We start from the raw sequence: 281,888 nt of genomic DNA, 5'->3' as shown, positions 1-281,888 counted from the left end.
TACGTTATTCCCAGTGAGAGTTTCTTTGGTCCTGTCGCTAATAAATAAAAAGAGACAAGCAAAAACCTGAAACCAAGGAACTGCTTGACCTTAAGATGATTGATCTGCCTTGAGCCTCGAGGAATCAATACAAAAATACAGTTCTTACTCAGTACATACCAGAATGTGTCACTGTTGGCATTTTTCATTTAAAAACTCAAAGCACTAGGAATAAATTGTGTATTTGTGACTGGCTGCCAGTAATAAAGTGCCTAGAGATTTAAAATCAATTCTTCTCTTAGCTGTCTGTCATGTATAGACACAACAGTGGTACTCTGAGTTTAAGACCATAGTTATGTTTGATTTATGGAAGAAAACATTCTTCTAAGCAGCTTTAAAAATGAATGATGAAGATGACTTTAAGGGATTACGAAGTCTGGCTGCTTGGAAGCAAAACATAAAGACATAAGGGATGACTCGAGCTTCTCCTTCTGCCCTGTGTGATCATAGAGTAGGTTATTGGTTGTAACTCACTGGGAATGATGTTGACCTTTCAATTCACCAGTTCAGATGAAGTGGAAAATACTGGAACAACAATAAAACTCTACAGGACAATAATTGTTCTCTTAGGGAATAAGAGAGTTTTACATTGATTTTGTGTTATAAACATCAAAAATACTATCAAGTAGGGTGGAAAACATTACTAATCCAATTACAGAGTGATGTTCAGATAGTACGTGACGTGCTGGATAGAGGAATTCACAAAAAGAGTTAAAGGTGCAATTACCCAACACCCGAGAGGAGGCGGCAAAACAGAAAAGTGCTGTAACCCTGAACGAAGGACGAGAAGAAGGAGAAGATACTGTTGATGGACAGAGAGATGATGAGGGACTGCCGACGGCCTATCCGGTCTGCCATGGCCCCCCAGAGGAAAGCCCCAACCATCATCCCAAAGTACACGATGAGGCCTGTCAGGAGAGCAAACGAAACGTTTTAGCTTTCAAGATTTGATGTTTACAGACTTTTTTTCTATCAGCCAATTCTGAGCAAAAAATGCTAATTCACTGTCTTATTAATCTTTGATATTATGTGTTTGATTGCTACCAAGTGTGTTGAGGCAGATTAAATAAGGAAAGTTCTGGATTCTAGCGGTGTGGAGCCATGAGCTAAAGAAGGTCAGATATGGAAAGTGTGAATGAGAACAAAACGTATTTGAAAGTAAGATCTATACGTTGAGTAATGCTAATATGGTTCTGTATATGCACTGTGAAAAAAAAAGGGAAAAAAAAGCTGTGTTTAAAGATCATTTGGGATTTCAACAAATGGGCTAAGATATCCTCTTGATTAGGGTTTCCTAGTACGGCATGCAGTTTCAAATAAAATCCTTTGCTGTGAAGTTATTTGAACCTCTTTCCTCAAGCATCTTACGCCAGCAGTTTGAAGGGATACACCACATTTGAATTTAACAATTGAAATATTTGCCCTTACCAGGTTGTTGTTCTGTATCAATTAAATTGCCATAGCTGGCTTGGTAGGAAAACAATCAGCAACATTTGGGAAAGTCCTGAAAAATATCCTTTAAGTTCCATATAGAAAGTCTTTAACTTCAGGAAAGTAAGTCCCAAGGCAGTTGTAGAAAGTACTCATTTAGTTTCTAGAATGACAATTTCCAAGGTATAAATTCTAGTCAGTTGTCCCGTAAGTTCAGAAAGTAGCCAGTAAAATCCTACAAGTTTCTACTAAGTTTTTGTATTTTATGTAAACTGAATTATGAAGCAGTAAGTCCCACAAAATAACCTCCAGATTTTTGGAAAGTATATTGTGCATTCAGGATTATAACTCGTAAATCATGTCAGCGTTAGATGTCCATGATCCCTCTTTCTGATCAGCTGGTAAAGGTTTTTAGAAAGTACTTTAAAATCAGAGAAATACACAAACATTTCAGACAATTTCTGGGAAAGTATCTTCTGAGTTCCTGAAAGTAACCAGTAAGGTAACTAGCTGGTAAGTTCACTGAACGTTTTGGAAACCAACCTGAAAAACTGCAGACTTTATTCTGTTAAGCCATTAACATTTCCTGCCTTCCTGTGTAACCTTTTCCCTAACAGTCATTGGAAAATTAAACAGAAGAGCTCTTTCTTTGTCAGAATTCAATTTTTTATCTTGTACCTGCTCTAGATTATCTCCCAAAATTTTCATGGAGCATAAACAGAGATGGATCTCCAGGAATCTATTAGCAGCAAAGTGTGCGGCATCATTCCTGAGAACGTAAGTTTCTAAACCATTAATAATAAATAAAATTAAGACCACGGCTGCAGCTAGAGTTGAAAATTCCCCAGAGACTACTGGCATATGTGGAACTGACTCAAAATAATCATCAGTACACGTGTGAACAGCGTGATGAAGGAACATGTCGCCAAGAGCAACAGTGAGTCATTGAAGTGTTTTAAATAGGACTTGAACAAGTACCTTAATCTCTGACACACAGGAGTATGTTCCCTCAGAAATGATCACCAGTGGAGTCTTACCAAGCATGCTTTTGCTGGGTTCAGACAGACACATGTCCTTCTCTGCACTGGGGAGGACAAACCCCACCACGAAGATTTCCACGCCATCGGCCATCAGTGCCAGCCCCAGCACGAAGTACAGGGTCCACTGGAACTTCCCGTGGCCGCATTCCTGTAAAATGGTCTCGTACTGCTGAGCCAGCTCCTCCTGGTCCTTCCGCCTCGCCGCCTCGGATGCCCCAACATCTTTGAACTGCTGAGCCCCGGTTGTTATTGACCCAGGACCTCCGGCCAGGTCGCCTTTCCCAGAATCGGCCCTGGGGATTCCTTGGTACTCCCCCTCGTAGATCTCGTCGTCCTCGTCGTGGCCCTCGGTGGAGTCACTGTGGCCACCCTCGTCGTCGTTGGCGGCCTGGCTGTCGCTGCGGTAGTAGCCTCCTTCTTGGCTCCCCTGCATAGGGTAGTCATCGTCGTCGTCCTCTTCAAAGCGGTTGTAGGACCTCTTGCTGTACTCGTCGCTCATCCGATCCACCGAGCGGCCAACTTTCTTTGAGGCTTGCCGCTTGACTTCTTTTGCAATGTCTTTGGCACCTTTTATGAAAGCAGTCCGGTTTTGATAGCCTTCCTCCATTTTAAAGACAATTTAGAAGAAGCGATAGAGGAGAAAGGTCTTGCTGAGAGGCCTCTGAAGGTGATGGGGGGGTTCCTGTGTTCAGGACAAACCAGTCGACTCCCAGCTCACTTGATATACTCCTGAGGAGACAAAACATATGAAGTGAAAAAAGGTTTTACACCAGTTCTGTCAGGAGGAATGGGCCGAAATTCCAGTAAACTATTGTGAAAAGCTTTTGGAAGGAAACGCAAAAGTCAACCAGCTTAAAGGCAATAACTTCTGATTTGAAAACATAAAGTGAGATCAATCCTTGCCTCCTACAATTTTTTTTTTTACAAATCACATAATTAAACCGTAGAACAATTTGACCTCTGCGTGATTGAGAAGTCCTTCAGATGGCACCAGATTATTAAAACAACATCCCTACAAGTCACCACGTCGTATCTGGATCAGTTCCACGAGCCGTTTGTAATAAAGGGGAAACCAGCTGCTTTAATAAGCGTGATCTGTGTGGCTCGGCTGATTGCCAAGGCTACTCAGTTTAGCTGGGGAAAGAGGTTCAGTATGGCTGTGAGAATCCGGACGAGTTTCCCCAGGACCCAGCTAATTCTGAGCTGAGTTATATCCTGCAGAGATTGGTATCTGAGTACCGAAGAGGTAAATAGCTGGTCAGGTGTTAACCTGCGAAAGAAGGAAGTGAGTTGGGGATGGCTTAACACAAAAGAGGAAAAGTGGTGGCCTCTCAGTGAAGGGAGTCAGAGACATCAATAATCTTTTCATACAGTTGCTTATTCTGTCATCATAAAAATCTTTAAATGGTAGGTTGGCTGAAACATTGACAAAATAAAATACAAAATCTTCTTCTTTTCAAAGCTTTATAGAAGATTACTTGCATGTTTGCTGTGTGTTTGCTGTAAGTCTAAGACTGTTGAGTTTTGCATGGTGCAGCAGTGTGATGAATGTATCTGTACAGTCTGAGCCTGCTGCACCATAAAAATGAAAAAAAGGCTGCGTTGAGTTCTATAGTTGCATTATTTAGTAGTGTTTGTACATTAGGGTATACAAAATAACATAATCTTGCTTACTGAATACAAACAGTTTCTAACGGGTTATCTGCACAAAACAAAATGTGCAAAACTTATGCTCTATTGTTTCAAATTCAAGTGTAGGCTTAGTTTCTACATGCTAAGCCAAACCATATAAAGAGATGTTCAAAGATGAGGTGGATGTTTGCATGCTGACATATCTTTGTTCATCCCCAAGCAAAGCTATAACGTCTGCCCTATCTTAGATTAAACCTGTTGCTTTCTCCCATCCACACAGTGTGTCTTCTGCCAAGTCACTGAAAGGTCTCAGCTGTAATTGCAAGCCAAAGCATCCGGCCTCAAGCAGTACATGGTTTCTGATGGAAATACTGCACATTACTCAACAATTCGAGTAATTCAAACGAAGCAGACTGCGTTGCAACCCTGACCCGTAAAATCTCTAAATCTAGCACTAAAAGACAATTTTCCACACAGTTAGGGAAGAAAACCTTAATAAGTGAGCCAGAATGAGCCAGTGGCTTGGCTTTGTTTCATCGGTTAAATATCATGTTTGACAATATTTAATTAGCAGCACAAACGCAAAGTGATAAATGTGCCAAAGCCGTGTACAACAGCAAATGAGCCCTGAAATTAAGAAGAAGCTGGCAGTCAGACTCCTGATTCCCCCATCTGCTGTGGGATCACGTCTCCAATAAATTTTGCAGCGCAAAGACCTTTTCTTTTTTTAGGGCACCAACTTGTTCTTGCATTTGCTCGATGAGCCCCCACATCAATATGTTTATGTACTAGCACACCAAGCCTCGGGTGACGCTCCAAATGAGATGCGATGTCACTTTGAATTTGTGCTGCAGTGAAGAAGCAGACAGACGATGATGAGATGTCGCTGCGCTTTCACCGGTGCTTCAGAAACAAACCCTGACAGGTAATAACAGTCCTGACAGTGCTTCTCAACAGTAAGCAGGTATACAGAACACAATGAACCAGAGCACACTTTAAAATACTGACAATGTGGGACGGCTCCAGCGACTTGCCATAAAAACACCTGCTGGCCTCCTCTAATCTATGTAATTTCTTCAGTTTATTTAAGTTGCTGGACTCAAATTTGTCTAATATTTTTTACAGTTTCTAGTTGATTCTCATCGGTTGGCTTCTTGGCTTAGATCTGACTTTAGCGCAAAATCCGTAACTGAGCAACAGCGTCAAAATCAGGTCGAGTCTTATACACCTGTTGGAAAATGTCAAAGTTTCTATGAGGTGATGTGAGGTTAAGTTAAGAAATTTGAATGTAGGCCTCATTCTTCATTATTCAACCAATCAGCATAATGCTGCCACCACCATGATTTTTAAGTTGCAACATTTGAAAACCTCATCTTGACATCATAAAGCGGTTGTTGTTACTGAAAATATGTATTTATGACAGGTCCATCATTTAAAAGACCTTAATGTGACTTTGTTGGAATTAGCGTAGTACTACTGCTGACTGATGATAAAAACTTCCAGTTACATCTCATACATTTACTAAAAGAAGAAAGTGTCAAATGTTAGAATAAATCTTCCTTCAGGCCTTTGGGTGAGAAGGATTCTTGCATGTCAATCCAAAATGCATCCCGCTTCAAAAGTAACGTTTCAATGTCAGTCACAAAATCCTGATGAGTATCCTTTCATCACAGGCTGATAGTTTGTGGTGGAAAGTTAGACTCTTCAAAAGCTAAGAACGTTGAAACATGGTGCTGGAAGCATCGGGCCTCAGTAATGGAAACTGGAAAATGTCTCGAATTTATTGCTTTTTTTATATTAACAACTTGGCTGTTGACAATTAAAAAAAAAGAAAATAGACACAACTGAGTGCTGCAGGAGGAATTGCAAACTATTTTTGAAAAGGATGAACTAAGCTTTTAGAAAGGGGTCAATAAAGCCCTGACTTTATTTCCATTAAAGATTTATGACCTGTGGTTAAAAGCCATATCTAACCCAGGGAACCAACCAATTTAAAAAACCATTATCATTTCCTTTTACCAGAATTAAGTCAGAAGTTTAAAAAAAAAAAAAAATGTGATCCAGGTGAAACCTGCAGTACTAAATTCAACCAGACATCAGTGTACACTGATACACTGATCTTCTATGTTTTAAACCCCCATGCATTAAAGAAAATCTGTAATCAGTTGAAATGAATGAACCAAATTGTCAGTTTTAATATTTTGAACATGGTTTTGATTTGGTTTCATCCTAGAAAGAAAAAAAAAACATAAAATGAATCCTTAAAACTAAAATTAATAATAATAATTTGACATTCATATCGATGTTGAGTGCTTCATTCCTTATTTTTTCTCGTATTTATAACAAGTCATACCAACCAGGATGTATCTAGAACTAATTTTACTGTGAAATAAATTACTGCTCTACCTTTATGCGAGCGTCTGCATGTGTGGTGATGTAATTATATTTTATGTTTCATCCTGGGCAGCATTTCCAGCCATGAGGCAGCAGATTTCCCTGTCAGCATGACGAGAACAGATCAAAGGAGCCCAACCAGGCCTGGTCAGCCAGGCTAAACTGTAGGACTCAAACCTAATAATATCCCCAGATGGACGTAATAATGGCACAGCCATTATACCCAGCTCCCGCACCCAAAAAGTGTCTTACTTGAACAATATTGGGAGTGCTTTCCTTTTAGCATGTAGATGATTTTATGTGGTTAGACTGTTTAATCTTAGTTTAAGAGAGAGAATGCTTAAAGCTTCTACTTTCTGATACAAGAATTTGGACATTTTGATGTATTTAAACTTCCGCATAATTTGTGTAGAGATGGCACTTAGCATCTCACTTTAAGTGGCTTCAAATGGGTCAAACGATAAACCTCTTTTACTTATTTGCATAATAGCTCATACTAAAGCCTGTACATAAACAAGAACAGCAAGTAGAGATTTGGTTTCAGTGTTATTTTTTTATTTCTGTACTACTTAATATGGCTCACAAGGAATACTTAGACTTGAGTTTGTATCCCCGTTTTGTTCTCGAATGTTGTTTCTTCCTGCTTGCAGTTCATACCCTTCAACCATCCATTCCTTCGTCATGAACCTATTGACAATCACTTTATTTCTCTTGAGATAAATAACTGAAAATCCTCAATTTTAAAGTATGAATAGTTTTTGCTAGTCTCTTTTTCTAGAGTCAATTCCATCCAACTTCTAGTTGACGTCATGCATCATAACCCATCATCGAATCAAAACACATGTGCTGTTGGAGTCGGTTTAGCCACATTTTTTTCCTGGTGCACTCCGAGTAGAGCGTAGAAAATGACCAAAGTGGGTACAAAATGTCCCCAATACATCTGATTGCAGGTGTGGTGGAAATGTTGTGTGTTTCAGTATGACTGACCTTTCAAATAACTTTTAAGCGAATTGTGATTTCATCAAGGGGATAATGTATGCTGAGAGCATCCAAAGAAGAAGTTGCTAAAGGAATTGTTCAGTTTGAGTTGTCAGACCAGACAGAATTGATTTTAAATCACAGCGTGTTTGCAGAGTGTCTTACGGAATTGTGTCATTTGTACCTGCATTTAGAAAAGTGCTAGAAAAGACAGTTTGAAGCCTGAATGGTTCAGAGCAGTGCTCAGAGTGTGTAGGGATTTGATGTACTGCTCTCCTTGGTGCAGCAAGCAATAATAAAGCTCAGGACTCAGAAGAACTGTCTCAACCATGTTGGGTTTTTCCATTTCAGGTGACGAGAAGAAAGAAATTTACAAAAATAAAAAAAAGACAGAAGAGGTACTGTTTGCAGTTTAGCCACAAGAGAGAGAATACACGTGGAAGAAGGATCCATGATAGATAGACAGACAGACAGACAGACAGACAGACAGACAGACAGACAGACAGACAGACAGACAGACAGACAGACAGACAGACAGACAGACAGACAGACAGACAGACAGACAGACAGACAGACAGACAGACAGACAGACAGACAGACAGATAGATAGATAGATAGATAGATAGATAGATAGATATGTCTCTGTTGAGTTGAGAGCCTCTCCACACAGCCCCAAACACTCAGCTGAGAGAAAAGGAGAAGAGGAAGGCCTGATGAGGAGGAGGAGTAATGATAGCTATATTTTTTTCTTCAGACTGACAGGCCTCCATTAGTTTCCCCGCTCTTGCTTGTCCTGCATTTTAAAAAAATAACAATAAAAAACAATCAATATCAGCTTTATAGTTTCCCTGCAGGGCCAACCAGAACAACCTGTCTTCACATCACCACCTTATTTATAGTACAGAGATTCCCATCCGCTGAGTGTAAATAAATCATCTGGACACCTGATAACATCACAACAACCAAAGAAAGCGCTAAAATATCCCTGAAAGGCACCACTTTGTGCCCTTATATTTTAGTTGAAAACCGCTTTGATGTGCTTATTTGGCTTTAGGAAGCAACAGGATGAAATAAAGAGCAAAATATGTGCAACAAGATTAAAAAAAAAAAAAGGCCGCCATACGTCGCTAACAAGGCCAATTTTACACCGCTTGTACACCAAACGCGACCAAACATTTCCTGACAGATGCGCTCATTCTTAGAAATCACACGGCCGTGCAGCAGCCCGTCACGACTTGGATCAGATTCTCTCGATTCACAAAATCAATCCTAATTTTAGCGTGAAGCGAGCTGCTGGTGAGCACGCCCCATCGCGCTTTTCACATGATGTCTTAAATGCGTAGAGAAAGAAAGCACACACGCAGAGGGGGGGAAATGCCCGCCGCTCCGAGAGACCACGAGCAGCTCCAAGGTTTAATTAGTGTTAAATTAATGCTTACCGTAAATCCCGCAAGCGTCCCTCTCTTCAGCCCGGAGATGGTGAGGAAGAGGATGGAGGAGGAGGATGCTGTTCCTGTGAGCCGAGTGATGATGCTCCGTGTGTGTGCGCTCTGGAGGAGAGAGAAGCCCACGCTGTCCACGCACACTCTGTGATGCACAGGGCTCCCACTTCCACCCCTCCTCCATTAGAAACCCATCACGAGCGCACTTCATATTTAGTGAAAGGTCTTTCGGCGCAGATATGCGCAAGATTGCACCTTTTTTTTCTTTTTAAATAATTCGTCTTGATGCATAAAATGTGTTTATACCCATGTAGGTGTTCGGCGCATTAACACACATCTTTTTTTAATTTTTTTTTTTTTTTGCAAACACCGTTATCTCCAGACATTAACATCATCATTGTAAATGTGTGTGCTCTCGACGCGCACGTGCAAGCGCGCCGGACTGCTGTTACCATGCCAACCACTTCGCTATTCCTCAGTCTGCACAGGGAAGATGCGCCATATGAAAAATGTGAACTCTCCTCTGAGAACAGTCTTATTAATTATTATTATTATTATTATTATTATTATTATTATTATTATTATTATTATTATTATTGTTGTTGTTGTTATTACTACATCACATTTCCATCATGTCGATGGGAACCCTTGAGAACATGGTGGAACCTGCGTCTTACCAAGTTTCAGCAGCATGCGGAGTTCAAATGTTTCAGAAGCTTTTGGGGGGGGGGTTTCCAACATTTGGTTCAATTTCTTGTAAGAAATATTTTTCCTAATTAATGAATTGATTTCACCAAAAAAAACTATTTTACTATTGTGCAAGTTATGGACGATGCCATTAACAGGAATATTTATTGAATTGAGAAGCATGAGCAATTATTTCACTACTTTCATGACCAATGTTGAATAAATATATTAAAAATGTTTTTAGAAATTAATTGAATGCTTTATATGTGCCTCCAGGAGCAATTACCCACAATCCCAGATAGTTGGAGCATAATTCATGACTTATACAGAATATGGAGATTTACAAAATATTCTGTTAATATCTTAGTTGATCAATCCTTTATCTCCTTAAATTAGAGAGTAGAAACTAGGCATCGTTTAGAATTGTATAATTTTGTTGAAAAAAATGTTTGCATGTGACAAATTCTGTAATCAGCACAAATTAAGTGTAGTTTGCAAAGTAACTTCGGACGTTTACTGTTCAGACTTTTAAATGCAGTTTTAACAAATTTATTTACTCCATGTTGAAGAGATCCATCCAAACGTTATATTGCCAAGTTATAGCTTGAAAACAAGGAGGATCTAGAAAAATGTACCATTGGAAATAAGCTGACTTATTTAATAGAAGTCTACTCCAGACATTATAAGCCCAACCGCACTGAATTTTAAATCACTTCCACTCTTAATCATTTGTTCTTTGCTTCACGTCTGGCCTAATGCCCTTTCTGATATAAAACCATAAATTACTGCTTTTATTGTTAACGCCTTTCCTTTCTCTCCATGACCTGGTAAAATGTCACAGCAGGACAAGAGTGAATACAACAAGCTCATTAATTCGGCTCTCAGAACGCCACCATACTGCCAGCAGATTTCTGGAACAAAAGAAGGCCAGAGTCTTTAGTTGCTGAAAAACAAAACGGATCAAAAATTACCATAATTACACAGTGGGGTGTGCAATTAATTAATTTAAACCCTAAATGATTGCAAAACAATAAAATTGACAAAAAGCATTTGCCCACACTTTATATTTAAGAATTTCAAACTTGATGAATCGTCATGCTGAGTAATCCAGTCTTTTAATAAAATAAAGAAACGCAATGATTTTCTTTCTCTGATAGATCAAGAACCATACAAAAACACACAAAACAGAAATTTTAGTAAAAATTTATTTGCCAAGTTGCATTCATCTGTACAATGATCAAAAAATTATGAAAATAAAACAACAAAGAAACACTAAAGCTACAGTTGTAGCCCTAAACATGTTTTTTAAAAAAAAAAGCTAAACAGCAGCTGTTTCATGCCGTCTACCGTGGGTCACGGTGCTCTTAAGGTACCCGAGGAGGGGCGCCTGGGGGCCTGGGTGGCATCGGAGGCGCTCTCTGAAAACCAAAGGGAGGCGGACGAGGAGGACCAGGAGGAGCCGCGCCGTAGCCAGGCGGAGGCATGGGAGGAGGAGGCCCTCTCATACCCGGAGGGACAGGAGGAGCTGAGGGGAAACAAAAAGAGGGGTCACAATATTCAGCATTAAGAGTTACAGCATTTAAACCTCCAACAAGCTGTGGTTCTGATCTGAAGCACATTCAGACTTTTGCATTTAGACTAGGGCTGAAACGATTCCTCGAATGATTCGAGTACCTCGATTACTAAAATTCCTCGAGGAAAATTTACCTGCCTCGAAGCTTCGTTAATTTATGTTTTATTAGTTAGCGCACCGTGTTCCGGCCGGGACTTCATTTGCGTTGCGCGGAGCTCTCACTTCCGCCTCTGAGTTGTTGACAAAAGCTAAGTCTCAGCGGCATAAAGTCCAATCTTCAAGATTGGCCCGTGGGGATTTTATGGATTGATGATAATGCCCGACTTTTTATCGTTTTTGGGGAACCAATAAGCATCCTTAAAATGACTGGGGAATGCCTGGAGTACGGCAGCATTTCTCCTCCGGGGCTGCTCGTTGAAAGCGAACGGCGGGAAGAGCGCTGAGGTGAGCGGATAGACTGAACAGGGCGGGCGGCTGAGTAGCTGATGCTTATCGTGTAAATGTAGCTTTACCGACGAACCGCACAATAAATTTCATATCCCGGTCTGAAGAAACGGGTGGCGGAGCGCATCGTACATGGCTGGTAGATGAGTTTCTGAGTGTGACCAGTGAAGGTGTCGTAAATATCCCGTATTGCTTCCCCCCGTGTTCGTCCCCCGGTCTAACGGTTCGTCAGTCCGCTGGTCTATTTCCTCCCCTCCACCCCATGTTCGTTCATTCGCCCTCTCCTCCCAGTCCAGGCGGCATTTCCCGTATTTTCAAACCCAAAGCGTGACAGGTTAGGTGGCAAGGTGAGTTTAATTAATCTATTAAACTCACTGAAGATGAATACATAAACTAAAAGCTGGATTGTAGACATTTTTTATAAGCATATTTGTGAGCCTGCCTCTTTGTTATTACATTCAATATAATTTCAGATTTTTCTATAACTTTTCTTCTGGTTAACTTAGAAAGTGAGCTATTATTGTTACAGGTTAGTTTTCTAAACTACAAAAAAGCAACTGTTAGGGATGCTCAAATATGAAAAATTGGACTGATATTGATATCTGATCGTAACACCGGTATTATGCCAGATTTACCAATATTTCATTTTATAATTTTTTTTTATCCGATTACTCGATTAATCGTAAGAATAATCGATAGATTACTCGATTACTAAAATATTCGTTTACAACAGCCCTAATTTAGACTTTTAGCATTTTTATGGTCCATCACTCTGGAACAAACCTGCTGAAAACCTGAGATGTGCAGAAACTATTTGCTCTGTTGAATCAGGACCAAAACCTAATCGTCTACTGATGCATTTGATTAAAGCATCTCACTAATGAACTGTTTGCCCGGCGGCTAATGGTGACTGCAGCTTGAGATGGAAGATTAGGTCTGCATTTGTTTCTTATTACACAACGCTTTTTAAAGCTTTAAGATGTTGGTTGGTTGTTCTTTGATTTCCTGTAAATCAAGGCAAGGCAGGCCAAGTTTACTTTTTCTTACATAAATAGGTAATAGATTACCTATTTATTTATTACCTAAATAAATAAGTATTTTATTTATTAAAAATAAAGATTCCTGATGGACGCTGTAGGTTAAGATGTAAGAGCAGCGCTCACCCATGGGGTATGGCGCCCGAGGAGGCATGCCCATTGGTGGTGGTGGCATGTTGGGGGGCAGTGGAGCCCTCTGAGCCGATCCTGGAGGAGCTGGAGGTGGAGGCACCATGCCAGGAGGAGCAGGAGGCGGCATGGGCATCTGAGGCATACCTGTGGAACAGAATGAGAAAATGGTTTTCTTTCGATTTCCTTGACAGGGAACGACAGTTTCAGCTGCATCTGAAAGCCCCAAGTTTTACCTGGAGGCATGCTGCCAGGAGGGAACGGTGGCGGTCCAGGAGGAGGTCCGCCAGCAGACACTGGCGGAACACCTCCTGCTGTTGGAGGCATGCCCATAGAAGGCGGCATTGCTGGGGGCATCGTTCCAGGTGGGGGAACAGGAGGAAAAGCACCAGGAGGCGGGAGACCTGTACAAAAAAAACAAAATAAAAGAAGTCAAACTGAATGTTGAACAAATGTTCAAAAACAATACTGAAAAATGCTTGAACGCGACACAAAAGTCATACCTGGAATGGGCATTGCTGTTCCCATCGCAGTGAGGACTGGTGTCGGTGCAGTCGGCGGGGGCGGAGCATCTGCGAACAGCTGGTGCGGCCTGTCGGCCTGGGAGAGCGGGTTCTGTGCAGCCAGCAGTCGCTCTGCGGCCGAACCGTGGCGTTCCCCTTTGGAATCCTTTTTAAATGCATATGACACCGTGATGGGTCTGTTGCAGAGGTACTGGCCGTTCATGGCCTCGATAGCCGCGTCCGAAGCGTCGAAACTTGCAAAATTGATGAAAGCGTAACCCTTAGAGTTGCCCGTGTCGGGGTCTCGCATGATCTTCGGTGTTTGGAGGATCACACCAAACGCACTGAACGTGTCGTAGAGAAGTTTTTCATCAATCTCCGGGTCCAAATTACCGATGAAGATGTTTGCACCCACGTCCAGGTTTTTGTTGTGTGCTGAGGCCTTATTGACCCTAATTGGTTTGCCGTAGAGTTTTATCATATTCATGATTTTTATGGCATAATCAGCATCCTCCTCACTAAGAAACTCCACGAAGCCATAACCTGAGAAAAATAACAGTTACATTTCTTAATGACAGTGTCATAAAAACACATCGTTCTTATTTCTGACCAATAAAACTAGCTCTGTTCCAAGCTATACATGTTCAAACTTCATCATAGGCAGATTTCAGCTGCGTTCTCATATTTTTTAAAAACGAATTTCTCTACTTCAGACACAGAAAGGACATATGCATCCAAATGAGCTAAAAGTTTGTATGTTTTACTGTCCACTGAGAAAAACAGCCTGCAAGTTGTCGCTGACCTTGATGTTGACCAGTGACCCGGTCTTTGGGCATGTGTGTGTTGACCACAGGACCGGCCTGCAGAAACAGCTCCCACAGCAACGGCTCTGACACCTTCTCATCCAAGCCTCCAACGTACACAGTCGCATCTGAAAATTGACAAGATAAAAATGTAGCAATTTAAACTTTTTACAGAACAACGGTGTTGTGTTACATCTTGGCAGTATATTTATCAGGTTGTACCTCTCACATTTTTAATAAAACTCATCTTTCATCGACATAAACCTTTCTTGCTAGTTTGGTTTTGATAACAGCTTTGAGCTTTAGAACATGGCCAGTTATATATCTCGGGAAACAAATGCCTTGTAGTGCAAATCCAAAAGGATTTGAGAAAAATATTAAATAACAATATTAAATGACTCGTTCTGCAAAAGATTGAAATACCAATAATCATTAGTTAAAAGAAAGAACTAGTTTTCTTAATCACAAAATTACCCGCTGCTACCTTTTTTACAATAACTTCACAATTTTTTATAACAATACTCGCTGTGCAGTCCGCTTAAAACTACTCATTTCTGTTAGGATTGGCACTTTCGAGTCTTTTGCCTGCTATTCAAAATACAATATTTGACTTGCAACTTACTGAAAATATTCCTAACATTCCTAATTACATTATAAGCAGTATATTTTATCCAGCTTGTAAAATAGTGAACAAAAGATCAATACTGTTTACTAAGGTTTATGAGTTGCGCTAAATGCTATGACGTGCCAATTCTCTAAGCTAACTGTATACTTAAAAAGCAGCAGTTTGACATTGTCATAACCCGCATTATAACTTACAGTACCATTGTGCTTCTGTTTGATACGACACGTGAATTACATTTCTTACGAATTAAAAGAAGCTAACTAGCAAAATGCTAAGCTAACAACACTTCAAAGACTTCCATGTGTTGAAGCGGATGTTTTCCACTAAACGATGCTCAAAAACCGCCGAGAAATTATATTACGATTTACTCATAAGCACATGTCAAAACAAGTGAGAGATATTCATCAAAAACATATTTTAAAGGATGAAATTACCTTGATTTCTTTCCGAAATTGGTCCCGCTGCCATGTTGAATGAACCAACGCCGGGGGAGCGTTGAAGACGGAAGTCCCGCCTCTTCCGCTGCTGTGCTTAGAAATTTTTCAAAATAAAATATATTAAAATAAAATTAATAAATCTGTATTAACCTTATAGCATATTATGACAACCATTCATATGTAACAAGGTATTTCCGGTTTGAGATTTAGACACAATTTTATTACTTTAAAATACTAATAGAAATACAACAATTATCCACATTTTACTATGTTTACTCCAGCATATATGGGGATGATAGAACAAAACAAACCAAGCCACCGTTTTATCATTAATTGATTTATTACATATCGATATAAATCTAGTAAACGTATAAACACAGAATACAAAAACTTCATATAAAATACACACAATTAGGCTTCAAAGGGCAATTTATAAATCAACACTGTATATTGAATATGAAACATACAAAAACAAAATCTAAAGCATCATGCATCAAACCCAAGAGATTAAAAAAGGGTTCATTCATTTATAAAATGTGTAACAACTTAATATTAACAAAAAAAATCCTTAAGCATTAAAAAGGAAAATTAAAAGGCCTTTGTACGAAGATATTTTGAACTGGCTTATATATAAAAACAACACTAGATTGGGATTTTTATTATAAAAACCAAAGTGAATAAAAAAAAAAGAAAATCAATATCTCATTCTTTTAAACAACTCCATTAAAATGTTCTTATACTCATCATAAGTCTTTCATTTTTTAATAAATCACTGAAAACCCATACAACATATATTGTTTAAGCAAATATGAAAACTTACATAAACAGAGTTATATTAAAACTGAAACTGTGACATATAAAGGGAATTTGGCATATAGAGGTAAATGTGTTCATTTGATTTTAACTATTAAAAACTTGAAAAAAAGATCCTTTGTAGTCCAGCAGAAGAATGTTCATATTCAAAGAAACAAATGCAAACAGGACCAGTGGTCAGGCCAAAAAATAAAAAATAAAAAAGACTACAGGGAGGTTTCAATTCCAATAAGGAAATTATATTTAAATTATAATTTCAGTTTTGCCTTGGTATGTAAAATAGTATCTACCACATTCTTCCATTTAGTCAAGTATGCTTGCTGGTCTCTGGGATTAGGATGGTGTAATGAATTTAACTAAAACATTTCAGTGTTTTATAAGTTCCAACATAAATGTTTCCAATTTTATAAAAACAACAATCGCAAATGTAAAGGCAAACAAAAATAAAAACTCCCCTGCCTTTTAATGACAGTCAATTGGTCCTTCATGTTTTTAATTTGCCATCTCTAAAAAAACAAATTAAGGCAACATGTTTCAGCTGTTGGGAATTCAACCTTCAGGAGCAGAGAATGTGACTCCCTGCTGTTTAATTTGCTTTTGTGCCACATTTTTCTTAAACTGGAGCCGCAATTTATCCATTAAACACTTTCCTTGTTAGCATGCAGTCTTTGAGAGTTTGGTTAAAACGTCTTGATCCTTCTAGCTTAGAAATATAAAAGTATACAAAGAGTTCAACTTCATTTATCATCTGTTGGCTTCAAATGGTTAAAAAAAAAAAAAAATTCTGCATTGAGTATTTTCAACAAAAACACAAAAACAAAAATATATATTCAGGTCCAAATTGATATTCTGACTTTCCTCATCTGTGTCCAAAACATGGTAAAACAATCCATTTTCACTTTATACCGCCGACCTTTTAACTCTGCATTTACAAAGTCGTGCATGCTGTAAAATGATCCATTATTGTGTAACAGAGTTGGTTTGTCGGTAATAAAGTTGATAGCACGCTATAATATACATTCGACTAGTGTCAGGGTCACAAATCATACAAAAAAACTCTAAAATAACCGCAACCGTTCACATACAGAAACACCAAAACACAACAAACACTTAATTCTCCGAGTGATTTTTTTTTTTTAACTGAACAGTCAAAATCAAAAGTACCCACATATCGTAATTGTAAATTTTCTCAAATGCTAGATATATTTTAACTGTTATTGAGAAAACTGCCTTGACAAAGAGATCCTCTCCATGGTTTTCTTTGTGATACAGATCACATATAACGTATGGAAGAAAACACCCTCTGACCGGATCTGATCGTCATGTATGTTGGAGTTTATGTGTAATTTAAGACCCTGACATTAAATGATCGATGACAAGGTTTCGCTTGAGTAAATGCTACAAACCCGACTCGGTGTCGCCGGTTGAAATGTTGCAAAAGTCCGTATCATTAAGGCTTGTCTGAATGATACCACCCTGAACCTTTACCCCTCAAAACGTAGTTACCCTGAACTCTCGATCTCCATTGGCCTGGTCTTCGCCTGCCTTTGTGTAAAACATGTCGTTGGTGCCAACATGGTCACTCAACCTTGGCAGGACCACTGCAACCACTGTTAGTTACGTATTGCCTGCCAAATCTGTTAACTTCCTGTTGCAACACTCAAACTTCCTTCCACACTGGGAGAGGCTGCTCCAGATTGCAATAGGAAACAGTGAATTCAGGGCATTACTTACAAACTCTATCCCAGTGTTTGTGCTCTAAACGAGAGAAAATGTTCAAACTTGGTGGAAGTTTTCACTGCTTAGTGTGAAAGACAGTAAGATAAGCTCCTTTCTGTAATAATAATAATAATAATAATAATAATAATAAAACATGATCAATAGTACTTTTATAATAGCTACTTTTTTTAAAAATTGCTTTTTTTTCTGAAACAGAATTTTAACACATCCAACTTATGAAATAATACAAGATTAATCAAAAGTTTCTTTCCCAACAGACAATCCAAAGGACAAAAGGGGATTTCAAATTCAACTGAACTGAATTCATTTTCACTATTTCACTAAAAACGTCCATAAAGAAGGTTCAGGGTAATACCACTGATACTTGTGACTTTTTGCATCTCATTTCATCCTCCCCATGCCTTGGTAATATTCCCCCCATCAAATCCAAACCCAGAAACAAATATAACACAACATACAACAACAACAAAAAAAGCCCTGTTCATACTCTGATGCAACGCCAAGTTTTACAGGCAAATAATAAAAAAGAGCATCCTGCGGTTACTAGGCACAACGAGTTCAGTAACAAGTGTTTTCTTTCATAAACAAAGCATGAGCTGAAGCACGATTTCCTGATCCTCGTTACAAAACACATCTTAGAAAGTGATCAACACTGTTACCAGGGATCCTTCGCCGTGGCGAGGGGGGCGGGCAGGAGTTGCGTTTTAGTGCGAGGGCAGAGTGGCGGCGTTGGCGGCGCTGAGCTGACCCACAGCCAACATCAGGATGTCCTTCTTTTCTTTGTAAAACCGCAGTTCTCTGCCCGCCAGCCTGGCGTCCTCCAGCTCCCGCTCCGTCGAGGCCAGCTCCTGAGCGATGGTTCCCGCCACGCTCTGCTCCCGGTTCACCCAGTCCGCCGCCATCTGGGTGCGCATGTCGTCGTCCAGGGCCCGGTGGGAGTAGTGAGCCAGCACCTCCTGCAGGTTCGGGTATCATAAGGAATTTTTGGGGCTTTAAATGATCTACTTGAACTTTTTTTGGAATAGTTGCATAATAATCTACCTTTATTTTTTTTGTTGTTGTTCTTTTATTTGATGAGGGTCCATCTGAAAGCACTGTATGGGTTTGTGGGGTAGGAGTTTGTAAGTTTCTTACTTCTTCCTACTCCTTTTCGAGCAGGTTAAGATTAATGCAGATTATTTTGCATTCCTTGTTCATGTGTGTGATTTTATACTTCCATCATGCTCGAAATAAATAAATATATAAAAATAATTCGTTTCGGTGCAAAAGTCGGCTTTGTAACAGAAAACCAACCGGTTTAAAGGAGCTCCACCATTTCTGATTAAAGGAGTGCTTAAACATTCAGACAAAATTATGCCAGAATATTACTGAGGGCTTCAGAATGTGTGGTTAATCTGGGACACTCCTGCATATGTTTGAGTCCGAATGCAAACATTTAACCCTTTAGTGAAGTAAAAACTATTCTTGTTTTTTTTAAAACATTAAAAATGTTCAATTAATACTATTAATAGACATTGTTTTTGTAGTGTCCTTCACTTCATGTTCACCCTGCTTATACTGTAAGGTTTCTTGTTGCAAACAATTCAAATTCTGCACTCGAGTTTGCTTTACAAAACCCTGCAACCCTGTAAAGTTGTTTACGCTGAACTTTTTCCCTCCAAACCATATAAACTTTCAAAAACCTACGCTTGTCGAGTTCAATTTCATCTCTCCAACAACACAGCTGCTGTCAGTGCTGGGAGAAGTAAACATACCAGGAACGGTCCCTTCGTTTGCACAGTGATTTTATGTATAATTTGTCTTGTGTTAAAAAAAAAAAAAAAAACAAGTTATGTGACAGCTAAAACCCAGCTGTGTGTAATCGATGCCACGTGTGAGACGGGTACCTGTCGGGAACACTGTCGCTCTCTCATGGCTTTGAGGCTCCCGTTCCAGTGCAGCAGCTGGAACACAGTCATCAGCTCCTGCAAACAACCCGGAGTTGGAGGGAAAAACTTGCTCACCAGGCATTTAATGCACTGCACACTGAATTCAGATTCCTGTTTTCAACAAGGTATCCATTTTCCAGCTTCAAAGTTACTTCTTCTACTAAACTAAACTTGCGTAAAAGTGAGGGTGACTGTAGAGCTTCTGCTTACTTTATGGAAAAGTGTCCAGACTTTTCCCAGACTCAACATAACGGGAACAAAAAGGAAGGAACAAAAACAGGACACGAGTAAGGAAGCAACAAATGAACGACAGAATGGAGGAACGAAGAAATGAAGAAACAAAAGGACACGAGAGGTGACACTAATAATTACTTTAGGAAAGAAGCAAGGAAATTACAAAGGGTAGGAGGGAAGAAGGAAAAAAAAAGGAGGGACACATGTTTGACATAAAAATAAGCCCACAAGGAAGAAAGTAAGGAATGGATGGAAAGAATGACGAGGAAAAAAAGAAAGACACAAAGAAAGGAGAGACCAGTGATGGAAGAACTGCTTTCAGGAAGAGCATAAGGAACCAGACGGACAGAAATAAACAAATAAATGAAGGGGAAAAAAATAAAGAAACAAATAAAGAAGATGGAGGAGAAAAAAAATACCATTAACATTTACAGTAGATGATGGAATATGGAATAAAATTTGGAAAAACTGATTTTTCCATTCTCAAAATGTCTTTTTGGATAGTTATGTTGGGAAAAAAACTGAGATCCAATTATGTCCTTTTCCTAAAAGGAACCCTGAATTATACTGACATCTAACATTACCGCGTCATCGCCATCCACGTTTAGCCGATGTGCTTCTCCTACCTGGAACTCCAGCATGGATTTTCCTTTGTTGGACTCCAGCATGAAGCGGAACGCCCCGATCCCAGTGTTGGGATTATCGGCCTCTTCTCGGTTCCCCTGTGAACACACGGGAAAGGTCCAGAATGAATCTACGATGATCCAAACAAAACACAACAAAGACACAAAACATTCAAGAGGAAAACTTAAAAAAAAAAATAAAAAAAATTCTCCTAGGTCAATTTCTCTAAGTCACTATTGAAAATGGGAAAAACAAGAGATCATATCATTTATATAAGACAGGTGTGAGTTGATCTTCAATAAGGAAATGGCTACAAGTAAAACTAGAAACTTTAAAACAGCAGAGCAGCAGGAATGAAAGAATATCCAAATTTGAAAGAGAGAAATTATCTTTTTGAAAATCATTTTTGGAATCAGCAGAAGATTTCTTTTATGTTGTTCACAATGTTTTGGAAATTGTAACATAACGCTCCTGTCATACTGCCCGTTGAGATTTTAATTTGAAATATAAAGGGCATTATAAATAAACAGATTATTATTATTACTATTATTAGCTGGTTTCTTTTAAAAGAGATTATTGTTCCTGGAAAGTGGTAGAAATGGAGTATCAACACAGAACAAAAGGGTGGAATATCTGATCAATAATTCTATATTGGCTCCCTAGTTTTACATTAAAATATGCAACATCTTTTATTTATTTGCAACATCGAGGCAGGAAATTAACTCCATATTTCACCATTTTGAAGGAATCCACACTGCGCTTAATCAGCTCTAGTTCCGAATCTAAAACAAACCGGTCAAGCTTGTACCAGATTTTGATTCTACGCGGTGGATTCTTTGAAACAAGGTTTTTCAATCCTGGTCCTCAAAGCATCCTGCCTTGAAAGCTTTCAGCATCACCTCCTCCCCTGCTTCAGCACACATGATTTCAGTTGATGGCTGATTAACAGGGTTTTGCTGAATTGCAATGAGTTGGGGTGTGTGGAAGCAGGGGAGCATCTAAAACATGCAGGCCAGCGTGTCTTGAGTATCATGTCTGGGAACCACTGCTCTAAAACACAGTAACAAAGCCGTTATTCTATTTGGGAACGAACAAGGGGAATATTTTCCAGGTTTTTTTCCCCCATTGAGAAAACATTAAATTGAGACGGGCATGGCGGCTGCAGTAGATCAGTCAGAACCTGGAGCGAATTATCCCACACAGGTTTCAGATTATTTCCTCCTTCTGCATCTCTCGGTGCAGAAAGAGAGGCTCTCCCAGGGCGGCACTCGCTCACAGACAGCCGCGGCCGAACCGTCGGCGCTACCAGCCGATCTCTCCGTTTTGAACTTACGTTGAAGGAGGCCAGCGCTTCATTCACGCTCTTCTCGATAAAGTCGTCTGTAATCCGGCGGGAGGGGTGCTCGTTAAAGACCGAGTTCATGAGGGCGATCTTGGCGGCGCTGCGCCTCGCCTCCGCCTTGGTTGGACAGAACTGTCAAACAGTGAAAGAAAACACGCGGAGTCAGGGCAATAATGAGAGCCAGAGAGACCGAGGCAGAGAAGAGCAGCACGGAGGAGGTTATCCAAGATGCAGCTCCTTCCCAGATGTCCCCAAGCAAAAAAAAAAAAAAAAAAGAAAAAAAAACATATATATACATATATATATCTTTAAATCTTTTAATATCCGGGGAAACAAAGCGCAGATGTTGCACCTGGAAGCTCCCGAAGCAGCTGCCGCCCGGAAGGCTGACGTAGCAGACGTACGGCGGGCTGTTTGACGGGACCATTTCGTAAACGACCAGAGCTCCGTTCCTCAAGTCGGCCCCCCTGGTCAGCTTCATTTGCCAGAACTCCTGCAGAGCTTCCACCACGTTCACTGAAGGGACAAGGGAGGACGGGAGAGCTTCGTTAAAGCCACTCTGTCCTTGTTTCAACTAAGACACACACACACAAAACAGATGGGGGTGACCTCACGAAGGAAACTTCACATCCTCTCTGCTGAAGGGAAAAATTAGTTCGGCTCAGATTCAGATTTTTCGTGAACTCATACGAAATGTCTGTCTGGAGTTAGGAAAGAACAACCACCAAGGAGCCCAGTAAAATCTGAATTTGAGACTGTTACATGGCGCCTTGTAAAAGTACTTCTTTTCTCGTTTTCTCATGTCACGACCACAAACGTCAAGAGTATTTTAGTCGAGATTTCAAGGTGATACAGCAACACAAAGTAGAGCAGAAGTGTGAAAATGAAGGTAAGTAATGGTAGGGTAGGGGAACCATCATGCTGTGGGGACAGTTTTTGTTTAGCAGCAACAGAGACAGAAGTCAGAGTTGATGTGACGAGGGAAGGAGCTAAAAAACACAAAAACTGTCCTGAATGAAAACTTGAGTCGAAATGGTTTCAATCAAAGCTTTTACAGTAAAGACAGTATTGCAGGTACGACATGACAAAATGTTTTTTTAAAAATTCAGGAATGGGAATACTCTCTTAAGGATCTGTAGTTATAAAAGTTTGTGTCTGCAGAGAGACGTGAGCGCAGGATAATTAAAACTCTCAGCTCGGGGCCGCTCCTGCAACATCAGTGCGTTTTTAGTTCTGCAGCTCAACAGAAATCTCAGCTTTCCCAGTCAGCAAACTACAAAGAAACCCATCGCTCCAGAAAAGTAAATTCCCAAGCTTGCAATCCAAATAATATTTTTTATACTCCCACTGAAGTAGGCTGTAAAACACCCAGCGTACGCTCTCATCTTGTTGTTAGTCGGCCGTAAAATAAAGTTTATGTGCGTTTTGAGATGTTTATAGACTCTCATCCATCCAACAACGCCTTCAGGGAGGAGTCTCCGAATCCTATTGCGGCATGTCCAAACCATGACACCGGGCTTCAAAGGAGGAAACTTCAGGAAAGAGATGGATTCCTGCGACAGATGGTGTAACGCCCCCCTCCTTCCCAACAGACGAGGATCTGAACGTCACGGACCGAGTCTGGGATTACTGAACACGAAGGAAGGAACGACAGAAAGCTTAGACAGACACTTAAGGAGACTGTGCAAATACTTATTTATGAATGGATGGGTGTTTAAATCTCTTCTTAAGGAACTTAAACACTTCCACTTCTGGCTGCAGATGCTTCATTTCAATTTTATGACCTGTTACTCTTTTGGACTTTTATGCAGTTTATTAGCTTGATACATTGTCGTTCCTGTTTTTTATGATAGGACCGTCTTGATTGTTATTAACTGAAGTTTTTTTTTTGTTTGTTTGTTTTGTGCTGCTGTGTCTGTCTGTCTGTCTGTCTGTCTGTCTGTCTGTCTGTCTGGATGGATGGATGGATGGATGGATGGATGGATGGATGGATGGATGGATGGATGGATGGATGGATGGATGGATGGATGGATGGATGGATGGATGGATGGATGGATGGATGGATGGATGGATGGATGGATGGATGGATGGATGGATGGATGGATCTTTAAGAGAAGGAAATAAAGTAAATAAAAATATGGAAATACTTTTTTTTTTCACTGCACCTATCCAGTGCAGGGCTGAACAAATCAAATTACTTTCTGACTTTTCCAGGCTACATAGCAACCCCGATTCTTTAAATCAAACAGGCTCCTATTTATTCAGTCAACATGATGTGACCACAAGCTAGTCGGTGATTTGTTTCTTATTAATGTCTCCAGCAGGTGAAGGTCAAACAAAGCGGAGCAGATGGTGATAAGATGAAGTCCTTTTGTCTGAGCTTTTCCTCAGGAATAAAAGCGGAAACAAACAGGAACTAAAGCGGGAGAGAGCCACAGCGCAACAGCTACTCTGGAATAGCAGAAACACCACAAGGCTAAATGTTATTAGCGCTTTTGTGTTTAAATCAAGCGCTAAAAGATTTTGAACTTAAGGAAATGTCTTGTCTCCCAGCCAATCCTTTCACAACAGCCTCAATATAATGTTGAAGATGTTAAGAAGCCTAAGTGGGATAAAAGGGGGGGGGACAGGTCTGTCAGTGGCGGCACACAGGGGCAATCTTTTGGGATTAAATCCTATTAGAGCAGAGTAGAAAGACTTAGAGTGGCTGCAAATGCCAACACTGATTCAGATTTAAGTCAAGCTTAAGTTTGAAAGAGATCTTAATCAATGTTATTCATGATTTCTGAAGGTTCTTGCCTTGACTTGCAAAAGAGTCCATGAACATTTTCAAAGCAGACATCCAAGGAGACCCGTCAACCTACCTTACTTCTTTTGTGCGGATTGGACACTAATTATCTACACTAAATTAGCACTATCTGCTGAGGAAGTAATTTCTTTAAGCAACAAACATTTTTCCCGTGCTCTATTGTTGTTTTTCAAGATTTTCCCCAGACAGCTGCTGTTGGTGCTGAAATCCAACTTTCTGTCTGCAAACTGTTTGGGTTCAGGAGCCTTTATGTCTGAGTGATTCATCACAGGCCGTATACTTACCGACTTAAACAAGAAAGCACGTCTGGTTCTCCTAACAACCACCAGAAAACCTCAAAAACTACTAATCTAGACCGTTTCAAAAGAGCCCCAAAGAGTTAGTCTCCTTGGAAGCAAAACATCCATCCCTCCTAACTTCACGTCCAGTCGTTGCCTAATACTCCTCCATACTCAGCCAGCCAAAGGGAATGAGTTGGAGCTCTGGTTTTGGACATGTTTGCCGAACATCATCTGCATCTCATCCACATTACAATCGATCTGCTTGTGGTCTGATTTTTATTTTCCACTTCTCAGCCCAAATTGGCCCAAATCTGCACCAACCACAATCCACTAAAACCACTACTGGGTCTGAGCTGGCCCCAGTTATGGTGGGCTGCTGCCAGAATGAGGCAAACTTGTGGAAACAGTTGATTTTTCTACCTGGGGAATGTTATAACAAATGGATTACCGTTTACAGTAGGTCAGCTCTGGGAGTTAACTGGAAGATCACCATAAAACATGTTGGGGTTTATAACAGGAATGCCTGTTTTTTCTTTGTGGTATTCTCGTTCTCCGAACAGATTCAAAACTAACACTCAGTAACACAGACGTGAACAGGCTTTTTTCTCCTACATAACATTACCTCTGCCGTAGCCCTGCGTGTGTTTGGCGAAGCTGCGGACCACCGCCTCCACCGCCTCCTTCAGCACCGCCGGGTTCCCCGGGTTGCAGTGGCCGCCGGCCCCCGGCCCCAGCCCCGCTCCCACTCCTCCGTACAGGCTGTGGAGCTGCAGCGGCGGCGGAGGAGGAGGAGGCCCGGACGAAGCGGACAGCGAGGCCGGGGAGGGGAGTAGCGGCGCGACCGGGACCGTGACTCCGGGTCGGAGAGAGGAGGAGCGGAGGGTCCCCGTCGGTCCCGATCCGAAGCCAATCCCCGGCTGCAGCCTCTGAGGGCGGATACTGTCCGGGATAACGTTGGATTCCATTGTCCCCACGTAACGTCTACTAAAGTCCGGTTCGGGAGGAAGACGGTGCCGATGAAACCCACAGCTGGCACTGAAAATGTGGGACTCGGAGCGTTCAGGGACAAAGTTCGGCGGGGTTTCTCCAGTCTGCCCTGAAATTAGAAGTTAAAGGTCGCTGAATCGACCCAGAGCGCCGCTCCGCATCCTCACTCTCTGGATTAGGCTGCTGGAGTGTCACTCAACGGTGCGTTCACGGACCCCTCCGACTTTCTGCATTCCTCATTTAGATGACTGTAACTTTCTTCTGTTTTGTTCCATGTTAGAAACCAGACTTTTTTTCTTCATTCCCCAAAAGTTTTCTTTTTTTAAAACAAGTATCAAAATGAAATTTCACTGCAAAAACACAAAATCTTACTGAGTTTTTTTGGTCTAGTTTATAATGAAAATATCTTAGTACACTTGAAATAAGACAAAACCAATTTACAAGTAATTTTTCAGCACAACACAGGAGGTTGTTTTGAGTCAATATCCACGAAAAATACTAGTCATAAGTGAAATAATCTACCATTAGAACAAGACATTTGGGAAATGTGATGTATGTTACATCTAATTATGTCTTGTTTCTAGCTGTAAGTGATTATTTCACTTTTAGCTAGTACTTTTCCATCAATACTAAGAAATTACTACAAGTTAGTTTTATTTTATTTTCAGTGCACCAAGATATTTACACAAGAAACAAGACCAAAAATACTTGAGATTTACTTAAAATGTTGTGTTTTTGCAGTGTGAACTCTGCTTCTAATTAATACAATTCAGTTTTGTTTAGGTCACAACAAATATCATCTAGAGACAAACAATTCCAGTTCATGTGCAGTTGTGCATTTCCATGAAAGGTCTAGTTTTTTTTTTGTTTTGTTTTGTTTTGTTTTTTAATTGCTAACACTCCTTTGATCTTCTCCACATACAATAGGGAAGAAAGCAACGAAAGATTTTAATGTCAGGCTTGAGGAGAAACCTCTGCTTTTGTGAATGTCATTCTGATCCAACCGTATTTGGTAATTTCAATGTTTTCTGCGGCCCCTGAACGCAGCACCGGAGAGTCGGAGAAAAATCTCAGGCCAAGAAATCTGAGCCTCCCCTTGTTCTCCTCTGGCAGCAACTGTGAACAACCTACAGTGTGGCTTCGCGGCTCCGCAGCCCGAAGCATGTGATTAAACTTGGAAACAAAGCAACATAGTTTTACTTGCTAAAGGTTAAAAAAAAAGAAAAACAGATTTAATCTTCAAACCGATAAAATATCAAATCTGTCTGAAGCAACTGGAAGTAACTCAGCTAGTGGACCACCTACTTGAAGAGGAAATGGGACCTCCACTTTTGCTTCCTATAAAAAAAGAAAAAAGATTACGACGTTCTGCATCTTGGGTAATTATTCACCCTCTCAGTGGTTTGGGGAGAGGCCCAGAAGAGGAACAAGAGAAGCAACTGATTAAATCTTCTCTAAGATGCTCCAAGATTAAATTAAAGATTTCAACTCATCTCTTTCCACAAAACATCTTATGTTTAAAATAAAGAAGCTATATCTCTGTTCTAACTCGTCCAGAGTTGTAATAGATGCTGTAGTGGTCTGTGTAACAGCAGATCTGGAAAGGCCTCTGACTGAAGTTACTCATAAAGGGGATATTCAGGGTTGTCCATAGTTTAACGTATTCAATGTATTTAATTGAGATTTTATGCGATAAATCCACAGAAAGTCGTGCGTGATTGTGAAAAGAAAAGAGTAGTTTTCAAAAAATATCCTACAAATAAAATATCTTAAACATGGAGTGCAACCTCTTTAAGTTCAGGCAAAATGAATAGTTCTCCGAAGTCAAAGTCCACCTGTGTGCAATTGAATCTCAGTGAAACACACATCACACCTTTCAGATCTTTATCAGAAAAAAATTAGTAAAATTATTTTTATTTATTTATTTATTTTTACAAAAAGTGAAATTAGTTAAGAGTAACGCAGATTTACTTCAGAAGAAAAACAAAGTGTTAGTCAATCTTACAACCTTATAAGAAATAAATCATCCTCCTGTCAACTATGGACAATTACTCACTAAACAATCTGTGGAAAACAGGACAAAGTTTCCATCACAAATGGATGCTAGTCCTTGTTTCTACAGCACTTATCTCAGTGTGATAAACCTTTATGCTCTTTCTGTCACATGTTTGCTATAGCGAGTCTCTCCAGGTCAAAGATAAGTCCACAGAGCTTTGACACAGGACAAACTCAAGGCCTGATTTTAACGTCTTGTCGTGATGACACCAATATCTCAGCTGATATAACTGCATCTTTTTCTTTCTTTCTTTTTTTTTCTGGTCTGACCACCTCTTTTCTGTTCACGCTTTAATCAGGTCAAGGCCGCCTCACATGCCTTGCATTACAAACTGAGGAGATCCTTCTGTCTCCAGAGCTCTTTAGGAGCTAATGTTTTCAAGAGACAAAAAAAAAAAAAAAAAAAAGCCGAAGCCTTTTCCACTTCCAACAACACAGTCAGGCATGCAGGAGCGGTGGTGAGCAGCCCACCTCCCCCCACTACCAAACCCCTGCAGACCCCATGAATAATATCAGGCTGAAAACATGCTCCTCATTCCCACATCTGGTTTCAATCAAAGCAGAAATCAGATTCTTGAAACTTCACCACATGTTTTCTTTTTTTTTTTCCCAACAGAAGAATAGGCGCTCGAGATGGTTGGGGTACTTAGGCAGCTTGTGCTGTATGTGGGCTTTTCTCACATAATTTAATCTGAACACGAGTTGATTTTCTTTTAATCTTGCCATGCGAGTCGAGAACAGCCGACAGCAACTATGATTCAGATGTCGAAGTTTACATCGGAGTCTGCGAGATTACTTTAACTGTAAATAATTTGGGGAAAGCAAGAGGAGGCTGTGGGTTTTGTAAATGTCTGGTAGGTTAATACATAGTATTCGAGTTCAGTGGAAGCATTTATGGCAACGCTTTTCTGCGAGATCATCATGGGAAAATAATCAAAAGCAATCAGCCAAGACACAAAGATGAGGAGTCTGGTTCATCGTTGCGTTCAATTTCCAGATGTCTGAAGGTGTCATGATGATTTGTTTAAGTAACTCTAAACAAGTGTAGACAGCATGGGAATGTCCAGCTATTATGACATTCAGAAGGGAGGCGGCTCCTGTGTCCCAGAGATGAACATTTTTTTGGTGTGAACTTTGAGAATCAACACCCGAATAAATCAGCATCCTGTAAAGATGCTGCCTTAAAGCTGTGTGTGTGGTAGATGAGCTGTTTATATAATTTACTGGTGACCCATATCTCAATTTCCTTACTGAAGCTATGAGTTAATGATACAAAAAAATGAAATCTTCTTCGTGCCAAAAGAAAAAAAGTCTGCAAGCCTAGGCAGTGGTTAAAGTGTAAAATGATCTGCAGCTGTTTACAACTGAATTAGGCTGCTATGACCATAAGCCACCACAAGGGGGCTCTCCATCACCATCTCTAAAGCTTTAAATACTAAAAAGAGTCATTTATCTTTGGAAGAAGGTAAACAAGAGATTTTATCAACATCAGCAAAGCAGTAAAGTGTGAGTTGTTGCATCCAATGATCCAATGAATTAGACATTAATCAGTTGACACTGATAAAACATTTCAGAGCACCATGTTGGTCGAGAACTGATCAACCGATCGATTTTATTCCTTATAAAAGTGACTATTAAGATAAGATTCAGAAGTTTGGGCTCTAATTTCTTATAAAAGTCACACAGGTTAGCATGTGGCTTAGCAGGTTTTATCCAGTTAATGTGAACAACCGAAGACCAGATAAGCCCAGGTCTTGATCAACATGGAGGTGATGTGGGGGAACTTAAAATGGGTCATTCGTGCTAGAAAACCTTCAAGCGTCTCTCAGCTGAAAGTGAGGAGTGGAGCGATCTTTCTTTAGACTGATGTCAAAGACTGGTAAATAAAATAAGTGTCTCACTAATGTGGCTGGGATGTGAGTTGGCCAAAATGTGGAGACCCCAAGTTTGTTGATATTTTTTGTTAAATAGGTAAAAAAAAAAAAAAAAAAGTTCTTGTTTTCTTAACTGCAGCTAAATCCCTTTCTTTTCCAGAGAGGAAAGAAAAGAGGTTAGACATCATTACATGAATATTTTTAAATTAAAACTGAATATTTCATGGAGGTGTCCTAAATTTTTTTTTGACATGACTATGGGAAGATTATTTTTTTCCTCGCAAAAAATAATCTTCAAAATGTTAAATGTACCAAAATGACTAGTTTATTCAGCTTTGGATTAGCATTTTCTCCACAATTAATTCATTTTTACCACATTAATATAAAAAAAATACATAAAAGAGCTTTTACCAGAATTAATTCAAAATTATTTTTTTAACTGAGCCAAGGGAACTTTACAGCCTGACAAAATCAGCACAGCATCACAGAAGCACAAAATAAAAACGAGATATTCTGCCACTTATCAGTGACATCTCCAAATGTCCGAGCGCCGACGTTCTCCCTGATGATTCTGCGTTGAATTTAATCTAATACAAGATAAGACTCATGCAGAATGTTGGTCAGTCAGCACAGGGACTGCTGGACCTCTGGAACACTCTGCAGGAAGAGTCAGAACTGTGAGTACCCGGTTTCCTCTTCATCCGTTTGTGTCATCCAATCAGCTTCACAGGACGAGGGAGACGCAGCAGCACGCCGCGCTATAAGAGGTGTGAGAGTCCGGCACAGAGGCACCATCTGGTCCAAACACCAACAGCCAAAGAACAGGTGAGTCTCACTTATCCTCCTCTAACTTTTTGCTACTAGGACACAATCTTTTTACTTTTTTAAATTTTTACATGTTCAGTTGTTGCAGCAATGAGGATTTAAATTCCCCTCCCAGTCTCAAATATTTCTCTCAGAGCTGACATGGCGGTTTGTAAAGAAGGATATGTTTTCTCTTAAAGGAGCTGTGAATTGAAGCTACAATCCATTTTGTATTTATATATATATAAATTTTAGGATCACACCACCAAACCTCAAACATGATAACCACAAACCTCTGCGAAACTTTTGTTTACACGTTTGAGTAAGATGAGTCTCAAAATATTTCTCTTATAGCTGTGAGGTAGAAACCTGACGGACATTTCCAGGGAGGTTTTGTCAGTGACTCATCTGATTAAGCTACAGGAAGCTTTTCTCAACACAGGCTTGTCTAAAGATAAACAGTTACACGGTGTTGCTTTTAAAATTTAAACTTGGAGGTCTACAGAGAACTTACACAGCATTACAAATACAGCAGAAGATGGTTTCCTTATGCTATATTCAGACTCCCAAGACTTTACAGTTCGACATCAAATCTGACCAATTTATTTCCTTTCAGGTTAGCGAAGATTACTAAAATGATTTAAATGCCAGAGTAATTTGACGTTAGAAGTTGACAAACATGTCCTTAGCATTTGGTAAAAATGGCTTTTAACCTGAACATAAACGCCTTCTCAGGTCTGCTGCCGCCAAATGTTCTATGCACTCGTTTGGTTTTCCAGAATAACTTGAAGGCATCATAAAGAGTGCATATAAACCTATATAAATTTGAAGAATCCAATTAAAAACTTATTATCCTGAAATTAAGCAAAAACAATTCTAGTTCTTACCGACTTAAAACAGGAACATTTTAATCTGATTTAATGTCAATGAAGAATTAAATGTTTTTGTGGTTTCACCCATAGGCGTGTGTAGTTATTTGTTGCCAAAACTGCACACATACTATTCTAAATCATGTTTTTTTTATTCTAGGTCTAATCAAGTCAGCAGCCATGAAACAGTTTCTGATTGCAGTCCTTCTTGCTCTTACTCTGACACACGGTAAGCTTTTCATATTCAGAAATACCTCGCAATCCACATTTATTGGCACTTCTGTTAAAGATGTGGTTAAATCAATGTCAAGAAATAATGAACTAAAGTAGTTCTGTAACATTAGTCTTTTCAAAAACCGAAATAAAATTTGTTTTGTTTTTAACAAAAATGTGTTTTGGGGGAGTGCGAGTAACTGGAGGATGATGCAAAATAAAGAGGGGACATTGATTAAAAAATAAATAAAAATCTTACTTACTGGCTCTCTTCTGCAGGAAGCTTTGCTGAAGATAGAGCCAATCGGGTGAGCCAGTACATCCAGAACATAAAGACTAAAATCAGTCACGACTTTCATGAGTTTGTGAACAAGCCAGAGCTGAAGGAACACGCCGAGTGAGTGAAAACAATCCGACATCACCTCTCAACTACTGAACATGTTGGATTTGCATTTAATCTGTTGAACATCATTAGTCCTTCCTGGACCAAAATGTAAGACGGGTGCAGATCTTCTTTGCCAGTGGTGCAAAGTAATCACTCTAATTTACCCTAGTGAGATTTCGCCATTCGTTGTGCGTCGTTGCGACAATTAAGCTCCAGCAAACCTCAAACCCGGTGTTCCGTTCATTTCTCAGGTCGTTCGTGGAGGACAGACAAATAGAGCTCGAGCCCCTGGCCGTGAAGATCCAGGCTCAGCTGCAGGACATAGAGGAACAGCTCAAACCCCTGACTGAAAGCGTGAAGGAGAACGTGAACCCGTTAATCGCCAGTCTGCAGCAAAAGATGGAGTCCATCCTGCAGATGCTGGAGGAGCACGCCAACCCCAGCGGCAGGTGGACAGACCGGTCTTAAACCGCAACGCCACCTTTCTAGTCGTAGGTGTCGAATTGTATCAGACTCACGTTAGCTTCTCAGACGTATTTATTATCCTATTGACACATTTAAAACGATTAAAAAATATAAAACATTACTTCTATATCTGTATTTTGTGGATTCTATTAACCATTTCTCTCATCGCAAAATGGGGAAGACAAGAGAACATAGCAGATGGATTACTTTAGAACTTTTATTCAAGCAAGCAAAAGGTAAAGGTAACTTTCACAATAACAGGCTTCGGAAGCTCAAACGTTCAAACATTTAAAAGGGATAAAATAGCAGAAAGGAATGCTTCCACTTACATTTCTCGTACATTTCTCCTCTAAAATGTCTCAAACTGATTATTTTTTGTTTTTTTAGGTTTTTTTTCCTCTTTTTTTGCTTTTTTTTAGCTCGGAAAAGCAGACCTTGTATTACAGGACTGGCTGGAGACTTGTTTCCATCGTTTGCCTTTTTTTTTTAACTTTGTATTTAACATCTTTTACTTTGTTTTGCTTATTTTTTAAACATTTTTTTAAACCCTTCTTCTGTGCGTGAAGCTCGTCTCAAGGCTGCCCTCTCCTGTGGAGGAGGGAGATTGCAGTTAGACACATTTGGCTTTTCCATAAAGCTTTCAGCAAAAGAACAACAACAAAAGATCTTAAATGAGTACCTTGGGCTCAAACACTTGGGACAACAACTGAGTTAGTCACAGTCTTCTGAGCGGCCTCCTTGGCCTGGTGGGCCTGCAGCACAGCCACAGCCTCGTCCACCTGCACAGATATTTGTGTTTGACATCAACCCCAGCAGCACAATGCTGTTTTATAGAGTGATTTATATGCAGCAACATACAAACGTAATTATAAACTTTTTCCATTTTTTTTTCCATCATTGTCCTTCATGTTGATACTTTACTAAACCACTGTGTTGGAGCTCTGGCTGGATGTTTAAACTAGTTGAGCTGCTTGGAAGATAAACTCTTCCCCAGTCTTTTCCCGCCTTTTACATGTTTTCTTCCAGGTTGTATTTAGACTTCAAGGAAACAGAAGTCAATAAAAACCATGCATCTTTTGTGTTGCTACGTCAAGTAAAATCTTAATAAAATCCATGAAAATTTGTGCTTTAAATAGGATGCAATTAAAAATTCTTAAAAGGAAATTCATACTTTTGCAACTCTGTCATATTTATGATCCTCCTCATGTTACAGCAGTGAAGTTCTGGGGCAACGTACTGAGACTTCGCAACTACAACCTTGTTTGTATCAGAAAACCTAAGCGGTTACCTTGGAGCGGAGAGACTCTGGGGACTCCAGCATGTGAAGCAGCTCTGAGTTGTCAATCTCCAGCAGCATGCCAGTAATCTTGCCTGCCAGGCTGGGATGCATGTTCTGGATCAGTGGGAACAGACGCTCACCTACGAGAGAGATGGAGAGGATTTAAAATCAAAGGCCATTAGCCCCCGGTGACGCTCTGGGACTCGTTTGACACATAGAAACCACAGCATCCGCTCTGAATGCCGTCAGCAAAGCTCACCCAGCATCTGCTTCTGTTCCTGCGGCGGAGCGGCGGCCAGCATGGAGGCGGTCAGAGGCTCCTGTCCCTGAACGTGGACCGCAGGCTGAGTGGTGGGAGAGGCAGAGTCATTACAGGCACAGCTGTACTCTCCACTGTCGCTACAGAGACGGCAGCAGCCTTACCTGCTGCAGATTGACCTGTGACTGGGAGGTGATGTGCTGCTGAGGGTTGCGGACCCCTGCGGCGTACTTGTACTGAGGAACTCCGCGCACCGGAGCAGTTGTTGCCGTGGCTGCGGCGGGCGGTCGGGGAGCCACGGTCTGAGCGGCTGCAGGAGGAGCCAAACAGAGAGAAGAGAAAATCAGCAAGATACTGAACACAAACAGAACGCGTTACCAAACGGGTTTGTGCCGACTAGACTGACCGACACGCTGGGTGGACATCATGCGAGGGACCTGATTTGCGGGCCGCATGGTGCCGAAGGTCTGAGGGCGTGGAGCTGATGCACGCATGGCACCGGTCATGTTCTGAAAGTCTGAGAGACGCATCAATGATTAACGAGCCGTGAGACGGACAATCGGGTCCCAGGTAAGGTTTTTTCGAGAACGCTCACGTTGAGGTCGGACCCCCTGGGTCGTCCAGCGTGGGGTCGGCCGCAGCTGAGCCATCTGGCCCGCAGCTGGGTAGTAGGCGGCGCGGTTCTGGGCCTGAGGTATGGCAGCCATGAAGTAGCCGGAGGGCGGAGCTGGCTGGTAGGGGTTGATGACGGGATTTGGCACGGCGCGGACGCTGGCCATGCGCTGCATGTACTGGTTGGTCAGGTGGGCTTGGCGCTCCTCTTTCCTCTGAGCCAGAGCCACGTACAGCGGCTTGGTGGCCACGATGCGCCCGTTCATCTCTGTCACTGCTTTGGTCGCCTCCTCCGGGGACGAGAAGCAGACAAAACCGAACCCTTTGCTGCGGCCGCCTTCCATCATGACCTGGTAGAGGAAGAATCAAACCTGAAACTCCAGAAGAGTTCGGCAGCTCATTTCAGTTTTGAGAAGATAAGGTTAAAGGTCGAACCTTGGCACTGGTGATAGTGCCGAACGGGGAGAACTCCTTCCGCAGGCGTTCATCATCAATCCCGTCATCAAGGTTCTTCACATACAAGTTGACACCCTGTCAATACGAACAAATACTTTGAAAACAAAAGCAGCTCAGCAATAATAAACAGCAGGTTAAATGTAAAATTCCTGTCTGCAGCACGTCTTTGTCCCCAACAACCCGAGGTGAAGGGAAGTGGGGCCCATGAGCTGCAGAGTTGCTGTTGCAGCCATTTTGGCCAGTGGACCCTACTGCAGAGGGAGCACTGAATTTGACAAAGCTGCAGTTTTTTTTTCCCGCGAGCAGACGGCGTCTGATCCTGGAAGTATTTAAGCTCACCTGGTAGCGAGTCATACGGTCTTGTTTCATCTGCTCAAATTTGCGCTTCAGCTCCGTCTGTCGTTCCACCTTCTTCTGAGCGCGGCCGACGTAGATGGGCTTCCCGTTCAAGTCCTTTCCGTTCATTTCATCCACTGCCTGAAATTAGAAACAATGTGACAAAAATGACATTTAAAAAAAAGGGAAAAAAAGGGTTCAGCTGTGGATACTAAAAACTAGAGTCGTGTTTATCTCGAGTCAAACCTTCTGCGCGTCTTCGTGTCTTTCAAAGCTGACGAAACCGAAGCCTCTGGACTTTCCGCTGTCATCTGTCATGACCCGGGTACTCAGCGCATTTCCTGAGCAGCAAAACACAACAAGGTTGTCGACCAAAACTCCTATATCCTTAGTAGCGTCGTCGAGGAGCAGTTAGGAAATTGGACTGACCGTATTTACTGAAGAGCTCTCTCAATTTCTCATCGTCCATATCGTCACCAAAGTTTTTAATGTAAACATTAGTAAACTCTTTTGCCCGGGCGCCCAACTCAGCCTCGCGCTCCTTACGAGATTTGAAACGGCCAACGAACCTGTGGGGGGGGGGGGGGGAAAGAAAAAAAAAAAAAAAACTTTTAGAAGAACTAACATCAATAATCTTGGTCTGTTGATGAAATCAAATCATATTTCCAACATGGTAGAATCGAGACAGTTGCCCATCCACCGCCTGCTTTTTGTAGTCGACAAGCTCCTGGCAGAATCCTGGCTGAATATTTACAGGTAGGACTGAAACCAAAGAACACTGTACCAGCTGTGAAGCATGGTAGTGGCAGCAGTATGCTGAGGATCCATGGTTCTGGTGTAAAGAAGAAACTGGTTTGAATAATGAGGACATTATTCAAACCATATTTAAATTTTGCCTTAAAAATGAGCAATCCAAGAAGACGATAATTCAAACATGGATCAAAACTGGTCCAGGAATGGATTAAGGAGACTAAAATTAAGAGAAATAGGAACAAAATCAGTTTAGAGACTTGCAGAAATGCATGAACTAAGAACCACTTTCTCTGAATAATCTAGTGGCTAATTTTTGGGTTAACTGACAACTCAAAATTATTATTTTTCCTCAGAAACACATTATAGGTGTTAAACGTTTATAATAAAACTTTTGTATTTAATCTGTACCACTAAATAAGTGATATAATTAAAACAGGTAGACAAAAATTAATTCGGGCCTCTGCACATCAGCCCACTCAGGCAGCTAGTCAATCAAACGGACTGAGAAAACTGAAAAAGGCAGCAGACGGACAGCAAATTTTATAAATAAATTTATTCTATTTATAAAGTGCCATTTCCAGCATTACAAAACTAAAGCATGTATTATTTATGTATTGACAAACAAAAAGGCAGAGTATTCAGAATATTGAATATGATGATGCTGAACTGGGTGTAAACAGAAACAAGTCTCAGTTCTGTCAAAATAATATATTTTTGTTTTACCTTTCAGTGTTTTAAATACTAATTTTTTTTTATTATGTAATTGTTTTCTTTTTTTTTTTTAAATCCACAGATCTCAGGTCAATTTTGTTTTAAATGAACTTTATGAGTAAAGCTGATATGACTTGCTTTGAGAGTTTGTCGTGCTTCAATGTGTTTCATTTGAAAACTTCTATACCTGAAATTATTTTTGGCTTTTAAACCCAAAAATGATCTAATAAACGTTTAGAACCTGGTTCAATAGTCAAACAGTTTATCCACCACGATTAGTTTGAAAAAGCAGCAGAGACGGAGCAGAGTCTGTTCAGCTCCAGCCAATGACAGGACCTGAACAGACTCCCAGTTCTCCCAATGAGTGCGAGTCACAACCCAGGATTGTGCCAGAAGCTTTTTGACGTCTCCAGAAGTTCAGAGCCACTTAAAAACATCCACTTACACTTTTCTGTCATTGAGCAGCATGCCGTTCATTTTTTCAATGGCTCGTTCTGCAGCTTCCTGAGTCTCAAAATGCACAAAGCCGTAGCCTTTAGAGCCATTCTCATCACAAACCACCTGAGACGGAGACAGAGAGGACATGTGCTGCTTGAAGTCTCTCACACACACACACACACACACACACACACACACACACACACACACACACACACACACACACACACACACACACACATGCTGGAACAAACATGAACCGGTTAAAGCACACCTGGCAACATCGGTCATGGCCATCATGAGCACCAACCTTTTCTCTTTACACCGTTTTACCATATCGAAATAAAAAGCAACGTTCCGATGTGTTAGTGTCATGATTGAGTATTAACTTGAAATCCAGAAAACACTCACATAAAAACAGCTTAATGAGTGAGCATCACCAGCTGCAAATGTAGCATGCTACAACCAGAGAGACACTAAACAAAGAAAGCGACGCTTCACCTTGCAGGACAGGATGTTCCCGAAAGCAGAGAAGGTGTCATAAAGAGCCTTGTTGTCAATCGACTTGTCAAGATTCTTGATGAAGATGTTTCCCACGCCACTTTTTCTCAGAGACGGATCACGCTGCGACCACATGATGCGTACGGGCCGCCCTTTGATCACGTCGAAGTTCATGGTGTCCAGAGCGCGCTCAGCTGAAAGAGAACACAGATATTTTACTCATTTAACACTTAATATACACTATAGGAACTAGTCACAGGTGTAATGCTAAAATTCACGAAGGGAAGCGATTAAAGTGGTAGGGAATGTTTCTACTTCCCAACTAATCTGAAAAGCATCAAGTTTTTAACTTTTATCGTTTTAAAAGACTTAATGACAGAAAACAGGCTTAGCAGTAGGTGTTGCTGCAAGAGCTTAACTAAAACTGAGCAAGCATTACAACACGAAAAAGAGGGAGCGGTAGTTTAAAACTTCTCTGGTCAGACAGCCTTGCTCATCAGGCTGCATTCTGGAAATATTTGCTTACTTGTTTTATTTTACAGCAACAATCATATCACCGCGTTTATTTTGACTTACTTGAAACTTTATTTTCTCATCACAAAATATGACCTAGAGTTGTGATCCCTTACAATTAAGCCCACTGTGAATTCAAGGTTAGAACTCCGATTCGTACATCCACATTGCACTCCTCAGCTGAAACTATTTGCTAACATGTAGCATTAAGAATCAGAAATCCCCTTAAAGTAGACCAGCGGTATAAATCAAATAACTGCAAACAACGGGAGTGCTTAATGCAGAATGCTGATGAGACAAAATAGCCGACTCTCAAATAACATCGACATTCTTTGTTTTGCACAGTTCGACCAGTCCCAGCAGCATCGCATCACGTTACCGCCGACCTCCGGTCCGGCGTCCACAGCGCCCTCTAGCCCCTGGTCTTCAAGGCACACTGCCCCGCATGTATTAGATGTGTCCATGATTCAGCACACCTGATTTTAATTGGGGATTGATGTACAGACTTTTGCTGAACTGCAATCACCTGAATCTTGTGTGTTACAGCGGGGAAACATGAAAACAGGCAACACGGCCAAAATCCGTCAATCTGGACTGTTGTGGATTTCTAAATGAAACTCATGGTACAGTTCTTCAACCACAACATTTGGAAATTATTCTACTTTAAAAATATATAATATTTCAAACATTTATTCAATGTTTGTATGAAGAATAAATGAATGCCAAATTCATGTTTTACAAAATAGCAATGCAATTTTGTCCAATCAAACAGCAGTCGAATTATTAAGCCATTTATTCAGGGAGTTTTAAATGATTTAGGTCAATAAAAATGTTTACAAAACAAACTTTCTGATTTTGTTTTACCTTCATTTCACATAATGAAATGAACTGAGTAATCAGGGTTTTTTTTTCTAAAAAATAAATTTGTCATCATTGTGGACTCATAAGTGTTTTTCATATTTGCCTTTCTAAACAAATCATTTTATATTTTCTTGATCTGAATTTGCTTTTTAGTCCATTCCCAGCTACAAGAACAGGACAAAAATAAATAAATCAACTGTAGACATTTTGGACTCCCCATGCTCTCAACTGCCTGTGGCCATAGACTTAAATAAATTTAAAAATGTTAAAATGTAATGTTTCTCAATACCATTTATACCGAGTCATTCTTACATTAATTTGTCCCTGAAAGAGTTTATTATACACAATTGTTGTTAAAAAAAAAAAACTTAAGAGTCTTCTCATGATACATTACATGGAACCAATGTTCACAGCTCTGTGTAAAAACACACATATGGGAGCAAAAGGGCAAAACAGGCCCACCCTCTTATCACCAGCATGCAGAAAATGCTTGCTAAAGAGCACATATCGAACCTCTGTGGAACAAATGGCTTGTTTTAGTGAAGTAGCAATGACATTTTTACCCTCTTTTCATACAGACAAAAGTCCATTCAACAACTTAAAACTGTTGGCAATCATTTTGTGGGGATTGGAAGGTAAATTTGTCAGCACTACAGTTGGGGTGCTGCCCGGACTGAACAGATAAAGAGCCCTTTTTGGCAGCCAGCAGGGCCCTTTTACTTTGCTGAGGTGGGCAGGGCAGGCAGGATGTGGCGCTGCTCTGCTACGCCAGTGGACCAGACCCCACCGCAGTCACATGTAGTTCACACAGCCTGGCCCCCTCTCTCTGACTGACAGGCTCTTTAAAGCACATGACTGCATTTATTAGACATTTTAACTGAATGGTTTAGTAATATCCGACTTACCGTCCGCCGGCTGTTGGAAGTTGACATAGGCGTATCCGAGGGAACGCCGGGTGATCATGTCCCTACAGACCCGAATCGAGAGGATGGCTCCGGCTGGGCTGAATTTCTCATACAGCATGGCCTCGGTCACATCTGGATGCAGGTCCCCGACATATAGGGAGGCCATGGGATAACTGGGAGCGCTGGGGTTCATCCTTATTTCTCTCCTCCTCGAGACTAGCGGTTATAAACGGACTACGCTTGAGTTTGTCAACGGGAAAGAAGACGGGGGGGGAAAAAAGTTGCTAACGGTCGGTATCGTCGGTAGGACCTTTGATGCCGAATTGTAAACGTTATACAACGGTTGACTTGTCAGTTGGGAGTCAAAACGTCTAATTCGAGTGTTTTAAAACGACACAACGTCGACTTCAGTTCGAGTTAAAAGACCCTTTAAAATTTGACAAACGAAAAAGAGGAGGGGAAAGCTAACGAGTGGAAAAAAAAAAATCCGACACGTTGGGGTACGTTACCGTCAGTCCTCGACCGTCTTTACTCCCTCTTCACTGACTTGTTACAAAAAGAAAGAAAGAAAAAGATTTTTTATATTTTTTATGTTTTGAAATTTTTTTTGTTTTTTTATTTTTTTTATAGAATGTGTGATGAGCGAGCTCAGAGCACACACGCACTCACACAGCACTGACAGCCGGGGTTGAAGGGAAGGAAGCAGAGGGGAGGTTGCTTGACTATATATCGATGTATGCGTCACACAAATGGACCAATCATACTGCAGTATCACTGAGGAGGAAAGGGGCGTTACCCAGGAGGGTAGGCACGATGATGATGATGGTGGAAACCTGAAAAACGTGTTTAAAAGGCGAATACTAACTTATTGTTATGCCAACACTGACCTGGTGTAAAGTGAAACTGAATAAATGATGCAGTTTCACTGAATGATCATTCAGTAGATTCCGTTCTTTGTGAATGGCATCTACTACATAATGTCCCAAATGTTTAAATGACTAAACTATCAATTTATGAAACTCTCATTCTAGTTCGTCATGTTTTTATAAACCAAGACCTAAAACTCTTAATTTCAAATTTGAATAAAAATTGAGTCAACATAAAAATATCAGAGCACCTTGTAAAAGTATTTATTGTCCTAAACTTTACTAATTTTATTCTTGTACAGTAACAAATTTCACTGTATAGCGAATAAATAGTGGAACAGGAGGAAAATGGTAGTGTGACAAGAATGTGCATTGAGCCTCCTTTATTCTAATACCCCAAAATAAAAATGTCATCAAATAATCCCTCAGAAGTCTATAAACAGACACTTAAATTTTAATCTCAAGATGCATACAATTCTGCGAGAAGCTTTTAGAAAATATTAGTGAACAAATAGCATCACGAAGACCAAAGAATGTAGCAGACAGGCCAAGGATAAAGATGTGGATAAGTTTAAAAGATAATTGGGTCATAAAACAACCTTACAAGCTTTGACAAACCAATGGAGAACTGGTGAAACTCAACAACACAGGTGTAATTTCTTGGTAGGTTTGCAGTTATGCAAAGATGTATTGTTACCCTTAAGCTAATCAAGCTTTTTACCTATTTGAAACATGCTTGTTTTTAGTTTAAATAAAGTAAATTGTAACATGCTACAAGGAATTGTTTTATTAAAACATATTTTATGAAGACACTTGAAAACAAATTTAACTTTTTTTTTTTACATGTGAACGGTGAATGTGCATTATTACATGCAAATTGCAACCTAAAACTAAAAGTAATTAAATTAAAATTTTGTTTGTATTCCCCAAAACTCCTTAGAAGGAATCAAAAGTGTTGGAGCTGAATCCTATAGCGTGACAGAAAATTTTAATTCTCTTTCCCTGCCTGCATTTTAGTCCTACTGACATGAGAATTCAATGCACAGATATTTTTAGACAGTATACGATTGTCTTTCCAGTGAATGCATGCAGTATTTTCTCTGGTCCTTCGACATCCACAGCAGTCATCAGCAGAGGGCAGCAATGTTGGTGAAAACCAACCATCTGTCAAACTGAATCTGCCTTCAGCATCACAGGCCTTAAATTGTGTCTTTACTTTGGCAGCGGAGAAGGAAGATGTCTTTGTCACTTATTGTGTTATCTCAGAAATGTCTAAAGCTGTGATTATAACTAAGCTTTGATCTGCTGAGAGTAGCATTGAGCTTTTGATATAGCGAACACTAAGCTGTCGGTTTGCCATAAAACAGAGGATTCTGTGGAACAGCACCTCGTGTTCATTGTCAAGCATAGTGGAGTAAGTGTAATGCTGTGGCTGTACTTTACCTCCAAATGCCCTGAGAATCTTGACAGACTACACAAAACATGCATGATTACTTGAAACTCATGAGCAACTTTTTCAAATCTAAATCTGGTGGACTCGTATCCATATGTAACCGACATTTAGATGCATTTCCTAAAGCATAACTATAAAATGTGTTGAATTGTGGCGGTTTTGGCACTAGATTCAATTATACCATTAAGTCTGTTTAAAACAGTTAATTGCAGCAGGATTTGTTACCCACTGAATAAATGTACAATAAAAAAATCATTTTTGCTGCTGAAGTAAAAGCAATTCATAAAGGCAGTTAGAAATTGTAAATGTAGCTGACAGAAATGTATATGTATATAATGTAGCTGATTCATAAATACAGAAAAAGCACCACAAGACTCAGTTTGAATGCTTTAATTCCACTTACATGAAAGCACATAACCAAATAATCCACTCATTGTGTAACTTGCAAATTCTGTATCCCATCTTCTTTTAAACCAAAATACTGTAATTAGAAGAAACTGGCACTACTTTGTAACTACAAAATGGCTTTTAATGAAGCTTTCTACGACAATTTCTATGCTCACTTTTTACTCCACATCATGATTTACTCCCATAAAAAAAAGTAAATATGTTAAAACACCAGGTTAAAGCTAAATACTAAACTAAAACTGCCAGCTTTGAAACATGCCCAACCCCCCACACCACACTACTGAGAACCACATACATTCTCCAGGAGTCTAAGGGAATAAAATACAGAAAATTAAAATGGAAAAGAACACCTGAATAGAAAAAGAGTAGAAAGCCACATAAAAGCACATGGCGAAAAGTATCCTCTGCACCACTGAAGAGTTAAAATATCAAAAGGTTACAGTATCGAGCCATTTTTAATCAAGTTGTCGTCATCTTCGGCTGTTAACTTTTATGTGGTATGCAAAACTGCAGGAAATCAAAGATTACACATTTCACTGTTGATAATAGGTCGCTTAACAAATGGACCAAAGTGTAAGTGGTCGTCCAAACAGAAAACACTTCCTGAAACATGTACCATCCATTAACACACTACACGGGACACCAACAGGGCGGGATGGATACAAGCACTACGGAGACGGAGCTTCACCTGTAATAGTGTACAATCACTGCTTACTGTCAGATGGAACATTTAGGGACCCTGCCCTCTGTTTACAGTGGTTTCAGAGAAAGTTTAGTGGACCAAAGTGTCACAAAGGTTGTTTAGTTCAAGTAAAAACATAGAAATTGCCCAGAGAGACAGATTAGAGGTCGTCTTGTTTTCCTGCAACAGCAGCAGCTTGCTACACTGATAAATGTTACAGATCACTGGGGCAGTCCTAGAGGAGGGACCTAAAGTCGACAAAACAAAAATACACAGGTTGACGGAATAATAATAATGTTCAAAAGGAAATCAAGTCTATTCCATTCTTTTCTCTGTGGAGGTGCTCATAAAATAACCACACATTCACTCACGCGCGCGCACACATTCGATCACGCACACACACGCCCACACATTCACTTCAATGCATCTGCACACACATCCTGTACTTTTACACACCGTCAGTGGAGTGTAAACATACATCTCTGTGCATGTATGTGCACACACACAACCAAGCACACAACTTAGGCTGGTGAGAGGTAAAAAAATGTGTTTTATTTTTCTCCCGTTGTCTCTCTGTAGTTCAGTTCTCGGCTGCCGGCTCCTGCTCAGTCTCCTTTCCTTCCTCCTCGCCCTCTCCCTGCGCGTCCGACATCCACAGCTGCAACGAGGCGCCGGAGGAATGCAGGGTTGAGCAGTTGATCAAAATCAGCTTTTACAGAGCAAACACACTAACCTTTGTCATATTGTGTGACTTTACAACCACAAGCTTCAATTTAATTGGGAACAGACCAACACAAAGTAGAACACAATTGCAAAGTTAAGAGAATGAGATACTGTTCAGCCCTTCTTACTCTGATATCCCAAAATAAACAACCCAAATCATGAACCACAACTCAGACTGGTCAGGTAGAAAGCAGTGGAGAAGTTTAAAGCAGTTATAATGCAACTTACCAAAACAAATGAGCACTGATCAATCCATCATGCAGTAATACTGCTCTCATAAAAACAAACAATGGAAAATCGTAGCAATCCCAATGATACTTTTAATTATAGGGCTTACCAGATGCAATCATGTAGAGTTTATTGCTAAAATAGCTCAATGTTCTTCTGGTGATTAAATAACAAAAATAGGTACAAACAAATTCTCCAGCCCTTTACCAAGAAAGACCTGGAAAGGATGGCACTAATCGGGTAAGCAGTTAAAAGGCGTACGGCATCTTTGGAGGAGCTGCAGAAAACAACTTATGTAGGAGAATCTGTCAACCACACAGCTAACGTCTGGAAGAGTTGCAAGATAAAAGCCATTGTTGAAGAAAACACTTTATGTCTGGCTTCCACTTAGACACAAGCTATGTGGGCAACACAGCACATATGGAGCTCTGACCAAAAAAAACACCCAAACTGGCCTGCATGCAAAACATTGGCAGAAAACCTCCACAACACGTCTTCCTGGTAATCTAGGGAAAAAAAACTCACTAGAACCGGGCACAATAATCTAACCAAGCAGAATGTTTCAGAGTACAGCATCGGTCATGGATGTATTAGAATGGCCCAGTCAAAGTTCTGATCTAATTCCAATTAAGAATTAATTGTTTCCAGTTTACAATTATACTCTACATTGTGTTGTCCCACCAAATAAAAAAAATACACAGAGGGATTGTGTGTTTTAATGTAGCAAATGTTCAAGGGGTGTGAATACTTTTACATATAGGTCAACATGATGCAGTAACTCACTGTCAGATTGTCACGGAGCAGCTGCATGATCAAGGTGCTGTCTTTGTAGGAGTCGCTGTTGAGAGTGTCCAGCATGGCTATGGCTTCGTCAAACGCCTGCAGGAGACAGGAGGGGCATATTTAAAGTAATGGCTAAATGGGGAAACTATATAAAATTCACAAGTCTCAAATAGGCCTGTCGCGATAAACGATAAATCAATTAATTGCACGATAAATTAAACCTATCGACCTCATTTTAATTATCGGCTTTATTGTCTCTTCCTGCCTTCCCCGTTCGATCGTGCCATGTGGAGTCCAGCCACATGGGCGCAAAATAAGGACTATAATTTTAAAATCAGGCATTAATCAATGCTTTACTAGAATTCACCTGTGATGCATGTCGGTAGAGTCAGCGTAAAGTTCTGACTGAATGAAAATCATTATAGCCTATTTATGTCACGTTAATGAAGAACAGCTGAAAAGTTACCGGGTTTATCAACTGCGGTAGCAATTTGGCTCCAACTCCCCCCCTTGTCATTTCTATATTCTTCCTCGAAATGTTGAATAAATATTAATGTTGTTTCCACATTTCTCCAATGTCAGGTAGTGCCGTGTCAGCTGTTTGGGATTCCCCTCATTATAAGCAGGAGGAGAATCTGATTGGCTACCTGTCACATTCAACAGGCTGCCTAAAGCTCCCAGTCGGAAAACCCCTGATTTAGATCGGAGCCACACTGCAGGATGATCGGTTACGAAATCACCAGCGACAATCTTAGATCGATCAACGATCTAAGATTGTCGTAAGGAGAAAATGTGGGCAAAACATTGTGTAGTGTGAACTATTGCGTCAGGATGTGCCCGTCTTCTCTATTTAAAACTAGTGATTACTGAAGGGCACATACAGACTTCATAATCTGCACTCGTTTGGTTGAATGCTGTATTTATTTCCACTTTAGCTTTATGTTTAGTTTTTATTCAAGTACGTTTTTTGTTAATGGAGACTGAGAATCCATTTTGTTTTTGGTTGTTTTGTTTATTTAGTTTATTAGTTCCAGTGTTATGTGTTCTTTTGAAAATAAAGTGCATCTGTCTATGGCAGGAAATCGCATGCATTATTAGTCATTTCCATTAAATCAGTGTCAGAAGGTCTTGAAACAATATTATTGTTTATCGCAATAATTTTTTAGACAATCGCTCAGCAAAATTTGTTATCGTGACAGGCCTAGTTTCAAATTTTTCAAGACTCCTGGTAGGAGGATTTAAAGTCAACATGCGTAAAACAGAAGACAAACTTTGAGATTTTAGTTTATTGTCCACTCTTCAGACTTTCACATTAAAAGTGAATTCAGTTTGTTGTGATGCTAGTTCATGTTTTCTATTCTTGTTTCAGGATATTTTATGATCAATGGTCCTATCAAAACTACAAAGCTGGAATCACAGAACCTTTATTCACAGTTTCAGCATGTTGTCCACTTCATACTTCCACTTAAGTTTACAGTTTTAATAACTAGATATTTGAGTAAAGTTAGTAGGTTGGTTTTATCATGAAACATGATATTTTAGATTCTGCAGCATCCTAAATGGCTTCTGCACCAACTTATATCAGTTCTATGCTTGATCACCTGTAAATTATTATAGACTAAAGATACAGATTCTTTAAAGCATGGTTTATGATCCATGTTGCCTTTGATAGGTTTGTGAAAATAAAAAAAAAAGGAGAAGTAATGATTTCTTAGGCATCTAAACCACCAGACCCTATTTAAGAGGAGTGGTGATCAAAATCAGTCACTAAGGGCCACCGTCCGGTGTGTTTTAGACATGTTCTCTGGCTCAGCACACCTGAACCGAATGAATGGGTCAATAGGTCCTTCCTGCAGAACCTGATCTCATGTTGAGGAGGTAACCTGGTAACTCTAATCAACCTTGCAGGATTAGGGAAACAACCACAGCAAGCTTATGAAGGAAAATTGCAAAAAAGCAGGAATGTTTTCAGTTTGTAATCTTTAAATAGCTTTAAAAATATTGGAAATTTAAACCTTCATTAGTCAATGTTTGAAATTCCAGTTCCAAATTAAACATGGAGGTACAGTTCCATCAAGCTTGGCTTAAAGTACCGTCTTCCTTACGTTCACTTCCTCTCACTTTAGAAGAAAATGAAGCAAAAGCTCTGTAGCTCCACATCCAGCAAAATTTACTCATTCCCTTTTTTTGCTTGCAATACATTAAAGTAGCTGCAAGTCCATTGCATCAACATCTTTCCAAACAAATGCTTTAAGTGCGAGTCATGTAAGCAGCAGTTCTCAACATTAGCTTTTAAAATCCCAAAGGTTAAGTTGGTTAAATGAAACTAAAACAGGACTGTGGTTGGAGAGGGGATTCCTACCGACTTGGCCAGTTGGCAGGCCTTATCAGGCGAGTTGACGATCTCGTAGTAGAAAACAGAAAAGTTGAGCGCAAGGCCCAGACGGATAGGATGTGTGGGAGGCATTTCTTTGATGCTGATATCCAATGCCTTCTGGTAGGCCTCTTGTGAGTTGTTGATGATGGCTTCATGAAAGAAGATGATTAATCAGGTGAGGATACACATGTTCAAAGGGAGTAAAACATATAAAAGCATATAAAACATCTGGATACCAATATGCATCAGCAAAATTTACATCCATTTAATGATATTAAGTCCAGACACAGCTGTCTAAATTCATTGTAAAAGAAGCTTTCTTAAGAAAAGCCTCATATCCTTCAAACTGATGTATTTTCCCCTGTTATTTGTTTGGGGTTAAGCATTTGTGAATACATAGACTTATTAATTCACTATTGTTTTGCTTTACTACCTGCAACTTATTTTAAAACAGAGGTTTTAAACTAGTCCTTGGGTACTGGAGTCCTGCACCTTTTATAAGAGTTTCTGGTGCAGCACATTTAAATAAAAATCATCAGCAGGACTGAAGGCTTGAATGAAGGCTGAGATTGATTTATGGATGCTGGACCTTGGGTGCTTCTAGATATTCCAGATTGGAGTTTGAGACCTCAAAACTACCCGACACGTCTTGGCTCTTCTGTTATGATAAAAACTGGTAAAATTCTGAAATACAAAGCCCCATTTTAATTGGTAAGTGGAGGAGTTTTCCACCAAACTGGCACTACAGGTTTCCACTGCCTAGTATTGGCTGGGAATGTTGATCTGTTTCCATCAGCACCAAACTGATGCCAGGAGAAAGAACTGGAGGTGAGCTCATGAAAACCAACAGCCAATCAAAATAGGAGTTAAAAATGGGTAAGTTAATGACACTGGGGCATCTATTTTATAGAAGATTTATGTGATTTGTGTTGGTATTCTTCATCTTTGCACTGCAGCTCTCTGGATACCTTTAGAAGCCCTGGAACTGGTTAAGAACTGGCTTAGTTTAGTGGGGAGAAAAGAAAAAAGGCCAGAATCCCCCCCAATGATTAACAACAGGGTTGGAGAAATACAGATCAATGACTGAACAGGGCTTACACCCAACCAAGAGGGATCGTTTTAGATTTACAGAGGTAATAATAATTCATTCCCTTCACACTTTATGGGTGATTTACATAGAAGTTGCTTTCTGAAACGAAAACGGTTCATATTGCGATAGAATATTAGGAATAAATCCTGGCGATTAAAAGCAGCCAACAGCATGGTGCCGCTCTCTTTGCAGCAGCCCATCCCTGCTCTACAGCTGACAGATGTAGATCAAGGACAAAGAGGATGTCAGTATTCTGCCCACAAACACCTGAAACATGCCAAGTCTTCACAATATGGAGGATTTACAAGATCTCTGATCAGAACACATTCATCCCATCAAGCTGATAAATGAGCTACAGACCATTACACAGAAACACACTGCAGATCTAGGTTTTAGCACAAGGATAAATATAAAGCAATGTATGAAGTTGCGTTTTGCTTACTTTCCTTGTCTTCTCCAGTTGCCACCTCAGCCAGGTATCGGTAGTAATCTCCCTTCATCTTTAGGTAGAAGACTTTGCTGTCAGCGGGCGTAGCTTTGGGGATGAGATGTTTGTCGAGTAAATCCTGCAGGATAAAGGGTACAATTTTAAATGCATTTATATAGTAAACCCTAAAATTAAAAATTTTGAAAATATGAATTAAATAAAGCACCATCACCTTTTCGCTGCTTCTTAAAAGCAGATGAGCAATATTAAAAACACACTGGCAAAAAGAGCCTTTTGAGTCATGTGACTCACACAGGTAGGCACAACTTTCCAGTGAAATTAGCATTTTCATAAAATAGAACAATGAAATTAGTCACATGTTCAGCTCCCCTTGAGACGATAGTAGAACCGCCTGCAGCTGCAAGTCTTTTGGGACATGACGCCACCAGCTTTGCAAGTTTAGAGATTAAAAGCCTATTTTTTGCATAATAGCTTAAGCTCAAACTATCCTTGCCATGTTCAAGTATTGTTGCATATCACTCAAATTTTCCTTTAACATCCTGAACGTCCCATGACCTTTATGATCTTGGTCACTAAGATCTATATCAGTTGACAATCTATCCAAGTGGGCGATAATATAATTGGAAAGATGAGCTTTAATGCATGGCAACAAAAACAAGCAGCCCGTCACGATTACTCTTTCCATTCTCCAGAAGATTTTCTTCCAGGATTAAATAGTATTTAGCTTCATTCATCCCCATGAACTCTTACCCATGATGCTGCCACCATAGCAGACGAGGTTTAGTTCATTTTATCAGAGCCCCTACATTCACATGCTTGCTGTGTTCTCTTGTGGCAAACCTCTCTTTTCTTCAAAAGACATTGAATTTATTTAGAGGACTGATCGTTAAAAGAGCTTAAGAATGCAAGTGAAGGTTTTCAGATCAAATGTTAAAATCAGTCCTTTACCTTCCACATCACAAGTATGAAATACTTTGTATTTAAGTATCAAAAAATACAGTAATTTGCAGTTATGCCTTGGGAAAATTTGAAAGAAGTTAAACATGATTGTTACAATGCAATGTAAATGTACACATAGCATCTACATAAAGACTCCATCAAAAATAAAATATTCGATAAAAACAGAAGACATTTATAGCATAAACCCTATTACAATATCCTGGCCGGAATTAAAAATCAGCTGGTCTCCAAAGAAACACTGACCAAAGGAGCATAAAGTATATTCCCGACAGGTTTAGAAGCAAGTATTTAATTTTAAAAGGAACTGTAAAGCCTTGTGAAGCCCTTTTTGGGATAAAACTGCCATGTGAATGACATGCTGGACTTCTCCCTTTATTCTACACTCCTAAATCACCATGTTTAAGTACCACATGCAGCCAGTAGGTGTCACCGCAGCATCCAATGAGGAGCCCCTTCCTGCTACTGCTCTACATGTTAATTGTTGCAATGGCACAAAATAATCTTAAAACGACTGAGTAAGCATAAAAGAAAATTTGTAGCGCTGAGATAATCCTGGTTGCTTCAAGTCTTTGAAAACCTGATAAGTAATATACCAAGTAATCCCAGTGATCTATTCATCTTCAAATTGCATACAAACAAATCTCTGAATCACCAACTTTCCAATAGTTTAATCAGAAACCTGCTTATTTGTTCTTTCCACCACCTGCTTTAACCTTTCCTTACCAAAACTTCCTTGCAGATGTCGTTCAGTTCCTTCTCGATTTTCTCCCTGTACTCCTTTGCCAGTGCAGTCTTAGTGCTGTCTGACTTCTGCTCCATGCTGGAGACCACCCTCCATGAGGACCTCCTGGCTCCCACCACGTTCTTGTAGGCCACCGACAGCAGGTTGCGCTCCTCGTTGTTGAGCTCCGAGCCCTCCTCAGTGACGGCCTTCATGGCTGCGGCCATGTCGTCGTAGCGCTCGGCCTGCTCGGCCAGCTTGGCCTTCTGTACCTGCTCTCCCTTGTCTGCCATGGCTTCTGTGCAGGCAGCGGGAGGAAGGAAGGACAGAGGAGAGGAAGTCGGGGACAAACAGGAACCAGAGGTGAGTGCTGGATCTGATGCATGAACTAACTTTTACATTTAACTACAATAACGTAAACAAATTTTCTTTGTGTAACAAATTATTCATTACCAAAACACTCAAATGATTTAGAAATCTGTCACATCATGCACAACAGCTAAATTTCTCCACACTGACAGAGAGTGAAGGATATTTCTATTCCATCCTTAAGTTAGTTGATATCGGCTCCAATCCCTTCGGTGTTTCACTCTGTGAGTAAATCTGCACACCAGCTTCTCACTTCATTACTGTTATTATTCACACTGAATCACCTGCTTTGTCTTCTCACAGATTGATTTACACAAAGAAGCAGAGAAGCAAGAAGCTGTTTAAAATAGGAAAGTACATTTCTTCATTAAAATAGAGGTAAATTCTGGCTGCTGCTGCTGGTGGTCAATTTTCGGCATCAACCAAGCAGTTTTTGTCACATTATACTTCAATTTCTGAGCGTAGAAAAAAGGACGTCAATTTGTACATACACATTTTCCCTTAGCTGTTAGCCTCTGTCTGTAGTGGAATGTACAGGGTTTGAAGATATTGGCATCTCCAAACATTTAGTAGCCTTCTTTCAGCCAGCTGATTTGCAGTGCTCAGCAACCAGCAGGGAAGGTGCAATGCTTCTTTACTCTATGTATCATACTGCCACAGAATACCCTGATCATCCAAGTGTTTGCTTTGGCATCTCGGTATACAAACTTTAAACTGCAGGAGTGATGTGACGGAAAATCTTAGCGGTTGCCATCTAAAATAGCATGCCTAAAGCCTGCAAACCACCAACACACGCAGACTGCTGTTCAAAGTCAGTAATGCTAACCAAGCTACTCGGCAATATAAGAATAATGACTGCTTTCCTCTTGAATCAAGAAAACCTTGTTTTTACACAAGGCTTCACATCAACAAATATAAATACCTATAGGACTCTCTTAGCAGTAAGATCACAAATAACTTTTTTTTTCTTTACAAAGCAAGTAAAAGCTTTGAAAAAGTAAAAATTGGTCTGAAATCTATTTGGCAGATTTGTTTCTGTCTGATCAGTTATTACAGATAAACAACATGGCAGAGAGAACACTTTCGTCTGAATATATTAGAAAAGTAGCCGGCATATTGTACCAGTGACGATTTAGCTATCCAATATGTGACCAATCGACTTCTTTAGCAAAATTCAATATGAAAAGCATATAGCCCACACCAGTTTATTAACTAGCAACACAAGAATGGAGTGTATGAGTCTCCACAGGGGCTTAGATGGAAGACAAAAAAATTCAATCCAACAACAACAAATGCAGTAACCCAAACGCCATGCAAGTCCTACTGCCCTGGCAACATGGTAACTGACTTATTGCTCTGGGACTTTTATTTTTTTAAAATGTCGCGAGAACTTATGTGGATGACCAGGATGTTTCAGTCAATAAAATTCAGATTCCCTGTGTTACATAAGAGGCTTTAAAGCTATAAGTCATCCCAGCTTTATAAAAAGATGAAATCAAACGACCATTAATGGGGAGAATTCCCAGCACACACCTGCGCCCTTCTGAGGAATGTCGCCCACCCAGTTTTACCTCACTCTCTCTCTCTCTCTCTCTCTCTCTCACACACACACACACACACACACACACACACACACACACACACACACACACACCTGCCCACTGAGGTCAAACCATGTCCGGCTATATAAGTGACGCTTTTCATAAATGAATACAAGTTATATTTTCAGTGCCTAACGATGCCTCGCACAGAGAAAATACGAATAGTTTCACTGAACGAGTTTAATGGTGAGATGATTAAAGGAGCCTAGCTTACTTCAGTTCACAGTGAACGCCCTTTTTCGCCTTCCGGAAAACAACGGAGCTGCTGGCTTTACTCCCATTAATCGTCCGGTTTTAAGTCGCTTCATTCACAAATACGGATTCGACACACCCACAAGCTACCCTCTTAAAAAAAAAAGCCGAATACAAGAATAGACGCGTTAACGAGCAGCAGATTCGCGCTGCTCATTCAGCAGACGCCGAACAAACAATGACTGGGCAGCGGAGCATCAATGACTTCCACCTACACCCCAGACAAAAACGGCGACCAACGTGGGGCCCACAGCGACTCCATGACGTGCAGAGGGAATTCAACGATGTCTCGATAAACGTACAGCGGTTAGTAAAAACGAAAAATAGATGTAGGACTGACCTGTGAATGTCTTTAAACGGTGTCGCTCCTGATGCCACGGCCGCACAGCTGATGTTCTCTCCCGCTCATCCACGGGGTTTCCCTCCAATCAAACGCACAGCAGCAGGGTCGCGCCGGGACGGATGACGTCAGGCCCATGTTGCTAGGTAACCAAATTTACAGGCAAAATTTTTTACCGCCTTTTGACCAATCGGAAATCTTTTTAGCTGAACTTCCTCTTTTTTTTGTCTAAATCTAAAAGAATATTGAAGGGAGATATTACACGCCCATATCTTTACAATACATTTCTAACTAATAAATATTTTACAAAATTTTCATATCCTCCTTTCAATCTTTGTTAGCAAATAATTCCTGTTTTTTTTCCTTTCTCACTCAGCAATTAAAAAAAAACCTGTTTATATATATTTATGAAGACATAACAGGATGAAAGAGACTTTGTGACAGAACCATACTAATAATAATAAATAAAAACTGAATAAAAATTTGAAAATGTTTTAGTTTACACAATAATTACAGTGTAGTAAATGTAAAAAGTATGATTATGATACTTAACATAATGATGTCATATTCTGAGTGTAAATGTAAAATTACATTAGAATAAATTAAATTCTGACTAATTTTCTCTTGCTAGAATTAAAGATTTAGATACATTTAAAGCAAAGAGATAGAACAGAGGACAAAAACTCCAGAGAATGTTAAATGTTTTATAATATTTAAAAATGTACTATTTGTAAAAACTGAAGCCAACCAGAAAAGGATCATGAAAGCTTGATCTCCCTATTATTACTTAGACAGTCTATATTTATTCAGAAGCTGCTTGGAAAAGGCAGTGTTGATTAGAAATGATGGGACAAAATTTAAGAAACACAAAATGTAACCTAAAATACTTTTTGCTCTCCCTATGCATAGAGAGAGGGCCATGGAGAACTATTTCCCCTCTGACATGCCTCTTTTACGTCCTTGGGGTAATGTTTACAACACCCATGTTTTCTTTGTGCTTAATGGCTCTCAATGAGCCATTAAGGTTTGTTGAACTCACAAAGTCCTAAAAATGGTTTTCTGACACTTTCCAGACTGGTTTCTTTCATGTTCTCGAATTTCTACAGAATGGGGCTGCTTGCTTTTTGAGATCTTTTACCCTACTTCTTGTTGTCAGACAAGTTCATTAAATGATTTATTGATTCTTTGTGTTAACCAGCAAAGAGTATGGCTACCAAAACTAAACTGTAAAATATCTGTGTTAATCACAGTTAACTTATAACTGTTGACACAACATTTGCAAAGTGGGTCAAGAAAGACAAAAGAACAATTTCAGAAAAAGATACAAGACAGAAATGCATAGAAAAAATACTCTATTTGATCATGTTCCTCTATGTTCTGCTTTACAATCAAACTTCTACATTCCATTTAAAAGCTTAGAAAGTTAAATCCTATAGTATGTGTGATAATGGTTTTCCCCTTTTAGCCCTATGGGACTCTACTGTTCCTGTTCATCCAGTTCTACTAGTCATGTCTGGGTTTTGAGGGGTAACATAGGTGTAATCACAGACACAGATCCTCTCTGTGAGTGTAATAAAATAGTGAGGAAGTCTCAGAGTCATCAACTGGGCCCCTGACTGGAGCAATGACTGATTTAGCTTCAAGAAGTAAGACTCAACAGTGCAATAATGATTTGTACTTTGGTTTTCCAAAGGGTGTGTCCTGGATTTTGAGGTTTGCTGAGGCAGGCAAGAAGTAGCTGGAAAATGACTAATGCTCCTCTGACATTGAAACAAGGTCATTCAAAAACAACACACAGAGGAATAATGTTGCCAATATGGAGCAGAATGTCTCTACAGATTGAGTTGCTTTTCTCAAAAATTAGCCAGTCCAAATCAAAGCACATTAGCAGATTTTTTTGGTTTCATTACAAGCTCAGACAGAGACCACTGGCTGAAAATAGGTGCTCTATAGCCAGGGAGAATTGCTTCACCTAATTATACCAGCTATTTTAATTTTTTTTACCCACATCGCTCTCCCTCCAAGCCCCACTGACTCCATCCTGCTTGAACACAAACTACCCTCAGTCAGTTTTTTCTCCATGTTTGTATGAATGACCAGGTGTGGCATTCTTTCATTCACAAGTTTATAGACAGGAAGGAAGGAAGTGAATTACCGGTATGCTTGAAGCAATGCAGGCAGTGATTCACAGAGTCGAGTCACTCAAACACTTAAAGCAACAGGCAGCATGACTTACACCCTGTTGATTTGTTTCCTACTGAGTTATCAGAAGGAAGAAGTTTTGAAGCCAAATAATTATTTACAATCCATTGAAACGATAGCTTCCCCTTGATCCCATTCACATTTTATCACTGCAGAGTTAAAATAAAACATTTTTTTAAACAAAAGAAATCTGAAAAGTTTATGGACGTGTTTTAAGAACCCTCCATTTAAAAGATTGTAGAACCACAGTCTGAGTTTGTTTCCTCTAACAACTTTGCACATAGAAACTGATTGTTTTGTTGTTGTTGTTTGGTTCTTATGTTCAAAATAACTCAAGATCTGCCAGATTGGAGGTAGAGGATCTGAGACCATCAATCTTCAAGTCTTGCCACTTATTCTAAATTGGATTAAGGTCTGGACTTTGACTGGGCCATTCTATCAAAATCATTTAATTGTATATGTGGCTGCATGTTACTTTTTATTTTTTTGTCCTGGTTGAAGGTGAATCAGGATCAGTTGTGGCTTCTAACAGACTTTATTGAAGTTTGCCTTGCTCTATCTTCCCATCATCTCTGATCACATGATGACAAGACCATGTTTCACTATAGTATACTTATGGTGATTTGCAATGACAGATTTCTTTTGCAGAGGGATTTGAAAGCAGTTAAAAGAGTTCAATTTTGTTCACATTTGACTAGAAAACTAGAAAGCTGGCAAAAACTAGTTGTTGGCAGCAGGTTGTAAAAAGCTCTGGCAGAGTGGAGCTTTTATTAACAGATTGCTGGTCATGCCAGGCATTCCAGGCTCTTCTAGTCGGCAGCACGCATGTTATTATAATTAAAGATGGGGAGAAATGAACCACATCTTGTACCAGTCACCTTCTCCTGCTACCGTTTCCTCATCCACTACCTTGTCTTTTCTCTAGAACCGCATCTCAAATGTCTACTGTGCCCCCTGCATTAGCCATTAGCCCGTTTAACAGATTACATTCTGCCCCATTACAGTCAATTATTGTCCAATGTCAAGTGCTTAAGTGTTTTGAGACAAAATTTAAACCTTTAATTAGCTGGCCTGATTGATTTGGTGTCACACTGACAGGCGATGAAAAACCTAATGTACAGATTTTAAAATGTCACAGCCTGTTGGAGGGACGTTATTGGGTCCAAGTCAGCTGTCGGTTGAGGCAACTTTTTGCATTTTTCTCTCAGTCAAGATCATGAATGCAGTGCTGGTCATTCTTCCCTGATGAATCTAATAATTAACAAGCAAGGACAAAGATTGTTTGACCTTTTTGCAGCAAGGCAACCGTGCTGCCGACTGAGTCAATGATTCAAGACAGAAGCTTGATGGATGCAAAATGTGTTTGCTAATGGTCATTTAGGCAATACTAAAGGCAGCATAAGTATGCATTTGCATATTATGTTTCCTTGTGTTGGTTGGAGAAACATCCACAGTAATAAGAACTGTATAAATAAATCATTAACAGGCAATTGAGATGATATTTCTGTCAGCGATGAACAAATGCAAACTTTTGACCAGAGCTGTAATAAGAAGAAAAAAAAAAAAAGCAAACAGCAGATATATAACAAAGTGAGTTTTAATAAAATGGTATGATATACATTATTGGAGCATACATTCATTTTACAGGCACATTAATCTTGCCGGCAGTCTCCAATATAATTTCACTTCCTAACAATCTGTGTAGCAGCTTGGGCAGCTGGCAAAGTTTCACATTTTACAACCAAACATGAAATTCTGATTAGCTGAATGAAAGATTGCAGTACAGCAGGGCACACAGAGCTGTTGGAGGAATTACAGTGTGCAGGCCTCCGTTCGAGTAAAACACTCCCAAGTACAATTAAAATAAACTAGGTCACTTTTGACAGCAGCAAAGACAAACATCTGAATTTTCCACCCGAGCCAAATCCATTTTGCTTTGTTGGGATAGTCACTTTATCTCATCTGGGACGCAACGGACAACGATTTATTGATCCTTAAAAGAGACGCATGTACAAAACATGAAGGCAGTGAGTCTGGGCTCATTGATCGTACAGGTCTACATCGGCCCTGAAGTCAAAACCACGGTTGGATTTAGTCGCGCGTGCGTTTAAACGCGAGCACACGCGGGGAACAGTGGACTGCATGAGGCTTTCATGTTGGGTACATTAAATCATTCTTTGCTGTCATGTTCAGAGCTGGATCAGCGCCTTCAGTGTGGTTTATCCAAGTCGCTTATGCTTCCACGCCCTCCAACTCCGGGGGCAGAGGTGATTTGGGGTGCTTGCTCTCGAAGTGCTGCTTGAAGGTTTTTGGGTCGGGCATCTGGGACTGAGGGAAGACGATCAAAAATGAAGATCATATTAAGGAAAAGCTGGGTTATAGCAGGTAAAAAGTACATATTTTAGGTGCTTTTCTTGCATCCAAGACCATTAATGGTCTTAGAACAATGGGTGTATGAGGACCCTCAGGTATTCTGGAAAGGATCTTCAGTTAAGATCTGAAACGAGAGCTACAATTGATGCTTTGTTATGTCTTGGAACAAACAAACAAGGGCAGCTTAGAGTGTTGATGTTCCTAAAACAAACTCACAACTTGGTCGATGTCTTTCACAAGCTATAAAGTCACCAGCAACTTTCTACAAGTGCAACATCACGTAATGAGATGAAGAAAATTATAACATAAATCATCCAATTAGGAAAATTAGCATAATAAAAGCTAAAATATTCTGCTGAAATGAAACAGAAAGCCTGAGAATAGAGACAGTAATCGAACGATCAGCGGTCAGTTCAGCTCTAACATTCAGCACAAAGGCAGGTTGTTCCTCCACTAAGAACAGTCTGTCATCTCGACTTTACAGCTGTAATCTGGGAGTGTCTAATGGCAACTGATTTGTGGACCTTGCAGATCTGAAAAGAGACTAAAGGTTCAAATGTTCAGATAAATATGGTGGCGTCATACCAGTAGGACTCGAAGTGGACCCTAAATGAACAGGAAGACAGTTCAGAAAGGACGTGTGCAGGTCACTTTGCTTTACACCTGTCTGAATTAAACGTAGTCTACGAATAAAATTTGCTTGACTGATTGATTTAAACCCCTCTGGTGCCAGACATACCTTGCAGACGCTGCAGGTGAACACTAGCGCCGCCTTGGCTGCCGTCTTCTGGTCGTGACCCTTGGACTTTTTCATTTCTGCCTGCTTCTTGGCATTTTTCTGCTGCGACTGAATTTTCTGGTGCCCGCGTGCCATGCTAGGGAAAAACACACAGGAAGGAGGAAGAAACGGCTCAAACAAGGGTGGAAAAATCACTAAGAACCAAATACCTGTGCTCAGAGTCAAAGTGGGAAAAGCCTGAGCGAATGAGTAAACATTAGCATGATCCTAATACGTGGCAACGGGTTTATGCCAACAGGCCGGTTTCTGCAACAAATCCGAAAAGTGAAACGTGCCAACACCTCTTCTCTTCTCATTCACAGTTCTGCTAAAGCCGTATGTTTTGATGTAACAGGTGCACAGTGTTGAACAGTTACAAAAACAAAAGATTGATCTTATCATGATGCATCTTGTTTTGGCTTCTGCGCCGTCTGGAACCCACGGTGGCGAACCTGCACCCATGTGGAACCAATATAAATACTACTTTATCAATTCTTTTGCCTTTCGGCACTTCTTAAACTTAACAAGATATTTTTTATTTTTAAACAATAAACAATTGTTTTAAATTGCACAAATGGCAGGAACAGGTTTGTCTGGTTGAACATTTATAAACTACTGAATTTTGTGAATAGGTGATATTCACAGGTGATAGGAACAGGTTCTGGCTTGTCCTGCGAGGCATTACTATGCAGGAATGCTCAGTGAAATCAGATAATCCAGTTATTCCTTTCCGACTTGCTCACAGGGGAGGTAAGTCTGTTAGTTTCTCCCTGGATAACCACTCTCAGGGAGTTGTAGGATGTTGGTCTAAAAAAAAAACAGAAAAAAAAAAAAGAACCAAACCCAGAGTGGACAGTATCAGCTTACACTTACTTAGACTTTAGGATTGAAGGACCATCATCATAGAACATGATTATTTCCTTGAAAAGCCACACTACAATTCTTTAAGTTTCTGTTTCATTATTCTCTCACCACTTAATATTTCTGCAAATGTCCTAAACTGCTGTGGTAATATTTTAAGGTAATCTTCATAGAGATTACTAGTATCCTGTCCAGTCCTTGAACCCAACCATGGCAGCACATTATGCAGTGTGTGTGCTAAATAAATAAAATAAAATAGGACAAGTTATCCCTTTGTGTTTTGGAGCCATTTTTAGTAAGAAGGACTGCACAGTGTGGAAGTTGGTAGCACTGTTGCTTTGCAGCAAGAAGGTCCTGGGCTCAAATCCCATTCTGGCGCCTTGGAGTTTTAATGTTCTCCCTGGGTACTCCGGCTTCCTCCCACAGTCTAAAAATATGCACATTAAGTTAAATGGTCCTTTTAATTGCCTTTCGGTATAAAATCTGTGCATGTCCAGTGATAAGACTGGCAGCCTGGCTCGCCTCATGCCAACTAGACCCTTCTGTATGGGTGGACATTATTTTATTGATCTAACAAATGTTTTACATTAACGTATGACTATTAGTGGCTGAAGCTCCATGTGTGTCTCCAAACAGCAGTATATGCAGGAGATGTGATCGAGGCTGCATGATATTTGTTTTTGTAATTCATTTGAGGGGGGGGGGGGGAAACCTCAGTGACAATCATGAGTTTAATTTTTTTAATTTGAATTCCAAAAGTAAAATTTTATTACACAGAGTGATACAATTTAAGAAAGCCCAAAATGTAGCTTCGCAGAAAATTTCTATATGTACATGTACTGCTCAGCATATGCAGCGTATTCAAACTGGACACCGAGCGAACTGAATTATGTGCCTGCTGCTTCTGCATCACGCTTTACCGAAGTTTTTCCTTTTTATAAACTTTCCATTAAAATACCTGAATACATGTATCTGAGCCTGTCCCTTTAGCAAGAATCTGGTTACTCTGCTGATGGGAGCAGTCAATGTCAGTTCCACGCAAGAGTGTGTAAGCTCTAACATGACATTCCTGTATTAAAAATCCCTTTTAGTCATCCATACACCCACTGTTTATAGTCGTTCACTGTCATTAAGGTGCCTACTCTAGCGGTCATCACATGAGAGGCCGGGTACACACTTCACAGGCTGCTTGACAGGACAAGCAAAACAACAGTGCTACCAACCCTGCAGGTCTTATGTAATATTACAATCAATCAATCAATCAGTCAAATTTTATTTGTATATCACATTTCAGCAGCGAGGCATTTCAAGGTGCTTTACATAATTAAAGAAGAAATAAAAACAGTATGTGACATTAATAAATAGATGAAAAGTAAAGATAAAATCATCAAAAACATCGAAGACATCAAAACCCACACTCTAACCCTAATTTAGCCAGAAGAAGAAGAAAAAAACATCTGATTTAAGCCGAACTGTTTACTTTTCTTTAAATAAAAGAAACAACTTAAAATACAAAATTATGTGTGTGATGAATGTAAATGATGAATAAGTTTCACTAGTTTCTGGACTAAATTTTTCAATTCTGTTCTAATTTCCTGAGATGTATAATAAAAACAAACAGCCTGCATTTATAACCCTCTTTTGAGTCATTCATTATGCAGCTACACCACACCTAGACTGAAAATCCTTTAAAAACAAGGGGACTTCTGCTGGTTTAGTCGGCATGAACATAGATTAACCGGTAAACCAGTCTGCTTCATAACAACTTCTATTATTAGTCTTCTTGGCTGACTTAAGCCCTTGTATATGACCAAAGTTACAAAGTTTGACATTCTATAGCTTATTTAATCAAACACTATAAATACTTCCTCGGTCATATCGGGGTGGTTTCGGTGTCTTATATTTCCAGGAATTAACTATTTAGCATTCTGATGGGGACTTAGCAAGCATTAGCTAAATAATAGTCGTGTTTATATATAAGCAGCCAACAACACGTTTCCAACAACAACACGTTTAGCTTCTGAGAGCTGCTGTGGACCTAAAGTACCACGAAGTTAAAACATTTTATATTTGTGTCGGTGTTGAACCGAGCTGTTAGCAGTGTCAGTTATTAGCTTCATGTGTGAAAATCTGGTTAACCACATGGAGATTTAACCGAACTCAAACCTTCCGTTAGCCATCAGCACACTCATCCTATCACTAAAAGCCGTGATTATTGGTAAAGAAAGAACACCTTACCTCAAAAATATAGACGTACGTGTCGTTTGTAACTCAGAAATGTGACAGCTGCTAATTTCCCAGAGGCAAGAAGTAAACGTCAGTGCTGCGTTTAAAGACTCTCGCAAAACTCAGGAATGTCGACATTCACTCATTCTGCAACTTGTGATAACACGACAGAAATAATAAAAAACCGATTTAATAAAAGCTTTTCTTCTTTCAAAATAATAAAATTGTCGAAATTATTCTAAGTAAAGTATCTTATTAATGTGACTCATAACAGAGATTCGAATATGTTTTTCTTTCTATTTTTTAAAGAGACAGTGAAAGCAGCGGAAAGCCCTCCGATGGAAATCGCCTTCCAGGGAACAGTTACACAGGTGAGGCAATGCTGCCTCCTAGTGGCAGAGTTTGGTTGTTCATACCTTGATTCTGTAGTATGAGTACCTGTAACTATACTTCCCTTCTTTCTGCCCTGTTTCTTTTTTCTTTTCTTTTTCTTTTTTTTCCCTTTTTTTGCGATTTAAAGACGTCTTTTCTCTTGAATGTGTAGCAACAAAACGATTTCCCTCCAAACATTTTTTTCAATAAGTGTATTCTGGATTTCTCTTATTGAAAAATTAAATTAACTTCAAAATCAACATATTTTTGCCAGCGGAGTACAATAAATATTCCAACATATCCATGTTACTGTTTCTGATAAAGAAAACAACACTTATATAAATATTCTGTAGTAATAGAATTTAGTTTATTTGTGCTAATTATTTTTTTTAATTCTCACATTATAAAAAAATCTACACTTTAATTTGTCTTTCACATATATTTTTCTAAATGTAACGATCTATTTTCTACTATGTTACGTTTAAAACTTAGTAGATGCTTTTTAGTGTAGGAGTTATTATATAAAATTTATATACTGTCTCTAATACTTTTTTCACTACAGTTAAAAAGTGTTTTGTGATTTTTTTCACATCACAAAACATATTAATTTCTTTGTCCTTTCACTGTGAATCTTAATGATTAATGTTTGCAAGTTCTGCAAATGCTCATTTACTTTGTTTGGGTGGAATACTCTTGCATTAGAACGGCCTAGTCAAAGTCTAGACTTGATTTCAAGTTAGGATGATTTCCAGCGAGTCTGAGAGAGTGTGGGATATTTTAAAAAGAAGAATCAGGCGCTAGACATGCAAAGATGGTGGAGGTATACCCACCAAAAATACTCGCAGTTCAAATTGCAGCGATATATGGTTCTACAAAGATTGACTCAGGTGAGCTGAATAAAATAGCAACATTACAGTTTCAATGATTTTATTTGCTACAAACCTTTGAATGACTGGGGACGTCTGAGACTGACATATCTGAGCTTCCCAAGAACAACACTAGAGGGCAGCAGTGAAGGTCAACAACTCCATCACACTGATGGCCTGGAAAACCTCATAATAATAATAATAACACAGTCTTGTCCCGGGTAGGACTGGTAGCCTTTTGTTTTGAATTGCAGCAGCACAAACTGAACATAATGCAGCTCAGAGGACTACATTAGATTTTTATCTCATCTCTCTGTGTGACTGTGGTTTTGGCCTGTGAGTGGGAACAGTGGAGCTCTTCATCATCTCCCTTGCATTTGACTAAATTCAGCTAATATGTAAATAAAGCGCAGCTCCGGTTGTCACATGAGTCGAACAGAGGCAACCTGTCTGGATAAACATCAGAAATACTCACTCTGGGTATATTCTTCTTCTTTTTATTTATTTGAGGCCATTTACACGGAGCTTCCTGACAGACAGGTGTCATGACTTCCTTACAGGAGAAATCTTATCATTGTGAGAAAACTCCCTCGCCTGCCTCCATGTTCTCCCCCCCTACCTCCACCTTTCTGCTTTTTCACTCCTTTTGTCAACGTGGGAGGAAAATATCTCTCAGGAGAGAAGGATGTGATTATGCTTTAAAGAACAGAGCCAAAAGTGGGGAAAAAAAAAGAAAGGAGGAAAGGGGTGGAAAAATGACAAAAGCCACACATTGCTCAGGTTCCCCCTCCACCACCACCCTGCAGGATGTTGTGCAGAGACTTGCTTGCTTACAGGTTCGGGGTGGGGTTGCTCAGCCTTAGGGCCTGCGTGAAAACAAATCTCGCAGGTGTCAGCTATTGAGTGGCGGAGGAGAATATTATCTGACTGGCCTTTGTGGTTATGAATGGGCAGGGGCTTGCCGCAGACAACCAAATTCTTTATCCGTCCCTCCACCTCCTTTTTTGACTCCGAGTTTGGGCCATTTTAAGAGTTTTACAGGAGGCCACAGAGACACCAAACAGTGCTGAATGTGACCTCCCTGCTTCTCTGCAGGCTGTTGAAGGAAGAGGAAGTCGGATTTCATCTTCCCCGTCAGCCACTTCCTCTCTCTCTTTCTCTTTCATACTCCCGCTTTCCCTGTTTTTTTTTTCCAAACCAACAGGTTTTGCCGCAGTTTGCTGCTGCTGCAACATGCCACAATGCCGCCCGACCAGTCGGGCTGTACACAAGCCTTCAGAGGTCTGGTTGTGATGAGCGGTGCGCCCACGTGGAGGGGAAGAAACTCGACAAAAATAACGTCCAAACCCTGTGGATCTGAGTGGACGACCTCTGAGTGGTTTGGCGTCGTTAGTGAGAGGGCGAACCATGCCTCCAGGGGGAGAAAAAGTTAATTCCTTACCTCAACACACTCACAGTCGGTGAAAGAGAGGGAGAGGTGAGGTTTTAGGTCGGTCAGAGGTGGGCCGGTGGGACAGAGGCTGATTATGAAGGTGATGACAACTCACCGACAGCAGCGGCGCTCAGATTTTTTTTTGTGTGTGCAAGCCAGGACTGTTTGTGGTTGAAGTCAGCAGGATTTGAATCGAACGGACAGGGGCAACACAAACCGATGTCTTTCATCAACAACCCATCTATAATGTTAAAAACAAATTTTATGTTTTCCATCAATTTTAGAGTACATTAAACTTTTGGAGGTTTTTTGTTAAGTGTGGTTCTCTTGAGATGCTGCAAGCAGTTAATATCTTATCTGTTCTGCATAATATGTTGTGAAAAAAGTCACACGCACACACATACTGTGATTTTGTGTAATCACCATACAGAGAATAATCAAGGTGCGGAAGAAAAATGAAACATATTTTTAAAAATGTCTTTGAAAAATAGTTAATCCCCCAGCAGATCGGATCAAGAACGTATCATGAACAGAAGTTTTAAAGTCTTGTGAAGGATTCTCAGTTGGACCTAGGTCTAGACTTTGACTAGGCCATTCTAACATGTGAAATGCTTTCATCTATCCCGTCGTAGATGTATTCAGCCTACTGGTGGTGTACTATCTGCTATGTGATGAATGTGTAATGTCAAAATGACAATAGTTACAATAAACCTCTACATTAATGCTTCAAAAAAGCACAAATTTATTCACTATTACTACTATTTAAAAATGTTTTTATATGACTACGTGAGACTGCTTATACATACAAAATGTAAACGAACAAAACCTGAGTTATGATGATGTTGCTAAACCAAATAAGAGATGTCTGAAGGGATGAACAGGTCATTTTATCTCTGAGACTCTTAATAGAAGTCATGATTTACTTCCTCGTAGTCATCCGATCTTCTCTCAGTGTTTATTTATAATCAAATATCTTGATCTTCATCTCAGGTTCTTGTTTTCCTCCATCTGAGCGAACCCTCCGCCCAGCCGCTACACATCACGTCTCCGCCTCAGCTGTGAGTTTCTGAAACACACACAGATGCAGAAACCTAATCCTGGCCAAGTCCAGACAAGCTGCTCCCACCGTGAAAAAACTCCTGGTATGTAGGCTACACCTTTCACCTCTGTCACGGCGCGAACCTCACACTCACACACTCCCACTTGAGGGAAGACAGTCGGAGGCCTCGTGGCCCCTCACTCTGCCTGTGACAGCTTGTTCGGGGGACCCTCTCCCTCTTCCAGCTGTCCTGTCGCCACACAGCGCGCCGACATTCCTGATGCGGGGAAAAGAGGAGATAAGGGGGAAAGCGTAACTGTATTTTGATTTTGCACAGCAATGCTTCTCTTTTTTCTTCTTCTTCCAAAGAACAGTTAACAAAGCATCTCAGTATTTATGCATACCAGCTAAACCGATGTACATGAGGGGGAAAGAAAAACCGAGCCAAGTGAGTAGTAACTTCAGTTCGTTCTTCAGGACCAGCTCAGACAAACCCAGCAGAAGGAAACACTTTCAGGTCATCTCAAATATTTTTTCAACAATTACATTTATTTTTTTAACAAAAAAAAACAAAACAAACAAAACAAATAAAAAAACAACAAAAAACTAACACTGCTGATTATCTGTATGCTCTGAAAAAGTTTCTTCATTATTACTGCGTAGGATTATACGCAGGGTTTCTCAAAATAAGGGTCGGGGGCCACACTTGTGATCAACAAAAACAAGGTTGGGGTGCTGAGAAAACTTTCAAATATCAAATTGTGTTTTAAAATGAAACATAATGGCATACATGAAATGAAGGTCGCAGTAATACAGATCCAAAACCAAATAGTATTTTAGTAAGAAAAACAGATCTGTGTCCAATCTGTTTTTAAAATGTAGGTCTTGGTATATATGTATATAAAAAAGAAAAAATTCCCCTCTCACCCTCCGTGGGTGGTCTCTTTCATCCTCTGAGCTCGGGTCCTCTACCAGAGGCCTGGGAGCTTGAGGGTTCTGCGCAGTATCTTGGCTGTGCCTAGAACTGCACATTTCTGGACTGAGATGTCTGATGTTGTTCCTGGGATCTGTTTGAGCCACTGCTCCAGTTTGGGGGTGACTGCCCCGAGGGCCCCGATGACCACAGGCACCACTGTGGTCTTCACCTTCCAGGCCTTCTCCAGTTCCTCTCTGAGGCCCTGGTATTTCTCCAGTTTCTCATGCTCCTTTTTCCTGATGTTGTGGTCACTTGGTATTGCTACATCCACCACAACGGCTTTCCTCTGTTCTTTATCCACCACCACAATGTCCGGTTGGTTCGCCATTACCATCTTGTCTGTCTGGATCTGGAAGTCCCACAGGATCTTAGCTCGGTCATTCTCCACCACCTTTGGAGGTGTTCCCCACTTTGACCTCGGGGCTTCCAGTCCATATTCGGCACAGATGTTCCTGTACACTATGCCCGCCACTTGGTTATGTCATTCCATGTACGCTTTCCCTGCCAGCATCTCGCAACCTGCTGTTATGTGCTGGACTGTCTCAGAGGCCTCCTTGCACAACCTACACCTTGGGTCATATATATATATATTTATGCTTTGGACATCTACAGGCTGATATTTTTGGTCCATTTATCTTAAAAAAAAAGAAAAAAGAAAAGTCCGAATAGATGTAGAGCATCAGTGAACAATGATTTTCAAATCATATTTAAGTCTGGACTTTGACTAGGCCATTCTAACGTATCAATGTGCTGTAAGAGGTTCTTATATTCCTTTATAAATCCATCGTCCCATCAACTCTGACCAACGTCCATGTCCCTGCTGGAGAAGAGAGTCCCCTCAGTATGATGCAGCCACTGCCATGTTTCACTGTGGAGATTATTTAAAACTTCATTGGGTTTTGTTTTATTACGCATAGCATTTTGCATGTTGGCTAAAAGGTTACACTTTTGTCCTATCACACAGAACATCTTCCGTAACATATTTTCATATTTTCTGTGGTCTCTACATGAGTTGTGGCAAAATGCAAATGTGACTTCTTATTGCGACTTTTAATAATATCTCCCTTCTTAGCAGGCTTCCATAAAAGTCAGGTTATTTTAGCCAAAATAAGGGCTAAATCCATAAAATCCATAAGGACTTAAACTCACAATCTTATAGTGGCACCTCAAAACCACACACCAAAACAGGATTCAGAGATTGAAAAGTGACACTCTATTAAGAAAACACAAGCAACGCACATATAAATAAAAATAAATAAGCAAATAAATAAATAAATATACATTTTACAAGCTATTTGAAGCTTGCATTTCTCCATGTTTGCCAACAGGAAGTGGATATTTCAGTTATTTTCGGAGTAGTCGTTTTTGTATCTTTGAGAGCAATTCACCTTTTAACTGTTTAGTTTCTATTAAGTGATTTCCAGCAAAGTTCCTGACAGGAAACTGAATCTGTTTAAACTGGAAAACTACAAAATAAGGTTGAGCAGAGATAAAAATAAAAAAGTTGAACGTGCAGTTTAATTTCCTTCTCTTTGTCTGTGTTGTTGAACTCTCTTTGGCTCGGTGCTGCAGGAAGAAAAGAACCCCACCTGTATTTATCTAGCAATCCTGCTCTAATACACACACACACACACACAAACACACACTCACACACACACGCACACATAAAGAGCTCAGGTGCTCTGGAAAGCAAATTGGACAAGGGAGGATAGTGATCATCTGCAGAGCACGCAAACATGCACAACTCCTGCTGACGGTTAAACTGAATGTAAAACATAATTTTGTGTATTTCCATACAACAGAGGCTGAAGGCATTCATAAGCAAAAATCTGTCATTTTATCATGCAAACACTTTCATTAAAACCAGTTTGAACAGTGCACAGCTGCATTCGACTGAATTTCAGATTATCGTACCATTAGAGCATTGAAATCATCATCAAATGCCTGTTAAATCCCGTAAGGATCACAATCTGACTTGATCTTTATTTTAGATCAAAAAGGGCTGAAATCTTAAATTTAGCATGAGTAATTGCAAATAATTGAACCGCTCCTCAGTTGTTCCTCACTGCATCACACAGACACACGTTCGTTCTTTGTTTGCTCAGTCAGGGTAATCCCAAGCTCTGGGATCTCCTCACACAATAGCTTCATTACCAGGACAATGGCATTGTGCGAGCTAATGACAGGGCTCCTGCGTGCCTGCCCGGGGTCGAATCTGAAACTCCCTAAAAATCACACAGCGCAGCCATTCAAAAAAAAATCTGAGGGTTAAAAGGTGAAGTCAGTAGATGCGGACAAAGTAAGTTGATCTTATTAGATAAACCAACTTTTATTATTATCATGAAGGTTTCTGTTAATGAACACAGGCAGTTATTACATTTTATTACATTACATTTTAATCAAAATAGTTGCACTTTACCGCTTTTCCATTTTGCACCTGTTTCAAACGTGACTTTTTGGTCTAAAATACAAATATACTGATAAGGAAAGATAATTTTCCAGGACCTGTTTTTTTTTCTTGATTGTATTTTAACCTTTTTTTATTTTATTTAACTTGAATTGTTTTCTATTTGAATCTTCTTGTTGTTTTGCTGTGAAGCAGTCTCATTTTTACTCAAATGAATTACCTACATGTGTGCAAATTGGGGGGGGGGGTATTTACACGTAGGAAATTAAAGTAGTTTGTACAAAAAAAAGCTAGAAACTGAGCCAGAATGTCTTTTATTGTGCTTGCAGGTGAGCCATCCCGCCCCTTACCTGATAGCCAATCAGAGCTCCGCTCCGCTCAGCATCAGCCAATCAGGAGCCGACTCTGGAACTCACCTTCAATTCCTCCCAGTGAAAGAATTTCGTGTAAAGCGGACATTAAAAAGGCAAATATTAGAGCGTATGGCAGCTGGATGATTGTCGATGTTTGTTCTAAAATGCCTGTAAACTGAAGAAGAGACGAAGCAAAGCTATTGGTCCAGATTGGAAGGACGTTTTTTTGTTTGTTTGTTTTTTTTTTTTTACCTGGCAGGTAGAGGAGGACAGGAGCGGGGAGGGGAGAGACCGTCCCGGAGAGAGGCAGGGAGAAAAGACGCGGGGCGAGAAAAGTCGACTTACCTGTAGCCCAACTTCTGACAAACTCACTCTGCTAGCTGCTCCGACTTGAAAGTCCAGTTTCACAAGGAAGAACCGTAGAGGAAGCAGAAATATGTCACAGGAGACAGACAAGTAAGTGATCGAGCCCGAGGAGAGGAGCTTAGATGGGTTCTGGACGAAGAGACGCTTGTTTTCCAGGTCTAGCTTTGTGGGCTGTGGAGCGAAATAAAGCGCTCAGTCGCTGGTCATAACATCACCTGCGGTGGATATTTATGCCATACATGTTCTAACGAGTTCAGGTCCGGCAGGAAGCTTTTCACGCAAATATTTGGAGCCGTGGATTTCATTAGAGCGGAATTCGCCATTTTTGACTGATGGAAAAGCCCGTCAAAGTGGCAGGACAAAATTTTTAAACGTTTTTTATTTCTAGATATTTTAAATTTTCGATAAACCTACTTCAGATTCATGATTTTTTTTTTCTCTTGGCTGCTTCTAAAATATTTCTTGAGTTTTTATATATTTTTATTTACTCTTTGTGCGTTTTATTCGCAAATTCTTCATAAAAAAAATTAGGTGCTGATTAGGAACTGAAACCGAATTTCCGTCTTTAATTTAGAGAATTATAATAAACATTTTTAACTTGAAAGGGAGAAATTTGAGCCTTATTAACGATTTATTAACCTGTTAATAGCACAACATAGTACTTTAATAAAAAATATTTTAAATATGGTTTGTAACTTCAATAAAACTTCAATTATAGTACATTTATATTTATTATTTTCAGGCCCTTCATACTGAAATTGTTCAAATTAATTAAAAGTGTATAATCTATTACTTTTTATTATTATTATTCTGTTATGTTCAGTTTTTAAGGGTTTGTCATCATAGCGACAGCAGGTGTCTGCCATTATTTTGACAGGCAGTGGTTAACAGTTTCTGCAAAAATCCAACGTAGCGGAATTGAAAGATAGTAATCAGGGTTTTTTTTTTTTTTTTTTTTACACTAATGTTTAGTTATTCAAGCGCAGTAACTGCAGTCATGGAGAACCTGGCAACAAAAAACAACCCCAAAACTGAAATCTAATATAATTTAAAATATTTATTTGCTGAGAAAAGAAGAAAGAAAATTCAAAAAGCTTATTGTGGAGTGTAATTTATAATCCAAAAAGTAAAGGTGTTATACAAAGTAACTGCTTTTAATATTTTACATATAGTAAATACAAATTAAAGATGTGTTCTCTTTATTTCACGGTCATTTTACATTACTGATTAATCTTTATTTGTGCTGCAGCTGTTAGATAATGAAAGTGTTCATTTTGGCACTGTTTGTTGTACAAGTTCAAGTTGACTCACTCAGAGCTTTATCCTCTGATTGGCTGAGCCCAGAGAGATGTTGTGGCAACACCGAGTGTGTTTAACTACTCTGTGATCTCCACTTAAGTGGGACTAAAGAGCGGCAAGGCAAACACACACATACGCATAAATACACACCCAAATGGCAGCTATAGATTACAAGCTAATCTGTGAATTCTTGTGAAATCGATCATTGAGATAAAGACTTTCAATAAAATCAAAGGCAGAGTTAAGAAAGAAGCCGAAAGCAGCAGTGAATCAATAAAAACCGTTGGATTTACCTTCTTCCAGTAAGCGTTTGGTGGTGGTCGTTCCCAATGAGAGCTCTTTCCCTGCCGTGCGTCGCGCTTACACCAGCGAGGATGAGGCGTGGAGGTCGTACCTGGAGAACCCACTGACGGCTGCCACCAAGGCCATGATGAGCATCAATGGGGACGAGGACAGCGCCAACGCGCTGGGGCTGCTGTACGACTACTACAAGGTACAGTGTGGAGGATGGTGATGGCTGTGCACATCGTTTTAGTGGTTTATATCGTTCAGTTCACCAAAAAAAAACGCCGTCTCAAAGTGCTTCGCAGTTCAGTAACATAGAATCCAAATTGATCCAAATTCAAATCAGTAAAATTTATTCAACTTATGTAGTCAAAGTCTTTTCCAGAGTCCAATTCAATTCAAATATAGTCAGGTAAATCATTTAATTCTAATTGGTAAAAAGTGAATTATTTTTGCAGCAATCCCCAATCCAAAACAAGCATGTGGCGACAGTGGAGAACAACACCAAACACGATTTCCAAGATTTCCATTCCGCTACACCTCATCAGCAAACAGAAGTCTGTAGTAAACAATGAGGTGTGTGAAACACCAGGAAACCTTAAAGGTAGACAGACTGGTAAAATACAATCAGATTCATCAGTCAACTTCATAAAAACATGCCTCTGCTTTAAAGAAACTGCATTGTTTTTCAGGCAGAAAGGAAAAACTAGAGTTGGGTAAATGGTGTTGTCTGTTATAGACGCTTAATTGGAGTGGTACATACTCAAAAGCCACAAGCACCTTTCAAGTATTGGCTTATTTCCTAACTGTGGCATTATAAGCAGAATCCCTCAACATAATGTATATTCTTGTCTTTTTTTTTTTAGACCAGAACAATTTAAAATTGTGACCTTTTGGCCCGTAGATCCCAGATTTAGCCTAAAAACATTCAAACTTCAACATTTGGTTTTGTCGTTTCAGATCACCTCCAATCACATAATGACTTTTCAAGACATACTGGTCCAAATCATAATAAAATTATTTACACAGACTCAAATTAACTTGCTTACATTTCAGTCTAATCTTGGCTAAAATGCAATCCAGTCAAAATCAGTCGTCTAAGAAAGCTCAGCTGATTTAATCAAATCTAGAAATCCGTCCTGTGGCCACAGTGGACGGGAACAAATCCCTTTTAGCAGGAAGAAACCTCCGGTGTTGACAGTTCAGATGCAAAAAAAACACAGTCGCACTGGTTCAGGAGTAGTTTCTATTTCCTGCATTTACAGATTGCTAAGTGGACCTTTTTTCACCTTTCATTTTCACATTTCATTGTTTTCTGTATTTATCCAAGGAGAAGCTTGGGGTGGGGGGATTGGGTAGCATTTTAAGATGGATAAAGATTAACAGAAAACAATAAAATGGGAACATTTCGATATGAAGACGATCTTTTCCCGTTCTCACCTTTGCTTCCCTTTTACCACTCAAGGCAAAGAGGCACTCAGGCAATTAAACTTGAACCTCTTCCAACACAAACTATTCAGTTTGGTCATGATTGCATTCTTTTTGCAAGAGTTTCTTCCCTTAGGGAAGAAATCATACAAAGCAATTAAAAATCCTTCAGAAAGTAAACTTGTTAACAGGAAACACACACCGCCGGTTGGTATCTTCTGCTGTTGACGGTTCTCCTCCTCCTTCCAGGTGCCCAAAGAAAAGAGAGTTTTGGCAATCCCCAAAGTTGCTGAAATCCCTGAAGACCCGGAGAAGAGGTCAGTAAATTTAAGTTTCACAAAGCTAAGGATTTGCTGTCAGTAATAACAACACAAGTACAAGCCAACAGAGTGACATATAAAATAGCTTAGTATGAAAGCGTTCTGTTTTTCTAAGAACAAATAGATCTTAAGGATTATAGCCAAATTAGAGAAAACATGTCAGAGATGAGTGAGACTTAAAAGCCTGATATCCGCTCTGAGACAAATATGAAGTACAAAATCCTGCTGAAAAAGTGGAAACATACTGACAACGGTTATTATTTTTATTGTTTATGACATGGTAAAATATCGTTCTTTATTTAAAAAGTTTTAGTTGAACTTTTTAATACATTTTATAATAAAAAATACCTTAAAGATTGGTGACAGACATCAGATTACCAGGTTTTATTTATTTGTCATTTTTTGACATGTCAGCTTTGCTTCACTAGGTATAAATATAAAAATATATTATTAACTAAAATCCACAACATTTTAAGCTAAATGAATCTCTGCTGCTAAATCAATCAAAATTTGCCCTTCGAATGGACAGGTGCTTATTAGTTACACCTGCTGCGCTATTCTTCACCTTCTTTTTCTTGGTAAATTACTCAGACATGGAGGACTGAACCAAACATCCATCCATCCATTCATTCATTCATCCATTCATTCCTACAAAGCAGAAAAAAAACAAACATTGACAACGCATCGAGTAATTTCTAAGAAAGTTTCCATTTTTGCAGTTTTCTGCTTTTGCAGCTTTGGCTCGTTGTTAACCAAAAGGAGTGTGTTGTTTGTGTACGTCATTTTTAAATAAGTGATCACAGTTTAGTCTTGTTGCGCTTGTTGAGGTGTGTCTGTGACTCAGTGGGTAGAGAGCTCGCATTTGGAAAAGCCACTCGGAGAGGAAGAAGCCATTCCTCCGAAAGCAGAATAAAAAGACTTATTACAGTTTGTAAACACACTCAAGAACCCAGGGCTCAGCTTTTAGAGACCGGTCCAATCTGGCCCTAAGACCACTGTCTTTAGGAGCGTCCAAGGATGTGTTGTTGTTACTGTTTCTGTGCAAATGACAATGTAAAATCATTTGATATAAGATGATGTAAGTCATTTATTCCACCTCCACAAAGAATAAAAGAAGAAGAAAAACATTGCAGTCACTATACAAGAGACTTTTTTTTTAATTTACAAGGATGAAATGGGAGCGGTTTGCCATAAAAAAAAAACAACCTGCTACATATTTCAGCTTAAGGCAATAAAACTTTACAACAAACCTTTAATTTTTAAACATTGTGCCAGCCCTTTTTTTTTTTTTTTTTTAATAAAGTTGATGATTTTGTTTCTGTTTTTGTTGCGTGGCTCAGAAGAAAAGAACACCATAACCCAATTGTAACCCATGATTTTTCTTTTTTTTTTTTTTATTGGTCAGGCCAGTGTTGCCAAACAACCCCACCAGCCAAAATGAGACAGAAACCCTGGACAACCGCGTCCAGGTCCTAAAATCCGTCCCGGTCAACCTCTCGCTCGGCACCGACCACCAGGAGCCCAAGCTGTGCGGCTCAACGGGGGAGGCCCCCGCGGGCGTAGACCCTCCGGCCGTGGCCGTGGTCAAAGCTGAGGTGTACGCGCCCGTCTTCATGGCGGGACCCGGCCTCCACTACCGGGTGGAAGGAGAGGAGCGGGTGGTCTACGAGCAGAGCCCTTACGAAGTGACCACCGTCAGCCACAGCTCGTACATGAAGGAGGACCAGCAGAGTCCGCCTGACAGCCCGTACGAGGAGGAGACAGACGGGGTGAGACAGAAAACACTGCAGCTGTACGAACTGCAGACGATATGACATCGTCAGGCTGCATGGTTTCACAAGATCCCAGGATTTGTACCTGAATTAAAAACAAACATGGTTTAATACTCTTTAATACTGCTGCAAAATATATATATATATATCCATTGGTGCAGCTATAGTCATATTGATATTTATAAGATTTATGTTAGTTTTTTTTTATTTTAATACATACAGAATGAATATAACTGGCAAAGACAGCAGCAGTTTCCAGTTGCTTGAAGATTAAAATATAAGTTTTTGTAGAAGTGATGATGGAGGCATTCCTATAGTTTAAACTGGCATCTAATAAAAATGACTTTAATCTGCAATATGAAGATATATATAAATTGTTTTAGCTTTTTGCACCATGCAGGATATAGAGAAACATTGCAATGATGCTGCATGATGCAACAACTCTTGCATGTGGTAAAGTCTAGTTTGGATGATGTAATTTAAATCCCAACACTTTGATATCAATCTATAACAACTTAATGATGGAAATGGGTAGCGTTCAGCTTACTGTAAGCTGCATCAAAACGTTGGAAACTGATGCAAAAGGAGAAATAAATTAGCCACACAAAGAATATGCCAGTAAGAAACCTGCTGATGATTGGTGTAAGTGTGAATCTGTACGTGTAGGCAGAGGTTAAACATTAGATACGTTGATTATCTGTCTCCTTTTTGCCTCTGTTGCTCTCAGGTCTGTTCATGAGAAAACCTCTGCGGAGGAGTTTCTGTTTTTGTTTCATTTGCTGCATTGTTTGACGAGTTCCTCTCAAGCTGACTGAATTTTTCAGGACTGATTTCCTCTTTCTGTGTGTTTTTCTTTGTTTGCCTGCATTTTGAACAGAAGTACCACTCACCTTCCTCTCTCGCTACAGACGACTTCTTATTTCATCAGGAGGGAGCGTAAGTCCCTGCAGCCTCATATAGTAGAGCAGACAAATGTATAAGTAAAGTGTTGCAACCGGTATTTAAACCCGCAACTCTGAAAATGATCCATAAAGACACGCATGACTGAGCTGAGTTGTTGGTTGTTGTTACCTGCCTTGTTATTTATCATCACAAATCTTTCTTGATGTGTGTGCGCAGCGGCAGTTTTCAGTATACGTTGGACGCCACTCGCTCGCTGCGGCAGAAACAAGGCGAGGGACCCATGACTTACCTAAATAAAGGCCAGTTTTACGCCGTGACGCTCAGCGAGCTCAGCGCCAACAAGCGCCTCCGTCACCCCATCAGCAAAGTCCGGGTGAGTGAGTGGCTCATTTCCTTCTCATGTTCCCATGGAGTTCTTCATACACTAATTAATTGACATCATCTGTAATGTCATGCTTTTGTTTTTTTTAAAAAAAAGGACTGTCCTTTTCCCTCTGTAACTGCAGGAGATAACTGGCATCAAAGGGTTTTTGCTTTGCTTGCTCTGGTCAACTCTTTTGAATATTTAAGCTCCTTTTATGTTCAGAGCCTGCAGCTTTGCAGCTTTTATCTTTTCTCTCGCTGCAGGCTGTCGTCTTCAGCACACATGATCAGAAACTCTCGTGGAACATTTGTAGGCAGTTGAGGAATATAGTGAGATGTATCGTTGAAAGCCAGACGTGTGCTGCAGAACATTTTGGATTCTTACACTGAAGTCAGGTTAAGTCAGATGGACTAAGACAATTCCCTAATGAGAATGTATCTCAATATTGGCTCTCTGATATACAGCTCTGGAAGAAACCTCATGGTAATTCCACCAAATATTGATTTATGACCTCTTAAAACATTGGTATTGATGTTTCTAAATGAATATCAACTTGTTTTCTTTGCATTATTTGAGGTCTGAAAGCGCTGTAGCTGTTATTTCGTTATTTCTCATTTTCTGCAAATAAATACCAAATGTTTGCTTGGAACATGTTGTCAGTGGTTCATAGAATAAAAGGACAACGTTCATTTTACTCAAACATATATCTATAAAAAGTGAAATCAGAGAAACTGATCATCATGTGTGTCTGAATGGGTACCAACATTAATAACTTAAATTCTTCACTTATCCAGGCGGCTATTTCGTCATTTTGAATCAATTTAATATTTTGAAACTGCAAAGAGGTTCATGTCTAGTAAGGTTTTTTTATGTAGTGGTTTTTCTGCCATAAATAATAATAATAATAATAATGTCACAGCATGACAGAGTCAATATGAGACTTTGATAGGGATGATTAAAAAGTTAATCTTACTTCTATTGAGAAAACAAACATGTTGTCATGATTAAACGGTTATTTTAAACCTAAATCTACCAGAAGTATGAATAATTTTGGGCTTAACTGTGTCAAATTCTACAGCTCATTAATTAGATTATGGATTTTTATTTTAATAGGATTAACGGTTAATATGGTAAACAAGACGGGAACTCCAAACACGTTGAATAAAGAATGCAAATCAGGTCAAAGATAATTTACTTTTCTGCTTTTTGGATACTGCTCACTCAAACTTGTTTGTTTCTATCGTAATTTGTTTTGGCTCTTGAGGTAATATTTCCCGCCTAGTGTGGGCTCTAGATGGGAAACATATTCATCTCTCCTGAAAGCATGCACCGGTGCAGCTGGTGCGTAAAAGACACCAGAAATAAAAGTAAATGTTACCACTTTATTTGAAGTGATGGAAATGAACTCTGACATGACATCTGTCATTAAAATAAAAGGCTTCAGGTGCCTTTCGGTCTATTATGTGGATGGTGCTACATAGTTGGCATGAGAACTTGACATTACAGTGAGGATATAACCTCTTATTTGCGCTGCAGAGCCGGTTTAAATTGGCCTTCATGTGTGAACAGCCCGTTAAACTGCTGGGTTTTGACTTTGTCATCATCAGATTGCTGTAGCTCATGAACACTTTCTTCCAACTACACAGCAACCTGACTCATAAATCTCTTATCCGTGATGGATGCCAAGGTGTCGTAATGCCATGAGTAACAGCTAAAGTCTGACATTATCTCAGCGTGATCATTTATTTAGACATATTCTTCCCTTGTTCTGCTTCTCAGAGTGTAATCATGGTGGTGTTCAGCGAGGACAAGAACCGAGACGAGCAGCTCAAGTACTGGAAGTACTGGCACTCGCGGCAACACACGGCCAAACAGCGGGTCCTCGACATCGGTAAGATTTTTTTGAAAATTTGAAGCGAGATGTTTAAAAATGGCTTTGATAGTCGCTGAACAACTTAAGTGCTTTTTGCATAGACTGTAGTTCCTAACTGTCATCAATATGCAATGCTGAAATGCCTGGAAAGGTGTAAAGGAATGGGAATTTGAATATTTAAAAGCTCAAAATCTGAAAAAAAAAAAAAAAAAAAAGGTTTTTACGTGATGTTGTGAACTTTGTTTCTGATTTTCCACATCAAAATAAATGTAATTGCTTTTCTCTTATCCTCTGGATTGTTTTAGTTCTGGATTTGAAACTGGAAACAAGATTCTTGAACTTGGTTTTAGTAGAGGTGGCTTTGTTGGAGGAAAAAACAAAAACACTTATCATAAAAACCAAATTTGTGAATGACTTGCATTCAAACAAACGTCCATGATGTCATAAAAACTGAGTCTCGAAATGTTGCAGTGTTGCTATAAAGCAACACAAACAGTTGAGCCGTCAAACTAAACCATCAAACTCCAAGTAGGAATGTGAAAAGTGTAGGAATGCTCTGTCCAGCCATCTGACAGGCAGTTTTACTTTAGAGTCACTACATTTGGGAAAAAAAAAAAAAAAAAAAAGGCATCTAATTAAAAGAGCTTTAAGCGGTTTAAACGTTTTAAAACTTCGCCTGATGTGCCGGCTGAGAGACAGAATGACATATTTATATTGTCAGGAGTGCTGGAATGTGCTCAGTAAGTAAATAAAGCGATACCAAACCAGCTTCCACCCAGCTGCCCGCCATCATCCATCAGGCAATGGATCAGGTTGACCTGCAGTCCACACACACACACACGCACGCACGCACACACACACACACACACACACACACACACACACACACACACACACACACCAATGAGTGTTTTAACGTGAATGTGTTTCAGCATAAATCCTCTAATCTTCCCGACATTACCCAGAGTGATTGATCTTAATGCTTGTCTGTTCCAAACGTGACACGTCAAACTTTCTTTTTTACGCCGCTTCCCGCCGGCGCCGATCCGAAAGATCTCCGCTCCGTGACATTTGCTTTCCCTTTGGGCTCGGCTGGGGCATTTGAATCTTAACCGTCTTTTCTACGCTTTGAGTGAATGCATGTGAGACGCTCTGAGGCAGTTTGGGTGACAAGCTTGGGCCTGCTGGGTAGGCAAAGATTCAGAGGTATGTGGGAGACTTTGGGTCTGGATGCAGGCAAACAGACACATACACACCTCCGCGCAGCTTGTTGGGGCAGGGAGAGGAATGTCAGCCACACTGTTACCTCAACTGGTCCTGGTCTGCTGAAAGTAATTTTTTCCTTCAGTGTAGATTTTCATCTTAATTCTCATGTTTACACCAACCAAGATGAGTCACAATCAGCCTTCGATTCACACGAGTCTTTAGATCTCCAGGTACATTTAGGGCCTTTCATGGCAGCGAAACATGAATTTAAGTGGAAAAACTAAAACTAAGATCTCATGCCAGACTCTTGTTGGGGTGGTGTCTGTCCAAAATTCTTGGACAGATCACAACTTAACTTGTCGGAGCAAATAATTGTCCCAGTATGAGAATCCTAATTGTTTTTGGTGATTAGTTGCACAGTGGTGAACCATGGAGTTTATACGTTTATTTACGCGGTGTTTTTTTTTTAAAGAGATGGTTTTCACCGTACTGATGCACAAAGAAAACAGAATAATCAACAAATTGTGAAAGATTTGCATGAGTAGAATATGTAGAAATGTAACTTAACATGTAAATGAAGTAAAGTGAAGTCTCGATGAGGTCTATTAATCTGTTAATGAGTTTAATAAGCAAACCAAGTCCAACAGTAGACATTGTATGTAAATTCATGCATTGGGGTTCTTTCTGAAAAGCTGGAGTCTTGTCTCAACAGCTACAGAAATGCCCATATCTTAGGTAATTTTCCGCAAGTGCGCAACAAACTGTAAATCTCCGCTCTCCAAAAAAAACTCCAAAACATTTCTTTGTAGTATATCCAAAATTGTCAGTGGTTTACCTCAAAGATAACAGTTTTTCCTTCATCAAGTAAGTGTAGAAGAGAAAATAAAATGCATGTTTTGGCACAGATAAGTGAGATTCCTCAGTATAATGGAATTTTAGATTAGTCTGAGGTCGATTTTTGATGCATAAGAGGGTTCTTGAAGAAATAAAGCCAAACTAAAGGAATCTGTCGGCGTGATCTCCAAAGACATGAAAAGTGCGACTCTTTGTTATTGACTCGAATTATGCTTAGATCACGATTTTCTCTTGTTTAGGTTACATAATTAAGTAGTTTTGTTAACTTATAAATAACTGTTGTAAAACTTTTGAACCCTGTTGCCTTTTAATTAGCTTTTTTATCTTACTAAAGCATGAAATTATGTCTCTAGCCTCTCTCCAAATATCCACCGTACAACTGCTATGAGGAAGTGTAATCTCTCTCTCTTTTTTTTTTTAGAACAAATCCCTCAGGTGTCTCTTTTTAATGTTTTTGCAAGTGTAATGAGTCTGTTTTTATGTTCATGTGTGAGACACAGTTACAGATCAGACGCATCAGCAGCTCAACCCATAGGGCATAAATATTTTTTCCATTATATCAACAGATGCGGTTGCAGAAACGTATCTGCACATAATTGCACTCAAAGTTTTCGAAACATTGTTCCCTAGTAGACCACCTGTGTACGGCAGTGCTGTAAAAGTGAGTTCTAGCCGGATGGAAATTAAAGAAAAGCTGGCATGAATAGAGGTTGAGACAAGGCGCATCGTACCCCGGGGCTGCTTCAGAGAATGGGTCATTTGAATGAGGTTATTTACTCGGGGGGTGTTCGCACAGGAAGGCGTGCTTCAGCCTGCCCTGCTGCTTTGTGCACCTGCTCAGAGACCAGGAAGTGTTCATGCGATGGCGGTTAGGATAATGGAGGACCTCGCTAATACACATTTGGACAATGGTCACATTAAACTTGTTGTCAAACAGTAAAAACAAATCTTAGCGGATCCATCCCACAAAAAAAAAAAAGCAGTCGACTGAGTATAATTGATTATTATTTATTCTAAAGGGGTTTTTTCTATATGTGTATTCAGACTAACTTTGGTGTGTGTTTTTTTATTTATTTAAAAATTAGTATTTCAAATGAATCAAATATATGAACCCTTACCTCTCTGTCCGTATCCATCTGGCTTTCCTTCCTGGAAATTAAGCTAAGCTAAGTTCATTCTAGTTGACACTCTCTAAGTAAGCAAGCTTATAGCTTATAAATGCTAGCTAGCTGACGTAGAGTTTAAGCTTATCTTACTCTTGGTAAGCTAGTTAGCCAGTCTATCTTTTCTTGAGTTGAAGGTTATCTTCTCTTAGCTGACTTATCAAGATTTTAGGCTTATCTATTTCTAGCTAACTTATCTAGAAAGCAATTTCATCTTAGAATTGAAGCTTATGTTAAACTTCAGATGGCCTAGCTAGCTATGCTATGCTTAAATTTGTAATAAGATAGCTACGTTATTTATCTAAAACTTTGACTATATTATGCATTAAATAAGATAGCAAACTTATCTGGAGCTCGAGCTTATTTTATGTCAGCTAGCAATCTTAGCTAGAACTCATTATCTTCAGCGAGCTACCTTATATAGCTCAGGATTAACTAGCCAGCTAGCTTAGAGTTTAAGCTTACTGTATCTTAACAGAGAGATTTAACATTTCATGTAACAGCTGAAGAGGCTCTGAAAATGAAAGAAAATCCCTCCCAAAAGCAGTCTGGCTTTTATTTACACACATATATTTATTCATTTGTAGGTTTGTTTGTTTCTTTAGCATGTTCCTTTGATTGGGTGCTTGGCCGAAGAGCATTCTTATTATGGCCCCAATTTTTATTTCCCATACTTGTGGTCAGAGGTCAACCCAAAGCAAACCGAAGCACTGATCTAGTTGCCCTTTTATGCCCCAGTTGAATAGCCTTTCTTTGCATCCTCTTGCCCTTTGAAGCCAGACTCTCTGTTTACTCAAGCAGATAAGGCTTTATGTCCTAAAACTGAAGCGTGCCACATGATTGCTTATCTTAACAATAGCTACCAGTTTTTGCTCTTATTGACCAATTTGTTGGGTTAATGCCTGATAGCTGGGAATACATTCGAAATTTGTATTTGCAAGAAATAAACTACGTACTGTTTTTATTAAACAGCTGATTACAAGGAGAGCTTCAACACAATCGGGAATATTGAAGAAATCGCCTACAACGCCATCTCCTTCACCTGGGATGTGAACGAAGAGGCCAAGGTACAGAGGACTTATGTTACTGTATTTTTTTTGCATGCAGGAATTAAATGTCATAGTAATTTTCCCAGAAACCAGTTTACTCTATTTACTCTCACTAGAGGCGTGTTGTGGATGTGGAAAAGCAGCTCGACAGGTTTTTTTTTTTTTTTCTTTTTTGTGCTGATTCAGATGTTGGCAAACAAACGCTCTTACTTGACAAATTAACCGGTTTTTCGAATGTGATGCAACCGTCTGACCTGTAGACACCGCAAATGCTCAAGAGCTTACTGTCATGTTTAATATTAAATCCTATAATGCTGCAATCAGTCAAGATCTGAGCACCGAAAGCTGTATCTTCTCTCTAGCTGGCACGTTTTCAGCTGGGTGTCATAAAACCGACGGGCAGAGCCGCCTACATTTGCTCTGTTTGTTCTCTTTGTTTCTGTGAAGCCCACTCCTTTGTGACCACTCCTTAAACGCAGCCCCGTCGGTGTTTAAACTTCGGAGTGCCCCCAAGAGCCAACACACACCAGCGCCCGTCCCCACCCTCTCTTGTTTGTTTTGCCCTCATTTCTGACGGACTCGGTGTGTGCGTTTGGTCTGTTTATGTGCACTGTGAGTCAAGAGACCGTTTTTTTTTTTTTATTGCAAAAGCGTAGACAAAGACGATTGAAAGAAATCAAAGCCAATGCTTCTTACTATCTCTGACTTGCTCTATTTGTCACATACTTGATATTTTGGCGCAAGTATAGCGTCTGTTTAGAGAAATGTCATCCCAACACACTTTACAAAACAAGAACATCTTGTCAATGTACTTGAATATAGTCAATCTAATCATACACACAGATAAAAAGACTAATTCCAGTTAGATCCGTATTATAAAATGCTGTAGTCCACCAGGTTGCATTTCTCTTTCTGAACAAGCATGTGGCAACAGTCATTTCCAATAGATTAAAGCAAAAACTGTTACATACATGCATACATTGCTGATTTTCACTCAGGACAAATTGCTATTGTTATTTGTTGTTTGGATATTTAATTTTACACAAAATATAACATAATATTGAAATGAAAAGAAGAGGATACCTATCTATCTCCATCTCCAGGGTGAAACACGGTGGTGGCAGCATTATGCTGTGGAGATAACCTGCTACAAGCTGCAAAAGACTTAAGATTGGGGTTGTATATCACCTTCTAGTGGATCAAAGACCCTAAACTTTCAGCCAGAGATGGAATAGACAGCTTAGGTGATAGCATAATTATGTATCAAAGTGGTCTAGTCAAAGTCCAGAGTTAAATTTAAATAAAAAGACATGAAAACACAAATGTTATTTGTCTAATCTTACTGAATGGAGATATTTTGATAAGAAGATTAGAGAAAAAAAAAACTGTTTCTTTACTGAACGTAGTGACAGCTTGCTTACCTTCTGGATTTCGATAATCATGTTTTGATGTTTATCTGCTGAGATTCCTGCGGAGCAAAAACCAAGACGAGTTGAAAGGAATTTGGCTTGCGTGGCTTTAGAGAGTGAAACAAAAGAGACCCATGAAGATTTCTGTAGACGAGAACAGAAGAAGGTTCGAATCAGGAGGCTGCACGTTCCCAACAAAGATCACTTCCTGTCTTAAGTAGGTTTTACGTGTGCGAGTGCTGAAGCCGGATCTGCTCATCTTACTCTGTCGCCTTCAGATCTTCATCACCGTCAACTGCCTGAGCACAGACTTCTCCTCCCAGAAGGGGGTGAAGGGTCTTCCTCTGATGATCCAGATCGACACGTACAGCTACAACAACCGCAGCAACAAGCCGCTCCACAGGGCGTACTCACAGATCAAGGTCTTCTGTGACAAGGTGACCAAACACTGCTGCACTGTTGTTAACATCTGCAGGAACATGCCACTCAATCCTGCTTTACTGTAAAAGCTGTAAAACCCGGTAAAGATTCAGAGTTTTTGGTGGTGACATGTGAAATGTAAAATCTATCTAACTGTCCTTGTTACTGTGAATTGTTGCAATATGGTTTGTTAATCAAGTGCAAGCTTAGGTGAGTTGCTATTTTCTCACAGCCTTTTTCTGATTTATAAAGAACATATTCTCTTGTTTTTACCATTTTGAACAGTGGCCAAGAGAAAAAAAAATCCAAGCAAAAATATTGTATTTATTTGCATAAAATGAGAAACAGTCTATAAATAACGACAAAGATGCAGCGGTTTCAGACATTAAATTATGCAAAGAAAGCAAGTTTACATTTATTTAGAAATAACAACACTAATGTTTTAACTCGGGAAGAGTTCAGAGATCAATATTTGGTGGAATAAGCAGAAGGTTTTTAGCTGTATTTACCTTTACCTATTTATAATTTTTTATTATTCACATTTCTACTTTTTATTTTTACTTTTGTAAATAAATCAACAGACTGTCACATGTGTGAGATTATACTGATGCAACGAAAGACCTTTATCTTGAAGATGCAGTGCAGGATGCTGACCTGTAGTTTGCTGGACTCTAGTGGTGACAACCGGAACTGCAGCCAAATCCTGTAGAGGAGAGAAAAACTCACAGCCTTCATAGTATAACATGCAAGTTTTGTTTTACAAAACAAGACAAAAAGCTACCAATGCTGCCAAACCTGACTTGTGGATGTCTTTATTTTTATGAATCTGCACATTATTTGGCTCTTTTTTTATTTATTTTTTACATTTTTAACTATTTTAAAGGAATATTTACAATAAGGTCGCAAATTTTATCTTCCTAACCAATTTTTTTGTGTGATTTACTTTAATATCAGTTTTTGTAGTTATGAAACTTTGCCTTTAAAAATTGAGGTTTATTGAAGTTCCGACTTCAATGTTTCCTGTAGTTTTCAGAGCAATGAGGCTGAATCCTGACATCAGTGCTCCCTCTAGTGGTCAAAGCAAAGCTGCGCATAAATAAGGCTTTTTGTTTTTTTAGCTACTCCTGCAGACTTGAATCGTTTTTTTTACCACCTGACTATTTTTTTTCTCCAGGGAGCTGAGAGAAAAATAAGAGATGAAGAGAGGAAATTACTGCGCAAGAAGTCGAAAGGTATAGCAAAAATTAAACACAAATAAAGAGTAACTGAGATGATTTGAAACATGGAAGCAGAAATAGAGTGCTCTCTTACAGTTTACGGCTATAAACAGAGTTATTTTTGTTTTAGTAGTAAACAAAGACCGGGTGAATTATTATGAATGAAGTGCTTCGTTTTTCTTCTGCGTAGGGAAAGATGCCAGTGTCGGGGTCATAACTATTCCCAAAAAGTCCGACGTCACTTTCTTCAAGACCATAACGGACTTGGAGGCCCAGCCGGTCCTCTTCATCCCTGACGTTCACTTCGGTAACCTGCAGAGGGCTGGGCAGGTAGGCGCCCTGTTCAACAAAACCTCTTAGCCGAAATCTGACTTTACAGATCTGTAATGGTAAAATGTTTCAAAAACTAGGGGCTTCACCTACTGCAAAGGTGCATAGAGAGGGACAGAGAAACCACAAGCTGAAGAAATGATAACGTTGTTTTTCTATACTTCAAATGTTCCTGCAGCAAGCATTCGGATGCATTCTAGAAAAGTCTAGAAATGGCTTTAATCGTTAGCGTGGAAACATGATGGGTTTTCCACACTTTCTCCCTCGTTCCATTTTCTAAAATGCAAAAGTTTTCATTTCTGAATGTGCAGAAATTTTCAAGCTCTTTTATGTTTGAATAACATCTTTCATCTTCGATTTGTCAAATCCAAAAATTGATTTCAACATTTTATCCTTTTTGTGTTTTGAGAGCCTACAGTGATTTAATACCAGAAATATACTATTTCACAGCTTTTTCTTGTCCTCAAAGCAACTTTATATTTGGGTTTCAAAGTGACTCTGTTAAACTGGACAAATGCAAAACAAAGCAGAGTTTTTGCAAACTGAAATAAAAGTGATCGAATGAAAAGAATCAGTACTTGTTATAGAACAATCCATTCGAGACGTGGGGAGTCTAAGCGCGCCACATTTTGAGATGGAGGCCAAACGAGGCAGACGAGATTCTAGAAAAAAGTAGAAACGTGTGCCGTTTTAAAATAAAAAACTATATAGATCTGTTGTCTTTCTTTGTGTTGATGTGTCACATAAAATTCCAACAAAATGCATCAAAGTTTAAGCTTGCAATGCAACAACGTGCAAAAAGCTGATGCGTAGTTTTATGAACCAATACATTTTGTAAAATGTCCAATTCTGTGGAAAAAAAGTGAAATCCTCTGACATTTCCTGACATTTTGCTTCCAAGTGATCTTGTTGAATATTCTTTCAAAAATAAAACAAAACAAAAAATAAAAATTCCGACTTTCTTGGAAGCAAAATCAAAACAAAAGTTTCTGTCACATTACTGTGACTGTTACTCAATTAGAAACGGATTAGCTGGCATTTTGAACAGTTTTATTGTCCTGATTTTATGTTAAATATTAAAACATTTTGCATAAGGCTTTGAAGTTTCACCTCTAACTCCTAATTTGTGCCTAGGTGTTTACGTTCAACGCAGAAGAGATTGACAGAGAAGGGTGAGTGTGCATCAGCAGGAAAACAGGAAACCACGCCTCATAGCAACAACAAAGCCAGCAGATCTCGGGATTATAATTTCTTCTTCTTCCTTTTTATTTATTTATTTATTTATTTTTTAGGAGCGTTTTGGTGAAGAGGATGTTCAGGCCGACTGATGAAGACCTGTGCCCGTCGCCACACAAACAGAGCCGGGAAGAGACGCACAAACGAGGTAACACGAGCACGAGACGTGCTTTCCGACTAACGGGGTTCCTGCAAAGTTTGGGAAGGTCTGGAATTTCATTTGAGTATTTTCCAGGTCTGGATATTAACTCTGGAAGAGGATAATAAAGTCTGTAACAAAATTTTTATTCCTCTGCTTTTTTTTTTTTTTTTTTTTCCCCCATATTTACAGCCATAAACAAAATGCTGTTTTAATCTGTAGCAGGTAAAAGCAATAGATGGTCGGCTTTCAGTCACATCTGGCAAGTAATACCAAATTATTTGAGCCAGTGTGTTTGCTTGGATGTAAGGAATAGCAAACGCTTTTATTTTGAGTCAGCACAATTTGAAGCAGCAGCGTATTCCCACGAGGAACGAAGCAGCTGTTCCTGAACTTCACACAGCCTTATTTACTCCGAAGCTCCTGGGGAATAAAACATGGTACTCAATGTTCATCCTTGGCAAAACACGCTAAAAATCCTCTCCAAGCACGGCTTGTTCCGGAATAGTGCTGGTCTGGGTGATTTTTAATAATTACGTGTGGGAAATGTCAAAATAACAGCCCAAGGTTATTTGTGATTCTGATCTTCTTGTTGTGCAAGAAAGGAAACTTTGAGATCCTTGAGGCTTCATGAAAAATAAAGAGAAAATTTGGGAACTGTGACATTACCAGTCAGGTTGCGTTAGCCGCCTTCTGCTGTTGCTTTGCAGTGCTGCTGTACGTCAGGAAGGAGACGGATGAAGTGTTTGATGCTCTGATGCTGAAGTCTCCAACCCTCAAAGGACTGATGGACGCTGTGAGCGCTGCCTTTCTGTCTGCAGGCGTCAAACACAGAATATATTTCCAGAAGACCTCGTCCTCACGCGCCCCTCTGTTTTTTCTCAACAGATATCAGAGAAGTATGGCGTGCCCACAGAGAGGATAGCCAAAGTGTACAAGAAAAGTAAAAAAGGGTGAGCCGGTGTCAAAGTAGAACTGTTTTATGTCCAGAAATTGACAGATTTAGGTTTAAATTAATGATCAAACATGACCAAACGTAACAATTTTGGGAGTGGTTTTGGCTTTTAATTCTGTGAAAACTCCTAATAGGTTTGAAGCAGTAATGTCTTCAAAATAAAATCTTTGTTATTGTGAAAAAGATGGGTCCTGCCAAAATTGATAATAAATGTAGAAAGAAAGAAATCGTTCCATAATAGAAAAAAAACAAAGAAAACATGGGGAAAATAACATTTGTAAATAAATGGATAAAGGAGAGAAAGATTACAGGAGATAATATATCAAAGTATAATAAAAAAAATAAGTGATAGTAAATAAAATATACAAAATAACTACAGAATATGGGAGAGAAACGTAGAAAAAAATATTGAAATTAAAACTAACAAAACAATGAGTGAAAATACTGTAACATAAAATAAAATGGAAAATTAAAAATAATAGCAATAATGTTAGAATAATTGAAAATGATAAACATTAATTCATGTCATAATGTGAAATCAAATAAATTGAGGAAGTTATTTTTTGGTACATTTACTTCTTTATTAAGCCATTTTTTTTCTGAATTTACTGCTAGTTTTGGCAGGATTTGCCCTCCATAAGCAGCTTTCACAGTACTAACCAACCCTGATGGCCTTTCAAAATAATAAAATTCTTTGAAAAAGCTCATAATTTACCAACAACCCAAAAAAAACCCTTAAGATCTAAATTTTGGATTCAGTATTAAATTTTTTCTACTATTTATGTTTTTGGTGGGAAGAATCCTGGTGAACATGGACGACAACATCGTCGAGCACTACTCCAACGAAGACACTTTCATCCTCGGCATCGAGAGCAGTGCCGACGCCTTCAAGGTCATCCTGACGGAGATCTGACGGCTCGCCCTCGGATCTCAGCGCCTGCAGGAGAAACTTCTGATGAGTTGATGGACTTTACTTCAAACCTCTGAATCCCCCGATTCCCACACTACACTTACCTCTATGAAGCATTTTCTATTTCCTATGCAAGATGACAAAAAAAGAAAAAAAAAAAGGACGTTCTTGTGAATTGATAGAAGAAACACTGGACTCCATACCCATGTACTTCGGTTTTACTGAATATTTTTATTTTTAATATTTTAAAACTCTTTGTTGTATAAAATAATTATGTACAGACGCGTTTTTTGCCAAATGCCACTTAAATGTCTGATATGCTGTATGTAGCCGCAGCTTTAATTTACTTAGTTGATTCCAAGTACAACTTAGCAGCTTTTATTTTTTCTGCATGCCAAGCTTTGTTTTTGCTAGGTGTCATTATTTATTATTATTTTTTTGTATTTCTATGCATATGATCCAACAATTTCAAGTAGATTTCTGCAAAATCAAAGTAAATGAATTTTAAAATTGTTTGATGCCCTCGTCTTTCAGCCACGTGGTAAAAGCTATGTTTTTATTTAGCATGGTTTTTAAAACAGATGAATGAAATATTTCATTTGTAAATGGAGATGTAATATAAGTACAGCTGTTTGGAAAATGTAATAAAAAAACAAACAGAACAACAGAAATGCCCTTTTTCAAATAGCTATAATTTATCAATTAGGCAATAGCAAAAAAAAAAAATCAAATAATTTCTACTCTTACAATGGTGTGAAAAAAATAGAAATTACTTCTGTTTTTTGTTTTTAAATCATGTTTGCTGTTATTAATCTGATGGGGTTTTTTTTTAGTTCATCTGCGTCTGAATTTACTACAATTGTTATTTTTTGGAAAAATAGAAAAAACCTGATGGTAGCTCTCATCTCCAAAAGTGTCTCAACTAATTTAGGGGCCTGTAATGCCTCACCTGAGGTCAGGTAAGTCTAGTAGCTTTTATTTCCTAAAATAAAACAATTCAAAAACTAAATATTTTATTAACTGATTATCTTTGACATTAAAACCCGATGCTATGAAAACATTTGTGATAAAACACAGATTAAAAAAACCTCAAAAGAAATCTGAAGTTTTTCCACAACTGATAAGTTTCAAGCTGACTTAAAATACTGAAATATTTTTTTTTTCCAATAAAAAAAAATCCAGTTTTATACATCATACCCCTTATATTACAAAAAGAGCTGCAAAATAAATCCTTACTCCTCCATTTTCTTTTATTTGAACAAAATGAACATCCTACACAGAATACATGATGCAAATTACTCATACAAAATCTAGAAAATTATAGTGATTTCTTTTCCTTTTTGTTCAACAGTTGAACCGTACAGAATAAATGGATACAATACTGTGATTTTTTGTCTTCTTTCATTTCATTCTTCTATATTTGGCACTTGACCACAGGATGCAAGTGAAATGAAATAAAGAGGTGGAAGTACCCGATGTCTCAATGAAAGGAGCAGAACTGCAAAATTATTATCACAGCTGAATTTTTCTTTGTTTTTAATGTTCACCCAATAGTTACATTTCAACATGTGAATACAGCAGTTTCTCATATCAGCAGGGCAGTGAAATAATCCTGGTGGAAGAAGTGAAATGTTCACAGTGAGATCTGCTCCTGCAATCAGTTTTCAGTCTGTGGAAAAGTTAAAAACACGACTGCTGGCATTTACTCAGACAAAATCTGAACTTTATCACTTGTACAGAACATTTTCTTTTTTTTTTAGCTTTCTTGCACAGAAAATTAAATTAAATCAGGGAGAACGGCTTTGGATTTCAACATTCCTTCTCTTATGAGGGGAAATTAATTTGCTTCAAACTAATTGTAACAAAGCCAAATGTGTAAAAACACACCAGGTTCTCTCCTTTTGCTTAAAACATGTCTAGCATAAATATGTGTGAATACACTGTACAAGTTTATTACATATTTGTCAAGTAAAAGAAATGAACATATCAGTCACATTCCAGTATTTTACGCATGAAAATTGAAAGTGAAATCTTTGCGCTGCAGCAAAACGCTGCAGCGTAACGTCAGAATAAAATGAGAACATACTATATATCCATATATCTTTTCCTTTTTTTTTCTTTCACACTTAAACTGCGGTTGCAGACAAACGATCGCAGCTCAGTTTGTGCATAACGTAGAGTCGCTCTCCAGAGACCACGTCGGTATACCCTGCGGTCACAACTTCATTTAGAAAGCCGAGTCAGTTTTGGTTCTTTCATGACATTCTTTCAAAAAAAAAATAAAAATACAGTACATAAAAGAAATATTTATTTAAAACAATGATTCCCAGATCTTGTGTCTAAATAACCGTTCTGTAGCCCCAGACTGACATGCTTCATTTCCCCCCCAGTGTTGACAGCGAGCTACATTGCAATACTTGGTAAAGATCTGTTCATCACCACTCTGCAAACCGTGTCAGTCACACAGATAAAACCAACATTATTCTCTTTAAATAGGAAATCCTGCTTTTAAAAAATAATAATTAAAAAAAAAAGGGTAAAAACAAACATGGATTTGCTTCAGCGTACCTCGTACCCTGCCGACTGCGGTCTCAGAGCGCAGGGAAAAGCTTTTCCGTTTCAACTTTGAGTCTTTGATGGTAATTTCAGTCCTTCAAGTCAAATCTGTACCGCGGATCAGACCCGTGTTTGTGCAGAACCTTTGACCGAACACAGAGGCCCGTGAACAGCGTGTGAAAGATTATTTACAGACGTATACGTTGTGCTTCGGTACAGCATGTGTCCGTGTGTTCATGTGCCTCTCTATAGGTCAAAGTATTACATTTCAAAAGAGTCTCAGGTGGGTCAAATGGGAGCCATTTTGAAAATGTGCTAACGCATCAGTCCAGTTTCCTACTGCCCAGCACTGCTGGGGTCACACTGCAGCAGCCGCACGATGGACGGGTCGTTCTTTGCTCCCTCCACGAACTCCTCCAGGGACAGTTTGCCTGAAACAGACAAAGTTTAATGCAATTAAAACAGGTTTTGCCTCAAGAATGTTGAGTTAAGGACTCTGAGCAGCCTTACCATCTCGATTTGTGTCCATCTGCCTGAAGATTTTATCTGTGCGCTTCTCAGGCGTGGATTCGTCTTCTGGCATTTTCATCACAGAGGAGACCATCTTGTAAATGGCCTGAAAAAAAAAAAACATCAATAAGAGTTGATTTTGATGTTTGCAGAGATTCTCTATCCAATCTGACTTATTTTGAGACATTTTACCTAGTAACAACTGGTTATTGTTACTTTAAATAATGCAGAGAATCATGGACAATACGGCAGATTCTGATTCTGATTGATGAGATGCAAATGTTTGGAGCTGTGACAAAGTACAGACACAGAGGGCTAAAAAAGTGCATAGTTTTTTAAAAAGAGAAAAAAAAAAAAAAATCAAGCGGTATGAAGATTTCTATCTGGCATTGTACCAGGAATAACAACAGTACAAAAATACAGTTTTATTTCATCTTTCCAGTTTTGTTTTTGTTTTTTAGAAACTATTTCTGTCTGATTCTAAATGCTTATTAAATCTTGCTGCAGTGTTGAGATTTAAAAAAAAAATCCCAACAAATAAACACATTTTCACTTCAGACTTTAGCTAAAACTAAAGAAAACTAACTTGGAGAATAGGATTACGCAGTCTGCTTGATTTAGCTCTATGTTGTGTGATGTAACATGTGTAGAGGATTGTGAGCGTGTGTGTGTGTGTGTGTGTGTGTGTGTGTGTGTGTTTGACGCACAGTGAGGAATCTAAAGCGCTCGCCCAATAAAACAAAGCTTGATTTAGCTGTAAGTGAAGGAGCGCACGGCTAAATGAACTCTCCTCTAGACGAGTCCAATTCAGAGAAATCTGAGAACAAGAAAGGAACGGATAGTTTCTGCTATCAGAAGATTTTTCAGCTGTCAAATGACACAGAACAGAAGAGATAATGAATATATAAGCAGGGTTGCAAAATTCAAATGTAAAGTTGGGAAAACAAAATGTAAATACTAACGGACTGCCCTTACCAGAGAATTTAAATGTAATCAGATGCATATTTTGGCACACAAATGTCCCTTTAATTTTTGAAAAAAGACAATTTATAAAGGTACATAAACGTCTATTTTAGGACATGTGTAGTAATTTTTAAAAGAACCATCATTTACTTGTATATTTAGGATTAAAACTAAAGGTAAACCAAAAACATTTTGCAAAGAGGATGAATTTTTTTTTTCTTCTGTCAGATGGAAAATGATGTACAATTAAAAAAGCCCATAGATTCAAACCTAATGACAAGAAAAACATATAAAAGCAATTTATTGGTACTTTTAATCTAAATTCTTAGTGGAAATTCAAAGCAAATATTGCAGGAACAAACTGAAAAAGTGCTGCATTTGTTGTTATGTCATTATTTATATCCTCAGCTTATACTTTTTATTTTTTAGCCATAGATATTCAGACTCATTGTTGAAGGTCCAAAGTTTTCAGTCTGAAATATTTCCACTATTCAAAGAGCTTAACTTTTTTTAGAAACCAGCTAGGTTTACACCACAAATATTCAAGTGACAATTTAACTTCTAAGAAACTTGGATGAACGAAAACGCCTGACAAAAATCTAAAAGACGGCCTCTTACCGTTACAATCTCCAGCATCTCAGCCTTGCTGATGTATCCGTTCCCGTCCAGGTCGTACATGCTGAACGCCCACTTCAGCTTCTGGTCCAGCCGGCCGCGGGAGGTGACGCTCAGGGCGATGATGAACTCCCTGAAGTCTATAGTCCCGTCGGCGTTGGCGTCAAACGTGCGGAAGACGTGCTCGGCGAACTTTGAGGCATCCCCGTACGGGAAGAAGTTGGCGTAGATCTTCTTGAACTCCTCCATGTTGAGGGCGCCGCTGGGGCAGTCCCGCAGGAAGCCCTTGTACCACTCGGTGATCTCGTGCTCGGTGAAGTCCGTGTTCTCCATCAGGTCCTGCATGACGTCGGGGCGGAGTTTGCTGTTCTGTTTGCCCATGGCTGCTTGTTTTGGAGGAGCTTCTGGATGTGAGGGCAGCGGCGCTTTAGACTGCTGAACAAGAGATGCGAGAGGATACGTTAATAACCGCATGAAAAGAAGAGCGAGCGGAAAAACGTGGAGGCCAAAAACAGGGTGAGAAATGAAAACTATCGTAGATGTTTAGCAGCTCCGACTTGAACATAAATTTTTATTTAAACTGAAAAAGTCATCATTCATTCAGAACCACCTGATGAGGTTTTACAGTTTGTTTGGGTCATTTTATTTAAAAAACCAAACAAACATACTAATAAAAAACAAGTAGAGGAATGTCTGGTGAAATTTTTTTAATTGTTTAGTCATCTCCTTGAATAAAACCATGCAAGTAGAAAGAAGTAAATCTCGGCTCTCTGAACTAGAGACGGACAGAAAAATTGGTTGATGACTCAAAATAAAATAAAAGTGTCAACACCATCAGACAGGAAGTTGTTACTGAGGGAAGGAGATTCAAAATCAGACTTCCAAAACTGAAGCACAAAAGAGTGAGCAGCTTCAACAAGGCAAGAAAAAGCTTAAAGTTTCTAATTCTCACCACTTTAATTGCCTCAACTACATTAACAAGCAGGATAATTCTCCATAAATAAAAAAAAAACACTTTGCACTCACACTCTAAAAGGTTTTTCAACCTTTTAGCCAAGCTGGGTAACTAGCAAATGAGACAAAAGAAGCATTCATAATGTCCTCCTTTCTATTTAATATCAAAGTGCAAAAACATATCACAACAGCAATGAACAATATGCAAGATAAAGAAGAAACGGGGACCACTGAATGTTTGCAGGGAGCAGAACATGTGTAGATGCACCAACCACACCTGTCGATAACCACGTGCATAATAATGTGCCTGTGCATGCATCTCTGCAGATGCAACTCACATTTCCTGCAAGAACTTTGAGGCTCGTTGTCGAAACAGCTTTACAGCCTTGCCAATATTTGTTGAGCTGTAAAATTTGAGTCTCGTTATAAATCTGACGGGTTCAATGAAAGGTTGTAAACTATTTTCATCTACAGGAAGAAAGGAAGAAAAAATGTCTTTTGTAAAGCTAATGTGCTCAACAGCCTTTTTCTTAACTCTCTAAGCTAAAGTTGTGAAAAGCTTGTAGATTATGGCAGCTAAAAGCAGGAATATCAGGTCAAAACTAAGAATAACAGTCTAAACACTTCACATTAGAGACTTCAGTTAATGTTTTCTGTTTCTTTAAAAAAAGTAAGAAATGTGAAAGTAGTTACTTTGTTAAAAGTACAGACTCGAAAAGATGGAAGAAAATGATTTAATTTACACTATAAGCTTCATTGTAAAACTATTAGTGTTGTGCCTGTAAGACACTGATGAATATTTTTAACATTTAAAATCACATTCTAGACATTACACACCGACATAACTTTCACTGATTGAGGAAAAACTCCCTAAGAAGAATTTGACTTTTATACAACTCATAAAAAAATCACAGCTACAATGATAACCTGAAACCAAACAACTCCACTGAAAGGGGAAAACAAACCTTTTTTTTTTTTTTTAAAGTCTCATTAATTTCTCATTGTTGGGGAAACCAATGGGGAGAAAAATCTTCTATCCGTCACTATTGTTATTCATTTTGCTAGAAATCTTGGTATGGTTTTAGGTAACACTTTTGAATTTTATGCAAATAAATAAATAAACCAACCATGCACATTCATATGGCAAGTTTTGGACTGTGAGAGAAAGACAGAAGAACATTTAAAAACACAGAGAAAACGCACAGACTTCATGTAGAAATATGTTGAACTGGGATTCAAACCCAGAACCTCCTTCCTGCAAGAACAACCAACTACTCCACCGTGCAGCCGACTTAGTATATTTCCACAACTACAGGCCTCAAAACCAAAAGCAAATTGGATTTTATTTGGGCCAATGTTTTGTTTTTTTATACGTTTTGTTTCTTGTTTCTTATACGTGCACTTTTCATTTGAAGTTAATCTCCATCTGAACCACCAATTCTCTTACATTTGCATTTTAATTGCTTGATAGATTGTGGTGCATAATGATGGTTTTTGAGGCAAAGGAGAAACAACAAGTCATGCAGTCACTCTTGTTACCACAGTCAGATAAAAAATTACTTTACAAAATGCTTTTGACTCACATTAGAAATTAATAACGCTTCCTGGAAAGCCTAATGGCTTATTCGGTTGTTTGCTTTTAGTTTTAATCGAAAATACGCAGCATCCATCCAGTCCCACTGTTTACAAGATGACTAAAATGTTTTGCCCGCCATTATTATAAACAAGACTGATAAGGTTAATTAGTGCTGCTCCTGAGAGTTTCATAAAAGCAAGAGCTACGAAATGAATCAACATGATGTGTTTATATGGTCAATATTTGCTTTACCAACAATTCAGCAACTAGAAAAACTCAATAAAAGTTCTATAATGTGAAAATCTTTCATTTTCAGCCACTTACTAAAGAGAAAACAGGAACTTTTGGAAAGATAAAGAGATGCTTTCAACCTCAGCCTGATTAGTTAATGTAGATGCTTTCCAAATAGGATTGCAATTATACACAAGACAAAAAAAAGAAACTGCTTTCAGCCTTTCTAGTCGTCTTTGTAAAACAAGATGAGAACCTGGAAACTGAAACAACTTCAATGATGTCCTTTTTGACAGATGTTTTAAGAAAACCATCAATTATCATGCAAATCTACATTTTCTTTATACTAATAAATCATTTTGGTTTATCTTAACATTTCTGGCAAGAATAAATAAACTAACAGACTACCTGATGACTGAATTGGTAGTTTCAATTGTTATTCGATCTCATTAGAGATTAATCGATCAAAGCTTTTGCTGCTGATGTTAGAATTTCTCTGCAAGAACTGTAAGATAAGAACAGTATTTAAAAAATGAATACTGCTTTTCAACCATAAGGAGTCAATTTAATGAGATAACAGGGGAATAAATGAAGGCAGAATGTTCTTTAGAGTCTTATACTAGCATTTAGCATGGCTACCATTATTAAAATTGTAGCCATTATATGAATTCCCCAAATAAAATAGATTGTTTCCTTAACTGAGATTTCTAAAAGTTTGCCATCATTCCTACTTTTAGCAGGTTCCAATAAAGACAGACTCCAAACTTAAAAGATAAAAATCAAGCACGTTTCTTCAGCCTGTTTTCTGCGATAAGTCTTGCTCTCTCTTGCTCTTTCACAGTCTGAGTACACCACAGAAACATCTCAACATGCATTTTGAATAGGTTTTCCTTTTAATTCACTTCTTTCTGCACAGCCTGCTCATTTTTCTATGTTCTGGTTGCATGCAACTCCTGCAAATCCTTTTCCAACAATATTCTAGTTTGCAGAAATTAAAGTAATTAAGATTTCCAACCAAAATACTATCTAATAAATGTTTTTAATCCAATACTTTGCTTGTGAAAGTGTTTCCCACTTTGGTGAGCTAAAATAGACAAAAACAAATATGTGCCTGATCATTATGTTTCAACTGAGCGCCTGCAGCCCCAGCAGCAACACAACACTCCCATTGGTGATTATCTTTGTTTATTTTAAAACAAGATGACGGGGTGAGAACTCAGGCCTCCATCGAACATCCCATTAGCCAGTCACCCTAAGATCTCCTCTATTTCTGACTCTGTGAGATCACTGGCCACAACTAACCGTTAAGGCTCTTACCTGCTGCTCCTGGCAGACTGGAGCCCACAGGCTTACATAACGGGAGCTTTGACAAGTGCTAAGTTCACGTGGTGTGGGCAGATTCTCACTCAAGCATCCCAGGAGGTCAGGACAAGTGACTGAAAGCTAGTTTAACCTTCTGAGCTGAGAGCAGGCCAGAGATAGAGCTGCTGACCTAAGCTAAAGCAGTTGGAGTGGATCTGAGCAGAACAGGCCATCACTTTCAGTTTCTAGCAGCACCAACATGAACACCAAATATTGGGAGTCCAAGATGGGACTGACCAGAAATCAACGAGGTAATCTGTTGCATCAAACATCTGATGAGATGTCTGATGCTTAATGCATGTTTTTCAAATGACAACTCGACATTTACTTTAACTTTTTTTTTCTTTTTTTTTTTGCATTTTTAATATTGTATTAAGTTTGATGCGTTTCTGAACAAATAAACCTGAAAATAAACCTCAAATAGACATTGGGAAGTGTTTTTAAAGATTTTTCATCTGTTTTACATCACTAAATATTAAGATATGATTTATAATCTTAAAAACATCTTTTTCTGTTTCCATTTGATTAACAATGTTTCCCACCATCATCATTAAACTTTGGTTTGGGGAAGTTCAACCTGACTGGTAATATTTACTAAATGCAACATTAAATCATTTCAGGGTTTCCCCAGGTTATTATAAGCCTGGCCGGGACACCAGGCTTTACTTGTGCCCCTACCAGGCTTAGCCAGTTTTCTATTTTTTTTATGTTTGCATTTTTTAAGGCTTTGTAGTTGGTGTTCAGATATTAATCTTCAAATAATTTTCAAATTTCCTGTCAACTTTAAACATTTTTTAAACTCAAAAACACGGCGGTTTGCTGGATGAAAGACTGTCGAGCGCCCCAATCACCGGGCGTAGCAAGTTTTCTAAGGGAAACCTTGTATTTACTTCAACCCAAAAAGTGCTCTGATGTGCCTATATAACCGGGCTCAACAATATCAGGAAAACATGCAACTTCAACACTATTACTGAACATTTAGACGACTGAAAAATCTACATTTTGTCTCCAGATTTCCAAACAGAGGAAGCAAGATCCTAAATAAAAATACTAATTATGGCTTAAGAAGTAAATCCTAATTTATGAATCACAGATTTACTTATTGTTCTTATTTTAAACTCCAAAGAGCATCAAAGAAGCTATTTTGCAAATTTACAGACTAGAATAATGTAACTTTTTACTTTTATAATAACCTGCCACATAAATCGATTATTGCATCACTTTAAAAATAATACTTTTCTGACTAAATTTGGAGACTGATTTTATACAGTTGTTCCTAAGAAATTTTACTAGAATAAAGAGATATTTGCTCAGTACTGATGTTCAAACAGAGATAAGTTGAGCAGCTGGGGTCTCTCTAGTGTACTTAAGTTCGTCTGTTCTTGTTGTTTGAAGCCCTCCACACGGCATTCGTCTCAGAACATCTTGTCGCCCACTTATGTAATGTACACAGATCTCCATTTATATCCTGCAGGTAAGCTTCGACGCAAGAGTCCAACAGATAATCCAAGAACAGAGGGAGATGAAGGAAGCTGTCTGAGAGCCAAAAGGACTGAAAAGTACCAGATTACTGACCATATGAATGAGGCGGCCACTTAGGCGTGATGATGCACCTTTCACCAGGCTTACCAAGATGTCAATTTTACTTAAAAAAAAGTAAAAAAAAAAAAAATTATGAAGCTGCTTTTCATCTTTGCAGTAACATTTCCAAATCAGAAGCAGCCATCAGACCAGACCAAATATAAAAACTACAACTGATGTTTCTGCTGAAGTTAAAAACATATTCCATAGTTCTGTCTAAGCCTGTCACAAAAAGCAGTAAATCAATTAAATGCATGGAAAATTAAAACAAGCGCAATAAAATCCATTTGAATGGTTGTTTTTCTTGTTTCTTTCAACCAAAGACTGGGTGACAAAAGGCTTCTGGTGCGCTGGTCTCAACTAGCCCCTTTTTTGAAGGGACATTTTATTTAGAGACTTGAGTATTCAATTTATTTTGGATATTTAAAATTTCTTAAAATGTACAATAGGAATTAAAGTATATTGATCTCTTAGAGGGTGTACTAGCATTATTATGCAATTATATTACTTGAAAATGGCTCAAAACATTATTGTTTATCGCAATAATGTCTGGGACAATTTATCATCCAGCAAAATTTGTTATTGTTACAGGCCTAGTTCTCCAACAAAAAGCACACTCAGTATGATTGCTGATTTTATGAGCAGTTCTGCTTTGTCTTTGTCTACTGGTGAACAATAACTGCAGATTGGCAACAACATTTGTTTTGTGTTGTTGGAGAAGAATCATTCAGTTAATTCCCAAAACACAGGACTATGCTAAGACTGATCAGCAGGTTAAATACAGAAAAATCTGGAGTGTTTTTTTGTTTTTACTCTTCTTCTATTCATTAAATGCAAATTATGAACACCTGCTATATAAACCAACACTTTGTCTCTAATGAGCTGCAGAAATCTCAGATAAAGGTTAGGAAAATAAATTATCTCGTTATTCCTTCATTTTAATTTGGATTCGAAATTACAATAATATATAGACATATCTTAGTTCCTGTACCGTTTCTCCCTGTTAACATTGTTGCAGATGACAAAAACTGAGTCGAGATCAGAAGTGCAGCCTTTACCGATTTAGTCAAACCATTAACACCAGTGAAGTTAAAGTTAAATGCCATGGCAAGAGACGGAAACTAATGCGCAGGAACCACTTTTACTCTAAAATCACAGATCTGATCTCACTATGGTATCATCTATGTGCATGCAAAGAACTGAGGATGTATGCACGGCTCTAATTCAAACTGACTAATTCGAAAGATGAAATGTTCACACTTGGTAAAAGCTTAATAGTTTGGGTCAAATTTTAAAGTCTTTAAAAAACTCAGGAAAAAAACAAGTTCTGGCTGCAGCCCATTTGCAATCAAGCCGCCAGATAAAGCAGCTGCTGCCCAGCATAACTTTTGGAACAGGGAGCACTCGCGTTACAAGAACCGTGGCGGTGTGTGTTCACTGCAGCGAGCTTCAGCGGCTCCTTGAATGTCTGAGTGCAACTTAATCTGCCGTGTTATTTGGTGTGAGGTCAGAGGCAGACCACTGTTGGTCCGATCTGTACCACAGAGTGGAAGGAAACAGTTACTGTAAAAGCTTTTTGTTAATCAAATGACAACCAAAAGTTAACTTCCAGCAACTAACCCAAGTTGGGAGTAAAGCGAAAAGATCTTAAGTCAAATTTAATTCTTCAAACTTGCATAGTTGGATAAAGGTAAATAAAAACTTCCACTTTCACAGTTCATTGGTTCCATGCAAGAGAACAGAGATGCAATCAATCGGTCGGCCAGAGATTACAACGAAAATTGTGATTTTTGTCCTTGTAGTCATTAAATGCATCAGAACTAACAACTCTTCACCAACCCACAACATATACTTTCACGCTAGCTCCATCAAGGACCCGCCAGCTCATTTTTCTCTTCTAGCCCTTTCAGTTTGTAGAAAATGAAAAGGTCAAAATCAAAATTGGTATCAGCCAGGAAGAAGCCCAATGGTGCATCTCTAATTTGAAGTCAAATTGAACTGAAAAAATATGCGAAACTGCTAATTGCATCCAATTAGACAGAAAATAAATGCAAACAGTGTATTTCTTCTGCACAGCTGAGTGGCAGGACTATCGAATAATGCTCTCTTCCTAAACAAAAAGATAAATTTCTAAAGGTATTTATTGCTAAATATAAAAAAGTGGTAGTAAACTCTTCCTACTTCAGGCGCTTATTAAAGCAAACCCTTTGTAATAATAACCTCCACCTTCCATTTAAAACCGCCATCAGCATTAAAATATTTGTGAATCATCAAAAAACCCCAAATAGTCGTCACCTTTAGTGATAAACAGTATGTCCTAATTACAGACTTTCATTGCTTTATTTTTTATTATTTGTCAGTTTTTAAAAGAAAGAAGAAAAATGGCTTCTCCTCTTTGTGCGCAAAACCCAAGGGAGAAACTTCATCATAATTCGGCACACATCAGCTCCCATTGTGAGACGGAGAGCTCTTTGCGTCAAGGCGCTGCAGAAAACCACAATTATGACACTGAAGCCATTATGAGGAGCGGATGAGAACAAGATAAAAAAAAAAAAAATGCCACTGACGGCAGAGAGAGACGGAGGGAAGAGCTGCAAAACAGACTGAGCATTGGACAAACACTCAGAGAAAATTGTTGCTGATTATATGTGGAGAGCACCGCTCATATTTCCCCTGAATGTCTAAACAAAAGCCAGCAGAGATGGAAATGTCAATGTGACAACTGAACGTCTCCCGTTCCCCTCCGTCGCTGTTGTCTCCTGCAGAGTATGAGGAAAAGAACATGCAGCTTCCTATCAAAAACATTCTGTATCACTTAATCCTCTCTCACTCCACCTACTTTTTTTTTCTCCTTTTTCTTTTAAGTACTAATTCGATTCAAAAGCCCGCCGACTGCCTCATCGACGAGTCAAACTACAGGCCGAACCGCCCACCACTGTGGTCAGATCTGACCCAAAACAAATGGAAAACACACCCGTGAAGGCAAAAAATAGAACATCTGTTCAAATTTAGCAAACATCTGTCGGAGATCCGCATCTTGAAATGTTTAGAGACAAGCTTCAACACCTCCGTCTTAATCCAGCTCAAGTTGCTGGATTACTAAAATTAAATCTAAAAATGTCCAGATGCCACACAGCTGTGTGTTTGCTGAGGTTTCTCTTTTGTTTGTTTCCTCTGTCCAACAGAGCATCTTTCTTCTCATTTCCTGCAGCTAAACGTCTCATCGGGATGACTAAACCTCCTCTTTTGACACCAACATTTATGAGTCTATTTCAGTGTCTATTAACACCCCCAGGAACGCATTACAGGGTCGGACAGAGGAAGTTCAGCCACAAACCATATAACATACCAGCTAGAATTCCCACTGTGTGAATAAAAATACTCCAGCTTCACAGTTTTTGCACGAGATTTAAAACTAAATCACATGATCTGACTTGATTATCCATAAAAACTGTCTGCACATGTCTTTATTTTGCTTTACATAAAGAAAAAGAACATCTTCTTTCATCCAGCCGGCCAGCAGTGCACAGTAAAGCACAAAAAGGGGCTGCAGTATGATGACTCTTTCCAAAACCTTGGCCAATATGATGGCTTTGTTGGCACCTTCCTGGAAGAACTTTAAACTTTAAGACTTTACTACAGTACAGCCTTTCAGTTTTATGTGTTATGACTTAGCGTTCAAGAACAACCTTGAATTCAGAATTCAATATGGCTGCCTTTCAAATAAGCTTTAATAATAGCTAAGTTTATAAACTGGTACGAACAAAAGAAGCTCAAGTACCATTAATGGTACTTGTAGCACAGATAAGAACCAAGACTCTAAACGGAAACATAAGGAAGGACTGCATCGTTCAGTTTTTCTCAAATCAAACAAATCATTTCAGTTAATGTTTCCTGACACATTTTACTAACACTCAATAAATTTCTAAACAATTTGAAAACAAATTTTGATCATTTTTTATCCCAGATCTTAGGCGACTGACATGTTCTCTCTGTCCTAATTCCTAACCTACAGACATGGTCCGAGTATATTTTAATTTACGCTTTCGTGAACATACCAACTAGAATCTGATAAATCTCAAGTCACCTGCAAAAAACATTTTCTAATTCCAGACTTTGATAAGAATGTGCAATTTAAAAAAGAAATACACCATAACCTTTTGTTTCACAGCAGCATGCACTCTGGTATTGCTTTTGTAGTCAAACTATCATTTGTCTAATGAGATATGTTGGCTCTAAAAACAGTTACAAGTCAAATTAAGTGACGTTTATTCAAAGCACGTAAAAAGTAAATTGGTAGGCTTTCAGTAGTCTTAGTAATATTTGAAAAGACGCAATCATTCCTACATAAAACTCCAATGAAATTCTGCTAATTTTGCTAAAGGCTGCAAAGCCTCACATTGTGAGGCAATCCCAAGCTTTGTACTTGTCTTACACAAATTGCCAATTAAAAAAAAAAAAAAGCCTTACGAATACAATCTCAACACTCAAAATAAGTTTCTGCAGTCAGATTGAATCTCTCTTGTGCAAACATCTTCTATTTGAATCCTGCTCCTTGTGCTCAAAATCTCGTGTTCTCAAAATGTCAAAGATACAGTCAATTCATGATAATGTGCAAGCAGAGAAAGCAGACCTGAGAGAAAAGGTTGCATCTCCACAGAGGAAGTTAAAGTGCAAGAGTCAAAAAGGAGCGACAAATATTTGTGCATTAAATCTGAGCACAGAAAGATAATTTTGGGGATACTTTTTGAATGCATATCAACGTTTTAAGCGAGAGAGGTGCAATACAGAAGATGCATGCTCAATTAAAAAAAAATAATAATAATTCCTCCAAATGTCTGACATTCATTTGTGTGACTGACTCCCTGTTTTAACTTAAAACAGCATGGAGAGTGAAAACAGAGTGATTGCTGCATCTCTATTGACTGAATGCACACACAATTTACCAGAGACATTCATTTGCAGGAGAGTAAACATTTCCACTCGATTGTCAAGGTGACACAAATGCAGTAAAAGCTGCCTTCTTTCTCCTGCTTTATTCTACCGACTTGACTGATGGGCTATTTGCTGAAACGAGATACTCACTCAGCTCTGTGCGGTCTCCACTTCCTGTGTTCACGCTTTAAGTGCAAATACAGCGAACATCTCTGAGAACTTCTCTGGAGGTTCATTAAGGATAAAAAGGACCAGCCTCATCCGATTAGAAATGTAGGTGAAGCCTGATCAGCGGCTAGCGACGTATAATGCTGCTGCAGGGCAAAGTTATGGAAGAAACTCTCAAGTGTTTCTAAAAAAAAATGCACCATAACAGCTTAACAGTGATGGAAAGACGCAGAAAGAACTATTGTTTGGGTTATAAACTTATTTAAGCTGGGTTGTTAGGGAATAAAAGTATCAGGAAGAGGGTACACTCACTATAGAGGGAAGGGAAGGACGGGGACATTAGCCACAACTTACCTCGCTTTTTCAGTTTGCGTGGAGGGTTTCTTCTTAAAGAGTCTCCTTAATAGTCCATTACCTCGAGTCGGGGAGCAGTGGTGGAGTCGGAGAAACCGGCGGGGTGTAGCTGAACCCACACAGGAGCTGCAATACCTGACTGCTCTCCGTCCAAACTCCGAGGCGAAGCTGACTGTTTTCTCAACCGCTGCTCACTCAGACTCTGCTCAGCCCCACAGCTCCTCACAGCGGTGTCACGTGGGACAGCGGCGACCAATGAGAGGCGGCGTTGTCTTGGCAACAGGGGACGGTGCATGAATGGCGATTAGCTTGAGAAGTTTCCCTTTCACAGAAAGTTGGTGGGTTTTCTGTCAAATATCTCTGTTTTATAGGAAATAGGGAAATAGGGAAAAATACAAGTGCTTTGTCATAATTGCGAGATACAGAAGATATTGTCATTATTACTTTAAAGGTTTTTGAAAGCTGAAATTCAAATATTTTAGAATTTATGATTTTTATAATAATTCGTACTTCGAATTTGAAAGTGGAAATTATGATGTTAGAGATTTAGTTTGACTTTTTGAGAGCCAACAGACTAGTAATGTTAACAAGTATAAGTCTAAAAATATCTGTAACATTTCAGCTTATCTTAAACAATTTGATTAAGCCATAATAAAAATATTCAAACAAACGAGATTAAACAACTTGGAATACCGTCACCTGCTTTTAATTTGTATATGGAGGGTAATGGTACTATTATTTGGAATATTAAGCAAGGTCAAATATAACATTTTGCATCTTTTCATTGAGCAGAGCATGAACTTGTGTTTGCTGGTTCTCATTGGGACATTATGATTCAAGGAAAACATGTAACCATCATATTACTGTTGACTATTGAATAATTATTTTAGTTGCAATTAACCCTCATTTCCTCCACATTGCTTTGTCTCCACCACGCTTTATAAACTTTAGCATGGTCACTAAAATCTTTATGAGGTGAGGTTAAAGGACATTTAATCCATTGGGCCAAATATATTGTTGGCTTCTAGTCCTTGAATGCATCACACTTTAATTCTAATAGCAAAACAGATTATTCATCCCAGTTGTCCTATGTGGCTACGTTTTTGCAGAAGATTATGTTTCCATGTCATAAAGCTCTGGTTCATATGATCAGGGTTGATGTCTGTGGCAATAATAGCAGGCAGTGTTAGGGAGTATATATGTAAGCAAATTTTTGGCATGCAAATTCTAACTCTGATACTAAATGATGCTAAAGTCTCTTCTTCTAAAGTCTGCTGTGTCTCTTTTTATGCAGTTTTTGTTTCTACTGGGGAATTTTATCTGCACATTAGGATGGTAATAGACGAAGTGATACTAATTTTAAAAAAAGTAATCTGTAAACTTCATTTAAAAAATACATACAGAATAATATGCTAGTTTTGCACCCCATCATGCTAATATTATTAAATATTTTTTTACACTTTAGTTTTGCATGTATTCTGAATGTCTTAGTACAATCTTTAGGATGGAGTTCAGTTTCAGTCAGTCCAATGTTGCGATTTCAATCATTTGCATGAAAATAAGCCCATTTCTGAGAAATGGGCTTATTTATTTCTGAGTATTGCACTCTGTTGCTGCTGCTGATGATGATGAAGATGAGAGAGCTTACTGATGATGACCACCATGCGGCCGGCATTGCCCTGTACAGGTGTTCCTATGCAGGCACATTGAGAGGCAGCATGCTTTGGCTAAGATGATTAGTGGAAGTCAAAGCCATGCTGAGCCTATTCTGTTGCTGTTCCAAGGAGCGTTTTCTTAAGGGCTACAGGAGGCACGCTGAGAACCTCTCCCTCCCCCTGTGTCAGCAAAACCCTGATCACATAGACAGGTAGAGCTGATCCAAACCATGCAAAAGGTATAGAGTTACAGTCCCAGTGAATCAAACAGATATGTGAGTCTATATGAGTTGAACCACATCTTCAATGGCTCCTAATGTGAAAATAACAATAAACCATAATTTAAAAGGCTTTATATGTAATGCAATAGCAGAATATTGCAAAAAATAGTTGTGGAAGTGAGGTTACATTCAGTTTTCTGAGTGTATAAAATTAAGAATAGCACCTGCAAATCCAACCTGTGGGAGAAAAAAATAAATAAATGTGAGTTAAAACAGAGGAAAGGAAGATATGCATCTTTGAAGGATTTTAATGCATTTTATGGCATGCCTTGCAAAAGTATGCACTTTGTCACATTCCAATCACAAACTTCAGTGAATTTAATTTTGATTTTATGTGCCAGATAGCACAAACTGGCGCACAATACTGAAGTGCTAGCATGACTCATGGCTTTCAACATGTTTTTACAGATAAAATTGACAAAAATGTGCAGTGCATTTGTATTGCTCCTTTTAATTAAACAAGGCCAAAAACTGAACTTTCCAGCCTACATGCAAAACACTAGAAACCTGCACGTCACCCTGAATACACCATGCTAACTGCGAACATGGTGGGTAGAATTATATTGTCCTAAGAATGTCCCAATGAAAGTTCAGCTCTAAATCTATTTAAGAGTCTCTGGAAAGACTTGTTCACAGCCCGTCTTGAACAATGAGGTATTTTGAAGGAGATTTATGATAAAGACGCATTCCACAAGACTTCCAGCTGTAATTACAGCAAATAATTTTGTTGCACACAAATTATTTACTCAGGATGGTGACTGATTACAAATGCTTGTGCTACACTTTTCAGGTTTTTCTTTTAGAAATATTTCAAAAGCCATGTGTAATTTCCCCCGTTGCGTTGTCTTGTTGCATTAAATGCATTAAATGTTACAATACGATGAGGTTGCAACATCTCCGTATGTGAAAAGGTTAAAGGGGTATGAAAGCTCTAGTTTGATTATAGTTCAAATTTAAGACAATATTTCTAAAAGTAATAATAAAAAAGTTTCTTTGATTGGGTTAATTACATGTGATAAATCTGAATTTGTGTCAGTATGTTACAGTAAAATGATTCAATTCTTTTTCAGGAATTCTTGAACAAGTGGACAGTCCTGCTATTCACTACTAACAGAGGTGAGAGCTCATCGGATAGTTGGACCCGGAGGGAAAGTCCTCGAATGAGTGCTGCAACCTCTGACTAATAGGTTTGCATAACATTGATTTGATTGGCTCTCCAGTGAAGAGTAAACCCCAACTCTACACTCCTACACGCATACAGAAGCCGCAAGGCCTGGTGTGTCACAGCTCAGTCTTTAAACTGGACGGCCCATGGCTCTGCACGGGCTCCGCCATTAGGTAACAGCAGATTTAGAGGCGAGGCTGGGTGGCAGGTAAAGATTGGAGAAGCCACTGAGCTGGACTGGTTGAGAGCCAACAATCTCCTCCTGATGATAATCTGTTGCCTAATCAGACAGAGCCAACCTGTGCTGGAGAGGAGAGAAGAGATTCGAGGTGAGCTAAGTTCTCAAGCAGCCCTCCCCATGTTGGGAGCACTGTGATCTTATGGGAGGGAAAGCCATCCGTGGCAAACATCGCATGTTAGTTTGCGAAATTCACGAGAAGCAGCACTTCATGAACGTGAAGCAACAGCTGTGAGTCGGAAAACCAACGGGATGTGCTAACATTTGCGTGTGGAGCTGACCTCTATCAGCAACACTACAAGCAAAGAGCAATGCATTTCTTCACCAATCACAAATAGAGACCTTGTACTACTTTGTGTACCACACGTTTCATGATAAATCAATCATAAAAAGTACAAATAAGCAGTTTAATATCACCGTGTTTTACGTACAAGGTGGGATTATCAAACTTTCCAACTTAGAAGTAAAAAGTAAAACGTAAAAATAAGTTGAATCATGAAGCATTCACTGGTGTTCACTGCCAGATGAGTTATGTGTTTTACTTTTTAACAGACAGCCAACTCAATTAGGTTGCAACTATGTCATTAGGCACACCTGGCAGGTGCAAATTTGTTTTATATTGACATGATAGCTTCACGTAGTTGCTGCACATTTTGTCAATTGAATGTCTGTGATGTGATTCTCCAGATCCCAAAGGTTCATATTTAATGACCACTGAGCATACTGAATTCGTCGTAGCCATAGAGGGTTAGGCAAGGTCAGAAACAATCGATCGGTTGTTGTTCAGGGGCCTAAAGTGTACTAAGAAATAATCAACCACACCTTTGCATTATCACCACCAGCCAGACAGGACAGATCCATGCTTTTGTGATGTTTACACCTATTCTGTCTCTTTCGTCTGAATTTGTTGTTTTAATGTTTTTCTTGTTAGGAAACTTTTCTTGCATGGAAAAGTCCCTCCTTCTGCCACCTCAAAACCAACTTCAGCACACGCATTTGTCAGAGATTCTGGTGTTGATCAAATACAGTGCAGCCACGTAAAGCACACACCCTCGTCTACCTATTCGCAGCAGGAAGCAGGGGACGCTTGCACCGCTGCGCTCAAATAAAAGCAATGTGAAACTTCTTCAGACCACAACTGACACATGAGCTGTATTTATTATCTGGTTCTCGTACGCCCCACCACCCCGCTATGGTTGCCGTGGGCAACTGCCTATATGAGCCACATGAATAATGACTTGTGTGAATATTTCTTTTATGAAATGGGTCAAGGAACAAAAACTAAATATTTATTTATGTAGAACAATGAAAACCACTGCAAAATAAGCATGTACTCATATATTCTTTCAGTGTATTTAACAAACTATACTTGTTGCAAGATTTTGAACATATAAGAACAGAACATTTAATAATATTAAAATATTAAATTAACTTGTTTAATGTTAGCAGAAATCGATTAATATATTGAAATATTTATCTAGCAGTTGAGGAGATAAAAAAGAGACTATTTAGATGCAAACTTCTGTTCATCCTCTGCTGTGTCCTGAAACTGAAAACGAATGAAGCTTAGTGGACCAGACAATGCGCTACATTATCAGTGTATAAAGCATGTCGCACTTGTTTTATTGTTATTTTTATCTGCTCAGAAGGTGCATGAGAGGTAGGCTTTGCGGTGCAGTTAAGATGAGTCACGATGGGCCTGCACACTCACGTCAGCAGTCTATTACAGAGTTTGTTCAAGGACTATCACAGCCGGTGCCACATTGTGACGCCACAGGGTAAGATTTAAAAGCTGCAGGCATGAGATTTTTGATGCTGGAATATGAGCAATATTCTCACATTACAAATTATGGAGTGTTTCTTGAGGTAGACAGCAAAAAAAAAAAAAAAAAAAAAAAAAAAGCTGAGTGCTTTATTCCATTTTCCTTTAAACCCAAACTCAATTTTCTCCTCCAGATGTGGCACAGTAACTCTTACTTTATTACTTTATTACATCTCTGCGTGGATTAAAAATACAGAGACAGAATTGTTGCATGTGCTTGATGAGTCAGCTATTTGCTAAAACACCCCCTGCTGTTGCATGCTGGAGCAGATGGAGGCTTGGCTGGAGATCAGGACTGGCTTAATGAGGGCCTGAATGACTCCTGGCCAGTCCAGGTTTACAGCCTTCGTCACGGGGCATCACATCTCAAGGCGAGGAGATACTTAAAGCGCTGAAATAGAAGGTGAGGGCAAGTGAGGCGGACGGAGGTAGAGAGAGACAGAGAGAGAGGAGTGGAATGGGAGGAGGAAAGATGGAGACAAGTGAAGAGGAGAAGTGAGGTGGAGCGATTATGTAACGGTTAAAAGCAGGTAAGCCATCGATCAGCACACATGGCCTTCCCTAATGCTCCCACACATGGACCAACGCTGAGGGAGTCACATCAAAACCGACTCCTCAGTCGTATTACCCCCTTCTGGACACAGTGCACTCAGAATCAGTACATGAAACACTCTGTAAAAGAATAAAGGCTTCAGTCTTGCAACGGCTCCTCCAACCCATCATGGAGCCTCAGTGTGAGCCATAAAACACCAAGCAAGTGGTCTGCTGACAATCTACAGAAGTCAAGCTTAACTCTCACGACTAAGCGTCTTCTTCTGCCATTTTTTTATTTTTAACAACCTTTTATTAAGGATACAGCATAAGAGTTATTGATCTGATTAGTAAAGACTAAATACGCAGAAGGATTTTATTTAAAAATGATCCGATCGAAGATTTTTTTGTGCGTTCATCAAAGTTGATAAAATCATCTGCAGGTTTTATTTTTCAATATTTCAGCACAGTTCTTATTTTATGGTGAGTCCATTCTTGTAAATATAATGCAAAATTCTTCTGCGGAAGCAGATTTTCATCTACAAAAAGCTAAAGACAGGGCCTGCGCTGCCTCCAACTAAGCGTCTTATCGCCACCTAGTGGGAGGTTGGAAATGTTCAGCTTTGAAGAAGAACTTTTGTTGATTTCTCCTGATCATTTATTGGCAGATTTTTCTTCCTGCAAATTTAACAACACATTTTCTTTTATCTGTAATGGTTGAATGTTAAGCAAGTGTTTTGTTTTTTGTTTTGCTTTGGCAAAGTGTATTGACTCTGTCAAAGCCAGCAGCTTTGCTACAATTGAGCTTGTACAAAGTGAATTAGCATAAAAGCATTAAAAATAAACACCTTTAAAGTAAGTGTGTACGAATAATCAGCCTCATGTACTGTCTCTTTATGGACGGTAAGTGAGCTGATGACCTTTGATCAATTTTTTTTGTTCTCTAACAACCACGTCTGTTCAGTCACTGGGTTTAATGCCTTCTCTCTCTTTTTATTCTAAAAAGGAGGGAATAGTTCACTGCAGCCTTCAGCCCAGTTAAAGATATAACATGCACATCCACATGATCAGGTTACATTTTATCCAATGTCTTTAAACTAAAGCCTGTTTGTTCTCCCCAGTCAGGAATTAACAGAGCTGAGAACAACTTCGACTGAAAAGGTGAGAGCAGAACTGAGTCTTCATGAACTGATATATGAACATTATCAGTTCATGAAGGTTGGATATTAGTAACCTTCTTGAAGTAGCTCAGTTATTTATGCTCATGCATTTTCGCTTTGAATACCAGCATGTGGATGGTAAATGGACATTACAACAATTTATTCTCCTGCATGAGAACAGTGGATTTTATCTAAATGCATTTTTTTAATTTATACTATATGCAACACTCATGTACCATGTTTGCCCTTTCCATATAATTTTTGTCTTCTGTTTTTATTATTATTATTATTAAATCACATATACATTTTTATCTTTTATTTTATTTTATTAATATGAGCCGGTTAGAATGCAATGTCTCCGCCAAATCCGGTGCGCGACAAAACTCCGGGCTGCAGCGCCAACATCCAGGCTTCTTAAAGTGACAAACCTACTCAGATCTGTGAGCACGCTGCAGCAGAAAAAGGTATTTCTCGTTCACTTCGCACTTTATTGGCAGCATTTATATTTATAATATTCCAGTTATAATAAGAGGTGCAAATTTGACACTTTTAATGGACTCTTAATGCAACTTTGAATTAAAAGTGTCATTATTTACCAAATGGCACTTCATGACACCAGTCATAAACATTCACAAAGACTTCTTCGTTATCGTAGCAGATGATATGTCATGTTTATGACAGTGTCATCATGTCAGTCTTATGCGCACCCCTTTAAATAAAGTGTTACCAGAACATCATTATGAATATGAAAGAAAAATATTCATTTTTTATCAAGAAAAATCTGATGCTTTGTGCAGTTGCAACCTAGTAACTTAGTATTAGGTTTTTACCACTCATAATATCTTACATGCAGACTTTTTACACATCTTTGCTGGTTCTCTTTAGTTTTATGAACAAACTTCTTGAGGTTTTCTTCTCACTACTTTTCAACACGGGCCACTTTATGGAGGGCACAACTAATAGCCTTTCCGAATTTGTGGACAGTCAGGTCTTGTTAGGTTTGTAGTTGCAATGTATTTCTGCCTTAAAGTTCTTCATAGCTTTATCTCTGATCTGTCTGCCTTGATCTTCTTGTTGGTTTTTGATTATTGACGTTCTTTAACAAACCATTGAGGACTTCACAGAAACACAGGACTCATCACAAATATGAATTACACATAAGTTTAATCATTTTACTAATAATGTCTTCCCAAATTACTTGGTTGCACTGGATTTCTTTTAGCGGTAGGGAGATTTCTAAAAATACATGCTAACTTGTTTGTTTTGGGGGGGGTTTTCTGAACACATGTATTCTTGTTCTTTGGTTTCCCATAGTTTTTCTACAAACATCACCATATACATCTATCCTCAATTTCTGTTGTTTTTTCCTTTGTTTTAAAATCTAAAACAAAAAAATGCCATCGGTGTAAAAATGACAAACTTACTAAAATATATTTGTATTGGACTGAAGGCAAAAATTACTCTTCAAACTGTAAAGTTTGCAGAAAAAGCTTGTGAGAAAACGTGAAGTAGTCCAAATTTGAATTGTTTTGCTGGCTGCTGTACAGATGGATGCATCTGAACTAATTTGTAACCAGAGATACAAAACTGGATAAACTGAAGTTATCTGTCAGGAACAAAGTGTCTTGAACAAAGTGTCTAATCCAAGTAAGTCAGACACATCACACTCCTTTCCACTCTCCCACCTTCAGTCCAATTAAGAGTTATAAATGGCAAACTCAGGTCAGTACACCCCATAAATAATTAATTCAGTCAATTATTTTCTAGACTCACTTTCTCTTGTTCAGATTCATACATAGGCGTAAATCCCGGGGGGCGGGGAAGGGGTCTGGAACCCCCCCAATCTTGGAAAAGTCTATAATTTTCCATTCCCCACCCCAAAAAAATAATTTAAATAACACATGACTTGTATTGAGAATCATTGTGATAAATCAATATTTATGAGGAATTTTATTAAGTGGAGTTACTTATTAAAACTTGTTTTTATTTAGAGCCTTAATGTCCTCATGTCCAATTTTTAAAAAATCAAGTAATGTAAGTAAATAACCAAAGTGGAAGAAAATACTCTTTTGCAAAGTATTATTTTAAATTATTTCCACTTAAAATTGTTGTTATCTTTGCTCTTTATGAAAACCATTAAGGCCAAACTACGGTTTGCAAGGAAGAACATGGGCAAAGATTGGAATCTGTGGAAAAACAACCTTTAGACAGATGAATTTACCTTTTAATTTGGGCAGAAGAACAGAAGACATATTTATGACAAACCAAATACAGCCTTGCAGGAATGAACTTTACTCCATCTGTAAGGCACAGACTTGGAGGTGCCATGGTTTGAGGATCTTTTCTGTAGCAGTACCTGGTCAGCTCAAAGGATTGTAGCTTATCAAAGCTACAATCCTTTGTAGCTTTGATAAGCTACAAAGGATTGTACAAAGGATTGCATCTCACATTTTGAGGAAAATGTGAGATGATCTGTAAAAAAAAAAGACAGAACAAGTCATTGTGACACAATGATGACCCCCAGAAATAAATCCACCAAGGAGTGACTGAGTATGGTGTTAAATTTGTTTCACAATTATTCAATCAAAAAATATATATATCACACTAGTATTCAATCAAAAAAATTGTTTGACATGATTTTTCTTTGATTGAATAATTGTGAAACAAATTGAACTCCATAACTGAGAGCTCAGAAATGAAAACTCTTGGAATGGTCAAGTCAAAGCGCATATCTAGATGTCTGTGAAGCTGATAACGTTGACAAAACAGCTTGTTTTATCAATTAAACATTGCATTTATTCTAAGATTAGAGATGTTTTTCACGTGGTATAATAAACTTCCATGGTGTTGTACAACAATAATTTTTTCTCTCGTCGCTGTTCATTCAGAAGCTGTATATAAATTACAAATGTAGGAAATAATCCTACTCACTGGTCCGTTTATTTTGAGACTTTTATTTTGAAGCCCTTAAAGTTATTGAGTAGTTCTTCCTGGTTGAAGGGCAGACAGGAAGAAAGGACAAGAGTCATTTGTGAGTATTTACAGTCTGCTCCCAGTTTCATATTTAGTTTTATTCTTAGCACTCGGTTTTATGTCATAACTTATTATTCTAAAATCTCACTAGAAGAAATATGATCCCTAATTTAGTCAGTGTCAGCTATGTTATGGCTTCCTGGGGCTCAGAAGTTAGTTTGAGTCACTCTGTTTAGAGATCAGCAATCTTACAGGCTTTAAGCTGCATATAAAACACCTTTCTGTTATTTCAGTTGTTTATAGAGGACATCTCTTGACTGAGACATTAACCTGAGACTATTTTAGATTTTATTTACTTAAGAGTGTTTCATAAGCATCACAAGTTAGTTGCTCAGATCTTTAAGCGAGATTTTATTAGGCACAGAAAATACATTTTTTCCCCCCACACTGTCTGGTAAGAGTTCAGACTATTTACTTGTTGAATTGAACTGTAATGTATAAACAGAGTCCTGATGTCACCTCCTGGATATTTGAAGGTTTTTGGTGCCTGTGTTTTCCGTCACAGTAAGTTTGTTCAGGCATGTTGGCGGCAGCATCAAGCTTTGAGGATGTTGAAATACCATCAGCCGTTGTCTGAATGTTTCTAAATGTGTTCTTATCTCAGCAGGAGATGGCAGACAACAAACCATGGGTTCTGATCTCAGAGGTTGGGGACAAGGGTTTTCATGAGGACGTCGTTGACATTATCAATCAACACTTCCACATCGTCTGCCTCAAGGAGTTCCTACAAAACCCGGCCCTGCACGGCCCTAAAATCCAGGGCATGTTTATGTGGAACTTCAGTCCCGCGGCCGAGCCTTCCCTGTTGAGCTGCCTGCCATCGCTGAAGGTGATCGCCAACGGAGGAGTGGGCATCGACCATCTGGACGTGCCGTACATCAACAGCTTTGGGGTGAAGGTCACCAACACTCCCGGCGTGGTGAGCGACGCCACTGCAGACATGGCCATGGCGCTCCTTCTGGCTTCAGCACGGACGGTTATAGAGGGTGAGAGCAATACTTTCCCCTCTTATAATTGTTCTCACTCCTAAAATCCCTCATGATGTACTGCTCACTTCAACTCGGGGTCAAAGTGGATAAAGACTGAGGTATATGGATACAAAGTGTAAGATAAATGAACACAGTACCAACAATGGAGCATGGTAGTGGCTGGATTGTGCTGTGGTGTTGTCTCAGTACCAAAAGGTGGATTGGACAGGGATGAAAGTTGGGCACAACTGGGTGTTCAACAACAAGAAGAAAGAATTTTGCACAAAAAAAGGAGGAAAAAAATCAAATGGGTTCTGAAGAACTACAAAAATACATAAAAAGGTTTCAATGTGGAAAAATTGCTGAGAAATGGGTGTTTCACTAGGTCACATGTGTCAGACTCAAGGCCCAGGGGCCAAATCTGGCCCGCTTCAGCTTTTTATGTGGCCCTACAGGCTCCAAATTACATCAATAATTTCCTCCAGTTTTTCACAAATCCTCAAAATTTACACAAAATCAACAGATCCCCACGTTTTTTCTGATCTTATTGCAAGTGTTTCTCAAAATTGGTCAAAAACATTGAGTTTAAGTGACTACTGCCCCAGCCTTACTTGATGTCAAGTAATAAAAAGTCACATGTAACATCATACATTAGCTCAAATATCATATAACTTCCTTACAAATACTCATAAATTAGCATCACGTTGCAAAAGAAACACAAAACAATCACAGAGGAACTATTGTTCCTCTGGGAACAATAGCAGTTCCCAGAGGAACTGCTATTGGTTAATATTTTGACAGTTTAGTGGCTTTTATCAATAGATTCTGGCACAACCTGCCCTTTAAGAACATCCAGATTTTTGATGTGGCCCAAAGTGAAAATGAGTTTGTCACCCCTGCAGTAGGTAGTCGTCCCAAACACACATTGAAAGTACATTTTCTGATGGTAAAAACAGGCAAACGCCGCACTCAAGAAATAGCCATGCCCTTAACCTGCTAAGAAGATTGATCAAATATTCAGCTGGTTATGTAAAAAGCTACAAAAAAATTCACATTTTGTTAATGGACATTTACCCTATAATTAAGGGGAACATGTATAATTTAAATCTATAGACCTATAGATCTATAGAGTTAAAGAAAATCTATAGATCTATAGGTCTGTACCCACGCCTTTTTTTTAGCTCTACCATCAATCCACAGTGCAAATAGAGATACTCAAACTTAGATGTTTAAATAAAATTATTATGTAATTAAAAGCCCAGAATTAAACAGACATTTATTTCCCTATGATGAGTGGGTATGTAAACTTCTGACCACATGTGTAGGTTTCTGTTAATGATCTGAAAGCTTGGGAACGTTTTTGTCTCTGCAGGTCACCTGATATCAGTTGATTCTAAGACCACCCATGTACCACAAAGCCTTATGGGAGTTGAAGTAACAGGTTCAACTCTGGGAATCATTGGAATGGGACACATCGGGTACAAAGTTGCTCAGAGAAGCAAAGGTTTCAACATGAGGATCCTTTACCACAACAGAAACAGAAGGTCAACTTTCGGACCGCGATGTGTCAACCCAAGAAACGGAGGCGGCTCATAAGATCTTTGATTCTTCTGTTGTTTAGAAGTGTCGAAGATGAGCAAGCGGTCGGGGCAAGTTACTGCGAGAAACTGGACGACCTGCTGAAAGAGTCCGATTTCGTGGTGGTGGTGGTGAACCTGACCCCTGACACCACCGGCCTCATCAGCCACAGAGAGCTGTCGCTCATGAAACCCACAGGGACACTTGTAAACGTCAGCAGAGGTAAATCTTTCTCCTGGACTGAAAACTCAGAAGAACTCGCTCCTCTACCAAGCTGAATCGTTTAATTTTTCAGGTCTGGTTGTGGACCAGGACGCTCTAGTCAAAGCCCTGATGTCTGGAACGATACGAGCTGCAGCTTTAGACGTGACTCACCCCGAACCACTACCCAGGTACCCTCTATTTTAAACTCTTCCTTTGTTGACACATTATTGCTAATGTTAGCTTCATCTGATGGGTCTGTGCAGGGATCATCCACTCCTCACCCTCCCCAACGTGCTGATTACGCCCCACATCGGGACCAACACTCGTGGGACAATAAGAAAGATGGTGCAGATGATGGTAGACAATGTTTTGGCAGCAGTGAAAGGCTTAGCTGTTCCTAATGAGGTCAAAGCAAAATAAGTTCATATTCTGGTGATGAGATCAAGAAAATATAATGTTTTTGTCCTTTTTACTTGGAACTTTCACACGTTGAGCCAATTCTTTGACATTTTGAGCTGCGATCCTGTCAGTTTTAGTCCTGCTGTTACTCAGGAAGACATTTATGGGCAGAAAATATTTCTCCTCATAATAACTTTGTTTTTTTGTGTGTGTAATAAAGCAGGCACGATAAATCTACTGTATCTTATTGCCATTTAATCACTACCTTTATTGCTATACATATAATTAAAAATAAATATGATAAATAAAATTATGACATTTATTTTCTGGTATTTTCAGTAAAGCGGCATCTAAAGCAAAGCCGCCCGCAGTGTTCAGTCTATCCGCTCACCTGTATAAATAATCCTGCCGTTCGCTCTGAACCAGCAGCATTGCTCCGGTATTGGTCCCCCGAAAAACGACAAAACCCCGGACATTATCATTAATCAGTAAAATCCTCCCAGGCCGAACTTGATAACTGGACGTTATGCTGCTAACAGTTAGCTTTTGTCAACAACACAGGCGGAAGTGAGAGCGCGGCGGAACGCAAATAACGACCCGGCAGGACCACATCCGCTAAATAATAAAACATAATTTAACGAGGCATCCTGCAGATACATTTTCCTCGAGGAATTTTAATAATCGAGGTACTCGAATCACTCGAGGAATCGTTTCAGCCCTAGTTGTGATCTTAAAAAAATTGAGATCCTGATAAAAAATTTTTTTCAAAAATAAAGTGCAACCAAGTCTTTGTTTCTTTCCTTTTTGTTTAACTCACATCATGCATTTTATCATGTTTATCAGCATTAGCCATAAATACTGCTGGTAGGTTGTTACAAGTACAGCCTTGGTCACTGGTGTGCAGTTGGGACTAGAACATTTCTGAAGAAATTTAATATAAAGTGTGCCTGTCGGTTGAACCCAGTGTTCTGACGCTAAAAATGAGCATCAATGCTAAAGTAAGCTACAATATACTCAATAGCATGTGGAGAGTCACAAGCATGTTGAGTAACATGGACTTACTCCATTCAATATCTTAAAATTAGTGTACAATCTTAAATTAGCCAAAATGGTAATTGTTGTTCAAAAAACATAAGATTTCTTCTGCTCTTTTGAAATACTGCTTAACTTACAATAAGTACTACTCAACAAGAATTGTGGAGTTATGTTTTTCTGAAAAGTTTAAGTTTTTCTTTTTTTTTTTTACCATCCATGGTGATAAATATATTATAAAACAGACATTCAATACAAAAGCAAAAGTCTGATTTATACTATGGAGCAGTTCGTCACCAGAAAAAAGCACTCATCTCAACACCAAATTAATTATTGTTTATAAAATATAAGCTCTTTTGAAATACTGTTTAGACGCAAGAAATATAGTTGGTAAATTTTGCAAACGTAAAAGTCAGATGTTTACTTTGTGGCACTTTGCTACCAGAAAAAGTGTTCATCTCTTAGGAACTGAACAACAAATATTGTTACTGTTGAAAAAAACATAAAACTTCTGCTCTTTTGAAGTGCTACTTACGATAGGGAGATACCAAGATGGCAGACTGACAAGCTGTGTCTCTGAGAGCTCCACATAAGACCAACTTTCCGACTAAGTAGCGTAGTATATTTACACCCGAAAGTTCATGACGGATTCCCAGAAGCTCACAAAAAATGCAAAATCCCTAACATCAGGACTCTTGAAGCAGCAACAGACGCATAGAGCGATGGAACATGACTACGCTGAATCTCAAATAAACGTTATCGAAGCGTGACCGTGATGTTGGTTCGGCTCCTTCAACTCCGAGGAAAGAACCGCCTGGTAAGAAAACCAAGCCAACAGAAGTCAACACAGAGATGCAAGTATCCAACAACATTATTCTTGAGGCAATATTAAGTCTGCAGACAAAAATAACGGGAATGGAGACGCAATTAGAAGATATCAGAGAGGAAAACCGTCAAGCTAGCACATTGATGGCTAACCTAGCAAAGGCGGTGCAACTGAATAGTGTTGAGCTAAAGCAGGGGTGCCCAAAGTCTGTCCTCGAGGGCCGGTGTTCTGTCAGATCAGCATACATTGATCGGACAACATACATACATTGCATACAACGTATATGAGCTATACATATATAACGTATACATATACAACTTATGTATACGTATGCATACGTTATATATGACAACGTATACATAAGACCAGGCAGCCACTATAACTTTCAGTGTTTTAAGATAATGCAATTTTTCAAAAAACATGTTATCATAATTTTCCAAAAATGCCTGTTAACCAGTTTTAAAGAGTTATTACTTGTTATTATTTAATAAATTTAATCTCTGCTATTTTTCATTATTTGTCAAGTACATTACAGATTTGTATGGCATACATGAAGGTTGCTTCTCTGTGTTTGTTTCTGGTTCTGTTCATTGTCTTCAAAGTTTTCTTATTCAAAGATGAGAGAATGACTAAAATCTGAGCTACAAAATGCATTTCAATAGCATTTTCAAGGCAGCAGGAGGACTTTCACTTTCAAGTTAAACCACCTTCAAATTTTTTACACTAATATTGAATATTGATAAGTCAAAACACAAAGTATGTACACCTCAAAAACTTTGACAATGTGTGAATCTTAAGCAGCATTAAGAACAAGATTGTTACATATTGTTGGAAATAAAAATTACTTTGGGTTATACTTAAGATGCAAAAGCTTTTTTCAAAGAAAATTGTGCTGTTTACATATTATTTTATTTGGCAGATATGTTTCAACATTTTTTAAAGTTTATATCACAAAGTATATGCATAGTAATTGATTTGTCAATATTAGCCATTATATGTAAATACTTTAAACAGCAATAACATATGATTTAAGTTTTCAATAGCCAAGAACTAAAATATTTGTGTATTATAAAATCCCTCTCTGAAATCATTTGAAGTTTACTGTAAAATTCATGTTTAGTCAACGTGTGAATTTACTACATCAGGATCAAATAACTTATTCATCCATGAGAAATTATAATCAATACGCTTAAAAATTATTTTTCAAACTTTATTAATTTCTACAATATACGTTTTACACAACTACTACGTATTTCCATCTTGGCCAAAGCCCCATCTGGCAACCCAACGGGGTTCAACAGGTTCCACTGTAATAGTGACACTTAGTGGTAGATTCAATTACTTTGGCCATCTTCCTTCAATTAAATTAAGTCAAAAATATTCAAGGATAATTAACCAATACAATTAACATTGAAATAAAAATTTATAAACAGGCAATATAAGTAACACGTTTTCCAAAAACTGTCATTGCCATCCCCCAAAACATCGGCACCAGTTGAGACAGCTCTGAAACATCCTGGACACCTAACGGCAGCTCTAGTGGAAGCCAGACTGAGCTGTTACAAAGGTGCCGAAACCAATGGCATCCCTGATACCTGCTGTGTATTTGACTAATTCAAAGACGGAAGGAGTCGTCTGGATTATTCAGATGAACTTTAGTGAATAAATAGGATGAACGAATCATACATAATGATATACGAAAAAGTGTAGGAATTCAGCTAACATAAGCCTTTCTGCGAAAAAAAAAACTCTTATTAAATTCTTTCTTCTTCGTCTGTCTTCAAGTTCTTCTTCGACTAGTAATAAAGCATCATGGGATATGTAGTCCATTTTCCGAAGACAGTGGCAACACTTACGGCTAGTCCCGAAAGCAGTGGCACTAATGGCAGGTGTCAGCGGAAGTGCCAGTATGAGGTGCCGAGGTCAACCGAAGTCGGCCGAAGTCAGTGACAACACTGGCAGCTAGTCCCGAAAACAGTGGCACTTGTGGCAGGTGGGTGATTCTCACGAACATGGTACAACTTACAACAAAAATAAAAACGCATTGTATGCACACAAAAACACACCTTCTTTATAAAATAGAATCTGATTTTATCTTTCAATGTAAAATTATAACCTTTATGCATATTTTTAAAGGTATTTTTAGACATTTTAGTCTGACTTTGAAGAAATAAATTCATTACCGTAACACAATTTTGATGAAGAAATATGAAACCACAAAAACATTTTTCCACTTTTTTTGGACACCATGGACTTCAGTGTCCACAAAGGAGAAGGTACCAACAAACAATAGTCATTAATAACAAAATGTATTATTTTAATGTGAACAATTATTTCATTGCCGTAACATGAATACGATTTTTTAAATCTATTTTTGTTCTAATTTTGTGTTAAATCATTAAATTGAAAAAACAACACAACCATAATATAAAAGAGTCTGACCATTTAATTGAGGAATTAAAAAGTTCATGTAATTCTTTTATCTAATCTAAATAAATTATCATAAAATGAGCATAGCGGTAATGAAAAAAACGTATGTCGGTAATGAATAAGAATGTTTCGGTAATGAACACTTTATAATTACACTAACATTTAACTACACATAAATAATAAAATGGCATGTAACAAAACACATCTGCAAATTAAACATTTTACCAACATTGAGCCATGGAAACAAACCCACAACTGACTTTTTTTCATCTCTGCTTATTGCTTGGAATGTAAGGTTGGGCAATTGGACGAATTCATCAATCCTCAGGAATAGTAGGGCTGTAGTGATTCAATAATCTCACAATACAATACAATACACGATATTCTGCTCACGATACCATATATTGCGATATTCAGCAAACAATACAATTCAATACACTTTTGCAATTTTCTGAAAGATTTTAGAGGGACAGAGTGATTTTGGTGACATTTTGTGACTTAAGAGTTGGATTGAATTAACTGAAAACTGATTAAAAGCACCAACTACACAATACCTGGCTCTGGTTGGACATGGACACAGACTTAAAGTCAACAGCTAGACAAAATGAATCAAAGAAGTGTTGAGAAGACATGTTTCTTTTAATTGAAACAGTACAAACTGTAGCTTACATGCATTTGTGAAGTAAATAAAGTGCACCAAGCACCCTGCTCTGAATAGTTTGATACCTTTTTAACCTTGACACTTAACATCTGAAGGAATCACTCTAAGCCTGACGACCTAATCACTCTCCCGGCGAAGCAAGCAATGAGTGAACAAGATGACAGTTGGATGTTACAATACTTGCATTACTATATCGACTTTTTTCTAGGAAAGAAAATATTGATATATATCGCAAAAATCGATATTATTACACAGACCTAGATAATAGGCTATGTCCTTCACTGGGTGTTTTTTTTTATTTTTATTTATTTTTATGTAAGGGTGATTTATTTATTGAGGTGGCTCGGGCATCCTCACCAGATGCCCAAGCCACCTCAACTGGCTCCTCTCAATGTGGAGGAGCAGTGGCTCTACTCTGAGTCCCTCCCAGATGACCGAGCTTCTCACCTTGTCTCTTCAGGAGAGCCCAGAGAAAAAACATTTTAGCCTCTTGTAGCTGTGATCTTGTTCTTTTGGTGATGACCCAAATCTCATGCCCATAAATGAGGGAAGGGTTGTAGATTGGCCAGTAAATTGAGAGCTTTGTCTTTTGACTCAGCTCTCTCTTCACCAGGGCAGACCAGTGCAACTGAGAAAATGTTGCATATTGCTGAACCATAATGGAAAGCCATTACTGCTTACAATGAAAAGCAGTATATGCTTCACTGTGGACGCTGCACCAATCCACCTGTCAATTTCTCACTCTATTTTCCCATCCATGACTACAGATATACTGGGAACTAAACCTGTAGATCATGACCTGATGAAGCCAACAGGACCACATCATCTGCAAAAAGCAGAGATGCGATCCTAAGGCCACCAAAACGGACCCCCTCCACATCTTGGCTGCGTTTAGAAATTCTGTCCATGAAAGTAATGAACAGAATCGATGACAAAGGGCAGCCTTGGCGGAGTCCAACTCTCACCGGAAACCAGCCCGACTTACTGTCAGCCCCTACAGGGCTCCCTGAAGGACACGGTCGAACACCTTTTCCAAGTTCACAATACACATGTAGATTGATTGGGCGAACTTCCACGGACCCTCCAGGACCTGCTGAGGGTGTAGAGCTGGTCTAGTGTTCCACGACCAAGACAAAACCCACACTGCTCTTCCTGAAGCTTAGATTCGACTAATCCAGAACCACAGAATAGACATTACCAGGGAGGCCTAAGAACCCTCTGTAGTTGGAGCATACTCTGTAGGTGGACTACCCCCCTGGGCTGCCAGTCCAGGAGAACTGCCCCCAGTAAACATCTTCTTTCACTCATTCACCTTCCAAGTAAAATTTTGATAGCGGAATATCCTTAACTGAATCGAAAAACCATCAAATTGGATCATGAGTTGAAATGGGTCCCTCTGAATCTAAGCATTTTTGGAAATTTTAATTGATATCCAGCACTACTTCCTTTTGCCCTTCACATTAGGTAATTAATATTTGTTGCCATAAAATAGCATAACCATTTTTCATAAGTAGGAAGTAAATAAAAAACTGCTGTAATTGTGTAAAAAAAACAATAAGAAGGTGTATTAAAGTTTAAATGCACTATGTATTTATCTATTTTTTTAATTTCAAAAAGACACTTCATCACCGTAATCTTGTTTTTCATTACCGCAACAGGTATAAAATTACGCAGTAATGAAAGTTGTGCATTACGGTAATGAGTGACATTCGCATGAGATAGCTTAAAATGGTAGCATGCCATGGTGAGTCAGCTAAAAAATTTTCACCTACAATACAAATTCCCTGATATCTTCTCTACAGAAAAATATCTAATCATTTACTTTTTAAGCACATGAGGTAATGCACATTACGGTAATGATCGCCTATGATGTGCGAATAGGCATATGCAAGGAGAAACATAATTATCATAATCAAAATATGTCAAATAATCTTATTTTTTAGCCATATTTTGTCTTCTCTTCTTTGTGGTACATTATGGGTCAAAATAACTCAATTTTTAAAAATTCTATAAATTTAACAGGACTTCGAACAAGGTGCTACGGTAATGAGTTTTGCACCTCTGGACACTCACTTTTATTAAAATATATTTTATTATTTAATAGAAAATCATTAGATATTACAATATTGAGCTAGTTTACATTATTTTACACAAGTTGGTAGTATTTTTTATAAACCAGCTTGAATAATTACAATGATAAATTGAGGTGAAAGCATTTTTTTTTACTGTGGACGCATTACGGTAATGAATTTCTGACTCTAAAATTAGTTAAAAAACATTTTAAAAATATTTTGGTAACTAACAATTAACTGTGCCAAATATTAGAAATGATTGTTCAAATAAAAGTGAATTATTTTTAATTTTCATGAGTATGACTTTAAAATCTTCTTAGACATTCAAAGGACTGGGTTCGTGAGAATCACCCAGGTGTCAGCGGAAGTGCCAGTATGAGGTGCCGAGGTCAGCCGAAGTCGGCCGAAGTAAGTGACAACACTGGAAGCTAGTCCCGAAAACAGTGGCACTTGTGGCAGGTGTCAGCAGAAGTGCCAGTATGAGGTGCCGAGGTCAGCCGAAGTCAGTGACAACACTGGCAGCTAGTCCCGAAAACAGTGGCACTTGTGGCGCGTAATGACACCTGCCACCAGAAGTGCCATTAGTAGGTGCGGTGTCACGATTTGCGCTCGGCCCTGCTGGGTTGGTGACTTCTTTAATCTGTTGTTGATCTCTCTGCCTGGATTCAGAGAATACCTTTATCTGATAATTTAAGCATTTATTTTCATTCTTCAGGTCTCTCCAATCATATTCGGTATGGGCTAAACGTTGCTTCACAGCCAGAGCCTCTTTCTTTTGCTGTAAAGCTAAGAGCTTTGAGGTCTCAGCCTGCTCCTCCATGAGTTTACTTACCTCCTGTTCTTTTTTTTGTCAGACGTTCTTTCAATGTCCTATTTCGCTTTTTTTCCACAGTTAGTGCGCATGAAGATAAATCCACCCTTGCTTTAAACTCTTGTTTAGTTCTCTCGATGGCTTCCTCCATTGGGGTTAAGGGAAGTTTCTTCTCAAGAGCTTTATTTTCCTTCTCTGCCTCTTTCAAATACTTTTCCACTTTGAAACCACGACAACGCATGTATATCTATTTAGTTGTCATATCATAAACAATTTGACTTATTTTCATCATAACTTGTTGCGTATGCTGAACTGACAACTACACTAACGGTCGGACTTCTTAATGCGCATGCGCTGGTGTTCTGTCAGATCAGCAAGGAGCAACAAGTGGTCTAGACTTAATAAGACTCTAAAGGTGGAAATTGTAGTAATGGTCTGGTAGCTCTAAGGAAGGCTTTGCTTTGTTGATCGATTATTCTTCCACAGTTTTCAGCTTTTGCAGTTTGAGTTTAATTACAGTTCATGGTTAATGTTAAAGTTTCATTTGGTTCATTAAATGTTAGGGGCTTAAAAGACTTGGCAAAAAGAAAAACTTTATTTTTATTTTTCAAGGGGCAAAAAGCTAATTGTTTATTTTTACAAGAGACTCATTCCACAGAAACAGACTCTTCATTCTGGTCGAAAGAATGGGGCGACAAGATCCTGTTCAGCCACGGCTCCCCAAGATCTGCAGGCGTGGCAATCTGCTTTAACGTCTTCCCTGGAGATGTCTTGACCCACCGGGCTGACACAGAGGGTCACTGGTTGACAGTCGTGGTAAAAATTGAAGGTGTTTTTGTTATATTGATTAATGTATATGGGTACAATGTTGTTGTTTCACCTATCCAATGTCATTGCTGATTTAAAAAGTCGATACTCTACAGAATTTTTATGAATGGGAGGAGATTGGAATCTCACCCCAAACGAGTGGCTGGATAGATGACCCGCTAGGATAGAGAATCCCCAATATAATAAAATCATTAACGGTTTTATAGTTAGTAATAATTTACATGATATCTGGAGAGAATTTAATCCAGCCGTTAAAGATTTCTCATGGTATAAACCAAATGGAACATGTAAATCCAGATTAGACTATTGATCCTTTTATATCGAGAATTGGTTTCGGAAAGGTGTGTGGGCTGTTGCTCACTTTTTGGATGCAAATGGTGTAACATATTACAGCATTCTGAGAGTTTTGTGATAAATTTCAATTATATTGTACCCAGGCAAAATACAAAAAAATCGTTAAAGCCTTCCCTCGTCAGCTTGTATCCATGGTCAGACAAGATTTAATGTTTTCTAAAGTTTGTCCTGGTTTAAGGACTCTTGACTGAAAATGTTGATTTTTGTGATGTCAAATGCAATAATAAGTTCATAAGAAGCTGTTTATCCAGTTATTGTGCCATGGATGTGCTTAAAAGAGAGTATATCCTTTGAGACTTTAACAAAGAACAAATTAAAAAGATTAGATCAAAATATTTATGTTTTCCACTTCCTTCCAAAATAAAAGATATGCAATTTAAAATTTTAAACAAAATCTGTCCAACTAACAACTTCCTGAGACACAGGTTTAAAATTGATCTGGATAAGTGTGTATTCTGTGAAAAAGTTACTGAAGATTTAAATCACCTGTTTTTCACGTGTGAAATGGTTCAGTCTTTTTGGCTAGATCTTCATCAGTTTATTCTCAGCCATGGTATACAATTAGCAGATATAACCATACAAGATGTTAAATTTGGTGGCACTCCGGTCTGCTCATTTTTCTCCCCTTGGTTTCTGGGGGACAAACCCTCCTGCCTGCCGATGTAGTAGGCCGCATTTCAGGCTTCCTCTTGCTGCGGGGTGTAGGCTTCAGCTTTGCTTCTGTTGTCACATTTTCATCATTGAAGGCTGGCTCTATCTTCCCTTCTGTCAGGAGTTGGGGTTTTTGTTTTGCCTTTTTTTTTCTGTTCCTATGGCTTGCCATCACCACCAGATGGCACTGTGGAGGCTAGGATAGGAGGACTGAAGGGCTGACGTCACCGTCACACCGGTTCCCTATCCACTTGTCAGCGGGACTTTAAGAGACGGTGACTGCCAGCAAACCAACGCTTGAGTGTTAGCCAGTAATGGTAACCCAGAGCCCTCTCCAGCGATCTAGTCGAGCTTCCTGTTGATTCTGATCTAACGCCATCTGTTCTTTGGATTTTTTCAGCTGTTCCTGCAACTTCAAGTCTGACTGTAGTCCCGAGTTTCCCTTGCGACGCCGTGGGCACGTTACCCGTTGGTGCCCAAGGCGGCCACCACTCACCTTTTCCTCCGTGAAACAAGAAGTGTCTGGGAATCCAAGCAGGCAGTCCGATCACTCTCCGTGACGACGTCAGGATCCTATTACCTGTCCGCCCTCCACCGCAGCACAACCTCCACCTCCAGCGCCCCACACCTGGCCACGCCATTGTTTTTTCTCCTCTCTGAGTAAGCATACAACTTTAAAGCTCTGGAAAATCCCCACGGTCCCTGAACTCACCTCCCGATCTGTTGTTGTTCCCAGAAGTCCTGGCTTACCCGTCTATCGCCGTCCCTTCGTTGTTTGAGAGCCTACCTGGAAATCTTTTGTTAATAAATCACTTTAACTGATCTTTCGCGTCCCGAGTTGTGTTCTGCATGTGGGTTCGTAGTGTAAATGCCAACATGACACCTTCCCGCAGAACCAGAATTCTTTGATTGCGTATCGATTTTGTTTTGGGAAGCTGGGTTTTTTTCTCCTGGATCGGTGGTAGCGGTTTGAGTTGTGGAGCGTGTATTTGTGTTTCGGCTTTGGTTTGATCAATTTTATCTTCTACCTTAGCCCCTTTGCTCTTTATGGTTGCCTTCAAATTCTCATGCTGCTTCTTCTCATTCATGTACATCTCTGTCACCTTACCTTGGCAAGGATCACTCTCTCCATAACCTTCATCACATGAGATGTGAGAGCAACAGGTCTGTAGTCCTCTGGGTCTGATGGTCTCGCCTTCTTGGGCACAGGAACTATGTGTGACGTCTTCCACAGCAACGGGACCCTCTGCAGACTCAAGCTCAGGTTGTACAGATGTACCAGTACAGGAGACAGCTGACTGGCGCAGGTCCTCAAGACCCTTGGTGTAATGCCGTCCGGGCCTGCCGCCTTCCCCTGGTGAAGTCTTTCAAGCTGCCTCTTAACCTGGCCAGCGGTCACCAGTAGCTGAGGGTTGGTGTTATTGTCTGTGGAGAAGGTGAGCGAGTAGGAGGAGGGAGGGGGCGGGCAGATGGAAGGGGGTCGTGCAGGAGAAAGCTGAAAGGTGTGTGGAGCAACTTGAGACGATGTGGATGTGTGGGGAGATGGAGGCAACAGGGGAGTAGCCGTGGGTGAGCTAAACCTGTTAAAAAACTGGTTAAACTGGTTTGCCCTTTCCAGACTCCCTGCTGTCAGTGTGTCCTTCCCCTTCGACCCAATGATGAGTTTTAAACCCGTCCACACATCTTTCACACAGTTCTGCTCGAGTTTGGACTCAAGCTTCCTCCTGTAGTTGTCCCTGCATTTCCTCAGTGTCTCCTTGAGTTCACCCCGCACTCTCCTCTGCTCCTCTCTGTCTCCAACCCTGAAAGCCATCTTCTTTTTATTTAGAAGTGCCTTCAGATCACTTGTAATCCAAGGTTTGTTGTTAGGGAAGCAGCGTACGGTCCGAGTACACGTGACAGTGTCCTCACAGAACCTAATGTAGTCTGTAATGCAGTTGGTCATGGTATCAATGTCCTCCCCATGAGGCTCACAGAGTGCCTCCCAGTTCATCGACCCAAAGAAGTCCTGCAGTGCCTCAGCAGCTTCCGGCGACCACCTCCTCATCGTCCTGGTGTGCACGGGTTGCCTCCTCACTGGAGGAACATACCTGGGAGACAGTCTGACCAAGTTATGGTCTGACCGTCCAAGGGGGGGAAGGGCTGAGGCGCTGTATGCATCCTTATGTAACCGGGTGGTTTTACTGGAAGACCTAGTTTACATCCAGTGGTTGTAAATTCCCACCCAGTTTGGGCCCTTAAACACATCTAGGCCCCTCCCTACCTTCACTTCCGTTCACAGCCTTGTCGGGCTCATTAGCGTATATAGGCACCGGGTGTGCACGCCAATCTGAGTGTGTTTGTTGGGTCCATTGTTTGAGTTGGCTCTCAGTCAGATGAGCGCTGGCATCGTGCTCATCGGGTTGCTGTGAGAGTGTTCAGATCGTGGACATTTGACACTGGTAGGATAAATGGATTTTTGATGTCACTACTCTACCTGTCTATATTATTGTCAGCAGATGCGTCATTGTTTTCTTTTGGTATTGCAGATTGCTGCTGTTGCCTATTATGCTCCCACAAACAGTGCAGAACCAGAACATCATAGCTCCTTATTTTTATTAGCGTATTGCGCACAGCCTTAGGACTGGGTTGGGGCAATGCAGGATTTGTTTTTCTTTTGTCTAACATTATTTTGTGTTTCTACTAATTTGGTTTGCATTTGTTTTGGTTCCAATTGCTTCTAGTCTTGTCCTGGGTTTTTGAGCCTTATTGAGTTTTAAATTAGAACAATAAAGCCTATTTTAATACTGTAAAAGAATCTATAAATAAAATATATTTTGTATACTATTTCTGTTTCCTCATTATCATGCCAGACCTACCTGGGTATAACTAATTGGGAAACTCTAGACCACTTGATATTTCAGTGGTCTACCAGTTGGCTTTAGGGCCACGTCCTCAGTCACTATCTGGGTTCTTGACCCCGTGTTACACTTAGCATTAGCACATAGGAGATCCAGTGTTATTATCCCGGGTGAGACAGTCCACATACTGCTGAAAGTTGTTAAAGGTTTTGTGGCCAAAAAAGCATCCGGGTGTTGAGTTTGAAATTTTGCCACGGTCGAGTTGATGACATCACCAGCCGCCACTACAACAGCTGATGGGGGAATGTAAACCATGACCACTATGACTAACGTAAACTCCCTCGGCAGATAATACGGACGTAGTCCCACAGCCAGAAGTTCAATGTTGTATACGAGCTTTTTCCAAATCCTCCTGGTTTTTTAAAGAGGCTTGAAGCTCTTTAACCTTATTTTTGTAGTCTTTTATCTCAGTTAACAGCTGAGTCCTGTGGTAACTCCAGTTCTCTACCTCGTGTTGTAATTTTGGGATTTGCTGACTTTCCAGGTATTTGTTTTGTTTGAGGGACCAGTGTAGGTCTTTTGTGAGTGAATCAATTTTCTCGTTTAGAAGCTCAATTTGTATATGAGCTTTTTCCAAATCCTCCTGCATGTCACTATCCGTGTTTCTGTGTTATTTTTGAGTTCATTTTGTGTGTAGTCCCTGCCGGCCGGCCCCTCTGCCGGCCTTCCAGGGCCTCCAGCCGGCCCCACGGGCCCGAGTGCCTCCTGCTACGGCGGCGGAGACCGCCGGACCCTCCTCCATGTCTCTGCTTCCTGCTGCGCCGGCGACGCCCGCCGGACCCGCCTGCAGGACTCCGCTTCCTGCTGCGCCGGCGACGCCCACCGCGGCTCCAGCTCCGCCTCCGACGTCGCCGCCCTCCGGACCTCCCACGGGAGCTCCACCTCTTGTGCCGTGGTCGACCCCCGGACTGTTTTGTTTTAGTTTCTTTGTGGATTTAGTTTTGTTCTTTGGACTCTAGCTCTGTCGCCCCATCCGCCCACCCTGTTGGGTTGTTTTTTGTTTGCCGTGCTGCCTGTTTTGGCATGTAGTAGGCCGCATTTCAGGCTTCCTCTTGCTGCGAGGTGTAGGCTTCAGCTTTGCTTCTGTTGTCACATTTTCATCATTGAAGGCTGGCTCTATCTTCCCTTCCCGCAGAACCAGAATTCTTTGATTGCGTATCGATTTTGTTTTGGGAAGCTGGGGTTTTTTCTCCTGGATCGGTTGTGGAGCGTGTATTTGTGTTTCGGCTTTGGTTTGATCAATTTTATCTTTATCAATTTCGTTTCTACCTTAGCCCCTTTGCTCTTTATGGTTGCCTTCAAATTCTCATGCTGCTTCTTCTTGTTCATGTATATCTCTGTCATCTCTGAAAATCAAAAATATTAAAGTTTAAATACTAATATTTACTTAAATACAAAACTTATCTAAATAAAGAAACTACAAATTTCCCCTGCCAGCAAGAACTAGTGGTGCAGTTCAATCAGCATTTAAGCCTGCTGAGCCCTGGCATCCATCTTTTGTCTGGCCACTCCAAGGCAGGTAAGTACTGGCAAAAAACAGTTAGTTGCAAACAAATTAAACTTTAAAGTTGATATAAATACACATGTTAACTAAATGTGCGTGCTAACATAAAGAACAAATGTATCCAAATCAACTAATGTTTTACTGAAACTAAAGTGTTGTATTTGAATGAAAAAAAAAAAATTATGAAAACTAAATTGTGCATAAGAATTGCCGACTTCTGCCTTCAGAGTGTGGCCATGGATTTGGCCATCACAGGGGGAAAGAGGTGTGTGTGTGTCTTTGGCGGGTGGAGGGAAGGGGGTTGGTCGTTTGAATGGCGGAGGGGTGCAAAAAACAGCTTACACTGATTGAACATTTAGATTACTAGTTCTTCCCCAAACCTTATCCTCAAGGCAAACTGACCTGCGTGGTTTCAGTTCAGCAAAACCCTGTTAATCAGATGTCAATTAAAATCATGTGTTCTGAATTAGGGAAATGCCTAAAACTTACAGGGTAGTGTGCCTGGTGGACTGGTGCTGAAAAACACTGGATTTGATGTTGGCATTTCAATCAACGGATGTTAATTGGCTAGAATTGAATGGTTGTTTGATGGTTGATCCAGCTTCTGTCGTTGACCTTAACCATAAATTCAACCTTTGTGATCATAATTCAACATTTAATTAACATCATTTGCAATAAAGCCAACAGCGAAGTGGCTGTGTGTTTGGGATATCCCACTCAGGTAAATGGTGGGGGTGGACCGCTCCACTCCTTGTAGTAAGTTGTAGATGTTTTCGTGTCAATATATCACAGTCAGTAAGAATTTTTATTAACAAGTAAAAAAATGTTCAGAAAGGAATCACCACTTACTAGCCTACAGTGTTATTAAAAATGTGAGAACCCCCGCTCAGTAATAAAATGCTCTCACCCGGAGCTCTGATGAGGATGGGAGGAGGGGAAGAAGGTGTGTGGCAAAACAGCTGACATTGATTCAAAATTGATCAGACGTTGATCATTCATTAGATTTCAACCACAAAACACTGATTCATTGACACAGTTTCAACGGTTAGAATTGGATGGTTGTTTTATGGTTGATCCACCGCCAGTTCTCGACCTCAACCATACATGCAACCTTTGTGATAATAATTCAACATTGAATTAACATCGTGTGCTATCTGGATAGATCTTCCCCAAATCTTGTCCTCAATCAAACTGACCTGCGTGTTTTCAGTTCAGCAAAACCCTGTTAATCAGACATCAATATCATGTGTGCTGAATTAGGGAAATGCTTAAAACTTGAAGGGCTTGGAGGACCAGTGCTGAAACACACTGGATTCGACGTTGACATTTCATTTATCTGATGTCAACCACACAACATTGATTCAATGACACAGTTTCAACGTTAGTTAATTGGCTAGAGTTGGATGGTTGTTTTATAGTTGATCCACCGTCAGTTGTCGACCTCAACCAAACATGCAACCTTTGTGATAATAATTCAACATTGAATTAACATCTTTTGTCAACAAGCCAACAGCAAAGCAGCTTTGTGGTTGGGCCATCCCACTCATGTAAATGATGGGGGTGGACCGCTCCACTCCTTTTAGTGCGTCAATATATCACATACAAACAGTCAGTGAGAATTGTTATGAACAAGTAAGAAAATGTACAGAAAGGAATCTCCACCCACTATCCTCTACAGTGCTTAATTTAAATGTGATAACCCCGCTCAGTAATAAAATGCTCTGACCCACAGCGCTGATGAGGAGGAGGGGAAGGGGTGCGGCAAAACAGCTGACATTGATTCAACATTGATCAGATGTTGATCAGACATCGGCATTTCATTCATTAGGTTTCAACCACAAAACAACATTGATTAGTTAATTGAACAACATTGATTCAATGACATAGAGTCAACGTTAGTTAATTGGCTAGAGGTGGATGGTTGTTTGATGGTTGATCCACCGTCATTTGTCGACTTCAACCAAAAATCAAGTATTCTAACTATAATTCAACGTTGATTTAACGTCGTGTGCTATCTGGGGTAGTATATTTCCACCCGAAAGTTCATGATGGATTCCCAGAAGCTCAGAAAGAAAGCAAAATCCTGAAGACAAGGACTCTTGAAGCAGCAACAGACACATAGACAGATGGAACATGACTACGCTGAATCTCAAATAAACGTTACCGAAGCGTGACCGTGATGTTGATTCGGCTCCTTCAACTCCGAGGAAAGAACCGCCTGGTAAGAAAACCAAGCCAACAGAAGTCAACACAGAGACGCAAACCGCAGTGAAGTTAGTTTCAAGTTGGATATTCATTGAGTCTGCAGACAAAAATAACGGGAATGGAGACGCAATTAGAAGATATCAGAGAGGAAAACCGTCAAACTAGCACATTGATGGCTAACCTAGCAAAGGCAGTGCAACTGAATACTGTTGAGCTAAAGCAGGGGTGCCCAAAGTCGGTCCTTGAGGGCCGGTGTTCTGTCAGATCAGCATACATTGATCTGACAGCATACAATATACGTTGTATATGACAACGTATACATACATTGTATGTATGACATTTGTATGTCATCCTGACTTAGCGGTTAAGTAGGTTAATGAGTTTTACACGGGCGTGTGTTGTAGTTGACTGCAGCCAGACCCTGCTTTAAATATACTTTGAAACCACGACAACGTATGTATATCTATTTAGTTATCATATTATGTCATATTATAAACAATTTAATGACTTATTTTCGTCATAACTTGTTGCGTATGCTGAACTGACAACTCCACTAACGGTCGGACTTCTTAATGCCCATGCGCGGGTGTTCTGTCCGATCAACATACATTGTCAGATAGTCAAACGCTTAGCTCAGACATGTATACGCAGTCATTACCATATGATTTTATTTAATCAGCAACATAGAATCATGACGTAGATCATCATACACTTTATGAACAGCTGTATGACATCCTGATTTAGCGTTTAAGTAGATTAATGAGTTTTACAAGGGCGTGTGTTGTAGTTGACTGCAGCTGCAGCCAGATCTGCATTAAATACACTTTGAAACCACGACAACGCATGTACATTTATCTAGTTATCATATTATGTGATATTATAGACAATTTAATAACTTATTTTCGTCATAACTTGTTGCGTATGCTGAACTGACAACTCCACTAACGGTCGGACTTCTTAATGCGCATGCGCGGGCATGCGTACTAACTGCATGTAGGCTATCCTGACCATAGACATAATAAAAGATATTATGTATTATATATGTATATATTATTATTATTATTATTATTATTATTATTATTATTATTATGTATATATTATTATCATATTATGTCTATGATCCTGACAGTGTAGGGCTGTCTGACAGAACACGGCATCCTGCATGTTTTAGTTCTCTCCCTGGTTTTACACACCTGCATCAAATGATGGCTCATTAGAGGCTTAAGCAGAACACTGACTTTCTGAGGAGGTTGTTAGAATCGCTAGGGAGAGAACTAAAACATGCAGGATGCTGGTGTTCTGTCAGATCAGCAAGGAGCAACAAGTGGTCTAGACTTAATAAGACTCTAAAGGTGGAAATTGTAGTAATGGTCTGGTAGCTCTAAGGAAGGCTTTGCTTTGTTGATCGATTATTCTTCCACAGTTTTCAGCTTTTGCAGTTTGAGTTTAATTACAGTTCATGGTTAATGTTAAAGTTTCATTTGGTTCATTAAATGTTAGGGGCTTAAAAGACTTGGCAAAAAGAAAAACTTTATTTTTATTTTTCAAGGGGCAAAAAGCTAATTGTTTATTTTTACAAGAGACTCATTCCACAGAAACAGACTCTTCATTCTGGTCGAAACAATGGGGCGACAAGATCCTGTTCAGCCACGGCTCCCCAAGATCTGCAGGCGTGGCGATCTGCTTTAACAACTTCCCTGGAGATGTCTTGACCCACCGGGCTGACACAGAGGGTCACTGGTTGACAGTCGTGGTAAAAATTTAAGATGTTTTGTTATATTGATTAATGTATATGGGTACAATAACAATAACCAGAACCTGTTGATGTTGTTTCACCTATCCAATGTCATTGCTGATTTAAAAAGTCGATACTCTACAGAATTTTTATGAATGGGAGGAGATTGGAATCTCACCCCAAACGAGTGGCTGGATAGATGACCCGCTAGGATAGAGAATCCCCAATATAATAAAATCATTAACGGTTTTATAGTTAGTAATAATTTACATGATATCTGGAGAGAATTTAATCCAGCCGTTAAAGATTTCTCATGGTATAAACCAAATGGAACATGTAAATCCAGATTAGACTATTGATCCTTTTATATCGAGAATTGGTTTCGGAAAGGTGTGTGGGCTGTTGCTCACTTTTTGGATGCAAATGGTGTAACATATTACAGCATTCTGAGAGTTTTGTGATAAATTTCAATTATATTGTACCCAGGCAAAATACAAAAAAATCGTTAAAGCCTTCCCTCGTCAGCTTGTATCCATGGTCAGACAAGATTTAATTTTTTCTATGGTTTGTCCTCGTTTAAGGACTCTTGACTGAAAATGTTGATTTTTGTGATGTCAAATGCAATAATAAGTTCATAAGAAGCTGTTTATCCAGTTATTGTGCCATGGATGTGCTTAAAAGAGAGTATATCCTTTGAGACTTTAACAAAGAACAAATTAAAAAGATTAGATCAAAATATTTATGTTTTCCACTTCCTTCCAAAATAAAAGATATGCAATTTAAAATTTTAAACAAAATCTGTCCAACTAACAACTTCCTGAGACACAGGTTTAAAATTGATCTGGATAAGTGTGTATTCTGTGAAAAAGTTACTGGAGATTTAAATCACCTGTTTTTCACGTGTGAAATGGTTCAGTCTTTTTGGCTAGATCTTCATCAGTTTATTTTCAGCCATGGTATACAATTAGCAGATATAACCATACAAGATGTTAAATTTGGTATCTTCATCAATGATCAATTCATTGACTATGGAATAAATAATGTTTTATTGTTGGCTAAATTTCATATACACAAATGTGGCTTTTCTAAAACCATTCCTAACTTTAGGCAGTGGATGAATGATTTAAACTTGTTTCATAAATCTTTATGTCCAGTAAATTAAAAAAATGTGTTTAAGTTGTCCAATTTTTGGAGAAGTTTCATACTTTAATATACTGCCCTGTTGTATGTTTTTTATTTTTCATTTTGTTTTGTATCACTTATTTATTTATTTCTCTCTCTGTCTCTCCCAGTTGTTGTCTGGCTCTGTTGACACTTTGTTCTGTGATCTTATAATGTATACGTTACATTACCTTTATGGATCCGACTGTATGTTTATATAAAAAAAACAACTTACGATAGCAATGCATAGGAAGCAAGGCAGTGCATTAGCATTAACCTTAGAATTAGCCTTAGCTACGTGTTAATTAGCAGTTGCTAATTAGTGCTATCATTAGCCTTAGCATTAGCCTTAGCATTAGAAGTAGCCTTTTCCCTAAAATAAGCTTTTAGGAATTTTTCTTATTTATTAGACGTGTTTTCTCACTAAATGGAGGAAGTCAGTGTAAAACAAGTTGTTAGTGATACCTCACATGCCACTCTGTGTGCAGTTGCAAATTGCAATCTTACTTTTTTATTATTCTTTTAGAATAATAAAGTTATTATTTTTTATAATAACTTTATAAAAAATAATTTTATAAATATAAATATTTATAAATATAAATATATATATTTATATAATATATATATATATATATATATATATATATTATATAAATATATATAAAATATATTTATATATTTTATTATATAAAATATATAAATATTTTATATAATAAATATGAAATATTTATATTTTATATAATAAATATGAAATATTTATATTTATTATATAAATATAAATATTTATATTTATAAAATATAAATATCTTATATTTATATAAAATATTTTATTTTATATAAATAAAATAAAAAGTGAGTCAGTGGCCTCACTCCTCACTGGCCTTTCTGCTCATGTTTGTACAGGACATGTGCCACTGTGAGTAAAGCCTAGGGGTGGACATTTATCATATTTATCATTTGTTGTGAAAAATTCATTATAAGAATTTTGAATTATTTTTGTCTCAATAATTTTCAGTCATTGAAAAACACACACAAAACTGATATTTTTATCTTTACTTTTCATCTATCTATTAATGTCACATACTGTTTTCATTTCTTCTTTAAGTAAAGCACCTTGAAATGCCTTGCTGCTGAAATGTGCTATAGAAATAAAATTTGATTTATTGATTGATTGGACATTATTTTTTTCTATTTCCACCACTGTATTTTCCACAAGAACACCAATAAATATCAGTAAAATTGAAAATATGATTAAATGCAGTTGCTGTGTTCAGCTTGGTGATATAATCACACTTTTTTTTTTTTTTTTTTTGTTTAGTTAATGGTGTCCTGAAGAAGCCTATTTCAAATAGAAATGGAGGGCCGGAGGACATTGTATGAGGCCATTAATGACCGTGTGCTAGAAAGAAACAGTTTTGTTCAGTTCAGATTTTTTTTGTATGTCCAATAGTTATGAGTGAGAGAGAGAGAGGTAAAATTAAGAGACCAATTAGCCTAAACACTTAAACAACTTCCTTTTAACAGGAAGACGCTCCAGTTTAGAGAGACTGCTCATATTCTATGATCAGTTAAAAATTAAGACGAGTAAGAAGACAGAAAATAAAGAAACACTAGGGTTGGAAGACATTGTATGAGGCCATTTAAGGAGTGTGTGCTAAAAAAAAATTAAGAATCTGAAATAGATAAGTTCATATCCTTTGTGAACAGTCAGTGAGTGAGACACAGAGGTAAGATTAAAAGATTAATTAATCTAATCACTTTTTTTCCTAAAGGAAAAACCGGAGCACCTGGAGAAAAACCTATGCATTTAGTTAGAGTGTCTGTCATGAAATCCGGGTGATGGTGAGAGAGAACGCAGCAGACCCAGGTAGGAGATGAGTGATGGTTTTCTCTGAGAGAGCACTGGGAGGTGGAGAATCGGGAGCACTAGGAGACTCAAAGAGAGCACTAGGAAACTGAGGGGAGTACTAGGAAACTCAGGAGGACCACTGGGAAACTCAGGGGGAGCACTAGAAGACTGGGGAGCACTAGGAAACTCAGAGAGAGAACTAGGAGACTCAAAGAGAGCACTAGGAAACTCAGGGGAGTACTAGGAAACTCAGAGGGACCACTGGGAAACTCGGGGGGAGCACTAGAAGACTCGGGAGCACTAGGAAACTCAGAGAGAACTAGGAGACTCAAAGAGAGCACTAGGAAACTCAGAGGGAGCACTAGGAAACTCAGAGGGACCACTGGGAAACTCGGGGGGAGCACTAGAAGACTCGGGAGCACTAGGAAACTCAGAGAGAACTAGGAGACTCAAAGAGAGCACTAGGAAACTCAGAGGGAGCACTAGGAAACTCAGAGGGACCACTGGGAAACTCGGGGGGAGCACTAGAAGACTCGGGAGCACTAGGAAACTCAGAGAGAACTAGGAGACTCAAAGAGAGCACTAGGAAACTCAGAGGGAGCACTAGGAAACTCAGAGGGAGCACCAAGTGGTGAGGACTGAAAGCAACTGAATGCGGGCTGGCAGCGTGAGGCGGAGAGGCTGCTGTGGTAGCGGGAGGCGCAGAGTCTGCTGCGGCGGCGAGGGGCGCAACGTCCGCAGCAGCAGTGACTGGAAGTAGTACTGGTCCTGAAGACGACGGAAAGGCTGTAGCAAAGGTGACTGGAGGCGTGGCTGAGGTAGACGCTGAAGACGTGGACGGAGCTGGAGCAAATGCAGAAGACATGAACGGAACTGAGGTAGCCGCTGAAGACGTGGACGGAGCTGAGGTAGACGCTGAAGACGTGGACGGAGCTGGAGCAAACGCAGAAGATGTGAATGGAACTGAGGTAGACGCTGAAGACGTGGCTGGAGCTAGAGCAGATGCAGAAGAAGTGGATGGAGCTGAGGTGGACGCTGGAGACGCCGGAACTGAGTTGGTGGAGTTGAAAAACGGAATGTCCGGCTTTGCATTTAGTATAGAGTGTCTCCATTTAAAGACACACTCTAGGAGACTACTTCAAAGAGTAGTAGTCTTCGAAGTAGACTGCTACTTCTAAGACTAGTAGTAGTCTCAGACTAGTAGTAGACTAGAGACAAAGGTAAATTTAAAAGACGCCAATTAGCCTAATCATTTTTTCCCAAATGATAGGAAAAACCGGAGCACCCGGAGAAAACCAATGCATTTAGTTTAGAGTGTCTCCATTTAAAGACACACTCTAGGAAACTACTTCTTAGAGTAGTAGTCTTCGAAGTAGACTACTACTTCAAAGACTAGTGGTAGTCTGTATACTAGAGACAAAAGTAAATTTAAAAGACACCAATTAGCCTAATCATTTTCCCCCCGAATGATAGGAAAAACCGGAGCACCCGGAGAAAACCTTTGCATTTAGTTTAGAGTGTCTCTATTTAAAGACACACTCTAGGAGACTACTTTGAAGAGTAGTAGTCTTCGAAGTAGACTACTACTTCAAAGACTAGTAGTAGTCTGTAGACTAGAGACAAAGGTAAATTTAAAAGACACCAATTAGCCTAATCACTTTTTTTCCCAAATGGCTGGAAAAAGTCTTTTCAGATGTTATTATCTAATGATTGGAAGTATTCGTCCGTCTTTCCATCTGTCCATCCATCCATTTTCTTCTGCTTCTCCATCCGCTTCGTATCGCAGGGGTAGCAGCCTAAGTAAGGAGGCCCAGATTTCCCTCTCCCAAGCCATTTGGTCCAGGAGTTCCCAGATCAGCGGAGAAACATTGTCCCTCCACCGTGTCCTGGGTCTTCCACTTGGCCGTCTACTAATGGGACGTGCCTGAAATACCTCCCTCACCAGGGAGACGTCCAGGAGGCATCCTAACCAGATTTTCCGGCTCAAGACCATGGCCTTGGATTTGGAGGGGCACTGATCCTCATCCCAGGCACTTTGCACTCGGCTGCAAATCGCTCAAATGAGAGCTGTAGATCACGACCTGATGAAGGCAGTAGGACCACATCTTCTGCAAAAAGCAGAGGATGCGATCTTAAGGCTACCAAATCGGATCCCCTCAACACCTTGGCTGTGCCTAAAAATTCTGTCAATAAAAGTATTGAACAGAATTAGTGACATAGCAGCCTTGGCGGAGTCCAACTCTCACTGGAAACGAGCCCAAGTTACTGCCAGGAATGAGGACCAGACTCTGATACCGGAGCTTCTATAGCTCAGGATCAGATCACCGAGGTCCCCCACCTTCAGCTGCCATCCCTTTGATACTGTAACCCACCCATTTGTCCCTCCCACAGGTGGTGAACCCGTGTGAAGAGGGAATCAGGTCTCGCGTTTAATCCCTATACCGTTATCTACTGTGGCACTCCGGTCTGCTCATTTTTCTCCCCTTGGTTTCTGGGGGACAAACCCTCCTGCCTGCCGATGTAGTAGGCCGCATTTCAGGCTTCCTCTTGCTGGGGGGTGTAGGCTTCAGCTTTGCTTCTGTTGTCACATTTTCATCATTGAAGGCTGGCTCTATCTTCCCTTCCCGCAGAACCAGAATTCTTCGATTGCGTATTGATTTTGTTTTGGGAAGCTGGGGGTTTTTCTCCTGGATCGGTGGTAGCGGTTTGAGTTGTAGAGCGTCTATTTGTGTTTCGGCTTTGGTTTGATCAATTTTATCTTCTACCTTAGCTCCTTTGCTCTTTATGGTTGCCTTCAAATTCTCATGCTGCTTCTTCTCGTTCATGTACATCTCTGTCACCTTACGTATTTGGTTGGTGACTTCTTTAATCTGTTGTTGATCTCTCTGCCTGGATTCAGAGAATACCTTTATCTGATTATTCAAGCATTTATTTTCATTCTTCAGGTCTCTCCAATCATATTCGGTATGGGCTAAACGTTGCTTCACAGCCAGAGCCTCTTTCTTTTGCTGTAAAGCTAAGAGCTTTGAGGTCTCAGCCTGCTCCTCCATGAGTTTACTCACCTCCTGTTCTTTTTTTGTCAGACGTTCTTTCAATGTCCTATTTCGCTTTTTTTCCACAGTTAGTGCGCATGAAGATAAATCCACCCTTGCTTTAAACTCCTGTTTAGTTCTCTCGATGGCTTCCTCCATTGGGGTTAAGGGAAGTTTCTTCTCAAGAGCTTTATTTTCCTTCTCTGCGTCTTTCAAATACTTTTCCAGAGCTTTTACCCTGGCCTCAAGAAGTTTGGTCTTCTCTTTTTCTTTCAAAAGCTCATTATTCTTTATGCCAATTTCATCGATCTTTCGGGACACCTCAACCTCAAGTTTCTTCATTTCATTTTGTTGCTTTTCAAACTTTGCTTGGTATGCGGTCATTTCAGAAACCATTTGCCGTTTTTCTCCCTCAATCTTCTCAACTTGGAGTTTTGAGTCCCTCTCCTTGTTTTTTAAAGAGGCTTGAAGCTCTTTAACCTTATTTTTGTAGTCTTTTATCTCAGTCAACAGCTGAGTCCTGTGGTAACTCCGGTTCTCTACCTCGTGTTGTAATTTTGGGATTTGCTGACTTTCCAGGTATTTGTTTTGTTTGAGGGACCAGTGTAGGTCTTTTGTGAGTGAATCAATTTTCTCGTTTAGAAGCTCAATTTGTATATGAGCTTTTTCCAAATCCTCATGCAGTACGTTCTCCTTAATTAGCAAGGCAGATTTTTCTTTAATCCTTTGCAAAAAATCCATAACCACAAGAGCCAACTCATCTCTTGTCATTTGTCTAATTTGGGACTTAGTTAATGAATCTGGGTCAATTTCTGACATTTTGACTCTCCAACCGATGTATCAGAAAAGCTACAAAAAATGCAATGTTAAATCCGATATGGACAAACCAACGTCCGTGCTGCTTCTTGAGCTTCTTGAAAATTTGATTCAAGGCATCTGTTTCTTATGACATCACAACACTTTGACATCATCAGATTCCATCAGTATCTAGCATACAATGTATTGTATGCTATGTTGCTAGGCAACCGCAGAGCCAGCTCACTTTCCAGTCTCCTGGCTGTTTCTACTTTAACAGCCAAATCTTACAAGCACATACCATTTTTATACAGTATCTTGAGTGAGGAGTCAGTAGTCACTCCTGGTCACTTGTTTCTTACTCCTGGTAAGAAACAAAGGGTTTACAGAATGACATGAATGTTATATGACACAACAGGTGATTATTATTAGAAAATAAAGAAAGCCTAATAAACTGAATAACTGGAATTATTGTATGGGGTCTTAATCATGAAATGGATAAATGCCAAAAATCAAACAGGACAAACAACAGAGTTGCAATCTTTATCTCACCATTTTCACAGAGTTGAACAGAAGTGAAATTTCTTTTAGGTAAGATCAAAGATTGGGGGTATTTTTTTTAAAATTTACATTTGTGTAATAATATTTGGCCATAATGATCAGGTTATTAATGATATATTCCAATTTTGTGTCCAAAATATAAATGCCAAATATAATATTGTTGTAAGTTAAAGTTGGAATATTTAAATTATTAGTCAGCAACCAATTATGAAAATGCTTCCAAAATTTAGATGCATAACTGCAAGAAAAGGATAAATGCTGCAAAGGTTCCATGTCAAAAGGCCTCAGTATTAAATTGTAGTCCTAAGTATTCTTTACATGGATAAATATTACCTAATATTTTAAAATTAATTTCCTTTGTTTTGGGGGGTAAAGGGAATTTTAAATAGCTGCATCAACATTTTTTGCATACACTAAAAGAAAATTCTTTAAGCATATTTCTTCTTTTCAAGGGGGAAGGGAAAGTCTTTTGGATGATGACTGTTATTAAAATTTACTGTTGCAGTTTTTGTCTATAAAAATGTAGTCTTGGATAAACAGTGGGTAAAGCTGTGGCACTGAAACTGTATAAAATAACAAACCTTGTATTGTGTTAGTCAAAGTCTGACGGATAGCTTTAATTACAGCTCGAAATTCTTTTTTAGTGCAGGTAAAATTATATTTATGCTGGAATTCTTCAAAGTACTAAATTTTCCTTCTGTGATCCATGAGATGTTGAACAGATCAAATGGCTTTTGCCATCCATTCTCCAAAATAAAAGGATTTTTTTCTTTATTAAGATGCATCTATTATTCCAAATAGGAGTGTTATGGGGGGACAGGTTATGCTTAAAGGTTAATTTCCAATATTGAAGGACTTGTTGGTGAAATTTGGAGAAGTTCAACTGGAAGTTTATTCATTTCAAAGTCACATTTTAAAAGGAATTCTACCCCACCAAAGTCTAAAAAGATTTTACCAGAGAGGCTAAACCAAAGACTCTCGGAATGTTTCAGAAAGTTTTGTAACCATCGAAGTTTTAAGCAACTGTTTAGAAAAATTTAGAAAACGAAGGCATGTGTATCTATGTCATGACCGACTTTGAGACCAACAGAGCGATATTTGTGCCCGTGAGGGCAAGTTAAAGTCAGAAATCCACTGTGCTGTGTGTGTGTGTGTGTGTGTGTGTGTGTGTGCGTGTGTGTGTGTGTGTGTGTGTGTGTGTGTCAGGGAGATCTTTTGAAAATAAATCCTATCCTTATGAGACACCCAGCCTCGTTTTTTTGCAATTTATGTCGCCATTTCAACTCCAAATCCCACTAAAAATAGTAGCTCCCTTCTCGGGATCAAGCTGAATGTTTTGATACCACTCTTTGTGGTGGTACAAGCTGCATTAAGGATGACGGAAGAAGAATAAATAAGTTTATTAAAGAAACGCCTTATTGGGTGTAGAACAATAGGTTCATTGTATAGGCAGGCCCCAATAAATAAAATTTTATGAACTATTAGATCAGTCTTAGTTTGAATTTGTTCATGATGGAATGTTATGTGAATTATCAAATAATAAAATACTTAAATAATTCTTGAGAATTGTAAATAATTTATACTTTTAATTCTTTAACTGCAGTTAATCACAAATGTAATTAATTTCTCGTTTGTTTATTTATTTACTTACTTGTCTCGTCAATAAATCTCGTGATTTGTTTAAATGTCATTCAAAGCACTGCATATTGAAGAAGTTATTTTTAAATTGGATTGTGGCACTTTTGGCCCTGGTCTCTAGATCCCGGAGGGACGGCAGGAGCTTCCTGTCTATCCGGGTTTAATCGGCACATAATCTCCGCCTTCCCCAGGGATGCGGCGTTTATCTCGCCGGCAGAAAAATAGTGCAGAGCCACCACTTGTTTTGTTGCCTATTAATTTGCCTGGACATAATGCAAACTCTAATTAAAAAAGGTATAAGTTGGTACTAAGCTTTCTCACAAAATTGGTTGAAATAATGTAAGAGAAAAGAAAATAAGTAAAGAAAAAAAAACTTTACCACGTATTTTTTTGTGTTGAGGAAATTATTATAATTATTTTTTTTTTTTTTTTGCATTTCCTTCAGGCATTCACAAGCTTCCTTACTAACGTTTCTGTCATCAGTCATCGACAGACAGGCGTCCAAAAAGGTCCATAACACTAGCAGGCATGAAACTTGAAGTGAAACCTGCTGAGAAATTATAGTTTTAACTCATCCAGCTTCATTTACACCATTTTTTTGCTTACCTGCCTGGTTCTGTGTGTTTTCCGACCAAAGAACACCATGTTTATTTCTTCGCAAGACTCCCCGGCTACCTTCCAAGGTTTTACCCTCGTCATGGTGAGTTTGACGGAGTTAATCTTCTGCATCAGCCTCTTATAAATGCATTGTTTGTGTTTAAGCGGTGAAATTTAGCAAAAGGACAGCTTTCTCTCATGTTTTAACCTATAAAATAACTTGATACAAATATAACCAAGTATGCATTATGATTCATTTTTGAAATTATTAGGACTACTAAAATGTTTTACCCAAAACTCCTCATATGATTTTCATCCGGATCAAATTGACTGGCGGAATGTCGTATTATATCCATTTTAGGCAATAAAACGTATATACACTGCTCAAAAAAATAAAGGGAACACTCAAATAACACATCCTAGATCTGAATGAATGAAATATTCTCATTGAATACTTTGTTCTGTACAAAGTTGAATGTGCTGACAACAAAATCACACAAAAATCATCAATGGAAATCAAATTTATTAACCAATGGAGGCCTGGATTTGGAGCCACACACAAAATTAAAGTGAAATGTTCCCTTTATTTTTTTGAGCAGTATATATTGATATATGTAATGCGTTGTTTATCTGTATCTTTTGATTCCAATGTATAAAAAGGTTAAGTGTTTAAATGAAAAATATGTGGAATGTGCCAATTTTTTTATCTGATTAATCGTCAAAATAATCGACCGATTAATCGATAAATAAAATAATTGCTAGGAAGAAGAGGTGAACATTTTCTTAAACTGCAAAGTTATAATGAGTTGTTTTTTTGTTTGTTTGTTTGTTTTCTCATGTCAGAATCAAGTGTGGAAATTCATAGTGGTAACGTATTACAGATGGCGCTCATTGTTCCATATTTCTCTACCTTTTTTGCCTTGACAGCCTGTGGTCGCTGTCGGTAACGTGGGTCAGCTGGCCGTTGACCTCATTGTGTCCACCCTCAACATGAGAAGAGTGGGCTACTTCCACACAGACTCCCTGATCCCGATGGCCGGGAACAACCCCTACGCCAGCGGCAAAGCGGACGCCGAGGAGCTGCACACCCCTGCAGAAGGTGGCGCCACATCTCAGTTACAGTTAATTTTTATTCCATGAGTGCAAATTCAGAAGTCACTTGTCATCGTCTCAAAATATGTTTGTCTTAAGAGAGTGTTAAAAAGTGTTACTTTTAATCTTAATCTTACTCTGGAGATGAGCAGAGATGAGTTTGCAGTGTAAGTAGTTTTCTGCATGGTATTAATCTGTCAACTGACTTTTATCCAGTTTACACAGCAGCTGAGCTGAAACTGGCGGTTCTTCAGATCAGAGCACCAATCATCCAGGTAAACATTCACCACTGTGTTTTATCTTTTATTTTCTAAACATTTTAATCATTTCCAATCACTCTTTTAAATAAATATATATTTATATTTGTGCTGTTCTCTTCATCACGTATCAGTCTAGCCTTTTGAACCCCTTTGGTAAGAAGCCGTATATTAACAGGATCGCAGAGTTCAAAGTATGTTAAAAAAAAAAAGAATAGGGGCTTATAGTCCGGAAATTACGGTAATTCATTATTCTAACGGATTCACTATTCTAACGTGTATATATAACGCTCAAGTGTTTTTGCCAAAATCCTGTTGATGGTGAAAAAATAACATTTTTTTTGAGGTTTTTACACTAATATTAATGGGTCTTTATGTATATATTTTATGTTATGTACACTAACTTCAGATAATTATAACATCTAAATTGCCAAAAGCCCTACATTTATTTGCCTCACATTCCTGTGATACGTCTAGCTGAACTTCTGACCATGTTTGTGTGACGTCTCTGTAAACGCCATCATGTTCACGGCTCCAAACCTTGTTTTAACTGCAGACGAGGTCTAAGAAGTTTCGTCAGCAGCTCAAGTCCTGGATCAAAGCCAGCGGTTTCTCCAGGACGGTGGTTCTGTCCAGCAGCCACGCCTACCAGAGGGACGACCAGCAGCTGCAAGGGTAAAAACATGCTCCCCAAAATCAATCATTTGATTTTTTTTCTTTTTGCTTGTGTTGTGAATGCTCATGTCTCGATGACCGTTGGCGTTAAAGCACTTCTTTGAGGTACCTCATGACGCCGTCTCTGCTGGCTGCGAGTGCGGATGCGCTGAAGGAGCTGGGCTGGAGGGAGATGGAGCGGATCCCGGCGTTTCCTGGAGTAGACGCAGACGCAGAGCCGAGACTCTGCATCCCAGGAGGCGGCATCACCAAAGGCCTTTACACAGACGGGTACGGAGAAACGTGATCAGTTTCACACTCTTTCTAGTTGCAACCACAAGACCAGCAGAGAGAATACAAACAGATGGCTCTAAGGATTTCTGAAAAGTGCGACGTGCAGCTCCTTTTCCTCCACCTGTGTGTAATAAGCAAGATTCCAAGCATATGTAGCTCTGATCTGGAAATACTTCTGGTACAGAGCAACTATTGAGAAACATCATTAATCTTGCATGTGGTAGAAAGTGCTCAAAATCGATCTTATTGATCTACACGCCAAGGAAACAAACCCCTACACCACACTTCACCTTGATAAACATCATCCTTGTTGTTAAACATGGTGGTGGCAGCATCATGCTGGTGGCAGAAACAGTAAAACCTGTCAGTGCTCATAGCCTGATAGAGTTGAATACAAGGCAATGCTGAATGAAAACCTGCCAGAGCAACAGTGATTTAGAACAAAGAATACCGATTGTTCAGAATGGCCTAGTCAAGGTCTAGTCCTGAGTCCAATTTAGAATCTGAGCTTAAAACTATAGCTCAAGTTGATTTTATTTGAGGGGATCTCTCAAAAGGAGGGGCAGGAGAAATGCATGCCACACTTATCAGATTTTTTCTACTTTAAATTCATGCTCTACTTTCTGTTGGTCGACCACATTAAACATGACAAAATGTAAAAAAAAAAAAAAAAAAAAAAAAGTAAAATCATGAAGTGAATACTTTAGCAAGGCACTGCTGCCTCTCCTTTCAGTAAATGTAAAACCTTGCAGTCCTTTCACACGTTAAATGTCTGCGTTGGTGTCAAAATGACGCGTTGCCGCTGTGGATGTGCTCAGCTGTGCCGAGGATCTCCCGCTGGCGGTGCTGCTGCTCTTCTGCTCAGAGGGCGACAACATTCCTGATGCGTTCGCCCTCGTCAACCACCTCAACGACTGGCTCCATCTGCTGGACGGACAGGTCAGCCTAAAACTAGACTTTCTTCTAAGTCTGCAGGCATCGAACCAGCAACAAAAGTTTTGATTTATTTTATTTATTTCTTCCAGAGCGAAGAACCGAACAGCAAGTGGAAGATCCCAACTTCCTGGAGTTTGCTATTTGGCAGTGGCATCCCTCCTGCACTTTTCTAACTGAGGATATTATAGTTGTAAAAATGAGCTTAAATCTTTAAGTTTGCATGATTGAGCTCTTAATATTCCCTGCACCGTCATTTCCAGGAGATTTTTAACTCGAGCGCTCCTGCGTCCCTTCCAAGTGTTTTATCCAATAGAGTCTTATCGAATACCTGCGTGTTTATTTAAAGTGATAACGACCTGATTTCACTCCCTTTAAATCCACCCCGCTAACTGAAAGTGCTTGGCTCGGTGCCAGGGTGTGTTCCTGGTAGTCCAACCTCCGAGTAATTTGATCCGCTGTCGTAACAGAACAACTCTTATTCAACGGCCGGGCCGGCTGCCAAGTCCGCGGTTTTTGTCCGTCTGTTTGCATCATTGTATTGGACGTTGTGTGAGCGGGCCTGGTTATGGGAAAGGAATGTTTTAAAGAGAAAACTGTTGTGTTTTTTTTTCTCACTCATACGCTTTGCTTTAAAATAAAAACGAGAAATGCAGACGTGTAGGTAGACAAAATACCAGTTTTATTTTGAGCTTACACTCTAAATAAACTTAAGACAACTTAATTTCAAAATGAGAACAAGTCATGAGTTTTCTGCAGCATTAAGATCTGTAACATAAGCTCTTTATTTTTCTCTTTACAAGCAAACATATCTTTAATACACATCTTTAAAAAAACAAACGGCGTACTATGTACATCATTGAAATATCATGCCACTATTACTTGGGGGTGGAGGCAGTACTTCTCTTATACCAAACTCCATGTCACCTTTAAAAAGTTCAAGTAGATTTTTTATAAAAAATAGAACCTCTTGTTTTCGCCTCTGAAAAAATGTTCTTTTTTTTTCTTCTAAAAATACACATATGAACAGCATTACAAATTGGCAATGCATACCCCCTACGTTCAGTCTTATAAGAGAGGTCAGAATGCGAGGAAAACAAAAGTAAAACGCTGAAACGACGGCGGAGGTGAGGTCTGAGGAGGGGGTTTAAAGCTCCTGTGTGAATGTCAAAGTGTCTGCTGTAAACAGTTCAGAGAGGATTTTGGGGGGAAAAAACGCCGAAGCTAAAGACATGAAGAGTTCTGAGGTGAGTGTTGCTGAAAACATGGGACTTGGCCGGACTACAACCACGACGAATGTAAAAAAATAAAAAAGAGCACAGAGGTTTGGATGGAGGGGTGGAGAGCTGGAGTTCCCTGCCGAGGCTGGCTTCGCCGAAGTCAGGTGGAGCTGGTTAGTAGTCGCTGGTTTTCACCCTGAAACACAAAGTGGAAAAGAAACTCAGACCGCTGAGACGTTTCGGAGGCTCGCCTTGAGTCACTTCAATCGTGTGAGACGTGCAAAGAGTCAGATTAATTAAAAGCAGAGTTTCACACTTTAAAACAGAAGCAAACCCACTCAGCACTGCAGGTTATCTGAGCATTTTCATCTTCGCAGTCTGGCAAACGCAAAGCAGCGCAAAATTGTGGAGGAAATGGACTCCTGGTTTAGTATTTTCAGTGAAGTGCGAGACATTCGTGGGTCAGGATGATGTTCGTGACCTGCTGTAAACGTCTGCTGTTTTCCTGCTGGTTTTTCTTCTTCACAGAAAATTACACAGCTGGATAATTTACTAATTAAGTGGCTTCTCTAAGGAAAACTGATTGCGCCACAATTTATTTAGAGGCATCAAAGTACGGACTTAAAGTTTTAATAATATATAAAATTATTTTTTTAGGGCCACAGCAATAATAACCCCAAACATACCCATGTGTAATACTCTTCAGGACGCCAATGAAAGTGTGATTTGTGCCACTAAGCAGCAAACAATTGGATTTTATATTTTCAAATTTATCAAAAGGAGGAGAAAAATAGCACAAAAAAAATTTTATTGTAATTTTTTTGTTCAAATGATATCAAAATAAATGATAACTAGGTGCTGTGAACATGAAGTGTATTTAGGAAAATAAATAAATAAATTTTGACTTGTGAATAATTACAAATGATAAATAATGACCTGATCCTCATCCTAGTGTGGATATATTGCCTTTGGCAGCAATGGTGTCGACTTTCCAAGGCCCCCAAAGAGCTTAAAAACAAAAAAAAGGTGATGGCAGCTTAAACAGTGATCACCTTTCAGGTAGTTATGCATATATTCAGAGACAGATGGGCGACATTTTCCTGAGAAAAACCGATTCTCCTGTCCAGGCTTAGTTAGCTTGGGCATGTGGAGCGAAATCTTGCAGGGCAGCAAATGTTACAGGAACAAGAAAATTAGGAAATGGTATCGCTAATAACAGATAATCATTAGATTTCTGTTTGTGGAAAACTAACCAATAATAAGCTTTGAATCTTTTGAACCATATTAACTTAACAGGTTTTGTTGAATTTATTTGAATACAGTGTGCAAAAACCCTTTGGTGGGTAAAAAGATCTTTGTTCAAACTATGTGCTGTAGAGAATAAAGGCACAGTAAAGAGGTGCAATAATTCTTAAAGATTTTAGAACATTGAAGTTGGCGCACAAAAGGACGTAATCACAGATCCTTCCTCCCAGCAGCTGCTTGGCTTTATAACCATCACTGCCCTCAAATCTACCAACATTTTTACATTCAATCTGTTATTTGCATAACTTTTCCATTTATTGTAGATTTTTCTATAAACACAAATGTACATATTGTACTCTCTTCCATCAGTTGTCCTATATAGTTTCACATTTTATTTGAAATGTGAAAAAGAATCACACATTTTTTTCTGATGCTGTAAACTTTCCTCCACTGTAATCTCCATATTCTTACTTTCTGTTTGCATACTTCTACATTTGTATGAACCTGCATGTTCTGAGCTGCCCGTCACTTTGCTGCTGGAAAATCTGGATTTCCCAGTTGAGAGAACATAAAGCTCATTTCTACCATATTCTAATCTGAACTATTTGGAGTCTTGGATGGTCCTGGACTTGTTGTGCCTGTGAACTGATCACAGATGAGCAGAAGACAAAAACAAAAGATTCAAATGGTTGCCATGTGAAGCCATGGGAAGAAAACCAGAGGGGTTTTGTTCAGCAACAAGTGTTAGTCATTTTTCTTCTCTGAACCTTTCCAATTTTAGTCAAATTGTACCCAACTGAAAAATGAGTCGTCTCATACTTTCTACAACCTGCTCAGGGTCAACTGTAAGGAAAATGTGACTCCAATAAGGAATATTTACTAGTAGGAGGTAATTTATGAGTTATTTTGTAGAAGTGAACTGGTCCAAACTTGGAAAAGAACTCGTAAATGAGAATAAAAGAAGTAATGAAATGTACATCAATAATAAAACTCAAATTTAAGCATTTTTGTGTCTTTATAATTTACGAAAGCACACTACTACAGCAACAACTAAACTCCTATGCTGTTTACTGACATGAATACAAAAAGGAAATGGAAAGTGATGTGTCAATGTAAACGTGTATAAATAGGCACTTTGTTTTGACTCAGAACAAAGTATACAAAGAAGCTTCAAGTTTTTCCTACTAATCTGAAAATAGAAAAATAAAAATCACACATTCAGAAAAGCATCTGACAGTTTAAGCGAAACATGCTGAGACTCAAGAAACTATAACTGAATGTTAGAAGCAGCAGCAGCAAAAAAAAAAGTGATTTCTTCAGAAATTACCTCCTCCTTTGTTTATTTTTACTGAACTTCATTGTGGATTCTGTCAGCCACAGCAGTAAATTTGTACTTTCACATAAATTACCATAAATTAATTCTGCTTAAAAAACAAACAAACAAATAAAAAGCTATGCCAAATGTTCCTCTGTTCAACACACATTTGTATCTCGCTTTGGTTTAGTTCAGCCTGACATTTCAGTTTTTGCAGAGCATTAACCACAAGTGAACACAAATATACACACACCATGCTGAATAGCAGCCACAACTCCAAACCACACAGCCACACCTCCCTCTTCCTCCCCCCCACACACACCTCCAGGTACAAAAGTGGCTGATCGTTTTCACAGGTTGTGGATAAAGTTCCTCCTCTAAATGTTCTCCTCGTGGTTGTTTCTGTCTCAGAGGGGAGTAAAGACAGGCTGCCCCCCACCGGACAGGAAATGTCTTGTCATGTGCAGCAAATGCACCCCAAACTGTCCAGGAAAACCACAACAGGAGAGTGAGACCTGATCAGAAACGATCGCACTTTCACGCTGCTCTTACTGGAACACCGCTGACATATCACACAACAAAGGGAGGCTTCTCAGAAGTGACTTCGACGCTGTGCTGTCATCAGAGTAAAGTGCTCCATCAGGTCTAACTGTAAGTCTTTCTAGGACAACAACACTGAGCCGCCAGTAAACTGAAGAAATCTCATCAGGACTCTTTCTTCAAAAAAAAAATATATATAAAAAAAATACAAAAATAAATCTACACAATAACAGATTTTGCAGAAATGCAGATTTTATGCATCAGCCTTCTTTCAAAAGACAGAAAGAAGGCTGGATCTCACTGTCTTATTACCCACATACATTCATTTGAAATTGCACAAGGTTCTGAATAAAAATGCAAGAGAAACACAAAGTGGTTTGAACCTCAAGATTTAATCACCTTTTCCTCTTCCTGTCCGAGTCGGTTGACCTGGACTTGCCTTGGGGTGTTTTGGTGTTGACAGATTTGGAGATGTTATCTTCTCTGCGTCGTTTACTGCGTAAATAAAAACAAAAGATGAAAATTGGTTTAGTGACGTCTTTCTAATCACTTTTATGCACAAAATACAGCAGATGAAATTTACTGCCTTCCTAGATGGATCTTTTTTTGTTTTGTTTTGTTTTCATTACCTGAAAGAGTCATGTCTGAATACCCTGGAAATTTGCAAGTATGTTTTATGTAATTGATGCCATTTTTGCTCATTTATACTTCCAGAATTTTCTTTTAAATTATCCATGATTAGGTAAAGTAAAAAAAAAGGATAAATCTGTTGAATAAGAATGTGAAATGTTCTTTTATTCAATAGAGAGGTTACAGTTGGAGATAGTTTTATCTTGAAGGATTGATTGGTGTGTCTTTTGTCTAAAAAAAAAAAAACAAAACACCAAAATCCAATAATCCATTTTTTTTTTTTAATTGGACCTCAATCGCAGCATTGTGCAGAGGTTGATTAGCACTTCTTGACGACTCATTCTCCAGACAAAGCCTTTGACGAGAAGCCTAATGAATTTCTCCAAATTTGGTTGTGATAAATGTTTTTGAGTTCACACAAAATTCTGCAAACTTAGTGTTTAGCTGCACCAGATTTTTTTTCTTCCCCCCCCCATTCTGAATCTGAAGTGAGGAACGTCCCTCGGGGCTTCCAGTGAACAAAACCCGTTACACCTAATCCAGGTGAAAAACGAGACCGTGGGAGCTGAGTGAAAGTCCAAATCTCGACTCAGGACCGTGAAGGAGGCACTCATTCCCCCCCTCCCTCCCTGTTCTATGGTAGCATCTTAGTGTTTTTAATAAATAGATATTAGAGATTTGACATTAGCTTAACTCTTGTCCAATGGGAAGATAAAGTTAAACTTTATCTTTTTCATAAATTGAGACACATTTATTTCCATTGAGATATTTGAACATAGTTTATTAGTGCTAAATGAAACTGCATATGTATGATACTGACTGTGTTGTGCTGCCATCCAGCTCCTGTTCCTTGCAGGAAGACTGTGTAGGAACTCTGCTGTCCTGCCTGTAGTCCTCCGCCTCCTCCTGCTGGCCTCCTCTCTGGGTCCCGTTGTGTCGCTCCGGTGGACACCGGGCCTGAGGCTCGGAGGGGGGCGGAGACTCCGAGGACGGCTCCTGAGCTTCCTCAGACAACACACGCCATTGGTTCTACCGGCGAAGAAATACAGAAGACAGGAGGTCAATAAATGTCAAAGAGTTGGCCTGGATGAATCCAGGTGACAAAATACGACACTTATTGTTGATAATTTGTGTGTTGCCTAGAAGAAGGCCAGTCCCTATATGCTTAGCTAAATTCAGGAAGCAGCCTTTTCCTTTTCCTTTTTATTTTGCCCCAGGCAATGTATTTATACTTCCAACTAAAAATTCACTTATAAGAAACTATCTGCTTACTGAACTGCAAATCAGAACAATATATCTCAAATATTACATATAATTAAAATGGATAATAAAAACAAACACCTGAAAATGAAACGAAACATAAGTTGGGGTGTATGAGTATTAGTCGTACCTGCACAGAAGAGTCGCCCATGATGAACTTTGCTCCTTCGAGGACAGCCATGTAGGAGAAGCGCAGCTGTTCGGGAGTCTGGATCAGACCCATGCGGTACTTCCTCATCTTCAGCAGGATGTTTTTGATGTCCACTGACAACGGGTCTTTCCGTTTGTCCATCTAGAAGAAAAAGCAACACAGCTCGGCTCAGCTGTTAAGGAGGAACTTTCTCTGGTGACTTCCTGACCTTCTGTGTTCTGCATTGTTTAAACAGGAACTCTCATGTGAATGTGGATTTCTCGCTTGGCGATAGCAACTAAAATAGTGCGAGCGCCTCGCAACAAAGTGAGTTTACAGTTCCCTGTGGAGGAAGACTGACGCCTGCAGCCTAACTATTAAAATCAAACTTGTTTACTTTTCTTACGACAAGAGATTTGATAAAGAACCACTCAGAAAGAAAAACCTCGAAGACCGAGGAGCAGAGCAGACAGGTGAGGGATAAAGTTGCAGAGACGTTAAAATCGGGTTCAGGTTAGAAAACAATGCTGCAAACTTTTAGAGACCTCATGGAGGGCGATTCAATCCTTCATCTGAAAATGGAAAGAGAAAAGTAAAACTGCAAACCAACCAAGTTGGGGCCGTCCACCTGAATTAACAGGCTGGGCAAAGAGAGCATTAATGAGAAAGGTAATCAAGAGGTACCTGGAGGCATTTTATAAAATGTAATGAATGACAAATTCAATCTGTAGCTGTGCAAAGCTAAGATAGGTGACGATATTTGAAGCAAAAGCCGGGCTTACAAGTATCGAGTGTGCAAATGTGAAGAACAATTTGAAGAATGCGCTATGTGAGCAATTTTTAATTTTTCTCTAATGTTTTTGTGTTACTCTATCACATAAAACCTCAATTAAATAAGCTCAAGTAATGTAGCTAAATGGGAAAAAGGTCAAAAGATATGAATGGTTCATCAAAGCACACGGTCACATTTTATTTAACTAGATTTGAAGAAGATTAGATGTTTTAAGGCAGCTGCAATACAAGCTCATATTGCAGGTTGACTAAGAGTAGTGTAACTGAGTTTCCAGCAGTCCATTCCCATATTTCATGGCGTGATTTTTTTCAAGTGTGTGACCAAGTGTTCAGCAGAGGCAGCCGCGATTTCAGATTGGATACGCAGATTACAAAACAATCTCTTTGTCCCGTTTTGAAAGAATGGGGAAAGATGTACTCAAATATTGACACCTAAAGGAAAAACTCTAAACATCGACCTTGTTTTATTATAGAAACTTTCATGTAAAATATGACTAAGTTTATCAGAAAGTTTCATAAGCAAGCTGGGCGTCTGCTGTGGGTTAAAACTTACTACATTAAGGTGGATTTCCAACTGAATATTTATTAGAAAAGCAAAAATGTTATTTTCCTGGCAGTTTGCAAGCATGTAAGACAAAGTGTGCAGACACAGTAACACATTATAGGAAGGACTGCTGTTGGTTGATGTGGGAGGGCAAATTAAAAAAAACATTTATTCCCTCAGAGGACATACAGACGAAAGGGGAAATAAAAAGCAAATGCACTTACAAGAACAAGGCATGTGTCTACTAATGAGAATGTCCCTGAGCGTCCAATTCCAGCACTGCAGTGCACCACTGCCGGTCCATGGTCCATCCCCAACGCTCCAGATTCCCGCACTTTAAAGAGGAAGTTCAGGAAGGATGCCGGGGATTCAGGGACACCGAAATCAGGCCACGTGGTGTAGTGAAAGTGATGGATCTCTCTCTTCTCGCCCGTCTGCGAAAGGAAGACGAACGTAGCTAAAGTTAGGAGCAGGGAAATTACAACCCGCTGTTTGTTTTCACTGATTCTGAGGTGTTGCATTCTGTCAGCATGTGTGAGGTTATATGAGGTTCAGTGAAGAGTGTTAAATAGCTGAAAAAAAAAAGTGCAATGAGTTTCAGTTTCAGTTCATTAACAAAATTGACATCTGGTGGACAAAGAAGGTGAATGAGAGTTAAAAGAAAGTTTTATGTGCTTTTAATCTGTCACCAGTTGGGACGTATAAAGTTTTTCTTTTTTTTCTTTCTATTTTTAAGATATGTGAAGCTAAATAAGGGAGAAAACATGTCAGCGCACATGTCAATGCAGATTTATGTGTTGAAATAGTCTAGTCAAAGTCCACACCTAAATCCAACAGAGCATCTTACACATTGCTGCTTCCAACCAATCTGTCCAAGTTTGATTTATTCTGAAAAGAAAGATGGTGGAAAATTTCCATATCGAGATGTACAAAGTTAGTAGAGCCAAACCCCAAAAGACGTGCAGCTGGAACTGCAGAAAAACAGTTTCACAAAATACTGCATCGCTTTCAAGATTCTTATGCTTAAAAATGTGAAAACCATGCAGCATTTATCTCCTATCTCGCAACACTTTGCGTTGCTCAGTAAAATCTTAATTAAATACTTTGAAGCTTGCATTAGCTTCCATGTGACGCTATGTTAAAAAAATTCAAGGAGTACCAATAGTTGAGGCTATGGTAGAAGTTCACCTTCACATAAAATCCCTACTAAATACACTGAAGTTAGTTGTTGTAACGGAACAAACTGGAAAAGTTCCGAGGCAATGGCACCTCAAACAAATGTCAGATTGAATATTAAATGCTCCAAAGTTACAAAGCATGTTGTGTTTAAACCACTTAGATATTAAAGTTAAAATCATGAAACTGCAATCACAGCAATGCATCACTTCTGAAAATGTTTAGAAAACACAGTGTGTCTTTCTATTATCTGGATTACTTAAAATTAAAGATATGTGCTAAATAAAGCAGCAGCCTACATTAATATTCTGCAGCTGCAGTACTCTGGTGGTGTAGTAAGATTTGGTGTCTTCTGACAACAGTGTGACCATAAAGCGCGTGTCCCTGAAGGTCATCTCTCTCTCCTCTGCCGTCGGCCAGTACTGGGCACACTTTTCCTGTTGCAGAAAGAAAAGATAAAAATAATAGAGACGTAGGTTGGACATTGTCCAAATAATACAAACATCTGACTAAGCAGGAGGAGACAACAGACGTTAAATCTACCCAATTGCAATGAAATTACTAGCTATAAACATAGTGGTCTGAACAAGAGCAATCATTTGATCATTTTCTCAGGAAACGAAAACAGAGCTTGTGTCTTTAATCAGACACATAAGAACATGAAACTTGATTACATTAATTACATTATTCAAAAAAAAAAGAGCTTGTTGATGAAAAACCACAGAAAACAGGCAGAAGAGCTTTTTTGCATTCATACTATTTGTGCACTAGGTGCTCTTTATCTTCCAATTCCAAGAAACAGTGAATCTCATGACAAAGCGAGATCCCATCCAGCTGCTTTACTCAGAAAGCGAGGTCACAGCTGTGCAGCCTGTGAGAGGTTTATTTGAGTATTTAATCTGCACAACGCGGGATCATGGAGTTACAGGGCTAAGAGGTTGGCTTTCATCACAAACACACTACGTCTTTCTGTCGTCGTTTAAACAATAGTCTGCTGATAGAGTGTATTCATAAAAACACGATTTCTGAGCTTTTATTACTAAAAAAATCCATACTTCCCAACACTAAATTCTGGGCCACTTTAAAGCAGACATATAAGGGATGGATGGATGGCTGTCAAGTAGCAGAAAAGCACTTTAATGGATGCTGTGGGTCAGTAACTCACTGCGTAAAACTAATCATTCACTGGTAATGGTGCAACCACTCGTGCTGTGGTCTGTTTAGCATTTCAGCACATATCCGAGTACGGGTGTTGAATACTTTTTTTTCCCCCCCATCCAGTACTCACTGATCCTTTTTCTATGACCCTGTTGAGCATGATGACCGCCTTCGTCTTCTGCTCCCAGATCATGAGCCAAAAGTGGCCGCAAGTGTTCTTGAGGGGGCCCTGTGGACAAAACAAACAGCATAGTTGCATGCAATGTTTCTCCAATAAGCAACGCCATTAACTTCTCTAGTTGGCTGCTTAACATGTAGCAGCAGTGTTTTAACTTTAAGAGCCTTTTCGGGGGGCCACATCTGTTTCCACTGCATTTACAAGGATAAAAATAGATTACCTTTGTAGAAGTTTAACCAAAATGCAGCCACTTTTTGAATTAACCCGAGTCTTCAGTTGGCTCAGGCTGGATAAGCATTATAATTTAGTCATCCCGATTTAAACTCAGACATGAAAGTGTTATGCTTTTGGTAAATTTAACTGGAATAGACTTTTCCTCATTTTTTAAAATGACCGAATTTACTGTAGTAAACCCTCCAGTCAATGTAACATTTCAGGATTTCAAACTGCGTGGGGAATGTTTTACAGGCCCCCTGCATGTAATTTGCATAAACAGCACTGCAGTTAAATTTCACACAACAACTTAATGAAGATTAAGGGTTCCAGGCAATTAGGCTTTGCTGGAAAAAGGTTCAGAGTAGCACAATTGAAGCATGTCTTCGGCTTACAATGCAAAAACATGGTTACCTAAAAGACCATTATAGCTGAATGTTGTGGAGTGGTTGAGCCTACTTGAGATTAATGTTTTAAAATGAATATTTTCATCTTTATAAAAATACATAGTTATCTTTCAAAATATTTTCCTCTGGGAAAAAGTATTAAAGCAAGCATATTTTTTCCACAGCAGCAGAAAAAAAAAAGATAAGGATCCAAAAAACCACCTAGAAAATAATTACTGTGCCTTTTTCTATTCATACGTTGAACTCCCTTTTACAGTAAATGCACAGTGCTTAATATCTGTACGTTTCTCATCTCAGGTCTAACACATTTTCCCCAAACCACAGATGACTCATCTCAGAAGAACGCACAAATGTTGAAAACAGCATAAAGAGAGAGAGAAAAAAAAGCCACCAAACTGTGTCGACCTACCCGACATTACATGAAGCCCCGAATAGATTTCACATTGATGTGGTATCTGAGGGACTACTCGTTAATTAAAGATGACTTAGAAAGGAAGAAATCCACAATAGCTGGCAGAAACATGAGGTCTTTCAAAGCTGAAGCTAAAAAAAGAAGGAGCTTTGTCTCCTTTTACTACGGTCATCAAGCTACAACTGCAGAGTAATTTTAAATGAATAAGTGAGATGCAATAATCAGTCTTTTCATGGCATATTATGATTCCTGCTCTTCTTTACAGGTTATAGCCTGGAACGCAACATAATATGAAGATTTACAAGATCACTTTTCTTGATGCATCAAAGATAGTTTATGTGCTTAACAACTTGTGGTAGATTTTAGTTTTAATGCTTTTAGGAAAAAGGAAGATAAATAAATGAAAACAATTTTCTAGGTGTTTGACTTGCCAATCACCAAACAGAGCCAAGCAATGGAAAACCTGCATGTCTCTGGCTGACTGCTTTGTTTACAGATGCAATAAATCAGTGAATCTAAAAACATCAGGGAGAATATAATTATTTTTGATAAAATGCCAAGAATTGATACAATTATGCCCAAGTATTGATAGTAGTGACATAATGTATTTGAATAATAAAAATGTTTTTATTTGTATTGCTTAAAAATTACAAATGAAAACTTTGCTATTGTTTTACTATGCTGTAATTATTTTTCCGTAATTACAGCATAGTGGCGAAAATCAACTATAGTAATGCATGCTTATGTAATTTCAGGAAATAGCCTAATCCTAACCCTAACCCAAAGAAAATCAAGGAAATACCAGAGCCCAAACACACTAAAGGATTCCTTGGTAAAAGTCTTCTTATATTTTATTCTTTGAATAAAACTACTTAAAAAGTCAATAAATTAACAGTGAGGGTCGTTGTAAATAGGTCTACAAATAAAACAGACATAAATTGGTTCTTTGAACACCACACTGACTTTTTTTTTTTTTTGCTTGATTATTCCCACTGCTTTTACTTGCCTGTGTTAAAATGTAACTTCTCTGGGCGTCTTCCATCACCACCAGACTGGCGTTGATGTAGTCGTTTTCTGCGTTCTCCAGCTTGACCCGACTGTGATCGACTGCAGGGAGGAAAGGAAGCGGAAGGGAAATATTTTACAACTGGTTGTAAATTGACAGGCTTCGTAACAGATTAGAACAGGAAATGCAAATGTTTACCCACATGGACTGACATCTCTGTATCTGTTTCGGTTGCGATTTTCTGGATACTTTGCCACTTTGTAAGAGCACTCGTGGGATTGATTCCTGATTTCCTAGAAAGCAGATCAAAAGTTTAAAACCCAGGGATGCAAATAATGGATCATAATTTACCTCGTCAATGGGAGTTTTATCCCACTATTATGATAAATAACTTTATTTTTCTAGTTGTCAGAGATAAAACAAAAAAATATGATCATTTGCTTTTTTTTAAATGTCATAGCAGGGGCACAAAGTCAAAGTTGAATCCATTTTTTTTTAACCACACCAACCATTCAGTCTCTTTGTTTATGTTTAGCACTTTAATTTCAAAAATTAATCAATTTTCATTTCTAGCCTAAACAAAGTCTGCTGTCCCTCAAAGAATTGGAAATGGTTTGTAATCTTAATTTAGTTTTCACAATAGAATGAAAATGAAAGTAAGCTGAATGCCTTTTTTCCATGGAACAATTTTGTTTCATGTTCCGTTTAAATAAGAAAAAAACAGGAATATTGCTAGAAAGATATTAATAAATCAATTAGTTATTTGGGAAAAGGGTACATTTGCTGAATGGTCATGACAAGATCATAACATTAAACCTTCGTAATGCTTTTTTAAATTAAATTGTGTGGATATTGCTATAGTCAGCTCTGCACATTTTATTTTTAAGTCACTAATCTTTAATGGGTTTTTTTTTTTTGTCATTGATGGGATGAGTCATGGTTAATTGTTCTAATTTTTCCCCTCCGAAGCTGGGCTGCTACATTTTCCTATACATAGGTCACACAACTGTTCAACAAAGTTCACAGATTGTTGTGTAAACACAGTTTGATGACTTGACATAATCAGCTGGACTTCCTTAAGCAGACAAACTTTTCAACAACTGGTTTTCTCAACTTATTTTGACTAGGCAGCTTGCAAATAATGTATTTTACCACTTGAATTGGTTTTCCAGGAAAAAACAACAACTTGGTGATAAAAACCTAAAACCTCAGGGAGATTGGTGAGGAGGTTGTTACTGACAGAAATGATTTGGTCACTCAGTGTCAGCTACCGCTTCCTACCCCAGACTCTTCTCATGTGTTGCTCCATGTTAGTTGATAGACCTGCCAACAGACCAGTGGTGTGCAGGTGTATCTTCAAGACAGAACATCTCCTACCCTAGCCTAGCCTAGTACTAATGCTTTTATAGTATTGTACATGTATTCCACCACTGAGGGACAAATAAAGGATTATTGTACTATTCTATAATCAGGATTAAACTGCAATAAAATTACTTAGACCTTCACGTGATTACCCATTTGGACTGTGTCGTGGTGAGTTTCAGTAAGATAAATCGAACTTGGACAAACTCAGGTTCTAGATAACTGGATAAACATTAGACTTTATTGACCTGCAGACTGCCTTTGTTGTGAAAGGCAGTACAAGTAAACTAAACTGAAAGTTAACCTTTTTTAACCCTGAACAATCTGACAAACAAAACACAACTTTTAATCTTTTCGTTTTCAGGTTATATTTTTTAAGTACGGTGATTATTAACCATGATCAATGTAAATAATCTACTAGTCAACGTTGACTATAAACAAAACAGGAGATGGATTACAATAAAGCGGAGGATCTCGTAATAAAGATCCAACGATAGAGCTACACACACGAAATCATAAGGTTGACCGTGTATATTAGAGGTTAAGAAGAAAACTTTATGCAGTTAATTACAAAGAGCTAAACCCCTTACGCTGAGTGTAGTCTTCGTGTCAAAAGATTAAGTTGATGTTACGGCGTCATGTGAGAGTTACTTTATCAGCTTGTAGATGAAAGGAGTCACAAATGAGACCAAACAAAAAATGAAAACATTGACTACGGCGTCAGAGTCGGTGTATGCAGTCAAATAAAATGCGCGCTCTCCGTACAAACCGAATTAGCTCAGACCTAGCTAACACATGCTAACACACTTACTGAGTAAAGCTTCTGCCACCGGCCTTTGGAGTCCAGGTCTTCAAACTCCTGGTCCATTTTCACGGTGGCAGCGCCTGTCTGTTCCATCCAAAGCTGGTTTAATTTCAAATTTTAACTATCTACCTCATAACGTTCTCCGAGTAAGGCGAGTTTTTAACCTGAGACTTAAGTCTCTCTGCGTTAGCATCGGCTCCTGTGCCGACTGTTTGTCCGTTATGTGGTGCAGTTGTCATTCGGGACTAGCCCCATGCGCATGCGCCACTAAAAGGGTCTATCTTGCTGTCAAACAGGTAGTTGGAATTACGTTTCATTTCCGGGATTCGACTCATTTGGTACCGTTCCCAACAACAGCCAGTTCTTTCGACTCTCCAGTTAATTTTATAGATTTTGTTTTATATCTATCTCAGTGTAAGTGTACAAATAACTTCTCTTATAGTAGGGTGTAGTAATGTTAAAAAATATATATATAAAATATTATCTGAATGTATTTTTTACCTTCAGTATGGCTTATCTTATAGAGTTTAACTAAAACACAAACATTAAAAAAAGAGAAAAGGTGCAATAATCATTGCAAAAGTTGTTGAAGTAATTTTGAAAAGATCTATCTCATTTTAAGTTGGAAATGGTTGGTCATGCCCACTATCTAGTCCAGGTCTAGTCAATAGTCATCTTCAAAATCCCGTTCTAAAACGGATTTTGTTTGTCTCTAACAAAACCATTCTTATGGAATTTTGGATGTTTGCGAAGAGTAATTTTTATGCTTAAGGAAAATGTCTCTTTCTCTTAAGCTTTCTATCACAGAGACCTGAAGGTCTGCGTCAAAACTGACAGTTTTAAGGTTGTGGTCAGCTATTAACATATTCTAATAATAACTCCTAACAGTTCTTATGAAACAGAAACCTAGATTAATAAGTTTCTGTTTCAGATACATAGCTCTGAAAACTGAAAGAAAAGACAAATTAAGGGAAATATGTTGTGTTAAACTTACAAAATACGTAAAAAAAACAACTTTTTGTTTTGGTTTTTTGCCATTAGTAGCACTAGATTTGAATAACATAGCCCACTTGTGGATTATATCGTTTCCACTGGAATTGGTATTTTTAAACTTTTTGAAACCTCTTAAAATTCCTCACCAGACTCACGAGCTGCTACAATATTCTGTCTGAAGGCCTCAGATAGCTTTTTTACTCACACTATGGTTTTTTGTTCTGACTTCATGTGTCAGCACTGTAATCCTAATGTCTGAGGTTTAAAGAGGGAAAACTTTCTTTTAAAAAACATGACAAATGAGTAACTTAATGTTCTAATCATAGGAATCAAAAGTTAATAGCCTATGTGCACTTATAATCAGTTTAAATTGAAATACATGTGAGGTCGTCCTAATTTATTCCTCAGTCATTTTTTTTAATTCATCAAGATTTTCCTTGGTTTCTTGATCTAAGTATATACATCAAACACAAAACCTAACTGCCTTCCATTAGATAAACCACTATATTTCATTTTAAACACTTTGGAGATTTATATTGTTTATTCATAGCTGTGATTACTTTTAGAACAGGTTAAGGGTCACATTAGGATGAATCCTAAATAAGAAGTGAAACATAGGCTTCATGGGCCACTAGGAGGCTTTGTCACCACAAGATAAACATCAGCAAGAGTCAAGCCAAAGACTATTAGTAGGAAAACCTTATCCGCTTTAGCAAATTGTCTCACAAATAAAAGCGCACAATTTGATTTAGTTTATGGATTCTTTGTAGATGCGTCTAAAATGCATTTTTTATTGATCAGTTATTAACACATTTACACACACCAAAAAAAGAAAAGAAAACTAGCACACAATGTACATCCTGCATGCACACACCCATGTTTCCAAGTGCATTTATTTTTAAAACAAATTATATTTACTTTGAAAAGTATGCTAACCTTCAATCTCTTTAACACAAATATCAAACATTTTAGCAACGATAATATTCCATTAAACTATACCATCCCTCCACCACTATATCATGGTGGTGGATGGATAGTAGTAAAGATAGTGCATAGTATGCTACACTTATAATGCACTTTTAGTCATTTTAAATTGAAATACACGTGGACTTCCTAATTTATTCCTCATCCATTTTTGTCCTGCAGGTTTTAGATTACTCCGCTTCACTACACCTGAGTCAAATAATCAGGTCATTATCAGCACTTTGGAAAACTTGACTACACTGAGGAGTTAATTCTGTTATTTGAGATGTGTTGAACCAGGGATATGTCTAAAAGTTGCAGAACACCGGCCCTCAAGGCCTTGATTAGAAGACCCCAACATCATATGCAGCTCTGGAAAAAATTAAGAGACCACTTAAAATAATCAGTTTCTCAGATTTTACTTTTCATAGATATATGTTTGAGTAAAATGAACATTCTACTCAAACATATATTTGAACATTCTATGAACTGAAATTCCAAGCAAAGTATTAATATTTATTTTCAGAAAATGAGAAATGGTCAAAATAACAAAAAAAGATGCAGTGCTTTCAGACCTCAAACAATCCAAAGAAAAGAAGTATATTAATTTAGAAATAACAATACTAATGTTTTAACTCAGGAAGAGTTCAGAAATCAATATTTGGTGGAATAACCATGAGGTTTTCAATGTGGCTCTTTTCATTTTTTTTCCAGAGCTGAATGTTATGACATGAACTAAACTTTCCCAAGCTAAGCTAGTTTTTACTTTATTTTGAAAAGACTGTTTCCAACCGGAAGTGACCGAATTATGTCAGCTTGTTACGTTGCTTGATGACAGCGGACTCGGGGAATGTACCTTGGCTGAAGTTTTGTGTTACACATTTCGCACCAAGCCTGACTGTGTAATGGCGACCGCCGGACGCTCCTCTGTGGGGAAGTAATTTGAAACAGGACGGAATAAAACAGTAAGTGTGAAATCAAAATGGGCTTTAACGTCTAAGTTAGCTCAAATTTAGTTAGTATCACCCACGTAAGAACTTCCTCCTCTCCGATGGCTGTTTAGAAGCTAGCTTAGTTAGCATGTCCGTTTTTTCTTCAAATTCAACTCTGTCTCAGAAAGTAATAATTATAACCTCCTAATAATTATATTATCATTATAGTTCGTGAGTAACACGATTAGATTAATTCGATAATTTACCGTCTTTTATGGCGTTACATTGCCGTAGAGCTCTTTAGCAGGAGCAACTCTTCGGACGGTCAAAGTTAGTCAATGTTAGCTTCCTGCTAAAAATCTGTTGTCGATTCTGTTAGGCTGAGAAGTGTAAACAATAGTTCCATTTCATTAATAACATTAAGACATTAGGTCTTTCTATTTTTTATTTTTATTTCAATACTGCTGTACTCATACTCTCGCTATATAGTAATTTTGTTGTAGTTTAGATTCTTTCCAGTTCTCAGTGTTTGATTTTCAGAGACACGACTGCACGGCATTCCAGCTGTAATTGCTTTGTAATAAAATAGTAATAAAATACATAGTCACTATTTCTGAAATATTACATATTGTCGCCCATCATCTCGCTGAAAAAGGCATTGTGCAGTGCCGCTTTATATCTAATATATGCATCATTACATCAGTTTTGTGGCGCTTCATTTAGAGTTAATGTAAACCATGCAAACACTGTCAAAATTACATGATCGATTCATTGCAAATATATTTAAGCTGACTCTGATCCGTTTGCATGATCAGTTGAATAATTTCCAGTAGTTAATAACATATCCACTGGTTAAAATCAACAGAGGCAGGACAGTTGTTTTACTACCCTTACAGTGTTTGTGTCCCTTTTTCTCTAATAGTCTGAAGCTGCAATACAGATTTTTATAGATAGTGATTTTTTTTCTTTTGTGTTAATACTATAACATTTAGAAGAAATAATAAAATGTGCTACAGGTTTCTTGATGGAGATAGTAATTTAAACCAACTGATTTTATTAAATTTTTATCTGCACCACTTTGAACGGTTGATGCATTTAAAAACCAAACTCATGGGGGATTATTGTTTTGATGCAGGAAATCTTTAGGTACGAAAAAGATAATCAAAGTCTTTAATCATTTCAGTATCAGAGCTAATCACTGGGGGAAACAGCTGATTGTTTAGAGGTTTTCTAGCATTTTTATCACTGATTGAATTTCCTACCCCAATGGGACATTTTGAGTGTTGCTATTTTCTCTTGTTTTGGAGAAAGATTGTCCTTTTTGTTTATATAAATAAGATTGTGGTCAAAGGGATGAAAAGCATATTTTGGTTTGAAACAGGAAAAATATTAGACAAAGTCCTTTAATCTTCTCTGTAATCGAAAGGGAGACAACAGTTCTGTCGCAGATGAATACAAGATTCCTGGGCTGTGAAAAGAGACCAAACTCACTCTCTTACAAGCAGACAGACTTTATTTTTGCTTGTCAACAGGGACCAGTCTCTCCAGATTTGTTGTCTCCAAAACTGACCTCTGTCAGTTTCTGTGTATTTCTGTTATTCCGAGCATGCGAGAAGAGCATGTTATGATCAACATTCACGGACAGTGTGCATGTTCCTGAACTTTAAAGGTTATCTCAAAAATATTTATAACACAAGAGAAAATAAAACTAATATGTAGATTCAAATGCATTGAAAATACACTTGATATTTTAGATCTATGAGTATATTTGTTGATGGAGTACCTTCTTACTCTAGAGAATGAGAATTTGCTAAATATTTTTATTTTACATTGAATATGTCTTGATGTATCTGACATTGGGACTCTAATATTAGATGCTGGAGAAGGAATTGGTTTGCAAAATGCTTGCTTATCCGCTTTAACTTTAATTTGAATTCTGCAAATGACTTTGCAGGTTGTGGCGAGTGCTGACTTCTCAACTAGATGACTGCCTGTCTTAGCGAGTGTTAAACATGTGTGAACACGTATATAAAATGCTACATGACAGCATTTTTAAAGCCAGCAAGACATTCTTTCTTCATACACTTAGATCTTTATAGCCTAAGCAGTGTCTTTTCCTGTTTTGTTATTTAGATCACTATCACATGTGAACGTCTGGGAAATCTCACGATTTTCATGAAGTCTCTCGGGAGAAATCGATTATTGAATACTATATTACACTTCAATATTGGAAGCACATTGCTGTTGTTGCCCTTAAACAACAGCAATTTGACACCTTGACACTTTTTTTTTTTTTGTTGGGTTACATTATTTTTGTGATGGGATGATGCCAAAATAAGATTTAAAACATAAATTAGTCAAATTGCACAGCCCTATTTCGGCTAACCTTGAGATATTTCTGGATTTCTTCTGGTGGTTTACAATCAGTTTTCTAAATCTTACTTTTGACCTCCAATAGACAATGCAATAATGGAATACACCAACATTGTATCTATGAAACTAAAACTACTGGCACTGTTAGCCTACCGTAAAAATATTCTGCATATTTCTTTAAAAATGTGGCTCAAACCGTTTTAAGTGCTGAAGTATCTGCTGGTGACGATGTCTGGCCCATTTCGATACTTCAATCTAAACTTGTACATTGTGTCATTGCACATTTGAGTACTTTTTAAAAATCTCAAATGACGTTTTATTGGTCTTTTTCACGTATCTGCGTTCAGAAACCTCCCATAGGATGACATTCATTGGTCTGCAAATTGACTTTTCCCTCGTTACTTTTTCCCCACTTGCGTGCGTTCTGTACATAAATGGTGTCCAACACCCAGTTCCCTGAAACATTGTATGATCTCAAGTGTGCTTAAGTGGCTGCATTCATTGAAGGCTTTGTTTCCTGCCGCCTTTGTCAACAAACCATTGACTCTTCTTAGCACTTTTGTTGCAACATCTGAGTCTTGTGTGTTATGCTGCCTTCAGAAAGTGAGGAGGAAGCCAAGTGCAGAAAAAATATCTTCATTTTAATGAGTACAAACAACACAGTGCAAAAGTGTTGTTTTAGTGTCCGAGGTGCGTCAGTTTCTCAGGAGTTTTGGACAACACCAGGCGTCGTGGAAGTTGTCCCAATCACTTTTCTTAGACTTGCCAAAATCCAAAGTCGGTTTGTAGTTGTGCATTTAGGTTTTCAACTTTCGGTTCAGAGAAGACCGCCCTGACTGCCTGAAATTCAGCTTGCTGGTTTGTGATCCCAACAGAGCGCAGAAACGAACCAATTGGGAGCAGAGCATTGGTGAGAGATCAAGGACCACAACAAGAGCAGAAAGCAAAGCACTGGATGTAAAACCAAAGTCAAAAAAAGTTTAAGGTAGATGGCTATGAAATGGCTGGTTTTAAAAACATACTCTAGCTTGGTTTTATTTGTTTAAATTGAGTAGAACTGGTAAACTTGATCAGATAATTTGCTAGAGGAGCTAATAAGAAAAAAAGTAGCTGACAAGCTTTTTAGCAGCTGGGAGTGTCAGGCTTCCTCATTTTGCGTGTGAAGTAAATATGTGGCTCCTTCTCTCCCGTTTTTGCTTTGTGTGTGACTTAATTGCATGTCTTGTAAACAGACTTATTTGCAGTTTTCTTTAAAACATGACATCAGTGTGGATGCTTTCTTTAAAGATTTTCTTTTTTGATGCAGTTTTAGAACGTCTTAAAGTTAATCAAATTAATTGTCACACAAGGTCCTAAATTACAAACCCGTAAAACAGTACTCATTAGAGAGAAGTAAAAGTATTGAAATGGACGGAGAGCCTTTGTGGACTCCAGTTTGCTCATTAGTTGAACCATTTCTCTTTATGCCCTTTCCTTCAAATTGAAAGGTATTTCTTTGTTGTCTGAGTTGTTAAATGGAGATGGTTAAATTGCTGATTACGATGTAAATTCTTTTAATAGGCTTCGATACCTATTTATGCACAGACTTTGGGGCTCATCATCGTATCCCAGACGAAGTGGAAAAGTACCTAACTCTGCCTTCTGCTATCTTCCTGTTTAGTAAACAATACTCAGAGGAGCATCTGAGGCATTTGCTTCTGTATTGGCTGTTCCCGCTCTTTGTTTAATGCCACACTATTCCTGAAAATACTCAAGCTAAAGATACATCAAGGTATATGGGTAAACGTATGACTGATGAGTCCTGGAGAGCCTTGAGCGTACAAGATTACGCTGTTCTTATTTCTTCATGCGTTCTTAAGTGAATATCCGCTGCACTGGGAAGGACTGCCATTTTCTGAGTGTGCTTAGTAAACAAGGTTATATTTAAGAAATGAGTTTTAGTCAAGTTTCTGGGCTGTCCCTTGGTCCGAAGCCAAAAGAACTGGAAGCATTGTCATAATCAGGAAATCTGTCCTCAACACGGAATGTCACCGGAAATTAGCGTACGTGACGAAGGCGGCCAAGGAACATTTTTAGACGGACGTTTCCAGTCATAGTTGATCCTGGTGAGTTTCAATTGTAACAAGTTTGTGAACTGGTGAAACTTTCACTGTTTTCTCTTTAAAACTGGGCCCGAACTTTTAGCTGCTTTATTATATGAAGAAAATCACAGATTAATCTAGCAGAACACCTAGTCCTAAATATGGTGTTTTGAAGGACACTCCAACTGGAAAATGTCTTGAAAAAACAAGAAGTAAATTGAGGAACTCTGAAGCAATCCTACAGGAAATGACAGATCAATGATAGTTTGTCTGTTAAAATGACACAACTATTGTGACATTTGTCTAACGTGTAGAAACATGTTGTAAATACCTTTGCCATCTCTAACTCACTTAGAGTTGAAGGAGTTGAGTTTCACTTTGACAACCACATACTGTTATTTATTGTGATGGCACGTATCGGCATGCTGCTTCTTATGACTATCGGAGCTGATTCTTGTTTTCTGACATCCTTTAAATGCCTCGGATGTCCTGTTGTTTACCTTCTGCTTACAAAAGGGACTTTCAAAGATGCAACCAAAACTCTTTGATTGTGAGGAGAAAGCTGTGGTGTCAGTAAACGTGCAGGCAGATCCGCCAGATGAGAACTTTGTGTTCAGTTTAGGTTTTATATATATAAAACACTTACCCCTTTTCCCCACTTTTTGCCAGTTCCAATTTGTCTGCAGGAATATTATAAGATCTAAAAGCAGTGTTCAAAATAGTTTCTTCTAGATTACCTTCTGTTAGTGGTTATCTGTTCATATTGGGATTAGAGGTGACATCACGTCGCTATAAGAAATTGATTAATAGTTGACAATGTTTCTGTCTTCCCTAGAGAATATTGATCCTTACCTTAAGACAGAATTTTTTAAGGCTGCTAGCTTTTCCAAATGAAGTATGTTCATGACAGAAAAATGCTGAAAGCTCAAAGATTCAGCCTTCCTGTTTTCTACTAAAAGTCTTGCTCTCTCCCTCTTGTTCTCTTCAGCTTGAATGACCTACAAAGGGCAGGTGAAAAATAGTTTTTAATAGCTTTTTATGTCTGTTTCCTCTGACTTCATTCTAAGCCAACTCTCACTGGTATTGGAAGAAGCTAACATTGCATCCTCTTCCCTTCGTAACAGCATCCACACCAAACAGTGTTGCTGTTAGTACGACATGGTAGCGCCTGGTCTTGTGTATCTACTGATTAGATTTTTGGGTTTCCAGTGGTCAGGGTCGATCACCTGGTGCAACTCAGCAGCACAGAAATGATTTTCCTTTTGGTGGTGACTTGGCAAGATGCATAGTTGTCCAATTAGCCGTCCTGACACTTTTTTTTTTTTTTAGATTGGTTCCAAACTCTGAAGTTGTTCAGTTCAACACATGCATATAGTTTGAAACCTCAATGAGAACAGGTTTATTGTTGCCTACTTGTATTTACTTTGGCAGTGGGAAGTGGAAGAAACACTGTGGAGGAATGTGAATGTTAACATTCAGTTATGGTTGTGTGACTGGGTATGGTCACATTCTTTTTAAGGTTTATAAATAATCTCAGATAACCGGCGTCTTCAAGGCGCTGCTTGATGTCCAAGTGTGCAGTCGTGTTAAATGTCTCACTGCTGGTTGGCTGAGCATCTTAATTGTCTGTTGCAGAGCGAAGGTGCAAAAAAAACCAACAAAAAAAAAAAAAACGGGGGGTTGGGGGGAATATTTTGTTTATTGCTTCGCCGGTGCCAGTGTGTTATTGCAGTGTGGTGCTAAGTGCTATACTTGTTAAAACCATTACCACTGCCTCTCCACATGACTTACTTTATTACTATTTTCCCCCTTCCATTTTGACTCTCAAATTATAGTGTGACCTTAGACTGACTTGATTCCCCAGCAGAAACATTGTGCTTGGAAACGGCATTAGTCATAACACTGCCTAGCAAAAGTGTGATTTATTTAATTATTTATATTTTGTAAGAGCTTGCAGCAGATTGAAAGTGTTTATTCTGCTACGGCAAACTTTTTACCCACGGGGTCTCGTCTGAAGAACTGGGACACCATCCCGATGTACGAACTGTGTTAGTGTGTGATTCCCCCTGAGCGCCACAGACCTGGAAGCACAGACACCCTCTGACCTCAGCCACATGGAAAGTCCCACTCAGTCTTTCTACATCGCATAGGCAGGACTTTCCAGTTTAATTACACCACTACATTGCAATTTCACATTAAGGTTGGTTGAAATTACTTTTTCTCCCTTGTTAAAGCTTCCTCCTGCTTACACAAAGGTTTTTCGGTTCATCTGACAAGCCAAAATGGTTTGTTATAAAGTTGAATTATAGTGTTATAGCATCACTTCCCTGTGTAGTTTTAAAGTTCACTTAAAAATGTTGGGTTTTTAGTGAACGTGTTGCTGTTGGGCACTGTGGTGGAAAGGAAAATATTTATCTGTTTCGGTACTTTTGAGGAGGTTTTAAGTTTGTTTGGGGAAAACCAGCCTTTGCAACAAGTGATGCAAATTTTTAGGTCTTACCGTTACGTTGTGGATATTTTTAAGTACTTTCTGATTCCTAGTTTTTCGTAAACTTTAGCCAACCTTTACCAAATTTAGGAAGTCCTGATTTCCGTCTAAGCACTATATTTACCTGCATTGACAATTTACTTAGGACTTAATCATGATATGTTCACTAATAAGAAAAATATTGTATTTTTCATTATTCAACTCGCTTGTTGCCATTCAGACAATAAAAACTATTGTCTAGATAATATCACATCCCAATATTTTTGACCATTTTTCTTAATGACTGTTACCTTTTTATAATTCTGCCAATGAGAAGAGACTCAAATGTAATTCTATTTTTGCCTGGCTTTCACTTTTCCTTTCAAATTACTTGCAGCTCAGCAGGGAAAGAACTATACTGCAGCTAAAAGCAGTCTGTGACTCCAGCACTACATCTCCAAAATGTGGTCAGACTTGGATGCATTCATGCCTTTTCCCCTTAAAACTGTAGACTTTCACTGTACTTGCTTCTAAGTGTTTTTACAGAGGCAGTCCAGTGCATTATGATAAATGACCCAGATGCCCCTCATAAGCTTTCAGAAAGTCGATTCAGCACCGAATGAAAAGAGTCATGGCACCAAACCGAATGCGTCTTGAGGCTGTGCAGCTGAAAGCTTGTTTTTGTTATTTATTTATTTATTTATTTATTTTACAGTTGACCTGCAGCTTTGAAGCAGACATCTCGCTTCTACCTACAAGTGAGTGCTGAAAAGCCACAGCCAGTCAGAATGAGGTTTTCTGGCTTGTAAAACTGCTGCCTCAGATTGGATTTGCAGTGGTTATTTAGTCACCTCTTAGCTCGCCGGGGATTTTTCTCCAAAATGATGCCTCAGGTTTACTTTGTGGAGCTGAAGCACAACTGAAATCAATGTAGTTTTTAAATTTATAAAGCTATCTCTCTCTCTCTCTCTCTCTCTCTCTTTCACTGTTAAAACAAAGTAAGGAGGACTAACTTCAGAAATAAGGCTATGTTCACACCCCAGGCAAAAGCGACCCAAATCCACTTTTTTTTGCCCCCATGAGACCTATATCTGACTTTTTCACAACAGTGCAAATGGCCCAATTAAAAAAAAAAAGAAAAAAATCTGATTTTGCCACTTCTATATTTGATACTGAGTCAGTTACGCATCCAATTGCGCCTGCAGTCTGAATGTTTATGTTTTATTAGGCTTTTATGTTATTGTTGTGTCATAACTCTGCAGCAGAAAAAAGCCAGATGCGGTAAATCAGGACGAAAACAATGTCTGAAAAACATAATTATGAACTTATGAAAGAAGTGTGTGTCACTGAAGCGCGTTACGTCACAATCAAAACAGTCCTTGCTTTGACTACACATCTAAACAGACTTCTCTGCAGAAATTGCAGTCAGTTCTCTACAAAATGCCATCGCTATTAGCTGTGCTTTCTTTTTATTAGCTTCCTTCGTGTTGTTATGAAACCGTCGGCTCCCATTGTCGAGTAAACTTTAAAGTCAATCCATAAACGGCTCCATTCATCATTACTTTTATAAACGATGTTGCTGCTTTGCCAACATTCTTCTTCTGCGGGTCGCTTTGGGTCGTAAACCGTTCACACAGAAGTCTTATTGTGGTCGGGTTTAATTAGTAGTATGAACAAAAGACAAATAAAGAAATCAGACTGCAGCATCAGTCAGATCAGACCGCTGTGTGAATGTAGCCTAGAACTCATAGTAAAAGTCCTAATATTTGTTAGTTTTTTCATCATGCTGAATTTGTGTTTTTCTTTCTTCCAGGCCCGTGTGCAAACAAAAGCCTCATCATCTCGACCTGAACACCCGTCTGCAGCTGCTGTGATCTGAAGCAGTGGAGCGCCTTACTGATTTGTTTTCCTCTTCCTGCCATCATGTCGTAGCTCAAGTCGTGCTGCTCCCCTCGCTGGGCATCCTGTCTCTTGGATCTCTTTGCATTTTTTTTTTTTGATTTATCCTTCCTTTCACCCCTTCCTCACCTCATGTGGTGATTTCTAAGTGAAGCACCGGTAGCGCCTCTTCTGGCGCCATGAGCAGCCTGCAGCATGGCAGCACAGGCTCAGAGCGAGACCTGCACTCCGCTGCGTCCTCCGTTAGCCTCCCCTCGGTCAGAAAGAATCCCAAAAAGCGACGTCTGTCCCTGCACTCGTTCTTCGGACGCAGACTCCGACCCGAACGGGACTCCAAGCGGAAGTCCAGGACTCTGTCGTCCGGAGCGGACGGCGTGGTCAGTGTCGAAAGCGTGCAGCCCGAGGCCGGCGTCGACAAAGTCTCCGCCCAGCCTCCGTCGGACGTGGCGTCCACGTCGGCAGGGACGGGGTCTTCGTCGGACCTGCTGGAATGCCCGCTGTGCCTGCTTCGCCACACCCGGGATCGCTTCCCGGACATCATGACCTGCCACCACCGCTCCTGCGCAGACTGCCTGCGCCAGTACCTGCGCATTGAGATCTCCGAGTCCCGCGTCAACATCACCTGCCCCGAGTGCTCGGAGCGCTTCAACCCCCACGACATCCAGATGATCCTGGGAGACCGAGCCCTCATGGAGAAATACGAGGAGTTCATGCTGAGGCGGTGGCTGGTGGCCGAGCCGGACTGTCGCTGGTGTCCTGCTCCTGACTGCGGGTAAGATGGAAGGCGGTGAGATCACATGGTCTGCTCAGAAAAACACCAATCAGCATCAAACTGTCTCTTTATCACACATTTTCCATTTAATTTTAATATATGTATACAGTGCCTCACAAAAGTATTCAAACTTTTTTCCAGTTTGTCACTTTATAGCCACAGACTTCATTTGATTTCATTGGAATTTGATGTGATTAATAAGCATTTAGTGCAGAATTGTGAAGTGAGAGGGAAATGACTCGTGTTTTTCAAAATCTTTACAAAAAAAGAAAACTGCCTCTGTGTGCAAAAGTGTGTGATGAATAATTAACAACGCATCACCCTGAAACCGCCACGAAGCGTGTTTTTGACATCATCGTGCTGTGGGAATGCTTTGTTGCAAATTGATCGGAATAGAGAAAAAAAAAATCCCTAAACAATACTGTAAGGTTTGTCTTAAATCAGCTGCATGAAGGATAAATGACACAGAATTTAAGTTATGGGTATCGCAGGAAAGCATGCTAAATTGTAACGTCTCCACGGTTACTAGCGTTAGCATCTCCGTCATTAAAAGTATACATCAGCATTGGCATCAAAGGTAGGAAAACAACAGGCCAAATATGTTAATATGCAGAATTTGCACGCATGATACTTAAAATATATTGCGTCCAAATATGTAGTGTGGTACATATTGTACAGATTGTGATTGGATATCCTGATGGATGCCTTCCACACTTTTCAGATCTTTATTTGAAACAAAAATTAAGAAACGTATAGTTTTTTTTTCCTTTTGCACCACAATAATCCGCTACATTGTGTTTATCTGTCACATTAATATCGATATTTTATACCTTATAGTTTGTGGCTCTTAAGTGAGGAAATATGAAAAAGTTGTATGTGAATACTTTTAAAAACTAACATTGTACTCATTTAATAAGTACAAAATTATGTTTTTCTAATACTTAAACAAAAAGAAAGCTAAAAATCAAGACTTCGGGTCTGATTTTGCTCCGTAAAAATCAACCCCAGTGTCTGCACTCGTGCTTGGTTTAAACTTCAGTTTCAATACAGCCGTTTTGTTTTTGTAAGTGAAATGAGTCATCCAAGAGAGATTTGAACAGGAAGTGCTTACTATCATTCTGCTGACGTGAATCTGTCCCATTGTTTTAGACTGTGGGAGAATACGAAAGGTAAAAATAGACGTCAGAAACGCAAATTCAATTCATGGTTTTGTTGCTGATCATCATTAATGCACAGAACCCTGAGTGTCACTGTGACGTATAAAATCACCTTAAACGTGGAAAGAAAAACAAATGAAAGACGTAGTTGAATGTAAAATCATAAAACTTTTACACTAGGTATTTCAGACTTCACCAAATAAAAGAAGAGGTTCGGTGCTTTCTGCTTCAGCTGCTGGAGGAGGTCAGAGTTCATGTCAGTTTATGTTCAGGTCAGTTTGGAGTCAGGAGGGATTCAACAGTTTACTCAGTGACTAACACCGACCTGCTGACCTCTTGCTCTCTTGGCTTCATCACAAAACACCGTACTGTTAGGCCATAGCAGCCACTCGACACACAATGCACCTCTGCACCACACATGGCTGCTGTGTTTGATTTGTTCCAGAAACTTCACGTCTTTGTATTGATTTCCCCATTAACCTGAATTTACTCTCTATGCTGGATTTGCTGCATCAGCAGCTGAAATGATGCTCTCAATCCCAAATAACTGATTTGACCCACTGCCAAACTATCAGCTCCGTATCTGTTGCTGTTACATAATTGTGGTTTAAAGGTGTTTAAGGCGTTGTTCGTTAGCTGAACTAGTTTTTCGAGTGATAAATTCTTTATTTGTAGCAAAGTTAAAGTTTGCCTAGTTTTAGATCCTGATGTGCTTCCACTTTTGTTTTGTTACAGCGTTGCATTGGTGTCGATTTCCTGTTTTTATGTTGATAATCAGATTTGTTTTCAAGCTTAAACTCATTTTAGCTTGCAATTAGAGTGGAATTATTTGGCATAATTATCTTTTAAACAAATGATGAGGCTTGTCACATTAACAAATTTTAGCTGGACGACAAATGGTTCCAGAAATTATTGCGATAAATGATAATGTATTTGTTTAGAGACCTTTTTCAACTAAAACACAAGAACCAGAAGAAAAACAAACTATTAAAAAAAAGAAATAAAAGCCACACAAAACTGAAACCATAAATAAAATGAATAAATATAAATATATATATGGGTTTTACTAATATTAATTTATTGTTTGTTGCTACAGTGTCACAAATGACACCAGTAACTCCTTTAGCAGCAATGTAATGTTAGCAGATGTTGGTGGCAGGGATCCTGTGTGGCTTTACAAGTCAGGAAAGGGATCAAATGTGGTTCAGGTGTTTTCCAGATCTTGATGGATGTGGAAAATATTTATATTTTCCTGGCTTTGCTCCCTGCTTTACTTACTGCATGATAAGAATCTGGTTAAAAAAAAAAGCAAAGGGCCTTCAGCTTTTTTTTAATTTTATTTAAAAGATCCTCCGAATCCATCTGTCGCCCCCTGTCAGTACTTGTTTTCATCTATTCGTCCATCAGTCTCTTCGTTCTTCGTTCTGCCATTGCGTTCATCTATATATCCATTTCTTTATCGATTCATCATCCAACCAGCTTCTTTCTTCTTGCCTGCAGTTTTTCCAAGTTTCATATTCATAGCCTGACCTCTGTGGAAAAATGTGCCTTAAATACACAGAGAATCATAACTGCAAATGTGGAAATGTCTGAAAGGAAGGGTTTTATGGTCGGTATAAAAAGTTTTATTTCGATCACTGTACTCTGTCCAGCTGCCTTTCACTTGTGCGGAATATTTTATTTCCTGCAGCGACTCAACTGCAAACATTTGAACTTTCAAAATCACTTTTACTGAACATTGCCTCCCTCAGCTTATCACCTTGAAGGTGTCAATATGTTTCCAGTGTGGGTCTCTGGAGCTTCCTGTCCCAGTATGAGGTTGGATGAACAGAGTAGGAATTAAAACTTACCAGGAGTCGGGTTTGCTTGCTGAGAAGTGCGTGGGGAAACACGGGGAAGTGAAGACGTCAAAACGTCCATTTGGAAATCAGCTTTTATACAATATGTCATCAGTTTGCACACTGAAGTGTTAGTTTGGAAACTGTCTGGACTGGCTTTTTTTTTTCTTTTCTTCTTTTAGCCATACGTTCTGACGTACAACTTCAGCTGTTAAATATGTACAGCATGAGGGTTTGTACATTTAAAAAAACGGCATACATCATAATAAGTATTGTTCTAATTTTCTAACCTTTTTTTTTCCTGCGTTTTCAGTTTTGTTTCCTCCCAAGTCAATCTATTAATTTCCTTTGAAGAAAAAGGTAGCTACAACTGGAAAATTATGGGGAAATCTTTGAGGTCACATTTAACCATAATTATGAAAATGTTCCGTTTAAATGTATAACTTGACTAGATGAGTCAGGAGGAGAATAGCTTGTTCCTTATTCAGCTGAATTGTATTTCAAAAAGTTTGTCATGAGAAGTTGGGGGAAAAAAAACTTTGTTTTATTGGTTGAATGTTGACTTTGCCTTTTGGGCAATTTGCAAATTTCATCTTTTGTTTTTATGTTTCATCTCCATTTGCCATGACTCTAACCCAAGATAGAGTGGTAAATTAGCATAATGACCTTATTTAATTTTATATAGTTAAATTTTTATAGTATCTTTATTGTCTGTGTTGTTTTTTACTCACTTTTAGAATGAGGAAGCTCAGGAAAACAGCTGCTAGCTTTTTCAGTCATCATAGATGGAAAATAGTTTATTTAAAGCAGCTCCAACTGCAATCTACTTTTGGTTTTGTTTACTTGTAATTTTTGAATTATAAGAATGGGTGGATAAATCTTGTAGTTGTAGCTCATTGGTCTGCAACCTGGAACTCTTTTGACCTTCCACAATACCTCTTGATATTTGGCTAAATTAGAGCAGAACCAACTAATTTAAATCTTTTGAAAAGGCAGAAGTTTTTGCTGTTGTTGTTGTTCCATAGAATAAATCCTGCATTGAATTTCCACAACAAAATGACAAAAATTATCAGTGACGTTTTTTTTTTTTTCTCTCATCACTAGGTTGGAAACTAAACGCCTTTTAAAATGTTATGTTTTTCTTTGTTTTAAATCTTAAAAACTGAAATAAAATGAGCACAAATCTCCTGCAGTAGATGCTCATTAATACAGTCCAGGTTCACATCTCTAAACCAGCATTCTGCTCGTATTTTTTCCCCTCCTCCAGGTATGCCGTCATTGCTTTCGGCTGTGCCAGCTGTCCAAAGATCACCTGCGGCCGTGACGGCTGCGGCACAGAGTTCTGCTACCACTGCAAACAGCTGTGGCATCCCAACCAGACATGCGACACGGCGCGGCAGCAGCGGGCCCACAGCCTGCGGCTCAGGAACTTCAGGTCGTCGTCCCTCAGCTACAGCCAGGAGAGCGGAGCAGCTGGTATGAAGGACGATTGGTCACTAAGTCTTACTTGGTTTCGAAGTTTCTCCGTAGCCGGGTTTGCTACCTCTTCACCGACCCGTTCGCTTATGAAATAAAGTTTTATGAGTCTGACGGTGGTTCTAAAGTGGATTTGATCACCTGGGACAAATCCTTTAGATCACATCAGGAGCAAAAAACATCAGTCATGCTTTCAAAAATGCAAAAAAAACAAAAAACATTAATCAAAAGGAAAGTTTAGAAGATTTCACAGTAATTGTGTTGTTCAGAGGGTCTAACCTTGTCAGCCTCTCCTAGTTTGATACTTCGTTCACTTTGGCCTCATTAGTCGGGGGGGTAAAAGATGCTTCCTGGACCCTCCTACATAAAGGAAATGAGCTTCTGTCTCTGTTTAGCCAGTCCTGGTTTTTGTTGACATAATTGTTGCCATTATGCCCAACAGTCTCCCTTGTTTTTTTGCCTTGGTTTCCTTATTTACTTTGATGAAAGAATCGCACATTCTTAAATATCACATATACCTTCAGTGTCACAGATTGTCTAGATGTTTACATCATTTTATTTTGTTGACATATAAACGAGTTTGCAGTAACAGGAACGGTCTATGACCTCCATCACATTCTGGTTTGTTTCTCCTTTAACCATCCGTTGCAGGCGATGACATCAAGCCGTGCCCTCGCTGCTCTGCTTACATCATCAAGATGAACGATGGGAGCTGCAACCACATGACCTGCGCCGTCTGCGGCTGCGAGTTCTGCTGGCTCTGCATGAAGGAGATTTCTGACCTTCACTACTTGAGGTGAGCCGCGTGACGCCACGGTTGTAACATTCACCGCTTTGTTGTCGAGGTTCTGCGTTATTAGCTTAGTTTCTCTTATTATCTGTTGTCATCAACACCAAAACCTGTCCTGTCACCTAGTCAGTCATTTCTGTACTTATGTTGACGAGCAGAAGATTTGTCGGTTTCACATTTGGTGTTTTACTCTTTGCTCTTTCGCTTTAGTGGAAAACATTTAGTGTTTTTCCTGCATTTAGTGGTGGATATATGAAGAAGAAACTCAGCTTTTTTGACCTTCGAGTCGGTGTTTGTCGGCCCTGGTCCTCGGTGCAAACTGTCCTGTGTTGTTAAGATGTTTTCCTGTTTCAACGCACACAGCTTAAAGCGATGGATCATTAACAGGCTCCTGCAGAACTTGTTGTCCTTGTTCCTTTCAAATGTCCTCAAGTTTATATGCATGTACGTCAACAGTGCAGAGTTTGGGGTTTCTCCTTGGAGGAATTTTCCGAAACATTCATTTTTAGAGCCAGATTTAAATCCCCATCCTGGACCAGGATTTATAAGGATATATTTTATTTTATTTTTTTGTCTACAGTAATAATGTGTACAGTTTTTCTCTTGGAGATCTAACAGACCGTTTCCTCTCCGCTGTCTTCTCAGTCCGTCGGGTTGCACATTCTGGGGGAAGAAGCCGTGGAGCAGGAAGAAGAAAATCCTCTGGCAGCTCGGGACCTTGGTGGGAGCGCCGGTGGGAATCGCTCTGATTGCCGGCATCGCCATCCCAGCCATGATCATCGGGATCCCAGTCTATGTGGGCAGAAGGGTGAGAACTTCCCTAGCACCGGTTTATTTATTCACAGATCTCTAATGTAGTAATTACTGCTTTAAGACTGACCTAAAAATAGTGTGCTTGATCCGTGAGTTTGTCAGAATCAGGAGGGAGAAAGAGAAGAGTAAAAATCCATACTGGAGGTTCGGTTGTCGAAATCCAGATAAAGAGGTCAAAGTAGACGGGTGGTTGTGCGTTTTTTAGGCCCCAAAGTTATCTCCTGGTTAAAAATGACTATCGTGTCACTTCTCCCCATCTGTTTTACACTAAACAGACACTATGCTGAGAATGTGTATTTATGTCCATAAGTATAAGAATACTTATCAAAAAGTGTATGTATTTTAGTAATTTAATTTAATTAAATAAAAAACAAAAATCCTTGCTGGAGAAACAATCTGTGTAGAGTTGAGGAAAAATCAGTGAAAGTGACAAGAAAAGTGCTACATTGTGAAAAACGATACTATATACTCTCATACTCTAATTTTCTGTGAAAATAAATGTTGGGCTTTTAATAGCAGCAAATCAGAATCACCTAAATTCACAGAAGTAAATTATTTAAATATTACAGAGTGCAATTAATTTATGTTGTGTACGTTCCTTTATTTGAATGAAATTGCTGTACTAAAAAAAATTGTAGCTGTACGAAACGAAACACTTATCCCGCTCAACAATTTGCCTCATCAGATACATAATCGCTACGAAGGAAAGGACATCTCGAAACACAAGAGGAACTTGGTGATCGCTGGAGGCGTGACGCTGTCGGTCATTGTGTCTCCTGTGGTTGCTGCAGTCACTGTTGGTAAGAGATCACCTTTCTTCTCTTTCTTTGTTACACAAGTTGTCTTGACATTCATAATAAATCCAGAGCTTCCAGTAACTGGGTGAAACTATATTTATTTTTTCCTGAATCTCTGCTTTGTCTGATATAGAAAGGAAATGTTCACTGCATCTGTTTCCTGTGCGTCTCAGGTATCGGCGTTCCCATCATGCTCGCGTACGTCTACGGCGTCGTCCCGATCTCTCTGTGTCGGAGCGGAGGCTGTGGCGTTTCCGCCGGTAACGGGAAAGGGGTTCGAATCGAGTTCGATGACGAAAATGACAACATCGGCACTGGGGCAGTGGCCACAGGTGAGAATCTCCTAAATACTAAAAAGGATGGAAATCTCAAGAAGTAACAGCAATTCTAAAGTTCTCAACAACAAGCCAAAAATTACAGGGAAAAACCTTGACACTGGGTTTGTAAGGTTCCTTGAAAATGCTTGAATTCCAATTAAATGTATTCAAGTGCTTGAATAAAGTCGGTGAAACTGCACAGCTTTGCAATAAAGTGCAATCTAACGTTTGATTAAAAGCCTAAATTTGGAAAACTTTACTTGGAGATGAACCTAGGTATTTTCATACATGTGATAAAAAGAGGTATTTGAAAGCTGTTGGAATGCATTTAGCTTGAAGCACAACGTTTGTGTGTGTGTTTGGTTTATCAGCAGTTGTTTTTACCAGCGCTCATGTTGTGTTGCAAATATTTGTCCTGACCAGGCCCAGGACAAGTATTTGGGTGTGTGAGGCTGAGCTGGCTTAGGTTTCCCTTTGAGCTGTTGAGCGTGAGAGAGGAGACACAGAGTTGTATTAAACATCACAATGGCAGTTTTTGGAAATAGTTTTAGAACAATAAGTGTTAAACATGAGTTAAATGTTTGCATCCGTCTGATTTTTGCCAAGATTTCATGCACTTTCTGTCTTACCCACAAAGTCATAGAATATTTGGGTTTACTGCAGCTAACTCGGTACGTGTTACTTTTTTTCTTTTTTTCCTCAAACTGCTCTATAACTAAACAAATCTCCCTCCCAGACACGACGTCTGTGGCGGAAACTCGGCTCAACAACCCGAGCCTCGGCGACGGCGCGAGCGTCGGCGGCCTGACCGGCCTGAGCCTCAGCGTCAGCGGGAGCCACATGGAGCGCTGCGGCGTGAGCTCCGCTCAGCGGGACAACATGAGCGACAACGCCAGCACCACGGCGCTCGCCGGAACCAGCATCACGGGCAGCCTGTCCGGCAGCTGCTACAACCGGTAAGATGCTGGAGCTGGACGCTCCCGTCGTTGTTAAGATGCCTCCTTTAATGCCGTTAGCGACGGTTTAATAGCCGAAGCATGTGACGTGGGAATAATGCGTCTTGTTTTTCCAGTTTCAGGGCTTTTTTTAGACACTAATCGTGGTTCTTTTCCATAGTCGTGTTCTAAGCAATGGAAAGACACAAAATCTAACGTCTAGGACAAATGCCTTTGTTTTGTCTCATTTCAAGCATACTAACTTTCAAAAATAATTATTTCTTGCTATTTTCAGCAGGGAGGTGGCAAGAATTTTCCTCCTGAATATTAAGAAGGAAATTCCTTAATATTCAGGAGGAAAAAAGTATTGGTTATAAGTGAAATAATTTGCCAGCGAAACGAGAACGATGTCATCAATACCACAGATTTATTGACTTAAAACAAGCTCCTATTTCTTGCTGTAAAGTTGCATGTAAATTAGCTTTGTCTCACTTCAAGTGTACTAAGATTCTTACGCTAGAAACTAGACCAAAAATACTTGCTGAGATTTTGTGTTTTTGCAGTGTAATAATTAGTTTGAATTAATTGTTTGTTTCCTCCAGGATGGAAGTGCAGGCCGACGTCCAGAAGGAGCGCTGCAGCTTGAGCGGCGAGTCGGCCACCGTCAGTCTGGGGACGATGAGCGACAACGCCAGCACCAAGGCCATGGCGGGCTCCATCCTCAACGCCTACATGCCGCTGGAAAGGTTAGCATTCAGTTCACACTCGTCCCGCAGCGAGCAGCTGCTCACACACGTTATTAGTGGCTGGGGAGTGTGTGAGCTGGAACTAGTTTGGAGCTTGACAGCACAATAACATAAGAAAAGGAAGTGAAATCGGGGCTTGAATTGTATTAATTGTAATTAAAATAATTGTCAACTAATTTAGTAAGCGATTAGCTTTAGTATCTAGACTCTAAAACAGGACATTTGTTGAAAGAACAGGAGACACTAAGACAAAACTGTACAAAGATTATATACATTTTGATAAAGAAAAACACCTTCTTTGTCTGTAAATATGTTCCATCTGGAACTACTCAAATGGCGAGATTTTAAATAAATCTCCTTTTTTTAGCAGCTTTTGCTATCCAGAAAATAAGTAACAGATCAAGCATAGCAAGAGAAAATCCTCAGAAAACGATCGTGAGCTGCAGCCACAAGTGAAATCGTCAAATTGAGCCAACAATTTCCATTCCATTTTACTTTGTGTGAAATGCGTAGATCCGTTAAATGTGGCATTTGTTTTGCAGAGATGGCAGCCTGGAGGCTCCTGCGGACTCCGAGTCCAAGCAGGACAAGGTGAGGCACGGCAGCGCCAGCAGCAGCATGGATGAGGCCAGCTGCAGCAGCGGCTCAGCCGCCATCAAAGCGGCTGGCGCCGATGGATGCGTGTGCACGTGTCCCTCCGCGTGCAGCTGCGGGCAGCCTGGCAACCAGTGTGGCCCCTCTGCCTCTTGGTCCAAGGAGCCCACCGCCGCTACCACGGGCAAAAAGTGCAAAAGTAAGCTCTGGAGGAGAGCGAGCAGCGGCGGCAGCAGAGGAGACAGAAGAGTGAACGAGACGCAGGGCGACATCGACTCTCAGCTCCTGGAGCAGCGGAGCGCCAACTCCTCCGAGCTGGATTCTCCGTCTCTGAGCGGCAGCCTCCCCTCGGTGGCCGACTCGCACTGCAGCCACTTCTCGTCCGAGCTCAGCTGCTCGGACCCCGAAACCGCTAAACCCGCCCAGACGGACCCTCCGCCCCACCAGCCCACCATCACACCTCTACCCGAGGTGGAGCACGACCGCCTGGAGCAGCTGCCCCCTCAGAGCGGCCACGCCGCCCTCGCCCACTGCCTGCTGGCCTCATCCCCACCCGCCTCACCGAAAGACAGGTGCAGCGCGACGTTCCTGTACATCAGCGAGGAGAGCGCCGGAGAAAACGCGGAACCGGAGGAGTTCGTTAAAGAAACCAGCAGAAACTCTGCCGCGCTGCCGGTGAGCCCCGCCAGGAAGCGCTGCATACAGACAGACATCTGAAGACGCTTCCCCGTCCTCACGCTGTGCGACCGCTGCAAACTCTGTTAGCTTTACCATCAAATTTAGGAGAAATCAGGGTTACGGATGCAAAGTGAAGCTGTTTAGTAACAGAAGGTGAGAAGGAAGGAGGCTGGAAGTGTAGAAAATGGCCTGGACTTCTGGTTTCCAGAAGTTTCAGCCAGTTTTCAGAGCAGTGTGCTTGTTTGCAAGTAGATTTGAATGTACGTGAACATGTTTGAAGCAGGCTTTGAGCTTTGTGAGATTCTGCAGATCTGTGACGATCGGCATAGAACGGACAGTTCCTTCATGTCAGAATGATTTCCTGAAACCAGTGTGTAGGGATGTCCCGACCAGGAGATTGTCCCCCTTTTTAACATCCAGGATATCCTTTTTTTTTTTTTTTTTTAAAGTTCGAAACCTGTTGTTATTTTAGCACAAAGTTGCATTTGTCATCTCCTTGGTCAGGCTGATGATGTTTTGGTTTATTTACTTTGCTATGATATTTCTAATTGGAGATTTTTCAGCCAGTAACATTTTTATAAGTTTCCACTTCAGTCGTTTGCAAACAGACTTGCTGAAAAGGTTCATGGAAAACGTAGCGGTTTGTTTTTATCGCTGTAACATTTAGTGAGTTTTGTTTAATGTTTCAGCTGCTTTCTGAGCCACTTTTTGTCCACAAATCGGCCTGTTGAGCACCGAGTGGAAAATATGACAAACAGGAGAGAAAAGGGTAAAAAAAAAACATTTAGATTGTTGGTGTTGGATAACCAAAATCCAGTGCATGGGAATGTAGGAATAAAAAATAAAATGACCTTGGAAACGGACATAATCCCTGACCAACAACGTATATCAGGAATTGATTTTAATCATTTGAAAAAGCCTCGATCGGGACATCCCTAGCTCCCCTGATGCTGGTTGGAGTAAGTAATCTAAGCTGCTATCATGAAACCTAAATGTTTTCATATTTAGTCTGCAGAAAGCTTTTTTTTTTTTTTTCGTTGGCTTGTTTATGGTAATCAAAGAATGATCCGGTGTTTCCAGTTTACTCTTGGATTCCCTCAGGATTGTTAGAGAGACTCGAGTTTAACGGTGGGACCAGATGATACAGTAGCCTCCTATATTTTCCAGAATCATCAGACATTAGAAAAATTATATATTTGCTTTTGTTTAAGATGCGACTCATGTTTCTGTTTTACATATTTGCTTATTTTTATGTTAAGCTTTGGGGAAAAATTGGTCTTTGATCCGAATTTGTTGGTGTAACCGAATGATTTTTGTCACGAATCCAGATTTTTATGTTTAGATATTCTGGACTGAAGCCAGCCAGCTTCGTGCTTTCTTCCCCTTCATGGTTTCCTATCTGCACTGGTGAACAGGACAGCTGTGTCTCTGCTGATTTACTAGATTTCACTACATGTTCAACGTACAGTTGAACCATAAACACATTAATTTAATGCAGTTTCTTAAATCATATATTCTACACAGAACAGAGCCCTATTTTTTACACACAAACGTGTAGCATTTCTTACAAATTACAGGGCTTGTTGTAATAAAATGACTTCGATTCAACCAAACTATGTTTGCAATGATGAAATAAGCTTTTTAGACAACTATACCGTCTGAGCTGAAGTTTCCTCTGTGGAAACGCCTGAACTTTATTTGAACTCATGTTGTGCATTGAGAACTTGCTTCTGTATCCAAGCACATTTATCCTAATATTCGATATTTGCAGTGACTGTACAGTATTGGTGATAAATTGTTTTTTTTTTTTGTTTGTTTTTTTTGTTTAAATCCAAATGAAACTTTCTGAATCTGAACTTTGAGTGTACTTTACCAGCAGGCTTTTTTTTTCTTATGTTTTTAATTTTCTTTTTCAGAAGTGACTGATGCAAGTAATTTTATATTTGTCAGCACCAGACAGTGCCTTGGGAAAATTTCCTGTGTGTATAGTGTTTTTGTCTTATTTCTTCCTGTCTTCATGTGAGAAATATACAAATATTGTTGGATGATTTTCTGCCTATTATTAAAATGGACAAAATCTTATGAACCTCACACAAGCGGTTTTGGCCGACCAAAGACCAAATGTTTTGTCCATACTAACCCCGATTATACCAAATTATTTGATTGGTTTGAGGTTTTAAAATGTTCTCTTGAAGCCATCAAAGTTTATGTAAAAAAATATAACCACCATGTTGGCATTAAATGCATTTTCTCCAAAGTGACACTAAAGCTACATCTCGAGTTTTGCAGCCTGACCTCTTCTAGGCGAAATCAACCAGCTGCTTTAAAAAGTTGGAGTAGGAATTTCTTTATTTTCGATGAACCTCGGAGTTTATTTTCCTTTTAATCCCTCTTCCTGTTTGAGTTCTGGTGTCATTATTTGTTGTCTAATTTTGCTGAAAAGAGGCCTATGCTATTTGGAAACTTCTGTATTTTGACTCCTTGCATCTGAATGTGCATGTTGATGCATATCCTTCAATAAAACAAATTTAAAAAAATCTCGATCAAGCATTTTATTGACGAAACGTTTTTGCATTTTGGAAGCTCAGTTTTTGTTTTTCAGGTTTTCCAGCAATCCACATTTAACCATATTTAATTTCTTGTTTATTCTTAATATAGTTTCCCTTTGTGGAATTTTTCTTTTTACTTTTTGAGAAAGGCATGTGTTGCTTAAAAGTTGTAAAAGGAAAATTACAACAAGAAACAGCAGTCATACTGTCGTTTATTTACATTTGTATTCAGTTATTTACATACAGTACATGCTTTTACATTCCATGATAATAAATAACAAAAAAAAAACATTCCAGAAAGAGCTGAGTTTATTCATTTAAATTGGAAGGGATTATTTTTAATCAAAGTAAAAAAAAAATGAAATAAAAGATGTGGCACATCGTGTTGTATAGAGTTACATGTTCTTGTAGTGATGATTTGAAATCCCTCCTGTTTAAAGTAGGAAATGAGAATATTTTAAAAAGATCTTACTTTCAGAGTTTGAATTTTTTTAGACAGCTTCGCTTCAATACTAATCAGAACTGTTTTCATAGCATTTTCAACAACATGCCAAGTTTTCTGTAGAAAAAGGCAAAGATTTTTGTACATTATTCAAACTACCTTATTTTCCGGACTAGAGAGCGCACCATACTATAAGCTGCAGCTACAAATTTAAAAACAAATAAAATGGAAACGTACATATATAAGCAGCACCGGGTGAAAAGCCGCTGGTATCTCCGCCGCTCTCGGTTTTCCATAAGGATCCAGCAGAGGGCAGCAGAGGGCTGCATCCTAATAAACCTTCTGGATTTATTAAGGACACAGCCCTCCATCTCCAACGCCAACCAGGGTTTCGTTCACGAAGAGTTTACGTGCAGCGGCTCTATTTCCCTCCTGTACTGCCAGATCGATGGCCTTCAGCTTAAAAGCTGCATCATATGAGTTTGAATTAATTTCTCCGTCGTGCCTGCTGCTAGCATGTGCTTGTTCTAAAATTAACCCTGTCTTTGATTTCCAATTTTGACTTCCACTTCCTGCTAAAGCGCCCCCTGGCGGTAAAGGAAAAATCCACAGAAAAGCCGCACTGGGCTACAAGCCGCATGGTTCAAAGCGTGGGGAAAAAGTAGCGGCTTATAATCCGAAAAATACGGTATCTTTTGTTGCGATTATGTACCGTACTGAAATGCAAGAAAACTCCACAGTTTGGGTCAACTGGTGTTGAAATTTGTATTTTAATAAACAAAAATAATATTTCCTTTAAAAGCAGTGAGATTTGTTAAAGTATATCCAGAAGTATTGTTTGAATAGTTGACCAATGGAGACTTGTTTGGGCCGCAGTGCAGTGTTCAAATAACTTTTAAAGAGTAAAGGTGGCCATTTTTAACTTGGATCATTAAATTTAGAAACATTTCATGTCACTGGTCTTATTAAATGATGTAAAAAGTATCTAAAAGTGACTCTAACCGAGTAAAAACGTTATCGGAACGGTATTAAACTTAATTTATATACTGATATGCTTGCCTTTTGTATACATCTGTCGTCGTCCCACTATGAGTAAATGTGGTTGTGAAGACACTTCATCTTCTTCGAACCACCTTGAGTAATTATGTGTAAACCAGTGCAGTTTCACCGCTCTGATCCTGGAGGTAATCCCAAAATTACAGCCTTCATACTCTTGGCAGATTTTGGTTTAAAGTACCATTAGATTTTTTTACCAACCTTGTTTCCTGACTGGAAATAATATTAGCGCTTTGGTGATGGAGATAAAGATTAGGGTGATGACAACAAGGCCTTCCTGCGTCAAAGTTTATAATCACACATAAAGTTACATACCAGTGCAAACATGAACGATAAACTGGTTGATTTTTCCCCTCACTGATTATTGAGAAAACTATAAATAATTTTCAACATGCCATTTGAAAAAAAAACAACAAAAAAACTAAAACTCCATTTAAACAGTTTTATAATGTTTTCAAAAATACCTGTCTCATTTTTTTTTTTTTTATTAAAATGTGTTTGATCAGGAGCAAAGCGTAAAGCAAAGTTACACATTAAAAGAAACAACTGTCCTGTCTACTGACCCTCAAGCCAAAGCATAATCCACAAGTCCATGTAGTAAAAGAAAACTTCAACACATTAAAGAAAAAAATAAGAATTGTTTTGTTACCGCTGTAAAATATTCACTGAATTAAACAAAGTTGTTTATATATTCAGTTTTTTTGCTGTGCCACAAATAATCTCCAACTCCAACATAAACACACGTATTAGTTTCCCTCCAACGTTTTATTTTAAATTTTTTTTTTATTCCCAGCTCAGCTTTGAAGCCAAACATCTCTAAAAACAAACCAACCTAAAAGTTTTAATCTTGGCATATTTCATTCTAAGCTTGGTAGAAATCTCAATAAGGCACACATTATTACCCGCTCCGTCTTTCCTTACTTCATCCACACACACACACACACACACACACGACAGAACGCTGAACCGCGCCAAAAGAACCTCTATTTACAATATATTACATCACAATGGGGATGATTAATAGCAGCTCACATGAACCTTGACATTAGCCTTTTCAAACGGAGCATCCTGTTACGTAAGCCTGTGTGTGCAGACTGGAGCAGCTGTGGCGAACGCAGACTGCAGAGAAAACGTTTGTCATTTTCCCTTTTTTTGCACCGCTGATGAATGAAATATGGCTGCTCTCTCTACCAAAACAAAACAAAAGCTGGGATTTGTCACATATAAAGCTCCAAATGATCAAGCTACATTGTAGATCAGAGATCTCTGTGGGTTTTTTTTTTTTGTTTGTTTGTTTGCAGGTTTCCTGGAGTTTTAAAAAGTATGAGGAAGACGCAGCGTCTACTTTTAAAACGAGGTTTAAAGCTTTTGATAAAGCTTACAGTTATCCTGAGCTATCTGCAGTTTTGCTGCTTTAAGCTTTGGGCTGCTGGAGGACAAACATTTTCCCACTACTCTCCAATTTTGCATCATTTGCTGCATTTCGACTTTCGCTAAATAGAAAACTTTACTGGTTTGAATAATAAACTGAACTAATAAACTGCAATATTTAATAGTTAGGACTGAACTGGAATGTATGGAATTGGCTTGAATTTGTCTGTGTGATTAAATCAGACCAAACCTTTAACATTTTAGGGAATTTGCCATATTAAAATTATTATTACTCACTAAATGCCAGAAGATGAGAAACTTTTATACTGTTTTATAATACTTTCTTCAAACTCAGAAGTTTACAATGGGAGCATTTAATTGCCAGAGTTAGGAAAGAAATTCTTTGTGACGAGATACAAATCACGTTAAAACTAAGAAGTTTAAGTTACCATTTTAGTAACATAAATATAAGTTTCTATGACAGACTAGGACTTTTCAAAAAGGCACCTTCTGAGTCTGTTTGTTCTAGATGTTATAAGTTATAAGTGATTGCATGTATAAATACTATAGAAACATTACAGCTCAGGAAGAAGACGAGCTGTGTCACATAAATGAATAAATGAACCCCAGAATAAAACCAAAATATCTTGTAAGTTGTTGGCGTCCGCAGTGAAATTACAACTTCACTGATTTGAAATGAAAGAAGAAGAAACAAATTCTCCAAAACCAAGATATAGAAACCAGATTATATTTTGGAAAAGAGCACGAGAAAAACATCCCAAATGTTAAGTTTGGGGTAGCAGTGTCGTTTTAAGAGGCTGCTTTGCATGTCATAAATTACGTTGAAACATTAAACCCGACGTCTCAAAACATCCTGCTGGAAGGTTAAAACTTTAGGTCGCTTTGCAGCGAACAGTGACCCGAATCACGCAGTGAAGTTGGTTATAAAGACAACAAAGTCAACATTGTGAAGGAACCACCACAAAGCTCTGGTGTCAGACTCATACAAACTTTGTGAACAGAGCTGAAAATCTGAGTAAGAAAGGGACGAGACGACCTACAAACCCGACTCCGGTTACACCGGTTCTGTCAGGAGGACTGGGCCTAAATGTCCCAAAACCATTGAGAGAAGCTTGTAAAGAGATACCCAAATACAGTACGGGGCCATTTTAGCAAATACCAAGGAAATTTATGTAAACTCAAGTTAAAAAAAAAAAAAAGTATCTTTGGTTATTCTGGCATTCAGCAAATAGAAGTAATTTTGGGAAATAAACATGATCTTAATGATGGTAAGAAAAGTGTATCTGTATCGAACTGTGATTCTTTAGCAATGAGAAGATAAATTTACAGCTTATTTTAATGAAATGTGGAGTTGAAAACCAGTTCATCCTCTACTCGCTCAGCTAAAAACAGAGAAATCCAGGTGAAGAACCCAACCTGTAACATGCCTCTGCGAACAATGAAGCGTCGCCACGCCTGCAGGAATTCATAAAATTTTAATGGGGTTTTTTTTGTTGTTGTTGTTTTGCTTGTTGTGTAATGTGCAATGTTTCTATCCATTACACACAGCCCTCACCGAACATGTGGTGCCGCGTTTGTGCCGTTAAAATTCGTTCTGCTCTTCCGCCTCACGTGTGAGCAGCTCTGTTCATCAAGCTTTGCCTCAGCAGACTCGTCACCTCCTCCAGCTCCTGCTCGGCCTCGTGGACTTTGGGGTCCAGCTGGAGGACCTCCTGCAGGTCGCTGCTGGCCGACAGGTAATCCTGGCAGGGTTTTCACACAGACGGTGTCAGGAAAACACAACTACAACTGAAGTAAACCAGTGGCAGTGGCGTGCTGGTCACCTGTAGTCCCTTGAAGGCCAGCGCCCGTCGGTAGAAGGCTTTCTTATTGGCTGGATCCAGCTGCAGCGCCGAGTCGCAGTCCCGTTTGGCCTCTTCGTACCGACTCAGCTTCAGGAAACAGATGGCTCTAGTAAGAGAGGAGGATGTGAAATAATTGTAGGTTTTTGTTTTGTTTTTAAGATTAGATGTAAAACTATTGCTAAATCCTTCTGAAGGGCTGCAGGTTTATGATGCGAGTGCTGTCACATCTGATCTTGTCTCGTACAAATATGGTGCCCTCTACTGTTTGTCTTAGAATAAAGTTCCTGGGGAGGAAAATCTCAGAAAAAAATAGCTCCATTTTTCATTGGAGAACATTTAATGTCCTAAAAAAATGCACTCTCATCCTGGGCATGAATATTAGCTTAACTTTGGACTTTTCATGTTTCTGAACAGCTCTTTCCAGAACGAGGTCATTCCAGAAGCTTACAGCTGTGTTGCTTTGTCCAAAATCAGTTACAAACTTTTCAACTTAAACCTCATCTTTATTTAACATCTAAATGGCTAAAGCACAAAAATAAATCAGGCTTCTGGAATGAAAATATATACTGTGCAAAAAAAAAAAAAGGCAGCTCTGTGGATGAAAATGTTCATTTTGACACGATACAAATTACAGAAAATCCACAGTAGATTAATTTACGTTTTATGCCAAGGCACCCCGGAAAAAATAAGAGTTCAAATAAGTCAATAAAAGTCTAAAATGATGGCGCTATTCGTGCTCATGTTGTGGTCCGTGACCACATTTGTGTCCTCAGCAGATCAAAGCCGTACCTGCGTCGCTAACACGCACACTTTACGATGCAAAACGTGACTGTTTCTGTTGTTTTGGACTAACCTGTTTGTGTAAACAGCACATTCATCGGGTTTCACCGAGAGACACTCGGTGTACTTCTCCAGAGCCTCCTGGAAGAGGCCCTTCTTCACCAGACTGTTGCCTTCGTGTTTGAGTAAAGTGAAGCGAGCCTCTTTTCTTCTGGCTGCAGAGAGAAAAGCAGGAAATTCATCAAAACCTCTCAACAAAGTAAATAAAAATCAATACTCCTATTACTGATAGCACAGAGCTGCGTTTCATGAAGAGTCGGGTTTTTCAACTCAAAGACGCTTCGGGAGTCGACTGCGTTTAACGGATTTCGCTTAAGAAGCCTGTCGAGATTTTTTTTTCAGGGCTTACCAATAAATGAAGCGGAGCAGATGAGTCGATTCCTCCTGAGCTAGCGGTCTGCTGTGTCTGCTGAGAAAGCCTCTGCAACTAATGACTAACTAATGAAAACGCCCCAACGCAGTAAACACTAAAAACATCCACAGCCTCGGGGGATTTAAAACATATTTGCAAAGTTTATCAAACGTGATTCCAAATTAGTTTCTGCAAAGAACAACACGACTCGTCACTCCTCATGAAAGATTGTATTCAACCATCAAGAGTTGGAAGGCGATTTAAATTAAAGTTTAGACTTTTTTTCATTCTTTTTTTTTTTTGGCAAACATTTCCACAGAATGTTTTTACTGTCCAATGTGAACATTTGAAAGGTGAAAATGTGGCGTTTGTAAAACAAAAAAACTCATCGGAGCCTTTAATACACATATCCCTCTGCAAGTCTTGCAAATAAATTTGATGGGAATTTGAGACAATCCTAAAAACGAATGTCTATAAAAATACACTTGCAATGATATGCAGTGCCACAGAAGTAGGTTTTGTGAGTCGCTAATAAAGTGATTCTCCAATATAGTAAGTTGTACTTTACTGGTTTCTATAGCTTTCTATATTTGTGATTTCAAAGTAGATATTGTATAAATATTTTAACATGTTTTATAGGTTTATTAATTTGCCTCATAACCTCGTACCAGATCATGACAGCATGTTATGACGTTTTTGCTCATAATGAGAAAAGTAGAACGAAAGTGTGTGGTCTAAAAATCATATTTACAGTAGATAAATAATATCTGAAAGTTATGTGTTGAGTACAAAAGAAAAAAAAAATCCAGCAAAGACCAGATGTCGAGCCTGAGAGATGCATCAAAATCTTTAAAACGTTCACAGAAAAAACTTTTGAGAAACACCAGACGTTGTCTAGACATTTTTAAAACTTTACAAGAAAGTCTGGCTGCTTTGGAGCAAAAATATCTCGTACTGAAGGACAATTCAAGACTTTGTTGAAGCCTGAAAAGTAAAGTGATTCCCCAGGAAGAGCAGCAGCTGCTCTGCGAAGGAAACTCATTAACTGATCATGACATCATCTGTCTGTGTCGCTCAGGGACTTCCTCAGGATTTAGTTTTATTTTCTTAATCAGCACAGAAAAAAAAAAAACAAGTTATTTTCATGTTTGTATAAGTTCTGCTGGAGAAACACGTGATGTATTGAAATGCGTTTTCATGCAGCCTCTGAGTGGAGCCGTCTGGGTTGTTTGAAGAGTCTGGAACCGGAGGAAACCCGACCTGGATTGTTCCATTACAGCAGCACTACAGTCTGCGCGGATCGGCTTGTCTCTGCATTATTGATACGACTCTAAACACACACACACACACACACACACACACACACACACACACACACACACACACACACACACACACACACACACACACACACACACACACACACACTCTGTCAGCTGGAGCACCCGCAGTCCTACTCTGCATTTACACCCTCGTTCTCTGCGAATTCTGCTTTCTGATGTCGCATTTTAATGTCATTTTCAATCTACTTCCTTCTCCCGTCTTTCTCAGACGTGAATTTAACACAGTTCAGTTAAGTGCTGATCATATTAACACAACATCAGCTGTAAGTTTCAGGCATCAGGGATAAAGTGATGTAGCCGACCTTCCTCCTGCGCGGCCCTGGCGGCTCGCGCCTGCGCCACCTCGACGCTGACCGGTTTCTCTCTGTGCTGCTGCTGGATGGCCAGCGGGACGACGGGAATCTCGGGAAGCTTTTCTCTCCATTCGGGCCCGTCCTGCTCGATCAGCACCTTCGTGATCCTGGCAGACAACAAGGAGAGCAACGTGACACAAGTGTTTTCCTTTAGTAGGCAAACACCGGAGCCACTGCGGGGTTTGTTCGCTCAGCAGCGATAAAAGGCGTAGCTTAGCGGAAGGAGGAGACGACGAAGCTCTCTGTGCAAAAATTGTCTAAAAAAAAACTAAATGGTGGATATTTCTCATCTGTAAAACTGCTACGTTGGACTTCATTAAGAGGTTCAGAGCGGTTAACAGCTTGTAAAGATTTACTATAAATCAATCAATGTGGAGTGAACTGTCCTCAGCCAGTGCAACAAAATCAACAGATCTTTTAAAAAGCAACAGATTAACATTAAAAATTCAAGGAAAAACACAAATTAACTTTTATTTAAACTAAACAGTTAAAATTTTCTCTAGTCTCTACTATGAACATTGAAGAATTTCAATATTGTTTATGACATTAGTTTCGAAATAATGTCAATAGTGGATCTAACTAAGAGGACTTTGTTTTCCAAAGACATCAACAAAACAGTATAAATAATTTCTAAGGTAAGCTTGGATGCCATATTAAAGAAGGCGCATCAGTTTTGCATAAAGAACTCAACAACTTTGAAATATAGTAGAAATACAGCCTTACTACCCAGAATGCAAAGCTAGCTGCAGGAAACTGAAAACAAGTAATTATCTCACATCTGCAAAGTTAAAGTTAGTAACAGCAGACAGGATTGTCGCTGAAGTTGTGGGGTGTCACCACCTCACGATCAGATCAGAGATGAAAACAGACTCCACTCCGATGCAATGCCCACACATTACACCAAAGCTTGATTAGACTTTCTTTAGTCCACTGAACAAAACTCATAAAAGACATTACACTGAAAAACACATTCATTCATTCATCCCTGAGTCAGTCGAGACTCTAAACCTCGACTGACTCGGAAACGTTTTTGTGTCTGTGCCGATCCAACCTGTGGACGCTGTCGTGAGCCGCCTGCACTCCGGTGTCGATCTGCAGCACCGTCTTGTAATCCACGTAGGCCTTCCTGTAGCGCTCCAGTGACTCATGGGCCATGGCTCTGCGCAGCAACGGCTTCAAGGAGAAGGGCTGCAGCTCTAAGGCCCTAAGAGGATCAGACGAATGCACAGACCGGATCAAACCGAGTCCTTCACTGTGCGTTTGTGTGTGTGTCAGTGTGTCTGCGTCAAAGGCGCAACCTGAAGCGAGTTTCCTCCAGGAGTAAACGAATATATTCATCCTAAGATAAATTAGGCGGAATCTAACCCGAAGTTTTACACTTCGCCTCCGGAGTGCAGCAGAAGCAATACGAGTGAGACGGAGTATGAATTCAAACGAATTTCAGGTTGTAATTTCGTTAATTAAATCCAGATTTTTGCAGCTACATAAGGTAAAAGATGTATTTGCCAAAACTAAACGGAGAGAAAAGGATGAACTAAAAACACGTAAAAACTGAATACAGAAACAGCCATCGACCCACAAGCAAACATGTAAACCGAATAATCCAGAAAGAACCAAGATTCTCGTTTTTTTTTTTTTTAGGCTGAAATCTGACAGTGCGGTTTGAAAGTAACAACTTCATAATCTCTAACTGTTGTCATTTTAAAGATTTAGACTGTGAATCACATTCTGTTGCTAAGGCAAACAATTTCATTGTTATAGCTGCTTAGCATCACCTCCATATACTATCCCACTCTCCTGTTGTGTAGCTCACAGTTCTGTATTCGGGCCCCTATTGTTTCAGTATTACAGGCAACATCTTTGGTATATTTTGAACTCTTTTACTGGCATTTCTCATCCCATCTATGCCTATTATAGTCAAGGATATGTTTCTTTAAGCTTCTCACCAGGTTTATGGGTAACATTGTTGCTTTGTTTCATGTCGTCATTGTGTGTGTTGCACAGTAGTTTGTGATTTTATGCCCAGAAACGTGCTGCAAAAATTTTCTGATGTTGTCTTTGTCTGATTTTGACAATGTCTTTAACAACATGAAACACTGAAGTGCATGAAAAAGCAAAAAAAAAACAAAAAAAAACAAAAACAACCCCAGAAGAAATCTGTTTCACAACACTAAAAATTCATCCTTATTTCCTTACTTTGTCTTATTTGCACGATTTTATTTAATTAAACTGTCCTCTAATCATAACAGAGATACAAAAACAATGTAGATTTGGTCACTCACTTGTTGCAGTCTTGAATGCAGTCGCCGCTGTTTCCGTCCTTCAGGTGGCAGGCGGCTCTGTTGGAGTAGAGGATACTCAGATCTTCTGGACTGTCAATGCCTGCAAGGTAGAGAATAAAAATAATTCATCTGACAAACCAGACTCCTAAACATCCTTCGTGTCTTTATTCTTAAAAGCAAGTCTTATGCAAAGCTGAATAAAAACACTTCTTCTAAATATTCCTCCACAAACTGAAAACAGTGGCCCACTTTAATCAGTTAAAAAATGTGAACAAATTATTGGATGTGCTCCCGGTGTTGACTGATTTCTTAATTTTCTCTGTTTTTCTTGGCAGGAAGCAGAACATGAGTGATTTTTTAATATTACCTTTGCATGCAAAACAAATGAGATGGAGATTTGAAATTTTGTGTTTTAGGGAACGATAAACGATTACTGTTAGTGTTTTCCTCTAAGTGCCGGTTAACTTGGCCATTATGCCAATTTAATTTAATTTTTTAAAACTCTCTTGAAATGATGTAGAAACAAAGTCACAAAGATAAGGTTTGTGCTCTTAAATGGTTTCTACATTTTTGAGCGTAATTCAAAAAGTGCACCATGCATTCTTGCTAAATCCCCTACAGAACAAAACTTTGTGGAGCCGTGCTTTACCGTTACGTCGTCAGAGGTTTGTTACTACCAACGTTGCAACTAATTTTCCTTTCAGGATAACTCAAACTCTACAAGATTGGACGGAGGCATCCAATGTCCACGTTCTTCTGCCACTGATTCTCAGTTGGATGTAGGTCTGGACTTTGGCTAGACCGTTTTAAAATAAGAACATGATTGGATATGCTCTCCAACGGGGTTTCTTCCACGCTATAGCTTCTCCATCCATCTGATGAGCTTCCCTGTCTGCTGAAAAAAAGGCATCCCACACAGCATCATGATGCCACCACCATCTTTTACAATAGGGATGACATTCATAAACTGGATTGTATTAAGAGGTATTGGAATAAATGAAGTCCATGATTTTCTGAAGAGGTTTATTTAAAATAAATTTGAAAAATGCAAACTGTTTTTGGTTAGGTCACTTGGGACACATAATGTCTGACAGGTGAGCTCAGAGTCATATTTACTCTGTATTTGAACGCCAGGTGGGCACAGCTTTGACAAGCAGAGTCATACTACAAAGCTACTGTTTTATGCAGTGAACTATGAAGCCAAATTACATTCAGAGCCAACTCTAATCTTATTGCCATTGGGAGGTAAAAAGATGTTTCCGTCAATTTAGTGAGCCATCCAGCTGCTGCTTATAGTTGCAATAGACAGTACAGAGACATAGACTTGTATTAAAAGGCCACGTAAGCTACTACCGCTGAAAAAAATATATTTTTAAGCAGAAATGCCAGAAATACCCAAAATATTTTAGTTGTTAGTAAATGAATGCGAATGAGGTCAGTTTAAACGCTTGGGGGGTATTAAAACTTAATTATGACCATTTATCAAGGTGCTAAAGTGTTTTTATTATTATTATTATTATTATTTGAACTGTTTCTCACCTGCCTCAGAGCATCCATCTATAGCCTGGCTGTACTTCTCCAGCGCGTCTCCAAACTGGCCGTTTTTAAAGAGGTAGTTCCCCTCATTCTTCAGCCGGGCCAGGGGAGGAGGCAAAGCTCCGGCCGGAGCATCCAGGTAACTCCTATCCACCCCGGAGCTGTCCGGCTGCTGCTGCGGCTCCTCTTCCCCACCTGCCGGGCTATTTTCTCTCGGAGCGCCGTTGGCGACCTCCTTTCCGGGAGCTCCGTGAGTCCGCGGCTTGTCCCGTCTCGGCGTGCCTCCTCCGCCGCTGCTGCCGGAGGGTTTCTCCTGCGCGTTCCCCATGGCTGCACTCCCCTCCGCAGTGCGTCCAAACTCTTCAACCTTCCTGCTTCTCGGTCTCTCTCAGAGCTGCAGCTACATCTGTGGACTGGCAGGGGGATTTCTGCTGGACACACCTCCAGTCGGAGGTGTCAGGAGTGACGTCACAGCGGGTGGGGGTGGGGGAGCCACAGCGGCGCAGAGATGCCGCAGCAGGCAAACTGATGGGGAAGGCAGGGGCGGCTCTAGCGTAAAAGAGGGACCACTGTCCGCGCCCCCCCTCTCCCTCTGTCAACACTCATTTAGCAAGCAAAGCTTTTTGTCAAAACTAATTAGAAATACGACACAAAGTTGATTAGATGATGTCACAACAGCACAAAAAAAAAATCCAGTTTTTGGTTTTTTCGCTAGAATTGAGCCCTCATACATGTTAAATTGTGTTTTCAAGAAAGTTTGCTCAAGCATCCAAGATTTTAATTAGAGATGGTCAAATGAAACCCGCATTCTTTAGCATTTAAAACACCCCAAAAGTTTCCTTTAATTTACCATCAAATCATAACCATCAATCACTGCCAGATATTTTTGACTATGGTTTTAAACAATGCGCTTTAGCTAGCTACAAAAGTTATTTTCTATTTATTTACTGCGTTATTAAAAACAATCTGATTTTGTTTTTCATTGTGTTGCTCTTCTGAAAATCCACCCCTACTATAAACAGGGGCAGACAATAAATAAATTGACAATCTAGGTATAACACCCCTGGATTATCAGCAGGCACAATCCAGACAACCCTTTTTCAAAACCTTTTGGAGGTATGCACTGTAGAGCAGCAAAGACTGTACTTCCTGCAACAATTCAAGAAGTACAGCGAAAACAGGAGTTGTTCTCTTTTATATTTTATACTGTGAACATCTGTGAGAAGGTCATTTTATCAATTTCTAAAATAAAAAGAGAGAAAATTTTCACACATTACTCCTTTGTAAAATTTTAAAAGAATTAAAAAAAGAGAGAGGTATAGCAGATGACAGGCTTGAGAGACTGTTTATTTACATGGTGATACACTACAAAAACAATAATAAAAAAAAAAAGTCAAATCTGTCGCTCTTCTCTTCTTCACCGGGCATCAAATACAACCACTGGGTTTAGAGAATTGAGGAAATGTGCAGAAAGAGTCGCAGTGAATTCACACATCTGATTTTAATTTAGGGTTAGAGACATCTTACAGCTCTGTCTCCCACACAAACACTCAGGAAAAGGATACATCTCTTTGTTCTCTTCTTGTACATGATTCTGTAGCCACACTCTCTGCATCTGATGGGATCACGAGCTTTAATTTCATTCTCAGTGTGACATTCTGCAAAAAAATAAATAAAAGAAGAAAGAGTCAGATAGGCTCCTCCAGCATGATCAGAGGCATGACACCACAACAGAAACATCAATTATGATCATAGACACTTAAGACTCAGTTGATTATTTTAAAGCTAATTGAAGCTAATGTGAATAACTAAAAATTTTGTTAAATCTTGTGGAGATAACATTTCAGATTCAAACACTGAGATTTAATACAATTTTAGATAAATTTATTTAACACACTGCTGTAAATGAACAAAAGTTAATCATGTGTCTGCAACAGTTACTCAAAAAGTACAAGTAGATAATTAGACATTTCAAGTTCTGGTGATACATCTTCAAATAATCAAAATCACAAACACTGAAGCTAAAGATAATATGGATGAACCGCTGATTGATAAATTCCTTAAAAAAAGAGATCATTCTTTTTACTACAGATGTATGATTCTGTACATTTGACTTTACCCCTTTACTTAAGTGAAATGAACTTTTAACAATCAAGAATCCCAAAAATATTTTTAAACTTCCGATTTTGTGGAAACAAATTGGGGGTGGGCCCATTTCTGCTCCAATTAGACACACCAGAATAAAATCAGGGACCATAAGGAAACCTGAATGAATGAGATTGGAGCCGAGGAACTTGAGTGGCCTGAACGGAGTAATTTTAGTAAATATGAAACGATGGCATCCACTGAGCTGTGATCCTCTGTAAGTCATACTCCTCAGACTATAAGACATAAATGCTTGAAATATTTTTTACTCTGTATGTGACGAAAGCGAGGATACACTTTGAGAAACGAGTGATTACAAAAAATCAACTTTTTTATGATATGATATTCTAACTTTTTCGATGTATATGTGCCTCACAATTATTTTCTGTATAACTGAATATAAATAGTGTTTATATTTTGTAATAGCTTAGTTAGCCCCCTCTAAACATGTTTATCCATATAATCGGTAACGATAGCTGATTACCTCCACAGATGTAGATCATCGGTTGCTGTTTGGGCGGCTGTAGATCTTTCTGTGCGTCCATTTTATCCTGCAAAAATAGGGAGGAAACCTCTTAATATCACCACATACTAACCGATTTCAGCACAGAATGCTAACAAAAACATGCTACTTATAGCACCATGGTATAAGTAGCATGGTGCTACTTATAGGGTCAGTATAAATCAATCAGCTTATTAGGTAAACTACACAATTATTTGCATGCTCTTACTGACGCAATTATAACAAAGTACGTCTATAAGAGACAAAGGAAAGGCATAATAATAAAAAAAAGTCCCTGTTTACCTTTCTATATGCTAGCTGTTTACCCCTACTTTTATCTCGCCATGCGCACAAATGACGTCGAAGTAGTTTCCGGTTTTCTTCTTTGCCTTTTACGGTAAGCCATTTTAGACACGCATTAGCGCCACCAGCTGGACTAGGATGTACTTAAAAATGATTCATAAATGTATAAATCTCACCGGTGTAAAATGTGTATCTAAATGTAAGATGTTAAATCTTTTCAATGCAAAAAGAAAATAATTTTCAAACAAATGACAAAAAATGGATTTAAAAAATATTTTTCGTACATTTTAATGTCAGTCCGTTGTGGAAATTCGGTGTAATTTGGGAGGGAAAAAACCTGAAGACTGACTAAAATCTGCATTTATTTTTTTATTATAGCTTGCTAATAACAAATTAAGAACCATAATAATTTAATGTTTCTTAAAAAGAGGTGAAATGTTTCTTGAAGAAACGTTTCTTCAAGGTTTGCGGTTGACATGAAGAAACGTTCTTGTATATATATTTTTCTAGATAAATCATTACCATAGGCAACACACTTAGGGTTTTAATTTATTTAATTTAATTTAATTAATTAATTGGTTATTATCAGCGTTTTCCAAGTATTCACGTCCTTGGCTATTTCTGTCATTCCATTCCTTTCCTAAAGGCGGCGGTGTGGTGCCGTTGAAAGTGTCCATCATTTGAACAGCTCCCCCTCAGCTGGCCCTCCACTAGTTTATGACGAACAGGCTAGTTTACGGACGATGTCCGTATCTTGGCTACTCCTGACTTATCCGACATCATAAGTTTATATTTTGTGTTTTTTTTAGTTCTTAAGGGTTAGCGTCATGGAGCCGTCAGCGCCGAAAAGGTTCGTGGGCATATCCGAAGTCGTCATTTAAATCTGCTAATGTAGGCGGTAGCTCAGCTAGCTTATGCTAAGCTAACTTAGTTAGCTTCACTTTGATTTTAAAGTTTTGACTCAAAATATCGACAAAAAGATCAGAAATGATTCACGGACGCCACATGAAAATTGTTAATATGGTTTCCGTTTAATATTGAGTAACAATTGAGGTTAAGGTTGTTTATAGAATTTTGGTTTTCTTTTTTTTATCCGAGAAAAGCAAATTAATTACTGAATCGCAATCAAATATTTGAAATATTACGATACGTGTTTGACGCTGAAGAAACCAAAGTCTGTTGGAAGTGTTTTGTGTCGGGCTCATGAGGTTACGTCTTGTTTAGACTTTTGGGACATTTTTATTATTACCCTGACTGTTAACCAATCCTATCTTTATCTTGTCATAGTTTTTCATTGAAGAGGTAAAATCCATAAAAAACGATGTACATTTTTAAGTGTCATCATTATCATATTGCATCTACCCAAACATTTCGGATTTGTCATGACTGAAGTAGATGTTATCAGCGTCACTGATGTCATTAGATGACTTGTTTCACTTTGCAGTAAGCTGAAAAAGCTGAGTGAGGACAGTTTGACCAAACAGCCAGAGGAAGTGTTTGATGTTCTGGAGAAACTTGGTGAAGGGTAAGAAGTGTTCTTGTTTCCACTCTTTTTAACGACTGTCTGTTGGTAGTTTCTCTTATGACATGTTTTCTGTGATTTGTGTGCGTTTAGCTCCTATGGCAGCGTATTCAAGGCCATCCATAAAGAGTCAGGGCAGGTGGTGGCCATCAAGCAGGTTCCTGTGGAGTCCGATCTGCAGGAAATCATCAAGGAAATCTCCATCATGCAGCAGTGTGACAGGTAGGGCTACCACACTGCTTTACTAAAAATTACCCCAAACTATAGCTGAAACAAATCGGCAGTATTGTACACAAAGTCTTAGCTGCTGAAGGTCTAATCGTCTCTTTGGGGTTTTAATTTGGGTTCCTAATGCTCTTTCTGTTCAAATTGAAGCTTTTATTTTTAACTGCATTTCTTCTCTCCTTGCAGCCCTTATGTTGTAAAATATTATGGAAGTTACTTCAAGAACACTGACCTGTGGATCGTCATGGAGTACTGTGGAGCTGGATCTGTTTCAGACATCATCAGGCTGCGAAACAAAACTGTGTGTTATAACTGTCTGTACATTTGACCCATATTGCAGTTTATGTAGTTGACCTATTGTGCTTTAAAGGCATTTTTAACAAATACTTTATTAACTGACACACCACCGTCACATCTCATCTCGCGCATAATTAGATGTCATAGATGTGTCACTTTAATGGTTCTCTCATCCTAGTATTGTCTTGGGTTTTCTCTTACACCAGCTGACAGAAGATGAGATTGCCACCATCCTGAAGTCAACGCTAAAGGGTCTGGAGTACCTTCATTTCATGAGAAAGATCCATCGTGACATTAAGGCAGGAAACATCCTTCTCAACACGGAGGGTCACGCCAAACTGGCTGACTTTGGAGTTGCGGGGCAGTTGACGGTAAAATAAACCAACTGAACGAGATTCATTAATTGCAGGGAACCGGTTACAAAGCACTTTAACCTTCCTCCAGCGGTCTTGGCGCGACGCTCCGGAGGAGCACAGCAGATGTCACGGTCAGACACTAGAGAATCGCAGGGGGGTAACGGGGGCTTATCCTATCAGACTGTCAATTCCCAAAACTACATCAAATAAAAAACTTGTAAAAGCACGTGCGAGGTCATTGTGACCCTGGTGTACTGCGTACAGAGTAAAAAACTTGTGGGGTCAAAATGACCCAATGTCTTAAGACTGCTGGAGGGAGGGTTAAAGTAAAAGCAAATGGTGGAGCTACAAAGTGACGACTCAGGGCGTCTGAATATAGAACATTAAACTTTTCACATTATTTGTAAAACAAAAATTCAAATCCTTTCTCGGTTATGGCCCGCTTTATTTTCTTTCTCTTAAAATATGACACCTTTTGAGTTATGAACACTTTCCTGTAAATGCTGTCTGTATGTGTGTTATTAAAGACTTGCATTGTTTTAAACTCTCATTTTAAAGGTAACCGCCATTGTAATTTTATTTAAAATGTGTCATAACATTGATTTGAGTCCTTTAGTCTATTTCTGGTTTTTATTCATGGAAATTAAGTAAAAATACTTCCGACATGTCTTCCTTCTAAAGGACACCATGGCAAAAAGAAACACTGTGATTGGTACTCCGTTCTGGATGGCTCCAGAAGTGATCCAGGAGATCGGCTACAACTGCGTAGCAGACATCTGGTCTCTGGGCATCACTTCTATAGAAATGGCAGAGGGGAAACCTCCTTATGCTGACATCCACCCGATGAGAGTAAGTCCACAGTTTATTTTTTTAATAAGCTGATGCTTGTACTCTGTTGTAATTCTTTGTTCTCCTTTCCGACCCTGCGTCTTTCCTTCAGGCCATCTTCATGATCCCCACCAACCCTCCTCCTACGTTCAGGAAGCCGGAGCATTGGTCAGATGATTTCACAGACTTTGTCAAAAAGTGTTTGGTCAAATCCCCAGATCAGAGAGCAACAGCAACACAGCTCCTACAGGTTGGAGCAGAATGACAAAATGCCACACGCATGGATATGAGTATCTCGCACACAAACTGATCTGAACGCATTTATAGATTCAAAATAAGACTTTTTACTGTTTTGCAGCATCCGTTCATCAGCCAGGCCAAACCCGTGTCGATCCTCAGAGATCTGATAACTGAGGCCATGGAGATGAAAGCCAAGAGGCAGCAGGAGCAGCAGAGAGAGCTGGAGGAGGAGGATGATAACTCTGTACGAGTCTGGCTGAGATATTACTACGTTTCCAGTGAAATAATAATCCAGCAGACGTCTCATTGTTGCGTTACTTTTTTCTTTTCTCTCCCTCTCCCTATAGGAGGAGGAGACTGAAGTGGACTCCCACACCATGGTGAAGTCGGGTTCTGAGGGCGCCGGGACCATGCGGGCCACCAGCACGATGAGCGACGGGGCCCAAACCATGATCGAACACGGCAGCACCATGCTGGAGTCCGACCTGGGTACCATGGTCATCAATAGTGACGATGAAGAGGAGGAGGACGACCAAGGGTCAATGAGAAGTAAGACCAAAAGACAATTTAAAAGATTTTATTCTCCAGAACGTTTTCAGAAACCAGTTTGAGACGATGGTCGTTGTGGGTTTTGTTGGTTGTTAGTTTTTGTCATTGTGTGTATTAAAAGAATCATGTATGGCGCTTTGCAAAACTAAGGGGCAAGTAAAGAAGCTCTTGAACTTATTCTCACCACAAACTAAAGAAATGTGTTTTGCAGTTGAATTGAGCCACATCCTGAGTCAAGACTTTGTAAATCCAACCTGTGCTGCAGTTTTGTTTCTTCAAGCTCTGCACATCAGAGGACTGAAATCTTCACCCATTCTACCATTTGAATCTGCTTTAATGTTTAGAAGAAAAAATTATCGCCAGTTGGATGGACAAAATTTGTACGTTTCTGTGGATATATAAATCTCGAATTACATTTATAATGGTCTTTAAAAGTCTGAAATTTGAGTTGGTGAAACCCTGCACTGTGATAAAATTACACACATGTGGACTCCATTTGCCAATTAGATCTTTTTTTTTATTCACTTGGTTGGGTTGGAGTTTATTGTTGGTGGTAGAGAAAAAGAAGCAGATGGGAAAAAGTTTCTCCGTTTTGTACGTTTGAATACCATGTAACATTTTTCTTCAGCTTCACAATTCACCACTTTGTGAAAGATGGATATATTGAATCTATACCTCTTGTTAAACTTATTTATGAGCCATCCTTCAATAAGATAATGCCATCAAAGCTTCATTCATGGCCCTATAAACTCTGCTTGTGTCTGATGCAACAAACATGTCTCCCTCTGACGCCAGTCTTTTTTTCTTTTTTTTGTCTTTTCCCCTGAGCTCCACTGTAAAGTAGCTCTGGGGTTTAGCTTACATTTGGATTTTTTTTTTTCCCCATCTGCTTTTGGCCTCAGTGGGAGCTGAAGGTTATTACAGTTATATAAATATCTGCGTGTTTGTGCACAGCTGCAGTCATCTCATGGTCCCAGTTTAACCGTTTAAATTATGCCATGACTTCACTAATTGTTAGTCACATGGCTTTGACAAAATTTCCAATGAGTCTCAAATGATCACATTTCATTTACATGTCCTGGTTATGCCAAACTGTTTCCACAACTTACAAGTAAGTTGTTTGTTTTTAGTTTTATTTTGATTGCCTTGATTTTTTTTTTTTTTTTTTTTTTTTTGTATAATCATAAGTCATAGTTTGAATAGATCTACTGTTCAAACTATGATCCTCGATGCTCATTCTGACTTTAGCTGCCATCAGTTTTTTATTTTTTTTAGATGTATATAAATTTAAAAATCTGAACTGCTTAGACAGCCTGTAATGTCTAGTCTGAGGACAAACTTAAGATGAAGCCAATAAACAACATTTTGATCTTATACATTTGAGCATGTCTGAGATTTTTTTTTTTGCACATTTTTTTCCCCTGAGGCACATTTTTTCCTAACTAGAGCCTCTTCTTCATTCACAGGGAATGCCACCCCCCAGCAGCCCATGCGTCCTTCCTTCATGGACTACTTTGATAAGCAGGACTCCAACAAGGCGGCTCAGCAGCAGGAAAACTACAACCAAAATCAGCCGCTGGAGCAGCCCGGCTACCACATCCAGTCCAAAAATGTCTTTCCTGATAACTGGAAGGTCCCGCAGGATGGAGACTTTAACTTTGTGAGTGTCCTGGCTGTGGTTTTCAAACAACTTCTTTCAGTCCGTCTATTGTTGGCCTCTCCTTCCCTCAATGTTTGACTATTCTTTAATCAATCTCCCCCATTTGCCCGTCTATCCATCCATCCTTTCAGTCGATGTTTTGTGAAGCCTGTATCTGATTTCCTTCCTATTATTTTTGTGTGTCTTCAGTTGAAGAACCTGGACTTTGAGGAGCTGCAGTTGCGCCTCACCGCCTTGGATCCCATGATGGAGCGGGAGATCGAGGAGCTGCGGCAGCGCTACACCGCCAAGCGGCAACCCATCCTGGACGCAATGGATGCTAAGAAGCGAAGACAACAGAACTTTTAAGGGCTCTTCCGATCCTTCCTCCCCTTCCCAAAGCCAGCAGCAAACTTCTGTCCCACCAGGAAAACAAAGACCACCATGTTGTTCTTGCCTAAACCCTCTAATGTCCCGACTGACTGCTAACTGGCTTCCGAATGAAGTTTAGATGCGTTCTTCCCAGGATGACGTCCGTTTCTCCGCAGTTGCTGTGAAGCCGCTTTCTGGTAAACGCCGATCAGGACTGTGGGCAAAAAATAGAGAAGTGACCCCGAGGCCATCTTAAAAAGGAATTTCCTCTTTTCTCAGTGAACTGTCAGCCTTAGGAGTCGGCGTCGGCACATAAGGAAGTCAGTCCTGCAGCAGGAGCAGCTGTAGACGCAGCAGATCTAATGAAGTGCTTTTTTTTTTTTTTTTTTCTTCTTCAGACTTTTTACTTCCAATGTAAATATAACGCAGAGCCTAGTTTGGAAATAACCACCATCAGATGCTGTGGAGGTTCGACTATGACCAAAGACAATCAGAATTATGCTGACTTTGTGAATGCCTTAAAATAACAAGCAATGTAATAAAACGCCACATAACGGGACGTTTGCGCCGCGCTCTGGTTTGAAGCTGTAAAGGAAACATCGTGGTCGGGTTACGTACCAGAGAACTTCAAACTTATCAGTCTTTATGATCAACTTTTTGGGTTTGTTTTAGTTTTCATGTTTGGGGTTTTCTTTTTTTTGCACCGTCTGCTTTAACAGACGTCAATGTATCTTAGTGCCTCTTCGGTCAAACGCATCATCCTCTTAGCTCACAGTGATATGCATTCAGAGTCGGAGGCTTTATTCTGCTAATCGATCCAGATGAGGGATGACTAAGCGGTAAAACAAAACTGTTTGAAAAGTCTTCTGAAGTTGTTAAATGATTAATAGATTTCAGATTCGTCTGTCATTAGAGTTAAGAAACTAAAGCAAAACTGTCAGATTCATCACATCTAACTACAACGGTTGCATTTTGATTCCTCTTTGTTGCTTTATTTTTCAGATTTTCCCTGCTGCAGTAGTGCATGGCTACGTTTTTGTTTTGTTGATGAAGGAATACAGTGTTTTAGGGTAAAATGCTTTTTTTTTTTTCTTTGAAACTTAAAACAACTTGTTGGCACATAGATATTTGGCTTCCTTTTGTAATAAAGTAGCTATGCTTAAAAATCAGAGATGGATAAGATGATCCTCAATAAACTTGGCAGAGGAAATTTTTATTTTCCTCTGAAGCTAGAGGGCAGTGATGCAGTCACTGTTTATCTGTAAAACATCTTGTAACACTTTAAAAGCTAAATTGATGGTAAGAGTTCAGAATCAACCAATTTTTAATAAATGAATATACATTAACAGCATCAAAACAAATATTTTCAGTTTCTAAATGCATCAACAAATCAGGAAATTGTGCAAATATTTAAAATTGGTTACAAAGTCTCCCCAAATCTGTTTTCTGTTTCAGTCCAGTTCTCTCTAGTCTATTGCATTTTAATAAACTGGTTGTGTCAGCCGGGAGCAACTACTGCACTGAGACTCCATCAGGCTAATATCCTGTCAGGATGCAAAGAATGAATTCATTACACCTGGAACAAATGTCACATTTTAAACAATCCTCTTTGATATCAATATTGGCCTCACCAACGTGGTGATATTTTCTTCATCATTACGGTCCTATGATGCATAAAGGTTTTTTTTTTTTTCTGCTGGATTCAACTTCGTCTCTGCTGCAGTAAATTTGTATCTGATTAAATTTAAGCTGAATTTTATTGACATTTTCAGGCTGAACTCTCAAAACGAGATCAGAAATGCAACCATATCTGGTGATTTGGAAGCTGTTAACACCTTTGATCCCTTAAATAAGAAGCTCTTTAAAAAAAAAAGCCTTTTTCTCTATTTTTCATGTTAATGATCCTGAATGAAATAACAGTCTTAATATCTTGTACATTGTTGTTTTTTTTTTTTGCAGGTTTCTGTTACATATGAATGTGGATCGCCTGTTTATTTTGAATAAGCAGATCTGTTACAGACTTGACTTATCTGGAATAAGCAGACAATATAAACAGCATCAGTACTGTATCATGTAAACCATATCTGCTTCTCTTCAGATTTGTTTTCCTTCTAATTGATCAGAATTAAGTCATTTGTAAATTGTCACCTTTTACTTTTAGGGCCTGGAGTCTGCACCGCAATAAATTGCATAGGAATATGATTCGCCTGTGTTAGAATCTTTTTTTTTTAAATGTATTTATAAAACGTGATCTTGACTGTTGAAATTTCCGCCTCGTGGGCCAAACAGATGTTTTGCTGTCTTTTCGACTATGCATGTTTGCATTTTAGACGGATGCTCTTCTAGTGAGTGCACAGTTAATATGGAAGATGATTTATTATTCTGTTTTCATTTTTTAAAAAAAAGTTAAATTAAAATAGGAAATTGACTCAGCTGTCCCCATCACTTGTGCAAAATTAAATAAAATTTGGGTTCATTTACGGATTTTTTTTTCTGCTTTATATTTGATTTGATTCAGAGTGGAATGTAGGCATTAAACACTTTTAATTTATTTTTTTTGTTTGTAATACTTTGAGAACGTGTAATAATAAAAGTTGCATATAGTTATCAGACCTTGGTTTCTTATCTATGACATCGTAAATGAACTTTGATCCTGAGGTTTGTGACCGGTGTTACCGTACGTGTTGTTCTACACGCGCAATGCCATTTTACGCATGCTTTTACACCGCTGTAAACTTCCTTACTGCGCTTTCAGTCTCAGTTTTACGGTATTTTCTTTTTTTCTTTCTTTTACAGTGTTCCCAAAAGCTGTCGTGCAGCCATTTCATTCAACCCACAGCAGTTGAGTTGCACTAAAAAGAGGGAGAGAGTGGAAAAACATGTCTGCGCTCAACAGAAAGATCGTTTACACCACATCAGCTCCAAATGCCATCGGTCCGTACAGGTAAGAAAAGTTCAAAACAAGAGCTCTGCACCGCTTCATGTCTTTGCAAAATCTGGAAGGTTGAAGTCTATTTGGGGGGGGAGAAAGACATGTTTGCTCGGGGGCGGGACTTCCTGTCCAGTGAACTCACCTGCTGCTCGCCGTGCAAAAGTGTAACTTTGTAGAGGAGAGAAATCGCTGTGAAGCAGACAGGACTTGAAATGGCAGCAACTCCTCGGAAAATCATTTACACACCGAAAGCCCCGGTGAGGCAGGGCATTTATAGGTAAGATTATGCCCACTTTAAATGGAAAATAAGATTAAAATGCACTTTTGTTTTTTTTTGTTTTTAACAAATGCTTTAAAGGTGCGTTTGAATAAGCTGGGGGTGTTCCTGCTTTAGCCAACCAGCTGTTTCAGATTAAATCAGGTGCTTTTTTTTTTTGTCCGCACATTAATCAGGATTAAATCTGGAAGTATTTTTGTAATAGTGACTCTAAATATATCAATCAGAACCGTATCATTGAAATGTTCAAACGAGAATTAATTCGTGAAATTCTTCAGTACATTAGCTGTTTAACTTAGTTTGGGGAGGTGGAAGCGCCCCCTTGTGGTGAGTGGAGGTAGTGGCAACTTTATTCAACTTAGTCTTTTAGTATAATGTAAAACGGATTAGCGCTAATTTCAAATGACATTACAGGTAGATGGGTCTAATACACCTTAATTTATTATCAGTTTGTTGTGAATTATTTTACTTTCACATTAAAGAATCAATTATTATGTGCTTAAAAAGTCCAGACGTCACATTTTGTCTGCTAAAATGTTCACATCCTCACATAGTTTCTGTGTTTGCATGTCCCACTCAGCCAGGCGGTGGTGGTGGACAGAACCATGTACGTCTCGGGTCAGATTGGGATGGACGTGGCCTCCGGTCAGCTGGTGGACGGAGGAGTGCAGGCTCAGACCAAACAGGTGACCCACAAACAGAAAGACATCTTCACCCGGGCTCAGATTTGACCGTTAACTCTTAGAAAGTCTTCAGTCTCCTTTCCCTTTCTACTCAGGCTCTGAGCAACATGGGGGAAATCCTTAAAGCGGCAGGCTGCGACTACAGCAACGGTGAGACTTTACACATTCTGCACAATCTGTTGGTTGTTGCCTTCTTTTTGCTTTCATCGCTTGATTTTAACGTTGAACTCAAATTCCCAAATTGTTTCACTTCAGTGGTGAAGACCACGGTGCTGATGAAGGACATGAACGACTTCAACACCGTCAACGACGTCTACAAGACATGTAAGCCAGTAATTTAGATTTATTTTAGGCAAAAGTATGAATAACTTATTCTCCTGTGTAGCTCCTAACTCCATGTAAATTAAAAATAATAAACTCTACTTACTCTACTTAATAATAGCTTTAATAAAGCATTTGAATGTGTTTAGTAACACTTTGCCAACCACGGATGTTTTTTTTTCCCTTTATGTCTTCATATAAATATTTTTTAAAAATCAGTTCAATGCAAACAAGTTAAAATACACAAAAAAGAGAGTTAAAATGGTTCTTGAGTAGTTATTAAATCAGATTTCAGATTCATTATTGCATATCAAGAGTTTGGAGTGACTCTCCCACACACCAGTTTCACATAATCCTGTATTGCTTTGTTTATTTTAAAATTTAAGACATAATTATTGAGAAACCAGATCAAAAATTTCCGTTTTTATTTAACGTTACAGCTGTTAGAGAGACGCATGTTGTACCTGACGTATACCACCAGGGGGCAGCTTTTAACCAAAATAATGAGAACTGATGACGACATATGTCCGTGTCCGGTAAAACCTGAACAGTCGGCATTTCATTTAATTTTTTTTAGGTATTAACCATTACTTTCAAATAATATTGTTAATAATAATAATACAAACTTGGATTTAACTTCTAACAGCATTTTAAAAGTAATTATTTTAAATATTAATTTATCTTCCAATACTCCAAATAATACATTCTTATTCTTAATATATTATTAATACATTATTAGTGGTATTATTCCATCCTTACGATGAGACAAAGTTTGCAGAACTCTGAGAGGAAGTAGAAGAAGAGGAAGAAACATGCACAGGGATAAGCTAACCCTGGACCTCTCTGCAGCCATCAGTATTGCTCTACCCAAGCATCGACTGTGACCCCTGACCCCTGGCTCGCAATCTGACGTTTAGCTCTCCCTCTGCTGCATCAGTGCAGTGGAAGTGTTTGGGCTTTTCCTCCTGGATTACAACAGTCCGGTGTAATGGAACCGGCTGAGTCCAGAGTTGTAAGTGGACACCGATGTAACCCAACCTTTCACAAGCACTGCTCCTCAGGACAGCGACTCGACGCGCCGAGCTCCTGCCTCCCTTCAGGTCCACTTCAACCCTGCAAACCAGGAAACTTTCCCTGACTCTGCAGGGAGGAAACAGAAAGGAAGCGAACCAAAGCAAATCCAAATGACCCCTTTAATTTGGTCAAAATGACCAAACACAACTATAGTAATGGGCAAAAGTCTTGAATAAACCCTCATTTGTTGATGTTTTGCTTCCAGTGAGCCAGATTTTAATCATGTTATAAACTGGACGTAAAATGTGACACTTTCTGTTTTTGTCCTCTCCTTTATGTTGGCTGGGAGCCACCACCAAACAGGAAACAAATAATAAAGTAAAAGGCAGTCAAAATCCACAGAAAAGCTTTAGAAGACCTTTGAAAAAGTTTGTGAAACTTTAGAACAAAGTCAGATTCTGGCAAACTGGTGGTTTAAAGCTTGTGTGCAGTTCATCAGATTATTATCCCCACTCTTCAGCCTCCACTTGTACTCAAATATTGATTGAATTTTCAATAAACTTATCTCCTTTTTAAAAAAAATATTACATGGAAGCAAACAAAAGGTAATAATATGTATATATTAGGTGAGTTCATAGCATTTTCCTCCAGCTCGAAGAGCCTTTTTACATTTCAGCCCCTCTGCCCCATGAAACGTATAAAAATGTGTTTATCTGCCTTAATCTGGTGTGACACATGAGCCAAGCTGATAATCTCTGACCTCACAGTGAAACAAACACAACTAAAGGCCAAAGTAGGGATTATTTGAGTCCGAGTTTACTTATTATTAAAAAGATCTTTAAAAAATTGTTTTAGCAAAACACAAAACATCCTTAATTCGCAGCTATTAACTTTGTTTTCTTCCAGTTTTCAGCACTAATTTCCCTGCCAGAGCTGCCTACCAGGTTGCTGCTCTGCCCAGAGTGAGTACCGATCCAAGCCTGCAGATTCTTCTGCTTTGTTTTTAAATGCGACAGCATTTAAGGATGCAAATGGTTTTGCTAATTAATCTCTACATTAACTGTCTGTTAAACCTCTTCAGCCGGTTTGTTACCGAAATGATGTTTATTAAAAGTGCTGCAGCCGTTTTCCTGCAGTTTTAGGGACTTTAATTGAAGCCGTAAAGATTCAGAGTTTCAGGGCTCGTAGTTGTATTAGATTATCACAGAATATATTTGTTTCCTCTGCCAGTGTTGTTTATCAAGCTGAGATTTCTGAGTGGAGAAATAATCTGTTCCTTGAACAAGTTATATTAGCCTTTAAGAGAATTTTGAGCCATTTGTTTATTATACTTCTTTATTTTTTTTTTAGACTTACCATGCCAGCTCCTTAACTTGGCAAAATATAAAAAGAACCAGCAACAAAAAGTCACATTGTTTCAAACCAACAAACGAATGAATGAGGAAAGAAAATGTTTGTAGCAAATTTTGACCCATTTATTGACTAACAACAATAACCAAAAACTACGTAAACAGTACTTTATGCAAATGATAGTATTTAAATCTTTTTTTTACATTATTATTAAAAGCAGTGTCTATGTAAATATACTTCAAAGGGTTAAAGTCCCTCAGAATATTTATATTGATGTGAATAATTTTGCTTTACGAGACCGACTTGTTTGGAGTGGGGGAAAAATATCTAAAAAATATTTTTCAGCAGTTTTTAGGAAGATTTCATTTTTCTTTTGTGTGCACAAACGGCATTAGGATTTTAAAGTATCTTTTTAAAGGTTAAATAATGTCGACCTGTTTTTTTTAAATAATGCAAATCAGTTCCTTAATTGTAGGTTCCTGTTATACAGTGCTAATCCTGCCTTGTTATATGTTGCTAATGCGATATACCAACTTAATGAACAATTCTGAACTACAAACTTATGCATTCAAGTATATATTTTTAGCTATTTGAGAAGTGTGATATTTTATTTAAACAATAAATAAACCTTTTCAGCAAAGTTTAGCTCCAAAAGGATTTTCCATATTAACTATATGAGCGTTTCCTGGTCTAAATCAACAAAAATTGCATGTTAGTTGAGCTGCAGATTTTTTTTTTAATCAAATTTAGTTTAATTCAGTTTAAATGGCTCTTTTGTTATAGAAATGCTTGCATGCATGAAATCTTGTCTTGTCTCCTCAGGGTGCGCTGGTGGAAATCGAGGCGATCGCCGTCCTCGGCCCTTTATCTGACTCCTGACTCGCCGACCGCGTCCCAAACAAGCTGTAGCCAAGCAACAAGGCGTCCAATTGTTTCAGGTTTTCCCGAAGAGGCGGCATTGTGTTTCCAGACCGGGTCCCTCAACAGAGAAGCAACAAATAAAGCAGTAATTCCTCCATAATTGTCGAAATGTGTTGATTCAAAGAAACAAACGTCTCGAGTGTCTTTTTTTATTTCATTATTTTTTATACTGCCTTTTTAATTTATGTGATAGTTCACAGCTTATAACAAATTTCAGGCTTTCATCGTCATGAGACGTAGGAATGTTCTTATTTAATTCAGCAAAGGCAGCGTTTATTTCTCCAGGACCTTCATAACAACAATAGAACATCAAATTGAAGAAGGCCACCTTATGTATTTAAACTGCTAAAATAAACTACGGTTTTTGTCAGAATATAGTTTGTAGAAAAAACAAAAATCTGGACAGATTCTAATCCAAGTCGAACATTTCTATACATACAATAAATATCGATTATAATGATTTCTCTAAAACTTCTCTCCGATGAACATATCTGTCTATGTACAGTAAAAACTGTAGTTGTGCATCGTCAAGAAGGGGGAGGAGGGGAAAAGGCACAATGGTGACAGAGGAACCCTGAATGACAGAGGTCATCATCAGGGTCAGCATCTTGGCAACAAGGCATGTTTTTCTTCCACACAAACACTCGCACTCCCACCCATGCACACGGACGGGGAGCGCCTCTTCCAGCAAGCTCATCCGTGTGGTCGGTTTCGTCACGCTTCACTCGCCGGGCGCTGGAAACGCAAACAGAGACACGGCGTCTGAGAACAGTGGCGCTCGTACGGTTTTGTTTCGGGCACCTGGATGTCAAAACAGTAAATCGTTTAAAAAAAAAAAATGCAGCATTTGCTCACCAGGTGCCTCCTCTGGTTTGGGCTCTGAATCAGTCGCCGTGGCCTCTAGAGAGAGAGAGTTTAACGTGAGCATGGATCAAAACATGGTTATGTTATTTTAGACGTTTGCAACGTAGGCCCAAACTGTAAAGTCGCATAAACGAAACATGAAGTATTTGAATGAGACAAAGTGGTTTCATTTTTGATTTATAAATAACCGTAGATTCAACAAGATTTAGCAGTTTCCTACTTTTTTGGGACGATTATGCTTGAGAACAAGAACAATGGAAGTGTCTCTCTTTGTCTGAAAGCATTTGTTGTATTTTACAGAACTGAATCGATGTTTGGGATATGAACCCACCAAAAAAAAACAAAAAAAAAACATGCTTAGTAAAAGACAAAAATGTTTTGCTGAACTTTCACATTTGTCATTTTAGCCACAAATGGCCCATGGCTGAACTTTTACTCTCCTGTTTTACGATGATCCAGATTTGTAAATGGCACCTTTGTTAGCATCTTGTCATGTTACAAATAGAAACTTTAATCTGTTCTCGGGGGATTTTATCTAACAGACCAACACAAAGCAGTGCATGAGTGTGAAGTGGAAGATGAATAATACATAATCAGCAGTTCATAGAATAAAAGAACGATGTTCATTTTCCTCAAACATAAATATATATATATAAAAAAAAGTAAAATCAGAAAAACTGATCATTTTAAGTGGTCTCTTATTTTTTTTCCAGAGCTGCATATTGACCTGATTTTATTTTGAAGAGATTTTTTTTTTCTTTTTCGAAAAATATTAGAGTACTCCAATATAAATCCAAATACTTGTGACACTGTTGGTGTGAAATCAGCACGCTTCTTCTCAATTGCTTCTCTTTTAAACTGAGCCCTAAAATCCTCAGGAACGGCTGAGCTTGCTCTTTGCTTGTGTGACAGGCTATCATCTCTCTGCGTTGGCTGTGAAAAGGAGGTTCGGCCTGCAGCCCGACATCGGTGGAAGCCCTGTGACGGCGTCCTCCGGTTTCTCCGGGGGACTCGGATTGCAAATTAATGGGATGGCACTGACAAACAAAGTGCTGAAAACATCGGCTGCAGGCAGAACAACCAAGCTGGGCCGTGGTCAGAGCCTGACCTGAGGCAGAGTCAAGCCGGACACCAGAGGGGAGGCGTCAAGATCGAGCGAGAGCCGGAACAAGCATTTTGTTTGTCTCCATTGAGCAACGGTTTTGAATATTTTAGGCTTTTTCTGAAGAGTCAGATCTTTCTTTACTCTCGAGTTAATTCTTGAGGTTTTCTAAGGTTCTTTGAATGATTTTTCTTCACTTGCATACTTTTTTGTAAAGCATGAAAGTACAGATGCCTTTCTTCCCTTTTATCTTGACGATAACCCTCCAGATGAGTCCTGCTTTCATTTCCATTCATTTCTCCGTCACCACTTAGAAATATGTGGACTAATTTAAGAGAAAACTAAAAGCGCCTATCATCCTTTCGCGTTTGCACTTCTGAAGCTTCTACCTCTCTGGTCTGTGTTGTTACAGAGTCTGAATGCTTTGCATTGAGCGTAGAGGAAAGCGTTGACCTGCCGAACAAACGCCCGCGGTAAGGGTCATTTGCATCACTGAGAGAACTGATAGCCGTGAAAACTGCCCCAAGTCACGCAGATCAATGTGCAGATGTGCACGGAGGAACAGAGGTGGAAACATCACCCTACAAACCCGAGGTGTTCTCTAGAAACACGCTTAGCTTTGGTTGAAAGTTCTGACTTCCTTAGCCAAATCTGTTGATTTCATAGATTATTTTTCTTAAATCTCCACAGTTCATCAATACCTTGGACCTATTGTTTAAGATAAAAATACCTGGAATAAAGATATCTGATAAAAAAGTTTTTCATTTTGCATTTAAGCTGTCAGATGACAAAGAGCAACTTGCAGCCACATTAAAACCATAAACCTTAATCTGTTTCTATCTAGATTTTGTGTAACACCAACATAAAGCTGCGTTTAATAGTGAATAGCTAGATGGAAAATTATACTTTTTTTTTTGCACGATTCACAACAGATTTTTTTTTTTTAAATAAAACATTCAGTATTTCATTAACTTTGTAGAAACACATTTTGCTGAAACTTTAAGTCTTGGAGGAAATACCTAGCAGCTCTGCACATCTGTGAACATCACTTTGCAAGTTTTGCCAAATTCTCAACTTGATTTAGGCCTGGACTTTGACTAGACCATTCTAAACCATTCCATAGAAGCTCTGGATGTTTGTTCATGGTTGTTATCCTGCTAAACTGTGAACCTTAGGTTCAGTCTCTTTAAACTGTTTTTTAACAGTTCTTTTCATTTTCAAATGATGGTTTGAACAATTCTCTATGAGATGTTTAAAAAAAATATCGGGATTTTGTTTTATAGCCCCACTCTGGTTAGGCATTACCACGAGTTGAGCTATCAAATAGTTCACCAATCACCATAAGAATATCAGGTAAAGTGACACAGAGGCAGATTATTTAGCAAAAAATATTTAGAGGTGTGGCCTGCAAACACATTCCTGCAGCCAACTGGTGTTGCTGGATACTACCTGGTTACAGAAAGACCGAGGGGACGTCATGTACCTGCACAAGGGCATTAAAACCACTCTGGTTACCAATGGCAAGGGGAAAAAATCTGCACATCTTGTCTTCCTCCCACCGGGAAGCAAAACCTCTGAGCGGTCTGATGTCAAGCGATGCAAGTGCAAGTGGATTTTGTTGTTCTGAGTTCTCAAATTGAAAAAATAAAGTAAAATGGAAGCACGTGAATGTGTGATTTACCCACAGCCCGACCTGTTTCAAAACTTTGAGAAGTCGGCCTGACGCTTGTCTCAATGCAGTCATCAGTCACTCTTAGGGGATTTGCATATCAGGAGTAATTTGCGTTGATAAAAGAGCATAAAGTGAATCCTTTAAAGGAAATGTCTTGCGGGGCAATGTTAGGACGTGGATGTTCAGAAGCATTTAAACTGAACCCAGAGATGACTGAGCTTTCCCCCAGCTCAATGCAGTAACACTAAGCAAGTCGCTCTGCATGTCACTGCTTGTTATTTTTAACTGTAACCCACCTTGGTCCGGAGGTGCAGCCTCTGGGGAGCTCGGTGCTGCTTCGGCAGAGCCGTCTGCAGGTGGAGCCGGCGCTGGAGCATCTCCTGCTGCTGGAGCATCTCCTGCTGCTGGTGCATCTCCTGCTGCTGGTGCATCTCCTGCTGCTGGAGCATCTCCTGCTGCTGGAGCATCTCCTGCTGCTGGTGCATCTCCTGCTGCTGCTGGTGCATCGCCTGCTGCTGCTGGTGCATCGCCTGCTGCTGCCTCTGCCGGTGCAGCTTCCTCTGCTGGCTTGCTGTCCGCTGCAGGAGGCGACTCCTCCGCTGCTGGGGGGCTTGCGGCAGAGCTCTCTGCAGATGTAGCCGCTGCAGCGGCTTCGCTCTCAGGTTTAGCATCGCCGCCTTCAGCCGGTGTTTGGTCTGGAATGGTCTCGCTGTCCTCAGCTATGTTTCCATTCTCACCGGCCGCCCCTGTTGGGAACATTTACAACAACTCAGCAAACAATCACAGAACATCGCAATAGTTCCTAGAAAGTAAGCTAACAAGTATTCATCACAATGAATAACCAAGAGTACCTTAAACTTTCACTTTGTCAGGCTAACTTCAACATATTTTACAGCTTTAAACCAGCTTTTTTTAATAACAGTGAATAGAAGTGTGGGATATTGAAAAAGTAGATAAACCCGCACTGTCATCAGAAAGCCGTGAAAACATATTATGAAGACGCAAAGTAAATGTTCAAAATATCAACCTTGAACATTATTAGTATTATTATTATTATTATTATTATTAATAATAATAATAATAATAATAATAATAATAATAATAATAATAATAATAATGAACTATGACACATGAAGGGTAAGGGCTCAGTGTTTTGTTTTGAGAGTTTAAAATTCATTTTCTAATTTCCCCAAGTAGATTTCCTGTTTCAACAGACCGATGACCTGAATCACAGCAGCACAGGTGAGTTAATAGCAGAACTTTGAGTGGCTGCGGTTCCTTAGTGACCACATACCTGCACAAACAGAAACGCTCAGATGCTAGGCTCTACGTTTCTGCATTAAAAAGCAGCAGTAATGTTACTTCCTCCCCTGACTGCTCTTTATGCTTACATGACCCAGGTAGCAGCTGCAAGTCAGGTTTAATAAAAAAAACAACAACAAAAAAAACAGGAAAAGTAGAAATATGTACGATTTGGGTTACTAACATGACACAGCAGCAACATATTTCAGCTAATCAGAAACTTTCCTCACATGAAAATGCATCGCTTTGTCGTTGCTATAAGAGAAAAAACATTCACTTTTAAAGGAATACGATGACATCTTTCATTGGAAAGTGAAAAACAAATAAAAACCTTTTCATCTTCCAAATATCTGCTATGTTTATTAGATTAAAAGCAAAAACATGTCTAAAAAGGGACCTCTGTTTGACATAAACCTAAGTTAATGTTTATGAGGACTCTTTCAGGAACATTAACAACTTGCTGATATGTTGCGCCACTTCCTTGTAGAGAGTTTTTGGGTGGAATGGTTTGCATCGGGATAATTTGCATGGATCGCAGAAGTCTCAAGTCTCTGCTTTCGACATCATAAGAGTCAGCTGGAACGAAACTAATCGACAGCCGAAAACAGCAAAAAATGTTTTTGACTAAGGCAAAACATGTCGTATGAACTGACTGAAAGATTTGGCGTTAGGGAAATGTGTCTTCAAGAGGTGCAAGCCTTGGATTAAAAAGTGTTTACTTTTTTTTTTCCTCCCTCAGGCATCCGGAGAAGGAAAATAAGATGCATGCAAAAATACGGAGACGTCCTGATAAATTTCCATCTGACCTCCAAGAGGCTGATAACAAGAAAACAGGGATACTGTTCACTGTCATTTCGCTGATAAACTCAAAACAAAAGCCAGCAATAAAAGAAAAACTTTGGTGAGCATATCTCATTTTGTCTGCCAGTTCCACAGGGAAGTCAGAGACACTTTCCCAGTTCCTTAGGTGTTCTTCAAAGTGTTACGTCTGCGTGCTTTCACCTCAGAGGAGGTCCCACTTAGTGAATCTTTTACCTTTTTATTGTCTCAGCTGCTTCAACAAACTTCCCACTTTAAATGTCTATTCATTCATTCACACACACACATGGTTTTGTTGATGGCATACCCCTCATTCTGCAAAAGTGTTCAAACTAACTTGCACCAAAGCAAGAGCACCTCTCTGAAACCCGCTACAACAAAGTCCTGCCCGACTCCGCTTCTCCATTTCCTTCTGAAACCGTAGACTGTCACCAAATCTGCTCTGGGAGGACATAGCCAGAAACCACCGTTAACTAATGACAATAAACTTTCTCATCCTGTCCCTGCGGAGATGTGGCTCACTCCAAGTGAACGCACAAGGCGCCGGGCTGCACACAGAGAAATACCACTGGCACCAATTTGCATCCCTTATCTAAACTATATTCCCTGCAGCGTTAAATGGATAATGCAACTCTGTATGGAGAAAACAGAGAACTTCCAACTTGACACCATTTCCACAGACACACTCACAGGGCTATTTATAGCATTACTTTAACTGAAGTGGATTAGTGATTTGTACATTTGATTTGAGGAAAACCATTGGTTTGAAGGCATGCAGGAATGTTAACTTTTATACAAGCAAATAACAGATTTATTATTTTTATGCTGCTTTGATTAAAGTCAATTATTAATTTGATACATCAGTTCCCTAAAAACGAATACTACTTAACACTCCCTGCACACAACTTCTGTTTTGTGCATTCACACCTGCCTTAATTATAGCTTTGATAATTCAGGAATAACGTTGTATCTTTTTTCAGTCACCTGTGGTGCTGGCTCCGTTGCTCTCCTCGGGTTTGGCGTTGGGTCGAGTCGTGTCTACCGCTGAAGTTTGAGAGCTGGTGGAGCATCCCATCCTGCCCTGTGCGCACTGGGGACTGGAGGAGTTCACGCTCAGTGAGTGCAGACAAGCGGCTGCAGCGATGACGTCGCGCAGGTGTTTCGTCTCCAACCAGTGGCGCAACTGCACATTATTCAGGTGGATGCGAAAACATAAATCGGCGACCCCCCCCGCCCCCCCGAAGGAAGGAACGTCAGCGTAGAAAACATACGCTCGCTCCACCCCCCCCCGAGGCGAAGATACGTTAAGTGTGAAACTCGCGCTAGATTTACCTCATTATGTGCGTTAGGTGAAGGAGCGTAAGGCGCGCTGAAGTGTATGGGAAAACATAATCGGAGGGGGCGCCAAAACCAGAGGGTGACGCCAAAACCCCTCCAGACGGGGTTTTGGCGTCACCCTCTGGTGCAGCGCCCCTATGCGCCACTGTCTCCACCCGGTTGGTAGGAGCGGCCAAAGCGGAATAGAGAAGTTGGTCATTCCGAAGTAATAAAAAAAAAACAACGAAGCTTCCAGTCCGGGTGGCCCGCCAATCGTGCGTAATTGTGGACTTCGAGAGTTTTCTTGTTTTTTTCCCTTTTTTTTTTTGACGTAGTTGGACAATGCAGGTAAAAGGTTCTCTTTGGTTTTTTTAGTAGACTGCTGGGAAAGGTACTTTGTATTGGAAAACCGAAACTAAATGGGCTATTTCCGTATTTCACTTTATGAACATTTATAAGCTTAATGTATTTCTTAAATGTTGTTTGTTTTTTACGTGTCCATTTTATCTTTTATTTATATATCTATTTACTTATCTTTTTAAAACCCTTTATTGTTCTTTGAGAAACGCACAAGAATTCGACTGTATGCTCTAATGAATCTGTGCATATAGTAATAAACTTTATTCTGTCCTATTCTATTTTTGTGCTTCAATTTTCCCTCTATTGTTTCAATATTTAATCTGGGAATGATAACTTGGGAGACTTCTCTATGAATTATTATTTTACTTTTGCATGACACTCTATACTCTCTGAGTTGAATTAATTAAAATTTTATTCTGTAAACCTTTGTACAGTTAAAGCTACAGTATCAATCAATCAATCAATCAAATTTTATTTGTATAGCACATTTCAGCAGCAAGGCATTTCAAAGTGCTTTACATAATTAAAATAAAAACGTGACATGACATTGAATAAACAGTGAGAAAGAGAGTGATTTTAAGAAAAAGAAACAGTGAGAAAGAGAAATAAAAATAAATTAAAGTAAAGATAAAGAGATTAAAATAAATAAATAAAATAAAATAAAAAATAAAAGCATCCACATGAGGACTTGCCCTTATGGGATCTTCTCGAAAATAAGATGCTCTACAAGCCTTTCCTTCTGTTGGACTTTAGTCAAACCGCCATTTGACAAGGACTCAAACCTTTAAAACTTCTTTAGTCAAACTGTCATTTGACAATGACTCAAACCTTTAAAACTTCTTTACATAAAGAGAAAAAAAAAGTAAAGATAAAACCATCAAAAACATCGAAGACATCAAAACCCGCACTCTAATCCTAATTTAGCCTTAAGCAACTCTAAACAGGTGGGTTTTAAGTTGAGATTTAAAGGCACCCAGTGTTTCAGCTGTTTTACAGTTTTCTGGAAGTTTATTCCAAATTTGTGGTGCATAGAAACTGAATGCTGCTTCTCCTCGTTTGGTTCTGGTTCAGGGGATGCAGAGCAGACCAGAACCAGAAGATCTGAGGGGTCTAGATGGTTGGTACAGCAATAACAGATCTTTAAAGTATTGTGGTGCTAAACCGTTCAGTGATTTATAAACTAACAACAGTATTTTAAAGTCTATTCTTTGAGCTACAGGGAGCCAGTGAAGGGACTTTAAAATTGGTGTTATGTGCTCTATCTTCCTGGTTTTAGTGAGAACGCGAGCAGCAGCATTCTGGATCAGCTGCAACTGTTTGATTGATTTATTAGTCACCTGGTGACATCGTGATGTAGAGCTGTGTATCATCCGCATGGTAGCTAATCCTATTTCCTGTTATAACCTGAGCCAGTGAGAGCATATAAATATTGAAAAGAAGGGGTCCTAGGATTGAACCTTGGGGTACCCCACATGTAACCTTTGACCTCTCTGATGAGAAGTTTCCGATTGAAACAAAGAAATCCCTGTTTTTTATGTAAGATTCAAACCAGTGGAGCATTGGACCAGAGAGTCCGACCCAACTCTCCAGTCGATTCAGTAAAATGTCGTGGTCAACAGTGCCAAAAGCTGCACTGAGGTCCAACAGAACCAGCACTGTGGTTCTCCCACAGTCTGTATTTATATGGATGTCATTGAATACTTTTACAAGGACCATCTCCGTGTTGTGGTGAGCACGAAAACCAGACTGGAAGGAGTCAAAGCGATTCATTATTGTTAGGAAGTTAGTTAATTGTTTAAAAACTGCTTTTTCAATAACTTTGCTGATGAATGGGAGGTTGGAGATCGGCCTGTAATTCTGCAGTAGTGATTTGTCTAGATTGTTCTTTTTTATCAGTGGTTTGATAACTGCTGTTTTCAAAGCCTGGGGGAAAACACCTGAAGAGAGCGATGAGTTTACTATTTGGAGCAGATCATTAGCAACAACAGGCAGGACTTTCTTAAAGAAATGTGTGGGTAGGACATCCAGACAGCAGGAACTGGAGCTTAATTGACTTATAATTTCCTCAAGGGTTTTATAATTTAGTAGTTGAAATTGGGTCATTTTTCCTGCATTTGTTTTGTTTGGGCACAGCATTGGTACTGTCTTTGGAGTGGATGTGCAGATTGATCCTCTGATCTTTTGAATTTTCTCTGAAAAGAAACTGGAAAACTTGTTGCAGGCGGCATTAGACTGAAGTTCAGGTGGCAGCATCACAGGAGGATTTGTGAGCCTGTCAAGAGTAGCAAATAAAGCTTGAGCGTTGTTCGTGTTTTTGTTTATGACATCTGCAAAGAAAGCCTCTCGCATGTTTTAGTGTTATGTGATAGTTATGTAGTCTGTCTTTGTAGATGTCATAATAAACCACCCTTGAAGCCAACTGCAAACCGCAGTTGAGCAGTTGAGCTTTACGCCATTTCCGTTCGGCCCTACGACAGAGTTGTCTTGCAGACTGAACTGTTTGTGGATTTCTCCATGGAGATTTCTTCCTACCAGACACAACCTTCACTTTAATGGGTTCAATGTAATCAATGATATCTGAAAGTTTGCACTGAAAATCATAGATTTGATTAAATGTTTCTGCTGTGTTTTCTGTGAAAGTACAATTTTTGTGGTAGTAGCTGTTTGTCCAAGGGGGTTAATGGATAAAGAACTGTCAAAGATAACAGCAAAGTGATCCGACAGGGCGACAGGGTATGAAATTTTTACAAAATTATATATTTTTTCCATGTTTGTTAAAACTGTCACCATATTCTGACAGTATGGTATGAGACAGATAATCTGTTAAAAAATCAAGTTCCTCTGCCTACTCCCAGTGCTACTGTACCAGTTTTTTTTTTTTTTTTTTTTTTGTAGAGTCTTGTTCAATAAAAGATATTGAACTCTAAAATAAATAAATAAAATCCCCTTCTCACCCTCCGCGGGTGGTCTCTTCTCTGAGCTCGGGTCTTCTACCAGAGGCCTGGGAGCTTGAGGGTTCTGTGCAGTATCTTGGCTGTGCCTAGAACTGCACATCTCTGGACTGAGATGTCGTTCCTGGGATCTGTTTTCTCCCATAACTTGGGAGAAAATGCTAATAAAAGCTCATATTATTGCACTTCCCCTGGAGTGCACTAACTCCAGGGGAAGAGATTATTAAACTTAATGTAATTGCACCGCCTGTGGCGGTGCACCTACTGAACAGGATTACTGGAGCTTTTATTTTGAAAATTTTCATGAGTGTCATTTGAAATGGCCACACTAATTTTTATGTGTAATAGTGATTGGGTTAAATCAGTTATATGATGCTCAAAGCACAAGTAGTTCAGAATACCAGTCAAATCCTCCTCTATAGTAACAGACAGTTCCGCCATGTTGTAGTTCTGACATGCTGCTCAGGCCTCTGTTTTAACTGAGTCTTGGCCATAGATAGAACTACAGCTATGGCAGTTATGGCTTCTGGTTTGTAGTCCAAACCAGCAGCTCTGCCTTTCTGTGTATTCTGTTGCTATAGCGATGAATCCTTAGCCGACTGCTGTGTGTGAGACAGAAAGGTGGGGAAGGATTTCTATCTTTGAGACACCCATGAAATGCTAATGTTAATGAACTGCCTTGCTGTGCAAGGCAGTTCACTATCCTGAGAAAAAAAACATAAAAAAAAGATTGATATTATTGCACTGCGGTGGTGCACTTTCATGAGTGGAATTTGCAGTTTTATTTTGAAACTTTCAGTAAACTTCATTTTCATAACCACACTAATCCAATGTGTAACAGTGGTTTGGTTAATCCACTTGTATAAAGCCCAAAACAGGAAGTAGTTCTAACTGCCAGCTCAGCCCTCCTCTGTAATAGTTGAGTGTTCCGCCATGTTGTAGTTCTGACCTTCTGCTCTGCCCTCTGTATTAAAGTGTTCCGCCATGTTTAGAACTACAGAGTCTTTGTAGTCCAAACCAGCAGCTCTGCCTATCTCTGTATTCTGTTGCTATAGCGATGAATCTGCTGTGTGTGTGAGAGACTTTATCTAACTTTATGAGACACCCAGTCAGTTTTAATGAAAAAAGCAGTCCGAACAACTGCTTCTCGTTCAGGATCCGTAAGGCCGATCCAAAAACCGTTTGAAGCATATGAGAGCTATATATATATCCATATATATATATAGATATATATATATATGGATATATATATATATATATATATATATATATATATATATATATATATATATATATATATATATACATATATATATATATATATATATATATATATATATATATATATATATATAATATATATATATATATATATATATATATATATATATCCACATATCGGATACGACAAATAGCCATTTGTCGTATCCGATAGTACCGCGATTCATATCTATCGGATAATAACAGTAAAATAACATTTTACTGGAGCAGGCATGCGTATCAATGTCATGACCGACTTTCATACCGATAGACCAATTTTTGCACCCATGAGAGCGATTTCAAAATTATTTTGGGGTCAAAAATCCACTCTTTTTCTCACTCTAAAAAAGCGGCAGTTGGTGTCAGTTACACTCTAAGGTTCGGCAGTTGGAAATTTCACTCGTTTTTCGCTTTTTACGTCGCCGTCGTAATTCCGATCCCCAATAAAAGCTCCCTTCTCGGCATCGAACCGCACGATTTGATACCACTTTTGTGGGGTTTCTCGCAGCGGTACGAGCCGCATTAACGGTAATGGAAGAAAAATAAAGATATATATAAATAAATAAAGAGACGTTCTATTGGGTGTAGAACAATAGGTGCCTGCCATGCAATGCATGGAGGCAGTGACTGACCTGCGAAACAGGTCAGTCACTGCTCTCCCTATGCATTGCTATGGTCAGGCCCCAATGACTAATAACGGCTAACATTCAACTGCTGTTTTATTAAAGTTAATACAGAAAGTGAACCTCTAAACGTTACAGCACTGACAGTATATATATATATATATATATATATATATATATATATATATATATATATATATATATATATATATATATATATATATATATATATATATATATATATTTTCCCAACTGTAGCTGAAGCTGCTGCTAGCTGGTTTACTCTCCGATCGGAGGCTGGTTATTATATATACAGTCAGAGAATGGTGGATTGACAATGAGTAATGACGGTTATCTAACACTTAAATGCTGTTTTATTAAAGTTGATAAATAAAGTGAATCTCTAAACGTTACAGCACTGACAGCGGTGTATATTTTTCTTAACTGGCTAAAGCTACTGCTAGCTGGTTTACTCTCCGATCGGAGGCTGGTTCCTTTAAATACAGTTGGAGAATGGTGAATTGACAATGACTGATAAAGGCTAATATGTAAATACTGTTTTATTACAGTTAATACAGAAAGTGAACCTTTTAACGTTACAACACTGACACACAGCAGTGTATATATTTTCCCAACTGTGGCTAAAGCTGCTGCTAGCTGGTTTATTCTCCGATGGGAGGCTGTTTATTTTATACACAGTCAGAAAATGGTGAATTGACAATGAGTAATAACGGTTATCTAACACTTAAAGGCTGTTATTATTAACCTTACATTTTATTATATCCTTAAGATAATGAGTATCCGTGAATTTTTCAGTCAGGTTTCCCGAGGCAAAATCTCCAAATTTAGGGTCTGCATCCTTTAAAACGTGTGTTCAGAAAAGCAGCAATGGCGGCAAAATTATTTGTGCTGTGTTACACTTATACATCAATATCAGAATATTCCATTCCTATTCTATTGTTATAGCCACTAAGCATATTTAAATATGATGAACTATGTATTAAAAACATACTTAAAAAATACAATTGTTTATAAATGTTGCTTTGATAGATGTTTGAATATGGTTTCCAGTAACAAAAAGTGTGTTATGATCGATTAAATGCGCTGATACGTCATTGTGCCTGCTAAACACATAACGCTGAGTGGAGTGGTGTACCGTTCCAAGATGGTCGCCCTAAATCTCGTCAGCGATAATTTTTATTTATTTCACTCATTTATTTATTTATTTAATTTTGGCTGATCTATCCTTATATGAGGCGTCTATCCTTATATTATGTCTATGTGCTCCGACGTTTTCGGAGATGTGTGCTCTGTGCTGTGTGCAGTAGCTACTGGCGGAAGCCGGACAAAAGAAACCAACGCAACGAACTACGTAACTTCCTTTTTCTCCAGGCCATATTGGAGTGATTTTACTGTAAGTCGAGCTCCGAGTTTTTACACTAAAATTTTCATTTTCTGGACGTTCTCCGCATAACTATAGTGTTCCCCTGTTTCTTGTTTGTCACGCAGGTTGGCCGGTTCGGACTAAACCGCAAACATGGTAGCCGCAAAGAAGACTGTGAGTGGTGTTGTCTCGCGCTGCGGCAGGCTGGACGGCTGCTTCACGTGGAAACATGTTTCCGCCGCGGCCTACTAGCTAGCATGTTGAACGTTTTGTTTCTCTCATTTGTAGAATTTGGTGGAATCGTTACTGTTTCATTTTACATCTGTTAATGCGCATCAAGTTTTTAATTTACACTGAGCGATATGTATGCGACTTACGTTTGTGTTTTTAAAACCGAATGAACCGGTAACTACTAATGCTAGCTAGCTAATGTAACACGCGAAAGCTGCTGAAACGTGGAAACATTTTAGGCTAATCTACCCTATACGAGAGTTTTGAGTTTGTTTATGACATCCCATTTGACTTCTGTATTTTTTTTTGTTTGTTTGTTTAGAAAAAGTCCATGGAGTCCATAAACTCTCGTCTCCAGCTGGTGATGAAGAGTGGAAAGTACGTGTTGGGCTACAAACAGTCCCAGAAGATGATCCGTCAGGGGAAAGCTAAGCTGGTGATTCTGGCCAACAACTGCCCTGCTCTTAGGTACATACTGTCAACAGATTTGAGATTGTGTTGCAAAAGATTAGATTTTAATAAATAACTAGAAAATTCCTGAATAAATTTAAATGGGGCCTGCCAAAGTGTACCCGTCGGTTTGGACCCAGCGTTCTGATGCTAAAAATTAGCATTAATGCTAAAGAAAGCTTCAATGTAGTCAATAACCTTTGGAGAGTCAGAAGCATGTGGACTAAGCTGTACTTATACCATTCAGTATGTAAAATTAGCCAAAATGCTAATAATAGCATGAATGGTATCAGTAGCATGTGGGGTAACACTACCATGTTGTCTGTCATTCACTTACTCCATTCAGTATTCTAAACATGGCTAATAAGTAAAAAAAAAAAATAGGCTGAAAGCCTTTTTTTTTTTTTTTTGCGCAATAGAATTTTAGGTGAAATGCTAATGCACTGGCTTGCACACGCCAATGCCATAACTTGAAATAAAATGCTAATAAAGGCTCATATTATTGCACTGCATAAGGTGGAGCATTAACTCGAGGGGAAAAGATCATTAAAGCTAATATAATTGCACCCCCTGCAGCGGTGCACTTACCGGAGCGGATTAATGAGGCTTTTATTTTGAAACTTTCAGTAAGCTTTATTTGAAATGGCAACACTAATCTCATGTGTAACAGTGGTTTGGTTAAACCAGTTATCTAATGCCCAAAAGAGCAATTACATGATGTAAAAATTGTCAAGGCTTTTATTTTGAAATTTTCAGTAAGCTTAATTTGAAATGGCCACACTAATCCAATGTGTAACAGTGGTTTGGTGAATCCAACTATATAATGCCCAAAACAGCAAGTAGTTCTGAATGCCAGCTGAGCCCTCCTCTGTAATAACTGAGTGTTCCGCCATGTTGTAGTTCTGACCTTCTGCTCTGCCCTCTGTATTAAAGTGTTCCGCCAGGTTTAGAACTACAGAGTCTTTGTAGTCCAAACCAGCAGCTCTGCCTTTCTCTGTATTCTGTTGCTATAGCGATTAGTCCTCTGCTAACTGTCATGTGTGTGAGAGACGGAGGTGGAGAAGGATTTGTATCTTTATGAGACACCCAGTCAGTTTTGATGAAAAAAGCAGTCCGAACAACTGCTTCCCGTTCAGGATCCGTAAGGCCGATCCAAAAACCATTTGAAGCATATGAGAGGGCTATTTGTCGTCTCCAATAGTCCCGTGATTCATATCTATAGGTCACTCAGAGAAATACCAGCGATGAGAGAAAAATGGTGTGCACTGAGCTTAGAAATTTTTCAGAAAAGTCTGAAAATGAATGGTGTAGTGCCTGAAGGCACCCTGTCACATGATTTTGCTCTGAAGCACCTTGACAGAAAACCGTCAGCCCTAGAGAAATTTTGAAAACATTTTATGGGAGCAGGCATGCGTATCAATGTCATGACCAACTTTCATATCACTAGAGCAATTTTTGCAGCCATGAGAGCGATTTCAAAATATTTTTGGGGTCAAAAATCCACTCTTTTTCTCTCTCCAAAAAAGCGGCAGTTGGTGTCAGTTACACTCTGCATTTCGGCAGTTGGAAATTTTACTCGTTTTTCGCTTTTTACGTCGTAACTCCGATCCCCAATAAAAGCTCCCTTCTCGGCATCGAGCCGCACGATTTGATACCACTTTTGTGGGGGTACATGCAGAGGTACGAGCCGCATTAACGGTAATGGAAGAAAAACTAGAAAAATAGCTGTTCCTAGCGAAACAGCCGTGAGAATGCATATTTGCAGAATGACTGCTGCAGAAATGCAAGAAAAAGCAAAGAAAAGCTCAAGAAGTAGAAGAAAGCAGAAAAAATAGAACATACTTTTCTTCTCCCACAGACTCTCTTTTTTTTAAAGCCGAGAACTGCAGCTTTGAACAAATCTTAAAATAAGTTATCAAACCTGTTTCAGTCGCAGGGTGCGAATCGGGACCTCTCCCTTTCCCGATTTGACCATCCTAACTGCGGCAGCCTGAAAAGTTCAAAAGAAATTACATTTAGAGTTCACATAAGGCGCTTTCGCACTGCACGGAACATTTCCGAGTGTGTTCGCATTACAACTTGCGACCGGTTCCACCTGGCCCCATGAGCTGTGGTTCCAATCGTGCTGGCCAAGCGGTTCTGCTTAGAACCAGCAGCTGATTGGCCGCTGGTTGTTATGGAGTCAGACGTTGATTTTCCGTTGAAAGCTGGCTCTCACTACTATATTTTGTAAAGAGTGCTCTTTGCAATATTTTTATTATTAGTTTTAATTAACAATGGATTTGTCTCAATGTAGTGCGATGACCTGGTCAAATGAGGTAATTTTTTCTTCTTCTTTATTAAATTGGCAGTTAGCAACCAACCAACTCAAACCACATTGTTTAGTTTTAAAAATAATGACGTCCGACACCGCTTCGATGGCGCCCTCAGTGTAATGCGAACACAACAGGGCTGGAACCGTTCCGTACCGTTCCGTGCAGTGCGAAAGCGCCTATATTGTTCTGTTATGGAGCCTTTCATGTTATCCTGTAGTTAGTTGTGATCTACAGGTAGCAAATTAAGTCCTGTCATATGGGAAAATTATAAGAAATATAAAAATTCATACCTCAACTATTTCTCCTGTCACACTTACCAGCCCTCTTCCCACTGTTAATTCTTCAATATAATTCAAGTACTGGTGGATTTATCAACGTCTTTAGCTTTTCTGTTATATCGGGTGTGACGGCCACCTTTGGGCCTTTGAAAAATTGAGTGGATGGAAGGACATGAAGTATAAATGGGGGCTCATTCCCCCGGAGTGCATAACCCCTCAGAATATATGACTGGCCCTCTACAATGTTCTTTGTATTTTGTTAGAATATTGTCAATTTTGTGACGCAGCTTCCATCAGTAATGACGACGTTTTGGTTGATTTTTTTGTTGTTGTTTTTTTTGGAGGGCTTTTGCCTTCTCCTCTATCAAGCCCCAGCTAATTGTCCTTTTCTCCTCCTTAATGTTTAAAATCATAATATTTATTGGGGGCGGTCTGTAGAAGGGCGAGTCAGACTTGCAGGCCAAAATTTTAGTTAAAGCCATCCTATGGGGAAAGAAAAGAAGAAAAACTAAATGTTAATTATAAACGCCATCAACAGTCAACTGTGCCATCTGCTGAGCCCCACACTATAATGGAGGCCCATAATTCTAACTTGCAGTTTACCTGCTGTTGAACGGCAGGTAAACAGCAGGTAAACTGCTATTCAGTGACTGTTGAACTGATCAACAACTGTTAAACTGATCAGTTAACAGCTGGTGTGTTAGTTTACCAGCCGTTTAGCTGCTGCTGCTATTTCGGTAGTAGCTGGCAAACAGCTGCTTTTGAAATATTAAATGTATTTAAATACTACATATATTTAACGGTATTTCAGTTTAACAGTGCAGGTCGCCTCTGTCCAACGGAGGCTTTAACGTTGTGCAGACACACCGGCTTTAACTTGCCGTTAAAACCGGTGCGTCCGTTAAAGCTGAAATACCGTTAAGTTAGAAATTTTACAAATGTAGAAGTTAGTTATTGGATGTATTATTTATTTATTTAATTTTTTTTCGGGCACCACCAATTTAAAAGCGGCCATTAAATCTCACCCGGGTGTCCGTTACAACTAAGCGTTAAAGGCTGTTGGCTGGAACTCAATGGGCTGGCCCGCTAAACTGCCCAGCTGTTTAGCACAGTTAAATGCGCCCAACGCCGACCTCAGGTGAGCGGTTCCCGGCTCCACAATTAGAAAAATACTGTAATATCCAAGTCTTTAAACGGAAAAAAATTACAGAATTTCCAAGTGAAAAAAGTACAAATTTGTCAGGAGAAAAGATAAATCTAATAACTGACTTTAACACTTCTTTGAAACATCATGAAGCAAAAATAAATAAATTGTAACATTCTACTTCCATTGAATAGTTATTCATTTATTACATTCACATGAAGCTCGAAACACATAGAAATTAAGCTGGAAATTAAGACTTTTTCTAAAACTTGTCAACACACCACCGTTGTTGAGAAAGACTAATGGCTACTTGGATCGAATGTATTTATAGATGCGGTGCTCACAGCGTCTTCACAGCCTGCCAAATAACATCTAGAACGCTACAGTCAGGAGCCAGATTCTATGCCCAGTTGGGATTAATATTCTATTTTCAAAAGGCGAAAGTATTAATTTGTCATGAAAACAATCAGTAAACATTTGTGGAACACATAAATCAAGAGAAAGTTTCCAATTGATGGCACAAAATATATTTCTAAACATTCTTTTATTGTCATTTATTCATGTTTTTCCTGGACTCTCGGTTGCTGTCAGCTGTTCTTGTTTGGGATTCCCTTACTTGCTCCATAATTTCTGATTGGCTGCCTGCAACAGACAGGAGAATACCCCACACACAAAAGCATGCCCGTCTGCATAGGAAGGCATTTGGAGAAATCGTCTGCCTCAGAGTCATGGTCACATCTGTACTGACAGCTCTTTTTATTCTTTTTCCCGCACTTATTAACATTAACTGAGGGCTAAAAAGAGTACAGTCAAGTTTTCTATTTTCACTATCAAAGCACAGCAATGCTAGCATTTCATAAGCAGTTTTTCCGAGCCGCCTACTCGAGCGCTAAGACTGTCCTGTAGTTTCATGCAGGAATCCAATTATGTCAAAGTGGGAAGTGTTAAACTATGAATACATTTTAAATTATGTTTTAGAAATGTATTTAATGTACTATGTTTTTATTGTCACCAACTGAGTGTGTAACGTGATTCGTGTGATGAGGAGCGATAATAAACGGCAGAGAACAGATTCGAGGTGAGGCAGGCAGTTCTCGTGCCTCATCGCTGGGGGCACTCATGAACCCAGACATTGTGACTCCTCAACTGCAGACTAAGAGACGGTAACGGCGAGCTAGCCTTACAGTAGCTGCGCTGAAACAGAGAGCGAGAAAGATGTGGTTTTGAGTTGTATTTTAATGGACCTTACCACAGGGGCCGCGTTTCATTGGCTAATGCCCATTTCACGTCACAGCGCAGCTACCACGTGCGTGAACGTCTCACAAACTCAAGCTACAGTAGTAAACATATGCTAATGTACATTGTGGACTAGCAGACCGGCAGAAAGTTTTTGCGTCAGGACTCGAAAAAGAATGGTTCTCCACCGTCAGTGGGGCATCTGTTCAGGCGATGTCAGGTATCCTGATCGTATTTGTAGAACTAAAATTCACAGATTTCCAAAATCTGAAACGGGATGCCTTGCTTGGATCAAAGCTTGTGCACGACCGCATTTGTAGGTCAACCGTCGTAGGATCAATAAGAACAAAGGAGTGTGTGCTGGTGTAAATATTATTGATTTGTGTTTAGTGAATGAAAAACAGAAAGTCAATAATTAACACATCCATTATGAAAACCTTTTAGCCAAGTACAGCATAATGGCAGTACCGATACAACTTCTACACCTTGAAGCCTGTCTGTTAGCTGAACAGATCAATATGCAATGTGTACTGTATCTGACATGCATTAAAGATTTTATTTTATCTGAAAAGGCTTTTTACGAAACTGTATTCGTGTTAGCCACACTAGCACCGAGTACAGTGTATCAGGCCTAGGCACATTCAAAAATTTGCCAACAGAAATCGGTGATTTCAAAAGTAACCATCAAAACCATGAATGCCGACTTACCCAGCCTTGCAAGAACAATAGGCATCAGTGATCTTGTCCACAGCTATATTTATGCTGAGGGTGTGAGGATCTGCTGTTTTCCTCATCGACCAGTAGCATTTCGCTGTGACGCGCACAATGTTGGAGGCATCGCGTGGCTCAACCACCTTGATGTCGTCCAAAAAAGATGACATGAACTTGTTGGTTCCCCTGCCCATTGTCGTGGCTGATATTTTGTGAAAATCCGGCAGAAATGCTACACTAATCGACTCAGAAATACTCTGCAGAGAGTCAGTCGAAATGAAAGACGCCATGTTTACATAGAAACTAAGCTCCGCGAGGCTTTGTTTGTGAGCCATGCTGCCACATGGGACTTTTGGGGGCGTTTCTGGGCGGAGCTTGGTAAGGTCCATGGTTTCTCCCATTGCTTTTAAGCACGGCACGAAATTAATAATATCTACATTTCTAAGTTTGATTGAGATAACGGAATTATAATGTGGCGGTGGCGCGGCTATGGATGGCATGTAAAGGAATAGCCTTTTTGCCCTCCAGCATTGTACGCATGCGCGAAATTTCCTTATGTAAACAATAACATGCAGGATCTAGGTTTGTAAATCCGATTATAAATTAAGTCGGTGTCTCACCAGCTATGAACTTCACCACACGTAATAGGGTTAGCAAAACAGCCGTGTTGAAACAGCTGAAGAAGCAGAACTTCTGCTTCTGAAGAAGCAGAAGTTTGCACACTTCTGCAAACTTCTGATAGAAGTATAAGGCATACAGAAAAGTAGACAAGCTAAAAGATAGTAAAACCAGTGGAAGTAGAAGGCTGGCATAATGCAATAGATCTAAAGGCAGTGAAACGTTGGTGATTTCAAGTTGAGGGTCTTCATAAACTAAATCTTTGGTTAAGTACTCTATATCTGCTCAAGAATGTAGAAAAATTGGAGTTACCGTATATTAAAGTGATGTACACATGCATATCATGCATTGTTTCAGATACAATATGGCCCTGTTTGGAAAAATGTTACAAATTTAAAATCACACTGCTGACATTGCCAAGAGTTCAATATGTTGCTTGAAATCCTGATTAACAATTTTAGGAATATTGGAGTTTTATTTATATGATTAAATAGCTACCCAATAATAGAATGGACTTTTTTCTTTTTGTAATTAAAGTAGTGGTGCACCGCTTGCAGTTTTCTGTCCGATCACTGATTACCAATCTTTAATAAGCCTGACGTTCTTTTTGTTTTTTTAATTTGAAATGTTGCTAAATATAGCCAAAAAGTCGCTGCGTTTTGTTGCCTGGGAATTTGTCTTGCTAATTTTACAGTATTTGCATTTAATTTGCCTCACATTTCCGTCGTCTCTTTCGGTTTCAGGAAGTCAGAGATCGAGTACTACGCCATGCTGGCCAAGACCGGTGTCCACCACTACAGTGGAAACAACATTGAGCTTGGCACTGCCTGCGGAAAGTACTACAGGGTGTGCACACTGGCGATCATTGACCCTGGTAAGGAGCTGCAGCCTCTCATCCGCCCTGTTGAACAGAAGCGGCTAATTCAGAAATCACCTCAGGTGTTCTGTTGGGTTGTCACTGAGAAGTTGACGACTCATATCATCACCTAGAAATGAAATCTAGTAGATTTTTAAGTCAGAGTTCAAAATTAGTGTATCAATTATTTCTATATTTGCATTAAGAAGAATAGACGACTTTATTTCATGGTGTCGACTGAACCATGCTTGAATACCAAATATTTGCTTGTTGTTTACTCTGTAATATTGATCTTGCTGGTCTGGGCTTCAGCTCGTTTTCTGTTTGGGGTCTAAAAAGAACAAATTTTCTTTCATCGAACAAGATGTTGCTCCAATTCTCCTTAGACCAGGAAACCTGGATCAAATTCAAACATTTTCAACACCTTTTATTTTCAACAATAGAAGTTCATGCTAAAATCTTGACTTAAGTGTCTTATTGATGGAGTTTTCACTGGTAACTTTAGGCCTCCTTCATTCAACATGCAGCTCTTGGGTACTTCATGTTTCTCCATTTTATATTTTCTTCCAACCACTGAAATTGTAGTTTTCTATTTTATTTTATGCCTCTAAGGTTTTATATTCCATTTTAAAGCATTTCTGGTCATTTTAGCTGATCAGCCAGCTTGATGTTCTGCACTTTGCTTTCCCCTCCAATCAAAGTTCGCTGTTCTTTGACTGACTCGGATATTCAGAGCGGCACAGTAAGACCAGCAGGAACATTTGCTGCAGTCATTCCAAAAGAAGGGTCTCGCTTGTTTTCATACAGTGAACAGCCTCACTGACTAACTCTGTTCTGCTGTAATCTTGAACACATCACCTTCAAGTAATGATCCAGTTACATGGAATTAGCAGAACCAATAAATACTAATCTCTTTTTTTAATTCTATAATACAACTACTAGTAAATCTGCTAAAATAGTTTTTATGTGGTTAGAGATTAAATTGAACAGAATTTTACATGCAAACAACCAATCATTTATTATTATTTAGTTCTAAAAGTGCAGTTTGAACACGTGTGTTTATAAAAATTAGTTTTTGGCAAATTGGTCTCTTAAAATGGTCCCTAGATCTGTGACTGCAGATGTAAAAGTTCAAGTATCTGAATGTAAATGAGTGCTGTAGATGACCTTTTTTGTTAGAACTACTTAGTGCGAATTTTTGCGCCTGATGGACCTGAGTCAGAGTGGTCCAGTTCAGGACTAGTGGTTCGCTACATCAAAGCTGCTTGGAGCGTTTTAATGAACTGCCTCGTCCTTTTGGACAGTTCAAAGTGCTTTGCTAGTAACATTTATCCACCTCCTGTCTAGTTTATTTCTGCTGTTGAAACAAATATTTATGTTTACTGTATAGTTATGTGAACTGAATGAAATGTGACGGTGGTTTATTTATTTTACTGACTTGGCTCGTCTTTTTGTCCTTAGGCGATTCTGACATCATCAGGAGCATGCCGGATCAGCAGCAGCAGCCCCAGTAGATTGGCCAGCAATATTGTTAAATAAATACAATAATAAATAACACAATAGCCATGTGGTTTCTTTTTCATTAAAATAATGTTTTTATTTTGCCACTTCCTCTCCTAAAGAACCCTGTACTCTTATTTATTCCCATAATGTCGGGATCATTTTCATGAGCTGTAAGGCACATGGGTCAAACCCGAGGCCCGTGGGCCAAATATGGCACGTCATAGCTTCTTATGTGGCCCTCTAGATTCTAGACTAAACACTCCAGTTTCTTAAGAATTATTGTGGAAATTCATGGAAAATCAACAAATTCTTGCACTTTTTTTGCATTAATACATAATTGGGAGTTTATTGCAGATTTTTCTCAAAAATTTCCAAAAACTTTTACTTGTACTAAACAGTTGCCTCAGGCTTAATTGATGTCAGATAATAGTCTATGATTTATAGAGCGAGTAATAAAAAGTCACAGTTACCACTTTGATTTTTATTGCAAAAAAAAAATAAAAAATCCTGGAGGGATTTAAAAGTTGTTCAATATTATTTAATTTTAAGAATTCATTGATATTTAACAGTTCGTGAACAGGTTTTATCAATACATTCAATACATTCTGGCACAACCGGCCCTTTAGGAGCGTTCATGATCTTGATTTGGCCCAAAACAAAACCGAGTTTGACACTGCTGCAAGGGATTCACTCTGGTCTATATGAACAGTAGACATGTTTAGCTAAAATCCTTCAGATGTAACTTTAAACCAACATTATTTTTAGATACTTGTATAACAAAGCGTCACAACTGGATTAGCGCGTTCAGTGCAAACCATCAGGACGGAACTGCTCCGATGTCAAAATTATGCAACTATTAATCTCTGAGCGCTGCGCCCTCCCTTCCTGCAGACACTTACATAAACTATAGAACGTGTTGTTGGCTGGCATGCAAGGACAGTCGGAGGCATGAGAGGCCACACAGGGTGGTGATCCATCATGTAAAGCGTAGATGGGTCAGAGCTGACCTGTCCCTCAAAGCTTCTGAATTACAAATGGTGGCTCTGATTTTAGCATTTTCTGCAACTTTATTGCTTCATGAACAGCCATTTGCTGTCTGTGAATAAACCTTCTACATTATAAATTTCACTGACAAAACTATAGGGGAAGCCCGTGTGAATGTTGTATAAAATCAAATTACACAGCAGGATATGTGGATATTTATTGTGTAAGATAATTACAGAGCAAAATCAGCAGCCTACTGCCATTTTGTTTGTTTTTGACCCACATACGAAATTCACCCAAAGGAATCAGATCAGAGTTTTAAGTTCCTTTTAGAGATGATCTTAAGGCTGCACATTAACTTCTCTGTTGTACGAATTAATCTCACTACATTGGAATAGAATATACCTTATTGATCCCAAAGAGAAATTGCTTATTTGTTGACAAGCTACTCCATATGAGGTATTAAATATTAATACAAATATAGCCATAAGAGATAAAGGTTATACCTAATGTGTTAATCTAAACATTTTTATAAATGATTAATTAATGTTAAGAGTAACATTTAAAAGTTAGCTACAATTCAGTTAAAAAAAATGTTTTAGTTTTTGTTAATTTCACAGGTTATGCATAATTAAGGCCAATACAATAAAACGTCAGAAATGTTGATGCTATTCTCACGTCATGGCTTTCACAGTCATGGAGGAAACTGCTGACTCAACAGTTTTCAGATGCCGTTCACAAGGGATGTAAGTCACCAAAGGCCATTGCTAAAGAAATTGTTCAGAGTGATCTATACGAGCATTAATGGAAAGTTGAGTGGAAGGAAAAAATGTGATAGAAAACAAACAGCCTCAAGAGGATCGTGAAGCAAAACCACTCAAAGGTTTGAGTCAAAGTGGAAGCTTTTAAGAGCCAGATGCATCTAAGACTGTCGCTGTAGCAATCACATCTTTGTGGATCTCAAGGTTTAGAGGAACAGAATCTTAAGTTGTTAATGAAAAAAATGATAAAAATGTGAGAATTCATCAACACAAGACGATCCAATCCGTCAGCGGTTTGCGCCATCAGGCTGCCAGCCTATAGGTCCGTCACGCATCGAGCCGTTTGGCCCAGTTTTTCCACCCGTTGCATCCCTAAGCTGCTTCCTGGATTTCCAGTTACATTAAATTCATTTCTGCTGATCTGATTCACGTGCCGCAGAATCCCAGCGGAAAATCAGGACAACATCTACTGAGGCTCTGTGAAAGCATCGGTACTAATGAACAGAGGAAACTTGTTTTGCTGCTTCGCATCAACTCAACAAGAGAAAATATGTTGTCGCATAAAAAAATAAAATAAAACAATTTTGACGCTTAACCAAAATCCCTCCATTAGATGTGTTTAATGTGAATGTTTCACCAAATCCCAAGCTTTTGTTTTTGTAGAGGGATGTAGATAAAGAAATGTGTTTAGATCAGTGACCTCCATTAAAATGTAAATGTTTGAAGCTGATTTGATTCTGTAATCTCGTTTCCTTTCCTGACAACCATCTCAGCCAGAATGTGACCCAGATTTTTTTTATTTTTTTTACTGCTCCGTCCTACTGGCAGAAAGTAGGTGAGTGCATCTGTCTAGTTTTCTGCAGCACTTTAAATCCAGATGTTTTGGCCAAAAGGTTTTCTAAAAGCTGACTGAAAAATAAATTGCTTAATGAAAACCCATAAAGAGAAAAGGATAGATTTTTTTCCAAAGCAATGTTAGAACGACGTCCACCTGTTGCCGTTCCCCGCGGGAGGGAAAAACTCCCAAACGATCATGAACTCTGAGACTTTCCTTTGGCACAGAACGGATCTAAGTCAGCCCTTTGTGCTCAAATTAGGCTTATGGTGCATTTTATTTTCTGCTGAGCGATGTTTCCCAGGATATCCTGGCCGTAAAAAGATATTGTAACTCGAGCACTTTCATTCATCTCTAATAACAAGCTGACTCAAATTTAGAGGAGAGTGCAAGCATCGTTTCCAGAATCAATCCCTCCATATACTGCTCTCGCACAAAACACGGATCTGGCACTGAAAAAAAAGAAGTCGTCTCTAGGTTGCTTACAGATCTGCTTTTCCAACTCTCAAATGAAGGTTTCTGAAATATCTTTTGGTTCAGGTTAAATGAGAACAGTTTTAAATGAAAGGAATACAATGTCTTAGAGATGAGCTCAGTAATCCTGCTCCTGTACTGAATGATTGCTATTAGCTTTTGTAAAAAAATAAAATAAAAAACGCTCATACAGGAGACAAACGTTTGCCTTGACTGAAAAGTAAAAGTAACGATGGAAAGATGATGTTCAGTTCAAGGTCTCAGTTTATGGAACAATATTTCTGCGTTTAAAAGAGATGGGAATAAAATAAAAAAAGTGAAATTGAAAAAATTTCTACCTAACAACATCCAAGCTCTGGTAAAGAAAGAATGGGTCAACATATTGGACGACTTGTCCACCCATCTGGTGCCAGGAGGGGCATTAGTCACTTCTATAAATGTTATGCCCCCACCAGGATGGATTTACATGATTTTTTCTTTAAATCAATACCAATTTAAGTGATTAGATGGCAAGTTTTATTGAGTTGCAACACTTATTGATTTATTCATGCAGTCCATTACAGCCTATTTGGAATTACTTTTTAATGTCTCGCTCCACGCCGTCAATTGTGTCAACAATTAAACTCTATATTTAGGTGCCGATAAAGTTGGCAACTCATTTTTGAAAATCTTCATCCGTTGTGAAAACAAAATCTCAACTCTTTGTATGCTGATGCTTTACAGACTTGATGTATTTCTTGATAAAAAAAAAAAACCCCAACAACTTTGAAACTTATGAAATGTGTTTAATGTAACTTTAGATTATCTTAGTAACAGCAAAAACAGGCCAAACGACAAAGAGCTAACAAAAAATTAGTAACTATTTAGGGCAATTTCAGATTTATTTCTACAAAGAAAAGAAAAGCAGATAATTAAATTCCAATCTGGATAAACCTACTGAAAATTTTACAAACTGGTATGTCAAAAACCAGTGCTACATTCCTACTCTAACACACTAATATGATGTGACAAGGGGCCGTTTATGGCTATCTTCTTATTCTCCATTAATTCACAGAATCAACAGCTGCAACAAGCCAATAAATAATAACCAACACAGGTTGATTTCAAGTTTTATTGTTCATACTTGAAAACATGAGCTCATGCAGATCCAACAGAAGGAGAGGCAGAAGTCCTGACAGGATAAATCCATCCATCCATTAAGCCTCTGAAAACAAAGTGGTTCACATACGTCTGAAAGTCTGTCGGTTCTGCTACTTTCACACGATGCAAACATGGACTTATGACACGTCTAACCATTAGCGGGTACAGTTTGCAAAACCGGGTCACATCGGGAGACGGCTACCTACAGCACAGTCAGGTAAAGACGAGCCAACAAAACACACATCGGCTTCCAGCGGCCCGAAGCTGACTTTAAAGTGCGTTTACAGTCCGAGTACTGGAGGATTAGCAGAGGCATGGGGGAGATTAATGAGACCAGGATTCAAGTATGAAATGGAGCAGAATGAGCCCGAACAGGTGCGTAGCCTGTGTGATACAGGTGCATGTCAACGCATCACAATATCACCGAAAAGTTAACGCAGGAATTTGATTCAAAAGGTCAAACTTCTGGGTGATTTTAAATGTTTATTTCTGCTTATTTTAATAATTTTAATAACTAGTGAACCTCCAAAATGTAAATTTTTAATATTATGATATTTTATAAGATAAAATAAGGACTTTTAATTCAGAATCATCCCCAAACATTTCAATGGGTCTTTCCTTGACTACCCTCTTAAAGATGTGGTGGTTGTGTCCCCCCCCCCCCCTTTCACTAAACTTTCTGGTAAAATGTTTTAATAATCACTATGTGAACAATCCACTTCTTTAGCATTGACCTTGACAAACTGTCACGCTAGCAGGCTTCTCCATGACTGTGTATGTCATAACAAAAAAAAAAAATTTTTTTTAAATCGAATTACAAAAATAAACTTTTTGACCATATTCTAACTTATTGAGATGCACTTATAAATACGACTGATTCACTTGATTATTTACTGCACATCTACTTCTCCTAATTGTCTGTCGCCACAGTTTCATCTTCATCCGCTGATATTGAGCTGATTCCAACATCTCGTATGAACAGAATATCACTGAGCGCTGAAGACGGATGGGGGGGGGGGTGGTAATTGCATAATATGTGCAGCACGCAAACAAATACAAGGATGCGAGTTACAGCAGCACGTCATGCGGTCTTTGCAGGAAGATACCCTTGGTCCGGCTAAGCCCTGTTAGCTAAAGGTCACATTGTAACTCTGTGAGACCGTAGAGACACAGTCGATGCTGCTGACAACGTTTCACCTCACGTGCTCACTTTAGTTCCCGTGTACTCCCTGTTCGGTTGTGGATCTGCCAGGGGTCGTTCTGTAAACAGCTCTCGCATCCAGGCGTTGCACCGTGTTAGATCGAGGAAAAGACAGGAAGGCAAACTGGAATACTGGGACAGAAACCAGTGGCTTGGATGAGGGTTCCACTAGTAGTTGATGGGTAAACACAAAGAAGACATTTTTTTGTTGTTTTTTTCTGCATACCTTCCCACAGGATGAGTGACACAAGTTAATATTCCAGTTATAACAGACGACACTTCTCGTGTTCCCCCCTCCGTCGGTTTTCACCGTAATACAAAAAGTCATACAAAAATACCCCGACGTTACATTCATTGAAGAAAATTTGCAAACTACTTGTTTTTTTTTTTTTTTTAAAGTGCTATTTTACTGATAACATTTGTTGTTTTTCCTGTCACACCCTTCTTTGTCTCTCATCCATCGTCACGTAGTAAGTCTCTATTCAAAGACACCAGGGTTTGATTCACAGTATCAGGGTTTAACAGTTGGTGGCCAAACGGGTGCAGCTTTTAATTTAAGCGGGAGAAGAAGAAGAAGAAAAAAAAAAGGGAATTTAAATAAAGTTGGTTCAGAGCGTTCTGGCAGTGCCAAGAGTTCAGATGCTTCCAGGGAAGAGCAGCTGCCTGCAGGGAGCGCTGGTGGGAACGGTCACGCTGTCCTTGGAGGAGACGATGCGTCACAACAAACTAGGGGTGGGGGGCGGGGGGCGGGAGGAAGTAGCAAAGTTACGTCAAGGTCAGTTTCATCTAAGCTAAACTTGACAGGAATCCAGGCTGAAACTGGCATCTAGAAAAAAAAAAAAAAAACGTGGGCTTGACATGTTACTGCAGCCTGAGTTGGGATCCTACTGTTGAGGAGTAGATGTGGAAGGTGTTTGTTTGGGTGTCTAATTCAGCAGCGAGGTCGTCTCTCATGCCTCCATGTACTGAGGAGGGGGGTCCTTCGGCGGGATGGTCACCGCTTCCTCGTACGGCGGCAGCAGGACCTGCGTTGGAAACAAAGAACTGAAGCTCAGCGACTCCGAATTTAACAGAAAATCTTGTTTTTAATCTAGCTAGAGGTTCACTGCAAGTAAAAAATAAACTCTTTAGGAGATTGTTTCCCATTTACCTAATCTGGAATCTAAAAAAGAAAATCCATTCTCAGAAGAACAGGCCACAATCAAATCTTTCTTCAAAACACGTTGTTTTTAGCCAAACTGAATGAAGTGGTGCAGCCGAAGTTGCTGGATGTGTGTGGTCCTATCTATTCACTACTAAATTGAAATAAAAATAAAAAATTAAAATAGACAACAATGAGTTTAATTTGGAGATAATTGTTTTCTCCTGCACCCTACACTTTCTATTTTAAGAAGATTCTGATATGAAATTTTAACCTAGAAAATAAAAAAGGTGTCCAAAGGTGATGTCAGATTTCTTTCTAAACAAAACATCAAAACAAAAAGCAGAGAGAAAAGACCAAACGGAAAGTTAGGAATGAAGGAGACAAAGAAGTAAGTGATTAATTAAAGTTTCTGGTTTCCTCCCATCGCCCTGGGAGATGGTCATTTTACAGATCGCAGAACCAGCTCTAAGGAAGCGTCACACACAAGGCCGGCTTGTGAGCCGCTCTCTGTCAGAGGTCTTTCTCTATGAACGAAGTTATAAAACCAGCACTGCCGCTAATTCAGAGAGCGGGAGAGTGCGCTGGGAGAAACAGTCGGAGAGGCCCTGCGAACTCATCACGGCTAGGATTTGAAACGAAGTAGACAAGCAGACAGTTATGTAACGCTTCCAGAAGAAGGGAGCGCAGGAAGAGCTATGTGGAGAAAGGAGGGGGAAGAGGAGAGGAAGAGAGAGGGGGATGACCCTGGTGAATTTTAATGGCATTTATAGAAAAGCACAACAGATAGGAGGAAGCAGCTGGGTGCTTAATGTCCGAAGGCTGCGAAAAAAGCTATTTGAACACTCTTGGCTTTTCATTGGTAAAACCCCCCCCCCAAAAAACCAGAGTGCTTTATTTATCAGCGGGCAGAGTTAATGCAGAGATAAAAGCATGTTTTAGTGTGTTTTTAGTCCAATCTAAAATTGGATTAACCTTGCTGTTTGCCACAGATCTCTGCTGCATTCAGGAACAAATTGCTCTTTCATACGACTGTGATTAAAATGCAAGCAGCAGATGCTGTGGCCTTCAACTGGCCTGGTTACTTCAGAACTTTGACTACCCTTTTAATTCAGTTATGGCTTTTTTTTTTTTTTTTTAATGAATACATTTAAAATTTTAAAATATGCATTCATGTTCCCCTCCTGTGCAAAAAAAAAAAAAAAAAGCCTTTCCAAAATAAAAATTACAAGCAGAGTAGGAAAGCATCACCAGTATGTTAAAAACTACCTCAGGTTTGCCTCAGCTGGAATCAGAACCACAATCAACAATATCATTACTCTCCTTTGGTAACACTTATGTTTGTTTACTATCCTTTGTCCCTATATAATAGTAAGAATGACAGAAAAGGTGCAGCTTCAAAATAACAGCTGGTCTGTATTGAGTCTATTAGTTTTATTGTGTCCTCGGCCACTCTGCTGTTGCCTTCACTGTCGACTGTGATAATTTGCATGTGTGGTTTCGTGAGATGTTTTCCTTATTTGCTTGTGTTTTGTGTATTTCCATTTCACTTCTAAGCTATTTTGCAAGTAAATGGAAGTCTCTCTGGGCCAAAGCAGTTCAGAAGCTCCAAACTACAATCAGAACGTTTTCTCCTTTCACTATCCAGGAGTGAAAACAGTAACTGGAACATGTCTAATGTTTGCCGAAGGCCCGCATGATGCACGGTGCGACATCAGAGCCTGCCGGATTAGCAGCTGTAAACGGAGTCGTGTGCTTAAGAGGGGAAAGCGTCATCAGCGTGAAGGGTGGCCACTGGAGCACAAGGACAAAGTGACAGACAGATAAAGTGCTGCGCATGGAGTCGACCGGGGGTGTGAGGCAGATTAATGTCTTATCTATCAGGTTGGAGGATTATAAACACGACAGACACATGGAAACCATGACCGCGCTAAAGCCTCTTAGAAACAAACGGCGTTCACGCTGAGGGGGAGAGAAACGGAACGGCAACACCTCCTCAGGTGACGCCAGCAGAAACCCGTCGACTGTCAGATCGCCGAGTCCGACCGAACAACAACTAAACACCGAATCAGGCAGGATTCACCACCCGGTACACAGTCTACGCAGCTGCGCTTCTATTTACAACAATTATTTCCGCGCAATTACTCAACACAAGACGTTTGAACAAATCTCCAGTTCAAGTTCCCGTCAAACAGATGGAGGACGAAATGAAATCACAAAGACTCAGACCCAGTTTTCTGGGAAGCTGCCGCCCGCTTCCCAGAAAACTGTAACTCAGCAGGTAAAAGTTGTTTAGGTAACAAAGAGAAAAGGAAGAAAATATTTCAAGCTTTCACCTTTTTCCACCACTAGATCTTAATTATAAATTCCAGCCTGAATTAAAACTAAAACTAATTTCAGTTCATACTCCACTACTTCGTATTTCTAAGCTGATCTTGCAACACAAAGCGACAACTTCACCTTTCTTTAATAAAAATCTTTAATAAAAAAATGGAATATATTTAAAAACAATTTTTTTTTTTTGTTGTCAGATTTATGCCGCGCCAAATTATTTCTGAACTCTTTCCACGTCTTTGCCTGAGCAGGTATTCGACATGGTGCTGTAAACTCTAAACCTGAATTCAGTCTTAGATGTGGATTTTCATCGCAACCACAATCAGACAATAACTGTGCCTGAATTTTGTGAATCGCAGCTCAAGCGACGGCGGCTTACAAAGAGCCTTTCAGGCAGAAGCGTGACCTCTCTTACCGTGTAAATAAAACCTGAACACGTTGAGAGAGGAGAGGAGAGACGGCGACTCACCGTCGTGTCGTTTGTTGTGACGTAAACCAGGACTTCCGTGGTGCCTCGGCCGCTCACGTATCTGTAGCAGTTCCACACACAGCCAATCAGGTAGGCCTGCACACAGGAAGCAAAAGGATAAACCAAACAAAAGTATTAACACGCAAAGAGCCTTCAGTTATGCTGATGATGTTTTGTTGTGAATATATTCACGAAGGTGGGTTAGAGAGTGACACGTGACGGCGTTATTAGAACGCTCTGGATCGTTTCCTCGTCCTTACTGAGCCTTCGCCATTCTACCAGAAGCCACTTAACAGGCATGTCTTGCTTCACTGAGACTATACCTGAATGAAAGGGAGGTCTCTGACTTGGCAGAAGAAGAGCAGATTCATTGTGTGTGTGTGTGATTAGCCTGCTGAGTCGGTGCCCCTGCCAGCACTGGGAGCAATCAACCAGGAAGCCAAGCAGAGTGCAAGCCAATCACTTTACCATCTGCTGAGCCGGACCTCCCTCTCCGTGTAAGGTCAACTCAAGCAGTCGGCATCAATTTGCTCGAGTTTGAAACGTTGCCTCGCTCGTCAACTCGTTGTTATTCCTCGCGTTGCTTTTCTGTCCACAATTTTATTCTTTTAATCAACTGTACACGGAGTACGAATGTGCATTTTCTTTCTTGTGGTTTGCGTTTGATGCATTTCTTATTGGATCTCACGAGAATCACTCCAAAACAACAACAACAAACTCTTTCCTTCAAGTTTCTGCATCTCCTTTTCAACCCAGTCAACTCAAGACATTTAAATCTTCCTCTTTCCTAAATCGTCTTTTCTTTCATCTTCTATCATCTTTTCTTTTTTTTAATCCAGCTCTTCCTTTTCCCCCCCATCTGCCGGTGTCATCTCTGCCAAGTGCAGTCAAGTGAAGGATGTTGGCTGGAGGAGGAACGTCAGCAGGTGCTCACTAAGGAGTCCTTGAGCGTTAGCATCTGGTGCTTTCTGCGGGTCTCGATGCTCTGTACAAAGAACGGCAGCAATTATATGCCGTCCTTGTATACGGCGGCCCGTGTCACGAGCGCATCGTTTTCCAGCATGGACTCCATAAGCTGAACCCAGTTCACTGTCAAAGGCACGACATCTCTAACTGTTTTGACCCCGGGCTGTTTTCCAGTGGCTGCTTCCTGTCATAAAAACCCCGGCTCTGGCTTCGGATATCCGCCGACAACGGTTCTAATCTCGGCTTAGAGGAGAAACGACTTGATTTGATTGTACAGATGACTGCAACTTTATGCCCGATCACGTCCGAGAGCCTCGGAGTGTAGCTGCGCCTGGAGAGTCATCCGTGCATGAAGGGAGAATCGGTTTGACAAGAGTTGGATTCCTGACGTCCACGACCCTCTGCTCTCTGACGGCAGGCCTTTTCCAAAAGGATCCATGCTCTTTAGATTTGTTCAAGTTACAACTACAAGCTTCAATTTGTTTTTTTTCATTGTTTATGCGATAGACCAACACAAAGTAATGGGAGACAAATGTATTCCTGAGCTGTCGGCTATGTTCCTTAGTCTTCTGTCTGTTCACAGATATTCTCAAACATTTTTAGTTTCGAGGAGCGCCTACCTTGAAGGAGAGGATGCAGCCAATGAAGAGCAGGACTGCAAAGACTAGGCACATATTGTTTGTGGACATGATGTCCTCCTTGTAAGGGAATGTCCCCGGCTGGACAAGATGCGCAGAGGAAGAAAAAGAAATCAAGAACAAAAGCATCTTTAAATCAAGGAGGTCAACAATGATCACTTATTCTGCATGGCTAATATTTAATTTAACGTGTTAATTTCACTAAATGATTCTACAGTTAAAAAAAAACAAACAAACTGCTGTCTCACTGCAGTTTTAAAAAATAACACAAGAACCTCTAGAGCGGGTGTTTGAGATTTACTGAGCTGCTGCTCACCAGCTGTTGAAGGTAGTCCTGCACCGTGTTGGGATAAACCACCACACTAATGGCCACCAGTGTGTTAAGGGCAAAGTCGAAGATCTGGTAGCAGAAGAATGGAATGATCCAAGCAGCGTGTTGCTACGAGGGAGAGATTAGGATTAAACCGAGAAACTCATTTTCTGTTAAATCCAGATTGGGGTCTGTTTCACGTCGGCGTTGCGCGTTCTTCTACCTTGTAAGCACCATATGTTGCCATGCCGCATATGAGAATCATGAGAAGGGATATTGCAGTTGCAATGCAGATGTCTGCAGGAAATGAAAGCGAAAAACAAAAGACAAAATAACATTAGAAGGACAGTTTACAGACGGAAAATAAAAAATTCATGCCTTCTTAAGGACTGTGACTCAAGATGCTGCATGTTGGTGATCAGCACAATTTCTACTGACTGGTGCAATAAATGATGATTGTTTTTCTTAAAGTAATCCGTGGACGGCTTAAATAATTTGTGTAACTAACACTGTAAGCATATTTCATTCTGCAACACATGTTGGTCAAAAGACCAGTTTTGGTGTTTAAGAAACATCTATTTTTTATATATATTGTTATAGTTTGATGTATTATTCTAAAAAGGCTATTGCTTTTAAATGGTTGGGATTTTTTTTATTTTTTATTAAAAACATTCAAAATAAGCAGAAGATTTAATTTAATAGCAAACTTGCGTAAACTTATGCACCAGAGATGTAACAGGAAGATGCACGGTGACAGAAATCACATGACTTTTTGTTTGATTGGTCTTGATCAGTGATCAGCTGAATGGAAACTAAATAAATCTGATGTTTTTTTCAATCTGTAATTCCACCATACAACAGCGCTGAACGGTCCCACTAACAACACTCTTCACCGTGGAGATTATTTACTGAAGGAAGACGACTTAGGCTTAGCTATTTTTAATCTTAGCTAAATTTAAAGAGTTTGTGCTTATTAGTCATTAGTTGTTTAAAACTTTCTGAAAGTTTTATACGACACTTGCTGCTTATGCATCAAAGCAAGTTCAAAACGTCAACTCTTATAGCATTTTATTTATATTAATAAAGCTCAGTTTTATATATATATATCCTCTTTTATGAAAAACAAATAGTAAAGAAGACCAATCAAAACAGAAAGCCTAGAAAAATAAATATCGGAAATGCTGTTTCCGATATTGCTTATAACATAGGTGTTAGACAGGAGACGGAAACTGCATTTTCATAAAACAAAAACCATACGGAGCCTCTGTCCTCAGTCTGCTATGAACAGATCACAACCAACATGATGTCAGAGGTGCTAAGTTTACCAAAATCTCACACGTTCTCAAGTCTCACTGATGAGCCACTTGCTACTGTCAGTGAAGAACTAAAAGCATAAACTGATAGGGGCTCCTGTGTATTCTCTGTGTCAAGGCTCCAAACTGTTACACTCATTAATATTCTCATGCTGTATATCAATGTGTTCAGGCTCTATGGTCATCCAACATAAACCTTACGTTTAACAGTATTACACAAAGATTATTTTGTCAAATTAGACATAGTGTCACTTTACGAATACCCTTAGCACAGACTGCAACATTGATAATTCCACAGTAACTATACAGTCATATAATAAAATACAAACATGTCGCTCTTATTGGTCAAAGTGGAATAATGGGGTTTTGCAAACATAGGTTCATCATTATCATGGGATTGATTGCTCTTGTTGTGTATTTATTTGCTGCTGATTCACAATTTACCAGCAAGTTCCCAAAGTTTCTATTACAAACATTTCTGTGTATAATGATCAGTAAAGATGGCGAAATATGGCAAAAGAAAACAAGAGCAAACAAAATAAAAATGTCAGGCGCTTTTGTCCACACAATCCCATTGGCTCTCGGTCTCTGCCCATTGCAGAGCAAACGTGTTGGGATGGGAGTTATAGTCAAGATGGCGGTTTTAATCTGAGAATTAGAGCAGTCATTTTTAATCAGCTGCCCGGGACGGTGTCTGAAGTCTTCCAGAGGCGACCGTGATGATGACAGTCGCTGCAGGGAGAGAACTGAAAATACACATCATGCAGTCTGATTTGTTCTCTGTGCTGCACAGCTATGTCTGTGCTGAGGGGAGCACTCTGAAAAAGGAAATCTGCCAGTTGGGCAGAACAGCTAGACACATAAGAACCCAGATGTAGATGGCACGCAATGAGTCTAGGAGAATCATGGGAACCATCCATGTCCACTTTTGAGTAACAAAAAACCAAAGCAAAACAAACAAACAAAAAAAACCCCCAAAAAACTTCAGAACACGATCTGGGTTTCCATATTAACACACAAAGCAGTTATCTCCTAATCACAGACTAGTGCTCAACTCAAAACACAAAACAAAGTCGTGGCCCTTACTTGCATCGTCCATGACATCGATGTCAGTTCCCAACTCGGAGCTGGTAAGGTGGTAGCGGTACTGAACTGGGTCATAGAGAGCCGACAACAAGATGAGTAGGACCACCGCATTGATTATCTGAGGGAGGAAAGAAAAGAAATAACGGCAAACTCAGCACCTGGTGCAGTAAACACATGCTTAACACATTTATAGTGGCATTTTTGGTGATCCTTAGTTGTTCTTATTGAGTCCAGCTCTTAGGTGTTATTTTTTTTAAAAATGTCATTACCGTAATAGTCTTTATGTTAGCATCGGGCTGTCACGGATTGGTCGTCTGCAGTTGGTCCAAAAAAATATCGCACACAAACAACCACTCTTATCACTCTTAGAATGTAAATCCTTATTTCTATCCCCATGGCTCTATTTTAAAGTATTGTTAATAGTAGTGGAGTCAAACTAACTAAAATAAGGTCAAGGATTTGCAAAGCTTACTGAACTATGTTTAAAACCACAGATTAACTTATGAGTAAAAACAGAGGCAACTAGCTATATTTAACCTGTTACATTTTGTAGGACAAATTAAAGACTGGTTACCTAATTCGTAAAAAGAACCAAACCAGGTGAAGCTTTCTGAGAAAACTAAGCAGTTACTTAAAATACCAAGAAACTGTCCTGGAAAGGTTTAGTTTTATAGGCTTATTTTGTCTCCTACCCTGCTAGTTTTCAAGCTGAAACCCAAAGGTGTTGGGGGGGAAAAAGACAAAAAAATAAATAAATAAAATAAAATAAAATAAAAGAAGCCTTTAAAAAAAAAAAAAAAAAAAAAAATTTCATGAACCTAATGAAGTTTACACAACCCGTATTTTATAAAATCTATTACTGGAATAGTTTAATTTTGCACGGCTGTGAACTTTCTCGACTGTGTCCGACTTTAGAAAGGGTGTACAGAGGCATAATTTTTTTTTTTTTTTTTGGGGTGGTGGGGAGGCAAAGATTTTTCTTTTCTTTTCTTAAATGAATTCATGTTTTGCAAACATTGTACTTATATATACATACTCATAGGCCCATATCAGGTTAAGTTATTTATTTATATATAGGAATGTTTTGAATATAAACAATAGTAGTATTTGAAATGTAGAAATTTAAAATACATTGTTTTTAAACATCAAAAAGGTGGAAATTAAAGGTGGTATTAAATCCTAGTAAAATAATTTTCTAATGAACAGGGCACCAAAAGTGGCTCCAGCCCAGGTACCCACATCCTTCTATATCCATCTATGTAGTATAGTTTTCGAGATGGAGCCCTTTTAATTTGGTTTAGATGCTTTAAAAATATTTGGAAAATTACCTGTTTTAAGTTATCACAAACGTACGTATTGGCATTTTTATTTATTTTGCTTTCCCTCGCAATAATGTACTGATCAGTTCATGCGACATAAATGAATACTGTAAGCCTTCTTACGGTGACCATCGTACTTTCTGCTATTATATAAAGTTTTCGTAAGGTTGTTCCATGTATGTTAATATCTCGTTGTGAAATATCTTAAGTACTTTTTTTTTTCTTTAGGACATAAATGCACCACAAACCTATGATATAAATGGAAACTTTCCGTAAGAAGGAAAGAAATAAAAAAATAAATCCAAACTATTTCGACTATTTCTGAGTCATCTGACAGTTTTTATTGCGTCTTTTTTGTGTTAATAGTCTGAATGGTTTAAAAGGCCGTTTTCATGTGCAGTTCCATCTCAACCTTACACAGAAATAAACATGCAGTGAATAAATCGATTTTCAATCAGTTTTTTTTTTTTTTGGCATCTAAGAGTTAATAAACACGTTTTCACTGAGGTTCTTTGAATGTGTAAATATCTGAAATTTTAAACTAAGATTTGTGACTGCATACAAAATAGACCAGCAAACATCGCAGTAAGCTTATTGTGAGAACGCAAAAGTTTTGGAATGTAACGCAAAAGAAAATATTTTTTTCCCCATGTCCCCTAGAGGGCTCCGCACAAACTGAATAAAGATTTAACAATTAAAAAAAATATGTATATATAAAACAGTGTTTTATAGAATCTGTAATGAGTGTATAACATTACAGGTAAAATATGATTTTAGATTTCGAGCTAGTGCGGATCACGGATGGTTTAACGGAGGGAAACACCTGCGAGGCGGATGCTAACTTCGTCGTCTAACGGTCGCTTCAGCTCATTAAACCGGGGGAATCCGAAAAATTTCAAAGTAGAAAAAAAAAAAAAAAAAAACTCACCAGCAAGTTCGCTTAGTAGCTACTACCCAACTTGGAAAACATTCCACTGACCCACCCTGCTACACATTCGGTGCCCACAGGAGTCATAGGGAAAAGACTGGACCTTACCATGTACCATATTCCCAGAATAATGGTGCCCGTCCGTACATGGCAGCAGAGGCAGCAGCTCGTCGAGTACCACCGGTCCCACGGCGAAATCATCTTTCACTAACGCTGTGTGGGTTTTTTTTTTTTTTAAGCGGTTAATTCATGAATGCTGCTCCCCGACAATAATATTAAAGATGCTCTAAGCTACAGTGTCAGAAGCAGGTGAAGCGGCTGGCGCAGCATCCAGTGGACGTTTGAACTGGGTTTTTTTTTCCCACAGAGTGTGGAGTCGTGCGAGCGGAGAGGCAGAGGGAGAGAGAACCGTTAATCTGGTTTATCCTTCCGTCACGTGACCAGGGAGGATTTTTTTTTAGGGTCAAAACGAGAGAAGAATGATGATGATGATGATGATGATGATGATGATTACGGAGAATGTTTTGTAGTAAATATAACAATCCCAATATATTAATTTGAAACTTTCTCGTTACGTTTTCTTGCAATTTATCCTTTTAGCAGAAACAGAATCTCGTAAAAGCGTTCGTCCTTATCGGACGTTTCACATTTGTCATTTTACAAACAATTTTTTTTAAACGCTTTTTCTAGAAGGGCGGTTATTGCGGTAACCAACACTTTAGCAAAATAGCTCTAGTTCGGTCAGTTTGTTTTGACAGCAACTGCGAACATCTATTTTCAAGTCTTGCTACAAATTCTCAACTGAATTTATTGTATGTCTGGACATTGAGTTATTTATTTTTATTTTTTTTAAATGCATTCTTTGATCTAAACCACTTTGTTGCAGTTCATATTTTATATTTAGGGGTTTCCATCAGCTGGAAGGTGAACCTCCACCCCATTCTCAAGTTTTTTGTTTTGCATATTAATTTTTCTTCCACCCTTTACTCCGTGTATCTATCTAATTTCTCTTTCCAATAACTTTGACCAGCACTGTGTCCTTAGAGTACTTGGTGCAATAAACTACAATCATACATAATAACATATATTAAATTAATATTTTCAACAGTAACATGAGCACACAGTGCTACGGAAAGATATTTTTTTAGATATTTTGCCCTTAAATCATTTCCAAACAGTCTCTCAAAGATATTTTAATTTTCGGAACATCTGAACTGAGGGATTGGGCTTCATTTCATGTCAGTCTGTGCAGATGGCCTAAACCAAGCCGGACAGCTGGGCCACCAGTAAACACAGGGCTAAGCTCTGTTAGGTGAACTGCGTCATACTCAGATTGGGGATTTTCCTCTTCTGAAATGACACAGCTCCCTCATTAAATGCTCAAGCACAATTCAAACATGTCTAAGTTCAGGTCCATTTTTTTCCTGAATCCACGTTTTGAACCGCCACATAGCAGAGACGGGGCTCCAACGTTGCGATCCAGACTCTGGAAATTATTTCTCTCGGTTATCAGAAATTGCGAAAAACACAGCTGTTACTGGATACTTTAAATCTAGTTAATATCTATCTGTCAGTTCATAACATCTGTTGCTTTTAATCAGTGAGACCTCTGAGTTTCAGGCGTCATGAGAGTGGAGCTCCACCTTTACAAAAGCAACAGGAGGAGTCCGTTTTTGAGCAGTCAGCCATCGCAGCGTGACCTCTCACTGTTAGAATATGCTGTGACGATCCACTGTGGTGCAGCCGAAGGCACATAGAGATGTTGGAGATTGTAAGAGATTAAAAGCTGCTAAATCCTAAATGAACTAAGAGATAAGAGAGTGAGGGAGAGAGAGAGAGAGACGGTGAAAGAGAGAGACAGAGAGAGAGAGAGATGCAGTAAAGGGGGTCAGGTTGTGTGAGTAACATGCCACGTGACTGCCTCAACACATTGACTGAGGCAGCAGCTCGGCCTCGGGAGGGGGAGAGCATGGCTGCTGACATAGATTTGCACCAAAACATCATGTCAGTTTTAGCTTATTTTATATTACATAAAATATATTTATGTTGTGGAAAAACCTTAAAATAAACATGTTTATGGAAGTGGCATAATTTCAAATAAAAATTCAGGAAAAAAAAAAAATCTAAACACTGTTGGGAGTTTTCACTTTTTTTTTTGGAGTAAGATTATGGCACAGCAATGGAAAATTAATTAATTTATTCTCACACATCAATGACTCACATTGAGCTTCACACAGTTGATCATAACATACTAACAGAATGGAAACGTTGGTAAGATTCTCGAGTCAATCTTATCTAATATTTATAGAATGTCTTCCTACCTTAACATGTATGCTGATGATACATAAGTTTATACACACGACCACAGTCCCAAGTAAGCGTGACACTAATATATTTCTTGCTATGTTCTTTTTGTATGCTTGTTCTTCTATTTTAAAATAAGCCGCTTTCAAATAGCCTTCTGGGCGAATCGTGCTGAACAACTGAACCTGCCTTGCCATACCTTGCATTGTCATTTCATTTATCATTTCTTGCCTTGCCAAGAAATGAGGAGGCTGCTGTATCACATGTCAGAATCAGGCCCAATGAAATCCACAAAATGATATGAAGCATTTCTCATTTAATTCTTTCCAGAACAAACATAGAAAGATCATTATGATGTCCTTAACAAAATCATCCGAGATTTTCTAGACACAACTGTATAAATACAAGAAATAATTTTACTCATTGGTACAAAGGGAACAAAATGGGCACCTGAATCCACAGTGTAACATCATTTCAGACCTACAAACATTAATCAACACCAGTCAATTAACATTTTAATATTTCAAGAGTAATTCAAGAGTCAGAAAAAAAACATGGATGCCCATAAAAAGTAGGAAGTTTGCAAGTTTTCTTCTAACATAAAGCTGTTACAGTATTCATAACAAGAGGTACTCTAGAACAAAATAGTTAAAGTAAAAAAAAAGACTGGTCTTTTGTCTCTTTTTTTCCCCCCTACAAATACTATTACCAAAGTCATGCAAAAAAAAAAAAAGAAAAAAAAAAAAACCTGACATCAAAACTTGCAAAAGGATGGAAGCTATAAAAAAGGACTCCAACAAACTTTCTATACGGTAGATTAAGGCAGTAGAAATTAATTTCTTTTAAATGTATACGCTCAAACAACTTGAATGAAGAGTTCAAACTGCTCCATGTCACATTTTTGCAAAGCTCTTTATCATTAGGCTTTTTTTTTTTGTTTTTTATTTATTTAGTTCATTTAAAAAAAAATTCTGCTTCATTCTTGGGAAGAAAAAAAAAAGTTTCACGGCAAAAACCGTTGGAAAAACAATTCGTTCGCAATAAAAAGAAACTATACAGGTTTCTGCACAGTGCAATCACAAACTAGAAAAAAGCCCTTACAATCTATACATATGGCGTGGCTTTTTCTAGGAAAAAACTGGAAGAAATCCTGTAAAAAGTCATTTAGAGAGCAGAAGAACGCATTTAAAAAAGCATACAAGCTACTTAGAAAAGGACAGACTTAATCATAATGATAACTTTGATTAAAAAATAGAAAAACAGCATTTTCCGATGTTACTATTTCATTGCCTTGACTCATCAGCCTCAAATCTCAGTCACAGTGCCTCCTGGTGGCTTCTACCAGTCACTGCAATCTCAAGGAAATTTAATTTGTCGACATGCAGCAAATTTCAATCTAAATTTCAATATTTTGAAAATGCACTAAAAGCCAAAGAAAGGTATTGAACAAGGTAGGAGGAATTAACTCTGAACCTTTTGTAGACTTTTTAATCTCCCGATATATCAAGACCATATTCATCTGAAAATACGCAAGTTGGATTGTTTGAACATGAAGAATGTCAAGGAATGTCATTAAGGAATCATGAAATCTACATTTATAGAAGATCATATATTGTAAGTGCTTGTTTTGTTCTTTTACTAATTACCCTTACTGTCTAAAACAGCCAGGTTGGAATGCTTTAACTTACAACATTTAGCTGTAATTAAACGGTGCGAGGAAAAACGACCCGCTTGATTTAGAGTGAGAGTGAAGCAGTCTACATCAAACATGAGAGCATGACATATTAAAGAGTTCATTACGGCAGCACCATGTGTCCATACAACAGGCAGCTTTGATTATATTTAAAAACAAGACTTAGAAGCTAATGGTTGAATTTACCACAGGTTCAAAATTATACATACTGGCTCAGATACATATTTTGTATATGCCATCCCACTAATGTTTGTTTAAAATCCCCTAGCAAGCTGCAGAGAAACCTCAGCTTCTGGCATATTTCTGGCTGGATGTCATCCCGGCGCACGCATGAATATAAAAATGAATGGATTAAGCTGTCTGCAGCAAACTTCTGTAACTGGCCTCAATTTCAATTTCATTACAAATTGATGGACCATGATGAAAAGTTGGATCTGTTAAAACCAACAACATAAAAGGAAACCTACCATTCCTCTCAGGTGGAATGGTAGGTTGACTGGATGGTCACACATCCAGTCAGAATTATTAAACTGGTTGACTGATACTCAAAACATGCAGTTTTCTGGATTTTGCTAGTGGATTGAAATTAACATATCAAAAAGGGGGAGAACATAAATATTTGAGCTTGCTTGTATCATTTTGGAAAAAAAATCATCCTAAATTCAAACCTGGACACTTAGGCCTTGTTTTGAAATCATCAAAGCTGGACTCTGTAGACAAGAACAGTTCAAATCAATCGTTAAAGGTTCATTTATGTCGATAATGAACGTATGTAAGCTTCTGAATGGAACTGTAATATTACAATAAAATGGTGTTGAATATATCCTATTTCTGTTTAAGAACTGAGAGTATTTTTTTTAGCTAACAATATAAACAGATCCTTCTAAATCACAGAGAGGGAGTGTAAAATCAACAAAAAAACAAAGTGCATCGTTTAGGGCGACCAGCCTAACTCAGACTTTGCGAGCCAAAAGAATAATAAGAATAATAATAATAATTAAAACCCGCGTTGTAGTTTTTGGGTTGGCAATTACACACACTCCTGTTGGATAAAAAGAAAAAAAAAGATGGAAATACACTTGCAAAACTATTAAACATGTAGCATTACTGAAATCCCACCTGAAACTCTGACTCTGGTTGCAGTTTAGCAAATAGTGCAAAATTAGTTACAATTAACAGTCCATAGGACCACATGTCACTGCTGTACAGCAGGTTAGATCTGCTGCTCGCTGTCCTCTTGTCGCCATTAAAAAGTTACACATCTAAGACAGAAACTGTACCTGGTAATTATTGCATGAGACACTCCTAATCATTTGCATAACGTTTGTATAGACTTGTGTTGGTCCTTCAAGTTTCCCTTCTGACCTTCTTCTTCTGGGAGGGCTTCTGAGGTTCGACGGTTTGCTCGGACTTCTCTGTCACAAGGCAAAACGGCAGAGGTCAGTCTAGAGCAAGTATTTTAGCGCATATGGAAAGAAGTGAAAATCGTTGCTACATTGTGATTCACAGAGCCTGAACTCACTCTGAGCAGATGATATGCTGGTGTTCTGTGAGTTTAGCGGCGGCGCAGGATGCTCTAGGACTTTGGTTGCTGCGCTGTGTATGGAAGCTGCACTTGGAGTCTATAATCAAACAATTACAAGAAAAGTTGCAAAAGAAAAACACGTACTTTTACAAATTGATCTGATTTAAATATTTTAATTTAAAAAAAGGATTTGTGTTGCATTTCCTACTTGAGCATCAGCTGCAGGCTCCTCTTCTGCTTTCTTCTTCTTTTTCTTCTTCTTCTTAGATTTGGCTGCTCCACCTGAGGGATCGTCAGTGTCCTTCTCATCTTCTGATACCTTCCATAAAACAAAGAAAAAAACATTTTGAATTCTACATAATATATATATATATATTAAAACAAGGGTTTTGACATATTAGGGTAAGTTTTGATGAAGGCAAAAAGTGCAATAATTAAGTAAACCCCAATGTGAAATCCATGTCTATAATCCGTTGAACTGAATTACTGAAATAAATTCACTTTTTAATGATATTCTAAACACAGCTGTGAAATATACAAGGCAAAAAAAATCACCAAATGCCACAAAAGGAATCCATTATTTTTTCCCCTTTTTCCCCTTATTTTCATCCTTTGCAGATAAAAAAAACACTCTTATTTAATTCTGAACTATTTTCATAAACAAAAGTGATGCATCTTATTTTGAGTCTCAATCAAACGGGCTGTTTCACACGTGGCCAGTAGGGGGCGCTGTTTAACCCAAAATGAAAAAGTTGAAAAATATTTTTTTTTAAATTTTGAAGTAAATTTACAAGCATCTCAAACTGCAGCCTGGCACCTCAGAGCCCCTCGTTTGCATGAATGATTTCTTTATTATTCTAAGTTCGTTCATGCAAGATTGTCTATTTAAAAGAACAGGAAACAAACAAACTATTCAGTACCAGTTCCTTTTCTGCTGGTTAACCAAACTAGTGCTTAACCATGAACCCAAAAACCGAGATATTAACAGAGCTACGACTTGTGAGTGTTCGTATACAGTATGAACAACAACAACTGAAGTGTGTTTAACTATAAAACCTTGGGCTGATCCTTCTGCAGGGTTGCTGCTGCCGCCGCTGCCGCCACCACCACCGGCGCAGGAGGCTCTTCGTAGTTCCCCCAGTGCTCCGCTGGGGCATTCCAGTCGGAGGAGGAATCTGCTGCCGTCCCCTCTGGAAAACATGCAGCAGAGAGCTGCAGGTTAGATATCAGAAAGAAGAGCATCCAAACAAGCTGCAGTCACTTCTAAGGCTGTGTTCTGTAGGAGGAAACAGTGGCTACTCACTGACTCCTGACCACTGATCGTCAACAATGGTTTGGTTGGCCCACTGCAACTTAGCTGAATTTGATAACGGATCTAAGCGAGAAGGAGGTTTCGTATTATTCATTTTGTAAGGCTATGAAATCCATTCTGGCTCATTATGAAACTCTTCTTTTTTTATTTCCTGGACAGAACAAGCAGGAAGTAGATGTGATCAGTTAGCACCAACCTGCAGAGTTCAGCTGCACCACAGAAAAGGGCATCGTCTTCATCTTCCCGTCCATGCTGCTCCAAGCGGCCGCTGACAACACATGGAGACAAAGATGTGGTTGGAATGCTACTGTGATTTATTTGTCAATAACAGAACAATAGTCTGCTAAGTTATTGCTTGTACTTTTAACTAATTCTTAAAAAAAAGAAAAACTCCTCCGAAGTTGCTACAGATGCATTACTTTGTTAATTATTATCATCCTATTAGAGTTAGAAGAGATTTAATAAGTCATAAAAAGCCACAATCTGAATGGTTATTCAGCACCCCTTTACTGTGACACCCCTAAATAAAATCCAGTGCAATGAAATGCCTTCAGCGTTATAAGAAACCCCGTTTACAGTTTGTGCTTTGGTAAGCTAAGACACAAACTGAATATTTTTTTGCCTACATGCTGTGGTGGAAGAACTACCACATCATGTTGGACACACCATCCACGGTGTAAAACGGTGGCGGCAGCATCATGCTGTGGATATGCTTTTCTTCAACAGGCCAGTCCAGCAAGAGAAAAACCTGCAAGAGGCTTAATGACTTCGGACTGAGGGAGAGGTTCAACTTTCAGCAGGATGACGACTCTAAACATGGCAACCTGAACTTCGGGTTGCCATGAACAGGCTTTCTGTTCAGTCCAGTCAAAATCCAGACCTAAGTCTTACTGACAAATGCACCAAAACTTGATCACGCTTGTTCAGAGATTAACTCAATCATTTAATCTGACTGATACTGAGCCATAAGAATGGGCAGTGCCTAAGCGGCTTTAAGAAAAAGCACATGCCACACCTTTCAGTTTGTAAAAGAATATTGGAATCATGTGTGACTTTTCCTATTCCTATTTATCCTGCGTTTGTATTAATAAAGTACTTTTGAACTGAACTGAATTACGCACCACTTTGCTGATCCGTCTCATAAACTCTTGATACGATATGTGAAAGCACGCAGGGATAACAGTGGTACCTTGAGACTCCTGAGCCCAGGGTTGGGGGTCAGACTGGGACCTGTACTGTCCAGATGGAGGTATGGAGCTCCACTTCTTTCCTTCCACAGAACCAGCTTGACCAGCGGCCTTCAACGGAACATCAGACCAGCCTCCACCGTTGACTGTAGGCTCCACTCTCCACGCAGAGGAAGCTACAAATAGAAGTAGCAAAAAAGAGGGAAACGCGTGACTTGCGATACTGCTGCTGGACATCCTGGGTTACATTCATAGCATCTTTATGTAACTGTTGCAAAACTTAAAATGAAACAAAAGAATTTCAAGTTTAATGTTTATTTGTTTCCTCTTAGGTTTATCTCCCCGACATTAAGATGTAGCAGGTCTAAGCTTATTTTTTTTAAAAAGTACAGAACAGACTTACAGTTCAATGTTTCAGCTTTGCCTTTCCCACTGGCTCCGTCTGCCTTTGTGATCGGTCTCGATTGCTGGTTCTCTGCATCACATGTAGAGCAAATAACGTGTCGATATCAACTTTGCGACATCGTACTCAACATATAAAGCCTGCGTTAGCGAGTCTAAACAGCCACTTTAAACTTGGGCGTGGCATCAAATTCTCTTATTGAAACAAATGGGAACAATGAGTTTGATCTTCAGGGGACGATTACCGTTGTTTCCTCGCTTCTTTTTGCTCGTTGCCGCGGCCGCAGGTGTTTCGACGTGGGCCTTGGAAGCTTTGTCGCCTCCAGGGCTCCCAGAATCCTCTGAACCTTTGTCCTTCCTTCGCTGTTGCCGCTTCTCTCGATTGCTGACTTTAGTCTCCCAGGCACCTTGGGGAAATACAGACGAAGCAACAAGGAATGATTAAGCAACAACTACCTTCTATAAGAATAAACCTTTTTTTTTTTTAAGACTTTTTTTGCACAAGTGCATTGTAGAAGTATTGGGGAGCCTCTGTGAACTTTAATTCACAGATGAATTTAGGGTCAGACTTTGATTTAAATCTTTCCATTTTTTCTTTCTGATTGTAAGTTTCGAGTATTCGCCCTGTTAGTAGGTGAACCTCTGAGTAATGTTAAAATGTTATTCTTGCCTGGTCTGTCAGTTTAGGTGCTACATTGGATATTTAAAAGTTGGAATTTTGTTTCATAACCTAACATTCCTAACTTGTATTTCTTTCTTGGGGGGGGGGTTCACTAATGCTCCCTAACAAACCTCCGAGGTACTTTTAAGATTTTTTTTTTTTTTGTAAAAACCTTTGAACAGCTTACAATGTTAGTCTGTCATTTAAAATCTCAATAATATGCTTTGCAGTTCAAGTGTAGGTGGAATATCCCTGCATATTACAAGGGGCTAGCCTATAGGCTAACAGTATAAGTGTCTTGAAAGTGACAACCCCTCCAGTGGAGACGCACCATCGTCCGGTTCTTTCACGTCACTGGTGACCAAAACCTGAACTGGTTTCACATCTGGCTTAGGTTCTGTCTTGGGTTTCTTCTTGGGTTTTTTCACCTGCACCGGGGGCGGCACCTCGTGCACCTGCTGAGATTTTGAAAATCAACAACAAAAATAGTTTGATTACTTTCTTCAGAATTAGACCATTACAAGACAGACCGCCAAATAAAACTGGTAGCTTACTTGTCCAACAATAACAGTTTCGATTCCCCTTAATTTTGGTCTTACCTTAACAGCTTTCATCTGTGTTGCTGTTTTTGAAGCTGCCACAATCTCTTTAACTTCCTCTTGAACAACGACCGGCGGCTGTCCATTGGACTGAGTCTTCTGCACCACAAAGACATGAAACAAAAAAACAAAAAAAAAAAACAAGCTATTGTTAGTTTGCTTTGTAAATACATTTGCTAATCAAGCTACATCACGCAACATAACAAAAGCTGACAAAGTGAAGTAAGTAACACTGATGGTCACTTCCTCAGTGCGCTGACTAGGATATTAGACAAGTTAACACTTTGTGCTAAAGCAGCAGCAAAAAACAGCTAAAAGTACAGATTTAAGAGAATTTAACAGACACCAAATAAAATGGTTGAGACAGACTATATCCAAAGTTCCGGATCTTGTCGGTTGTTTCCAGTCTACAATAATCATCAGCTATTAAAAGTTATCCAAAGAAGGAACACTATTAAACCAGCGATAGTATTGTGATGGTACATGGAGAAAAAAGGCTGGCACATCTGGCCCTACCCACCGGATGAAGTACACAGTGCCTCACTCTTACTTATGGGGCTGCATGACTGAAGGCCAATTAGGGTCATCAGCAATATCTGCTGGATGCAGTTTTTGGTCAAGTGTGATATATAAGGTAATTTGCATTAAAATCCTGCATGCCAACAACATATTTTGTCGATTTGGATTGACTTTGACTGCCTTTCATGCACACCTGTTACAGATGGTGATGAATATCCTAACATTGGCATGGTAGACAAATAAGGATCCACTGCAACTGATGGCAAGTTTTCATTTATCTGCAAATGTCGTATTTCAGGACGACTTTACTTATTTTCATGGACTTAAAAAAAACAATGAAGGATTCCTCAACTCTTTATTGAATCACTGAGGACTTTTTCAAGAGTCTTATGTGTGTAAATATTTGTCTCAATTTATAATAATAGAAAGGTATTATTAATCATAATCTCGTTTTTATTACAGGAAGGAAATGTGTTGCTATGGAAAGTATCACACGAAGGCTGTTTTATTAATGGAGGCTATCACTACTAGGCGCTATAACCTAATCAATGACGTGTCAGTTAGCAACACGTAGCTAGTTAGCATATCTCTCATTTTTTCCCCAACAGAAATTGTATATACTACATATTAACTAAGTCATGGTAGGTAAAATTTTAGTTTTTTTTTTTTGTAGTTTGTAATTCATTTATGGACACAAAAGGAGCGTCAAGCTAATACTTAGTTTATTATATGGGAGGCAGCTGAGGTAAACTAGCGTAAAATGGTAGCTGGTGAAAACAAATATAGCTATATATACTTTTATTTATTTATTTTTCTCCACTAGAGAGAGCATCTTTAGTAAGACACATTGAGGAAAATCGCTTGCTTCATTCAGCCATTGAGATGAGACGTGTCATTCCTACTTCCTCACCTTGTCGCCGGTTTTCTTTCTGTTTCTCTTCTTCGGCTCCTCTGGTTTGACACTTTTAATATTAAAGCTGGCCTTTCCTGTCTCCTCGCCGCCTTGGTTGACCTGGGAAGCCCGCTTTTTGCCGACCAGTCGCTTTCCGCCGCCGCCGCCGCAGAAAGCGGCCCAGGACGCCCCGAGCAGCAGCGGCAGCAGCAGAACGACCGCTGCCGTTGACAGGATGAGCCAGCTCGGGTAAAGCTCGGGCTTCAGACCCAGATCCACTCCGAACTGGGCCCGAACCAAGCCTTGTCCCGAAGACACCAGCTCCCGTAAACGGCTAGAGAGCAGCTCGGCTTTTTCCAGCGCGAAACTCCATAAGTCCCCTGCCATGTTTGACAAAATAAAATAAAAAAAAGGCGAACAAACCACACTAGCTGTTAGCTTTCATTTTACTCCGCATCCGTGTATCGGAGGAGTGGCTAATCTAATCTCGCTGCAAGAAATAAAAACTCCATGCAAAGCACTTAAAGATACTGTCCACTGGGGTATTTTCACTCTACTAACAAACACCCACTAATAATACAAGCACAGTTAAGTGGTAAAGTATTGATTTAAACCTATAGATTTCACAAATGTAACATAAAAAGCAAAATCAAGAAAAAAACTCACAGCCAACACTCTGCTTTATTTGTAAGAGGCTCAATAACTAAACTGGCCGGCTCCCATTAACAAACTCTTTATAACTCTGGTTATAATTCACCAAATTACAAAAACAGCGAAAAGTCAATTCATTAAAAAAGCAGAACTTGCATAAATAATTTGTCCTGATTTTGCAGAAAACTCTGGATGTAAGCTTGACATGCTGTCTAGAAATCCAATTATAACAGAAATATTTCTCACCAATCTTTCACTAAATGTTGGTGTAGGCTCTAGCAATAAGCACACAAGCAGCATTTTCCCCCCTAACAAAACTTGATTTTTATTTGCAAACTATATTTCACTGAATATAAAAGTCTAAAAAAACAAACAAACTAACAAACAACCAACCCATGACCCAGAACACTTCACCGCATGAGGCGTAGTCATGATTAAAAACCACAGTTTAATGTAAAATGAGATATACATGGGATGTAATTGACTTTGGAGACTCAAGCATGATTTATTTTCATAGAAACGCCAAGTACACTGTTAAAGTGAGTAAACCAAATGAAAACCGACAAAAAAATGCTTTCAGGACTTGGTTTGTTTTCCATACTGCTGTTACAAGTTTTTAATTGTATCAATAAGTAAGAACAAACAGTAACTTTCCAACATTAAAAACTGATTGAATATAATTAAAGGAAACATAACAAAACTTTGGCATGTTTTACCTAATGTCCACTTTGCCAAAAAATAAATAAATAGATCAAATATAACAAATAGTTTTAAAAAAATAAAGAATACCTTCTTTAATTTCTAATGTTTTACATCTCACCATAAAATTAAACCATATTCGCCTTATCAAGTGTTAAAAAAATCATACATAAAATCCCAGATAAACAACAAGAAAAGGCTTCACTTTTAGTACACAAGCAATATGTCATATTGCATATTATTATGTCATATGCTGTTTATCTGAGGTTGTATTTTTTGCAATTTAGCACCTATTAAGAATTGTTTGTTTTGATTGGATAAAGAAAACTTAAAATGTAATTCAGGGAGTGGTTGCTTTGTGAAAATCAGTACAGTAATGACAGAAATGTTCCCTTGGTTTCAGAAGTCTGCGTCCAGAGTGAATTCACAGTCCGTCATGCTCGACATCACTCCGAATCTCTGGTACTCGGCTACTCTTTTCTCAAAGAAGTTTGTTTTTCCCTCAAGAGAAATGGACTCCATGAAGTCAAAAGGATTTTCCACATTGTAAACCTTTTAAAGAAAAAAAAGAGGAAAAGAAACTCATTTTCCCACCTATTACACATTTTTTCATTAACAAATAAAATACCAATATTATTTCATGTTTTGCACAAATAATTTCATTTCAGGAAAAGGACTATGACTTTTATTACACTTCTTACAGATCAAACTGACATCGTTTATTCTGACTTAAACTTGTTTTATGATTACTTGGAAGAATTACCTTGGTCAGTCCAAGATCGACGAGCAGCCGGTCGGCCACAAACTCGATATACTGCTTCATGAGGCAGCAGTTTATTCCAATCAGATCGACTGGTAAGGCCTCTGTCAAAAACTCCTATAAAACAAAAACACAAAACATTTACGAAAACACTGCAAGAAGACAAGATACCGAAATCCTGCAATATGAAATTATATTATCCACCTGCTCAATGCTCACAGCTTTGCTGATAATATCTTTGACTCTGTCCTCTGAAGGTTTTTTCAGCAGGTAGCTGTACAGCAGGCAGGCAAAGTTACAATGCAGACCCTGGAAAAAGGGGGAAAAAAAAATCTTTAAACACAAGTGAGGCTCAAAGTGTTGTACAAAGCAAAATCAAGACATAAAAACAGAAATCTATTAAACAAAACAAAAAGTTGGATTTCTTGAATCTAACTTTTTGTTGAATTAATATTGTTGAATTTTTTGCACATCTTTTTTTTGCCTCAGGATCTAAGATAATTTTCTCCTACTGTACAAATTAATTTTCTGAAACAAAAGTTATGTGGCATGCTACAAATGCTTAAAAATTTACAATGCAGTTTAAAGAGCTGTTATAAAAAAGCCTCCACAAAACAAAATCTTATTTGTAAAGAGGAATTTATTTTCAAATGCAAACCGAACTCTCCGACTGTTTTATTATTCTGGAAAATGAGGTTTATCCTGCATAGCAAGAGATTACCGGGAAAGAAGAGAGACTTTTTCCACATTTCAGGCAACAATTAGACAAATAATGTGAAAAATGTGCCTTATTTTATTTTGTTTTTTTTTTAGAACATTGAGAAGATGCAGTACCTACCAGAAATCTGCATCTGGTTTAAAACTAACAACTACACCATTTTCTGTGCTACATTGCAACAATTTTCCAGGTGAAATCACAAGTAAGTATTTTAAAAGCTTGCCCGACATAAATTTGTGACCGCCTCACCTCGTCCCTGCTAATGAGTTCGTTGGAGTAGGTAAGGCCTGGCATGAGGCCTCTCTTCTTCAGCCAGTAGATAGCAGCGAATGAGCCTGAGAAGAAGATCCCCTCCACTGCTGCGAAAGCCACAAGACGCTCCCCTGTGGTCACAGAAAAGAAAACTCCTATTGAATTACCGTAAACAAGAAGTTCCTCTAGTCTGGGTTTATAGAGTTTAGTCAATGGTGATCTTTTATTTGAAGTGTCATGGTTTACCAAAGGTGGATTTGTTGTCATTTATCCATTGGAGGGCCCAATCCGCTTTTCTTTGCACGCATGGCGTGGTCTGAATAGCGTTAAATAAATGGTCCCTAAAACACACAAAGCATCAGATTAGAAAGTGACAGTGACTTTTTCTACCCTTTATTGTATGCTATTGTCTGTGCAAGTCGACTAAAAAAAAACAAACAAACAAATTTGTTAAAAATAAACTTGCAACAATGAAATGCAACCTAGCTGCTAAACAGCAAGTTGAAAGAGTGAACTGAAACTTTAAAGCATTTTTTTCCCCTTTGGCAGGAGTAGATCAGTGTGTCACATTTTGCCAACTCTGACTTGAGCAAATCTCTTAGACTGAAAGGACATCTCTTGTCCATGTCCCGTTTCAAGAAACCCAACGGATTCTCTGACAGATCCAGTTCTGTACTTTGGCTAGGCCATTCCAAAGCTTCAATAATATTTCTATAAAGTCATTCTTATGCATATTTGGTGTACTTGTACTTGTTAGTATTTTGATGTCTTTTTTTAAAGAATGTTTTATTGTTTTTATTTTTTAACTTTAACATATTGTCTTTTCGTTTTTATACTTGCTGTAACATCAATTCCCCATTTGGGACACGATTAAATCTGAATCTACGTGGATTAACTGTGATGCTACAAAAAAATAAGACCAATAAGACGTGAAGATTTTGGGTCAAAACTAACAACAAACCACAAAGAATGATGCTGCCATCATGTGTGGTGTTATTCTGGCAATACACAGTTGTTGTTTTTAGTGTCAAATATTACTTTTTTATTGTAGCCTAAAAAAAAATAAGCTTGCTTTGTGTTTTTATTTGAATTATATTGTTTAATTCTGACAATGAAGCTGGAAAAAGTTTTTTAGTTATCCATCATGAAGTCACTCTTTATATCACTAAAAGTGGTTGTCAGTCAGTGTGTATTCACTCTAAGAGCTGGTCTATAGTCAGTGAGGAAATGCTAATATGAAATTGCTTTTTTAAGTAATGTGTGTTAGAGAATAAGCTTATTTTGTCTTTTTCATGCTTGAAAATGTATAAGATGCAAGGAACAAATTGCAAAACATGCAGAATGAAATCATTGCAACAGGAGGAAGATTTGTTGTCGTTTCTTATCATTTTCTCTTTTTAATAAATAGAAGTTAAGCTTAGTCCCTGTGGGTACATTAAAGCTGCAGTGTCTGGGGATGCAGCTGAGAGTGAAGATTACAAATCTGATTAACAGGTGCATGTTCAAGAAAAATGAGTTAGGACTAATTTCAAACAATGTAAAGTCAAAAATAGAAAAACATTAAAGGCTAAAGATCGTGAGAAAGAATCACAGATAGGCTGCTGACCTCTCTTTCAGATCCCTGATGTAAGTGTTGATGAGCATGCTGTACATCTCTGAGTGAACGGTCTCTATGAGGATCTGGAAGCTGTAGAAGGAGCGTGCTTCAGGGAGCTGCACTTCCTGGCTGAACCTCTGCACCTGTTGAGACCAAAAAAAAACAACCAAAAAACCGTTAAACCACTGGGAAAACAATCAATGTGCCGCTCACACACACACACACACACACACACACACACACACACACACACACACACACACACACACACACACACACACACACACACACACACACAAAACAATCAGTTACTATAAAATAGAAAATGGCTTTGAAAACTGCTACTGTTGGCTTGCTTAACACAGTAAATCGAGTAGGTTAAATACATGCTAGGCTACATCTATAAAATAAATAGCATTGATTACAGCTAAGAAACATCGCTTCTCACCAGGTTCTCGTTGACAATCCCATCGCTGGCGGCAAAAAAAGCTAAGACATGTGAGATAAAATGTTTTTCTTCAGGTTTCAAGAGGTCCCAGTGCACCAAGTCTTTGGAGAGATCAACCTGAAAAACATAAAAATCTAGTTCAGAGTCAGATTTGGTAAAGATTTCAAGTAAACCAATGAAATGTAGGAGAGGAGTCCAGGAAAAAAAACCTGTTAGTGACTGCACAACGCCTCAGCATGGAGCAGAGGTCAACCTTCTAGCAAGACAAAGTGGATCTCGTCATTCCATTGTAGTCAGAGTTACAATGGAATGATGTGATAAAAGCATATTGATGTGTCAGAATGACCCAGTCAAAGTCCAGGTCAAAATCCAATTAAGAATCTGTGATTTAACTCAAAAATCGATCATCACAGTTGCTCACCACCTACCCTGACCTGGCAAACTTTGAGCAATTTGCAAAGAAGAATAGCTTGACTTTATGATTACACACTACTTTGTTTAGGCGACCCAATAAGTTTGTGGTTGTAGCATATCACAAAGTAAAAAAAAAAGAAAAAAAAGTCAAGAAGTATAAATACTTTAGTCAGTGCTTATTTAAGGACAAATATTTCAATGCTGTTGTTAGGTACCAGAGAGTATATTCTGTAAGTCATTAAGTTATATATTCACATATGAATTAGTTATTTAATTAGTAATTACCTCCTCCACCGTCCAGAAAGACGCCTGAGCTTGCTTGTACATCTTCCAGATATCCGGATACTGGATGGGAAAGATGACAAACCGTCTGGGGTTCTCCCGTAGAAGAGGTTCGTCCTCGGCTTCCGTACCACTTTGATGACCCTCATATTTTTCCTCGAAACCGTTCTGCAAAGTACAAGCCATGACTTCGGTGTTTTTCCTGCTTCGATTTGAGTTCCCTGTACGCTTCCTTTACGTTTTCCTTTTAATTACAAAAGCTACCTCTTATGCGCCTGCGCACTGACTCAAAACAAAGGACTCGACATTGAAGTCGTTCTATACACGTTTATAACATACTAACTTAGTCACATTTATTTTCACTGGATGGTAGCTAGAATTTAGATTCAATTTCATTTTTTGGGTAATTTTTGACAAACCAAAAACTGTCAACAACCGATGGCCACCACGAGCTGACAAAAATCCTGTTTTTACATTCGTATCTGACAATGAATCCAACATCTTCAACGAGTTTCAACGAGAATTGTACCTAATTAGGCCTCCAGTTAGAGGTAATGTCAGCATTCAACCAAAAATACCGACGATTACACAAGCGTCTTCTAATGTTACAAACTGCTCACATATCGTAGCAACGATCAGGCTGTCGACTTACATTTACGTGTCCAGTTTCCTGTGAGGACTTCTTCACCGTCGGCGTCATTTTCGACGAATAAACTGCGTTTTGTTGCTATCTGGAGCTCGGAGCCATGACCCTTTAAATGTGGCTTTTAATGTGCCACACGGAGCACCACAGCGCCTCTAGCGGCAGGATACTTGACATGTGATGTAACGAAACCACATCGACATAAAGGAACATATTACAAAACTTTACAGCAGACAAAAATATTTATAACAATGAAATAATAATAATAATAATAATAATAATAAACCCATTTTAGTTTAGAATACTAATTTCTTTAATTTGTAAGGAATGTTATTTTGCATAGCAACAACACAGCAAGTACACCATTTATGTTTAATTGATTGAACTTTACATACAGTCCTGTCATATCGCAGAACAACAAAGTCAGTTCAGAACAGGTTGTAACATGTGTATGAAAAATCCAGATCACTACACTGGTATGTTGTGCACCCCCAGACGAAACACATCATTTGTGCAAACCCATACGCCATTTTGGGATTTCAGCATGAACACCTGATGAAAGGCCATTGGTGGATCATCATCTGCCTGTTGCAAGACAAAAACAAAATATATTTTCATATAAATACTGCTGTAAGTAAAACAATGGATGTTCCAATAATGTCTCCTATATTTAGGTAGCACCACTTATAATCAAGGTATAAAGCTACTGCCAGTGAAAATCCTACCCAGTTTACAAATACAAATTTCTCAAAAGTAAAACAGGAGCAAAATGGCACCAAGACGTCCGAGATTTAAACATACTTTAAATTTTAAACATTACTTGAATCCAAAAGAGTCTGTAGGCAGCAACATGGAGCATGTGTACATAACATGTCAGAGTATGTTTGTAGGCAAGAGTTGGTGGCACCACCTGAAAACGATAAGCTATTATTGACTGGTTTACCTTTAACTGTCCAAAGACCATGATGAGGATGCAACTGTCGATAGTTGGTTGGGAGTCTTGCTCTGTAATGATGTGCTTGATCTGCTTGAAAGGCAAGCTCTGAGAATAAAACATAAAATTATGAAATAAATTATCAGCAGAGACTAAAAAAACAATAATCATTTGCTAGTAAACAGGGAGAGCTGCTGGTTCTTAGTAGGAGCATTCAATAATTGAGACTGGACGCAGACATTTTTTTCAGATTCATGTCAAAACTGTTATCACAACGTGCTTACTACGAGCTTGTTGGCTATTGCTTCTCTTCCCTGAAACGGTGAGCCTTCCCATGTCAGGCAGGCGCTGGGAGACTGAGGGGGAGAAAAAGGAGGATTATTTATGCTGAGTGGGATTAAAGCAAAATGGGATAATATGTAGATTATAACCAGTGAGAATGACGCCATAATGCAGAACTTACATAGAGATTAGCAAGTGCCATCCTGTTGGTATTGTCAAACTGGTTGTAATACTCCTGAACAAAGCCCTCTCCAATCTTTTGCCATATTTCTTTATCGCCTGCCATGTGTGAGACTTTGGATCTGTGGAGATTGAGCAAGTAAAAAGCATAGCTGTTATGATTACAACAGGCGATTAACTTCTGTTAATAAAAGCATTAATGGAGATTACTTGTGGTGTACATCAGGGGTCAATATTGGCCTCAAAATTAAATATATGCCAAACTGACAGGAAGAAATCTAGGTCAAACTAAAATTGTTATTTAAGCACTGTAATAGATAAATCTTAAGTGCAGAATAATTAAGATGTTGAAGGAGATAATGAAGCTTCTATGTTAACAGATAATAAAGTGGAAATATCTTATTATATAATAATTATATAGTTTATTATATAGATAATAAACTGGAAATATCTTATTATACTTATGAATGAAGTTTCATGTTACACTTCTGTATTTAAATAATTGAAACACACTGGACCACAAATCAGTCTACATTCATTTTTTTATTTAAATTACTTTGCGTTAATTACCACATAAAATAAAAAGGGGCTTATGCTAGTTACATCACAAAATGTGATGAAATTTTAATTTATGGCATTATGAATAACTAGAATCTTGAACTTGAAACAACACAGTCCATTTAAAAAACAACAACAAAGGGTTAGTGTGATTTACTTAGTGTGATTTACTTACTATATTAATTTCTTTGACTTTTATATTTTTGTAGAATATTGCATCCCTTAAAATGGTATTTAGATCTATGCAAGTAGAACTGCATGTCGTGTTAATTTAACCAGTTGCATATTTCTTTTAAACGGAGTGCCATTTTAATAACTACATAGCATTATTTTATGCTGTAAATCTCTCCCTTTTTTGCTTAGTTTTCATATTTATTATATGTTATATGCATACTTCCACTTGCCTTTCACTTTGATACCCGTACACCTTAATTTTCCCACTGTGGGAATAGAAATACAATACATTTCTATTCCATCCTATAACAATTATTTAGTGCTCTGTTTAAAAAGATCATTTTAGACTCGACACAACCAAAAGATTACATGCCAAATTTCTATTTATAAGATGCTTCGCGTGTTATTGCCGTAGATGTAAAAAAAAATGCCAGTAAATCACTTAGATTTGGTTAACATATGACGCTCAATAAACCACAGCTCACTTGTAGCCCTTCCTGTAAAAGCTTCGTTACGACTAATAATTAATATGGAAAAGTCAAAATATTTTCGTATCATATTATTGAAAGATTAAGGCATTTGACACTTAATAAGTTTGGTCATATTACGCAAAGTTAAACACCATTTGCTAGCAGAGCACGAGCAAAGGCCAGTTTTTTTTTTCTTCGAGAAGTCTCAAATTTTCCCAGTGATCATTCATTTAGCTCTTCCCGGCAAAAAGTATCGATACTGTCGTGTTTTAATAAGCATATGGCACAAAGCACACGGTATCGTGTTTTTTAGTTTGACTTACTTTGTTCGACAAACCAACGTGACAAAGTTGACTGAAGTCGACGTTGTGCGTTCCCGCTTCCTGAGAGTTGTAACTAACCAGTGACGTCATTGCACGTTAACCAATCAAGACTCTGGAAGGAACGTTCCTCCTGGTTTGTGTGGGTACGCTCCTTTTATGTCACCAGCGCATGAGACGGGTGGCGTTTGATGACTCGAGGGCGGAGCGGAAATTTCATTTTCATCTTTAATAATAGTTAGATACTCTACATCCATGAAGCCTCCATTGGCAAAATTCGGGGGCCGTAGTTTATTAACAACAAACAAAAATAATAATAATAAAAAACGCATCAAAACCGACAGAAAACAAAAAGAGCAAAAATCCTTCCAGCTGCTCATATCCAATATCACAATATCAATAGGGATATGAGTGTCCAAATAAGCAATGCCCCAACCTAAACAAAAGTGTACAAAAAGAGTAAATAAGAACTAATCTAATAGAGCTTTTCAAACATGTTGCCACCTTGAGCGACAATTCTAAAGCTCAAATCCTACTGGTTTTCAGTGCACAGTCAGATTTGTAGAGCAAATAAACATTTGTGCAAAAAAAGTTTGAAATAATATAAGGACATGAGATAATTTGGCTTAAATACATTTTATTGGTTAATTTAAAAACTTCAACCAAAGTTAGCATGTAAAAAGGAGATCTGTACCAACTATTTTGGCAAAAAAGAAAAAAATATATATAAATAATGGCTGTGACACCTACCACCTTGCTTTGGGGGTTAGAGCCACATTACATCATGCTGAGACAAATCAAACTGTCCTGTTGTGATAATTCACAGTTTGTGGCGCAAAGCTTTTAGCTAAGAGTGTGGCACGACAAACTAAAACTACCAGTCCTTGCACCTGTGCTTTGTTCCATAAAAAAAACGGTGCTATTAAAGATTTAGCCCCATGTCAGTGAAGCAACTGTCATCCACAGCTAGAAAGATAAGGCTAGATAAGAAGTGAATATTTTGAAATGGAAGACATTAAATGCTTAACTGGGTAATAGCAATATTGCTGGGGTACAAGGAATTAGTCATATAGAATTACAGATTAGTTCAACGTGCAGAGCTGTACAAACACCAGTAACAGGAATATATTTTTGTAGAAAAAGAGGCTGGGGTCATTTTTCATCCGTTACATCTACTGTACCGTCTTTACTGTGCCTTGTAAACAAGCAGGGTTTTTTTTTCTTTTTCCTTCCTTACTTGTCAAAAGTTTAACCATCTTACAGTTTTAACTCCACGAACTTGAAAGGCGTAAAACTCCATGTAGGCACTTTTAAAAAACATGTTGCTACAGTTCAGAGCTTGTCGTCGCCTCGAAAAAAAAAAGACAGAAAAAAATGACAATAAAACCGTGGTAAATTGTCATTTGTCTTCCAGTGAATTGATCAGGAAAAAAGCTACTATTGCTTCTTGAGGCCACTTGTACCGATGGATCCTCCTCAGAGGGATGGCAGTTGTCAGTACAGTTTCGCTAAACGGGCCTCTGAGGTTAGAACCAGGCTTCGACTCTGCAGCTCTGTCACTGTTCAGACTGTGGTGAGAAATAATCGTCTGTCTGGAACACGCTGGGGACTTCTTGGCGCTGATTTGGGGCTGGTCTTCGTGGACTGGCCTGTTTCTGGAAGCAAACACATTCGACTCAGCTACCACTGACCGACTCGTCTTGGAGCACAGAACAAAACCAAAATAGTCTGTTATCAAAAGAATCCACCATAACAGATAAAAACTATGAACTGTTAAAGAAAACTTTGTCATGAAATCTCACATTTAAGAATCCTGGGACAGTCATTGTGCGGAGGATCTTCTTGAAAGCACTCGGTAGTGTTCCCAGGTCTGTCTCTGCCTGCGTGACCTGCTCCTCCATTGCACTGACGTTGGTTCCAACCATCTTCACAAAGGCCTGCAAACAGACAAAAGCAACAAACTTAAGATTCTTGAAGCCCAAAATGCACAATGTTTATGCCACATTCCTTTTACCAAACACATTTGGATCTCAAAACATCACAAGCGATCTGACTGTGCTTTGAACTGGATTTGAAAATTAATGTCCTTGTTGACCACTTTAATAATAATAATAATAATGTGTCACGGTGGATTTTATGAATTCAAGCAATTCCTACTGTTGGAAGAGACACAACATGCTGCTGAAGAAATGTCAAAACTACGAAAGGTTTCAGTGAGCATTGTTAGTGGAAAAAAATATAATTGTGCCATAAACAAAAAAATTGAAAATAATTTGAAACATTGTCCAATAGTCATGGAGCACTTCTGAAAGAAAGTTAGCAGGTACAATTATTTAAGAAAACAATCAGTAAAGCGCTCAACCGCAGTGGCCTGGCAGCACAACAGAATGCTTATTGACAACATCCTTGGAAGATTTACGTACCTCCAGTTTATCAATTCTTCTGTATATTTGCCTCATTTCATCAGACTTCTGTTGGATTTTTGGTAGATTTTCATTTACAACTTGGGATGTATCATTACGAATCTAGTGGGACATGATATACAAAAAGAAGAGAGAAAGAAATCCAAATGGTTGCTATTTTCATAAATAAATAATAATAATAAAAAAGTTACTTCGGTCGTTTCAGAGACTGCCCAGGCTCACCATATCAAGCATCCCCACAAACTCATCCACTCTCGTCAGCATTTCCTCCAAGCTTTTCTCCAAGCACTGGATCTGGAATATAGAAAAGGAGCAGTCATGTAAAGTTTGAGCATGAGAAAAGAAAGGAAAATATTGATCATTAAAACCTAAATATTGACTGACATGGAGTTTTTTTTTTTTTTTTTTTTTGTAGCTTATTTCGATATTTAGGTATCTGGGGAGTTGATGGGCGACTCAAATGCCTCCTACACCCTCCACCAATCTTTTCTTTTTCTTCCTCTGTACCTGGGATCAAAATTTATATTGTTAAATGAAAAATGTGTTTGTGACTGGCTAGAACAGTAACCTCCTTTCTCCATTTTCTGATCTGATATTTTGTTGAAATAACTGCCTGAATCACACTTCATTATTTTTTATTTCATTATCTCAATAAATATGCATAGATTATGTAACAATTAAAAGAAATCACATATGGACAGACACAGCTCATAACAGAAATGCCTTTGTGGCTGCTGACTAAACTACGGCAAGACAGATGGCCATTACTTTTCTCATTTTCTTCTGCTCCAACCACAAACTTCAATGAATTTTAATGGGATCTTATGCAAGTAGGATCAGTTGTGAAGTGTACGGGAAATGATGCATGGATGTATTTTTTTTTAATCATTACTTTTTTACTCATTAAGATCTAAAAAGGTAGGGGGTACATTTTTATTCACCCCTTCCACTCTGATACCCCAAATAAAATTCAAGTAAACTATTTGCCTTTAGAAGAGTTTATCAGTGTGTAATTTAATTTAAGTATAAATGCAGTTATTCTGTGAAGGCCTCAATAAATAGCCAAAGATTAGTGAACAAAAAGCATCAAAAAGACCGAAGGACACAGAAGACTAGGGGAAGCCATGTTGGAGACATTGTTTTAAGCGACAGCAAAACGGATCCTTCCGGCCTACATCGAATGCTTGTTGGAAAATGATGCTGCGTTTGAGCTCACTCAGATGTCTGAACAGGTTCTAGTTAGAAATCACAATAAAAAAAAAGGGTAGTCAGCCAAGGTAGTTCTCTTTATTTAAAAGAGCCAACAGCACTCTCTGTGTTTTTGGTTAGATACAGAAATTGTCAGGTCGACAAATAAAAATGTTCAACATCTTAATCTTAACTTGGGAATGACTGGACGCCTCTGAAATTCAAACTTCGGGAGGGTTCATTTTTCTAGGTGGAACTAGTAAATTCCAATTCGGAGGTAGAAACTGAGTGCACCTTTAAAACTGCACAGCACCATAAACGCAACGTTCACTCAGTAACACACAGTGGTGCCAAAATCCTGCTGTGAGATTGCTGTTCAGAGTTGATGGAGGACAATCCATCCATCCATCAATAATGGGATAAAAACTTGTTAGAGGCTGCAAAGATCTGGGGTAAAAGGTCACCTTCTAGCAGGACGATGACCCTAAACATACAGCCAGAGTTGTGCACTGCTTATATCAAAGCAGATTCATTATCCAAAATACAATTAGGATTCTGTGGAAAGATTTGGAAATGGATATTAATCAAAACTCTCCATCCAATCCGAGTTAATTTTAGCTATTTTTGATAGCTAAACATTTCACTCCGTCGACTCAGTGTGGTTGAATATAAAAGTATGCCACACTTTTCAGATTCTTATTAGTAAAAATCTTTGAAAATACCATACGATAGTCTTATCTGTTTGTCTATCAAATAACATCCCAATAACACTTGTTGACGTTTGTGGTTCTAACGTGACACAAAGTGAAAATGCTTTGGGAATGTAAATCGGCCAACCTCAGCTTCAAAGATTATCTAGAAACCATGTGACAGCCTCAAATTCATGCTTACACACACCTAACTTCAAGCTGAGGACACAGGAGCCTTTGTCCATCAGTTAGCCATGACTGCATAAACATCCCGGAGTCATGCCTGTTCAATTAATGTCCATCAGGAGTGACAGAGAGCTCTCAAAAAGACTCGTGCACTGTTTATGATCCCACGAACACGTCAAGCTTATGAACTATTCCCCATCGAGCCACAACATGGCTCTACGGTAAGCAGAGGTGCCATAAACAACCATGCTAACTTAGCTGAGGACTCCATGTTGTGCCTTGACGACTAAACAAACCTCTTCTCCAGCTGTGGCTCGGATGTAGGACGAGTACTGGAGCGCGGTTTGTCTCAGGACCTCGTCGTCCTGCTCCGAGTCGTGCTGCTGGTCGGCTGTCCCGTGCTCCCCTGCTGCCTGGTTCAAGCTCGGGCTCCGGGAGACAACGTTAGCCGCGGCTGCTGCTCCGAAGCTGGGGCTCTGGGACACGGTGCCGCTGCTGGACAGGTCGCTCACCATGGACAGACTACTGGCGCTCTGAGACACGATGCCGCTGTCCCTGCTGATCTCCGCGCTGGACTCCTCCAGAGGAGACAGCAGGCCCACTCTGTCCACCCGATGATGGTCCATTTCCCCTGTCTACTCTTTTCCCCCCCACTGACCAACTGCCGTGTTTTGCCCTGTCAACTGACTGGGTCACGTGTGACTCACTGTAAAAGGAAGCTCGTGAGGGACAAACATACCAAAGTGCGCTTCAAATATTCTCTATAATATATTAAATATAATATAATATAATATAATACTTTCTTTGGATTTAATTCAGAATAAAATAAATGAATCATTGACTTCACACACACACACGCACGCACACACGCACACACACACACACACACACACAACATGTTTCACATAATTTTATTATGTTAATTGAAAGCAAAACAGATAATCTGACATGACTTTATGTTCGACTAAAATAAAATTAATAAATTAACTCCAGTCTTTCAAATCACCTCAAATTGACAAAATAGAAGTTAGTTGAACGAACTTAACTTTTTTGTGATAGTCTGACAAAGCAAACACTCTTTCAGTGAACTTATGTTTCATTCACTAAACATAAACAAATTATGTTACTTAAACAACTAAAAATTGTTTGTTTTTAATTCAACTATTTTTCTATTATTTTCTAGTTAACTAAATTCAAATTTGTCGCCGGGTTCCACACAAATGAATAAAGCAGGTCTAACATAATTTTGTCATGTTCTTTATTTAACACCATGACTCAACATTAAAGTTTAAAACGATTTGAACAAAAATGAACTGGGATTCGTTTCGGTGTCCAGCAGCATTTCATTGCGGGGATGTTTCAATTTACCGTTTAGCTCTTAGCATGTAGGTGCATTTGCCGCCAGCAGATGGCAGCCAGGATAATAACATGGCCTGTAAGGGTCAGTGCAGCGCTTTTCTCCAAAAGTATAAATTGTCATAAACATGCTTCAAAACTTGTTATATACAAAACATATACATTTGGGCACATGCTTGCCTGAAAGAACCATACTTGGGACTTTTAATGTTAATTACATTTGTAACTTTTTTCCTTTTCTTTTGCAATAAAATGGTGAATATAGCTTGCAGTCTCAGTGTACAGTGTGTGCTCTTCCACTGTTTACACAATGACCCTGTTTGTTAGCAGTTCAGTTCCCCCACTTACCCTAAAATCTGCAGAGTGGCGGTGCAGATTAGCCTGATGTAAAGGATCAGTTAGCCGGTTGATTAGTGCAGCATCCTGAATAAACATGGCGGGCAAACATTCACTAGCAAAGAGGTGACACAATGTTTGCTGCTGCAGGGCCTCTAAGACTGAAAGACGCTGCATTCCTGATGAAGGTTGCCTGCAGTCAAAAACTTAATGATAAAGATTG

At 39.0% G+C, this 281,888-nt stretch overlaps 24 protein-coding genes, 1 long non-coding RNA gene and 1 other non-coding gene across 34 annotated transcripts in view; 8 read left to right on the top strand and 18 right to left on the bottom strand.

Moving 5' to 3' along the window:
• Window positions 1–3,329, bottom strand: part of LOC106932689 (synaptic vesicle glycoprotein 2A-like) — a 13,330-nt gene extending 10,001 nt beyond the window's left edge. Inside the window, exons 1-2 of the mRNA XM_015011499.2 lie at window positions 2,508–3,329; window positions 767–947 (exon numbers count right to left, since the gene is read on the bottom strand). Of these exons, the coding sequence (XP_014866985.2) occupies window positions 767–947; window positions 2,508–3,117 (791 nt within the window). The 5' untranslated portion in view covers window positions 3,118–3,329. The remainder of the gene's footprint in view (window positions 1–766; window positions 948–2,507) is intronic.
• A 7,501-nt stretch (window positions 3,330–10,830) lies between these two features.
• On the bottom strand, window positions 10,831–15,299 carry sf3b4 (splicing factor 3b, subunit 4). The gene is made up of 6 exons (XM_015011517.2): window positions 15,192–15,299; window positions 14,132–14,260; window positions 13,330–13,872; window positions 13,063–13,230; window positions 12,824–12,973; window positions 10,831–11,168 (listed from the first exon to the last, which is right to left on the bottom strand). Exons 1-6 carry the CDS (start codon window positions 15,223–15,225, stop codon window positions 11,008–11,010), a joined length of 1,185 nt encoding a protein of 394 aa, XP_014867003.2. The 5' UTR covers window positions 15,226–15,299; the 3' UTR covers window positions 10,831–11,007.
• A 216-nt stretch (window positions 15,300–15,515) lies between these two features.
• Window positions 15,516–26,329, bottom strand: lix1l (limb and CNS expressed 1 like). The gene is made up of 6 exons (XM_015011515.2): window positions 25,588–26,329; window positions 22,228–22,391; window positions 21,867–22,007; window positions 20,536–20,631; window positions 19,634–19,711; window positions 15,516–18,703 (listed from the first exon to the last, which is right to left on the bottom strand). Exons 1-6 carry the CDS (start codon window positions 25,928–25,930, stop codon window positions 18,452–18,454), a joined length of 1,074 nt encoding a protein of 357 aa, XP_014867001.1. The 5' UTR covers window positions 25,931–26,329; the 3' UTR covers window positions 15,516–18,451.
• A 5,057-nt stretch (window positions 26,330–31,386) lies between these two features.
• LOC106932686 (type-4 ice-structuring protein-like) lies at window positions 31,387–32,736 on the top strand. Its single transcript, XM_088009959.1, has 3 exons — window positions 31,387–31,420; window positions 32,047–32,164; window positions 32,404–32,736. The coding sequence occupies exons 1-3, from the start codon at window positions 31,387–31,389 to the stop codon at window positions 32,618–32,620; spliced, it is 369 nt and encodes a 122-aa protein (XP_087866085.1). The 3' UTR covers window positions 32,621–32,736.
• An 84-nt stretch (window positions 32,737–32,820) lies between these two features.
• On the bottom strand, window positions 32,821–40,966 carry LOC106932681 (polyadenylate-binding protein 1A). Its single transcript, XM_015011489.2, has 14 exons — window positions 40,242–40,966; window positions 37,963–38,156; window positions 37,469–37,584; window positions 35,989–36,128; window positions 35,806–35,900; window positions 35,563–35,700; window positions 35,203–35,298; window positions 34,751–35,117; window positions 34,562–34,672; window positions 34,320–34,465; window positions 34,156–34,240; window positions 33,906–34,036; window positions 33,297–33,396; window positions 32,821–33,205 (listed from the first exon to the last, which is right to left on the bottom strand). The coding sequence occupies exons 1-13, from the start codon at window positions 40,432–40,434 to the stop codon at window positions 33,304–33,306; spliced, it is 1,905 nt and encodes a 634-aa protein (XP_014866975.2). The 5' UTR covers window positions 40,435–40,966; the 3' UTR covers window positions 32,821–33,205; window positions 33,297–33,303.
• Window positions 35,371–35,508, bottom strand: LOC148156431 (small nucleolar RNA SNORA5). The gene has a single exon (XR_015764717.1). It is a non-coding gene; the product is annotated as a small nucleolar RNA SNORA5 (small nucleolar RNA).
• A 1,969-nt stretch (window positions 40,967–42,935) lies between the features above and the next one.
• On the bottom strand, window positions 42,936–53,676 carry LOC106932684 (14-3-3 protein beta/alpha-B-like). Its single transcript, XM_015011491.2, has 6 exons — window positions 53,543–53,676; window positions 50,983–51,278; window positions 49,294–49,417; window positions 47,747–47,910; window positions 45,385–45,480; window positions 42,936–44,308 (listed from the first exon to the last, which is right to left on the bottom strand). The coding sequence occupies exons 2-6, from the start codon at window positions 51,271–51,273 to the stop codon at window positions 44,231–44,233; spliced, it is 753 nt and encodes a 250-aa protein (XP_014866977.1). The 5' UTR covers window positions 51,274–51,278; window positions 53,543–53,676; the 3' UTR covers window positions 42,936–44,230.
• Window positions 53,677–57,325: 3,649 nt separating this feature from the next.
• Window positions 57,326–62,152, bottom strand: znf706 (zinc finger protein 706). Its single transcript, XM_015011498.2, has 3 exons — window positions 61,995–62,152; window positions 58,857–58,992; window positions 57,326–58,072 (listed from the first exon to the last, which is right to left on the bottom strand). The coding sequence occupies exons 2-3, from the start codon at window positions 58,989–58,991 to the stop codon at window positions 57,977–57,979; spliced, it is 231 nt and encodes a 76-aa protein (XP_014866984.1). The 5' UTR covers window position 58,992; window positions 61,995–62,152; the 3' UTR covers window positions 57,326–57,976.
• Window positions 62,153–65,061: 2,909 nt separating this feature from the next.
• On the bottom strand, window positions 65,062–69,877 carry LOC148156430 (uncharacterized). The gene is made up of 2 exons (XR_015764632.1): window positions 69,773–69,877; window positions 65,062–65,968 (listed from the first exon to the last, which is right to left on the bottom strand). It is a non-coding gene; the product is annotated as an uncharacterized LOC148156430 (long non-coding RNA).
• grhl2b (grainyhead-like transcription factor 2b) lies at window positions 69,741–90,313 on the top strand. The gene is made up of 16 exons (XM_015011490.2): window positions 69,741–69,883; window positions 71,396–71,585; window positions 73,055–73,122; window positions 74,531–74,894; window positions 75,775–75,833; window positions 76,017–76,173; window positions 77,944–78,055; window positions 82,234–82,328; window positions 83,998–84,156; window positions 85,314–85,371; window positions 85,547–85,686; window positions 86,821–86,858; window positions 86,979–87,070; window positions 87,772–87,857; window positions 87,950–88,014; window positions 88,815–90,313. Exons 1-16 carry the CDS (start codon window positions 69,864–69,866, stop codon window positions 88,927–88,929), a joined length of 1,818 nt encoding a protein of 605 aa, XP_014866976.1. The 5' UTR covers window positions 69,741–69,863; the 3' UTR covers window positions 88,930–90,313.
• LOC106932685 (neurocalcin-delta B) lies at window positions 90,156–104,970 on the bottom strand. 2 transcript variants are annotated; one of them, XM_015011496.2, is made up of 4 exons: window positions 104,732–104,970; window positions 93,574–94,002; window positions 91,993–92,098; window positions 90,156–91,913 (listed from the first exon to the last, which is right to left on the bottom strand). In XM_015011496.2, exons 2-4 carry the CDS (start codon window positions 93,949–93,951, stop codon window positions 91,819–91,821), a joined length of 579 nt encoding a protein of 192 aa, XP_014866982.1. In that variant the 5' UTR covers window positions 93,952–94,002; window positions 104,732–104,970; the 3' UTR covers window positions 90,156–91,818. The 2 variants fall into 2 exon arrangements, with proteins under 2 accessions (XP_014866982.1, XP_014866980.1); XM_015011494.2 differs by having other exon boundaries at window positions 93,574–94,005; window positions 104,732–104,969.
• A 6,184-nt stretch (window positions 104,971–111,154) lies between these two features.
• LOC106932699 (uncharacterized) lies at window positions 111,155–118,075 on the top strand. 3 transcript variants are annotated; one of them, XM_015011518.2, is made up of 6 exons: window positions 111,155–112,047; window positions 115,221–115,602; window positions 116,957–117,128; window positions 117,206–117,384; window positions 117,458–117,554; window positions 117,630–118,075. In XM_015011518.2, the coding sequence occupies exons 1-6, from the start codon at window positions 111,931–111,933 to the stop codon at window positions 117,784–117,786; spliced, it is 1,104 nt and encodes a 367-aa protein (XP_014867004.2). In that variant the 5' UTR covers window positions 111,155–111,930; the 3' UTR covers window positions 117,787–118,075. The 3 variants fall into 3 exon arrangements, with proteins under 3 accessions (XP_014867004.2, XP_014867009.2, XP_014867008.2); XM_015011523.2 differs by lacking the exon at window positions 111,155–112,047 and adding an exon at window positions 114,566–114,614; XM_015011522.2 differs by lacking the exon at window positions 111,155–112,047 and adding an exon at window positions 114,570–114,614 and having other exon boundaries at window positions 115,224–115,602.
• Window positions 118,076–145,286: 27,211 nt separating this feature from the next.
• On the top strand, window positions 145,287–149,292 carry psmg2 (proteasome (prosome, macropain) assembly chaperone 2). Its single transcript, XM_014969280.2, has 7 exons — window positions 145,287–145,510; window positions 146,335–146,506; window positions 146,716–146,774; window positions 147,313–147,431; window positions 147,525–147,701; window positions 148,523–148,643; window positions 148,730–149,292. Exons 1-7 carry the CDS (start codon window positions 145,454–145,456, stop codon window positions 148,811–148,813), a joined length of 789 nt encoding a protein of 262 aa, XP_014824766.2. The 5' UTR covers window positions 145,287–145,453; the 3' UTR covers window positions 148,814–149,292.
• A 4-nt stretch (window positions 149,293–149,296) lies between these two features.
• On the bottom strand, window positions 149,297–163,282 carry LOC106904808 (tyrosine-protein phosphatase non-receptor type 2-like). 3 transcript variants are annotated; one of them, XR_001414985.2, is made up of 11 exons: window positions 163,037–163,282; window positions 161,066–161,156; window positions 160,864–160,964; window positions 158,778–158,876; window positions 157,789–157,926; window positions 156,538–156,747; window positions 154,978–155,139; window positions 154,408–154,616; window positions 153,357–153,452; window positions 152,740–152,899; window positions 149,297–150,053 (listed from the first exon to the last, which is right to left on the bottom strand). XR_001414985.2 is itself a non-coding variant. In XM_014969279.2 (10 exons), the coding sequence occupies exons 1-10, from the start codon at window positions 163,121–163,123 to the stop codon at window positions 150,032–150,034; spliced, it is 1,215 nt and encodes a 404-aa protein (XP_014824765.2). In that variant the 5' UTR covers window positions 163,124–163,282; the 3' UTR covers window positions 149,297–150,031. The 3 variants fall into 3 exon arrangements, 1 of the variants encoding a protein (XP_014824765.2); XR_015764631.1 differs by lacking the exon at window positions 163,037–163,282 and adding an exon at window positions 162,816–162,987; XM_014969279.2 differs by lacking the exon at window positions 152,740–152,899.
• A 2,547-nt stretch (window positions 163,283–165,829) lies between these two features.
• Window positions 165,830–186,498, top strand: LOC106904804 (E3 ubiquitin-protein ligase RNF19A). The gene is made up of 10 exons (XM_014969272.2): window positions 165,830–165,951; window positions 174,653–175,510; window positions 179,773–179,981; window positions 180,633–180,777; window positions 181,417–181,579; window positions 182,270–182,384; window positions 182,555–182,713; window positions 183,435–183,654; window positions 184,236–184,379; window positions 184,922–186,498. Exons 2-10 carry the CDS (start codon window positions 174,918–174,920, stop codon window positions 185,688–185,690), a joined length of 2,517 nt encoding a protein of 838 aa, XP_014824758.2. The 5' UTR covers window positions 165,830–165,951; window positions 174,653–174,917; the 3' UTR covers window positions 185,691–186,498.
• Window positions 186,499–190,868: 4,370 nt separating this feature from the next.
• On the bottom strand, window positions 190,869–200,838 carry spag1a (sperm associated antigen 1a). The gene is made up of 7 exons (XM_014969276.2): window positions 199,644–200,838; window positions 198,105–198,204; window positions 196,874–197,026; window positions 195,772–195,929; window positions 193,788–193,929; window positions 192,914–193,040; window positions 190,869–192,832 (listed from the first exon to the last, which is right to left on the bottom strand). The coding sequence occupies exons 1-7, from the start codon at window positions 199,966–199,968 to the stop codon at window positions 192,698–192,700; spliced, it is 1,140 nt and encodes a 379-aa protein (XP_014824762.2). The 5' UTR covers window positions 199,969–200,838; the 3' UTR covers window positions 190,869–192,697.
• A 128-nt stretch (window positions 200,839–200,966) lies between these two features.
• On the bottom strand, window positions 200,967–202,673 carry polr2k (RNA polymerase II, I and III subunit K). Its single transcript, XM_014969278.2, has 4 exons — window positions 202,591–202,673; window positions 202,270–202,336; window positions 201,206–201,298; window positions 200,967–201,080 (listed from the first exon to the last, which is right to left on the bottom strand). The coding sequence occupies exons 2-4, from the start codon at window positions 202,328–202,330 to the stop codon at window positions 201,058–201,060; spliced, it is 177 nt and encodes a 58-aa protein (XP_014824764.1). The 5' UTR covers window positions 202,331–202,336; window positions 202,591–202,673; the 3' UTR covers window positions 200,967–201,057.
• stk3 (serine/threonine kinase 3 (STE20 homolog, yeast)) lies at window positions 201,919–211,230 on the top strand. 2 transcript variants are annotated; one of them, XM_014969274.2, is made up of 11 exons: window positions 201,919–202,002; window positions 204,035–204,115; window positions 204,206–204,334; window positions 204,524–204,638; window positions 204,841–205,005; window positions 205,672–205,839; window positions 205,931–206,068; window positions 206,177–206,302; window positions 206,406–206,607; window positions 208,074–208,267; window positions 208,457–211,230. In XM_014969274.2, exons 1-11 carry the CDS (start codon window positions 201,968–201,970, stop codon window positions 208,613–208,615), a joined length of 1,512 nt encoding a protein of 503 aa, XP_014824760.2. In that variant the 5' UTR covers window positions 201,919–201,967; the 3' UTR covers window positions 208,616–211,230. The 2 variants fall into 2 exon arrangements, with proteins under 2 accessions (XP_014824760.2, XP_014824761.1); XM_014969275.2 differs by lacking the exon at window positions 201,919–202,002 and adding an exon at window positions 203,281–203,440.
• Window positions 211,231–211,401: 171 nt separating this feature from the next.
• Window positions 211,402–216,216, top strand: rida (reactive intermediate imine deaminase A). Of its 2 annotated transcripts, none has more exons than XM_014969283.2 (6): window positions 211,402–211,562; window positions 212,408–212,513; window positions 212,606–212,660; window positions 212,766–212,834; window positions 214,752–214,807; window positions 216,018–216,216. In XM_014969283.2, the coding sequence occupies exons 1-6, from the start codon at window positions 211,498–211,500 to the stop codon at window positions 216,072–216,074; spliced, it is 408 nt and encodes a 135-aa protein (XP_014824769.1). In that variant the 5' UTR covers window positions 211,402–211,497; the 3' UTR covers window positions 216,075–216,216. The 2 variants fall into 2 exon arrangements, with proteins under 2 accessions (XP_014824769.1, XP_014824770.1); XM_014969284.2 differs by lacking the exon at window positions 211,402–211,562 and adding an exon at window positions 211,672–211,827.
• A 35-nt stretch (window positions 216,217–216,251) lies between these two features.
• Window positions 216,252–223,409, bottom strand: LOC106904810 (uncharacterized). Its single transcript, XM_014969282.2, has 4 exons — window positions 222,860–223,409; window positions 220,051–220,500; window positions 216,972–217,016; window positions 216,252–216,851 (listed from the first exon to the last, which is right to left on the bottom strand). The coding sequence occupies exons 1-4, from the start codon at window positions 222,948–222,950 to the stop codon at window positions 216,838–216,840; spliced, it is 600 nt and encodes a 199-aa protein (XP_014824768.2). The 5' UTR covers window positions 222,951–223,409; the 3' UTR covers window positions 216,252–216,837.
• A 110-nt stretch (window positions 223,410–223,519) lies between these two features.
• rpl30 (ribosomal protein L30) lies at window positions 223,520–239,169 on the top strand. Of its 2 annotated transcripts, XM_088010262.1 has the most exons (5): window positions 229,693–229,800; window positions 229,896–229,944; window positions 230,324–230,469; window positions 237,497–237,627; window positions 239,071–239,169. In XM_088010262.1, exons 2-5 carry the CDS (start codon window positions 229,924–229,926, stop codon window positions 239,121–239,123), a joined length of 351 nt encoding a protein of 116 aa, XP_087866388.1. In that variant the 5' UTR covers window positions 229,693–229,800; window positions 229,896–229,923; the 3' UTR covers window positions 239,124–239,169. The 2 variants fall into 2 exon arrangements, with proteins under 2 accessions (XP_087866389.1, XP_087866388.1); XM_088010263.1 differs by lacking the exons at window positions 229,693–229,800; window positions 229,896–229,944 and adding an exon at window positions 223,520–223,540.
• Window positions 239,170–243,263: 4,094 nt separating this feature from the next.
• laptm4b (lysosomal protein transmembrane 4 beta) lies at window positions 243,264–256,447 on the bottom strand. The gene is made up of 7 exons (XM_014981244.2): window positions 255,120–256,447; window positions 252,765–252,882; window positions 250,589–250,662; window positions 250,372–250,494; window positions 250,038–250,136; window positions 248,452–248,547; window positions 243,264–245,532 (listed from the first exon to the last, which is right to left on the bottom strand). Exons 1-7 carry the CDS (start codon window positions 255,210–255,212, stop codon window positions 245,458–245,460), a joined length of 678 nt encoding a protein of 225 aa, XP_014836730.1. The 5' UTR covers window positions 255,213–256,447; the 3' UTR covers window positions 243,264–245,457.
• A 1,164-nt stretch (window positions 256,448–257,611) lies between these two features.
• Window positions 257,612–266,582, bottom strand: mtdha (metadherin a). Its single transcript, XM_014981240.2, has 12 exons — window positions 266,124–266,582; window positions 264,695–264,793; window positions 264,427–264,553; window positions 263,680–263,841; window positions 263,436–263,507; window positions 263,035–263,208; window positions 262,042–262,113; window positions 261,837–261,908; window positions 261,590–261,723; window positions 260,742–260,852; window positions 260,531–260,630; window positions 257,612–260,423 (listed from the first exon to the last, which is right to left on the bottom strand). Exons 1-12 carry the CDS (start codon window positions 266,490–266,492, stop codon window positions 260,356–260,358), a joined length of 1,560 nt encoding a protein of 519 aa, XP_014836726.2. The 5' UTR covers window positions 266,493–266,582; the 3' UTR covers window positions 257,612–260,355.
• A 602-nt stretch (window positions 266,583–267,184) lies between these two features.
• Window positions 267,185–272,736, bottom strand: rrm2b (ribonucleotide reductase M2 b). Its single transcript, XM_014981241.2, has 9 exons — window positions 272,579–272,736; window positions 271,930–272,094; window positions 271,231–271,347; window positions 270,792–270,925; window positions 269,432–269,526; window positions 269,183–269,316; window positions 268,420–268,524; window positions 268,219–268,332; window positions 267,185–268,007 (listed from the first exon to the last, which is right to left on the bottom strand). Exons 1-9 carry the CDS (start codon window positions 272,624–272,626, stop codon window positions 267,855–267,857), a joined length of 1,065 nt encoding a protein of 354 aa, XP_014836727.2. The 5' UTR covers window positions 272,627–272,736; the 3' UTR covers window positions 267,185–267,854.
• A 122-nt stretch (window positions 272,737–272,858) lies between these two features.
• LOC106914456 (nuclear transport factor 2-like) lies at window positions 272,859–275,610 on the bottom strand. The gene is made up of 5 exons (XM_014981246.2): window positions 275,491–275,610; window positions 273,967–274,087; window positions 273,788–273,859; window positions 273,513–273,611; window positions 272,859–273,154 (listed from the first exon to the last, which is right to left on the bottom strand). Exons 2-5 carry the CDS (start codon window positions 274,069–274,071, stop codon window positions 273,038–273,040), a joined length of 393 nt encoding a protein of 130 aa, XP_014836732.1. The 5' UTR covers window positions 274,072–274,087; window positions 275,491–275,610; the 3' UTR covers window positions 272,859–273,037.
• A 497-nt stretch (window positions 275,611–276,107) lies between these two features.
• Window positions 276,108–280,678, bottom strand: bloc1s4 (biogenesis of lysosomal organelles complex 1 subunit 4). The gene is made up of 5 exons (XM_014981242.2): window positions 280,270–280,678; window positions 278,133–278,204; window positions 277,911–278,012; window positions 277,290–277,424; window positions 276,108–277,142 (listed from the first exon to the last, which is right to left on the bottom strand). Exons 1-5 carry the CDS (start codon window positions 280,597–280,599, stop codon window positions 277,044–277,046), a joined length of 738 nt encoding a protein of 245 aa, XP_014836728.2. The 5' UTR covers window positions 280,600–280,678; the 3' UTR covers window positions 276,108–277,043.
• Between the last annotated feature and the right edge of the window lie 1,210 nt (window positions 280,679–281,888).

The sequence above is a fragment of the Poecilia mexicana genome, unplaced genomic scaffold, assembly GCF_051168715.1.
Source record: "Poecilia mexicana isolate PSO_F unplaced genomic scaffold, ASM5116871v1 scaffold_11, whole genome shotgun sequence".
NCBI classification, from domain to species: Eukaryota; Metazoa; Chordata; class Actinopteri; order Cyprinodontiformes; family Poeciliidae; genus Poecilia; species Poecilia mexicana.
Note: the sequence above shows the minus strand (reverse complement) of the source record. Positions and strands in the feature narration are given on the sequence as shown.

Coding starts and splice junctions, on each gene's coding strand:
- LOC106932685 (XM_015011496.2), bottom strand. CDS start 93,951: ATGGGCAAACAGAACAGCAAACTCCGCCCCGACGTCATGCAGGACCTG. Junction 92,099..93,573: donor AGATGCTGGAGATTGTAACG/GTAAGAGGCCGT, acceptor TTTTTTTTTCAG/GCCATTTACAAGATGGTCTC. Junction 91,914..91,992: donor GATGGACACAAATCGAGATG/GTAAGGCTGCTC, acceptor TGTCTGTTTCAG/GCAAACTGTCCCTGGAGGAG.
- znf706 (XM_015011498.2), bottom strand. CDS start 58,991: ATGGCACGCGGGCACCAGAAAATTCAGTCGCAGCAGAAAAATGCCAAG. Junction 58,073..58,856: donor TCACCTGCAGCGTCTGCAAG/GTATGTCTGGCA, acceptor GTCTTCCCTCAG/TCCCAGATGCCCGACCCAAA.
- laptm4b (XM_014981244.2), bottom strand. CDS start 255,212: ATGATTTCGCCGTGGGACCGGTGGTACTCGACGAGCTGCTGCCTCTGC. Junction 250,663..252,764: donor CGATGTCATGGACGATGCAA/GTAAGGGCCACG, acceptor CATTTCCTGCAG/ACATCTGCATTGCAACTGCA. Junction 250,137..250,371: donor AGGACTACCTTCAACAGCTG/GTGAGCAGCAGC, acceptor CATCTTGTCCAG/CCGGGGACATTCCCTTACAA.
- polr2k (XM_014969278.2), bottom strand. CDS start 202,330: ATGGACGCACAGAAAGATCTACAGCCGCCCAAACAGCAACCGATGATC. Junction 201,299..202,269: donor GATGATCTACATCTGTGGAG/GTAATCAGCTAT, acceptor ATTTTTTTGCAG/AATGTCACACTGAGAATGAA. Junction 201,081..201,205: donor CAAGAAGAGAACAAAGAGAT/GTATCCTTTTCC, acceptor CTCTAAACCCAG/TGGTTGTATTTGATGCCCGG.
- rida (XM_014969283.2), top strand. CDS start 211,498: ATGTCTGCGCTCAACAGAAAGATCGTTTACACCACATCAGCTCCAAAT. Junction 212,514..212,605: donor TGCAGGCTCAGACCAAACAG/GTGACCCACAAA, acceptor CTTTCTACTCAG/GCTCTGAGCAACATGGGGGA. Junction 214,808..216,017: donor AGGTTGCTGCTCTGCCCAGA/GTGAGTACCGAT, acceptor TTGTCTCCTCAG/GGTGCGCTGGTGGAAATCGA.
- LOC106914456 (XM_014981246.2), bottom strand. CDS start 274,071: ATGGCAGGCGATAAAGAAATATGGCAAAAGATTGGAGAGGGCTTTGTT. Junction 273,860..273,966: donor TGGCACTTGCTAATCTCTAT/GTAAGTTCTGCA, acceptor TCTCCCCCTCAG/TCTCCCAGCGCCTGCCTGAC. Junction 273,612..273,787: donor CAATAGCCAACAAGCTCGTA/GTAAGCACGTTG, acceptor TTTTATTCTCAG/AGCTTGCCTTTCAAGCAGAT.
- psmg2 (XM_014969280.2), top strand. CDS start 145,454: ATGTTTATTTCTTCGCAAGACTCCCCGGCTACCTTCCAAGGTTTTACC. Junction 146,507..146,715: donor GCTGCACACCCCTGCAGAAG/GTGGCGCCACAT, acceptor ACTTTTATCCAG/TTTACACAGCAGCTGAGCTG. Junction 147,702..148,522: donor AAAGGCCTTTACACAGACGG/GTACGGAGAAAC, acceptor GGATGTGCTCAG/CTGTGCCGAGGATCTCCCGC.
- rrm2b (XM_014981241.2), bottom strand. CDS start 272,626: ATGACGCCGACGGTGAAGAAGTCCTCACAGGAAACTGGACACGTAAAT. Junction 268,525..269,182: donor AACTCATTAGCAGGGACGAG/GTGAGGCGGTCA, acceptor CCCTTTTTCCAG/GGTCTGCATTGTAACTTTGC. Junction 268,008..268,218: donor TCGATCTTGGACTGACCAAG/GTAATTCTTCCA, acceptor TTTCTTTAAAAG/GTTTACAATGTGGAAAATCC.
- LOC106932686 (XM_088009959.1), top strand. CDS start 31,387: ATGGCTTTTAACCTGAACATAAACGCCTTCTCAG. Junction 31,421..32,046: donor GAACATAAACGCCTTCTCAG/GTCTGCTGCCGC, acceptor TCTCTTCTGCAG/GAAGCTTTGCTGAAGATAGA. Junction 32,165..32,403: donor GAGCTGAAGGAACACGCCGA/GTGAGTGAAAAC, acceptor TTCATTTCTCAG/GTCGTTCGTGGAGGACAGAC.
- lix1l (XM_015011515.2), bottom strand. CDS start 25,930: ATGGAATCCAACGTTATCCCGGACAGTATCCGCCCTCAGAGGCTGCAG. Junction 22,392..25,587: donor CACGCAGGGCTACGGCAGAG/GTAATGTTATGT, acceptor TTGTCCCTTCAG/TGAACGTGGTGGAAGCTCTG. Junction 19,712..20,535: donor AATCCATGCTGGAGTTCCAG/GTAGGAGAAGCA, acceptor GGTTGTTTGCAG/GAGCTGATGACTGTGTTCCA.
- LOC106904808 (XM_014969279.2), bottom strand. CDS start 163,123: ATGGAACAGACAGGCGCTGCCACCGTGAAAATGGACCAGGAGTTTGAA. Junction 156,748..157,788: donor TGCAGCTGCAGAATATTAAT/GTAGGCTGCTGC, acceptor TTCCTTTCGCAG/ACGGGCGAGAAGAGAGAGAT. Junction 153,453..154,407: donor CTGGATGGCAGCACAACACA/GTCAGTATCATA, acceptor TTATTTACGCAG/TAAACGACGCAGAGAAGATA.
- mtdha (XM_014981240.2), bottom strand. CDS start 266,492: ATGGCAGGGGACTTATGGAGTTTCGCGCTGGAAAAAGCCGAGCTGCTC. Junction 263,508..263,679: donor AAAGAAGCGAGGAAACAACG/GTAATCGTCCCC, acceptor CATGTGATGCAG/AGAACCAGCAATCGAGACCG. Junction 260,853..261,589: donor TGCAGAAGGATCAGCCCAAG/GTTTTATAGTTA, acceptor GTTTTATGGAAG/GTATCAGAAGATGAGAAGGA.
- grhl2b (XM_015011490.2), top strand. CDS start 69,864: ATGTCACAGGAGACAGACAA. Junction 73,123..74,530: donor CCTGAAGACCCGGAGAAGAG/GTCAGTAAATTT, acceptor TTTATTGGTCAG/GCCAGTGTTGCCAAACAACC. Junction 88,015..88,814: donor TACAAGAAAAGTAAAAAAGG/GTGAGCCGGTGT, acceptor TTTGGTGGGAAG/AATCCTGGTGAACATGGACG.
- LOC106904810 (XM_014969282.2), bottom strand. CDS start 222,950: ATGGGATGCTCCACCAGCTCTCAAACTTCAGCGGTAGACACGACTCGA. Junction 220,501..222,859: donor CAACGGAGCCAGCACCACAG/GTGACTGAAAAA, acceptor TGTTCCCAACAG/GGGCGGCCGGTGAGAATGGA. Junction 217,017..220,050: donor GGCTGCACCTCCGGACCAAG/GTGGGTTACAGT, acceptor CTCTCTCTCTAG/AGGCCACGGCGACTGATTCA.
- sf3b4 (XM_015011517.2), bottom strand. CDS start 15,225: ATGGCAGCGGGACCAATTTCGGAAAGAAATCAAG. Junction 14,261..15,191: donor AATTTCGGAAAGAAATCAAG/GTAATTTCATCC, acceptor GTCAATTTTCAG/ATGCGACTGTGTACGTTGGA. Junction 13,231..13,329: donor AACAGCAATGCCCATTCCAG/GTATGACTTTTG, acceptor TTTTTTGTACAG/GTCTCCCGCCTCCTGGTGCT.
- stk3 (XM_014969274.2), top strand. CDS start 201,968: ATGAAACGATGGCATCCACTGAGCTGTGATCCTCT. Junction 204,116..204,205: donor CTGGAGAAACTTGGTGAAGG/GTAAGAAGTGTT, acceptor GTGTGCGTTTAG/CTCCTATGGCAGCGTATTCA. Junction 206,303..206,405: donor AGGAGGAGGATGATAACTCT/GTACGAGTCTGG, acceptor CTCTCCCTATAG/GAGGAGGAGACTGAAGTGGA.
- spag1a (XM_014969276.2), bottom strand. CDS start 199,968: ATGGGGAACGCGCAGGAGAAACCCTCCGGCAGCAGCGGCGGAGGAGGC. Junction 195,930..196,873: donor GCTCACGACAGCGTCCACAG/GTTGGATCGGCA, acceptor GTTGTCTGCCAG/GATCACGAAGGTGCTGATCG. Junction 193,930..195,771: donor CAGGGCCGCGCAGGAGGAAG/GTCGGCTACATC, acceptor TTCTCTCTGCAG/CCAGAAGAAAAGAGGCTCGC.
- rpl30 (XM_088010262.1), top strand. CDS start 229,924: ATGGTAGCCGCAAAGAAGACT. Junction 229,945..230,323: donor TGGTAGCCGCAAAGAAGACT/GTGAGTGGTGTT, acceptor TTGTTTGTTTAG/AAAAAGTCCATGGAGTCCAT. Junction 230,470..237,496: donor AACAACTGCCCTGCTCTTAG/GTACATACTGTC, acceptor TTTCGGTTTCAG/GAAGTCAGAGATCGAGTACT.
- bloc1s4 (XM_014981242.2), bottom strand. CDS start 280,599: ATGGACCATCATCGGGTGGACAGAGTGGGCCTGCTGTCTCCTCTGGAG. Junction 278,013..278,132: donor TTGTGGGGATGCTTGATATG/GTGAGCCTGGGC, acceptor ATGTCCCACTAG/ATTCGTAATGATACATCCCA. Junction 277,143..277,289: donor CTGTCCCAGGATTCTTAAAT/GTGAGATTTCAT, acceptor GTTTGCTTCCAG/AAACAGGCCAGTCCACGAAG.
- LOC106904804 (XM_014969272.2), top strand. CDS start 174,918: ATGAGCAGCCTGCAGCATGGCAGCACAGGCTCAGAGCGAGACCTGCAC. Junction 175,511..179,772: donor TGTCCTGCTCCTGACTGCGG/GTAAGATGGAAG, acceptor CCCCTCCTCCAG/GTATGCCGTCATTGCTTTCG. Junction 182,385..182,554: donor GGTTGCTGCAGTCACTGTTG/GTAAGAGATCAC, acceptor TGTGCGTCTCAG/GTATCGGCGTTCCCATCATG.
- LOC106932699 (XM_015011518.2), top strand. CDS start 111,931: ATGCAATGTCTCCGCCAAATCCGGTGCGCGACAAAACTCCGGGCTGCA. Junction 117,385..117,457: donor ACTTGTAAACGTCAGCAGAG/GTAAATCTTTCT, acceptor TTAATTTTTCAG/GTCTGGTTGTGGACCAGGAC. Junction 117,555..117,629: donor CACCCCGAACCACTACCCAG/GTACCCTCTATT, acceptor GGGTCTGTGCAG/GGATCATCCACTCCTCACCC.
- LOC106932684 (XM_015011491.2), bottom strand. CDS start 51,273: ATGGCAGACAAGGGAGAGCAGGTACAGAAGGCCAAGCTGGCCGAGCAG. Junction 49,418..50,982: donor ACATCTGCAAGGAAGTTTTG/GTAAGGAAAGGT, acceptor TTTATCCTGCAG/GATTTACTCGACAAACATCT. Junction 47,911..49,293: donor AACTGGAGAAGACAAGGAAA/GTAAGCAAAACG, acceptor TCTTTCATGAAG/CCATCATCAACAACTCACAA.
- LOC106932681 (XM_015011489.2), bottom strand. CDS start 40,434: ATGAACCCCAGCGCTCCCAGTTATCCCATGGCCTCCCTATATGTCGGG. Junction 36,129..37,468: donor CTGCTCAATGACAGAAAAGT/GTAAGTGGATGT, acceptor CCCCCCCCACAG/GTTCGTTGGCCGTTTCAAAT. Junction 34,241..34,319: donor CACAGGTCAATCTGCAGCAG/GTAAGGCTGCTG, acceptor CCCACCACTCAG/CCTGCGGTCCACGTTCAGGG.